The 288,358-nt window shown below is 46.1% G+C and overlaps 3 protein-coding genes, 1 long non-coding RNA gene and 1 other non-coding gene across 18 annotated transcripts; 2 read left to right on the plus strand and 3 right to left on the minus strand.

Annotated features, from left to right (window-relative positions):
* Window positions 1-44,603: 44,603 nt before the first annotated feature.
* PFKFB3 (6-phosphofructo-2-kinase/fructose-2,6-biphosphatase 3) lies at window positions 44,604-158,342 on the minus strand. 9 transcript variants are annotated; one of them, XR_012666613.1, is made up of 17 exons: window positions 117,567-117,672; window positions 108,653-108,778; window positions 107,942-108,038; window positions 106,994-107,060; window positions 106,267-106,341; window positions 105,663-105,719; window positions 102,866-102,990; window positions 101,019-101,226; window positions 100,612-100,758; window positions 99,929-100,033; window positions 98,168-98,297; window positions 97,388-97,450; window positions 97,083-97,147; window positions 95,448-95,621; window positions 94,097-94,119; window positions 89,911-90,824; window positions 89,465-89,701 (listed from the first exon to the last, which is right to left on the minus strand). XR_012666613.1 is itself a non-coding variant. In XM_048836668.2 (16 exons), exons 1-16 carry the CDS (start codon window positions 117,655-117,657, stop codon window positions 44,619-44,621), a joined length of 1,644 nt encoding a protein of 547 aa, XP_048692625.1. In that variant the 5' UTR covers window positions 117,658-117,672; the 3' UTR covers window positions 44,604-44,618. The 9 variants fall into 9 exon arrangements, 8 of the variants coding, with proteins under 8 accessions (XP_048692625.1, XP_048692620.1, XP_048692623.1 ...); XM_048836668.2 differs by lacking the exons at window positions 89,465-89,701; window positions 89,911-90,824 and adding an exon at window positions 44,604-44,709; XM_048836663.2 differs by lacking the exons at window positions 89,465-89,701; window positions 89,911-90,824 and adding an exon at window positions 58,587-60,919.
* LOC125630545 (uncharacterized) lies at window positions 158,335-165,696 on the plus strand. Of its 3 annotated transcripts, none has more exons than XR_007354693.2 (4): window positions 158,335-158,420; window positions 160,904-161,019; window positions 163,223-163,319; window positions 164,259-165,696. It is a non-coding gene; the product is annotated as an uncharacterized LOC125630545 (long non-coding RNA). The 3 variants fall into 3 exon arrangements; XR_007354692.2 differs by lacking the exon at window positions 158,335-158,420 and adding an exon at window positions 159,041-160,034; XR_012666614.1 differs by lacking the exon at window positions 158,335-158,420 and having other exon boundaries at window positions 160,047-161,019.
* An 11,847-nt stretch (window positions 165,697-177,543) lies between these two features.
* Window positions 177,544-198,438, minus strand: RBM17 (RNA binding motif protein 17). Of its 3 annotated transcripts, none has more exons than XM_048836677.2 (12): window positions 198,256-198,438; window positions 194,318-194,459; window positions 191,529-191,645; window positions 190,257-190,423; window positions 186,869-186,966; window positions 185,658-185,714; window positions 182,579-182,720; window positions 180,189-180,340; window positions 179,069-179,142; window positions 178,419-178,517; window positions 177,977-178,049; window positions 177,544-177,834 (listed from the first exon to the last, which is right to left on the minus strand). In XM_048836677.2, exons 2-12 carry the CDS (start codon window positions 194,438-194,440, stop codon window positions 177,731-177,733), a joined length of 1,206 nt encoding a protein of 401 aa, XP_048692634.1. In that variant the 5' UTR covers window positions 194,441-194,459; window positions 198,256-198,438; the 3' UTR covers window positions 177,544-177,730. The 3 variants fall into 3 exon arrangements, with proteins under 3 accessions (XP_048692634.1, XP_048692635.1, XP_048692633.1); XM_048836678.2 differs by having other exon boundaries at window positions 177,544-177,860; window positions 179,069-179,145; XM_048836676.2 differs by having other exon boundaries at window positions 179,069-179,145; window positions 198,256-198,436.
* Window positions 195,882-196,043, minus strand: LOC125630719 (U1 spliceosomal RNA). Its single transcript, XR_007354769.2, has one exon. It is a non-coding gene; the product is annotated as a U1 spliceosomal RNA (small nuclear RNA).
* A 42,265-nt stretch (window positions 198,439-240,703) lies between the features above and the next one.
* Window positions 240,704-274,971, plus strand: IL2RA (interleukin 2 receptor subunit alpha). 2 transcript variants are annotated; one of them, XM_075124956.1, is made up of 8 exons: window positions 240,704-240,940; window positions 264,914-265,099; window positions 267,197-267,289; window positions 267,632-267,865; window positions 269,020-269,070; window positions 269,201-269,248; window positions 270,156-270,222; window positions 272,607-274,971. In XM_075124956.1, exons 1-8 carry the CDS (start codon window positions 240,874-240,876, stop codon window positions 272,725-272,727), a joined length of 867 nt encoding a protein of 288 aa, XP_074981057.1. In that variant the 5' UTR covers window positions 240,704-240,873; the 3' UTR covers window positions 272,728-274,971. The 2 variants fall into 2 exon arrangements, with proteins under 2 accessions (XP_074981057.1, XP_074981060.1); XM_075124959.1 differs by lacking the exon at window positions 269,201-269,248.
* The last annotated feature ends 13,387 nt before the right edge of the window (window positions 274,972-288,358 follow it).

Raw genomic sequence — 288,358 nt, forward strand, 5'->3', positions numbered from 1 at the left:
AAAGCATGTGCTACTCTAAAAATAAGGATGAATGGCCAAGTTGGTTTAAAGAATCACTGACCACTATGAAGCTGAAATAATGGGTGGGGAGGTGACTCATCCATGTGGCAACTAATGGGTCTGTCAGGAGCCCTGTCAGCTGGTGCTCCAGACAGGAGCAGCAGGGTGCCGGGCAAGAAAATTCCCTGATCTACCAGTGACCGAGCAGAAGAGTCCAGGCATGGCAGCTCCTATGAGGGAATATGGGAAACGCAAGCAGATTTTCCAAGCACATTGGGAGGGATCCCCCTATCTCTTGGGCAGGGGGTACTGTCTCCAGCTTACAGATGGAGTAGCTGATACACACAGTTACGTGCTAAGGGTCACCCAGCAAGTCAGAATCCAGGACCTTATCTCTCCCCTAGGCAGTAGCTATAGCAGCTCAGAGATTGGTTGCTGGGATGAGGTGAACTGTCCTTTACTAGAGAACAGAGCATGTGCCGACTCTATGATCTACACGAAAGTCTGTGGGGTCATCCCACAGTTTCCCCCAACTCACTTGGGATCCACTGACAAATATTGTGACTGCATTTTTCAAAAGGGTCGGATAATCTGTGGCTATTAATAATATTTGTAACTAGGGAAACTAAGGCAATAAGAGAAGAGTACTCCAGCACCATGCTTCAGGGCACAATCTGACCACCGGCAGGAATCAAGAAGGAATTTTCGTACTCCCACCACATACCTCAGCACTGCCCAACACTGGCTGGGTATATTATTAATGGGATTCGGTTTTTTTCATCCTCTGCTTAAGCCTCCAGCATTGGGCACAGTCAGAAACAGGAGACCGGACTAAACAGACCAGGTCAGATCCAGTAAGACAAATCCGACCTTCTTAGCTTCAAAAACACATCATAGCGTGGACACCAGCAGACAGTGTCAGAAAGCCTTTTACCAGCCCAGACCATCATTGCAACGATCATGGGCCCAAGAAAGCACAAGCTTTAAAGAAAAGCCCCAAGGTAGAAAATCCGATTATGGGAGTAAAAAAAAAAATTTTTAAAGGAAGAACGAAGCACGAAGTCTGAGCTTTTGTCCCCATGTAAAAATGTACAATTATTCTTTGACAGCCAGTGACTTTTGTGAGCGTGGCACATATGGGGGTGGGGAGGAGTGAGAATAGGTTGCTGCTGACGTTAAATATATTGCTAAAGTCCTGCCTGGATACAAAATTTGTCTCTGCATCCAATCCGCGATCCGCAAAAATGCTCCACGGGTATCCACGGATTTGTAGGGCTCTCTACGTTGCCATGTTCTGTAACTAGAGTGTAACTTTAAAGCAAGATATTTGCAAAGCACTGAGGCAACTATCATTTGAGCTAACCAAGATTTGAGAAAGAAAGCCACCCTGAGACCCATCAAGACCACTGCTTTTACTACTCTATAGAGAGGGTTCCTTGATTCAAATATTTTAAGGCTGAAAGGAACTGTTGTAATCCTCTAGTCTGACCACCAACATAGCATGGACATTGGCATCTCGCCCAGTAATTGCTGCATCAAGCCTGTACGCATCCTGTTCATAGAATCATAGAATCATAGAAGATATGGGTTGGAAGAGACCTCAGGAGGTCATCTAGTCTAACTCCCTGCTCAAATCAGGACCAACCCCAACTAAATCATCCCAGCCAGGGCTTTGTCAAGCCAGGCCTTAAAAACCTCTAAGGATGGAGATTCTACCACCTCCCTAGGGAACCCATTCCAGTGCTTCACCACCCTCCTAGTGAAATAGTGTTTCCTAATATCCAACCTAGACTTGCCCCACTGCACCTTGAGACCATTGTTCCTTGTTCTGTCATCTGCCACCACTGAGAACAGCCTAGCTCCATCCTCTCTGGAACCCTCCTTCAGGTAGTTGAAGGCTGCTAACAAACCCCCCCTCACTCTTCTCTTCTGCAGACTAAATAAGCCCCGTTCCCTTAGCCTCTCCTCGTAAGTTATGTGCCCCAGCCCCCTAATCATTTTTGTTGCCCTCTGCTGGACTCTCTCCAATTTGTCCACATCCTTTCTGTGGCGGGGGTCCCAAAACTGGACGCAATATTCCAGATGTGGCCTCACCAGTGCTGAATAGAGGGAAATAATCACTTCCATTGATCTGCTGGCAATGCTTCTACTAATGCAGCCCAATATGCCGTTAGCCTTCTTGGCAGCTAGGGCACACTGTTGAATCATATCCAGCTTCTCGCCAATGTAATCCCAAGGTCCTTTTCTGCAGAACTGCCACCTAGCCATACAGTCCCCAGCCTGCAGCAGTATATTGGATTCTTCCATCCTAAGTGTAGGAATCTGCACGTGTCCTTGTTGAATCTTATCAGATTTCTTTTGGCCCAATCCTTCAATTTGTCTAGGTCACTTTGGACCCTATCCCTACCCTTCAGCATATCTACCTCTCCCCAAAGCTTAGTGTCATCTGCAAAATTGCTGAGGGTGCAATCCATCCCATCATCCAGATCATTAATGATGATGTTGAACAAAACCAGCCCCAGGACTGACCCCTGGGGCACTCCACTTGATACCGGCTGCCAACTAGACATGGAGCCATTGATCACAACCCGTTGAGCCCGACAATCTAGCCAGTTTTCTATCCACCTTATAGTCCATTCATCCAATCCATACTTCTTTAACTTGCTGGCAAGAATACTGTGGGAGACCATATCAAAAGCTTTGCTAAAGTCAAGGTATATCACGTCCACCACTTTCCCCATATCCACAGAGCCAGTTATCTCATCATAGAAGGCAATCAGGTTGGTCAGGCATGACTTGCCCTTACTGAATCCATGTCGACTGTTCCTGATCACCTTCCTCTCCACCAAGTGCTTCAAAATGGATTCCTTGAGGACCTGCTCCATGATTTTTCCGGGGACTGAGATGAGGCTGACCGGTCTGTCATTTCCCAGATCTCCTTCTTCTCTTTTTTAAAGATGGGCACTATATTTGCCTTTTTCCAATCATCCGGGACCTCCCCCGATCACTACAAGTTTTCAAAGAGCTAGATCATTTATTAGAAAGGCAACCAATCCTGATTTAAAGACTTTGTGTGATGGAGAATCCATCTCATACCTAGGTGAGCAGTCCCAATGGTAAATTACCCTCACTGTTAAAAATGTGTACCTTATTTCAAGCCTAAACTTACCTAGCTGCTGGAGACTGCAGTAACTCCAGTTCTAAGTGTAGGAACATATCACAGTTACTCTAAGTACCTAGGGCGGAGAAGCTGAGTTTTTAATTATACTTACTATATACATGTTTAGTTCTTGTAACAATGAACAAATGATAATATTGGGTCAAATCCCCAGGGCCCAGATCCTCAAAGGTATTTAGGTGCCTAACTCCAATTGACATCTCATTGAAATACCTTTGAGGAGCCAAGTCCTTTCTCAAGGCCAATCAGTACTCACACCAGTTGTTCTATTGCCTCCAGTGAGAATACTCATATGAGGAACTTGCTCATCAGTGAGAATAAGTGTTCAGAATCTGGCCTTCAGTGACTACTCATGCAAAGCTCCCATTGGCTTCAGTGAGCATTGTGACTTTGAAAACCAGTTGAATTATTTAGATGCCTAAAAATGGACTAAAAAACTGCCTGACAGTGGGCACCCAAGTTGGGATGTTTTTGCCTAAATGGCTTGTCAGGGTCACTGGACGAGTCATTGGCAGGGCAGAGCTGGAAATTGGATATGTGCCTGAACTACAAAGTTTACATCCAGCTCCAAACGTCGCCAAAGTTTGCAGGTGTTCAGACCCAGGATGTTCATTCAGGCTCATCTTTACTGGGAGCAGAGGTCAAGTCTGACTCCAAATCTTCTCAGCTATAGAGGAGTGTTTCTCAGCTGATGGGTCACGACCCTGCAGCTGGTCAATCAGGGTGGCGGGGAGCAGCCCAAGGCATTGAAAATGTTATTACTCTCTAAAGCAAAGAAAATGCAATTTCCAAAATAACTTTGGGGTAGCCAAATCCGACAAAGTCTGCAGCCAAAAGTAGGAGCCTTAGCTGTGTGATGTAGCTCCACCCCTTTCCTATCCACAGCGACCTTCTCCCACTATCTCACTCTCCCACACACCCTTACCCTTCAACCTCTGGAAACACGCTCACCCACACATTATATAGGCTTAGTGTTGTTAGCATTGATTCATTTCTATAGTAAAAAGAAAAGGAGTACTTGTGGCACCTTAGAGACTAACCAATTTATTTGAGCATAAGCTTTCGTAAGCTACAGCTCACTTCATCAGATGCATACTGTGGAAAGTACAGAAAATCTTTTTATACACACAAACCATATATATATATAATATATGTATATGTATATATATACGTATATAGTATATGAATATATATTATAGTAAATGTCAGAGGGTCTTCAAAAAAGAACTGGATAAGTTCATGGAGGATGGGTCCATCAATGGCTATTAGCCAAGGTGGGCAGAAATGGTGTCACTAGCCTCTATTTGCCAGAAGCTGGGAATGGGCGACAGGGAACGGATCACGTGATGATTCCCTGTTCTGTTCATTCCCTCTGAGGCACCTGGCATTGGTCACTGTCGGAAGACAAGATACGGGGCTAGGACCTTTGGTCTGACCTAGTATGGCCATTCCGATGTTCTTACGCTGTAACATTTTTGGACTCCAAATAAAGGGTCACCAGCCTGAAAAGGTTGAGAAACCCTGAACTTGACCTTACACCTTCTTGTGACATCTCACATCTCAGTCAGTGGCTCCAGTGCCCTTTCAATGTTTATATTACCTCTCTCTTAATAGTCTACCAGTTTGTCTGCGGCATTACTAAATGCGACAGTAACACTGTTCGATTTGGTAATCCAGACCCTGCCTGCATCCTCTCTTCCTCTGTCCTACTTTCCTGCAATACCTCGGCCTCCTCCGGCAATTCAGAGTATAAGAAAACATTATTAACAAACAATGAGTAACAAATGGTGCCGCTGTTGCCTAGTCAGCTTTTGGCTCCTGTCCCACCCCTTGCATAACGACACAACTTTTTGGATCAGCTCCTTGGATACCATCACATTACTAGGGAAGGAAAGGTTCCATCATTCCATTTTCTTTTCCAAAGTAACTTCTATAATCACTGTAACCTAGTGAAAAGTACATTGGGCTAGGAGCCAGGAAGCCATAAATTCAAGTCTCTTCTTTGAGCCCTTGATGCCTCAGGTGGGCTGGAAAGGAAAGGAAGACCCTTTCACTTTTAGGGCACCTATTCAAATCCAGCCCATGTCAGTAGTGACCAAAAGGCCTTGTAACATTAGCGATTTAAATGCAGGAATCACATAATAGAGTTCTCCGGCCTGTAATATGTGAGAGCCCAGACTAGATATTCACAATGCTCCTTTTTGGTCTTAACATCTATGAATAATAATACAAGAATAGCACTTAACGAAGGGACAATGAACCTGGGGATTGCACAATTAGCTATATTGTTTGGCTTCCCTATCTTTGGATGCAGGAAATAGTGATGCAGAACGCCAGCTCCAAGTGCTAGCAGCCTTATCTGTCATCTAGTGAATTAACAAAAAGATTCCTGCATTTCCTTACTGTAAGTAGTATGTGAGGTGAGTCTTGTGATAAAAGTACAACTCATGACCTGCCCTCACCTATTGGTATTACCCATTGAGAAACACCCAGATTGATAATGTGGAACTACGGAAAAGGAAACAGCAGTAAATCCTGCTAGTCACAAGTATGAAGTATACCGGACGTGGGTGATGAGATAATGAACTTTCCCAACTCTGTTGCTTCACCACAGCTTTCCCGGTGAAGTTCAAGGTGCTATTTCATAGTAAGGTCAATCCTTACATCAAAAAGCAGGAGTTAAAGTGAGGGATCTAATGAGGGGAATTGTACGAGCCACTGAATTAGGCTGCAATTAAAAAAAACACTTTTAGGGCCACACCCTCATCTGATGTAAATCAACTCAGCTTCATTGAAGTCAAAGGGCCCTGATTCTCATTCACACTAATTTTAATCAGGCCACTTAACAGTGTAAAGCAGTGGTTCTCAACCAGGGATACGTGTACCCCTGTGGGTACGCAGAGGTCTTCCAGAGAGTACATCAACTCCTCTAGATATTTGCCTACATGCTATATATAAAGCACCAGCGAAGTCAGTACAAACTAAAATTTCATATAGACAAAGACTTGTTTTTACTGCTCTACGTACTATACACAGAAATGTAAGTATAATATTTGTAGTCCAATTGATTTATTTTATAACTACATAGTGAAAGTGAGAAGATAAACAAGCTTTCGGTAATAGTGTGCTGTAACATTTTTGTATTTTTGTGTCTGACTTTTTAAACAAGTAGTTTTTAACTGAGGTGAAACTTGGGAGTGTGCAAGACAAATCAGTCCTCTAGTGTGGACATGCTTATGCTGGTATAAAGTTGCTTATAGTGGTATAACTTATTCCCGTGTGGGAAGAGGGGATAATTATACTGATATGAGGCCAGGTCTCCATATGAGAGATTCTAGGAATATAGTTAGGCCAATATACTATATTGGCAAAGCATCCCTAGTGGTGACACAGTTTATATGGGGCAAATCTGTGCTTTTAATGGGATGGCTTTTTCCAGCCCCTCCCCTCCAACAACAACAAGGAAATAAACTATACTGGCAAAACTAAGCTGTGTCCACACCAGCAGCTTTTGCCAGTACAGCCTTCTCAGTCACTAATCACACCCCATCATACTCCTGACCAATCCAGCTATGCCAGCAAAAGTCTGTAGCATAGACCTAGTCTAAAGCAATTTTATGATGATAGAACTGCATCCACCCTGTGGGTTGTACCAGTATCACTATTTCAGTAAAAAAAATCACACCCCTAAACTAATTAGTTACATTGGTACAAAAACTCTACATGAGCGAGGCCTAAATGAGAATCAGTCCCCATGTGCCTAGAGTTATTCTCCCAAATCCTTATTAAGGCACTGAAATAAACAGACAGATTCGCAGCAGTGCTGAGCATCCAGCCATTCCACTTGACTGGGCTCATGTTTTAAGTGGCAAAAGGTGAACTGAGGAGTCTGTTCTGAAAATCTTGGTTAATGTGCACAACTAGTAGGATCATGTAGGTGCTTTTTAAAATCCCACCCACATTTATTAAAGCGCTGCACAATGATCATCTAGCCCAGGGGTTCTCAAACTTTTTCTTTCTGAGCCTCCCCCCGCAACCCCACAACATGCTATAAAAATGTGCTGGCCCACATGTGCCACAACAACTGTTTTTCTCCATATTCAGTATATTAAAAGCCAGGGCTGGGGTAGCAAGCAGGGCAATGGCTCAGAGCCCGAGTCCACAGGTGGCTCCATGAACCTAAGTTGCTCAGGCTTTAGCTTCAACCCTGGGCGGCAGGGCTTAGGCTTCAGCTTTCTTCCCTGGGCCCCAGGGAGTCAAATGTTGGCCCTGCTCTCTGGTTTATTTTGGCAGACCTCCTGAAACCTGCTTGCAGCCCCATAGAGGGCCCCGGACCCCTGGTTAAAAAACACAGATCTAGCCGAGTTATCTGAGACAGGAACAGCATTGTTACCTTCATGCTATCACTCTCCCAGCTCCTCCCTCATCTCTTTGACTTTGATTCTCACTCTCTCTCCTGCCGGTCCCACTCGTATCCTTGGGCTTCAATCTCTATGGTGACTGATTCTGCTGACACTTGCATCTTCTCAGTGACTTCCTCATTCACCTTGCTACCCTGGAGCTAGTCTCCCTGCTCAGTACAAGGGTCATTCCCATGAACTCGTCTTTGCCAGGAAGATGTGCACATACGTTGCCAACTGGAGCTGGTTGGGAATTTTCCATCAAAATGATTTTTTGCTAGCAAATGCAATTTCCGTATAATTGAAATTCTCTATGGAAAAATGTTGATTTTGCTAACATCTTTCAACTTTCCATTTAAGATCAAAGGCATTCATAAGAGAATGAATGCAACAAGCTAAGGAAAAAATACACTTTTAATAGACCTCTGAACGTTTTCCACAGCCGAAAGAGATGGGCTGAGGGAAATAAACGTAAAGGGGTTTTTCCATAGGTAGGGAAAGGGGTGATGGAAAAATTAACTCCACTGAAGCCAGCGCCGGTGTTGCATTATTCTTTCAGAATCATATGAGTGGAGTGAGTCACATGCTCAGTCTCTGCCTTGAGGGGACAAAGTGCAGCATTGCAGTTTCCTGCACAATGTGCTGGAAATAATAGCTGCCGGACAAAAGGAGTTGTAAGCTATTCCGAGTGCCAGGCGCCAGGGACTCAGATCTGAAAGCATCTAAAGAATAACAGTCATGTTACTAATGATTCCAGCAGGCCAGGAGCCTTTATTGGAGTGTCATATGGTGTATTTATTAATTATTTAATATTATTGCAGTCATGTCCACAGACTGTGACTGAGATCCAGACCCAACTGGGCTAAGTGCTCTTAGCAAGAGGCATCCCTGCCCCAAAATGCTAAATAGATAAGACTGTTAAAGGTTATGAAAAAGGAAATGCTGTTTATGCACATTTTACAGATGAAAAATTGATGCACAGCAAGTGTAAGGCCTTGACCCATTGAAGTCAAGTGACTTGCCCAACAGTACAAAGATTGCCTGTGGCAGAAGAGGTACTTGTACCCAGACGGGGTGAAAGTAAGTTAGAGGATTTACCGGTACTCCGGAGTCCTGAGCAGGGGGCGTGACCTCAACCGGAAGAGGCAGGGCCTCAAATCCCCAGGCCCTTTAAATCTTGATTTAAAGGGCCAGGGCTCCAGCGGCAGTAGTGGTGGCTGGGAGCCCAGGGCCCTTTAAATCACCCCCGAGTGACCAGCTGCAGAGGCGGCTGGAAACCCCAGGGCTCGGGGGCGATTTAAAGGGCCCAGAGCTCCAGCTGCCATTACCGCAGCAGAGCCCCGGGCCCTTTACGTCACTGAGGAGCCCTGGGGACTCCTGGTTGCCACCACTACCCCAGGACTCTGGGCTCTGGGGCTCCGCTGTGGTAGCGGCTGCCGGAGCCCCGAGCCCTTTAAATCCCCGCCTGAGCCCTGCTGCCCGAGCCCTGGGGTAGTGGCAGCTGGGCTCCATCGGGGATTTAAAGGGCCCCGGAGCTCCAGCCGCCACTACTGCCCCGGCCCTTTAAATCCACTCCGGAGCCTGCTGACGCTATCCCAGGGCTCGGGCAGCAGGGTTCAGGCAGGGATTTAAAGGCCTCGGGTGGTAGCAGAGGCTGGAGCTCCGGCGCCCTTTAAATCCCCGCCGCAGCCCCACTGCCCCTACCCCAGGGCTTTAAATTGCCCTCTGGGAAAGCCGGTCCCTGTACAGCGCACTGGTTCTAACCGGTATGCCGTACCAGGGCGTACCGTCTTACTTTCACCTCTGTACCCAGATCTCCGGATTCCTAGCCCAGTGCTTTACCCACAGACCAATTTAAGTGGCTTAGAAAAAAAGTACCTCAAACCAATTTTCTGGGAACCCTGACAAATATCTGGTAGATTCATTTTTATATATTTCTTTATCCACTTGGAATTTTGAATTTCCCCTAAAATGGGAGGGTGTCATTAAAATGTAGAGGAATACCACAAAAGTAATAATAAATACACCTATTGTGTCTTTCATCTCTGGATCTTAAAGCCCTTTACAAACTTTAATGAGTGGCGGTCTAATAAAAATACGGGGTTGTTGTATTTGGTGGGGATAAGGAATTCACACTTAATAATACAATACTTTGCCTTTACTGTATACAGAGCCTTCGATTAAAAAAGAATACTTAGCTTTTACATATTACTTTTCGTCAATAGATCTCAAAGCATGTCACAAAGGAGGGCAGAATCATTATGCCCATTTTACAGATGGGGAAACTGAGGCACAGAAAGAGGCCGTGACTTGCCCATGTTTCCCCAGCAGGGCCAGCCGCAAAGTCAGGAATAGAATCCAAGTCTCCTGAATCCCAGTCAGGTATTGCAGCCTGTAGACCCAACTACCTCCCTATTAATAGGGCTCTACTGCATTACTCTCATTTTATGCCAGCTTAACTTTATTCATTTCATTTAATTTTAAAGGGAAATTTATGTATTTTCAAACCCCACCTTAATGGGATGCTGGGGTGGAAAGTTCAAGGGGCTGATCCAAAATGCATTGAAGTCAAGGGGAGTTTTTTCCACTGACTTCCTGTTCCTGCAGTACAAAGTTGAGTTTACCACACTTTCTGGAAGCTGTCCTCATTTCACACCAACAGTAAAGCATCACCACTGTTAAACTGATGCCATAAACATTTGCCTTCAGTAAACTCATCCCTGTGTTTGCAGAATTCCATAAGCACCTGCCTTTCTTTGTGCTGGGTATAGGCAAACACTGAGTTAATATTATTTGGGTATCTCAGGCAAGAGACAAGCTTTTTCTATGTGGCCACTGCGCTGCACATGTGTGCATGGAAGTCTGAGTCACGGTTGCTGTGGGAACCAAAACTTTCCATCTCCTGACTCCTGTGCATTGGCATTCTTAGCCATAACGTTGCACTGATGTGGCTTTGTGCATCGTATTTAAATGAGCACACCCGAGTGTATAATACGCACACAACAATCTATTAGAAGCCACACTCCATTGAAGGGCAGTGACCATGTAAATGCAGCTTATCGATTTGATTGTCTGTAAGTGCGCACAGAGACAAAGGGAATGTACTGTGCTTTTGTTGGAATCAAGGTACTGTTGGCAGAAATAGGTCAATAAGCAAATGAAACACACACAGAGCCCTTCTACCTTGGACCATCTAGGCAAACTGAGATGACTCAGGAAAGCAACTGAGCTGGGAGTGAAAACTGGTTGGTTTGTTTTCCTTATTATTCTATTGGTTTTTCTTATTTGTAAAGTAAAGTAATGTCTGTGAAAGGTGCCAGATCAAAAGCCTTCACAACTGGAAGCCTCTAGCCATAGAACAGGTGCAATATAGCAGGAGCAGTTCAAATCTTCCTGCACTGCTCTGCCAGCCTCCCTCAACCTGGAGAATCCCCATGGCCGAGCAGACTCATGTATCATAGCATGCCTACCTACCTTTGAGGATCTGGGCCTTAGTCCCAGATTCCATCACTCATACGTATGTTGAGTCTGTCAGTAAGGAGCTACATATTGTGATTCTGAGGTCTTCAATGACCTGGGGAAATTTGAACCTGTGACCTAGCAGTTAAGGCTGTCTAGGCCTGGAGACAACCAGTGCCCCATTTTGGCTTTATAATAATTCGCTGCTGGATTTTCTGTCACAAAGTCACTCTTTTGGTTATTAAAAAAAAAAAAGAGTGAATTGGTAAAAGATACTGTGACGCTGGCAGACCAGATGCCCCCTCATGCCAAGGCCCCAGACCTCACTGAACACTTCCAAATGCATAGCTGGAAACCAGTCTTACCTGTTTGTTAACATTATCAAAATAGCCATTAGCTATTTAAGTGCATAAGCATGTGTTTAGTGTTATAAAATGCTTGTAGGATACTGCATGTGTTGTTCTCACTCAACTCTACCCCATGTTGTAAAGTGACAACAAGCATCTGCACTGTAAACCTCTGTGACAACGTAACTCGTCAAACAGGGGGAAATGGTCTCTAACAAAAAGATGTTAAATCCTGTTCATTAAACCCAAATGAGCCATTGTGTGAGATCAAGGATCAAAGACTTTGTTAAGTGCGTTCCTCCCCTCCTCCATGAAGAAGAGACTTGCCTGGGAACTGTTGCTATCGGCTTGATTTCTGAGGAAAGACAATATTAAAATGTCACACAAGGAAAAATAATCATCTCTTTGCAGTTTGAACGCTCACAGGACTAGACACTCTAAATTGAAGCCAGAGATCCCTCAGGGTTATCCTTAGGTTTGCCCTGAAAGACCTTTTGAATTGACCCATCACTACAACTCTGTCGCTCTGAGGATTTAGACTGCGGCTCATTTGTGTTATATGCTTGCTTGAACCTGTAAATAACTCTCATTTCTTTTTCCTTGTTAATAAACCTTTTATTAGTTTATTACAGAATTGGCTACAGGCATTGTTGTTGGTGTGAGATCTAAGATACAAATTGATCTGGGGTAGGTGACTGGTCTCGTGGGACAGGAAGCAACCTGAATATTTTGTGATTTTTGCTGTAAGTGACTATCACAAAGTCCAACTTGCCTGGGTGACAAGACAGACAGGAGAGTGTAAGAGGACTGTCCATGACTCCAGGGTAAGACTGATATAGTGATCCAGGAGTTCACATCTGTTACTAGGTTGACGAAATCTAATTACAGAATTTACCACCAGTTTGGGGTGTCTGCCCTGTTTTTGACAATCTGAGGTAGGCACTCACGGTCATGAGCCACTCCAGTCAGCAGGACAGATACTTAGACATCTATTAAGTAGATTAAACATATTTGCAGAGCAGCAGTCATTATACCTCTTGTGGACTAGCCAAAAAGGGAGCCGCTGTCATGACTATAGGTGGGCAGAGAAAAGTCATTCCATCTCGTGGAGGATTTTGATATTTCAAAATTTGATTTCATACCAATTCAGAAAAAAACCTAAATATTTCTAAAATCTCCATGAAAGGAAGTAGAGCCCCAGCACTGGGGCAGTCCCCATGGAAGCCCGGGGGTCTCTGACTTCAAGGCAGTCTGTGTGGCATGTTGCCCTGGACTTGCAAACTGCAGGAACCCTGCAGGCCAGAGCTGCAAGCCTGGGAGCTGGGGCTCCCTGGATTTCTAGGTTCTTGGCTGTCTGTCAGTCTGCCTGGCAGGTTGCTGAGGAGCTTGACAGGTGAGCTAGTGCCAGGCAGGATCTGAAACCTGCCTGGCTTCCCTCCAAACGTCATTGACATTGAACTCTTTCCTTAAAACCATTTCAGTTGAGATGAATCGGCAAATTCCAACAACAAAACATTTCATCACAATTTTTCCAACCAGCTGTAGCCGTGACAATGATCTACCTACAGGGATAAACTGTAAAAGACTTAAGGCCTATGGACCATTACCCTAAAATTGTAGGATGCAAAAACAACGTCTGAACAGTGCACAAAGCACAGCTCCAGGAGCTGGGATTCTCACATATTTACAGACATGCAGTGGATTTATCAAATTGTGGCTCTCCAGATAATTAAGTGAATGGAAATCAGAGACAGGAAAGAATTATTAGCTCACCTAACCCATTTCCCAGTTAGTGCAGTATTGTCCCCATCAGTATATTCATGAGTGTTTTCCAGACTTGTTTTACAATGGTTAAGAACCCTCACATACCTCGTCTATACACGTCTGCTTCCCTTGAGTCAAGGATTTAAACTCTGCAATCTGGCAAGTCTTATCTCATGACTTTTAACAATAATGATGACATAGGATGCCAATCTCAAAGTATCATGTTTATGACTTAGACTTCAATTCCATCCCCTGGGGCTTTATAGAGCCATTACATAAAAATGATGACTCTACACCAGATAGTAAAAGTGTCTGCTTAATAGAAGAGATATTCTCTGTACTGTGCCCAAGCAACATGGTTCCCTCTTCAATAGGTCTGCAGTGCCACAGGCAATAGTGATGACTTCAAGATAGAGGAAGGTTTTGAGAGGACCAAAGAGAAGCACTTTGCATCTTTCTTCCCAAACCAATTCCTCTCCCTCCTTACTCCATCGCTGTTGCCAACACCTGTATCCTCCCCCTGGCTCACATCCTTGGTGTCATCATCGTCCCCTGTCTCCCACTCCTCACACATCTGGATCCTGCTCTTTCTTTCTTCCAAACATAGAAAAATCCAACCCTTCGTCTCCATTTCTGGTTAATATATTTGCCCCTTCCCCAGGTTTTTAGTACCCTTATCTCAATCACCACCTCTTTGCCCCCTCAAATCCCATCTCGCTCCTCTCCAGCCAGAACACGGCAGCTAAAATCCATAAAAACCGTCTTGGCTTCCCCTTGCCTTCTGTATCAAGTTCAAGCTTCTCATCCTGTCCTTGAAGCCAATGCATAACTCCTCCCCCACCATCTTCATGCCTTCGCCCATGACACCCCCAAAGCTAGCATCCCCCACCCCAGTGCACCATGCACCCAACTTCTCTTCATTCATATCCCTCCTTAAAACTCAGTACTGCTTAGAGGTGCACAGACACCAACCTGTGTCAGCGAACCTACCCTCACCACCCTTTCATTAAAACAAAATGAGCAAACAGGTGCCATCAAAATGATACTCTGTGCTGCAGCATCGATCTATCTGTCTATCAGGGCTGGTCACAAACTTTTCATTGAAACTTCTCTAGAGGGAAAACTGGGTTTTCAATTCAACAATGATTGTCATGGAAAGGGTTCACTTACCTCCAAACTTTTCGATTTTTCAATGGAAAACTGAAACATTTTCCGCCAAAACCCAAAATATTTTCCGGTTTTTTCGATGCATGATGTGGTGTAGATTCCACACTAGCAGAGAAAGAGTTAACTAGAGCCAGAGAGCAATGAGTGGAGGGTGGGCCAGGCCCGATTTAGGATTAGGCCTAGCAGGGGAGGAGCTGGGTGCCTGAATTAAGGACAGGAGTACTTGTGGCACCTTAGAGACTAACTAATTTATTTGAGCATAAGCTTTCGTGAGCTACAGCTCACTTCATCGGATGCATTCAGTGGAATGCATGTTTTTCCACTGAATGCATCCGATGAAGTGAGCTGTAGCTCACGAAAGCTTATGCTCAAATAAATTTGTTAGTCTCTAAGGTGCCACAAGTACTCCTTTTCTTTTTGCGAATACAGACTAACACGGCTGTTACTCTGAAACCTGAATTAAGGACGAGTCCCAACTGAGAGGAGCAGGGTGACTAATTAAGGAAGGACTCCAGGACAGTAGATGGGAGGCAGCAGGCCAGGCTACGCTTTGGACTCCCATCCAGAGAAGGGAGCCTTGGCAGTGGACCAGGAGAGACACTGGGAAAAGACCAGAGTGGAACGAGCTCCTGGGGTGAGCCTTGACAAGAGGGCAGACATCAGAGAGGCCGCCCAGGGTTCAGGTTTCTGGAGGAAAGAGACATGCACACACACAGAGAGAGCCCGGGGAGAGGCAGAGAAGGAGTCGGGCCTCCAGGGAGAAGGCTCCGGGAAAGTATCACTCGGTATATGAGCCAGAAAGAACTCTGCAGAGCCAGGGAAGGGGCAAAGAGCCTGCGGAGGAGAAGGAACTGGGGAAAAGGGTCCAGACACAGGCTGAGGTAGGAAATGGTCCAGGGAAGCAGCAAGGAGTCTGAAGAAGCAACAAGGAATCTGAACTGCTTGCTATAGGGACCCTGGACTGGAGCCCAGAGTGTGGGTGGGGGGCTGAGTTCCCCTACTGGCCCCTGAGAAAAGTGGCCTGGAAGCAGGAACAACCGTAGGCATTTTGCCATCTAGGGCAGAAAACACTCCCCCGCCTCTCCCTGAGCAAAAAAAGAAATAAGGAGAGGCTGAGCAGGGCACCCTCTGGATATTGGCCCCCAGGGCAACTGCCCTGATCCACCGCCTTCAGAACTGGCCCTGCATGAAAGCCCCTTGATATAAGGATTGCCAAAGACTATTAAGCCCACAATTTGGCCGAAGACCTGGCACATGATCACTGGACTATCATTTGGTGGGACCCCCTGTCACGCCAGAATGGGTGGGACTGAATGGGACCCTGCTGAAGGGCTGAGTCATAGCAAGCAGACCGCCGGAGTGACGTGGGCAAGGAATCATAGAGGACGAGAGCCTGCCATACCACATCCAACCAGGAGGAGGGGCAACAGCTGTGAAAAGTCCATATTTTCCATATGTAAAAAAAACCCCATTTTCCAACCAGCTCTTCTTTCTATCTATCCATCCATCCCATGCTCATCCCCACAGCAGCTGAGGAGTCAGAGGCTGAGGAGGAGCAGACAGGGAGGGTGCTGAGGTGCAGTAGGGATGGAAAAAGCAGTATGTGGTGATGAAAGTAAAGACTATATCTTAATGCATGTGCACAAGGAGTGTGTGCACAAGGGGGTGCACGCATGGTCAGCCTTAATTCGGGCCCTTCCTACCTTCTGAGTGCTTGACTTGGCAGCCTGAATGTTCTTTCAACATAGGTGGGGATTTTTGGCGGGAGGCAGCATGTCATGTGACTTGGACATGGGTGGTCAGGCCCATAGGCGCTGACTTCCCCGCTTTCCCCTGGGTGCTCAACCCCACCTCTACCCCTGGTCCCGCCCCCACTCTACCCCTCCCATGCAGCCCTGCCCCTGCCCCACCTCTTCCCACCCCTGCCCCGCCCTCATTCCAACCCCTTCCCCAAAGACCCTGCCCCAACTCTGCCCCCTCCCTGCCCCTATTCCAACTCCTACCCCAAATCTCCACCCCGGCCCCGCCTTTTCCCCGCCTCCTCTCCTGAGCACACCACATTCCCGCTCCTCCACCTCCCAGCACTCTGCCAAACAGCTGTTTGGCGGTGGCTGGGCAGGAAACGCTGGGAGGTAGGCAGAGGAGCGGGGATGTGCTCAGAGGGGAGGTGGAGGGGGAAGGGAAGGAGATGGGACGAGGGTGAAGGGAGCTTGGCTGCCAGTAGGTGAAGAGCACCCACTAATTTTTCCCTCTTAGCGCCTATGGTCAGGCCTAGTGGTCAGAGCAGGAGTCAGGCCTAGTGGTCAGAGCAGGAATTGGTACACATTAATTGGAACCCAGGTTCCAGAGCCAAGGGTCACAGCCGGAGTCAGGAATCAGAATATGAAGGTCAGAACCAGGTTACCTGGAGTGAGGCAAGGCAGGCGCAGGCTCAGGACCAGATTGACTCTCCTGTGGGCCCAGGGCTATTAGATTTTGTGGGGCCCCTGTATACAAGTCTTTTTCCTAATTTAATATAAAATTATCACAATTATGACATCAAGGCTATTAACAGTATACTAAACTTGCCTTTTAATTAACATAAAGTCGTTCTGTGGTTCCATTTCAGTCCTAAAACATATAGAATATAGTTAAGTTAATTCAAAATAGCCTACTTCTTACCTTGGAACAGCTGTTATATTAGTGTTTCTGGGAGGAAGTTTGGGTGCAGGAGAGGACTCCAGGCTGGGGCAGAATGTTGGGGTGCAGGAGGGGATGTGGGCTCTGGGAGGGAGTTTGGTGCAGGAGGGGGATTCTGACCTGGGGCAGGGGGTTGGGGTGCAGGAGGGGGTGTGAGGTCCCACCGGCCGGGAGGCTCTTACCACAGGCAGCTCCTGACCGGTGACTCAGCAGAGCTCAGGCCGGCTGCCTGCCTGCCTGCCATAGCCCCATACTGCTCCCGGAAGTGGCCAGCTGCAGGCACATCTCCGCACTCCCCTGGAGGGAGAGGGACAGCGTGTCTCCGTGCGGTGCCCACGTCCACAAGCGCTGCCCCCGTAGCTCCCATTGGCCAGTTCCTGGCCCAGGGGAGCTGCGGTGACGGAGCTGGGGCTGGGGGCAGCACGCGGAGCTGCCTCACCCTCACCCGCCAGGAGCCGCAGAGACATGCCAGCAGCCAGCCGCTTCCGGGAGTGGCGTGGGGCCACGGCATGCAGGCAGCCTGCCAGCGCCCGGCTGCACCGGCGCCCCCCGTTAGCCTGGGGCCCTGGGCTGCAGCCCCTAAAGCCCCTGCATTAATCCGGCCCTGTGCAGGGTGAGGGAACAAGCAGACACGGCAGCTACCACAGCCATGAGCAAACGCTTTGAGCAGCCGCTGAACTGCTGCTGCTTCTCCTGGGCTTAAGAGCCAGTTTGCCAGTGAGGCAGCGTAGCCCATCTGGCAATCTATTACAAGCCAGTTGCACGCACTGGGAAGCTCACAGACAGGCTTTGCTGCAGGCCCTGATCAGTGGCAGGGGGGATGGAACAACGGAGACACAGTGCAATACATAAAGGAGATCACAAGAAGTGGTCTTCATTCTACAGTCAATGCACGGATCAGAACCAAGCCAATTTGACCGCTTCCCTGGGAACAGAGCCCAAGTGGGATGTAACGAATGCATCATAGATTCATAGATTCCAAGGTCAGAAGGGACCATGGTGATCATCTAGTCTGACCTCCTGCATAACTCGGGCCAGAGAACTTCCCCCAAATAATTTCTACAGCAGATCTTTTAGAAGATCATCCAGTCATCTGTGCGGGTCCATTTTAACCCACTCTCACATCGGAGGAGATTCAGTGCTGTGAAGAGGGCAGACACAAGGCCAAGGTGCCACGTGAGGCCCTGAGGGGCTAAAGAGGAGCAAAGGCCTCTGTGCCGGTCTCCGTCCCTTGGCACAGCACCCATTCCAAGGTGCTGAGGGTGCTTGAAGCATTGCCTCTGTGAGATGGATCCACATCCTTCTAGACTCAATAAAGGCACCCTAAAGCCCATTGCTGAAAAGGACAGTTTCACTCCCTTCAGAAGGGCAAGCTGCCAGCTATGCTCAGTAAAGACACAATTGAGGCCTTTGCCCCATATGTATTCATACTGCTAACTTTCAAATAGCCAGCTCTGTGCAAGATGTTTTCAAATCGCTCCCCCCGAGCTAGGTTAGAGGCACAAATGCTACTGCATATATTTCCGCAGAAGGGAGACATGTTCTGCACCTTTCTGTTACAATGCCTTCCATTGTTCTTTGTTTGATGGGAATTATAAAAATAAAAATAACACCTTATGCAGGCACTCCAACATAGGAGAGCTGTCAGTGCAGTCTGAGGCCACATGGCATTTCCCAGTTCTCAGTACAATTTGCCTTTTAATCATTAACCATTTTCTTAGCAGTATTAATCTGAGCTCCAGAGGAATCACTCTAGAAAGAGCTTTGATAACTTTGGGGAGTTATTTTTAAAAATGTTAATAGCAAGAGGAATCTAATGAACTGGAGTCTTTCCATTGATTACAATGGGCTTGGGAATAAGCCAGATGTTGGTACAAAGCTGCCTTGTAAAAAGTAAATTTTGAAATTTACAAATGATTAAAAACTAAGACATCGACATCGACTCTCTTAACAAGGATCGGGCTTTTACAGAGGCGCAGATTTGCCAGAATATATACAGGGTTGAAGCAAGACAGATGACCACCTATCACACCAAACACAGATCACAGGGAGCAAAAGAGCCAAAACATGTAAGAAAAGGACCTAAAGGGAGATAAAACACAGAACAGTGAAAAATGTGACAATAAAGTTCTAAATGTGAAATGCACTTGTATTCATTCAGCCCAAAGCTTGCATTAGAAAATGTTTTACAAAAAGTTTAACAAAGCAAAACTAATCCAAGAGGGAGTTACAAAGAAAATGTACCACCCGTGATACAAGGGAATGCTCAGAAATAAACCAGGAGCCAGTGTGGTCTGGGTGTTAGGTACAGGGCTTGGCGCCAGGAAATCTTAGTTCTTGTGCTGGTTCTGTCACTTATCTACTAAGTGACCTTGGGCAAGTCATATCCTCTCTCTTTCTGCCTCTTTTTTTTTCCCTTTGTGAGTCTTGTTTATTTAAACTGTAATCTCTTTGGGGCAGGGACTGTCTCTCGCTCTGTTTGCCCAGGGCCTAGCCCAATGGGGTCCTGACCTTGACTGGCTCTAGACTACACCATTATACAAATAATAATAATAATTAATAATAGACATAAAGGCTATATGATGCACCCAATGATGCATATATGGCTACGTTGTGTAACCCTCCTTACTGTTACCCTCACTTGTGTTACGTTTAACATTTAGGGCAGTGGTTTAGTCATAAACTGCAGCATCTCCTTGCCAGCCTGTCCCTCTAACCCTACCCCCATTCTGTTTTCTAACCCCACCCCTACACTGCAAAGGATGGGACACACTATGGTCTAGTGTAGCTGGTGGAGGTGTCTCTGGGAAGGGCTTTGCGCACCTTCGAGCTCTCTAAAAGAATAAGTAAACACCACTCATTCTCACATGTGCTTATTCTTTTAACACCAACCAGACTGTTCAGTCAAGATGAAATTAATTAGAAGTGACAGATAAAGTGGAAAAGAAAGATCAAGGTGATATTTCAGCCAGTGCATTGTGATGTTTACCAAACAAGTTACAGGGTTACCAGCATTTGGTTCAGGATTTACAAGAAGTCTCACAAGAGGATTATGAGAAATGCCCTCATCGAAGCACTTAGCAGCAAGTAGCAGAGAAGAATCAAGTTTCTCAGGGAAGCAATCAGACCATTTCAAGTGAACATGTTTCTCATCCGTTTACTGGACTTCCCAACATCCCTTTATATGTCACAGGATATGTTATGTTTCCCACATACACAGTGGACAAACCAAGTGTTTCCAAGTCTAGCTAACTTTTACTTCAGATCAAGTAAATGAGAAGTATAAAATCTACATGTGAGTGAGAGCATACAGAGAGTCACTCCGAAACATTCTGCATCTGAAGTGAAACACAAAATGGCAGCTGTCTCCCAGCTCCCCCCTGCAGCAGGTAGAGAACATCAATATTTAAAGGTATAGTACAGAGAAACCACAATGAGAACATCTCCTTTCAGTTACAATCACAGGGTATTTTATCACTATGTCAAAACAAGGGCTGTGCAAATTGTTCACAATGAAACCAGATGCCATATGATTTCAATTCCCCATAGCATGGGTTATAATTATGAAATGGAGATCAGCCTGATTTACGTCTCACTAAGGTTCATGCAACTTCTAAGAAAACCTGGCACTGAGTTATGACTTTATGTTAAAACCGTGCAACTTCTCTGACGGTTCTGAACGCAATTCACTTAGGGGTTTTGAGGTTTGCTGAACATAAAACTCAAAGCAAAACTTTGGGAGCTTACAAGTGAGTGGAAACTAAAATCAAGGGCAAAGCTTGCATAAACCACAGGGGAAGTGAAACCACCATATTTTACGTAGATCTGGTGAAAACATGCCAGCTTCATGTGAATGATACCAAAGATCCTCTACTCTTCCCCGAAGGGTGAAAGGAGGGGTCCATCAAGTCTGTCTGTCTGTCTGTGGGTCTGTACAGAGCCCATCACCATAGTATCTTAGTAGAGCTGATTTTAAAATGTTTTTTGTCAGAAATAATTGAAAACTTTTTTTTTTATTTCCCATTCCATTTGTTTGTTGGGGAAATAGTTTTACTTTGTGTAATGACACATCCACTCCCAGTCTCTATTCAAGCCTGAGTTAATTGTATCCAGTTTGCAAATTAATTCCAATTCAGCAGTCTCCCGTTGGAGTCTGTTTTTGAAGTCTTTTTGTTGTAGTATTGCAACCTTTAGGTCTGTAATCGAGTGACCAGAGAGATTGAAGTGTTCTCCAACTGGTTTATGAATGTTATAATTCTTGACATCTGATTAGGACAGGCCCAACAAAGAAAATAACAGAACGCCACTAGCCATCACCTTCAGCCCCCAACTAAAACCTCTCCAACGCATCATCAAGGATCTACAACCTATCCTGAAGGACGACCCATCACTCTCACAAATCTTGGAAGACAGGCCAGTCCTTGCCTACAGACAGCCCCCAACCTGAAGCAAATACTCACCAGCAACCACACACCACACAACAGAACCACTAACCCAGGAACCTATCCTTGCAACAAAGCCCGTTGCCAACTGTGTCCACATATCTATTCAGGGGACACCATCATAGGGCCTAATCACATCAGCCACACTATCAGAGGCTCGTTCAGCTGCACATCCACCAATGTGATATATGCCATCATGTGCCAGCAATGCCCCTCTGCCATGTACATTGGTCAAACTGGACAGTCGCTACGTAAAAGAAGAAATGGACACAAATCAGACGTCAAGAATTATAACATTCATAAACCAGTCGGAGAACACTTCAACCTCCCTGGTCACTCGATTACAGACCTAAAGGTCACAATATTACAACAAAAAGACTTCAAAACCTGACTCCAACGAGAGACTGCTGAATTGGAATTAATTTGCAAACTGGATACAATTAACTCAGGCTTGAATAGAGACTGGGAGTGGATGTGTCATTACACAAAGTAAAACTATTTCCTCATGTTTATTCCCCCCCCCCCCCCACCTCCCACTGCTCCTCAGACATTCCTGTTAACTGCTGAAAATGGCCCACCTTGATTATCACTACAAAAGGTTTTCTCCCCCCCCCCCACCCCCCGCTGGTAATAGCTCATCTTAAGTGATCACTCTCCTTACAGTGTGTATGATAACACCCATTTTTTCATGTTCTGTGTGTATATAAATCTCCTCACTGTATTTCCACTTAATGCATCCGATGAAGTGAGCTGTAGCTCATGAAAGCTTATGCTCAAATAAATTGGTTCGTCTCTAAGGTGCCACTAGTCCTCCTTTTCTTTTTGTTTGTTTGTTTTTTCAACGAAAAAATGAAACTGAAAACAAAACATTTTTTGGTTTCGGAAAGCAAAAATTTTTAATTTCTGTCCTCCACCGTCCCCGTCCCCCCTCCCCACACACACACGTTCCTTTTTCTCCTCTTTTCCAGTGACAACATTTGCCACTAGGGAAAAGTGGGGAATGAGTGAGAACAGTGGAGGAAAAATGTAAAACCAAAACACTTGAGACCCACATTTTTGATTAGGAAAAAAATGCTATTTTCCATCAAAAATGTTTTTGATGGAAAATTATCCACCAACCTTGGACCTAATGGCGAAACTTGTGAAACTATGAAATAACTTCTCTGGAGGTGGTAGAAACTCCAACACTTGGGTCATTTAAAACTGAGCAAGAGAAGAGCTTGAAAATATGGCCAAGAGGCCAGTGCTGCGCTACCCCGTGACGTGATTAGGGATCCAATCCTGCAGCTGTACTATAGCCCTGAAATCAATGGGATTTCTGCATGCAGAGTAGGTGACCTAGAGCTATAGGTGATTTTTCATCTCTGCTGCCATGATATTTAATGTGGGGGAGGAGGGAATGTCTGTGGGTCTGATTCTGTGACGCATTGAACATTGCCTGAGAAGTTCTCAGTTCCTATTGATTTCAATAGGCTGGTAGCATTCCTCAAGAGCCACTGAGTACCTTGCAGGATTTAGACTAATATGGAGGTGAACAGTAGTCTGACATGGATCTATTCCAGGGATCGGCAACGTTTGGCACGCAGCCCAAATCCGTCTTATAACTTTGGCACACAGCCCAAATCCGTCTTATAAGTAGCCTTATAACTATAGCTGGTTAAAAAGCAGAGTCAGTCCCTCTGGAAGGTTTAGGTACAAGAAGCAAATGCTGCTTAGAGAATAGATCAGGGATCGGCAACCTTTGGCACGTGGCCCATCAGGGAAATCCGCTGACGGGCCGGGACGGTTTGTTTACCTGCAGCGTCCGCAGGTTTGGCCGATCGCAGCTCCCACTGGCCGCGGCTTGCCGTTCCAGGCCAATGGGGGCTGCGGGAAGTGGCGTGGGCTGAGGGCTGTGCTGGCCACCGCTTCCCACAGCCCCCATTGGTCTGGAACGGTGAACCGCGGCCAGTGGGAGCTGCGATCGGCCGAACCTGCAGATGCGGCAGGTAGACAAACCGTCCTGGCCCACCAGTGGATTTCCCTGATGGGCCACGTGCCAAAGGTTGCCGATCCCTGATCTATTCTCTTAGCAGCGTTTGCTTCTTGTACCTAAACCTTCCAGAGGGACTGACTCTGCTTTTTAACCAGCTGTAGTTATAAGACTATATTATACCAGGGGTGGCCAACCTGTGACTCTGTAGCCACATGCGTCTCTTCAGAAGTTTCCAATGTGCCAGGGGGTGCTCACTGCTCAACCCCTGGCTCTGCCACAGGCCCTGCCACCAGTCCACCCTTTCCTGCCCCCTCCCCTGAGTCTGCCATGCCCTCGCTCCTCCTCCCTGCCCCCCAGAGCCTCCTGCACGTCACAAAACAGCTGATCGGAAAGTGCGGGGAGAGAGGGGGCAGGGAGCTGATGAGGGGCTGCTGACATATTACTGTGGCTCTTTGGCAATGTACATTGGTAAATTCTGGCTCCTTCTCAGGCTTAGGTTGGCCGCCCCGGATATTATACATTACACTGGAGTTTCCCTTTGAGTGACAATGGTTATCATATTTAAACACTTTGTATTTTTTCCTCTATCACTGTGGAGATTTGGGGCCAGATCCTCAGCCAGGGTAAATCAGTGTTATTCCACTGAAGTCAGTGGGGCTATGTTGATTAAGACAAGCTGTGGATCTAGCTCTTTATAACCTAGTGGCTCGATTCAGAAAGTTATCAGTTTCCAAATGATTTTTCTATTTTTGGTCGCATTTTCTGGCACTTGATTCTCCATGTGATTCAAAGGATTTCCTAGATCCTGGCTCTGCAGTGAGGTCAGCCATTCCGAATGTGTCTTCAGTCACACAAGCACTGAATAATAAAATTAATAAATAATACCCGCTCACGCTGTCAAAATATTTATAGCCGGCCCATTTAATTTCAAGTCATTGGAGGGATTTACAGGATTAATTTCTGAAACAGGATTTATTTGACTCTAATGAGACAAAATATGGGAAAGGTCAAGACTCTGGTGTACATTACTTCCCTGGTATCTGAATAAATAAAATGTAGGCACAAAGAGAACTGTACTAAGGACCACCTGTAATGGTTTCCCCCTTGTCTCAACACCCTGCCTTGAATTAACTCCAAGAATTTGAGCACAGGTTTGTGTGACCCATGGTTACAGACCTAATTCTAAAGACAATCAATTTTCATCTGCCCCTGGATGGTTCTTAAAAGTGACCTCAACCACTAAATCTATTTGGCTTCAACAAATGGGACGAAAGTATTTAAAATGTGCCTAAAGGGAGGGTGACAATTTTCATTCAAAACACTTTTTTGACAAAAAATGTACATTCACATCATTTAGCAAGTGCACGTCAAATTTCATCAAATTGCTTTGGACAAAAAAAAAAGAAGAAAACAATTCTGAAGAACAGTAGACTAGTAAGAGGCCAGTATGGCTCAATCAGGAGCTCTTTAACACCCTGAAAATCAAAAAGGAATTCTACAAAAAGTGGAGAGTTGGACAAAAAAAAAAGAAGAAAACAATTCTGAAGAACAGTAGACTAGTAAGAGGCCAGTATGGCTCAATCAGGAGCTCTTTAACACCCTGAAAATCAAAAAGGAATTCTACAAAAAGTGGAGAGTTGGACAAAAAAAGAAGAAGAAAACAATTCTGAAGAACAGTAGACTAGTAAGAGGCCAGTATGGCTCAATCAGGAGCTCTTTAACACCCTGAAAATCAAAAAGGAATTCTACAAAAAGTGGAGAGTTGGACAAATTGCCACGGATGAATATAAAATAATAGTGCACATATGTAGGGACAAAATCAGAAAGGCTAAGGCACAAAAGGAGTTACACCTAGCAAGGGACATAAAAGATAACAAGAGGTTCTATAAATACATTAGGAGCAAAAAAAAGACAAAGGAAAGTGTAGGTCTTCTACTCAGCAGGGCAGGAGAGCTAATAAGAGATGACATCAAGAAGGCTGAGGTGTGTAATTGTAAGGGGACTGTTGTTCCCTTACTAAAACTCAGTGAGGGTGTTCTCGTTGGCTAGCTGCCAGTACCAAAAGAAAGGGGAAGGGTTGATGGAAAATAAGGACCCTGAGACTGACAGTCCCCAGGAACAATAGCGAGAGGCCAATGTTCCAGGTCAAACTGATTGACAGGGTGGACAGGCTAATGAGGGAGTCAGGAGCCAGGAGGGTCCTGTCCTTTGTGTGAGCTGGAATTGCCTGGGACAGAGTGGGGCCAAGCTAAGGAGAGAGCAGAGGCCTGAGGTAAGCTGGGGAGCAGGGATGTACCAGCCAGAGAAAATCAGAGAAGCAGCCCAGGGAGCAGGTCTGTGCTGGGAGACAAACTATAGCAACAAGAGTCAGAGGGGCCAGAAAAGCAGCCCAGGGAGCAGATCCATGCTGGGAGCAGGGCCAGAGCAGTCTGGAGCTGGGTGTGGTGAGCAGCTGGGGAGAGCAAAGGGGACCCAAGGCAGAGGGCCCAGTGCAGGGAGACGCCCCCAGCCAAAAGGCCCTGCAGGCCAGACTTGGAAGGGGATCGTAACCCCGACGGGGGGGGGGGGCGGGGGGCGACGCTGGGAAGAAGGGTCCTGCCACCTAAAGCCTGAGGGCGTGTGGCCACCGCCAGTGTCCAACCCGCAGCATCCCTGCAGCACAGCCAAGGCCTGGGCAGGAGGCCTGGGACTTGTGAGGAACAGGCTGAGCTTCTCTTACATTACAGAGACACTGGTTGTGACGTCCCCGTGCCACAGAGCAGGGTGACGGGTTTTCCTTATTTTTTTTTAATTGATTGCTGTTGAGTCAGCAGTGTGCCCTTGTTGCCAAGAAGGCCAATGGCATTTTGGGATGTATAGGTAGGGGCATAGCGAGCAGATCGAGGGACGTGATCGTTCCCCTCTATTCGACATTGGTGAGGCCTCATCTGGAGTACTGTGTCCAGTTTTGGGCCCCACACTTCAAGAAGGATGTGGATAAATTGGAGAGAGTCCAGCGAAGGGCAACAAAAATGATTAGGGGACTGGAACACATGAGTTATGAGGAGAGGCTGAGGGAGCTGGGATTGTTTAGCCTGCAGAAGAGAAGAATGAGGGGGGATTTGATAGCTGCTTTCAACTACCTGAAAGGGGGTTCCAAAGAGGATGGCTCTAGACTGTTCTCAATGGTAGCAGATGACAGAACGAGGAGTAATGGTCTCAAGTTGCAGTGGGGGAGGTTTAGATTGGATATTAGGAAAAACTTTTTCACTAAGAGGGTGGTGAAACACTGGAATGCGTTACCTAGGGAGGTGGTAGAATCTCCTTCCTTAGAGGTTTTTAAGGTCAGGCTTGACAAAGCCCTGGCTGGGATGATTTAACTGGGAATTGGTCCTGCTTTGAGCAGGGGGTTGGACTAGATGACCTTCTGGGGTCCCTTCCAACCCTGATATTCTATGATTCTATGATTCTATGATAATAAACTGTATTTGCTTTGAACTCTATGTAATGATCAGTGGGTCAGGGAAGCATCCAGTGCAGAGAGAGCGCCCCGGAGTGGGGACACCTTAGCCCCTCCCCTAAGTGACCATGACAAGATTGGGGGTCAAGCCCCCCAGGAATCCTGGGCCCAGCCTTGTGGGGGTTATGAGGACTCTGCCACACAGGAGAGTGGAAGGGGAGCCCTCGAGGTTAGGCAGGCCTCTGGGTAAAGGGAGTGGGAGCGAGGACCCAGATCCTTTCACTAGCCCATTTCACTGGAGTAGTGTATAAGCCAGGAAAGTTCCCCGCAATAGCGGGACCATTCCCCCGCTTACATAATGCCTCTTTTGCTTCAGTCTTCACTAAAAAGGTTAACTGTGACCAGATACTCAACACAACTAATAATATAAACGGGCGAGGGGAGAGAAACACAAGCCAGAATAGGGAAAGAACAGGTTACAGAATATTTAGATGTATTCCAGTTGGCTGGGCCTGATGAAATTCATCCTAGGGTACTTAAGGAACTAGCTGAAGCAGTCCCGGAACCAATAGTGATTATCTCCAGGACTTCGTGGAGGACGGGTGAGCTCCCAGAGAAGTGGAGAAGGGTAAACGTACCAATCTTTAAAAAGGAGAACAAAGAGAACCCAGGGAATTATAGTCCGGTCAGCCTAACTTTGATACCTGGAAAGATACTGGAACCAATTATCAAACACTCAATTTGTAAGCACTTAGAGGATAACAGGTAGGGCTGCAGATTTGTCAGAGCATTTTTTATCAAAAATCACAGTAAAAGTCACGAGTTACTAAATTTACCATGACTGGCTCCCTGATCTTTGATAAAAAATGCCCTTCCCCTCTCCAGTCATGATGGAGGGTCCGGTGAGTCAAACCTGAATAAGACTGCGGCCCAGAGTGCCTGAAGCAGGGAGCCCGGCCCAGCCATGAGGGACAGGAGATGCAGGGGTGAGTAACGGACACAGAAGAGAGTCATGGACAAACAGAAAAATCACGCTATCTGTGACAGTTTTCCCACCATGACAAACCTGCAGCCCTAACAATAGGGTAATAAGTTATAGCCGATATGGATTTATTTTGTCAGGAACAAGTCATGCCAAACCAGCCTAACTTCCTTCTTTGACGGAGTTACGAGTCTCGCACTGGCCTAGTGGATATGGGGGAAGCAGTGGATGAGATATACAGTACACTCCTGTTTATCCGAAACCCTATGATCCAAACCACCGTGTTATTGGAATCCTTTCCTTGGCTCCCACATATCCCACTCTACCGGAAAAGCAAGGAATTCAGATAACGCAGCAGTTCAGATAATAGAATAGAGATCCCTAGCCAGGACTGCAAAGAGGAGGAAGGGGACAAGCCCCTGGCCATGGGTGACACCTAGGGCTGCCAACTGTTTAATCACACAAACCCAAACACCCTTGCCCCACCCTCTACCCCACCCCTGCCCTGAGACCCCACCCCTGCCCCATCCCTTCTCTGAGGCCCCACCCCACTCACTCCATCCCCCCTCCCTCCATCGCTCGCTCTCCCCCATTTTACTCACTTTCACTGGGCTGGGTCAGGGGGCTGGGGTGCGGGAGCGGGTGTGGGCTCTGGGTTGGGGCCGAGGGGTTCAGAGTGTGGGAGGGGGCTCCAGGCTGAGCCTGGGGCAGGGGGTTGAGGTGCAGGAAGGGATGCGGGGTGCAAGCTCTGGGAGGAAGTTTGGGCGCTGGAGGGGCTCAGCGATGAGGCAGGGGGTTGGGGTGTGGGAGGGGGCTTGGGGAGCAGGATGTGGTGCAGGGTGCTGGTTCCAGGAGGGGGCTCAGGGCTGGGGCAGAGGGTTGGGGTGCAGGAGGGGGTGACGGGTGCGGGCTCCGGATGCTTACCTCGGGCAACTCCCAGTCAGCAGCGCAGCAGGGCTAAGGCAGGATCCCTGCCTGCTCTAGCCCTGTGCCAAGCCCGGAAGTGGCCCGCATGTCCCTGCGGCCCCTGGCAGGGGGGCTAGGGGACTCCATGCGCTGCTCCTGCCTGTAGGCACTGCCCCCGCAGCTCCCATTGGCTGCAGTTCCTGACCAATGGGAGCTGCAGAGTGCACACATAGACCCCCTCCTCCCCAGGGGCAGCAGGGACGTGCCAGCCACTTCTGGGAGTGGCGCAGGGCCAGGGCAGGCAGGGAGTCTGCCTTAGTCCCACTGCGCCGCCGGACTTTTAGCAACCTAAAATCGCTCCGTTTGGCTTCAGTAGCCTACAGGAAATAGAGCCCAATTTTAGGAGACTCCCGGCATAACCGGGAGGGTTGGCAACCCTGCTGACACCACCCTGCTGCTGAATGATTCCTGCAGCAGCGCAGGGAGTCCTGCAGCCACAATGTCATGGGAGGTGACACCCAACCCCTGCAGGGAAGGCTGGTGTCCTGGTGGGGAAGAGCAGAGTCCTGGCTGGGAGTCTCTGCTCTGCCTCACCCGGACTGCAGCCTCCCCTCTTGCATCTTGCGCCTGCCTGGATCAGCTGTCACCGGCCTTGTGGCAGCCCAGGGAGCCCTCGCAGTCCCGCTGCCATGGGAGTGAATGAGCTGTGCAGAGCAGCCAGGCCTGCAAGGAGAAGGAAGAGAACAAGCCCCCGGATGTGGGAGAGGCCACTTTGCTGTTTAATGGCTCCTGCCCTCTGGATTATCCAAACTCCTGATTGCCCACATAAAATCCATGTCCTCCCTGCTATTTGGCTAATGGGGAGTGTACTGCATCTTCGTTTTAGTAAGGCTAAAATCCCACGTGACTTTCTCATAAGCAAACTAGGGAAGCGTGGTCTAGATAAAATTACTATAAGGTGGATGCACAGCTGGTTGAAAGACCCTCCTCAAACATTATCAATAGTTTGCTGTCAAATTGGGAGGATGTATCAAGTGGAGTCCCACAGGAGTTTGTCATGGGTCCATTCAACATTTTCATTCACAACTTAGATAATGGAGTAGAGAGTGTGCTTATAAAATTTTTGGATGACACTACGCTGGGAGGGGTGGCTAGCACTCTGGCGGACGGGATTAGAATTCAAAATGACTGTGGCAAATTGGAGAATTAATCAGCAAGATGACATTCCGTAAAGACAAGTGTAGCGTTCTTCACTTAGGAAGGAAAAATCAAATAAACAGACATAAAATGGAGAATAACTAGGTAGGTGGTAGGACTGCTGAAAAGGATCTGGGGGCTATAGTGGATTGCAAATTGAATATGAGGCAACAATGTGATGTAGTTGCAAAAAAAGCTGTTGCCATTCTGGGATGTATTAACACAGGAGGTAATTGTCCCAGTCTGCTCGGCACTGGTGAGGCCTCAATTGAGGTACAATGCCCAGTTCTGGTCACCAGCTTTAAGAAAGATATGAAAAAACTGAAGAGAGTTCCGAGGAGAGCAACAAAAATGATAAAAGGTTTATAAAACCTGACCTATGAGGAAAGGTAAAAAAAGGGGGCACATTTAGTCTGGAGAAAAGACCAAAGGGGGACCTGATAACAGTCTTCAACATGGTAAGGGCTGTTATAAAAAGGATGGTGATCAATTGTTCCCCATGTCCACTGAAGGTAGGACAAGAAGTAATGGGCTTAATCTGCTGCAAGGGAGATTTAGGTTAGGTAAAGTTAAAAAAAAAAATTTCTAACAAGATAGTTAAACTCTGGAATAAACTTCCGAGCGAGATTGTGGAATCCCCAACATTGGAAGTTTTTAAAAACAGATTAGACACCTGGTCAGGGATGGTCTATGTATATTTGGTTTTGCCTCAGCATTGAGGGATGGACAAGATGACCTCTCAAGGTCCTTCCCAGCTTTACAATACTGTGATTCTATGAAAAAGTCCAAATCTTTCACTTCAACATTTTCTACAGAAAAATGTACATTTTTTATATGAAAAGATTTTTTGTTTTGACTTTTACTTCCATTTTCTTTTCTTTTTTTAATTATTTAAAAAAAACCTTAAAAGAAAAAAAACATTTTATTTCAGGTCAAATGAAATGTTTTGTTCAACCTAAAATAAACTTTTTTATATTTTGCTTTGCCAAAAAAAATTTGAATAATTTTCATTTCAAGTCAACTTAAAGTTTATTTGTAATTGTTGGTGCAGTCTCTGAACTAAAAATTGGTTATTCACACAGTTCTACCCAGAAATATGTAATAAAATTAGTTTACATACATCTGCTACTGATTTCTCTGCTAATATTTGTGGTTTTACAGTCACTTTCTTTTTTAAAAAATAGTTTCTCTCAGCCTGGACAACTGACAGTCAATGAGGTCACTTTGGATATTGTTTAAAGTCAATTTCACTTTCAGGTTCCTGAAACAGAAATATTTGTGTTGCCAACATCACAAAGGTATAATTACATGTTTAAAGAAAACTACTTCCATTGGAATTTATTTTTTAAAACAGCTCTCAGCTGTTGCAGGAGTGTGGTCATTATTGTGAAATCTAAATTTTGGACCAGATTCAAACGGAGTTCTTTTAACCATTCAGTACATAACCCTCCTGCACAAGGTGATCAGTTTGCTCACTGCTAGGTTAGGAGCACATGAGATGGTGACTCATCAGTTTCTAGAAGTCACAAGATGAGCAGAGTTTCCTATCTGAGTCACTGAATAAAGATCCCTGTATTAGGCTGCCTTTTTGTCATACCACAGGGTTCTGCAGTGCTGACTCACACAGGTAACGTACACATGGTGCAATCGGCAGCCGTCATGAAAATAACGCACAAGCCCACATCTATGGGTCACACATCTATGGGCAAAGTAATTGGGAATCTTGCCCATATATGAAACAATGTGCCTTTTCAACATAAATAAGATGCTATGTGCCCCCTGGATATTTATTTTCTCAGCTGGGATTTCATGGTTTATCTAAATGACTGTCCCAGTGCGGTTGCTTCATGGGACACACCGTACAACTCACAAAAGCTAGAATTAAGCAGCCTGAATGCAAAGGAATGTATTATAAATATGATGCAGTGTGTCCAGGTTTGGCAAGCAGAAGGGAGACGGGAAGCAGGCTGAGAAGGGGCGGGGATTAGAGCTGAGCAGGAAATGGGTTTCCCATCCATGAATATTTTCAAGAGTTCAAAAATGTTTTCCCATCTAAAATCGGATGAAGAGTCAAAATCTTGAAAATATTCACAAACCCAATGATCTTCCATTTCAGAACTGAAAATGTTTAGATTTGATCATTTTGAAATGTTTTGTTTCAGTTTGGACTTTTTTTTTTTTTTTTAGTTTTTTTAATCTAATGAGCTAAATTTCAAAATGCAAAGTCATTTCAAACCAGCCAAGTCAGAATTTTTTTGTTCTTGAAATGTCAGCATGAAACATTTCAACCGTTACAAAACTTTTTTCTGGACCTTTTTTAATTGAGAAGTTCTCCTAACTAACGCTTTTGTGGGTTGGGAAGTCTGTCCCTCTGACTTCAATTGGCTTTGCATCAGCCACTTTATCTATTGTAGGCTGCTCTGTATATTCCTATCCGTATATTAAGTAATTGCTGTGTATATTTCTAGCAGTATATAAGTGGGTGTGGGGCGGGGTGCTATAGCACCCCCAGGTTTTACGCAGGGCCACTGGCCCCATGCCCTGCTCCCTAGCTGCTGGCCCTGTGCCTGGGGCTCAGATCACGGCTGCCGGCCCCGCTTCCTGGTTGCTGGCCCTGTGCCCGGGGCCCGTGCCCAGAGCCCCACTCTCAGTCCTGCGCCCAGGACTCTACTTTTGGGGTGCTGGCCCCACTCCCTGGCCCCTGGCTTCTGGCCCTGCACTCAGCCCCCTGCTCCTGGGGTTCTGCTCTGCGACCGGGGCTCTGCTACTGACCCTGCATGTGGAGTCCTGACTGCAGGCCCCGTGCCCAGGGCTCTGCTCCTGGCCCCATGTCTGCCTTTACCCCTGTCAAGGTTCCTTCCCCACTCTGAACTCTAGGGTACAGATGTGGGGACCTGCATGAAAGACCCCCCTAAGCTTATTCTTACCAGCTTAGGTTAAAAACTTCCCCAAGGTACAAACTTTGGCTTGTCCTTGAACCCTATGCTGCCACCACCAAGCGTGTTAAACAAAGAACAGGGAAAGAGCCCACTTGGAGACGTCTTCCCCCCAAAATATCTCCCCAAGCCCTACACCCTCTTTCCTGGGGAAAGCTTGATAAAAATCCTCACCAGTTTGCATAGGTGAACACAGACCCAAAACCTTGGATCTTAAGAACAATGAAAAAGCAATCAGGAACTTAAAAGAAGAATCTTAATTAAAGAAAAAGTAAAAGAATCATCTCTGCCATTTTACTCGTCACAGCACGACCTCACATGGAAGGTGCATGCAAGATAATGCTATGTGGAGAAAACTATTTTGCTCTTCAAAATGGTGTCCTCCATGCTGTCTGGGGTTCCAAGAGGAAACAGTTCATTAAATGGGGTCACACCAGCAAGTTTGGGAACCCCTGCATTAAGGCTACTGCTCTGAGATTGTTTCTTAATGATCCTTAAGAGTAAGGTCTTAGGGGGCTACCGGAAAAGGCCCTCTTCCATTTTTCTATTCAGACCCCTGATGTGAAATATCCTTTCCATTATATAGTACAGAGACACCATGCTAGTTCAGATCCAGAGATGATGTAACTAACTATTAAAGAGCACCCCACAATGTCATAGTGGATTCATTGTACAAAACAAAAGAAGACAGAATCCCTTCCCCGTGGTGCTAATAATCCAAATAGACAACCCAGTGATGCACTGACAGACCCAGGGGAACTACTTTATGTACAGGATACAATATCCCTTTAACAATCATACAAAATTAATCACTCCTTTAATTTTTCTTTCTCTTTTAATTCATTTGTGATACACAATACACACTCACAGCAGGGAAGTTGGTCTTGCCTTCTGATAAACGTGCGCTGGGGAGACGTGGTAACCTTCCCTTTCATACCATGAATCAATGTATGCACAAGAGCTTGTTATCTAAAGCCATTCATAGTCATCTGTCTCTGTAACTTCCTGCTCCTCAAGTCTAAAATAGCACCACCCCATTCTGCGAGCTAAACAGTCTCCATGATGCACTCTAACTCAACCAGAAATTATGGGCTTCATCCAGGAATGACTTGAGGAAAGCTTCGGGCCTCTCTCTAGCCTGTGTTATAATTAGTTATGACGACGATGATTGATTGCTTTATTAATTTATTTATTTTACCAAAGTGCCTAGGAGCCCTCAACATGGACCAGATCCTGATTATACGAGGCCAGACTAGATGACCAAAATGGTCCCTTAAAATCTGTGAATCTATGAGCTAAAACCCAGACTCATCAGCCTATCCCTATTCATCAAAGCCCTTAAGCATGCGGGCCTTATGCTGAACAGGGATGGGTTTAAGCATGTGCTGAATTAGGATCTCAACAGGGTTGGTTGGGCCTGGTCAGAACTAGGATGTTAGACCTCCAAGGAAAACAGTCACAGAGTGACGCGAGAATTAAAGGGCTGATCCCATAAAGGGATAATGCAATCGGTTCCAACTAGTCAAGGGACGCTGAGGGGGCTGTTCAACATCTTGCTGGATCAGACATTCATCAAGTAGGGCTCCTCCCTCTGCATCAGTGCTTAGCCTTTGCCTGAGCATGGTACGGGAGAGAGTTCGCCGCTGGAGATGCTGCCTTTCATATGGAGATATTGAGAACTTGACCCTGACAAGGTGTCATCACTCAAAATTCGAGGGTGATTTTGGAGGGGTTGGCACCATTGCAAAGGGGTATCAAGAAAAGGAGACTTGACGAGGCACAGCTGCCGTGGGTAGTCTGTGGGGTACGGTCTATGCAGTAATGGAAATGACGTGGATGAAAAGCGTATGTGTGGTTGGGTGGCTTAACTTTTCATTTAGTTGCTTTTATGGGTCTGAGTCAGTTAAGCATGTTGCAGCCCTCACTGCGTCACAGCAGTGGGTTTGGGGTTTGGGTTTATTTTTGTATAATGCTTTTACGGGTCTGACATAAATAGAGAAAAGATGGGAAACTCAAAGACTAAAAATACTCCATTCCCACAGGCAAATCCATTTTGCCGCATTCACATGGACAATTAATGAGACCCCGAGTATGAGTCAGATCAACTGGATTTGGCTTGTCACCTGTTCTGATGCATTTAGGGATTTCATGGCTCTGACAAATCATTCTAGGGTCACTTTGGGAGCTGCTTAGACTCAGTGGGCCTGACTCTGATCTCAGTTACACCTGTGTAAATCTGGAGTAACTGCATTAAAGCAAAACCAGCGTGAGATCAGAAGCAGGCCCATTGCTGTATTGTGTAATCAACTATTTGTGTCTCCAGAATAGAATCTCCTAGGAACAGTAACTGCTTCTGGGTAGAAGCTACTTTTTCCTGTAAAACATGCTAATGATTTTGGTTTTGTTTTCAAACATGCCAGTAGTTAGGCCATATCGTGGCTGCAGCTGTTGCACAATTCCAGTTTTTGAAGCAAATCAAAAACTTTTTGTGGAGTTTATATAAGTAAACAAAAAATTTATCCAGAAGTGGGGAGAGGAGGGTTGCCAGGTCTCCAATTTTTGACTGGAAAGTCTGGATGAAAGGGGACCCGTGCAGGGTCCAGTCAGTGCTGCTGACCGGACACCAAAAGTCCGGTTACCACAGTAACCAGCCTCCGCCATGGGGAGGGTGGGAAGAGCAGCTGCTGCTGGAGGAGCTCAGCTGATGGAGAAAAGCTTAATCTGAGGAACTGGCTCCCAGCTCCAGAAGAGAGATAGGTACGAGTGACGCCAGAGGGAGGGATCCTGATCGTGTGCAGCATTTGAGGAGCGGGGCCCCATCCGTGATGGCCCGGCGGGGCTTCTCAGCCTCCCTGGGCCCTGGCTCTCTCCGGCCCCTCACTTCGGGGATTGAACCCCCTCACCCCCCATTGCTCCTCCGTGCCCCAGTTGGGCAGGCTGGCTCTGCATCCGCTCCTCCCAGCCCAGCTCTGCATCAGCTCCTCCCAGCCCAGGCAGCAGGTGAGCAGGGGGAGGTGGGAGTGATGGGGAAAGGGGGGAGCAAGCACCAGGGACAGGGGGGCCTGTAGTGTCTGGTTTTGAAAAGATTGGAAAGTTGGCAACCCTAGAGAGGAGACCTAAATGTGTTACTTTAATGTGGCCAAGTCATTCTCCTGCAAATATTAATATCTGTCTGACTCTCCAGCTAGGTTCTTATATTGGTGACTGGGATGGAGCTTAAACCCTCTCATCTATAAGGCAAGGAAAAGAATCCCAATTAGTCATGCTCCGCACCTGGAGGGATGTTAGCTAATTGCCTGCTGGCCAGAGGAGGCAGTGGTAGGCCTTATAAAGAGCTAAAGGAGCTCAGTTTGGGAAGCACAGACCCAAGACAGAAAAGGTAGGGAGTTCCCTCCTTCTCTGTCTCCTGGGAAGGGCCTGGGGTAGGCAGACTGAGGAAGGCTGCGGGGACAGAACTGATCCCAATTGCAAGCCCTGGAAAGAGGGGCAAGATCCAGGGAGAGACTGCAAAGAAGTCAGGACTGTCCTACAGAGAAAGACCCACAGTGAACAGAGTAGGATCCTGTGGAGGGAGCCCTGAGACAGGTTTGTAAGCAGAAACAGAAGACTACAATAGACCAAGGGGGCAGAAGAATTATTTGGTTTTGTTTGGACTTGTTCACGGTATCCCGGAAGGGGGTTGAACTTAAGAACATAAGAGCGGCCATACTGGGTCAGACCAAAGGTCCATCTAGCCCAGTGTCCTGTCTTCCAACAGTGACCAATGCCAGGTGCCTCAGAGGGAATGAACAGAACAGGTAATGATCAAGTGATCCATCCCCTGTTTCCCATTCCCAGCTTCCGGCAAACAGAGGCTAGAGACACCATCCCTGCCCATCCTGGCAAATAGCCAATGATGGACCTATCCTCCATAGATTTACCCAGTTTTTCTTTTAGCCCTGTTACAGTCTTGGCCTTCACAACATCCTCTGGCAATGAGTTCCACAGGTTGACTGTGAATTGTGTGAAAAAATACTTCCTTTTGTTTGTTTTAAACCTGCTGCCTGTTAATTTCATTTAGTGGCCCCTAGTTCTTGTGTTATGAGGAGTAAATAACACTTCCTTATTTATTTTCTCCACACCCGTCATGATCTTATAGACCTCAATCATATCCCCCCTTAGTCGTCTCTTTTCCAAGCTGAAAAGTCCCAGTCTTATGAATCACTCCTCATATGGCAGCCGTTCCATACCCCTAATCATTTTTGTAAACTTGATGTGACTTGGCTGGAGGGCTGAGTCACAGAAGACCCAGCAAGAGGCTGGCAAGCAGCAGGAGGTGCTGGAGCTGACGTCCCATGCAAGGTCACATCTGGGCATGCAGGGGTGACCATCACCACAGAATCTGAGTTCCAATGTCAAGGTTTGCTTCAGGAACAAATTATATGGTGCAGCTAAACAATGTTGGGTCCAGATTTACTGACTCCTGTGTAACGAGTGGCTCAGCCTCAGTCCAGTTTCCAACTGGACAAGTGTCGCCATAACAAACGGCACCCCCTGCCATAACTGCCATCTTTGTTGTAGGGAGTAGCATATGTGGAAACTGACCTCTTTATTACATGAGCCATTCACTGCGGTAGAGTAGCCAGGGACTGAATGGATCATGGAGACTGAACTCGCTTTTCATCCCTAGTTAGGTCTCTCCAGAGCAGGGTTAAGGTCCATCAGCAAGGCGAAATGGCTGAAGCATCTACTTCCTCTCTGTGCTGTCACTTTTCTGTGGCTGCCATGGCCAGCCTGGCATGTCTCACAGACACTAAATACACATGCAAAAAATAATAATTTTGGTTCCCCCTTAACGAGGGTGTTAAAAATGCTGCTTCTATTGCTTAACGACTGCAACAGTTGGCAGAGCAGGAAAAAGACTGTGTCATTTTCCCTTCCAGTGGCTGAGAAACTGTGAGTAAGACCTTCTTCCCTTTGAGTTCCTGTTATTCTCCAAAGGCAGCATCAGCAGATAAATAAAGACGAGGGGTCTCCTTTTCTCAGCCAAATCCTAATGTTTGTCTGGTGCTGCTGCCTTGTGAATCGGTAGCCAGTGCGGTCAATAGAATCACCTTTCCATTTGGTATGTACACTCTAGTGCCGGATGGGGGATTGGTGCTGAATAGCAATGACATGATCTTCATCACCTTCCGCATGATATTGATGATGATCTTCCATTTTAGTCACCGTTTAGTTAATCAGAATGCTATCTTTCTCCTGTGTTTCCCCAAAACATACAGGTTATTTAGGCTGCATTTCACAAAGACCTGGTTGGGTTTAGATTCACCTACTTCAGTCACAACCAATACTCATTTCAACTTGTACATAGAACCTTGTGGCTGAGGATCTGAAGCATTTATGAATTGTATTAGCGTTTCATGCCCCAAATGCATGGCACCCGGTCGCGAATGGGTTCACTGGTCACTCAGAACATGCCTACAGACCGTCATAATGAATAAAAACTCTCAGGTGACTTTCTTTTTTACAAACCTGGGAGCCTAAAGTTAGGCAGTGGTCTGCAGCAGAAGGAAACCTGCAATGTTGTACAGAAGCGCGTAGCTATATTATGTGATAACGCTGAGAGGCACAAATACAAAAGCAGACACCAGAGATGCATTTTTGGGGATCCATTCTCCACTGTGTCCAAGCTCCATTCCGCCACCGTGCAGCTCACTGCATCTCCCTGATCCTACACCGCCCAGCCCTGGCCTAAACTAGAACAGCTGAGAAGTTCTAACTTAGGCCTGGGCTACACTAGTGGGGAGGGCGGTTTGAACTAAGATACGCAACTTCCGTAATGCTATTCGCGTAGCTGAAGTCGAAGTAGCTTAGTTCGAGTTACCTGGCCGTCCTCACGGCAGCGAGTCGACCGCGGCGGCTCCCCCGTCGACTCCGCTTACTCCTCCTGCCGAGGCGGAGTACAGGTGTCAATTCGGGGATCGATTTATCGCATCTAGACGAGACGCGATAAATCGATCCCCGATAGATCGATCACTACCCTCCGAGCCGGTGGGTAGTGAAGACGTACCTTTACCCCACTGCCCCTGAAGGTGCATCCACGCTGCAGCTGTGAGCGTGCTTTCCAGCTCAGGTAGACAGACGCCTGCTAACTCTGCTTTTGCTACCACGCTAAAATTAGTAGCATAGCCAGGAGTAGCCCAGATTGCAGCGTGGGGGTCCGGGTGGTTTGTACTCAGGCTGCCAGCCCAAGCTGCTGCCTGTGCTTCCCACGGCTATGCTGCTGGTTTTAGTACACTAATTCAGGAAGAGCTGTCTACTTGCACGGCGAAGCATGCTCCTAGCTGCAGTGTAGACATACCTGCAGTGACTTGGCACCAGTGGGAGATCGGTGTAATGGAGCTCTGGTCTGCCACACTCACCCTCCACCCCCAAAGCATCCTGATATGCCCCCTACACCACAGGTCAGTGTGTGGCTGGCACAGGACGTATCTACACCAACTCCACCAGCTTTATGCTAATGGAGAGTTGCACTGCATAGGGTGAATTCTCTAATGACTGTATCTGGACAGTTCCTGTCCACTCTGTGCTGCTCAAGCATTACAAAACGGACATAGCAGCCCAGAGACTCTGACCCTTTGAATTGAACCCTGTATTAATTTTCCAAGGTTCAGCACAGTAACTCATTTAAAAGGCAAAATATGAAATAGAAAGCTTTGAGAATCACACAAGGAATTTCTAGAGTCTTCTATGGCACCCCTGACTGACATAAACTATGGCAATATAAGTGGGAATTTGTAGATCCTTTAAGTCATGATCCTCTCTCTCCTTAAGTGATAAAAAAGAGTTGGGGGGGGGGGGGGGATACACAAATCCCAATTCAATTCCTCCACCCCAACAAGAAACCTGGAAAGGTAAAAACAGTGGCAACAGGACTCGGCCAATTATGTTATCATACAATAAGATAAATTCAATTAGGTCAAGTCCTAATCTCCTAATAACACAGCTATTGATTAAGACATGCATATTAATGAATGCAACATTCAAGAAACTAAAATGCACACCAAATATAGGAATCATGAATTGTAATTCTAAACACTTCCTGCCAGGTCTAATTAAGGCTGAAATTGAAGATTTTGCTTGTCCTGCAGTTTGCTTTAAAGCCATTTGGGTGAAAGTTGCATAAAATTACAAGAAAGAATGAGCCTAGCTTTCCCCCAACTCCCCTCATTAGCTACTTAGTCATTGTGATGATTTGGGGAATCTGTCTACACAATCAAGGAATTCTGTGTGAGAGAAGGAACTTGCTATACGTACCTGTCCCAAGCTGCAAACTCCATTTTGAAGGTGCAGCTTTTTGTCTTCTCTGTTGTCCGTTGACCTCCTTGGTGGACTCAAATTCCAAGGAGCAGTGATACAGTAGAGGGCTGTTAAATGGGGATGATTCTCTGTTCAAACACAAACATCCTGGACAATAGGCTGGCTCCTGGTTTGTCATGGGTCAGGTAGCCTGGCAATAGGGTGACCAGATAGACCATGATAAGAGTGGGAGGTAATAGGTGCCAATATAAGAAAAAGCCCTGAATGTCAGGACTTTCCCTATAAAATCAGGACGCCTGGTCACCCTACCTGGCAACAAAGTCACCTGGAGTCTGTGGTCACCTGAGGAGGATGATCCGAGAGTCAGCTGACAGAGGGACTGGAAGCTTATAAAAGGGCAGGAGCCCCCTGATGTGTTGGGATCGGTGTCCATTTTCACCAACTCAAGCAGAGGGAAGCTGCTGTAGGAGCCTGATGAAGCCAGGGGTATACTGCCTACCTGAGCTCAGACAGTTTCCTCCCCCTTTCCCCTCAGACTCCTAGGGGAAGGGTGAATTAAAATGAAGGACATTGTGTTCCGGATGCGTGTTATTTTTTAAATGATCTGGACTCTCTGTGTATTTCTTGTCCTTAAGTAAAGAGGGCTGGTGTTTTAGAATCCTGTGCAAAGTGTGTGTTATCTGCTATATCTACCATGCACCCCTGGACGAGATAAACTGTGGGCCCACATGGCTGGAGCTCTGGGAGAGGGTGTGTTTGAGCTAAGGGAGCATCTGAGGGAGTCAGCACTGGTAACAGGGGCTAGGTAGCTGGATCACGGGGTCTTCGGTGTCAGGAGGGTATGCTAGACAGAGGGTCTGCAACCCAAGAGTTTGCCTAAGACCCCTAAGACATGGGCCATGCCTGAGCTCTGTTCAGACTCCAGAGGCCTAAAGCACCTGGAGATTCAGAGACTGGATGCCCCCACTGCAGTTTGGTGAGTAGCCGGGGGGGACACCGGGGGACGGGACGGGGGGACACTCGACTAGATCTATGACAGTAATAAAATAGGCATGAAAGAGTTTGCATTAAGACATCGGTTCAAATCTGTCAGCAAAGGGTGAATCTAGCTGTGCTGTTTGAACAACAGTGAGGGAAGCAGAAAAGACTTAAGGCCTGGTTCTTGTCTACACTGCGGCCCCTTTACACTGGTCTGGCAGTACATTGCACTTGCACCCACTCTTAAGGCCCCAGAATGGTGTAGAAAGGCCTTAGTGTGGTTGAGAATTCAGGCCACTGTGTGTAAATCCAGACTAGTTCCATTGGTTTACTGCAGCTTCTCAGTACATGACATTGGTGACTGATTTTGCTTGTCAGAAACGTGAAAGACCACTTCTTTGATCCATGGCCAACATTACATCCATTGTTTTGTATGATTGTAGCAATCTGGACTAAGTAGGAAGGCTAGTATTAAAGCCACCTAACCAATGCGGCTGCATGCTTGCAAGAGCCACAAAATAACACTAACACCTTTCTTTATTTATTTATTTCTATTACAATAGCACCTAGGCTCACCAATCAAGGACCAGAGCCTCATTTTTCGAGGTGTTGAATAGACACACAGAAAAAAAAAAGTCCCTGCCCCCCAAAGAACTCACAGTCTAGGAAGATTATGAGAAGATACACTAGTTGGACAAGATAAGTAAACAGACAACAGGTGGACACAAGGAAGGACAAGGTAACAATAAAGTTATCAAATATTTAACCAGAGATCTAAGCTCATTAGTAATCACCTTCCTAGTCAATGTCTTGTCTAGATGTATGATAGAGTGCTCTCAGTGAAAGAATTTGGAGACTTTAGGTGATTTTAATCTTACCTTTGTCCTTTAGACTGATGGAAAGAGGTTTCTGCTTCACGCTCCCAAATTATCTATTTTACATTATGAGCAAACCAATACATGACTGCAAAAGTTAAGAAAAACTTGACATTGTGCTTTGAAGCTATGGCCTTGAGGTTTGTTGTCTTGAGAGTAATGGGCATATTAACTCAAGTCTGGAGGCTGAGTGTAACTGAAACTGCATGATGAGCAAGGTGGATATTCCAACATTGGCTAGTTCCACAGAAACTCCATACACACACCCATGCCCACACACATTACCGAATGGATATCAAGTTGCACTTTTAGAAAGTATCCTCTCTTTGCAAGGGGTCGCATACAGAGCAAAGTTCAGGTAAACGCAGCATCCTTTCATGTTTTATTTCTCTAAATGCTCAGATAATCTTTATCTCTGTGCCTGGAGCCATGTGGGCTTGAACTGTAAGATTTCACAAACAAAGCCACAATGGGCCTTCTGAGAACTTGGATGGGGAGACTGCCAAGAAGAGTAAATTGGTGCAGTAGGACTAGCACCGGGGATTCAGCAGAGGGCACTCTTCCCTCGGTATATTGAACCAATGCCCAAGATGATGTCAACGGGCATTGTGCTGTAGAACGTCCTACCTTTAAGAAGCAAATTAACATCAAATAACTTGTGGTAATTTAAAATTCCTCTGCACTTTTCATAAGTGTCCTGGCTAAATTCCAATTTGGTCATTAAAATTTGCCTGCAGTTTAAATTGTTTACTGTATTTTTCTACCCTCCCCGACATAAAGTGTTGTACAGTGTTGCTTGGCTCTGTTCAGCAGCTGTTACGTTCCACCCTAAAAGTGGCTGCATTTCAGTGGAGGGAAGAGGCCTTGAAGTGATTCCCATATGCACATTTCGTAGAGCACTTAGGATGAAAGGCACTACATAAATGTCAATCATTTAAAATCTTCAGTCTCAGAGAGGATTGAACATTTCCATCCTTAGGAGTGTGGTGATTCAAGAAGTGAGCTAACCACTCAGTCTTGTGACGTAGGGCTCAGACAGGACCTATTTTAAAAGGGAACTCCCTTTCCTCCTTTCCTCTCTATTTATCTTCTGCCTGTGTGTTATGTCAATTATTTTAATGAAAGAGGACCTGCAGTCCTCCACCACCTCCCACCCATTACCATCTTTCCATCGCCGGAGGACTGAGTTTTGGTCCTGATCCTGAGATCCCATGAGCACCCAAATCCCTCATTGGCACATGGTGCATCCTTTACAACATTGACTTGCAACATTAATGCAAAGTGGAGGCTGTGTATTGTTCCAGGACATAACTAAAGCCTTTAAAATGTACTCAGTGTTTATAGCCTCCAGGCCTTATAAACTGTGTATGTAGAAGTGACTCACTGGTAAGGTTAGTGATCCGTCACTGGGGAAGGAATCCCTGTTGTTATTAACAACAGTGGGACACATTCTGCCCTGTTATATCTGTCAGTGGGCAGGGTCCCCAAATCAGAATCCCTCTTCGGCAAGTAACTTAAGCACATGCTTAAGTCCCATTGACGCTGGCTCTGATTCAGTGAGGTCCTCAAGCATGTGCCTTTAATTTATTTCACCTGCTTAAAGTCAGGCATGTAGTTAAGGATCTCACTGAATCAGGGCCTTAAATGGGACTTGAGCACATACTTAAGTGCTTTGCTGAAGACAGATGAACTTAAGCCCCTGCTCCAAATCTCTGTTCAACTGGGGCCTTCAGCTAGGGTATGTTTATACTCTGGTTTGTCAGGTGTGGAGTCTTTCGTTGTTATATTAATTTGTTTTTCATTTAATGTGTGGCCAGAGACACAACAATGTGGCCTGTAAAATAATGATAAATAAATATATTAATGCATGAAAGATGAGAATAAAAGGATCCAACATTCTATCATTCCCCGATATGTCCATATTCCCAGACCGACTCAGGGTTTTGCCAAGAATCAAGTGTTGCCTGGGCTTGTCTCTATTTTAACTAGCTCTAGTTAAAGCTCTTGACTTCAGCTCTTGGACTGAAAAGTTAACAGCCTTCATTACAGCTACGTTTTAAACTCTCTAATCTGAACCCCTTGTAATGGAAATGCTGACAGAGGCAGTACAAAGGAGACACTTTTCAGAGTAGCAGCCGTGTTAGTCTGTATTCGCAAAAAGAAAATAACAGCTATTCATTTTGCTACTTCAGGTGAGTGGAAAGCACAGTTTAAAAATAATAACAACTGTATTTTTGCATTTATATTCTGCTTTACTTCCAAGGATCTCAAAGTGCTTCACAAATATTAAAGGCATATGGCCCAAGTAAACCTCACACTTCTGTCTGAAATGTTTTTATCTTCCTCTGTTACAAATGACACCTAAAATTATTCTAACAAGAAATTAGAGAGGGGGAGTTCTCTGTTTTATCAGTTTGTTTACTTTGTGCATTTGACCGCACTTCACATTAAATTCACTCCCCCATTACTTCAATGGGACTATTTACAGGCTGTAAGATTAAGCATGTGCTTAAGTCTTTCAGGACTGGAGCCTTAGGACATCCAGGATACAAGTAGCACTTACACCTTTAGCTGGCCCTCTGCACAGAGTGAATTTCATCCAAAGGGCATAGTCAATTTCACCATCATCAGTCTTTCCTGGTATTTCTGTGGGTCTGCCATGCAGGAATGGAGCACAGGAAAACATCTAAAAAGAAAACAGGAAAATGGGGCTATGAAACCACAACTATGGGCAGAGGGATTCAGGGGTGGGTGTAGCGCCTAAAGCTGCCTTGAACTAGGATTGCTAGAAAAATGTCTAATTTCAGTGAAAAATTCTTTTTTTCCTCTTCCTCCCCCCCCAGCCATCTCTACTTTTAACTCACCTTCTAAAAACAAACTCGACCTCAAACTGGCAGTGTCCTTAGAGGGCCAGTGCAAATAGTCAAGCTGAATAGTGTGCCGGGAAGTTTAACAAACTCCAGCTTTTCTGGACTGACGGGAAGCAGTTCCAATGCTGAGAAATCTGTTGGAAAGAGCCCATCAGCTCTGCCCATACAGCCTATTCCTGGGACCTCAGCATCAGCTGATGGTCAACTGCCATGCAGGGTATGGGGGAGGAGGCAGTTTCTCAGGAAGCGAAGTAGAACTTTAAAGATCAGTCTTAATTAGCACTTAGCAATGAAGTGGATGTGATAGTTTTTCTAAGTCTCTAGCCTCCGAGGATCTCAAAGCATTTTACAGACATTAACAAATTAAACCCCAGTACCACTTAGTGAGGTCAGTGGTGTTATCAGTGGGCAGACTGAACCAAAGAGAGGTTACGGACCAGATTCACAAAGGGACTTAGGCAACTAACTGCCACTTTACGTGCACAAGTACAACATTTAGGTGCCACTGGCATCCACAAAACCCCTGCTTTTTTTTACATTTTTGCAGTAAAAGATCCTTCCCTGGCTACGTTTCTGCCTGCCTCCCTCGAGGCATCCAGACTCCTAAAACTCAGCTGGCTCCACTAAGCAAAGGAAGCTAGGCGTTCCGCTGCCTGTCTCACCTGCGGAGCCCAGTCTGGTAGGCGAGCTCTGAGCTGGCCCACCCGCTCAGGTCCCATCTGGCCAGAGGAGGTGCTGCTCACTTTCTAACTTTCCACCCAGTGGCTAGCACATTCACTTGGGACATAAGAGCCCCAGGTTCAATTCCCCCCCGCTTGATGAGGAGAAAGGATTTGACCAGGGAACTGCTGCCTCTCAGGGGAGTGCCCTAATCATTAAGCTATGGGTTATTAGGGTGTGGGGCTCTCCTACAGCAGCCTATCACATAGTCCAGTGATTAGGGGGCGCTCCTGAGCAAGGTGGGAAACACCTGTTCAAATACTTTCTCTCTATATCAAGCAGAGGGGCAAATAGAACCTAGGTAGCCTACATCCTAGGTAAGTGAGCTAACAATGGGGCTATAAGGTGGACAGTGATGGGGCTTGCAAGAACCAGCTTAGATGCTTGACTCCAGGAGACCGACTCCAGGCTGCAGTTCACAATCAGAGATAGGCCGTTTTCTGCAGCCTTGACTCAGGTGCTGAATTCCCCCAGAGGGGAGGGGCTTAGAAGACAACCTTCTCAATCAGCATCTCCCATTGGCTAGTTTAGGTGACTCCCTGCTCCAGGGACAGGTTTTTATGAATTCCATTCTTCCGAGCCTTTGTCTCCCTGTTCATTCTATAGGGAGCTTGGGAACTTACCCCCGGTTTGTGAATCCCAGTGATTTTCTACACATTGCAACAGAGTCGGCGCTAGGCATAAGCAGACTAGCAAATGCTTAGGGCCTCAAGCAGCTCAAGAGGGCCACCTATTTGCTTTCTATTGTGTTTTGTGGGGGGGGGATTACTCCTGCTTAGGGCCCCCAATGGGCTAGCACCGCCCCTGCATTGCAACATTGGCTACATCCACACTATGAGCCAGAGGTGTGTTTTCCCTGCTCGTGTACACTTATTTGCACTAGCTCTCATCAAGCTAGCATGGGTAGCCATGCAGAGCACATACCCACCAATGTCAGGGCACCGTAGCAGCACTGGAGGTGGGAGGGTACAGATGTTATCACACATCTACCAACCAAAAAATCCAGATTGCAAAATTGGAATACAAGCCCGGTGACAAATCTACACATTCCAGGCATCCAATTGCCCTCAGGAGCCTTGGGCCATGACGATCAGGTGCTCAGGTTTGTTTACATGTAGGTTCTTTTCAAGTAGTTTGACATGTCTGTAATTACATTATCCCGCTGGCTGGCAGAGGTTCTTTCATGGGCTTAGCAATGTTAGCAGTGCAGGGGAGGTGTTTGTTTGGGAGATGGGTTTACTGTTCACATTCCTGTTTCTAGGTCAGCAAGCAAAGTGATTACTCTATAGCAGGGTAAGCCCAGAGGTTGGGTTTTAGTTTTGCCTCCAAAAAACCTCATTAGTTTATTTGCAGAACCATACCCCGTGGTGGTTCAGAACGGAGTCCTGATTTAGCCAACCTCCCAAAGAGCAATGGGGTGGGAAGGGTTGGATAAATGGATCCAGATGTGGTCAGTCACCATCAATCTTGGGGGGTTTATAATAAAATAAAATGTTATGAGCCGGTTGGTAAAAAGAAATTTTCATTTGCTTATATTTCTGCTGCTCTCCTTGTCAGCAATGCTGAACTGGGCTTGCCTACCACCACACCACTCCAGGCAATAGATACCAGTGCTTGGATCATAGCGGACCCCGGATATTTCCCTTCAGCATTTGCTCTAGAAACTCCTCTGCAGTGAGATGCAGCCTGTTCAGGTCTGCGGGACCCGTGAGATCTGATGGTGTACAGGTATATCAAGCCCCTGAGAGGACCAGGAGTCTGGCCTGTGAGCTGCTCCAGTGCTTTGGCTGCTCACGGCCTCCAGCACGGACACTGTGAGAAAGTTTGCAGATGTGCAATCTGTGTGTGGGCCTCTCCGTTTCAGCCTGACCATAAGCCATGAGGAAGGTGTTTAAAGCGAAGCAGATTCATGTTTTCAGAATCAAGGCCTTAGCCACACGCCCCTCTACCCCCTTTTTTTTTGTTCCCAAACTGATCCTGATTCCTATTGACATATTCGCTAACCATAAGTATTAAATGAATATGAACATATTCCAGCTTGTTGATCTTTGCAAATTACCCATTTTCCCTTTGACTATCCATGAATCCCTTTTGCTGGTATGTGCTAGTCTGTGCTTGAGTAGGTAACTGGGACTTTTTAAACAAGAGGATAATTGACTGATACTTCCAGGATTCACAAATATTTTCACTAATACTGGTGGTGATCTCTAAACTATCGGAATCCACCCAGGACAGTAAAGTTAGGGACCTTAAAAATCTGTCCTAGCATTGGACTGGAAGCCATTGAAAACAGCAAGGCACTGGTGTGATGTTCTCACACATCTGTCCTACCTAGAACATGGGCCCCAGTCTTCTGAACCAGCTGGCATATCTGCCTGGCCTTCAGGATCATCCTCAGGTACAGTGAATGGCAATAGCCTAGGGCCAGATCACCACAGCTAGGCCACAGCATGGAGCAGGTGAAACCTGTTGGACAGCTAGAAATGAACACAAGCATTTCTGGCCACCACTGCTCTCTGAGTGTCCAGGGGCAGAAATTAACCCAGAAAAATCCCCAGGCAGGACACCACCTTCTAAATAAGAGGATGGACGCACCCTATTGTAGGTCATTAGAAAAGTCCTTTCATTGGTAAAATTATATAAGACACAATTAAGGATGACTTGTTTCTTCCTTTCTCAGAGTAGAGCTTCCATGGATAGGTTTATGAACTATTGAGTCGGACCAATTTAGACCTACATGTGTTCTGTTTAACTTGAACATATAGGGCCAAATTCTGCTCTCCCTTATGCGGGTGAAAATCCAGGGGAACTCCATTGACTTCGGTAGAGCTAATCCATATTTACAGTACTGTAACTGAAAGTAGAATTTGACCCAGAGCCAGCAAATCCATTTGCACCACACCTCTCACGTCTTTACTGTTCTTTTTCAAACTTTCCTTTTACTTTTCAGCACATGCAACATTTTGGATCAGATAACAGATTAGCCAATAAACTCAAAAACAAATTACCTCTCCTCTGGATATGTATCATCTGACTCAATTTCACTCTGACCTTCACTAAATTGTGTGAAATAACATTGTGCTGACTGAAGGGGCTAGCCTGTAGCCAAAAGTAGATTAGGAAGAATGGAAGTGTGGTGGCTAGCAATGTTCTTTTGTCCAGCTTTTATTCATTGCCAGACAAAAGTATTTCATTCTTCTGATAATTACATTTTCCTCGCCTTTAATTTTCTGTGAATTTCGTAAGGCAAAAGGTCCCAGAGACTCTGGTCCTCTCTCCAGAGTCCAGGGACAACAGAGCTGCAGCAGTCAGTCAGTACAAGTTATCCTACACGTTTTCCTGACAATGCTTCCTAGCCCTGGAGGTGCTGAAAGAACTGTAGGGCCACATATATGTCAATAAGGAGTCTGGTGGCACCTTAAAAACTAACAGATTTATTTGGGCATAAGCTTTCGTGGGTAAAACCCCACTTCTTCAGATGCATGGAGTGACAATTACAGATGCGGGCATTATATAATGACACATGAAGGGAAGGGAGTTGACAGGGCCCTGTCAACACTGGTTCTCCACTTATGAGGTAACTCCTTTCCCTTCACATGTCATTATATAATGCCTGCATCTGTAATTTTCACTCCATGCATCTGAAGAAGTGGGGTTTTACCCACGAAAGCTTATGCCCAAATAAATCTGTTAGTCTTTAAGGTGCCACCAGACTCCTTGTTGTTTTTGTGGATACAGACTAACACGGCTACCCCCTGATACTTGATATATGTCAATAGTTAGTTAATAGAGGTGCCAGTAGATGGCGCTCAAGAATACATTCCCAGGCTGGGTAGGACCAATAAAGCTTCTTGTGCCCTGCAAATGGCTTCCTCTGTGCAGCTCTTTATATGAGCTCTTAAGAGGGGGGACAACCGAGGGGGTGAGGGGGAGTACACTCTCCATGGCCCATTTAATCCTTGACCCCTCTGGATTTGTGTTGACTAGGAAGAGCGGTTGAGTTATGTTGGGCCTAGCTAAACCCAATCTAAACTCAACTCTTGTCCCTAGGGTAGAGGCAGGACGTAATATTTTGTAGTTCCTGCCCAAGCTAGTGCCTCAGCCCAACAAACCATAGGCCACCGAACATCGACTGCTTGTCTTCACTGTCAAGGTCCTTCACAGTCAGTCCCCACCCTACCCTATCATCTCTCATTCCCTATAGAGCTGTCGACGCTCACCTCCGATTGGCTCACGATACTGGCCTCCATCACCCACTTGTGACACTTTCCAACAAGCACTTCCATGCTTTCTCCCATGCTGCCCCACTCACGTGTGGGACATTCCCCATAAACATCTGCAAAGCTAAATCACTAGCCACCTTCAGAGCCCTCCTTAAAATTCTCCTTTGCCATGAGTCCTACAAAGACCCTGACAAAGGTCTGCTGCTGCTGGTGTGGTGAGATCACCACCCATCAGACTGACTCCTTGTACTTCCCTGTCTGCCCGTATCCATCTGTTGTCTCTTTTTCTATACTTAGATTGTACTTAGCTCTTTGGGATAGGGACTGTCTTTTGTATTCTGTGTTTGTAGCACAGTGGGGTCCTGGTCCCTGACTAGTGCTCCTAGGCACTACAGTAATATAAATAATAACCGATCAGTGAACAACCATGTCCTAGTTTTCTAAATGGAGGACATAGGTATGGCCCCCTCCATCATTTTCTGCATCTCACTCTATCATTTCACTCCTTCAGGACATTTGCTGGAAGTGTTCAATGCTGTCTCCTAGCTATAGAAGGGAAAGGAGCTAAATTATTCTCCAGTCTATTAATATGTCTATAGCACCATCGGTGTGTCTGGTTCTTATAGTGAGACTGTGCCGGAGGTAGGTTCAGATTGATGGGAATTTGCAACTATCTGTGTGGCAATGAGGTTTTACGACTGAGCAGTCAGTCACCCGACTATCTCGCAGAACATGCCGTAGCTTATCATGGGATCCTGCTGCATGGGGAGAATAACAACCCTGTGCTCAGTAGGATACCTCACAGTTCTGATGGTTTGGGGAAGAAAGGCAGAAGTGTTCTACATTGTCCTGTATTATCTACCCGGTGATGGACGCGGCGCAGGGCTGGAGGCTGGTTAGAAGCACTGAATTGTGTGGCAGCCTGTCTCTGTTGGTCAGTGGCTGCATAACATGCTTACACCATAAGGATCCAGATTTGGGTCAGTAAGGATATGTCTACACTGAAGTAAAAGACCCACGGCATGGCCATGGCTGGCCCAGATCAGCAGACTCAGGCTCGTGGGGCTCAGGCTGAGGGGCTATAAAAGAAGCTTCGTTTACCTTCATTGACCTGACTTCAAATAGATGGTGTCTCTCTGGTGTCTGCAAAGTGATCTTAGATGCTTGGAAGTAGACTGCTCTCTTCATGCAACAACTTGCAAGTTCTCAAGTTCTCAGCAAGTTGTTCTCAGCAAATTCCCAAGTTGTTGTTGCGTTACAAACATTATATCTGTTTCAGAGTAACAGCCGTGTTAGTCTGTATTTGCAAAAAGAACAGGAGGACTTGTGGCACCTTAGAGACGAACCAATTTATTTGAGCATGAGCTTTCGTGAGCTACAGCTCGCTTCATCGGATGCATTCAGTGAAGTTGATCTATAAATACTCCCCTCATACAACCAAACAATGGCAGGTCACTGAGGCCTGGTATCCCAAAGGTCCGAGGACCCATCTGACATCATGCTCTGTGATCCTGTCAGTCCCCGTCCCCATCACCTCTTCACCCTCAATCCATGGAGGCAGAGCCAGTCTTGCTGCTAGGGATGAGCAAACAGCCCTTGTCCCCCTCAACACTAAGGGCTGATCTATAAGAGAAAGTTGCCACTGTAGCTAGAATAAGCTTTTTAAACCTTTTTAAACAGGTGCAAACCTCTCTGTTGACACTGATTTCAGTAGTTTATTTTGAGCAGTTTATTTTGGGTTAATTTTAAACCTGTTCCTAACTGACTGAAACTAAACAGAAATAAGCCACTCAAACCACAGAGTGCTCAGGTGGCCCTTTGAGCGGGTCTGATTTACTGGTCTAAATTCACACCTGAGTTATGGGTTTAAATTCACACCTCGAGTTATACCAGTGCAACTTTCTCAGGGAGATTCTCCCTAAAAGTCCAATCTAAATTCAAGTTACATCTAACTAAGATACTGGTTCTGTAAGCCAATAAAGCAGCCAGAAGTTCACTGAGAAACTCCCTCTCCTCCGTCTTGCGTGACCCTGCAAAGCACCTTCCCCTGTGCATGGTTTAAGACCTCCCTTGGCCCTCTGGTAACTCTTTGTTATTCAATATGTCAAGGGCCATCATTACCAGTTTAGACAGGAGCTCAGACTTCTCACCAAGTTTGCTTATCTAATCACCATTGTCAACATTTTAAATTCAGTTTCCTCAATACAAGGATGTTCTTCTAATCACTGGAGGGATCAAAGTGTAGTAGTTCTTATCCCAAAGGATCTGTGTGTGTACCCAATTAAGGAGCACTTTTCTCCCAGGTGCTGGTTCACACCCCTGTATCTCATCCACTGCAGCCATAACTCAACTCCTTTTTGACTAAGGTCTATTAGCATTTATAGGGCCTATCAGCCCAGGATATGTCCTTTGGTTCCATGGCTGTATCATTAGCCAGCAATAGCGTTTAATTCCTCTCTTTAGTGATTACAGTTAGGTGGGCTGATCGGTGTTTAGGCCTGGCACAGATGTTGTACCTGTATAACCATTAGGGGATTACAGTGGATGAGAAGCTGGATATGAGTCAGCAGTGTAGCCTTGTTGCCAAGAAGGCTAACGGCATATTGGGTTGCATTAGTAGGAGCATTGCCAGAGGATCGAGGGAAGTGATTATTCCCCTCTATTCGGCTCTGGTGAGGCCACATCTGGAGTATTGCATCCAGTTTTGGGCCCCCCACTACAGAAAGGATGTGGACAAATTGGAGAGAGTCCAGTGGAGGGCAACAAAAATGATTAGGGGGCTGGGGCACATGACTTACAAGGAGAGGCTGAGGGAACTGAGGTTATTTACAAAAAGAAAAGGAGTACTTGTGGCACCTTAGAGACTAACCAATTTATTTGGTTAGTTTATTAGTCTCTAAGGTGCCACAAGTCCTCCTTTTCTTTTTGCGAATACAGGCTAACATGGCTGCTACTCTGAAACCTGAGCTTATTTAGTTTGCAGAAAAGAAAAATGAGGCGGGGATTTGATAGCAGCCTTCAACTACCTGAAAGGGAGTTCCAAAGAGGATGGAGTCGGCTGTTCTCAGTGGTGGCAGATGACAGAACAAGGAGCAATGGTCTCAGGTTGCAGTGGGGGAGGTCTAGGTTGGATATTAGGAAACACTATTTCACTAGGAGGGTGGTGAAGCGCTGGAATGGGTTCTCTAGGGAGGTGGTGGAATCTCCATCCTTAGAGGTTTTTAAGGCCTGGCTTGACAAAGCCCTGGCTGGGATGATTTAGTTGGGGGTGGTCCTGCTTTGAGCAGGGGGTTGGACTAGGTGACCTCCTGAGGGCTCTTACACCCCATATCTTCTGTGATTCTACGATTAGGGTTGAGCATGTGATTTATTAGTTTTTTTAAGCAAGTAGTTGTACTAGCACAATCCCTTGTGTGGATGCAGTTATCCCAGTGTGCAGGTGCCTTTCCCAGTAGCATTTATTCCCCTTCCCATTTGGGAATAAGCTATACTGGGATAAGGCAGCATTATACAGGTATAACTATACCCAGACCAGGAGTTTTACCTCTTTAACGGTACAGGTAGATTATTATTATTATTTATTATCGTATTATTGCAGCACCTAGGCGCCTTCTTCATGGACCAGGACCTTGTTGTGCCAGGTGCTGTACACACACACACAACAAAAAAGACCGTTCCTGCTCCAAAGAACGTAACATCTAATTAGGCCTGGTCTACGCTAGAGACCTACAGCAGTTTAACTACATCACTCAGGGATGTGAAAAATCCACCCCTTTGAGGGACATAGTTATACTGACCTTAACCCTGCATGTACACAGCACCATGTCGGCCGGAGAGCTTCTCCCGCTGACATAGCTACCAGCTGTCGGGGAGGTGGGTTAAGCGCCGATGGACGAGCTCTCTCCCATCGGTGCAGGGCATCTTCATTGTAGCAGTACGGCTAAGACAATGCTGGGTTTTAAGTGTAGACATGCCCTCTGTAGCTAAAGCAGTACAACTTTTGTGTGTAGGGAAGGCCTCAGAGTGTAGCACATCCTCTTTCTGAAATACCCCCGATCTAAAGAGATAAGGGCCCCAGAACCACAGCTAATGCTAGTGCCTAATGCACTGTGTGTGTGTGTGTAATGACAAAGAGAAAAACCTAGGATTTGGGGGGCCAAGTAACTCCCTGCATGTATCTCACACACAGGGCTGCAGCCTTATCAAGTGATTCTCCTTAGCGGTTGCTGGGTTTTAGGATCTTTATCAGCTTCCAGATTTATGTGGGGTGGAACATTACAGATTTGTAGGAATTCAGGATCCAAAATCCAGCCTGAAGAATAGCAAAAGCTGCTGCTCTTCCAGCCTTACCAGGGCAGGCTGGGGAGCACTGAAGCAGATCAGATAAATGAGTAATGCAGAGAGAGAGAGACAAAGGGAAAGTGCTCTACAAATCTGGACTAGTCAGGCTCACCTCTGCAGGAGGAAGAAGAGGGGGTGGGGCAGGCGATCTGAAATAGAGGAGAAGTGTTAAGAAGGCTCCATATGTGCTCTCAGTCACAGACGCTGATATTTACTCAGCTCCCTGGCTGCAGGGGAATAAGCAGAAGCAAAACCTGCCTTAGGTCACATAGTCCTTTTCTCACCTCTCCCCAGAGCCAACACAGCCCTGGAGCTGGAGGAGGGGACAAGACTGCAGCTGGATGACGGACAGTCCAGTGTTTGACCGCCTGGCTTCTAGAGGATTTAATAATTTTATTAAGATGATGTTAAAATAAAAAGAAAACAGTACAGAGTTTAAGCATAGAAGTTTCTGGTTATCAGGGAATAAGGTACAGATTATGAAGTTCGGTTTAGAAACAGGTGGCATAAGAGATGCATAATCTGCAATATCCCCGATTGGGGGTAAAAGGTTAACGGGTCAAAGTACAGACATTGAGATATGGGGGTATGTTGTTCATATAATGGCTATGTTCAGGTGTGGAGTATGATGAGTGGATACAATGATGAGGATGGATTGACCCTCATTTGGTGAGATTTAATGTTCAGTGAGTTTAATGTCCAGTTCATATGGTTCAATGGAAAAAGTATCTTGGTCCCTTTCTCGTAGTTGATGCACGATGTCGTACCAGCTCACACCTCCAGGTACTGTCAGTGGCCGGTGATGTGTTCGATGTAGATGTCCCTGGACCATCGGATGGTGTCCGACTAAAGCTGTAGTCTCCCCATACCTGGTCAAACCAGGGGCAGTGTTCTTGCCCCTTTTACTTAACTCTTTACACACTATGTTAACAGGTATTGATGGTCCATTTGATATTTTCATAATTGTGTCACTTTGCATAGCTAATAGCCACTTTCCTCGAAGTGGTTTACGAGCACTGGCCAAGAGGCATAGCTGGTGTGACTGGCAGAGCTGCGCGGAAGTATCATAGAATCATAGAATATCAGGATTGGAAGGGACCTCGGGAGGTCATCTAGCCCAGTCCCCTGCTCAAAGCAGGACCAATCCCCACCTAAATCATCCCAGCCAGGGCATTGTCAAGCTGGGCCTTAAAAACCTCTAAGGAAGGAGATTCCACCACCTCCCTAGGAAACCTATTCCAGTGCTTCACCACCCTCCTAGTGAAAAAGTTTTTCCTAATATCCAATCTAGACCGCCCCCACTGCAACTTGAGACCATTACTCCTTGTTCTGTCATCTGCCACCACTGAGAACCCTCTAGATCCATCCTCTTTGGAACCCCCCTTCAGGTAGTTGAAAGCAGCTATCAAATCCCCCCTCACTCTTCTCTTCTTCAGACTAAATAATCCCAGTTCCCTCAGCCTCTCCTCATAAATCATGTGCTCCAGACCCCTAATCATTTTTGTTGCCCTCCGCTGGACTCTTTCCAATTTTTCCACATCCTTCTTGTAGTACTGGACACAGTACTCCAGATGAGGCCTCACCTATGCCGAATAGAGGTAACTGCAGAGTTGGCCCGTTTTATTGTATTGATCTCTTTCTTTATGATTTATAAACACACCCATTGCAACATGAATGGGCACACCCATGCAATAACCGAGGCTGTAAATTCACTGAGGCAGGGACCGTCTGCTTCTCCCTGTTTGTGCCGTGCCTACCATAAGGGGGCTCTGATACTGGTTGGACCATATGCACTGCGGTAATAAGCACGGTTAACATGAGTGGTGGAGGGAGAGCTGGTGGTGGTCCTTTTTGACCTTGGAATCTATAAATCCCCCTGTTCATTCCCTCCCTTCCTGGGCCACAGGGAGAACAGGATTGCCTGCCTTGCCCTCAACATGTTCAACACTTTCAGCTCTGTACTACGACAATGACTTTTAATCAAATTGCATGTTTCAGGGCTTCAGCTGGTCACCTGCAAGGGTCAGGAAGGACATTTTTCCTGAGGATACACAATTAGCCTAATGTACGCTGGGGGTTATTTAGCTTTTCTCTAAAACGTCAGAGATGGGCCAGAGCTGAAGACAGGATACCAGATGGGGTGAGCCAGTGCTCTGAGGTGGTACAGTGAATCCTCTTTCTTAGGCCTGGCCTACACTTGCAGTGGCATGTAGGGTACAAATAGCTGCATGCGGCAGTGAAAGGCTCTGGCATGGGTGAGGCAGTGGGGAAAGGCTCTGGCAATGGAGAGCTGCAGGAGCCTTTCCCCACTGCCAGAGTCTTTCACGCTGGCGGGGAAAGGCTCTGGCAGAGGGAAGGCAGCGTGACACGACATTGCTAAAAAGAGGGAGGCACAGCACAGCGTGGGCATGCCAAGAGCTGTGTAGGGGATGTGCCCTAAGGTTCTGGCATGTCTGACCTCTACGCGCCTCAGCTGTCCTGCACCAGCTACAGAGCTAGCTATACCCGTGCTAGCTGGGCGTGCCGTGTCTGTTCTCTACATCCCACCACAAGTGTAGACCTGCCCTTAGACCAGGGGTAGGCAACCTATGGCACGCCTGCCAAAGGCAGCACACAAGCTGATTGTCAGCGGCACTCACACTGCCCGAGTCCTGGCCACCGGTCCAGGGGGAAAGGGGGGGGGCTCTGCATTTTAATTTAATTTTAAATGAAGTTTCTTAAACATTTTAAAAAACCTTATTTACTTTACATACAACAATAGTTTAGTTATATATTATAGACTTCTAGAAAGAGACCTCTAAAAACTTTAAAATGTATTACTAGCACGCGAAACCTTAAATTAAAGTGAATAAATGAAGACTTGGCCCACCACTTCTGAGAGGTTGCCGACCCCTGCCTTAGCTGCTTGGCGGATGAGCCTTGCTCGCGTGCTCAGGGCATAACTGATTACCAGATCTGCTGCCGGGAAGGAATTTTCCCCCAGGTCCGATTGGCAGGGACTTTGTGGTTTTTCTCCTTCTCTATAGCATGGGGTGTGGGTTGCCTGCAGGGATCATCTGGGCATGTCCCACCTAATCAATTCCCTGCCATTGCAGGGGCCTCAAGCATTGGTGGCACCTCGTGTCCTCCTATTCGCTGCTAGTGGCACATCACAGGTTAGTCTCCTGAGGCCTGAAATGCTTTAGTGTATCCCAAGTCCAGTTTCCCCCTCCCCACCCCACGGCAGAAAGGATGTGGACAAATTGGAGAGAGTCCAGCAGAGGGTAACAAAAATGATTAGAGGGCTGGGGCACATGACTTACGAGGAGAGGCTGAGGGAACTGGGCTTGTTTAGTCTGCAGAAGAGAAGAGTGAGGGGGATTTGATAGCAGCCTTCAACTACCTGAAGGAGGGTTCCAAAGAGGCTGTTCTCAGTGGCGGCAGATGACAGAACAAGGAGTAATGGTCTCAAGTTGCAGTGGGGGAGGTCTAGGTTGGATATTAGGAAACACTATTTCACAAGGAGGGTGGTGAAGCACTGGAATGGGTTACCTAGGGAGGTGGTGGAGTCTCCATCCTTAGAAGTTTTTAAGGCCTGGCTTGACAAAGCCCTGGCTGGGACGATTTAGTTGGGGATTGGTCCTGCTTTGAGCAGGAAATTGGACTAGATGACCTCCTGAGGTCTCTTCCAACCCTTATCTTCTATGATTCTATGATTCTAAGTTGGTGTCAATATAGGGGTCATTGGGTGACATTTAATAGCCTGTGATATACAGGAGGCCAAACTGGAAGATCTATTGGTCCCTTCTGGACTTAAGCGCTGTACAAGTGTGGAACATTACCTACAAAACACACAATTCATGGCTCTGGGGACCTGACTTTCAAAGGTGCTGAGCAGCTGTAACTGCCTGGGAAGTCTAGAGGAGCTGCAGATGTTCTGCACCTATGAAATCAATCCCACACCTAACGAAGTAAATTTTATGTTCATGAGCCAATGAAGAACCTGATAGTTCCCTGCCTGTCACAGCTTTAAGTTAGGAGTAAGGCCACTGGCACAAGCAGAATTATGTGGGTAGGGAACCAGCGTGGAGCAGAATCCGGCCCCAGGAAACAGAGGGGACCATCAGACCAGAAGGGGAAGTGAATTCAAGAGCCGAGAGTCTTTCCCTGAGGGTACCCTTCCACCAGCCCCCAGACAGTGAAACAGAGGGATGGTTTGCAAGAGCTCTGAAGCTGATTGCCTCTGCTGTGGCAGCACAAAGGGAGAAGGCCCATCTACACCGCCACAGCAAAAAGTCTGGGATGACACATCTGCATAAATTATGCACAAATGCTGCATAAATTAATCATGAACTTTGCATAAATTACGCATGCATGTTGCACAAAGTATAAAAATTTTATTAAACCTAATGTTAAAAAATTATATAATATGCAGGTTAAGAAAAGAGTGTCTGTACATGTGGGTATAGTGCTTAGATTATCCACAAATACAAGGTTGTGTTTTTAAAGTCATAAGATACATATAGTGCATAATCAGCAATAACCCAAATTTAGGTGAATAAATGTAACAATACAGTTTAGATATTAGAATCCGAATACTTGGGTACATCACTCATGAAAAGTTATACAGAGAGTTGGTTGTGGAAAGCAAATATAGGAATGAGTGTAAATAGTCCCTCAGGAATTGAGCATTTAGGGTAGATTATCTATTTGGAAAATACAATCCATGAGGAAAGTATTTCAGTTACTTTCCCCATTGCTTTTCTCATGGGCACTCCAGCTCATCCCTTCTGGTATTGCCATGTCCAGTGATGTGTTCTATGTAGATGTCCCTCGACCATCTGATGGCGTCTGACACCATGAGTTGCCTCATCAGCCGAGTGTAGCGTTGACCGAGTCCGCTTTCTCTCAACACTCACTCGTTACTGGGGTCCCATGCACTCAAGGCTCCGACGACCAGCGCGTGTGTCTGAACCTGGTAACCCTTAGCTCTCAAGGTTTCAGCTAGAGGGGAATATTTCTTTCGAGCTCGGGTATCTTGGAAGGCGGGGATCCTGTTCTCAAAGGGCACAGTGACATCCACCCTGATGATCTTCTTCCGGTCCTCATTGGCGATGACGGTGTCCGGTCGCAACTGGCTGTCAGTTCTGGGGATGGGGGAGTTCACGGGTGGTGGGATGGCTCTGGCCAGGCGATCTTGGATGGCATTGTGTTGCAGCTGGAATGGAGCTTGCACAAAGTATATTACACTACCTAAACCTCCCAAAACCAGAAGTTCTCCCCCATCTTCCACTCCTTATCCAGTCCATTAGTCCCTCCTCCCCTAACCCCTTCACCAGTCCCTCACACATAAGCCAAGCTCTTCTCTTTGCTTTTGCTGACAAGAGCAGAAAGGGATGCAAAGCTCAGTTACTGACTCTACCCACCATGCATAAGAAACCAAAGGTTTAATTCAGTGAACAAGCCAAGTGGCTGTGAGATACTTTGGCTAAGTTACCTTTGTCCTCAAGGCTTCTGACCCAACTTGCTTATTTGAAAGTAGACTTTGCTTTGTGTACTTTGTTTGGAAATTATTAAAAGATAATAAGCCAGCAAACATGCAATCAAACACATTTATCACCATGCCTAACTACTATGAACTTTTACGGAACTAATTAAGAAAACACAATTATAATATCAAGCTCACAAATTGGAATCGACTCAATAAATCAATAGATTAGCAGTGATACTGAATTGAATCACCAATTTGTCAAGTCATCAAATTAATATAGTCCATAATCAAAAGCATGGAAATTAATACAGCCTATTGTCAATTCTTACAAATACTAATCCCAGGAATTCAAGGAGGCAGTTGTCTGTTTAGTCTCAGTTACAGGAGCTCACTCACGGCAAGATAATCAACTGGACCCCTGGAAAGTTTTGGAATCAAAACCAAACTGGTTTAAGGGCTTGTCTACACTTAAAATGCTGCAGTGAATCAGTGAAAACACTGCCTACGCTGAGGGGAGGGGTTCTCCCGTCGTGACAGATACTCCACTTCCCCAAGAGGCAGTTGCTAGGTCAATGGGAAAATTCTCCCATCCACCTAGCACTTTCTACACCAGGGGTTAGATCAGTTTAACTGTGTCGCTCAGGGCTATGGATTTTTCACCCCCCTGAGCTACATAGTTATATCAACCTAGTTTCCTAGTATAGATCAGGCCTAACTTTGCTTTGAGGCCTGAGTGGTAGGTTCTTTCTGGAGTTCATGCTTACTGAGGGCTTGGCTACACTTGCGAGTTACAGTGCAATAAAGGAGCCCCGGGTGCACTAGGTCACTCCCCGTCCACACTGGCAAGGCACGTAGAGCACTCTGACTCCGTGGCTGGTCTGCTCCTGGTACTCCACCTCGGCAAGTGGAATAACATTTGCTGCGCCCCCGCTAGAGCATTGCGATGCCAGAGTGGATGCCCTGGTCTGTTAGTGTGCTCTGATCGGCCTCCAGAAGTGTCCCACAATGCCTGTGCTAGCCACTCTGGTCATCACTTTGAACTCTACTGCCCTGCCCTCAGGTGACCAACCATTGGACCCGTCCTTTAAATTCTCTGGGAATTTTGAAAATCCTCTTCCTGTTTGCTCAGCCAGGCGTGGAGCGCTCTCAGATAATCTTTCCAGGTGATCATGCCTCCACGCACCAGGTGATCCCCAGTATGGAGCAATGGCAAGGTGCTGGACCTCATCAGTGTTTGGGGGAGGAAGCTGTCCAGTCCCAGCTGCGCTCCAGCTGTAGGAATTATGATAATGAATTATGAATTATGAATGAATTATGAAATAAAAGATCAAAAGAGGCACCAGACTAATACAGAAATTAAGATACATACTCGTGTTCATGTACCTTGGTTACAGACACCTTAGAAAAACCTAAGACAGACAGACAGATAGGAATCCTTTTGCCCACCACTAAAATGCGGTCATTTCTGGGGTAGAATGAGACAACTGTTGATCAAAGCACAGCAAGTAAAGAAAGGTGTCATAGCCCATTGCAACTCTGGAGGACATAGGTAGGCAAAATGAGATTGCACATATTCAAGGCTGGCCAGGATGTCAGTGATTGATAAACTTCCTACTCTTGCAGAAAATTAAATCAGGTTTTTAATGACCGCAACTGTTCAGGACATGAGCTCATACAAAAGCAACAGGGCCATATCCTGGCCCCTGCTACAGCTGCTTTACACTACCCTGGGATCTTAATTGTCTGGTGCAGGATTCCTCCAGCCTAAGGGAAACCTCAGGTGGTACAGAGCCAGAAAGGCTCAGACGTGTAGGACTGGAAGGGACCTCAGCAGATCATCTAGTCCAGTCCCCTGCACTCAAGGCACGACTAAGTAATAACTAGACCATTCCTGACAAGTGTTTGTCTAATCTCTTTTTTAAAATCTCCAATGATGGAGATTCCACAACCTCCCTGGGTAATTTGTTCCAGTGCTTAACTATCCTGACAGTTAGGAAGTTTTTCATAATGTCCAACCTACATCTCCCTTTCTGAAATTTAAGCCCATTGCTTCTTGTCCTAACCTCAGAGGTTAAGGAAAACAATTTTTCATCTTCCTTGTAAAAACCTTTTATGTACTTGAAAATTGTTATAATGTCCCTTCTCAGTCTTCGCTTCTCCAGATTAAACAAACCCAATTTTTTCAATCTTCCCTCATAAATCATGTTTTCTAGACCTTTCATCATTTTTGTTGCTCTCCTCTATACTTTCCCCAATTTGTCTATATCTTTCCTGAACTGTGACGCCCAGAACTGGACACAATATTCCAGTTGAGGCTTAATCAGCACGGAGTAAAGCAGAAGAATTACTTCTCGTGTCTTGCTTACAACACTCCTGAGAATACATCCCAGACTAATGTTTTCTTTTTTTTGCAACAGTGTTACACTGTTGACTCACATTTAGCTTGTGATCCACTATGACCCCTCAGATCCCTTTCCACAGTTCTCCTTCCTATGCAGTTATTTCCCATTTTGTATGTGTGCAACTGATTGTTCCTTCCTAAGTGGAGTACTCTGTATTTGTCCTTATTGAATTTCATTCTATTTACTTCAGACCATTTCTTCAGTTTGTCCAGATCATTTTGAATTTTAATCCTGTCCTCCAAAGCACTTGCAACACCTCCCAGCTTGGTAACATCCACAAACTTTATCAGTGTACTCTCTGTGCCATTATTTAAATCGTTGATGAAGATATTGAACAGAACCGGACCCAGGACCGATCCCTGTGGGACCCCACTTGTTATGCCCTTCCAGCTTGACTGTGAACCACTGATAACTACTCTCTGGAAATGGTTTTCCAAACAGTTATGCACCTACCTTATAGTAGCTCTATCTAGGTTGTATGTCCTTTGTTTGTTTATGAGAAGGTCATGCAATACTGTATCAAAAGCCTTACTAAAGTGAAGATATACCACATTTACCTCTATACCCGGCTCCCCATCCACAAGGCTTGTTATCCTCTCAAAGAAAGCTATCGGGTTGGTCTGACAAGATTTGTTCTTGACAAATCCATGCTGACTGTTACTTTTCACCTTATTATCTTCTAGGTGCTTGCAGATTGATTGCTTGATTATTTGCTCCATTATCTTTCCGGGTACAGAAGTTAAGCTGACTGGTTGTAATTCCCCTGGGTTGGCCTTATTTTTCTTTTTATAGATGGGCACTATATTTGCCCTCTTTCAATCCTCTGGAATCTCTCCCATCTTCCACACCTTTTCAAAGATAATGGCTAATGGCTCAGATATCTCCTTAGTCAGCAGCTTGAGTTTTCCAGAATGTATTTCATCAGGCCCTGCCGGTTTGAAGATATCTAACTTGTTTAAGTAATTTTTAACTTGTTCTTTCCCTATTTTAGCCTCAGATCCTACCTCTTGTTCACTGACATTCACTATGTTAGATGTCCGATCACTACTAACCTTTTGGTGAGAATTGGAACAAAAAAAGGCATTTAGCACTTCTGCTACTTCCACATTTTCCATTATTGGCTTTCCTTCCTCATTGAGTAACGGGCCTATCCTTGGTCTTCCTCTTGCTTCTCATGTATTTGTAGAATGTTTTCTTGTTACCCTGTATGTCTCTAGCTAGTTTAATCTCATTTTGTGCCATGGCCTTGTTCATTTTGTCCCTACATGCTTGTGTGGGTTTTTTGGATTTTTTTTATACTCATCCTTCGTAACTTGACCTACTTTCCACTTTTTGTGGGACTTGTTTTTGAGTTTCAGATCATTGAAGATCTCCTGGTTAAGCCAGGGTGTCCTCTTGCCAGACTTCCTATCTTTCCTACACAGTGAGACTGTTTGCTTTTGTGCCCTTAATAATGTCTCTTTGAAAAACTGCCAACGCTCTCAAACTGGTTTCCCCCTAAGGCTATGTCTATGCTACAAAGATAAATCTACAAAAATAAGTCAACTTACAGCCGCTGCATTAATTATTACAGTGGCTATTGTCCACACTACCCTCCTTCTGTCGGTGGTGCACATCCTGACTGAAGAGAGGCAGTGTGGGGGATTGAGAGCCAGGGCTCTCCACTCCATGCAGCTCCCCACCAGTACACCAGCTGCTCCGCAGAGCTTCTCACCTCCTCTATCCCAGCCAGGAGCAGGGGGAAAGTTGCTCAGGGCTTCTCACCTCCGGTGGGGAGATCCACACCCAGAGTCCGGTCAGCTGCCATGCTCCCAGTGGGGAGCAGGGAGCTGGGACCCCGGAGGCAGCAGGGCTCCATGTGAGGAGCAGGGAATCTGGGCAACAGCCCAAGCCAAGAGCCTGGGTGGCAGCTCAGCTTGGAGAGGATACCAGGCAGCAGCTGCTTTCTTGTCAATTTGACGGCTCCAGTAAGCTATGAAATTGACAAGAATGAAAGCCAACAGCCCATGTAAGCAACACAGTGTCTACACAGACACTGCATCACCCTAACTACACTGACATAAGCCCTATGCCTCTCGTGGAGGTGGTTTTATTATGTCGGCATCGCAGGCGAGTTACATCAGTGGGAGGAGCATTTCAGCGTCTACCCCTCCACTGTTTTGTCAACAACAGCTGGCTTTTAGTTTTGTCGACAAAACTGTGTAGTGTAGACAAGGCCTTAGGCACCCTTCCGATGGGATCTTCCCTACCAACTCCCTGAGTTTGCTCAAGTCTGCCTTCCTGAAATGTATTATCTTTATTGTGCTGTTTTCCCTCCTACCATGCCTTAGTATCATGAACTCACCATTTCATGATCCCTTCACCCCAAAAAAGCCTCACCCACCTGTTCTTCCTGGTTAGGTGGTCTATAGCAGATCTCTACCATGGCATCATCCTTGGGTTTTTTTACCCCTTTTATCCTTACCCAGGGCAGGACATCTCCTTTCCTTGGGAAGGCACAACACACATTGGTTTTGCTTGCTGTACAACAGCTTTCTTTCGGGGGAAGCTTTTATTCCCCTGACATTATAAAACAGGCCCTCAAGACGCTCTGTGCAAAATGACCACCATGGAACCGGAAACAGTGCAGTTTGCCTGCTTCCATTGCAAACCAGATAGTTACGAGTGAATCTGGTTTATGATTTTGCATCAAAACCATGTGAAATTGGCAGTTTCTTGAGCCTCAGAGTTTCCAGGCAAAGCTGGGTGAGTCTTGACTGTTATGACCTGGTTTCACTTTGAGTTTCGGGATTGGTCTGAAACTGAAACTCAGGGCTTGGGTGTGTGTGAATCTACTTGTACTGAAAGTGAATCAGGCATTAGCCCAAACCTTAGCAAACTGAAATTAATGACCCTACCCTTCTATGCCAATTCACAGCTTGCGCCCATTCCCATCTAAATCAGAAGATGGTTTGTCATTGGCTTATATGGGGCAGGACTGAACCCTCAGCCTGTGCTACAGCGCCTGGCATGCCACTCCTCCCAGGCTTAGCTACTTTCTCTTTAGACTGAAAAGCTATAAAAGGTGTATTAGCATTAGGGACAGGAAGAATTCTGTAACTGACTAATCCAAGTTAATTTTACTGGATCCTTTGTACATTTTGCATTGACCTCTCAGAGAATTAGTTTAAATAAAAAGTGAATGCATTTATCTGGAGTCAGTACATCTGCCATTTGTGCAGCCTAATGTCTGTAGAGGTGGAATATCCTCATCCATCTTAACCAGTAATCGTGATCGTTGAGGTTAGAACCATGCAACAACAGGAAATTCTCCCAAATTTCAACTAACAGGGACTCAGTAGTAAAATGTATCTAATTCAAAGGAGATGATCAAGGGCCCAATTCTTACCATGCTACTGGCATAGTCTTTACTACTTTTTGTCATAAAACATGCCTAGTCTACGGAGGACCATTGCACCAGCCAGAGTGACCACAGTTGATGGCATCGCACCAGGCATTGTGTAGTGAAGTTCCCAGATCTGGCCCAATCCTACAAATCCATGAATCTCTGGGGTGGCCCTGCGAGCAGTGCCAGGTAAGGTCAGGGTGTACACCACTTTGTGTGTCAGTTTGAGAGCACCATCTGCTGGGGTGGCTTGGTCCATCTTGGCGACACGGCTGAAGAGCATGCCATGCTGCTTCTGAATATGATGAGCAATTGGAGGAAGGCCAGATCTCTGCTAGATTGTGACATTTTCGTGCTGATAGCGCATCTGGATAGCAACTCCAAGCCTGCCTACAAGAGGGTCCAGATTTCTGACCCAGATAGCAATATAGGTAGTAGACAGGTTTGACAGGTCCCAAACTTTGTCTTGGCACAAAGATGTTTTTGCATCCAGAAGCAAGACATAAACGTTGTAGTCTTTACAACTGCGAGGGACTCCAGTTTATTCAAAGGAGCTATCCAGGGCAGTAAAGCACTCCACATGGGAGTAGGGCCCAGAGCCTCCAAGGTATGTAGGCAACTCCCATTGATTTCAGTGGAAGTTAGGCACCTAAATACCTTTACAGCTCTGGGCCGAAGTTTAAAGGACTCAAGCCTATGTTAGGTCAATGGATTTGGTGACAGATTGTTGAATGGAAATACAATTGCTCACAATGTCCAGTTGCTGGGATTGATCACTACCTGATGCTTCAGAAGAAAGGGAAATAATTATCCACAAACAAACCAGGTAAGGGCTCTACCAGCAGTTCAATTCTGTATTAGGGTCAAAATTCTGTCTTGATATCTGCAATGATCAGTTTATGCCCTGACTAATGCAATTTGATTGTTCATAGAATCATAAAAGATTAGGTTAGAAGAGACCTCAGGAGGTCATCTAGTCCAACCCCCTGCTCAAAGCAGGACCAACACCAGCTAAATCATCCCAGCCAGGGCTTTGTCAAGCCAGGCCTTAAAAACCTCTAAGGATGGAGATTCCACCACCTCCCTAGGGAACCCATTCCGGTGCTTCACCACCCTCCTAGTGAAATAGTGTTTCCTAATATCCAACCTAGACCTCCCCCACCGCAACTTGAGACCATTGCTCCTTGTTCTGTCATCTGCCAGCACTGAGAACAGCCTAGCTCCATCCGCTTTGGAACCCCCCTTCAGGTAGTTGAAGGCTGCTATCAAATCCCCCCTCAGTCTTCTCTTCCGCAGACTAAATAAGCCCAGTTCCCTCAGCCTCTCCTCGTAAGTCATGTGCCCCAGTCCTCTAATCATTTTTATTGCCCTCCGCTGGACTCTCTCCAATTTTTCCATATCCTTTCTGTAGTGGGTGGTCCAAAACTGGACGCAATATTCCAGAGGTGGCCTCACCAGTGCCGAATAGAGAAGAATAATCACTTCCCTCCATCTGCTGGCAATGCTCCTACTAATGCAGCCCGAGATGCCATTAATCTTCTTGGCAAAAAGGGCACACTGCTGACTCATATCCAGCTTCTCATCCACTGTAATCTCCAGGTCCTTTTCTGCAGAACTGCTGCTTAACCAGTCGGTCCCCAGCCTGTAGCAGTGCATGGGATTCTTCTGTCCTAAATGCAGGACTCTGCAGGTCTCTGCACTTGCCCTTGTTGAACCTCATCCGATTTCTTTTGGCCCAATCCTCCAATTTGTCTAGGTCACTCTGGACCCTATCCCTCCCCTCCAGCATATTTACCTCTCCCGCCACCACTTAGTGTCATCCGTGAACTTGTCGAGGGTGCAATCCATCAAGCAGGTGCAGTCTGCTTTTCTGAAGTCCAGGGTCCATATTCTGCTGCTCTCCTTTCTTCCTTTTGTCAGGATCCTGAACTCAACTATCTCATAGTCACTGCTGCCCAGGTTGCCACCCACTTCTACTTCCCCTACCAATTCTTCCCTGTTTGTGAGCAGCAGGTCAAGAGGAACACGGCCCCTAGTTGGTTGCTCCAGCACTTGCACCAGGAAGTTGTCCCCAACACTGTCCAAAAACTTCCCGGATTGCCTGTGCACTGCTGTATTGCTCTGCCAGCAGACGTCAGGGTGATTGAAGTCCCCCATGAGAACCAGGGCCTGTGATCTGGAAACTTCTGTTAGTTGTCCAAAGAAAGCCTCGTCTACCTCATCCTCCTGGTCCGGTAGGCTATAGCTTGTTCATATCCAGCATGAATTATGTGCTAAAAGCAGAGCTGGTCAGAAAGTGGCATTTCTGTTTCATGAGAAATTTCAAACTTAAAAAAAATCATTCCAAATCAAAATTAAAAGTTTGAAATTCCACATGGTGCAAAAATTCTGATTTTTTTTCAAAGTCAGAACCATCTAAATGTTTCATTTCAATAACGTCCAATCACTTCCTTTTGATAATGTCAAAGCACTTCATTTTGCTACAGAAAAAAACATTTAATTTTGGTAACATTGATTCATTGCACGTAGATTATTATATTGTAATATATTATAATGTCTAAATAAAATAAATCAGAACAAAGTATTTCAATGTTATCGAAACAAAACAAGAAAGTCAAAAAACAGTCTGCCTTTTCCCAATCAAAATCAACACATCCCCATGAAACATTTTAATTTGGACAAAATTGCATTTTTGATAGAAAACTCTTTCAGAGACATTATTTATCATTTATCAGAAAACTATCCTTTCATTTTAAAAAGCCTTCCACAGCATTGACCTCAGACTCCTGCAGCAGTGAGTCCCACAAGTCTCCAAATAGAACACATTCAAAGAAGCAATTGTATGTAAAATGTTTGTATGGGTCTGCTGGATTTTTAACAATGGTGTCATGAGCCCAATGTTAAGTGACCGTAAATTGCATTTCACTAGGAAGTCAGTTTCATTGTTGCACATTAACATTTCAATGTCTTTTCCTGGAGTCTGTTTATTTATTTGCTGCTCGACCTAGTGTTGCTTTCTCGGTTCAAAACCCACAAGTGATGCACAGATAGGATGACTCATGTTATTATCTGAAGGCAGATCAGTGGCCTGTTCAAAATGAATGTGTTGGTCTCTGTTTATTCATAGCGGACAGCTATCCGCATCACAGAAAGTGTCAGCATTGTGAGCACTAATTGGCCCTCTAACTGGCAGTCTCAGCAGAGGTGCCTAGGACAGACTGGGCTATGGAGACTGAACTGCCCTACAAATCAGCACACCATGGAGACAGATCGGCCCAGCAGTGTGGCGGAAGCCAATACCTATGCTGCAGATACGCATCAATAGATGATTTCAGACTCCAGAGCTGTCTGGCCAGCAGCCTTTGCATGAAAAGAAAAGGTGACTCGAGATGAACTTGGAATACACAAGCTCAGGTTTCCACCACCAAATCAGCTCTTCACACTCAGCCCAGCTTTTCAGCTGTGGCAAAGAGCCCAGTTCCTCTGAGGCCGGCTGGCTGGCATCCTTGCAGTTCTTGATCTTCTGCCTACCAATCATCAGCTGTGGTCCTGTAGCTGACAGACCACGGTGCAATGGGTCTTACGAGGCAGCAGAAACTGCACTGGCAGGCTGTTCCAGGGAAAGAAAGCAGCAATGGGGTTGTATGTGAGCCTGGCAGGGGCTGGCATCTTACAATGGGGCATCTTTTCCAGCAGTTGGGAAGAAGCAATTAGCATTCTACTGAGCCATGCTGCGGTGCTGCACTGCACATTCATGAGGATCCGGCGGCCCCGGGCTTCAACTATTCAGACACTGACATGCAATTGTGTGCTGCATTCCAAAGGATGAATAGCATTGGCCTAAATTCCAGACACAGCTACTCAGCATGACACCCGCTCCCAGAACACACACACACACACACACATTTCCCTTACGGCGTGAAGAGCTGTCGAAATTGTTAAGTCATGCAGAAGACACACTCTCCCTGTCCTCTCTAGCCCTCCCTCCACCACCACTTCACGTGCTGAAATGGATTCTTTGTATAGACTTACACATGCCCTCCCCCGCCCCGCCCCCCCCCAGCAAGCCATCTAGGGTGCCTAGATGCGGTAGCAATAGGGGCCTTAGAGATACCATAGACAGACAGCCAGCCCTTTATAGCATGTCCATTACCACCTCGCTGGCTGTGCATGGCGTTTCGAAAGCATCTCCCTCCCTTTTTCTGTGAGCTTCAGTGCAAGGGGGCGAGTGTGGTGTCAAGCGGGCTGCAATGAATTCTAGCTGCATACAAAGTAAAATCTTTGGGCGAATGGTAATGTGACCTGTTGGGTGGATAAGGGCACCAAAACAAATGAAGATCTTAATGAAACTTTACAATAGTAAACAGTGACGTTGTGTGGGCCCCGCCCGGCTTTAGTTGGAGTAAATTATTTCTGCCTTGCTTCCTATTATTTACGTCTCACTAGCCCAGGACTTTAGGAGGAAACTGGAAGACTCCTTCTTACAGTACTTTTAACGTACACAATCCAACTTGTCCTGGTCCACTTGTCGCCGACTACTGCTGGCTTTTTTTACAGACCATTTTATGCGACAGACTGAATCAGACTTTTGTTACCCTGGACAACTTAGAGTACAGGCCTCTGCATGACAGCTCAGTCCTAATGGGAGATCTGAGACTGGTCTCTGTCATAGAACCATAAGGTTAGACGGGACCACAAGGGTCATCTACTCTAACCCCCTTGCCAAGACATAGGGTTTGTTGTAGTGTCCATGCTCATAGGTGCTTGCAATAAACCCGTGTGCTGGTTTAATAAACCTGGAAAATGCCCGTTATTACAAATTAACAATGATGTTTGATTATTGTCTTATTATTTTATTACATATTTATGTGGCTACCAAAGTGTGCTAGACACCTTACAAACAAATGAGAAAATAAAGTCCCTTATCTGAGGAGCTTACAAAAAAGGGCTAGATTCTGATAGCTTTACTCACATTCATTGTATATTACTCTCAGAGTAAAGTACTACTCAGTGTGAGGGATAACTCAGTGGTTTGAGCATTGGCCTGCTAAACCCAGGGTTGTGAGTTCAATCCTTGAGGGGGCCATTTGGGATCGGGGCAAAAATTGGGGATCGGTCCTGCGTTGAGCAGGGGGTTGGACTAGATGACCTCCTGAGGTCCCTTCCAACTCTGGTATTCTATGATTCTATTTGAGTAAGAGCCCTAAATAGTGGCATCCCTTTATGGGAAACCCCGACCAAATTTAATCAAGATGAAACCAATAAGGTTGGACAGCCATTCATTAGGGTTCTACAGAAATTACTCTTCAGTGCCACAGGAGCTGATTGCCAGCTGGTGCATGATGTCAGAGCTCCACGGATGGAACTTCGACAATTTACACCAGCTGAGGATCTGCCCCAGAGCATTCAATAGCGCATGAAATCCTTCCTCTAGGTCTTTTCATACCATCGTCCCATTCCACTGCAGCAATGTAATTTGCTATTACATCCTGTAGAACTTCACCATAAGGGCACACATGACGGGCGGCGTGGTGAGATGCAACAAGATGCAAATGGTTAAATCCATCTTGCCCTGTTCTAAGCACCCTTCGATCTGGGGAGGACTAAGTATTTTTAAACCTCCTGGAGAAAATAATGTTCCTTGCTAGCCAAAACCCATCTGAGGACGGTGGTTTTGCTTGCATATCAGCCTCCAACGTTGGAGGGTGTAATGTATGCACGAAGTCTGGTTTGGATCACATTTATGATGGGCGGGGGGAGGTTCCTTGCTGTTGGCTTATTTCTTTTGATAGACAGAGCAGTGAAAAGGCAAGGCCCATATCTGGAAATAGTCCCTATACTGACCAAAATCACAGCCTTACCTCTGGGATTTAAACTGCTTCTGGGAACATCTGGATTTTTGGTTGCACATATTCTAGTACTTTCATCCAGGGTGATGTTTCTTCACTCGATCATGATTATCATTTCTGCTCGTGTCTAAACTTCAGTGATATTTTTTGGTCACAGCCATTTGTTTGGGACAGATGCTTGGCCTGTGTAAAGCTCCATTGACATGGATTTGAACATGAATTTAGCACTGGTACCAGGTCTGGCGTTAAAAATCCATGAAACTGAGATCTTTTATTTATCCAAAAGCAGAATGGGCAGCCGCAATGCAAGCTTCTCCAGTAAAGATCTATGCTGCTCTGTAGGCCCACCATTCAACAAGGTCCATGCAATTTTTGGACCTTGGACAATGATGATCAATAGGGAAGCTTGCAGTGAGTCTTCTAAGACTGCCAACAAATTATCTTCTCAAACCCTTTAACTAGGAGTTGGTAGGTTCTGTCTCACAGCTACGTGCTTGCTAGGAACTGAGCTGGGATCACCAACTCGTTTGACCTAGACTAGTTTTTCTGTGTAATTAACTAGCTTGCCCACAGACTCAAGGAAGCTAGAATTAGAAAAGACGAACTAGCCCATCTCTAGTTGTGTGCTTGGCTTTGGGTCTGGTTGTCCCCAAGGAAAGGGGGCAAGTTACGAAATAGTCTCAGAGGGCCTGATCTGAAGGCAATGGAAATCAATGGCACGAGTCACCATCAGCTTTGACTCAAGGTCTTTGGGTGATCTTTAGAAACCTAAAACAGTTTAATTGGCATACATTTTAGTTCCATCGATTTCGGTCAAATTCACTAGGCGTTTGATTGGCAGGACAAGCTTGCCAAGTGTTGCTAAAGTGTAGGGAAAAGACAGGTCTGTGGAGCGTCTGTCAGTGGGTATGATACACCCAGGAGGGCATTTCATACACTGTGTTTGGGGATTGATCCGCTGTGACATTCCTGCAACAGGCCATCTCTGCCATCGCTCTCCTTTCTCCGAGGGTCCAGCACCGTCTTTCGTCCTCACTCTTTGAGACATCCTTTATGCTTCCTGATAGCGTATGGAAATCTTTGTCACACTTCCTTGGAGATTGTGGAGTAGAAAGTATCTCTCTGGTTCCATCTCTCCTTTGTCCCACTGGCTGCATAGTTACTCTTCTCTGGGGTTAGGCTGTGCTCTATGCCTCTAGCGCGTGGCCACCGAGGATACATCTTCATAGCACAGTTAGCTAAACTCTAACTAGCTGACCCAAGTGATGCTGATGCTTGAGGCAGTCATGCAACAATTCAGCAGTGGCTAATCCAATCACTCTGTGCTGCTAATCCAATCCCACTGTGTAACTCAATCGTTGTTCTGAAATCTTGTTGCTCCCGCTTGAGGGGGGGCTAGAGTGCTGACACAAGCCACCTGCTGCAGCGAAGTTAAGCTGGGTGTCCGTACTCATATTCTGCCTCAGAACAGGCAGGGGGACGTCTTTGCGGGGGGGGGAATGTGTTTTGTTTGGGTGGGGGTCGAGAAGCATAGTGGGGATGCTACCCTTGTGAACAGAGCTGTGGAGCACTTGCTGGTGGTCTGTAGAGAGCTGGTTTGTCCCACGGTCCTGGGCTATGCGGCTTTGTTTTTATTGTATTAAGAGCAAGATAACAATACATTCCACTCTGGCCAAACATTACATTTCCATGCAGGCAATCGCTGTGTCTCTCCAGGGACACTAGCCAACTGCCTGTGGGAGCAGGGGTGCTGGAACAATTTGTGGAGTGGGGGTGCAGAGAGCCATTGAACCAAACTATAAACTATAAATCCTGTATATGATGGGAACCGCTTCAAGCCAGGGGGAGAGGCAGTACCCCTCGTTCTAGCACCTATGCATGAGAAGGAAGGAGGTCGGAGCGATTGAAAATCGGCTGGGAAGTGTGGCTTCATTGTTGAGCCAGGGTCTGCCCTAGGAAAACGTCAGGGGACCCCTGCTTTATAGGAACCACGACCGAGACTGACCTGCTCTATGATTAGTCCTGCTGGAAAACGAGACCTCCTGTTAGGAAGGGAATTTTATTTTTGGAAACGCTAGAAATAGTTCTAGTTGTAGCCAGGTAAAGAACCGAGCAGGTTGGAAATACTTTGTAGCAAGCTGAAGAATGTTGAAGAAACTGCTCTGTACGATCAGAAGTGCTGGAAGGAGGGGTGCTGGGGGTGCAAGTGCACTCCTGGCTTGAAGCGGTTCCCATCGTATACAGGGTTTATAGTTTGGTTCAATGGCTCTCAGCACCCCCACTATACACATTGTTCCAGTGCCCCTGTGTATGATCAGAGGAAGTTTTTTAACTCTCAGTGCCCGCAGACGGAAGGCCCCACTTCCTTAGGGCTCGGTAAGCACTGTCCTGTGGGCACGCATGACAAGCCCCCGAGGCCTCTGGAGAGTTAATGCCATTCATCGAGAATAAGCTGGCCCTTTAAGACTTCCCGGGTGAGACCCGAGATGGTGTGGCGTTATGTTCTCCCTTCCCCCACTGCCCTGCCCAGAGTCCATTGACCATGTAACGGAGTAAGTGGTGTGATTTAAAACACAACCCTTGGTTAACAAGGGCAGAGCAGGAGCCGCACGGCTCCATTCTTCGGCCCCTTCCTTTCCAGCATGCAAATCCCCTGTGTCCGTAGTTGCTCTTCTCCACCTTGCACAGCATCTTGCAGAGAAGCATCGCCTGATCTCTCCCAAGATCCAATTAGAATCCAGGCCCTTCCGCCCCACGCCCCCTTTGGGAAGGCAGGAGTTGTCCTCTTCGCCCTTGCTCGGCCCTTCTGCAGTCAGTCGCCAAGGTAACGGAGCACAGAAACGAGTGGGCCAGCTATTTCGGGCCAGCTCCCTGAAGGATGGTTCAGCATCCATTAACCCTTTTGGAGCTGCGTGTTATGTGGGCAGGGGATGCTGATGTTCTCTTGATACATTCCAACCTCTGTCTCTGCCAGAGCGATTGGGGGTGGCGGGTGAAAAGATACCAGGGACTTCACTTCCCCCTCGTAACTCATCATGTAGAGCCCGCAGGCTCGCTGTTTTCCCCACATTTGGAATTTCCTGGGCGTTTTCTTTTCTTTCCCTCTCTGCACACAGTCGACATAGATTGAAGTCCATGGACAACTGCGCCATCTCTGTGCAAATGGAACAATCTTCCCTTTGCCTTCTGCGGTCTCAAGCTTGAATTTTTTTTGTAAGTCCCAAGAGATCGCAGCATTAATAAACACCACACAGTGCAGTGGGTAAGGCCTCAGGTAACCACGGCAGAGGGGAAACCGTTGCATTATTACTAGGGGTATGTCTGAGTGACTGACTAAAGGCACATCTCTCTGTCCAAGGTACTTGGAGCCTCCTAGGACCACAGTATCTGGGCACCTTACATCCTTTAACAGTGTTCACCTCACAACACCCCCCCCGAAATAGGGCATTGCCAGCAGCCTCATGACACAGATTTGCTCAACGTCACCCAGGAAGTCTGCAGCACAGCTCAGGTCTCCTAAGTCCTAGCCCAGCGCCCTGTCCACTGGACCTCCTTCGCGATACAGCCGGCACGTGTTTGAGCACCACTAACCCTGGAATTCCGGTTTTGTATTAAGCCGAGAGGAATCCGAATCACAAAACTCAGATGTGGACCTAGGGCAACGTTTCTCAAACACGCCCACCGTGGCTGCGTGCGGCCACCAGGGGCTTTTTGGGTGGCCACGACAGCCTCCTGTGCGGAGACTGGGCGGGAGGAGGGGCACAAAGCATCGGCCCCTCCCTCCTTGTTGCTCCTGGATGCGCTGCCCCTGGAGAGATGTGGGGTACAACGCTGCAGGAGCAAGGCCCCTTGAACCACCTTGGGGGTGGGGGGTTGGGCGGCAGAGTCCAGCAGTGGGATTCAGGAAACTAGCCGTGAGGCCCTGGGCTCCGACCGTGGGGCAGCGGATACTGACCCCCCACACACACACACACGCCCGACTCTGGCCACATGGCCCTGGCCTCCAGCTGCGGGGCTTCGGCCTCCGGTCCCCGGTTCCCGCTGCACAGCAGCAGCCGCTGATCCACGGCCCCGGACGCGCGGCCCCAGCCCCTGGCACTGATCCCCTGCCCCAGCTGCATAGCATCAGGCGCTGACCCATGGCTCTGTTCCCAGGCTCCGGCCATGCGGTGGTGGGAACTGGCCCTGGGTGCCGACCCCTGACCCTGGCCGCGCAGCAACGAGTGCTGGCTCTGGCCGCGGGCACTGAGCCCCGGCCCTGGCCGCATGGCAGCAGACACCAGGCTGTGGCTCTGGCCATGCGACAGTGGGACTCATCACCCATCCCCATTGCCTCTGGCTCCTGCTGCCTCCCACAGCCCTGTCCTTATTTCCCTCCCCACCCCCACCCCGAAGACCCTGCTGCCTTCCTGGCCTCACATCCATCACTCCCATTGCCAGGGCCCCTGCTGCCTCCCCCGGCCCCGCATCCATCCCACTATCACCTCTGGCCCCTGCTACCTCCCCCTCTGGCACCCCCATCCAGGGCTTAAAGGGTTCTGGGGCTTGCTGAGAAAAGTGATATTAACAAACATGCAAGTATCACTTCTCACAGCAGACCTACTAGCTATATGTGAAAAGTGATACTTGTATGTCTGTTAATGTCACTTATCACTTTTCAGAGCTTCCCAGGTAGCTAGGAAGTGTGCCGTGATATTAACAAATATACAAATATCACTTTTCACAGCAGGCCCCAGGATTCACTGAGCCCTGATGGGGGGACGGGGGGGCCAAAGGGGAAGGCATCGTTATTGAGTCTGCCAAAAAACCTTACAAATATACATTACAATGATCTGGATGTTAATTGTTTTTCCTAAAGTTAATTAAGTATTTTACCAAAAAAGCTGTCAGCGCGGCTACAAGTGAGAGTTGGTAGCTGCACTCTGAGGCCACCAGAAATTTGTTGCGAGAACCCCTGACCAAGGTGCTGGAACGAGGGGTGCTTGGGGTGCTTGAAGTGGTTTCCATTATCTACTGGGTTTATAGTTCGGTTCAATGACTCTCAGCACCCCCACTATACACATTGTTCCAGCACTGTTGGATGTGGATTTCCAAGTTGGGGGGCTGGAATTCAAGGCTTTGGTTCTGTCCCTTCTCCAGGAATAAGAACAGAGGAATTGCCACACCAGAGCAGCGGTCTGCTTAGTCCAGCATCCCATTTCCCACAGCAGCCAGCATGAGAGGACGTGCAAGGAACCCTGTAATGGATGAGGTGCCCAGAGGAAACTTTTCCTTTATCTCTGGCTATCAGTTGGCTCATGCCCTGAAGCTTGAAGGTTTCTATCCCTTTTCTAATTGTGGATGTGCTCCTTAGTTGAAGCTTTTGTTAATCCTACTAAGCTCCAGGCCCGAGTGCTATTATGTGAAAATGACTTTCACAGCCTAGTTACCAGGAATGTTAGCAGTTTGAAATGTGTTGCCTTTTCTTTCATTGCATGGCCCTTGAAAGCGAGGATGGGTTGAATGAAACCACAGCTAGGTGTGCCTGAATCACTTCCTCTGCACCTCTTAGTCCCTTCCATCATCTCCTTGCTAAATTAAATGGCCCCAATCTTGTCAATCTCTCCCTCCCTCCAGCAATCTTTCCTTGGCTCTGATCATTTTCACTGCCTGTCTCTGAACTCCTTTCTGTTATGAGGTAGGGAAACCAGTATTGAAAATTCTCACTTTCTCTCTAGTGTATTCTCTTCCCTTCCATTTTTTTTTCCAGTGGGAGGTGGGGGGGGGGAGTTAAGGGAAAGTAAAAATGTGATAGGGGAGACCCCTGAAAATTAAAAAAAGATCAAATTTTTTGTCTACAGAGCTGGCCTGTGCTGGACAGAGGGAGCCGGTCTCTGTTCCTGGACCCCCACAGAGCCAGCCCAACCCAGGCAGAAGGAGTCAGGGTCTGGTCCCGGAGCCCCCCGGAGCCAGCCCAACATGGGGAGAGGGAGCCAGGCTCTGGTCCCGGAGCCCCACAGAGCCAGCCCTTTGCAAAGGAATGATCCCTGGAAGAGCCGTGTAAACATAATCAGCAGTTTCCTGGAGCCCTGCACTGATGCAGCAAGTTGTCGGTGATGAATTTGTGGGCAATAAACTGTAACAGCCACTTGGCTGCTTTCCCTTTGTGCCTCTGAAATATTGTATGGCACAGAGGCTGCCCTGCTCTCCACTGAAAGCAATTAGCCATGAGGTAAGAGACGTTGGCTCACATCGGCTATGCAGACTCATTTCATGGCAGATCCCTAGCCGTGCTCTGTCTGACTCATACTGTAAGCTCCTGGGGGCAGGGAATCTACCCCTACATTTTGCTGTTAATCAGTTAACACCATTGGTGCTATGTGAAAATCATTGCCAGTACAATAAATGCAACTGCTTTGCAGGTGGTATCCTGCTGCTGTTACGATGCCTTCTCCCTCCATGCAGCCTGTGATGGTTTATCGAACACATAGGAGCGGATCCTGAGCTGGTGTAAATCAGTATAGCTCATAAGACCATCAGAACGGCGATACTGGATCAGACAGAAGGTCCATCTAGCCCAGTATCCTGTCTTCTGACAGTGGCCAGTGCCAGGAGCCCCAGAGGGAATGAACAGAACAGGTAATCATCAAGTGATCCATCCCCTGTCGCCCATTCCCAGCTTCTGGCAAAGAGAGGCTAGGGACACCATTCCTGCCCATCCTGGCTAATAGCCACTGATGGACCTATCCTCCATGAACTTATCTAGTTCTTTTTTGAACCCTGTTATAGTCTTGGCCTTCACAACATCCTCTGGCAAAGCGTTCCACAGGTTGACTGTGCATTGTGTGAAGAAATACTTCCTTTTGTTTATTTTAAACCTGCTGCCTATTAATTTCATACGGTGACCCCTAGTTTGTGTGTTATGAGGAGAAAATAACACTTCCCTATTGACTTTCTCTACACCACTCATGATTTTATAGACCTCTCTCCTATCCCCCCTTAGTCATCTCTTTTCCAAGCTGAAAAGTCCCAATCTTATTAATCTCTCCTCGTATGGAAGCCGTCCCATACCCCGATTCATTTTTTGTTGCTCTTTTCTGAACCTTTCCCAATTCCAATATATCTTTTTTGAGATGGGGCAGCCACCTCTGCACGCAGTATTCAAGATGTGGGCGTACCATGGATTTATATAGAGGCAATATATTTTCTGGCTTATTCTCTATCCCTTACTTAATGATTCCCAATATTCTGTTGGCTTTTTTGACTGCCGCTGCACACTGAGTGGATGTTTTCAGAGAACTATCCACCAGGACTCCAAGATCTCTGTCTTGAGTGGTAACAGCTAATTCAGACCCCATCATTTTATATGTATAGTTGGGGTTATGTTTCCAACATGCATTGCTCTGCATTTATCAACATTCAGCTCCACTGAAAGGAAAGGGTGCTGCATCAGTTACCCGGCTGAGGATCTGGTCCACATAGTGCAACAAATCAGTGGCCACCTAGGGATTCACAATTGTTCCTATGCTGCACATTTGGCCGTTCAGAACTTCATGGCAGCAGGACTAACACTCGAGTCCTTCTGCTCCGGAAGCAGAGACATCTAGCACTTAGCTGTCATTGTGACAGACGCCATACAAACCTGGCATTTAGAGAGAGTTAAAGGAGAATCTCCGTCAGCTGTTAGCGCTAGGTGGCCTATGACACACAGTTGAGCAGTGCCACTGCTGGCCAGCAGAGGGGACTGCTACAAATGCCCAAGAGTAACGATGATATTCATGGCTAAATTGGGGCCTGATTCTGCGGTCTTGCGCCATGTACCACTGACTCCCTTCCACGCCATGGGCGTGAGAAAGGCCTGAGTTGGGACGGGGAGACCCTATAGCTAGCAGGATCCAAGCCAGCTTACAGACTGGAGGAAATTTGTCCCTTGTGTGGTTCCACGGCTGATTCTGAATGCCCTTCCCTTGAGGCCCTAAAATAGGGTGACCAGATAGCAACTGTGAGAAAACAGGACGGGGTAGGGGGTAATAGGCGCCTATATAAGAAAAAGTCCCAAAAAACGGGACTGTCCCTATAAAAACGGGACATCTGGTCACCCGACCCTAAAATAAACAGGACGGCCGACGAGAGACAAGCAAAACAAACCAGCAAGTCCTGGGCTATAAGCGCCCCTGTCCCCCACTCCTGTGTCTGCGAGGCACGCGGACCTGTAACATCAGGATCAGCAACTTTGAATGTGGCCTTTGGTAACCTACACGCTGTGGGCAGGCGGGGGCCGGTGCAGCTGAAAGAGGATGAAGTCAGACAGGGGGGTTAGAACAGCACAGCCAGACAAAATCTAACTGCCATTACCGAGCGGCTTTTGCTGCTCCCCGGCGTGTCCCACCCTCTCCCAGAAGGGTCCATCGAGCCTGGAGAGTTGGAATAACTGTTGCTGAATGCTCCCATCCCACCCTCCCCCGCAAATTGTTGGGGTTCTGGTCCTGACTTGGCCACTCCTAGGACCCGGCCAGGAAGAGCTGAGCCAACGCCACATCCGGCGAGCACCCGCCACGTGTTGTCCATCATGCTTCCCACAACCTCCCCACGTGGAGCAGCACGACCACTAGTGTTTCATAACACGTCTCACTCTGAGGCGCTGCTTGGAGGAGTACAAACAGCCGCCCTGCGATGGAGAGTTTGGGACGGGTTATCTCTTTTTTGGCGGGGGCAGACGGCAATGGTCTAGTCACGGGTGGGCCTGGCTGGTCTCCAATCTCTAAGATCAAATCAGTCCTGAACTTTGGGTGGTGAAAGCACCAGGTGTGACTGGAAACTGCAGCTTGTTTAATCACAGACTATCTCAGTGGGATGCTTAGCTAAGCTCCATCCATCTCCTGGAACGGTTTTGCTCTTCCCTCAGAAATCAATCCCTTCAGCCCCTTGCCTGGAGCTCTTGTCACTCCCTCCTGTTTGTCTACATCTTGCCGGCATTTGGGTGGCCAGATCTGAAAGCCAGATTCCAAGCACAGTCGCACCAGAGCTGCATTGCAGAGAGGGACTAGCTCATCCCTGCACTAGGTGGCAGGAACCACTGATGGTGACGTCCATGCTGATGGCTGATTTTTTTGCTCCTTGACTAGCCAAAAAATTTAGCCAAGTTTACCTTGTTTCCTTGCCACAGAAGCCAAACCCCAAAAACTTGTCCCATGCCCTCAGCCGAGAGGTGCGTAGAATCTAGAAACGTACGGCCGGACAGGACCACAAGAGGTCGTCTAGTCCAGCCCCCTGCACTGAGACAGGACCAAGTCTACCGTGCTCTTTAAACTCACTAGTGCCACGGATTCCACAACTTCCCTTGGAAGCCTGTTCCAGAGCTTAACTACCCTCATAATTAAAAAGTTTTTTCCTAAGATCTAACTTAAACCTCCCTTGCGGCAGATTCAGACCATTATGTCTTGCCCTACCTTCAGTGGACATGGAGAACAATTAGTCAGCATCCTCTTTATAACAGCCCGTAGCATATTATCAGGGCCCCGCTCATTCTTCGTTTCTCAAGACTAAACATGCCCCGTTTTTTTTAACCTTTCCTCATAGGTCAGGTTTTCTAAACCTTTTCTCATTTGTGTTGCTCTCCTTGGGACTCTCTCCAATTTCTTAAAGTGTGAGAGGGGTTTGAAGTGCCTGTCTTCAGCCTAAGTAACACCTACTTCTGGAGGGCTCTCCTGTTAAGAATATAAGAACAGCCCTACTGGGTCAGACCAAGGGTCCATCTAGCCAATATGCTGTCTTCTGACAGTAGCCAATGCCAGGAGTCCCAGAGGGAATGAACAGAACAGGTAATCATCAAGTGATCCGTCCCGTCACCCATTCCCAGCTTCTGGCAAACAGAGGCTAGGGAACCATTCCTGCCCATCCTGGCTAATAGCCATTGATGGATCTATCCTCCATGAACTTATCTAGTTCTTTTTTGAACCCTGTTATGGTCTTGGCCTTCACAACATCCTCTGGCAAGGAGTTCCACAGGTTGACTGCGCATTGTGTGAAGAAATACTTCCTTTTATTTGTTTTAAACCTGCTGGCTATTAATTTCATTTGGTGACCCCTAGTTCTTGTGTTATGAGAAGGAGTAAACAACATGTCCTTATCTACTTTCTCTACACCACTCATGATTTTATAGACCTCAATCATATCTCCCCTTAGCCGTCTCTTTTCCAAGCTGAAAAGTCCCCAAAAGTCCCAGTCTTATTAATCTCTCCTCATATGGAAGCCTTTCCATACCCCTAATCATCTTTGTTGCCCTTTTCTGAACCTTTTCCAATTCCAATATATCTCTTTTGAGATGGGGCAACCACATCTGCTCACGGTATTCAAGATGTGGGTGTACCATGGATGTTGTTGCACCATAAAGGTTCACTCCTTTGATTTTATCCTTTCCCGTGTTATACAAACGTAGCTCTACTTGCTGTGACGCCTTGCAGAACTGGCTCAGCTGGGATCTCTGCTGTCGTAGCACCCACAAGTTCTGTGACTTTGCTACTGCAGATGCAGCTTGCAGAGACTGGTGAATGGGCGAGGAGGAGATTGTAAGAGCAGAGAAATGAGCCTCCTGTCAAGAGTAACCTTTAAAGCTGCTCTGCCTGGAGGAACGTCTCCTCTTTGCAAAGGTACAAAATGTACCGCACAAAGAAACGAGTCAGGGGAGCGAGGGGGCTGGATGCTTCGTAACACACCCGTGTGCTCCCATGTGCAGGAGCTGAGGGCTCTCAGGCCAGACCAAAGAAACTTGGTAAGAGGACTCTTTTGAGATGACTGTTCTGAACAGAGGTGGGCGAGGACCTCACCAATACTTCCAACAATATTCAGTCCAGTTCCGTTGTGATCACGTCCCTTCCACTTCCTGCCCACATTCGAGGCACCGAGTTAACTGGCAGGACTGGTCCTGGAAGCAAGAGTCAATACTGGAGCAATATTCCAGCAAACAATCGAGACCACGCAAGAGAGATTACCAGGAGAATATACTGGCAACTCTCCTGCTGCATCCTTGAGTCTTATACGAAAGAGCAGCCATGACAGGTCCCAGGGGTGGGATTCACAAAGGTACTCTACCTAACTCCCATTGATCTCCAAGGCCTCTCCACCCAGTGATGGCAGTGGAAATGCTTGACCTTTACGTGGTGGGGCTGGAGCAACAGGAAAGAGGATGCAGGAAGAGTTTATGAGAGATGCAGAGGCCTCCTGAGGGGGTGTGACACTCAGGGGCTATCGCTGCTGTGCATTCTGTTCCATAGCACAGGTAAGGATCCTGATTGGTCGAGACTTGAGCAAGGATTAGCCCCTTTAAACCAAGTCTGTGCCCCAAAAGTTCTCTCTCCTGCACCTACCACTGTAGCATGCAAATCTCAGAAGCTGTTACCCACAGGATGTAGCGTATCTAGGATACAATATGAGAAGCTCGGGTGGCCCTTTTCTCCTTCCTGAGTAGATGACTTGCTTTACAGCCAACAGGGCATGTATCCTCCAGTCACAGAACTAGATCCCTGGCTGGCACTGGAATCTCCAGCCACCATGGGGTTAACACATAGACCTTTCTACGGTGGCTTCCTCATGAGTTGGGCACTGTTGGAATAATCCCATTGGCACAGGCAGAAATTGGTTGCCGATGCTGTCACACGTGTCTCAAGAACCTTAACATGCATGACGGGCAGTGACCGGTGTAACGCGGATCTTGATGCACCAGACTTCAGGGCAGCAGGAATTTCCTGATAGCCTTGAAAATACCTTGATCCAAGTTGTGCTTATGCAAGCAAGCTTCTTATCTGGGTAAGCAGAGCAAGGTCAATGCTATCTGGACTTTCTGCACAGCTCCTGCTCGTCTGGTAAACAGGGGAGGCAGCGTGCTCATATGTTGTGGCTAACGGCTATTATTAGCTTTGGGTAACACATACGAGCGAGTTTTTTTTTTTTTTTAGCCCCCTCCAAATAATGCAGACATAAATGTCGAGCTCCATATGTATTTAAACATTTAATATCTCAAACACAGTGACAGTGAAAGCCATTGGTGTCCCAAGCTGGAGACCACAGAACGGGTAACAGTGGCAAGTTCCCCGCCATTCCCATTTCACCTTCTGCAAAGGTGCTTCAAACCTGTTTGGAGGGTTGGTGTCTATTGGGGAGTTTGGTCTCTGGGCCTGTTTAGGCTTCTATGCAAGAGGCCAGCTCCTCAGCTGGTGAAAACTGGCTTAGCTTCATTAACTTCGATGGTGCTACGCTGATTCACACCAGCTGACCATCCGGCCCAAGGAATTTATCACTTGGGGGCAGATTTTGCCCTCCATTACCTCAGAGTAAATCCACAGCAGCTCCCCTGAGCTTAATGGAGGCAAGGAAGAGCATAGTTTAGCCCTTGGTGGTGGTGTTTCTGCAGTGCACCCATGTTCCCACCCCAGGAGGGCCTCGAGATGAGAACTGCCTTGATTAGAGAAAACAAGGAAAGTATGCCTGGATTGTAAACTCCACCTGGAATGCTGCAGCCCGTGACCATGAATAAATGAGCAAGGTTCAGGGTTAGCTTTAGAGGAGCATTCCAAAGTTTGGACACTTATCCAACCAGGAGGAACCCCCTTTCCTATGGCTCAGACACCCCCACTGGACCATGGACCCTCATGGGGCGGAAACATTGGGATTGCCTCTTTTTCACGACTTCTGGGTTTTTCCTAGGCTGGCAGCTAGGCTGACTCTCCATCTCCACCCCCATCCCCTCCTCAGCTGCAGGAGCAGCTGTCTCGACCCCTTCCTTCTGGCTTCTTCCAAAGGTGACTGACTGGCCTGCTCCCGCCTTGCACTGGTTTGGGGGCTGGCTATGAGGCCTAGTGGCTAGATTTCTTCAGCAGAAACTGGGTCCCAGATCCTCAGCTTGTGTGAATCCACACAGCTCCCCTGACACAGCTCTACTGACTTCAGTTTATCCCGGTTGAGGATCTTTAAATGACCCAGTGCCCTGTGGGGCTCTGATTGTAAGGGTTTTGTCCTGCAGCAGTGCACTCTGGGAAGTCTTGTCCAGTGAGTTTCTGGATGCTGTTGCTACAGTCGTAAGGTTAGGAGCAGGGGCTGGACAAGTCACCTGCCTCCCACGAGAGTTGGAGTAGGAAGTAGGCCTGTCAATTGGCTCCTCAACAAGCAAACAAAAATTCATGGAGAACAGCTCACTAACCATCCGTTGAAGGGGAATTCTGGGAGCTAGTCCCTGCCAGTCCCTGGCCCATGAAAACAGGAAGTGGGGAGAGAAGCAATCACTCAATTACTTCCCCCACCAACAGGAGCAGGCTAGGAGGACACCAAGGATCTTAGAAAACATGACACAAAGCACCACGCACGATCCTCTGCTGGGACGTTTTGCCGCAGACCCAGCCCAGGCCAGCCAAGCAGATAGAAGCAGAGGAAGCAGCAGCCTGAGTGGGGACCTTACTGCTACCCCTCAGGGAGGATTCCCTTCCCCGCATGCTGCTCGTCCTACCACCACCACCACCCCGGGGGGGGGGGGGGGGATGGCCACAGTGCAGGAGTGAAGCCACAGGCAGATTTGTGTTGCAGTGTGCCTAGGACCCTGGATTGCCATAATCCAGGCCTGTAGCTGTGGTGTGTTCTGGAGCGGGGATGGAGCAGGGGTTTATAAAATGCAGAACCCTCCAAAAGTTCAGAGATTTAAACTACAGCCAAAGCATCAACATGTTGCAACTTGGCCCATCACAAAGAGCGAGGTTAGAGCTGCTCTAAACCAGTCCAGTTGGGATGGGGCAGAGGGTGAAGCCTGACTTGAACTAACCCCGTCTGCAAAGCCTATTTATGGGGTGCACCACCTCGAAGGTATAGGAGGGGCCAGTGCTGTGTCAGACAAAGGGTTAATTAACAGAGATGAGCCCGAACCAGCTGGGTCCAAACCCTTCTGGACTGTGGAGACATTCATAGCCACATCCAACATTTGCAACTGGCTCCTACATTGTGGGGAAGCTGGAACCAGAACTTGGCTGCTCAGGCCTCTCTGTAATAGCAGCTAAGGATCTGAACCTCTCCCATTCAAAGTAACGAGGGAGGTTTGCCAATCGATGTCAGTGGGAGCAGAACTAAGCCCTTGATGGGGAGGTATCGCCTCAGAGAAACAAAGTATTCTTTGGTTACTGTTCTGCTGAGGCAGTAAAAGCCCTTGCAGGGGAGTTAACCAGCAAAACTCTCTCCCGGTTTTCCTGCTCTCTTTTGGTTTGGCTGATGGTCTCCAAAGAAAACTGCGTGCCAGTCCTCTGTCTGCTTTTAGCAAGGAAAGAGAAAAGAGGGCTTGAGTTAAAAACTTTAGCCACCTTTGAATACATGCTCGATGGCAACTATTAAATCCGTTTCACATTCAAACCTGCAGCGCAAGGGGTGCGACTGGTCTTTAAAGAGGCTGGGGCCATTAAGCCGTGAGTCCTAGTTATTCAACTGAGAAATAAACCCCGTAGGTCTGACGGTCTCTTAAATCCAGAGTAGGCATGTACTGTACCCACTAGGAAAGCTGCATGACTGAATTTTCTTCCTGCTCTTCCAGTGCATGGGGATGTCCATCCAGACTGTGATATTTTTAGGGGCAAGGGCTGTGTATTTTTATCTCCTACAGTACCAAGCACTCCAGTGGCAGGCCCCTAATAGCAAGACCACTTCTGTTTTACAGGGAGTTTCTATTGCACTTTAAGCTAAATAAAAGTGGGCCAATTTACAAAGGTGCTGTATATCGGTAGCTTCCATCAACTGCACTGGAAATCTTCGACACCGAAGTAGAAGTGGTCTGATTTTTAAGATCTGCCTAACTTTGGACCCCCTCCTTTGAAAGTTCTGAGCAGCGTGGGTGCTAAGGGTTCCACAGGAGTTTTCCCACATGAGCTGGATTTGGCCCCTGGCTGTGACCACTACCCCCACCGTTCTGCAGTATGCTGGGTGCCTGCCACTCTCCCACCCAGAAGTGACTGACTCAGGGTGTCTACACAGCAGAGAAAAAGCTGCACTTGGCCCTTGCCAGCTGACTGGGGCTTGCGGGGCTAGGACTGCAGGGCTGTTTCATTTCTGGGTAGACTTCTGGGCTTGGGAGACCCTCCCACCCCATAGGGTCCCAAGACGATACAGCAATGAAACAGCCTTACCCGCGTACAGTAACATTATTTGTATTCAAGAGGTGCTTGTCAGTGCGCTAGGCACAGCAGGGAAACCATGAATGAGAAGAATACCGTTGCCAAAGGAAGGTTCACGCCCATGTATATTTCAACAAGGTATTTTATTGGTCCAGCAACTGCAAAATATACAAATCTCTGAAAGGCATACCCTGTTCTTAAACTGGCACAGCTTTCATCTCAGGCAATTATTCCAGACATATACACAGAATACAAGTAACATATCACAAGTCAAAATAAAATAAACCCCAAAAGACTTACCCTTCTCTCCAAGCTCTGCAGTATACATTAAATAAATAAACAGCACTTCGCTATCAAAATTATAAAAAAATAAATTCAAGTCTCACAAAACAAACAAACAAACGAAGTCACTGGTGTGATTTAAGTAGCCCCTTCTGCCCCCCCCACCCTGTCTTATAATGGCACGGCCCATGCCCAATATTTGCTCTAGAATTGGTGTCAGGTTTCCAGGGGAACACGATGGACAGAGAACCAATCCCAGGAAGCCCCTTTGCTCGCCTAACTCCCTCCTCTTTGCATCGGGGGATTGGTTTCAAGCGATATTCCACCACTTTCCCTTTCAAGTAAACATACTCCTTTTCAGACAGATTAACATTATTTTTTGTAGGCCCCACCAATGTGAAGTTATTTTCAGAACCGGAGATAAAGTTTGTTTTGAAGTTTGGGTGTGTGTAAAATGGATCACGGGCCCTAATGTTTGCGTTTGCTGCGTTATCTTTCCGTGGCAGGGGGAGAAAGTTAAGCTCCTCAGGAAGCAGTTCAAAAGATAGGTCACTCACGCTCTAAAAATTAGTCTCTCTAAAACGAATGAAACTAAATAGCAGACATAAAACACGCAGGCAAAAAGGGAACTCTGGATTTATCAGCTATTCAAAAACAAAAATCTTCCACTTCATCATTACAAGAATAGCTGTATATAAACAAACCTCACATTGGCAGATCACCAATAAAAATATCTTCAATGGTCGGATATGGGCTGAGAGAGCCGCTACCAGCCCTTCCCTGGTGCTGCTTTAAAAGGTACAAATGTACAAAGCATTTTCACTGTGCAAGACTAAAGCACTAGGCACTGCGGTTCACCTTTCCAAAGAAATAACCACATTCCACCAGAGCCTTTCTGCTCCCATCTGCAGGAACCTCACCGACTAACCATTACCTGAAGCAAGAATGAATACAAAGAAATAAAATGAACGAGAATGGAGAACTCCCCAGTACAATGCTGACAGCTCAGGACCCCGCCCACTTTGCTAATGGACTATAGGGTACCTCCTTTGCACTTTAAACCGTTAAGACAATAATGTATTGCTTGAGCTCCACTCGGCTTTTTGGCTCAGCACTCGCGCACCGGAGAGAGCGTGCGGCGGGGTCAAAAGAGAGCACGGGGACTAGCCAAGATTTAGGGCTTGGCAGGCCAAGGAAAAATGAGACACTACTTCAATATTCTCCTCCTCTCCCCATTTCTGGAGTGAGGCTGGGCTGGAGAAAATGCTGTACAAGGATAATACAAGCGCACACGGGCACACAAACTTCTGCACAAATGACACAGTAGTGGTTATTCTTGGGTTTAAATCCCTTAACTTGAAGCACAGAACAGACGGCCAAGAAGAGACTCGCATACAGAACAACTGGAAGTTGGCCAGTCCCTACAACTAGTCCATAAATTAGTACCTCACACCCACCCTGCTCCCCTCTCCACAGCTAACACTGTAACTACCCACTGCTTTGCAGTCTTCATCTTTCAGCTCACGCAGTACAGCATCCAAGTATCTAGGCTTCATCTGTAAGAGGCAGGATGGAGGGGGGGGGGGGGAAGCACACCCCTGCCACATGTAAAGTGCAAAAACAAACAGTTTATAAAAAGAAACTATTGTTTAAATGCCTCTGATTGTGGATTTTTCCACACACACACACAAAAACTTGCTCTTCACGGACAGACCTCCATGCAATCCCAAGAGGGTTGTGTGTCTGCCAAACCCACCTAACCTAGCCTAGCCACCTACTTTAGAACAGTAAATCCTGCTCAAGCACAGGGTAAAAACCTCTGGGAAGTAGAGGGTGCGGAGATTAATTACAAGGAAACGCCTCTTGGGTCACATAGGCCTGTGCTCCTCCCCTCCCCCAACCTCATCCAAACAACAGCAGAGTGGGGCTTCCCCCCCAATCCAAGCCTCACTGCCATGTCAAGTCAGCAAGCGGCTCAAACCATCTCCCCTCAGGCAGTGCATCTCAGGTCGAGGCTAAATGCAGATTCCATTTGTTTCAGAAGCAGACGTACACACTCGGCAGATCCCTCTGATATTTACAGAGCTGTAGAATTGTTTTGTTAAAAGCGGCCGTAGATTTCTGCTTGAACAGCCAAAGATCTTGCCCAACTGTCTCTGCCGTCAGGTCACATGCCCTGAAGAGACTGGCTGCGTGCGTGTCACAGGCCATCGCTGGTACCAATAAGGAGTGTCCGGTGCATGGAGGAGTTAAAGACACCCCTCCCCTTTTGCATTTCTCTGCTCACCCTGCCTCCTCCACATATATACACATATGAACGGGAGGAGACGGGGCAGTACCAGCCATCCCTGCAAGGTCATGTCACTTATACACAAAAACAAAGTCCAGAAACTCAGTGCACTAGAAGCACTTTACAGCTTGCTAAGAAATATCAAACACCCAAGGAGACACACACAGAGATGGCCTATGGATCTGTTGTTGAATCCACTTTTTCCAGGCTGATGAGCTCTTCTCTCTCTCCCCTCCCCCAGCTCAATCCAGTCCAGTCGGCAGATGAACAGCTGTGGTAGAAGCAGCCAAGGGGCAACCTTGAGTCGAATGGAGGAGTACGATACAAGCAAACATCAGAAATGACGATGAAATGGGGTCGGCATCATCTGTAGGCTTCCAACGGCCCTGAAGAAATCACGATTGCTTCTGGGAGCTGTTCATGTTCTTGCAAAGAAACAAAGCAAAGCAGGGGTTGGATTTGCCCTGTAACTCGGAAACCAAACAGCAAGAAACACAGCAGCATCCTGTACATGCAGATGGGACATGGGGAAGGGAAGGCTAACAGAGCCACTGTAGAAATCACTGCAAAAGCATCTACTAGGGAGGCAGGTCAGACAATGCCCACTGAGGGAACGGCCATGATTAAAAAACAAAAAAGCAGCAGAGGAGATTTTCATCAGCATGCCGCCTGCCTCTAACCCTTGGCCCTCTATTGTTTGTGTTCATGGCCCTCGCTTATGTCATGTCTGTATTTAGACAAAAAGAAAAGGAGTACTTGTGGCACCTTAGAGACTAACCAATTTATTTGAGCATGAGCTTTCGTGAGCTACAGCTCACTGAAGTGAGCTGTAGCTCACGAAAGCTCATGCTCAAATAAATTGGTTAGTCTCTAAGGTGCCACAAGTACTCCTTTTCTTTTTGCGAATACAGACTAACACGGCTGTTCCTCTGAAACCTGTATTTAGACAGTAAGTGCCTCAGGGCAGGGACTATATGCCAGATTCTGTACTGCAGAGTAATCAACACCAGTGCAGCGTGGATGTGAAATGCTACCCACTCTGCACAGGCATAAATGAATACACAAGGGTGGAGACTCGGGCTCTGGGTCTTCCTTTGTTTCTCCAGACCTCCTAGCACATATTGGAACCCTCAGTAATTTGCACTAGTAAAGCTGAACCACCAATTCTCATGTCAGCAAAGCTATGCTAAGCGCTATCCTGCACAATGGCTGAATGAGACATGAACACACTGGCTGCTCCAGCTGAGCAAAGGACCTTGGCTTCCCATAGTCTGCCTCACCGTGAACTACAGATTAAGATCTCCAGACTTTTCACTTGCCCCAATACTGTCTTTAAAAAGCACTAGGGCCTTCCATTGCTGCTCAAGTCTAGACACCATCCAGCTATAGACCTCAACTGTAGCTCTTCAGAACTGCTGTTGCAAAGACATCCAGTGAACACCAACGTCAACTAGAAAAGCATTTTCTAATCCATGCCAAAGAGGTGAAAAGGATGCAAGTTTCAACAGCTAAACACACTAGTCACAATGCAAGACTGACACCCTCTGCAGTGGTCACAACACTGAGCAGCCCCCCACTAGATATGGGACATGAAGGTTTGTTGCGATTGGCAAGTTATCCACATCACAACATCCCAGGGAGGGGAAAAGGGGGAAGAGACCAGTTTCTCAACAGAAATCTCAGTCCTGGCTGGGTTTATAGCATGGACCAAGATACAGAAGTGGGTTGAGATGCTCTCACTGCTATCCACAGAGACAGGGTCAGGTTAGGGAAGCCAGAGCATGCATTGAGCCATTTACCTTGGAAATATTAGTAAAGAGAAAACTTTAAGGAAGTGATACACAGTTCGTCTTTAAGCGTGAAAAGTGAAGGGGAAAGAGAAGGGGAGAGGAGGGGAAGAGACTTTAAATTTGATTTAATAAAAGTTCATTCAGGATCAAAACAAATAAAAAGACCACACACACACGCACACACCACCATTATAGTCAAAAGGCAACAGCTGTCCTCCACATTTGCTCCCCAGTGCCTAGATCCTACAGTGATGAGCACTTACTACAGTCTATTCCCAGCAAAAGTGCTAGGCTGCTGGTATGTGATCTTATTTCTTGCCTGCTTTCTAGGTTACATATAATCCTATTAACAACAAAGAATCCAATCCATACTAGGATGGTGGTTCCCAGCCACTGATGCTTCAGGCTCTGGGAGCTAGAGTCGGAAGGAAGGGACATTAGACGCTCCGAGATCCGCAACGGGGGTAAGTGGTCAGAGTTCCACTGATTTTCAATGGCGCTGCGACACATTTACATCAGCTGAGCACCTGCCCTCAACTCCACCACAGACCTACTTACACCCACGAACAAAATGAGTCAGGGAGTTTACATTAGCGTAACATATATCCCCAAATAGGGGTAAAAGTCAGGGTTGACTATGATTCGTGCAAGTTGCCCTCTCTTCTAGCCACTAAGGCGGCCACTTAGATGCTCATAGAGATTTGGATCACAGAGGAGGGTGTATGATGATAGACACATGTCTAAGTCAGCCTAAAATGGGATAACATACAGTCAGGGGATTGGATGAACATGCCAGTTACACATCACCTCTGAATTTGGCCCGAATGCCTTAGCTCCTTTAAGGTAGGGAAGAGGAACCTAAGCATAAAAGGTGCCACCAGCCAGTCAGCAAGGCAAGCTCCAAGCCACAATGGAGTCTGGTCTGCCCTAAGCTTTAGTCTTGCAACTACTGTCAGAACTTGGAGAGCATCGGCTGGTTCAGCAGAGTTCTTGGCCTGGCAAACTGAGCCAGCTGTCCCAAAAAGGTTTTGAACCTCTGCTTCAGAGGGGGCATTTTCAGTGGCACGGTCAGCATCAAGCTGTTCAGTGCTTTTTGATTACAACGTGGACAATATTAAGAAGCACCCTCACAAGCAGTAAGGAAAGGAAAAAGCAGCCGTGCATGCCATGCTAGACAAATCAACATAAATCAAGACAAGCCTGCATCTGTCCTTTAACATACAAGAGCTGAGCTGCCCACAAACGAGAATCTTTCAAAATGTCATGCCCAGGTTTGCTAACGTGACCTATTCCCTTTCCCAACAACACAGAGGCTATTAGATTTGATATTTTAGCTAGACTATCACAAGATAAGAGGGAGATGATAAGAATTAATGAGGTTCGTCAGTGTGTTCAAGCATAACTGAATTCTGCCTCTGCTACTGCTCATTTTAGTTAACAGCAAATCCCAGCATCCTGAAAACAACAAGGACAGACATGCAACATTAACTATGACTCAGGCTGATCCAGTCATTGAGTAAGATGATGAACTGATGCCTTCTCACCATTACGCTGTACCTGTCCCCTGGCAGACTACAGAGCACCAGTATGTGCCAATTAGGCTCCCTCTAACTAACATTCGGTTATTCTGCAACTGATCTGTAGAAAGCCACGCAGTATGGAGTATAAAAGCAGCAGGAGTTAGGGGCAGTCATTCAAAGCACAGATACAACAATGGCAAGAATCATATTCTTGACCATAGCTGGAGGGGTCTACTTTACTGTCTACTATCCCCAAGCCAACATGGATACTCTATTCCCCAGAAGCCTCGAATCCCGATTTGCTTGTCACAGTTTTGTAGGTAGATGGACACCATGACCCGACAGCTCCCAGCCAAAGTCTAAACAGCCTCCCTTGAGACAGGAGATAAAATCCTTCTAGGGTGAGGGGAGCAACGTGAAGCAGGACCCTCCCCAGGAAGCTCATTTGGTGCAACCTCACACTTTGTGTTTCTTCTAAGGTGCGCGTCTGTGCAACCGCAAAAGAGGGCATCAAGGGCCGCGCACCAAATTAGTGGAGCCGTGCAGACGTGCAGCCAAAGGTGGGCCTGGATCCCGAAGAGGCTGTGTAAGGTGAGGTGGGGGTTATAGGGGGTGGATGGGAGCAGTGGGGAGCTTGGGGTGTGCAGGGCTAGACACCCCTCCCCACTGCTGCCTGCCCACTGTTTCTGCAGTAGACCCACACCGGTTTGGCTGGGTTATACAGAAGGGTAACAGGATTTGGTGCCTTGACATATTCAATATATCCAGAGGCACAGGAAAAGATTCAGTGTTGTCCTATTCAATTACTGACAAAGCCATGATCCGATTCCCTAGCAGAAAGTGTTATAATATAATCTTGCAAATTAGAAAACTCTGACAATTCAAATGCTAAATGGCAGTTATCTACATAGCTCTTGTAACAGAAAATGATACAAGGCCCTGCATTACTTTTTAGCAAAAAGTAATACATAATATATAGATTATTGAGAATGAATACATAGCAAGGTCAACTGCAGATGCAGCTTCAGCAACAGCAGCCCTTTAGTGGAAGGGTACAAAAAGCTGCTAAGTCCGATCAGCAATTCAGGTTTTTTGTTTGCACAGTTGGCGCGCATCCGCACATCACCTCGATATTGGTGTTGCACATAAAATTCATTCCGCACATGGAAGGAGAAAATGAGAGGGAACATTGCTCCCACTGGTTGCATTCTAAGGAGGTGGAAACACTGTTGTGTGGGAGTCTCTCCACGAGCCAGGGATACAAGCCGTCCCTGGCCAGGAGGGAACAGCACTAACTAGACATGGGGTGGGGAGGGTGGAGGCTGATTGCACCAGAGGCAAAGCAGCCCCTCTTGCCACCTTCTAGTTAGACACTGCTAAACCACATCTACTGAAGTAGGAGTGTCACAGCTAACAGGAAGCCAAGCCAGCACCCAGGCAGGAAGGAAGGACAAACCAGAACTACAAACCAGATTAGAGGGTACAAGCACTGAAGAGAATCCTTAACAGATTCCAATGTCCTTGACCAAATGCTTGGAAAGGGCGCAGGAGGGGGACAAAAAGGAGGAGAGAGATCAGGAGGAGAGCAGTATCAGATCCAAGACCCTTGAGTGTTTGAATACCACTGATGGCCCCATCTTCCCCCCCATAAAGATGCATGAATTTCCCCCTTATGAAGGAAGACTTGGGAGCCACAGAATTAAAATCCAGAACTCAATCTAGTTTCACAGCAGCAGCAACAACAAAGATAACAACAAAGCCAGCTGGAAGGTAGGAGACACAGAAAGGAAAAACTCACAAGAAGATACTTACAGACACGCCTTCCCGAGTAAAGGCTGCAAGGAGACAAAGAGATAGAGAAAATGGAAAGAGAGACATCAGTAACAGAGTGCATGTAGGAAGGGAGTCATTTGAAATCAGCGAGAGGCAACCAACCAAAGAGCAATTCCAGGTCGAAGCTGGGCAGACGGTTAATTGGAAGGAGCGGTAGCATGAAGGACACCAAAACTGGAGGCCTCCTTAACCATCTCCTTTAGTGCTAATTGGGAACCAGATGTTAGTGCAAAGCAGCCACCAACCAGAATCTCCAGCAATTCATCCCAGCCCGCAAGAATAGGAACTCGCAGCCTTACTTTTTAGGACTGGCCTACAAAGCAGTGGAGAGGGCAACAGGGAATTAACATGGACCACAGGGCACAGGAAGAGCAGACAGACCAGGCAGCAGGCTCTTATTCATCTATAACTAAGGTCGCTTCTAAGGCCTGAAGAGACACACTTTTACGGGCACTTGTGTAGCCAGCACCCCAGATCTTTAACTGTGGGGGGAACTGACTCGGAGGAAGGAATTTTACGACCTCTATTAAATATCAGAGGAGCAATCATGGGGAGAAGGCAGCACTAAGCAATGCCCCTAGAGGAGCTCCGTCCTCTATAATGGACAGAGCAAGCAAGCCCATGCGTCCCCTTGGGATTTGCGCAAGGGTACACAGCAGATGGTTCCGGCCAGGCTGCGAATCAAGTCACAGCCAATAGAGTCAAAGCCAGTTTATCAGCTCCGTGACAGCTGGTCATTAGGGCTGCTGTTCAAAAAGGCAACATTGGCTGTTCTATTGCCCCACCTCTAGCTAGGCTGGGGTTCTTGGGAGAGTGATGGGAAGGGAAGCAGATGCGACCAGGGTATAGGTTCCCAGAGGTCATTATTAAGATAATGCCAAGAATTATTCCTTTAGTGCAGCACCTAGAACAAAACTCCAACCTAGTATGGGACAGCTAGATCCCAGAGGAGGAAGGATTGGAGAGGCCAATGAACGATCTGGAATGCGAGTGGGCAAACCAGCACCAGGCACCCATTTAGAAGCTTGCACAGTAGCTGAGTTCAGAGGCACTTGAATGGGGACAGAGAGAAATATTAAATTTCAACAACACAGCTGCTCAGTTCAGTCTGGATTTGGATTTTCCTGGGCTTCCAAGGGTCCCAAGAAGCAAGAGACTGAAGAGTGAGTTAATTTTAGGTGCTTTTAATAGAAGGGAGGGCGCTGGTGGTAAACTAACTAAACGCAGCTCGAAGACAGCAGCATAATTAAAATAATCAAATGCTGCTCCTTTGATTAATAAGCGACAAGAAGCGAACAACAATAAAGAGAAGAAGAAGAATTCGACTAACTTGTCCAGGCAGCTGCGTGGGCACCTCTTGGGGCATACAGACTGGCAGGGCAGCAGCAGAAGAAGCCACATGCTCGTCAAAGCTGTTGATGCGCGGTTTTTTGGTGGGCTCTGGGCTCGCTAGAGGGGTAACACTATTACGTCTCATGAGCGGGTTAGGTCCCTTCTTTGCTTCCTAAATTAGAGCGAGACAAAGACAAAAAGAAAGAAGGCGAAAGTTATGAAAAAAAGCAATTTTAAATTCTCCTCTATTTCCCCACCCAAAAAAAAAAACAACCATCTACATACATGGTGCATGTTTGATGCATTAATGTCCCTGATCACCAAGTGCAACACAAAGGTCAGGAGAGACGTTCCAAGGGAAAAAACCCTACACTCTGAACCCTTCTGGTTCTACGCAGAAAAGGCCACGACTTGCAGCGATAATTGACTAGAACAGGAAGGCTCTTCTGTCTCCTTCTCAAGATCTTTCCTGCTGACCCAAGCAGATAGGCAAGAGGGGAGCACAAAAGCAAGAAGCACAGGAGGGCGCGAGTCTAGCCAATGAGAGCGATTGATTCAGCAATTGGACAGAGCAGCCAGCGAAGTTCCATTGCAAAGAGCTTATGCTCACCTACGGGATGTTCCGCTTCCTGGAACTGCCCACACTTCCCGTGTGAAAGGGAGGGACAGCTACCCATGCAGCATATTAGGAGAATAACCAGAGCAATTTGTGCTTGTCTAGCTTTATGTTATCACCACAGCCTAGCTCTTGTTATTGCTGCAGAACCCATTGCTACAATACAGCAGCTGTCAAAGGATTCAGAAGCTCTTGGTCTACGCTACCCAGCCAGGAATTGCTTCACCCATTGCCGACTATGCAGCCACCACTAGGCGGGAAAGGCTGACTTCTGGCAACCCTACGATGCAGTTTAGGACAGGAAGTGAAGAAAAAGAGAGCCACCTGAAAGGGGGACAATTTAAATTGGATCTATCAGCACAGCACCCCCGAACACCATGCTGGAGCATGCCTTCAGTGCCAAGGCCATGGAAGTATGCCGTCTCCTAAATCATCAGCACCACTGCTCATAGCACCTACATGTTCCTTGGAGGTCTCCTAGCCACGTACTGACCAGGCTTAACCCTGCTTAGCTTACATGCCCACAGCACATTAATCTCACTCCCCAAAGGAGACTGCTAACATTTTTCCTTCCTCTCCCCTAGCCCTCCACAAGCATACAACGCACTCACCCCTTCTGCTTAACAAGGAACGTGGCCTGATGGCTCTGGCCCTAACTACGGCACTGCAGAAATCATTCCCTGCCTCCTCCTCAGGCATTTATCAGTCTAGGCTCATTGGCTGTCAGAGGGCCTGATCCAAAGCCCGATGAAAGTCTGTCCATTGACTTCAGTGCGCTTGGGATCAGGGCTCTAGAATGTAGGGGAAGCACCTGAAGGCAGGTTGGGGGTTTTAGGGTCTTTAATTTCTGAAGCCTCCTCACCTGCCTGCAACTCCTGCGGCCAGTTCTCAAACGGCTGCTCATGGTGCCCAGCCCAGCGATCCCCAACCCCCAGCCCCTCTTGAAGTCCTTGTTGCCGGCTCACATTAGGAGGAAGGAGAGAGAGTGACAGAGATCTAAAGCAAAGCACAACTCACCTCTGTCTGGTCTCTGTGGGTGTTCACCGCTTCGACGTTCAGACAGATGGACTCCACTCGGCAACCTGCAGTGAGGAGCGAGAGACCGTGAGCAATTGATGGTTCCTCGTTACTTTAGGGTAGAGCCCAAAGGCCTCCGTTAGGATCAGGGACCCACTGCGCTAGGCAGCGTACAAACACACAGGAAGAGCGCTCCAGTCCTGCCCCAAAGAGCCTACAATCTAGCCTGAACCAAGGTGTAACCATCAGCAAACACTTCACCCAACCGCGCTAGCCAGCGCGCCAAGGGAAAACGTTCCACTTACCATAGGCCACAGGTGTCAGCTTCAGCACCGTGTGAAGGGGGCACTTCAGGTAGGGCATTTCAGCTGGAGGAAGGGCAAACAAGGGGGGGAGGGGAGGTTAGTGACAGCACAAGTGGCAGAGTCCCGTCTGCAAATGGGTTTGTAGATGTATGGACCGACTCGGTAGAGGCCGGTGGGACTCCCCTCCCCGTGTATAACTTAGCACACTGCCTAGGTCACCCGAAGCACAGGCAAAATAAGGGTCCACCCAGGGCTCCTCTCTACAGCTGGCCCAACGCCCCTGGCTAGTTCCAATCTCCCACTTCAGCAGTAGGCCGGACTGGGAGACTGAATGCCCCCTCCTCAGCAACTTGGGGACTCCTCAGGCCGACCCTGGAGCTCACTTGGTGGTGCCAGGGTTCCAAAAGATGTTCAGAGGAATGACACTGCAGCAGCCCAGAAGCTGGAGCAGGGACCAGCAGGATAGGAGAGGTCCTACACTCTCAGTGACCAGCCCACCGCATGATACAGCAGGGGCTCAGGCTGGTGCAATTCCACTTAAAATACCACGAGCGTCATATGGCCCAGTCTTTGCAGACACAGAACTGTGTGCACCAAGCAGCACTCCCAGCACCATCCAACTTCGAGAACTCCTTGGAGGAGTGTGTGCAAGGAATCCCTTTCTCTCTGAGCTTCTGTAAAATACCCCCATCCGCCCTCCCCTGGCAACCCAATGTAGAGCAGCCGGAAGCAACATGGGACCCAACTGCCTCCAGCTAAGACTGCCGGGGTGTCACATACCCGCGCTCTTGTCTAGGAAATAAGCCAGAAGGCACCGCATCACAGCCTGGTGACAGATCACAAGGACGTTCTCCTGCCTCTCCAGCTCCATGATGACTGGCTCCAGGCGCTGCACCAGATCTTGGTATGACTGCAAAATAAGTAGAGCGAGAGATAAATTCAGAGCACAGTCAGGAATTACAAGGAGTCAAAAGCAAAGCCACCGTTTTGATCCATCTACTGAGTTCATGCTTTAAACCAAGTGAAACCCCCAAAGCTCCTGGAGTTTGGAGCTGTGTCCATGGCTTACAGGACAAAAGCAGCTGGAACACTGTTGAAATGATGCTTTACATGAGGTCTGTAATAAGAGGTGTTTCCTTCTCCTACTGGATTCTTTTAAACTAGACATATATTCACAACCCTCCTCTCCTACTATACAGAAGAATCACCACCATCATTTGAGATCCACCCAACCTTTCCACAATGCCAGCTAGAGTTTGCCTGGAGTTTGTGCCCTTCTGCGTAAGCAGATCTGTTCTGAACCATGGACATCTCTCAGCTCAAAAATGAATTTAGCTTTGGTGAAAGGTTCTAAATCAAACAGCCTTACAGACTGAAGTCTTCCATCTAGTCAGAGTACAGGAGGCAGAGACAGTGCGAGAACCCCCACACCGCCAACCTGTTTTAACTCTGAATGATAGGGACCACCCTCTACGAATCAGGAGATAGTTTTGGCTCAGTGGAACATCTGGTCCTTGGCTTCTCTGCAGAGACTGCCAGCATGGTGGCCATCTACCCACTAGGAATTGACTTTCAGTCACGAGTAATATGGATTTGAACAGGTGAACTTGTGGCAAATGGCTCTATGGCCCATTAGCCACCCCTTCCAAGTAATTTCAGCAGTTCTCTAAAATGAACACACCACATCTCATGACAGAACACTAAACACAAGGTCACTTCTCTGCTCTGGTATTGGGAGGAGAAAGAACCTCAGCAACAGACAGACTTCTGTTTTCATATCTGCACTGGATACTGGAAGGGTTGATTAAGCTACATGGAGTTTTCGAGGATAATGAATATCTATGTTTCAGAAGCTTGTTTTTCTACAAGAGCCATATACTCTGGAGAACAGAAACAAGAGTGGTAGCTGGTGGGAATTTTAGCCCCTACAGTCAATATTACGCACATCACTATTCCATAACTTTGAAATCCACAAGCCTGTATTTTTCCAGGAGCTGGTGGATATTCCTCATACATCTTTATCTTTATTCCATAGCACTGAACTAAACTCCCATGTCAGTGAACACAAATCACTTCATCACCTGCTAAAAATGTACCATCAGCTCACTCCCCCAGTCAGCAGAGAGCTCTGGAGAAATGCTACCATCAGCCTCAGGAGGGTGTCTTAGGGCAGGGCAGTAAAGAGAACTCCTTTGGGATGGAAGATACTATTTTACATTAAATATAGGGCCAGATTCAGATACCTTTGCTCAGGTTAAGCAGCACCTTATGCCTCGAGCGGTCTTGATGAAATCAACGGGACCATCCAACAACTTGACAAAGGTATCAGAACTAGCCCATTAAAATTTGACAAACGCCCAGATGGGGTCAGCACTCACATCTAGTTACCGCTTTGACTCAAAGTACTCAGAAAGCCTAGACTGACCCATTCCTTTTCTGCCCTCTAGGTTGGATGCAGTGCAGAAGGGTATACGGGTAAGATAGGAAAGTATGTGGCATTTTAGACCAGTCAGGTCCCAGAGGGTTTCTCTGCAGACATACCTCTCCAGAAGGGTAGCGGTAATAGTACTTGTCCTGATCGCGTAAAGCATATTCCTCCGGGTGCTGCGCCTTGATCTCTTCGTAAGTCATCTCTTCACATACACCCTGCGGGAACAAGACATCCCCCGAGGTTATTTACTGGGCTTCAGACAACAGAGCTGCAGGTGCCAACCAATGCAGGTACCAGGCAGCCTTACGGCAAACCCTTCTCCTGCACACAGAGAATAGACTGCACTTGAGCCCCTAAGAATTCAGCCGTACAGTGGCCCCAGTGGCAGCAATGTTAAATCAGTAGGTTAGAGACAAAAGCTAACAAGCTCTTTGGCAGCACCGCATTTGCTGCCAAAACCAGGCCGGGAAACAATACTGCCTCTTTACGTCTCTGGAGAGGTTTGACGTCACTGCTTGGGAAATGTCAGCAATGGCTGTCAGAGCTAGGTACGGAGTCAGCTTCCCCCACTTAGCACTTCCACTGCACCTCGGTCCTGGCCCTCCCCTTCCCATGCTCGCTCTTACAGCTCCAGCCTCTCCTGGACAAAACCAGCCGAGCTGGCCAGGTCACAGTGTGTTGGAGCGGGCAAACCTCGCTTCCACTGTGACATTTGGGCAGAGGTGGAAGGCCAGTGCCCTCACTGCTCCGCTCAGTGAGAGTCGGCAATTAGTAAGCCAGTTAAGACGCTTACAGCATCGATTTCGTTGAGCGCCTTCCACTGTTCATAGGGCAGCTTGAGGGCTTCCGCCGTTTGGATTGTCCTCTTGAGTTGGCTGGTCCAGATTTTGAGGTCCTTCAAGTTCTGCTCCTCAACAAATTTGTTCAATGCGCTGGCAAACTAAAGGAGATAAAACACAGAGGGTGGTTACTGAACCTCTGTTACCCAGGGCTTCCAGATGGTCCTGCTTAATTACCCCTGATTTCAGAGGAGCTCATTTAGGTACCAGTAGTGCACTGAAATGTTGCCAATTCGGAAGACACATTCAGGCCTACACCAAGTATATATACCTGATGCCACCTTGTCTCACACACGGCATATTACACAACCAGGGACTTGCTCCCACCTGCCCAAATACAAGAGGGATATTGTTCCCCTACCTTCTTGCCCCTATTGGAGAGTCCACAGTCGCCGCCAATCCTCCCTTTGAGGTTGAATTCACTCTCGCCGTGTCGACACAGATAAATGGTGCGCGGCTGGACGTGGATGTTCATTAGGTAATAGACAATCCTGCTCTGGATGTGATCCTGGACCCTGTTCACCAGGAACCTCCGGCCAACGTCAATCACTTTGATCAGAGACACATCCCTGTGGAAAACACAGCAAGGAGCAGTGGAAACATGAATCAAAGGCAACTCTCGAGAATAAATGTCAAGGGGATATAATCCCCATGTTAAAAGGATTTGCTGCAGGGGTATTCCATGGTAGCTGTAAGGCTTTCCTTTGAAACCACTGCTACATTGAGACCTGCCAGGTGATCTCCATTTTCCTTGTTCCATTAAAAAAAGATTAAATAAGATTATTCTGACTCCAGGCCCACGGCTGGTAGCTAGCACAAGCCTCCATTGTACGAGAGATCTGGGATGAGGCAGCATCCCCCATGTGGCTTTCACACCTCGGGACAGCTGAGATTGACAGCACACACTGAATGATTGACTACACTGAAACCCTGAAGGCCCAGAGAAAGCCACCTGCTGCCCCACGCCAGGTGCAGAAAGTCATAGGATGATGGAGGAGTTACTCATGGTAAAAAAAGTGTTCCCAAATGGAGATGCAGAGGAGATAAATATTGCAGCACTGCAATATTTATCTGACTGACTGTATCCAGAGTCACTTAGGATGACTACGGCCTCCTGGGTGTCTGCTCTGGCTGGAGAGTTGATTACGGTAGGGGACGGCTTCCTCCCAGGTCTCGCAATGTTACAGAGCTTTGATGGGATAATGTCAAAAGGTTCACAGAAGTACCCCAAATCTCAGCTGCCCCTCCAAAGTTCTTGGGTCTGGAAACCAGCCTGAAAGCCTCAAAAGATCAGCACATGCTGCTTCTGGTCGGCCCAGAAATCGCATGTAAAAATTTCCGCAGGATGTTCTGGTCCTCTGGTTCCATGCTGGAGCCACAAGGCATAAAGGATGGTGAAAAAGCCCACATCTTCTTGGTTCTCCAATAGAGGCTTGAGTTTAGAATGAGAGCTTGGGGCTCGCTCTTAATTTTATTGTAATACAGGGGTGGGCAAACTTTTTGGCCCGAGGGCCACATCCGGGCATGAAACTATATGAAGGGCCGGGTAGAGAAGGCTGTGCCTCCCCAAACAGACTGGCCCCTATCTGCCCCCTCCCACTTCCCACCCCCTGTCTGCCCCCCTCAAAACTCCCAACCCATCCAACCACCCCAGCCTGCTCCTTGTCCCCCGATGGCCCCTTCCCGGGACCTCCCACCCCTAACTGCCCCCCGGGACCCCACCCCCTATCTAACCCCCCCGCTCCCTGTCCCCTGACTGCCACCCCCCGAACCTCTGTCCTATCCGACCGCCCCCGCCCCAACTGCCCCCTGACTGCCCCCCGGGACTCCCTGCCCCTTATCCAACCCCCCGGCCCCAGCCCTATTACCATGCCGCTCAGAGCAGCATGTCTGGCCGCCGCGCTGCCCGGCCAGAGCCAGACACGTGCTGCCCTGCATGAAGGGCAGCCCCGCAGCCCAGAGTACTGCCCTGCGGCAGCGTGGCTGCTGGGGAGGGGCCGGGGGCTAGCCTCCTGGACCAGGAGCTCAGGGGCCAGGCAGGACAGTCCTGCGAGCCAAATGTGGCCTGCGGGCCGTAGTTTGCCCACCTCTCTTCTAATAAATTCACTTTTTCAAACAGACACTGAAATACAGATCTATATTTTATTACCCTTTTCTTCCAAGACAAATCACCTCCAAGCCAAGCTCTTTCAAAGCAAAACCCCTTACCTGTCATAGTTATCTGGGTCAAGCGGCTGGTAGCTGGCCTGGTAACAATTGATTCTCTTCATAAAGTCTTCCATGGCATCAGCTGAGTTGCAGTCCCTATAATCTGGGCTAGACAATTTAACTTCCTGCAGGAACACAGAAAGCAAATCAGTGAGTCATCAGAAAGCTTTCTGTACAGACAAAAGCTAGCATCTCAGTCAATGACAGTGCAAACACGATATGTCTTGGAACAATCAGGCTGTTCTAATATCAGGTGTCAAAAGCCTTCCAAGAGCCACCTACAAAGAGTCCACTTACAGCTGGAATTTTGGCATTATAAAAGAAGTAAGAACTAATGGTAAGTGTAAGATGGGTAAACGCATGGCTGCAGCATGTATCTTGGGTTACCATTTCCTCTCAGAATCAAAGGCTACCTAGCTCAAGTGTTTCTCAGTGATTTAGCCTCAGCATTTTGTTGCCAAGAAAAGAGAAGCGAGTCCGGTGACAGTCACAGCTCCCTAACAAGTTGGCTGAACACACCCATACTAAGGGAAAAAAATAAACCATCCAACTACTTGTAAAGAGAACCAGTGATGTCTACGTGGTTAGAGTGGAACATGGGAAGCAAGTAACCTTAGGCAAGATAGTTGTACAGCACGGAGCAGAATGGGGTCCTAATCCATGAATATCTACTGCATACTACCTACTTGTGTCGTTGCTGTCATTACTACAATTTATTTTCTTATATGGCACCTGAGCACTAACACACTGTTAATCTGTAATGTCCGGTGAAGCAGAAACTGACATACATGTAGGAGCCAATTTTATCTCCAGTCACGTCCTCATTAATTAACTTGAAGGGAAGTTATTGATTTGTGTAAAATAAGGTGTACGCTATCCATAGAGATAAGAAGGGAAATAACCAAATCAAGAGTTAGGATAGAGAGAGAGAAATCTGGTCCGCTCCAAGGTTTTGCCCATGGAGACCGAACTCCCACTGAACTTCTTCACAGGAGCTGTGCTTGTATGAGGGTGACAAGATGGGCCCCATTCAAGTGTAGGATGTTCCCAGGTGCACCCTTATCTGTCTGGATGTAACTCAACACTGTGTAGGTAGCAAGTACCATTAAGGGAATTCTATGGAAAGGGGAGATATGAGTCATCTTCATCTGTGGTGACACCAGACACCAATACAAGACAAACCCATGCCCTAAAACCTTGTCACCTACGAACAAACACCATTTGAACTCTTGGCATCCAGCCAATGGAGTCTGAGGTGCTGTAAAACGACTTGGAAAGTTGTGATGTATAACTGGAGATAAGATTGGCAGTTGGAACAGTGCCTCGTAACAGGTTAGCAGGGAAAGTGAATTTTCATTAAAGAAACAAAAAAAAAAGCCCCTCTCTGCTCTAGCCAACCCTAAGACAGGGGGTCACCTCTTCTGACACAGGCACAGGCAGGGCAATACATCAGAAAGACAGTTTCTCAAGAAGGAAGTTGCATGCCATTAATGTTTCTTCCCTAGCTAAAAAAACGTGCACAGTGAGGCCTGGGTTACTGTCTTTTCTTGTGCATCTGTTTAATAGCAGACCTTGAGTAAAGTTTTCAAAAAGCACAGAAGTGACTTAGGAGCCTAAGTCCCACTGACTTTCACTGAGATTTGGGCTTCAAGGTCATTTTTGAAAACGGGATTTATAATCCAGCCACTTAAGCACATTTGTTATTAAGTTATTGTGACAAAGTGGCAATATTTTGTAATATTTTTATGAGTCATACGTGTGCCTCAGTTTCCCCCATACTTTGGATTGCTACTAAGTAGTGGGAGAAGGATTAAGTTCGCTCTCAGGGCAGACTACAAAATATAGATGTGTGTCACCTCTGTCTGGGTAGAACAATTAGAGTCATTAAGAAACTGGCTGAAACCAGCCCAGATCTACAAGGGGTCCAGAAACACAATGCAAGCTCCAGTGACTCATAACGTGAGTCTCACCAGCAGGAAGCTCCGGCCAGGGGGGTTGTGAACTCAGCATGATCCTGCCTGGAGAACAAAGGACAGACATGACCAGCAGGGGATAAGAGATGGCTTCTGGAAGAAGCTCGGGGCTTGGAATGGACTGAGGAAGGAAGTCAACGAGAGAAAGAGCTTGAAAATGGAGTTCACCAGAGCTTGGCTGGTGAATTGTGGCTTGACCAGGATGGACTACCCTTTAACCTTCATTTCTCTGTGCTAACCTAAGGACTTCCAATGTTGTGTTCCACTTGACTAATAAACCCTGCTCTGTTTTGAAAATGCTGTTTGGGGGTGGCACTGCAAATACCAGCTGGGGTGCATCAGTCCTTGAAGAGAATACACATCTCTACCAGGAGTCTACCTCCGTTGGACTTGCTGAGCAGAGCAGGGCTGCTGGAGCCCAGTAGCTCAGTCTAGGAGGCCATGAAGCAGTGTGGCCTTCTCTGAAGGAACAGTGAGACCCCCATAGCCGGGGGGGAGGGGGTCCTGGCACACTGCAGGGCTTCCTCCAAGAGACTGTTCAAAAGCTGAGGTATGGCAGTACGTATTAAAAGAACGGGGATTGGGAGCACAGAAAAGATTGAAAGTGACGGCTGTATTCAAACGCTTTTGCATAGTCCTGAAGTGGCTGATGCCAGACAGTCTTTACACACTTTCTGCCCCGAGACAGATAAAAACTAAAAATCCTCAGCTGGTGTAAATTATCCCAGTGCCGCTGAAGTACAATAAGCAGATCACCAGCTAGGGTCAAATACAATCTGTGCACATACAGGATTTAGAAATAGTTAATAGCTTTCCATTCTCACCATAACATTGGTGGCAACCACGGATGGGTCATTGCAAACAGATTCAATGAAGAACACCTGGAAGACAAGGCAAACGCCAGTTGAAGATTGGCAGTGAAACATAGGGAGTTTATTACATCCAGCCTGATGTCTCCTCTAACCACTCCATGCAATTCGGAGTAGACTGTTTCAAAACTATTTTCTAATCCACCATATGGCAGAAAGTTTCCCCTCTCACCAGCTCATCTATTTTATTCTCCTTGGCTTGGAGATCTTAGGGGGGAGTAGGGTGGAAATGTTCTTATGCTTGGTTCCCACTAACCTGGGCTCTGGAAACCCAGGGTCAATTCCCTGCTTCACCACAGACTCCCTGTGCGACCCTGGGCACTTAGGCCCAGATCCTCAAAGGTATTTAGACTCCTCACTCCCAAGTTAGGCAACTAAATACCTTCAATTGAGGACCTGGGCCTAGGGCCTAAGTCTCTCTGTGCCTCTGTTTTCCCATCTGTCAAACAGCACTTCCCCATCTCAAAGGGGTGTTGTGAGGCCTGAGAGATACTCAGATACTATGGTAACGCAGGCCATGTAAATACCTTAGATAGATAAAAGTCTGGTGTATACTGACCTTGAACCCATTTTCTTTGGCAAAGTTTAAGACCATTCCTCTTCTCTCCCTTGTTGTGTTGGTAGCATCAAAAACCTATACAATAAAAATGCCAGGGCGGTCATCTTCAGGGGACATTTAAATAGCTTTCGGGGGAGGGGAAGAGGGGAATATTGTTTGACAATATATTTGCTGGGGTTTAGAATCAGAAAAAAAAAGTAATAAATTCATCACTTAAGGCAGTATTCAGTTCTAAGCCTTTCTATCTTAGAACAAAACCATGGCAGTAAAAACCTTCAGAAGGCAAGTAAGGGAGCAAAAGGGATCCTGTGGATTTAATGGAGTGTGCAAGGAAGGATGGTCTTAAGGCACTGAAGTTGTGAGTTCAGTTCCTGGCTCTCCCACCACAAACTTCCTTTGTAGCCTTGGTCAAATCACTTAATTCCTCAGCCTGTTTTCACCCTACAGGCAGCAGGTAGAATACTCATAGGGAAGCTGTGAGGAAGACTTTGTTCAGGTTTGTGAGGCTCTCGATACTGTGGTGATGGGAGCATCTAAGGAAAACAGAATCTGAAGTCCTGTAATGATGGGAATGGCCTCTTCCCCAAGGCACTGTTCCAGTGTGTAGAAGACGGGCCGCAGGATGGAGTTTCACTGGGGGACTGTCTCAGCACACACTGACAAGGGAGTATTTTGAGGATGGAAAGAGGCCTCTTGTTTCAACTAGCAGACCCCTATCTGAACTTACCGCGATCTGGCCACCTTCCTCCGACAGGTACAACTTGACGTCTCTCAAGGCGGCTAAGGCACATTGTCTGTAGCAGAGGAAGAGAGAGATGTGTTTCTTAAGTAATTAGAGATGCTTGTAAGACCCAGTGGATTGGTCCTAAAGAAGAAGCCTTAAAGTTCCAACTCCTCCTAACCTTCCCACAACCCACAACTCCTGGTATGTGCAAGGACTGACATCCCCTGATTGACGGTCCGGAGCTGTGCGGCCAAAAGCCCCTGTTCTGGCATTTACCGCGAGGCCACTGGCAAGTGGCTTCACATCCATAATGTTTGCCCATTTTGCAGATGGGGACCTCAATCCTGACTTCCTGTGAGCGCCTGGTTAGATAACAGCTATAGCGCTCTGTGAACATGCAGCCACTCTGCAGGCTAAATATTATTCAACACCTCAATGGACAGTGGGTGGCCTTGCACTTTCTGGTGGCTCTGACAAGCTAAGAGGGAGCTGCACTCCGCTTTCTCACCACAGAACCCCAAACCAGGAACGTCAATAGCCTGGCCTGGGGCGGGGGAATCCCTGGGCTCCAAGGACGATTCTCTCAGGACTCGCTTTTCAGAAGTGCGGAGCCCCCTCAAAAGTTCAGCTAAAGTCAAAGGGAGCTGTGGGTGCTCAGCACGTCTGAAAAAAATCAGGCCCGAAGGCTCAGATCATCAAAGGGAACTGGTGCCTAAATCCCTTTCAGGATCTGGGCTTAAGCCCTGAATGAGAAACCGACAGAGAAGCTGGGTGGGGGTGAGGCAGCAGGGGAAATGTTAAGAGACCGGGTCGGATCGTGCTTCCAGTTACACTGCTCTAACTCCAGAGAAATTCCCTTCAAATCAGGGGGAAGGGTTAAATCCAAGTTACAGCAGATTTTGGCTCAAAGAGAACGGGCGGCTTAACGGAACAAGACAACAGCAAACTTACTTCCGGACATTCATGCCCTCCTCGTTGTCGGGGCGGAAGAAGTCATAGGAGCTGTAATGCTTCACCGCCTCCCGGCGATACTCTCCCACGTTGAAAACTGCAAGGTGAAGGCAGGCAGTGAGTACAGCATTGGAAAGGGGACAGGTGGTATGTCCCATACACAGCTCAGCAGGCTCCAGGAGGAGCACGACAGTATGTACGGGAATCCATCCAGAGACTGGCAGGAAAAGGGTTAACCCCCTCTCTCTCTAACACCCGCACTACGAAAATAGCATCTCCAGCAGACATTCTCCAGGGATCCCAGCGACAAGGGTGTCAAACATGGCTGGGCCCAACAGCCCACTGCAAGGAGCTTCTGGCAAGTGCCCACACTCTCTGGACAGATCCGAGAGCCAGATTCACCCTTGGAGGAGGAGGCGCAAAAGGCTTTGGGAAATCCCTCATACAAGCCCTTTCGATAAACAAACCAAATGGGCTTGGCCCCCTCGGCGAAAAATTAACATCTCTGTAGCATCTCATCACTGGCAGGGGTAGGGGGCAGGCAGAAGCCACCATGCAGTCAGGATCCCCTCCCAAGGATCTCTCTCCCAGATGGATACGGAAGAGGGAGATCCTGTCAGGCTCAATCCATTGGAGTGTTTAACTCCACAGTCACGTCCCCAGTGGACCAGGGCACATATCTTCTAGCAGGAACCAGGGCTGGGGCCTCACCTTTTGTTGGGACGCCAATCCAATTGAGGTAGCGAGTCAGCTTCTTGGAGATATAGGTCTTCCCCCGAGCTGGAAGGCCAACCATAACGATCACAGTGGGGGAATTGGTAAGCTGTGGCCCGCAGGCTACAATGAGGGGAGAAAACACACAAGCAGCCATTATAATCCCTCAGCATCATCCCTGCGAGGTTTGACAAAGCAGGCATCAGGGCGCTTACTACTGCTCCAACATCCCCTCAGTACATCGACAGCAGGAGGAAATCTAATACCTCCCTCTTTAGTCTTCCTTCTCCCCACCAGAACAACTGGCGCCAGGCACTGAAGCCTCGAGTCTGCAAATTTGCTGACTCATTTTTGCAACAGGATCTGCTGAATGAACATGTCAGACTGAGCAGAGACGGGCAGCAGACAGCTCTGGGGTCACTGGGTAACGAAGCCTGATGCAGTGGCCTGACGAAACCAAGCAATACTTGAGACGTCACCTCTGTGACCTACAGTGCATGGGAAGTGGAAATCGTTATCTGACTATGAATGCACCCCTCTTCCCCTAAGCACTGACGTACCGGGAGGGAAGGCAGACAGTCTTACAGATGAAGCTCAATATTAGGAGACATGGTTCGACACCCAGCTCTACCACAGGCTTCCTGCATGACCTTGGTCAAGTCACATCACCCCTCTGTGCCTCAGTTTCCCCATTTATAAAATGAGGACAATAATACCTCCCCCACCTCACAGGGACTGTCATAAATATAAAGGGAAGGGTAAACCCCTTTGAAATCCCTCCTGGCCAGGGGAAAGCTCCTCTCACCTGTAAAGGGTTAAGAAGCTAAAGGTAACCTCGCTGGCACCTGACCAAAATGACCAATGAGGAGACAAGATACTTTCAAAAGCTGGGAGGAGGGAGAGGGACAAAGGGTCTGTGTCTGTCTGTATGCTGCTCTTGCCAGGGACAGAACAGGAATGGAGTCTCAGAACTTTTAGTTAGTAATCTAGCTAGGTATGTGTTAGATTATGATTTCTTTAAATGGCTGAGAAAAGAATTGTGCTGAATAGAATAACTATTTCTGTCTGTGTACTTTTTTTGTAACTTAAGGTTTTGCCTAGAGGGGTTCTCTATGTTTTGAATCTAATTACCCTGTAAGATATCTACCATCCTGATTTTACAGGGGGGATTTCTTTATTTCTATTTACTGCTATTTTTTATTAAAAGTCTTCTTTTAAAAAACTGAATGCTTTTTCATTGTTCTCAGATCCAAGGGTTTGGGTCTGTGGTCACCTATGCAAATTGGTGAGGCTTTTTATCCAACATTTCCCAGGAGAGGGGGGGGTGCAAGTGTTGGGAGGATTGTTCATTGTTCTTAAGATCCAAGGGTCTGGGTCTGTAGTCACCTAGGCAAATTGGTGAGGCTTTTTACCAAACCTTGTCCAGGAAGTGGGGTGCAAGGTTTTGGGGAAGTATTTTGGGGGGAAAGACGCGTCCAAACAGCTCTTCCCCAGTAACCAGTATTAGTTTGGTGGTGGTAGCGGCCATTCCAAGGATAACGGGTGTAATATTTTGTACCTTGGGGAAGTTTTGACCTAAGCTGGTAAAGATAAGCTTAGGGGTTTTTTTCATGCAGGTCCCCACATCTGTACCCTAGAGTTCAGAGTGGGGGAGGAACCTTGACAGGGACACTGGTGGACTACTTCAATAAAGAGCTAGGGGAATTCAGGCTACAATGGTATGATTCATTATGTTTGGTTTGCTGGTTTGAAACACAAGATATTTCTCCTCAGAACCTGGTTCCCAGAAGCGTTACTCAGTGTCCGAGCTCTTTGGGACTTTAAGGGGCCGCCTCCTGCATATGACTTTCCAGCAATCTAGACCGTCTTCTATACAAGTGGGTAGTTCACTGGGATTCAAAAGGCACTGACTGAAGCTGGTCCAACTGGTGCCAGCTTCATTTCTAGGCCTGCCGTAGCAGCAAGGAGTTCACGGATCACACGTGCCCGAGCAGAACGGGCACCTGGCTAACGCTCTCTGCTGCTGCCACGGCCAAGATGGCATCGCGCACAGGCGAGGGCATTCTGGAGTTGGGTGATTACAGTATCAACTTGCAGGCGGATGGGGTCAAGTTAAACCACTCCCAGTCCCCACTTTGTGACTTTGCTTCCTTACTCCACTCCCACAAGACTCAAGTGTTCTTGAAGTCCTTTCACAACGAGGTGCTTGGGAGTACGGTGTCCTGAACATCCCAGGGACACAGAGAAGTGTAAACGTGCTTCACTGCAAGTGACTTTCTCACTGAAATGGCCTTTAGTTACTTCACTCCTGTAACAGAGTGCAAAACTGGTGCTCACAAATGCAAGGCACAACAATACTAGCCAGACCTAGGCATAGGGCAGGCCTTGCTCAGACTTCTTTCCCCACTCAGCAAATATACCTCCATTGGGTCCTGCAGAACCGCCCTGCCCATTCTAGTCCTGTCTGTCTGTGCTCAGGAAGAGATCCAAATTAGGTACTGGATTTATGATGCGGAAAAAAATCCATGAAAGACTAAGATGTGACTGCTGCACTTAAACTTGCAGACATGACTGCAGGTCTCTAAAGCCCTGAAAGAGAAGGCTATAAACCCACTGGACAGTCCCTTCCAACCAGCTTTCTTAGAATGAGTAACAGCTTTTAACTTAACACAGACATGCAACTGACCACCCCCTTGAGCTTGAAAAAGGACAGAAATAGAATGATACACATTAGCTGCAGAGCTGTGGCCATTCAGAAAGTGACATTTAAGAATAAAATGGTCCATTACAGCCTCCACCGCTTACCACGTGTATAGAAAGCTATTTTGAAGCAGGTACTTTTTAAAATTTAAAGCCCGACCTGTGTCAATGGATTGAAATTCAGTTCAGAGAGGATATTAGTAAAACCACTGACACAGCAGCAGGTTAACTGTTAAAATAAAGATCCCTCCTCTTTTAACCTAATTACATGACCAAAAAGTAGCAAGGATTCTGAGCCAAATTTCTCTCATATTTAGACATCTCCACCCCCAACAAGGTCTTCCCGCTGCTCCACAAGGGAAGAGAAACTCATAGGACATGCTCCTAAACCTCAAGGGAAAGGACTGACACTTACACCAAGTATAGAAAAATGCAAGAAAGGATGACAGCTGTCATTGATGGCATAACAGAATCTGGATTATAGTTGCGTTCCTTAATGCTACTTGGCATCCCACATGCAAAACCTCCTGGTCTTCATGCTAAGCATAAAAAGAGCCTTAAGTAAGAGTCACCCATGGACAACTCAGAGTGAAGTTCTCTGCAGTCGTCATTTTTATACACAAGCCTTTCACGGACATTTTCCCTCCATTCCTTACACACTGATAGTTCTGCCTAGTTTGTCAGCCTCATCAGAATGGCATGCAAGGAGCGAATGTCTTTTGTGATTACAGCAACAAAAATAAACGTAATAACCACATAGAATGAAGCTGAGTATTGTGCACGCAATAAACAGGACTCCGATCTCATCCGGCCGCATCAGATCCATCTGGATCATGTGATTTGCTGAGCTCCACCAATAATTTTGGATAGTGCAAGCAAGAGGCAGATTGCTGAAAGGGAAGGGGGATGGGACTTGTCTCAAACTAGATTTGGGAGTCGCAGCCAAATTTAAGGGGTGTAGATTCCTTTCAGTGTCTATGTAAATTCCTGTGCATCTAGATCAGGACAGATTTCTACCGCCTTGCATCCAAAAAAAACCCTAAAGCTATTGGAAAAAGGACAGCCTGGTACAAAATTATAGCAACAATGAAAAAGACCGATTATATCCTTGAGTCATTCCTCTTGCCAGTGCCTGATATAGCTAACAGAGGACTGGATCTTAGCCAATAGGGGGTCAACACTGAAAAAAATCCAAGAATGACAGAATGGTTAACTTTAATTTAAAAAAAAACAAAAAACCTACACACAAGTTTTTCTTGTGCTAAGGAAAAAAAAATTAAGCAGGTCTTAAAAGACTCCAGTAAAATGCTAAAGCAAATCTGAAAAGAAAAATTAATTGGCAGGTCTGTTCAGCCTTCCTCTCCTGAATTACCATCTCGACTCTGGGGTCCGCAGGGCAGGATTAAAGAAGAGTTCCCCCAACTTTCCCATTTGAGCTCACCAAATCAGGGCTGCAGCTATTACAAGAGATTAGGGTGACCAGACAGCAAGTGTGAAAAATTGGGACGGGGGTAATAGGAGCCTATATAAGAAAAAGACCCAAAAATCGGGACTGTCCCTATAAAATCAGGACATCTGGTCACCCTACAAGAGATCCCCAATCCCAGACCTCAGGGCAGCATTGCAGGTGTTTCCCCATCTCTACACTCACACCAGCACTGCTGAAGTCTCACCATTGGCTAGAGAGGGTGAGAGATGAAAGAAGAAACTTAATTTGCTCCCTTCCCCCACAGCAGAAAAAAGATCCACAACCCTGAGCCAAGAGGAGTTTTGCCAAGCGTGCTCGGCGTTAAAAATAAATAGATACTTGAACAGAGAAGGGAACTGGACTGTTCGCTCCACTAAATATTTCATTATTCTTATACTCCAGTTAATTAAATCTGACCCTATAAGGATGAGCATACACATACACACAGGCAAATCTGCAAATCTGAGGGTCTGATCCTCAGAGGTCCTGGAGTCTGAGCACACACACTGCTCCCACTGACTTTAATGGGAGTTGCAGGAGCAGAGCATCTTCATTTGGCAATTTTTCCATCGGATGCATTTTAAGGAAGGTCTATAAACTCAGGATTGGGGAGAGTCTCCTAAAGAGAAGTAGCAGCTGGGAATTGTATGTGTGCTTCCTTGTTAAGAACCTGATCTAAAGTCCACCAAAGTCAGTGAGAGTCTTTCAGTGACGTTTACGGGAACTCAATGAAAAACCTGGAAAGGTGCAAACCATGGAGCACATAAAATGAACCAAAGATTCAGCTAATCCTTTCTGGCCTCCACTAAAAATAATACATATTTCAGTGTAACCAAAACCAAGTTCCAACTGTAAAGAGGATTCAGCGAGGATCTTTAGAAGCACAAAAATCAGTGCAAACATTTCCCAATGTACCATGATATTCACCAAACTGTGTGAGTGGGGGGGATCTCCTGCTACTACCAACCTGAGTTTAAAATAGAAAATCCCCCCAATCAATTTTTATTTTTACTATCTAAATAAAGACTGTTAGTTTATGCCAAACAGACTGCAAGAATACAAGCTGCAAGATCACGACAAACAACAGAATGACACTGGGTTAGGAGAGGCTGCAAAAAAGGTGTGTGTAATATACCTGTCTAGACTTTTCTACAATGCATATATTTTATTAGAATATATATGCACATGTGCACACAGATTTATAGAGAGAGAGATAAAAACACTTTGGTAAAATTAGTGCATATAGCATTTCTATGGTGCTCTTCAGCATGGTGGGTGCGTGTGTTGGTATGTACTCTGGGACTTGACACCACAGAATTGCTTGCATGCGCACAACACACACAGTATACATATATTAGGTATATAATTGAACACACACACACACACACACACAAAACATATGTAGGTACACATGCATGTTGAGCTAGGATGAAGGAAAAGAAAAGTACCAGCCATGCAACCTCAAATATTCCATGCACACCCCCCCTCTTGTAAAGTGAGTGGCTCTGCCCATTAAGCCGTCTGCTATAACTTGGCTTCACAGACTACGTGAGAGACGTGCAACTTGACAGAAATTTAATGGATCACCATCCAGAGGCGGGAGGAAGGCATCTTTTGACATCCATTCAATCTCTCCTAGCAAGAAGTCAGCCAAGGAGATGAATTTTTCTGCGTGTGTGCATATGAAATAATTAAAGCTGTTGGCCCAGGAAGCTTTTTGATGATGCTTAAAAGAGACACTATCACTCCCTGCTTTCCCTGGGATTTCATGCTATTTGCATCAGATAAGAATCTCTATTGTAGCTCAGGATTTGCTCTGCAGTCTGGAGTGATGTTTGTGCTCCTTGTTTTACTTTTATGGAGCAGCTGCGGGAGGGGGGAGGGTCCTTGATGCCCAAATGAATCAAATTAAAGAAGTATATTCCAACAGATTATTAGGAATCACCCCCGAGGGGACCCATTCCATGTTAACACAGAGTAATTACAAACTCCATTATCACATCAACTAGCACTTCCAGGGAAGTCTTGATAAACCAAAATACATCACAAGCTCTCTCTCCCTCAGCAATTGAGGTTGATGACTGTGGAGTACCGAATATAGGGCCATATCTGTTTTATAAGGATTTCTTTAAAAAGACAAACACCTAAGTGGAGTACCCTGTAAAAGTCCCATCTGCTAACTATATAGTGAATTTCCCCAGACAGGAGACGTGCTATCCTGCAGAAATCAAGGTCCTGCTGCCACACAGATATGCAGCCTTCTCCATAAAGCTATTTCCTACTCAGTTTACTCTACACAGCTGACTGACAAAGGAAAGCAGGGGGTATCAAATCCCACACGTAGCCCTGTTCTGGGCAGACTGTACCATCTCTGACAGAAACCCAAGGGGTCGGTCTTTTTTTCTTATGCTTTGGCAACACTTGTATAATTTCTCCAGCCAAAAAAATCTCATTTAATTTGACTAGCAAATCCATTGGGAAAATATCACAGAGTTTTCTCTATAGGACCAGAGACCACATTTGTTTTCCTTATTTGTTGTAAAATCGCATTGGCATTCAAGACACACATACATCAAGACACACACTCTCTTACATATTTCATAGGCAAGAGAGCCAGCACAATCAGTGGCTGGTTTTTAACCCCAGCTGTTTAAAGGGGCAGTGTTTCTGGTCAAGGGACACAAATGCACAAGCTACTTTGAAATGATAACACTTAGCTAAAAGACAAGACTAGTATCTCTGACTGCCCAAGTTACTGCTGTATCTTCCCAGAGTGCAGAGTACAAGCAATCCTCACCTCACAACAGCAAAGGTTGTGCAAAGGTTTCTAGAATGCTTATTTAGTAATGGTCGAAGTTATGTGACTTGCATCTTTACAGCTTTGCTTACATATAAGTTGACCGACTCCCGAAAGGTCAAAATTTATATTTGATGCAGCAGCCCCAACATGATTCCGGTGTTTGCTTTTTTATTTTAATTGAATGGTTCTTTTTTTTGACCATGAGGCTTTCCATTCATGTCAGTTTTTAAAAAAATCAAATTATGAAGCTAATGTTTCAGCTTTATTATTCACACCGCTTATCTCTTTCGCCTCCCTCCTAAGGGATCACAACCGTCAGTTAACAAAATCAAGTCACTTATGCAGCTCGTTTTGCACATGGAAGCAAAGGTTGAGGGACTTTCCAGCGCTAAGTCTGCTCCCATTGAAGTCAATGGTAAAACTCCAAGCAGAATCAGGCTTTTGACAATCCCAGCCGAAATAAAACATGAGTGAAACAGGTTAACAGTTTGAGTCCTGTGTATCACCCCCCTGTAATCCTACATATAATTTTACACAATTAGGTGGCATTTGCCAGGCCATCAGTACGTCAGGGGCTCTGAAAGTGGGTTAGAGAGATCAGCATTAGCATCCCCTGATAGGGTGGGTTGTCCTTTCAAATTTCTCTGTATTGGAGGAGCCCATGGGAAGCTAGGTGAAGGCAAACAGACAGGTGACCCACCACTCCGGCAGCAGCCAGCCACCGCCACTTGTCTCCTGCTGAGAGAGGAACGCTATAGACTTTAGTTCTTGCTCAAGGCAATGGGACTTTTCAGTGCTACACCAGGGGAGAAACACTTTAATCAGCTCTCTTGGGGAAAGATCGGGGATGGTATGAGGTAGCGTTGTTGTAGCCCTGTGAGCCCCAGGATAGTAGAGAGAAGGCGGGTGAGGGAACATCTTTTATGGGACCAGCTTCCGCAGGTGAGAGACACGTGCTTTGGCGCTTACTTCAGGGGATAGTATATGAGGCTTAATTAATTAATGTTTATAAAGAACTTGGAGAGCCCTTGGTGCAAGGGGCTATAGAGATGCAGATTGGGAATGCATCCTCTGCAGCTCCTTAACAGAGAGGAGAATTAGGCGCAGGGGTTTCTTTTGGAGGGAGGTGGGATTGCGCCGGGCTCAGATCTCCCTTATGGGGGAAGAAATGGGAACAACGAAGGAGGGAAAATGCGGCATCCATGCTCTCCCCCCTCCCTCTCCCACCCAATCCAGCAAGGCTACCCGTGGGGAAGCCACATCAGCCACCTCCCAGCACTACAGATCCCTGGTCCCGTCCCCTCAGCCGAGGAGCAATGCGCTGTCGGATGCGGCAAACCCATCGCCACTTCCAGCCTGTGTGTCTCCCCCACCCCGGCACGGAGGAGACACGCGCCAGCAGCAGTCCCCGCCTCCAGCCATGCGTGCAGCCGGAGGCGGCGCGCTGCGGCTAGATCGGGGCTCGGGAGCACGTCGGGTCACCCGCGCGTCCGCCGCCGGCAGCCCTGAGGACGCGGAGACGCGGAACCACGGGCCGGAGACGCGCCCATGCCGGCGCCCAGCTCGCCCGGCGCACCGCGTGCAGCAAACCCCCCGTCCGCGGGAGCTGCGCCTCCCTGCTCAGCCTCACGCGGATGCGCTGCCCCAGGTCAGCCCGTCGGTGCAGACGTGGGAGTATGTTCCTCCCGCCGGAGGGACACACGGGACAAGCGACCTGTCCAAATACAGGACCGCGCTTGATTTCTCGGGAAACGCCGTTGCCCGGAGCCTGGCCGGCATTCGCGTCTCCGGTGCCCGTTCCCACTGCTCTCCAGTGCAATCGTCCTACGCCCCCGTGTACTCTTGCAAACAGCGCCCACGATCCGTTTTAAAATACGGGGTGATGCTCACCCCAAGGGATAAATCAATGACACCGAGGGGAGCCCCCCCAGCATCCCACTCACATCGTCTAGGAAGGCGTGTGGCGCACGCAGCTCCCCCCACGCCCACCAACTCCCGCAAAGACACCGCAAGTGAAATACACCCGTGGTGCATCAGCGCGCACAGAGCCTGGCTCTGCTCTACGTAGGTGCGGGCACCGCTAAGGCTTATCCCTCCTCCCTGCCCCCCATTCCCACACATCTGTCCTCCCTCCGCCCCCCTCCCTCCCGCACTATACTCACATCTGCGGGGCAGCGCGGGGCGGTTATCATTGGGGAGCCAAATCTTCTGGATCCGGCTTTGCGTCAGCTCCATGGGCATGTTTATAACCAAGGTCGCTTTGCGCTCCGCGTCCGCCTTGGTGGAGAGATGCACGGGGAAGAGAATAAAAAGGGGCTTTTTTTTTTTTTTTTTTTTACAAGCACCTGATGTCTTTACAGCTAGTCTTAAGGCTTCTGACCACGCAGTGATTGCAAAGTAAGGCCGGGACCCTGCCTGGCGGGGAGGGAATCCCAGCAGCGACTGAGAGTTAAAACCAGCGGCACGTGTTCCCCGGGACAAGAGGGCTCGATTCTCGCCGACCAGCCACTCTCACGCCCCTGCAACGCTGCTCGGCGGGCGGAATTTCCCCGGGGGCTTCCCTCTGCGGGAGCCGTTCGGGGAATGCCGGGGGACGGGTTCTTGGGAGCGTTCCTCCACCTCCTGCCTCTCTCGTGTGAATGCCCCGGCTCCCACCTCGTCCCAGCTATTTCTGCGGCGAAAGACCGGCCGGCAAACCCTGCGTCACCCACAGCCCGCCCCTAGCCGGCAAGGGCGGGGGAAATTCTTTGCAGGGAGCAGCCGGCGTGGGAGAAGCAAACCCTGCTGCCGTCGCGTGGCGGCTAGGCGAGTTGCAGCCACCCGGGGGAATTTGCAATCAATTTTTTCTTAGACAAAGGACTCGCATCAGTGAGACAAGCTTGCAGAAAATCCATACATGGCACGGATAATCTACGCGACTCTAGAATAATGTTAAGAGAGCACCGTATCGCTCCCATGTATGCATGTTGTATACATTCTCGATCTAGCATTATATACTAGCCTGGGTGCAATACCCACTGGTAAATACCCCTGCATGCATATTTTATACACACACTACGTGTATAATATATATACAGTACACGTTTATTGCACAGTCATATATAAAAATCTGGAAACGATAAGGGGAAAGTTCTCATATGCATTTGTATAGATGAAGGGGAAATTAATGTACTTTATAGTAGCTCTAAAATATGGCTACATATAAGTATTTTCACTGAACTGTACTGTGAATACACTAAATCCCAAATGGATTATTTCCCTGAGATATACGCCAAATATCAATGGATTATTTCCCTGTATATTGTGTATACACAATGCACGGGGATGATCTCCTCCCTATTAAGGGGTGAAATATAAATGCAAAGATTTTGTATTTAAACCAACAAAGAAAAATCCCTGACTCTTATCCTTTTGCCGTCTGCCCCATTCAGGCTCCCCTAACCTTTATGCAACCGGAGATCAGGAGCTTATTTTTATAGTAAAATTATATTTTATATTTAATATCGATCGTTTCCCCTCCTAATGGAAAGCCAGGCTGCATTTCAGCGCGTGAACTGAGTTTTGCACCCCCCCTTGGGGCTCCGGGAAGCGACACAAAAGGCAGGCAGAGGTGTGGGCTGCCGGCTGCAGGCACGTCCCTCACGTTCCGCATGACTCTGCGGGGAAGCCTCAGCCCTAGCTACAGACGCTCCTTTCATCGCAGCTGGATGCACTTGCTGCGGCTGGGAGACGCAGCCCTAGGAAGCAGCTGGCGCTGGGACCGGTTCGCTCTCCAGCCCTCCCGTGGGCGCAGCTCTTCCGAGCGGGGCTTGCTGGCTGGCAGGCGGCTAGGAAACTTCAGGACTCAAGATTTAGTTCAGTTTGGTTGTGACAGTAGGAGCAGCGCGTTGTTCCTAGGGCTAGGCACAGTACTCCCGCTGGTCCAGCAGCCCTGTATTAACAGCATAAGCTACTGATTGGATGCTTTTATTAACAAGCATAGTAATTTACACAATACAATAGTCAGATTAATGGGGGGAAAGTCACTCGTTTCTAATATCCAGGGATTAAGGACACAACCTGCAGGGACCCAGGACCTAGGCCCTGTGAAGTGCTGAGCACACTTCATACTCATAGAAGTCAGCGGAAATTTTGGGTCTCTCTCCCCAAGGGGACATAGGAGCTTACTCCAAAACCCATGGAAGGGGGTTCTTCTATAGACGTTGGGTCAGGCCTAGAATGACTAAGGCAAGAGAGAGCTTTTGTGCACAAGAATAAATCATGAGCTTGAGGGGGGAGGAGAAGGATAAACTCTTAATATTGTCCTTGGCAAAGTTAATTCCCTGCAGGATTAAAGGCTGATTATGGTTAGATTCCAGGGAATGACCTATAGGGCCCATTAGCTTGGTGCTGCCAGGTCATTATTTCACAGGAAAGGCAATGCACCAGGCTGGGTAAGGTTTAATGTTTAAATTGACAGATTTTTATCTGATGGCCAGATTCCTGCAGTTTAAAACAATGCTTCCAGGCTAGGGGATGTACCACAACTGCCTTAATAAAATCAATCCCAGGGTGGCTGAAGTAAATTAACATAGCAAATAAAGATGTGACGATAAAATTATGGAAGAGCCAGAAAAATATACCCCAAGCTTGTAAGTGGCATGGCCCCAGCATTCCCAAAGCTGCTTCATTTGGGAATGATGGGGCAGATCCTTAGCTGGAGTAAAGTGTCATAACTCCATTAAATTCAGTGGAGCTATGACCATTTACACCAGGTGAGGGTCTGCCCCCATTCATCTACTTCATTGATGTAGAAAGTTTAGAAGCCATGAGGAACTCAAGACGTGGTGATAAGCACAACATAAACACGTTGACAACCAAACACACCACAGGTGTTAGATGCTACATTATAGCCCCTTATGCAATACTGGGAGTCATGAGTCTGCTTTAATCGTTTTTAACATACCTATCGTGCTTGAAAACTAAGCCATTCCAAGAAATTGGCACCACAACATTTAGAGTGTTAACTAGTTTCTTACACTATATAGTGCACCCTTGATTTCTGGAAGTAAATCTCTATATTGTTGTTACAAATATACAGCAAGAGCATATACTTGGCCACAATTTTACTTTGCAATAAATATACAATCACCCATGTATAGGTAGCCTTGATTGAGTAGATTAAAATGCAAGGTCCCAAAAAACACTCGGGGCGGGGGGGGGGGTGGCAGGAAATCCAAGTACGGGAGTTGGGGAAAAAAATCCAAAAGGGCTTGGCTGATAAAAAAATAAAATTATATGTCAAGAGCAGAGAGAGTTGTTACAAAATCTGGAAGTGGGAGACCCTGTAGATCAAACAGATATTACAATATACAATTTATGTACCAACCATCCTTGATATAGCCACAGGATACAGGTAGAATCATAAAATCATAGGTTTGGAAGGGACCACAAGGGTCAGTCTAACCCCCTGCCAAGGTACAGTACAGCTGTACAGCCTCTGATTTGGTTGTACCCATAGAGGCAAAGGCATTTAGTTTTCTCCATTCCATCAGTGAGAGAATTTCTCATGTCAACTTTCTCCAAGGAGTCACAATGAGTTTCACAGAAGAGTTTAGTTGTGTCTGAATTGCAATGGGCTGAGATGCTGCTGCTAGCATACAGCAACACCAGGTCCACTAAAGTCTGTAGTTTTGCTCCTGATTTAAAGGTGACTTGAGAAGGCAGGAAAATGTGTTCATGCCTTTATCCGATGATGTATAAACTTTCTCCTTCTGCTTGTTTCTTTGCATGAAAAATTCAGATCTTGTGATGCCACACTACCCCGGAAAAGGATTAAGGTGGCTGCTGGAGAGAGGGAGGTGTTAAGTAACTTGACTGTCCACACTTAAAGGATAGTTAAGCTTGATTGGCAAACACCTACAGAAGATGAACAGAAGCTAGACAGGAGAAAGCAGGACTGGTATAAGGCCAGGAAGAGAGGGTAGAAGGAGGCTGCAGTGTGGAAGCCTGCAGTCAGTCTCTAGGTTTAGAGAGGGAAAAGGAGGAAACTCAGGGAGGGAGTAGAAGTCCTGCACACAAATTTGACATCAGCAATTATAACATTCAAAAACCAGTAGGAGAACAGTGGCAATTCTTCAATAAAAAAAACATCAAAACCAGACTCCAATCGTGAAACTGCAGAACTGGAATTAATTTGCAAACTGGACACCATCAAATTAGGCCTGAATAAAGACTGGGAGTGGTTGGGTCATTACAAAACCTACACCTAATTTCCCCCTACTGTTACTTCTTGTCAACAGTTTGAAATGGGCCACTTTCATTACCATTACAAAAGTGACAGGTTTCAGAGGAGCAGCCGTGTTAGTCTGTATCCGCGCACACACACACAAAAAAGTACTTGTGGCATGCATCCGATGAAGTGAGCTGTAGCTCACGAAAGCTTATGCTCAAATAAATTTGTCGTCTCTAAGGTGCCACAAGTCCTCCTTTTTATTTTTTTATTACAAAAGTGATTTTTCCTCCCTTGGTATCCTACTGTTAATTGAATTGTCTCATTAGACTGACCTCCCACTTGGTAAGGCAACTCCCATCCTTTCATGTGCTGTGTATTTATACCTGCTACTGTATTTTCCACTCCATGCATCTGATGAAGTGGGTTCTAGCCCACGAAAGCTTATGCCCTAATAAATTTGTTAGTCTCTAAGGTGCCAGAAGGACTCCTCGTTGTATTTGCTGATACGGACTAACATGGCTACCACTCTGAAACCAGAAACCATATAGTGACCTGGCCAGAGGGCCGAGTCACAGAGGAAGTACCACAAGTCCTGGAGCGTGAACAGGGCCGCAGCCCACGAGAGATGAAAAAGGGGTCTCAGACCAGGCAGAGCTATTCCCCAGATACAGCCACAAGCAGGCCACCCCAGTGGTGAGCAGAGAACACGGTGACATTTATATATCCTGTTTATCCGGGAAGACTTGTGGATGACTGGAGAACTGGTAGGATAATGACATCACAAGTACCAAGGAAATGAAACCTGATTGAATTAAAATCAGATTCCCCCTTCAATTAGGCTCCATAATAATTATTGGCCAAGATTTCCCAAAACAGGAGCCTAAAGTTAGGTTCATACTTAGGCACCTAAGTGACCTGATTTTCAAAGGTGTGAGCACCCAGCTACACCCGCTGAGTCAAATTGAGGATATGTTCATTGATGTTTATGCAGCACTCAGATGCTACGATGGTAGGGTCACCTAAGTAAACAGAACATAAGGAAAAGCACTAGGTGCTGTAAAACAGCTCCTGTCTAAAGTGCAGTGGTAAAAAGCACAGCTTCTTATACACCAACATGCTTATCACACTTGTAAGTAAACTTCACACACCGCTTCCCCAATTCCGGGGCCACGAGTTGTTTAGTTAATTCCCTTTTATGAGGGCAAGAGACTGGAAGTCACTTAGCAGTGGCCATCTGTGTATTACTCAGGACTGCGTGTCAGGCGGCCCGACACGCAGCGTTCCCTGCATGTCACCCAAGGTGAGGGATGCCTCTATCAAACAGAAGGGAAAAAAGCCAGTTCTCTGTGGACTGCAGAGCCAGAGGGAATGGACAGGATCTGGCTGTAAAGAAAGATGCAGAGGGAGGAATACAAACAACAAAAGGCATTATGGGATATTCAGGAAGGAAAGAATCCTGTGATTTTGACCCAAAAGGCTTCCTGTCCATTGGTCAGCCAAATCCCACCATTTAAAAAATGGTACTACTAAAGGACCTAGCTAGAGATTGGTCTAGGTGGCGCTTTATCTGCAAGGAGGCTACATCCCTTTAGGATTTGCCATGCTGCTGCTCCAGAAATAAAGTTACCCTGCACAGGGTTCTTATCCTTCATCAGTTCATATACAACACTACAGCCGTTTTGTACTGCCGCAGCTAAGGCCCTGTATCTTGGAAATTCCATCTATCCATCCAGGGGATTATATAGCCTTCATCACTATAGCACTGAGTGCTTCCAAGATCAGGGCTAGAAGTACTTGGGCAGAGCTGTGCAGGGTCCAAAACTGGAGTAGCAGGGGGTGTTGCGGGTGAGGATATATGTGCATTGGCGGAGTTTGGGGAGTGGATGGGATACTTGCATAGCATCTCCACATAGCAAGCAAGGAACTAGCATGCACTAGACTAGAGTGCGTTGTGCTATCAGGAGAAACAAATGTACTTACTTTTTAAATTAAACAAGCACATTTGCATTTAAAAAGTAGCCTAAACCAGGCAAGAATCAAAAGGAAGAACATGTGTGGAATCTAAGAGAAAAACAAGGACCTCTTGTCAACCATAGACAGCAGGACCTGGAATTACAGTACACTACCACCATTTCCATTAGACATCTCCCTTTACTGGCTTTAGGAATTTAAAATTCAGCATGTGAAATTGGCTTTTGGCTGCAATGTCTCTACACAGGAGCGTTTCCGGTGTAGTTATTTTTGTGGGGGTTGGGCAGTCATTTTGGTCTATTTTCACTTAAGGGGGGGGGAATTCTATGCATGATTTTGGTGGATTTCAGATGCTTTTTAGTTACTATCAGATTCTACCAACATTACTCACATTGAGTAATACCTTCCCCTTCAAATAGCCCCAATGAAATCGGCACAGTTAAGCATGGCAGATAAACCAGGGTTCCTAGCCCTGTTGGAGAGAGAGGGAATTGGAAATGCCTTTAAATAGCTCTCGGCCAGTAACCTTTTAGTTCTGATCTCCTCAGTAATAATCTCTCTCCTTCTTTCTCTTTTTATTTAAGGATGCTCTTGTCCTGTGGATTATTACTACAGTAAAATGCTCTGTGCCTGAGATTTTTTCAATCCCTATGGCAGCTCTGGACAACAATTCACGTTAAAATTAATGGGAACTGAATGTCAAATGCCCTTTTGAAGATCTTAGCAAAATCGGTAAGAGCTACTTGACTGCTCAGCACTTTTGACAATCAAGCCACTAATTTAAGTGCCTAATTATGGTCTTAGATGGCTTTGATCTAGGTGCCAAACTCCCACTGAATTTCAGTCCTCTGGGCTCCTTTAAAAACCGAGGCTTGTGTTTTCAAAGTCTTGGCCTATGTGTTTAATTCTCTTTTGTTTCTCTGCTGTTAGATACATGAGCGTCTGGCACCAAACCCCACATGTGTGTGTGCCCCAAGCCTTCTGGACGCATGAGTCAGGCTCTAAACATAGCAGCTGCTGGGCCTTGTGTCTCTGATGGGTCAACCCAAAGCCCCAGAGCAAAATGCTCTAGACTTTTGGAAGAACTTGGACTTGAATTTGGCAGTTTGGGCCCATTTTCGGTAAAATCTCTCCTATTAATATGCACTGTACAGAAATAAAGATTAACAATGATTTATTTTTGAGAACACTGGCTCCCAAAGGACATGACTCCTATTCTTATTCCCAAAGAAGCTTATGTCACATCCATGTTTCCTGGTCTGAAGTTTGGAGAGGAAACCAGATTCACTTCTCCATGATGTGGCACAAAAAGTGCAGCGTATAGACTGGGTGTGTCAGAGCAATCTGGTGATAATATGCAAGTTCTCACTGACTCAGAGAGGGACTTGACATATTTATCATTACAATGTCTCTGGACTTAGCATGCATGCCAGATGATGTCAGTGTGTATTGAGAGTATTATGCAAAAGATGCCAAAAGCTTAATGGCTTGAATGGCCCATATCACACTCCAAAGAGAGCTACTTCCAGGCCAATGAGGAGAGTTACAAGAAAAATAGTGGGCATTCACTGGTAGCTACACTGGGATGTAACTACAGATTCAGCACACGGATCACTTGATCATTACCTGTTCTGTTCATTCCCTCTGAAGCAGCTGGCATAGGCCACTGTCTGAAGACAGGACACTGGGCTAGATGGACCTTGGTCTGACCCAGTATGGCCGTTCTTATGTTGTTCTTATTGGGAATTACATCAGATGCTGTTATAAAATACTGTACCTAAAACCACTGTACTTTCCCCCTAGGACGCATAGGAAATGACTGAAAACAATATAATGAAGCTGAAGGAAAAGAAGGCAGGGTTTCAGTTTTTTAAAGTTGATGACAAAGGCACGATCAGAATACAGACCAAGGAGCCAGGACCTGAGGTCTAGATTCAACAAGGTACTTAAGAGTGTGCTTAAAATTAAACACACAACTTATGTACTACTGAAGTGTTAAGCAGCTGCTTAGGTGCTTGGCTGAACTGGTGCCCAAGGCCCAGCTCGTCAAAGCTATTTAGGTACTTAAAATCTTTTGAAAATCTGGGCCCAAATTCCTGGGCTCCAATAACAACTCACTGTGTGGCCTTGGAGAGTCACCTACCCTCTGTAGGACCCTCTGTAGGGCTTGCTGAGGTCAATGGGAGTTTTGCCACTGACCTCAATGAGAAGAGGATGGGGGTTGAGCGTGCCTCAGTTTCCTGTTCTATAAAAAGTGCATAACTTATCACCTAATGTTCATGAATAATAATCAAGGTGCTAAATGTTTTATATCTCAATAGTAATAAAGGTGTCTTTTGTTCCATTTCTGTAACAAATGAACCAGTGTTTCCAGTACATACATACATGTATGTATGGTTCAGTTTCTTTAAAAAAAAATTTTTTTTAAAAAGCAGCCAGACCCTTTGGAAAACCAGAATTTGTCTGCCACCTCCTATGAGAATCTGGGACTTTCAAAAGCACAATGAGAGACTATGGCCATTTCATTGTCTTGGGACCTGGTTATGAAGCTATTTTCACTGCCAACAATTCGCTCTTGCTGGACTTTGGAAAAACCTGTGAAAAATCACAGATGGGAAAATTTTGTGGAGTAGGAGGTTTTGCGAACATTGGGAAATATTTGCATTAGGGTTTGCAAAACTAGTGGAAGTCCACAAGGAAACCAGCACTCTGTATTAGCGAATCATACCCCGTCCCACAAGCCAGGCTGGTACAAGTGGGTGGCATGTACAGGAGATATAAACTGTCTCCTCTTAGATTCTCTCTCTTTCCCTGCCAAACCTTCATGTTTCTCTGTCGTGTTTGTTTCTCCAACCTTCACAGATTTTAAGGCCAGAAGGGACTGTTAGATCATCCAGTCTGTCCTCGTCCATCACACAGGCCAGAGAAATTCACCCAGTGATTCCTACAGTGGAGGTAATGGTTTTGTCATCTTCTCCATTTTTAACGCTGTATTTCCACGGGATTTCTCTCTCTTTCCTACCCCTTGCCTTTCCCCTCTCAGCCTTTGTTCTTTTTAGCCCACTCTCTATTAAATAGATGTTGAACCCATTAACTTTCGAAATACAGTCAAACCCACCCGGTTTAAGTTGGCACAAAATCAGGCAATTTCATGGAGTTTAAAGCCAGAAGAGACTATAGATCATCCAGTCTGACCTCCTGTATAGCACAGGCCACTCAACTTACCTAAAAATAAAAGGAGTACTTGTGGCACCTTAGAAACTAACAAATTTATCTGAGCATAAAGTGATGAAGTGAGCTGTAGCTCACGAAAGCTTATGCTCAAATAAATTTGTTAGTCTCTAAGGTGCCACAAGTCCTCCTGTTCTTTTTGCAGATACAGACTAACACGGCTGCTACTCTGAAACCTGTCAACTTACCTAGTTACCCCTGTGTTGAGCCCAATAACTGCGGTTAGACTAAAGCATTTCAGTCTTCAGGAGCCTGAATTGTTGTGTGCCACGAAGAGAGAACATACAGACCAATAGTGTCAGTTATTTAAAGGGGATGACAAAATTCTAATTAGACAGGCCAAAAAAGAATCTGAAGAGCAACTAGGAAAAGACACAAAAATTAACAGCAATTTTTTTAAAAGTACATCAGAAGCAGGAAGACTGCCAGGCAATCAGTGGGGCCGTTGGACAATTGAGATGTTAAAAGAGCGCTCAAGAAAGGCAAGGCAGTTGAAGCAAAGCGAAATCAATGAATTCTTTGTATCAGTCTTCACTGCAGAGGATGTGAGGGAGAGTCCCACACTTGAGCCATTCATTTTGGGTGACAAATCAAAGGCGTCAGAGGAGGTTTTGAAATAAATTGATAAATGAAACAGTAAAATCACCAGGACCAGCTGGTGTTCACCAAGAGTTCTGCAGAAACTCAAATATGAAATTGCAAAACTAACTGTGGTATGTAACCTAACGCTTAAATCAGCCCCTGTACCATGAGATTAATAAGACTGGGACTGTTCAGCTTAGAAAAGAGATAACTGGGGAGGAGGGGCATGATAGATGTCTATAAAATCACGAATGGTACAAAGAAAGTGAATAGGGAAATGTTATTTACCTTTTCTCATAACACAAGAACCAGGGGTCACCCAATGAAATTAATAGGCAGCAGGTTTAAAACAAACTTAAGGAAGTACGTCTTCATACAACACAGAGTCAACGCGTGGAACTCCTTGCCAGAGGATGTTGTGAAGGCCAACAGTATAACTGGGTTAAAAAAGAATTAGATAAATTCATGGAGGATAGGTCCATCAATGGCTATTAGCCAGGATGATTAGGGATGCAACCCATTGCTCTGGGTGTCCCTAAACCTCTGACTGTCAGAAGCAGAGACTGGATAACAGGGAATGGAGCTTGATAATTGCCCCGTTGTGTTCATTTCCTCTGAAGCATCTGGCGGAAGACAGGATACTGGGCTAGATGGACCATTGGTCTGATCCAGTATGGCCGGTCTTATGAGATTCCACCAATGCCAGAGGCCCCTGCAGGGGCAGGGAATTGATTAAGTCAGATATGCTCAAATGATTCTAGCAAACTACCTGCTCCCCACACAATAGAGGAAGGTGAAAAAACCTCAAGATCTCTGTCAATCTGACCCCTTTCTGACAGAATTCCTTCCTGACCCCACATCTGGCAGAATTTTCCAAGACCTAATACAAACTATTTTAAAATAAATACTACAACAGAGCATACAGTTGAGCCTGACAGAGCCCAGCCACAAATTCAGAGTAAAATTGTGTTCTCCTGCCAGGGGTCTCTGGAGAGGAGTGCTGTCACTTGATAGGTCACTATAGATCAGCACGACCATTTAACTACCCCTGATTTTTAAAGTCAGTAAATAGATTGGTATACAAGGAATATTTCCAACTCTACAATACTTTAGGGTCTCTTTTCATGGTGCTGCAGTCCAGCCATCGCAATGCTACAAAGCGTGAGAGAGTGCACAGGTGAAAGCCAGGTGCAAAGATCATGAGCCAAATCCTTGGTTATGGCCAAAATGCACATAGTGGGTGCTGTGCAAAGCTAGCCTAAACCTCCCCTTGGTCCTGACCCTGGTGCTCTGTGCATGTCATCCCCTGTGTACTGTGATACAGTAGCTCAAGGGATGCACTAGTCTTTAACTGCCACAAAGGCCTGAAAACCATGCTCCCCCTTCACAGCCATGCCTCCTTCCGCCACTCTGCGGTGGCTGAGCAAAGGCAGACAAGCCTCTGATTTGGATCTATGCCCTTGCACTGGTGTGATCTTCCCTGGGCCAGGCTATGCTGGACTCTGGGAGTCACTCTATGGATTTCAGTGGGACTACCGGAGGATGAAGGTGCTATACTCAGTGAGTGAGGGTGACCGATTTGGGGCCCTGAGAGAGCCAAAGAAGGACATTATGCTGAAACGTACGATTGCAGCACCAAAGCACTTGCTGTTCCAGTTTTGTAACACACATCAGGTTGAATGACAAATCTGACCAAGCGAAACTCCTTCCTTCCCCATTAAAAAAAAAAAAATTCTACCCATTATGAGAAATGAGACACTCAAATGGCAGCCGAGCAGTTGGCCCACTGCTGAGCAATACATTCAGAGTCAAACTTTAGCCTTCCTTAAAGCTGCTGCCGCTGGAGCAGTTTGCTGGAGTCCGATTTATTGGGCTCGGAGGCAGAGTAACTTCTGCTGCTAAGGGAAGTCCCCGTGCACCGGAGAGGAGTCGTTGCCATAACAGTACAAGCAGCTTGGTTCAAACACTGCCCTGGGAAGCTTGTCCTCCAATTTCTAAATAGTCCAAATCTGCCACTTCATTGCTGAGAAACAGGGAAAAGTCACTAACTGCACAGGACCCACAAAAACTGGGATGTGAATTTTTCCTACCAACTCTATGAGCAGCGGCTAAGCACTGCTACTCTCCAGGGGATGGCTTAGGGGTCTAAGAATCAGGCTTGGAGCATCTAATCTCATTGGGAACTGCCTGTTCTGTTCCTGGCAAGAGCAGCTCAGCCCTACATCATTCAGTGATAGAGAAGTTGAGCTCCCTGCAGTTTATTCTTTATTTATTCTTAGATTCTTATTCTGGGCGTAGTTTTCAGATGAGAAGCTCAAAATCAGGGGCCTTGCCTGTACATTAAATTCAACTGTCTATTTTGTAAGCCTGGGAGTTCGCACCAGTGTCTGGGTAAAATATTTAACACTGAGGACTAAATACCAGAGTATTTTTTCCAGCATGAGGGTTTGTTTAGTAATACAAAAAGAACAGGAGTACTTGTGGCACCTCAGAGACTAACAAATTTATTTGAGCATAAGCTTTCGTGAGCTACAGCTCACTTCATCGGATGCATCACGAAAGCTTATGCTCAAATAAATTTGTTAGTCTCTAAGGTGCCACAAGTCCTCCTTTTCTTTTTGCGGATACAGACTAACATGGCTGCTACTCTGAAACCTTTAGTAATACAGGCTCTCCTAGTGCCCTGCAGTAGAAGCCCGTGCACAAGATTCAGGAATAATAGTCGTTTCCAATCACACAAAAGTTGACATCTGCAGGGCACTTTAGAGACAAACTCAATGGGTGAAATCCTGGCCCTATGGAAGTCAATGGGAGTTCTGCCACTGGGGCCAAGATTTCACCCTATGACCTCAAAACTCCCCTGCAAGAAGGCAGGTAGTTATTATTATCCCTGTTTTAGAGAGGGGAAACAGACATGGAGAGATTTAAGCCAACATTTTCAAGACTGGGAGTCTGAAATGGGCATCTTCATCCACATTTTAGGCCCCAAACTACAGGGGCCCAATTTGCAGAGATCCCAGTGATATCATGCTCCTGGCCATGGGAGCTGGAGGGCTCAAAGTCAGGCCATTTATTTAGGTGCTTAACTTGAGGCACCTCTATTGGAAAATGAGGGGCTTAGTGAGTTGTCCAAGGCCACAAAGCAAACCAGCACCAGGCGAAAACCTCAGGAGTTGCTGGGTCTCTGCACTTTGCTAAACCCACTAGAGTATTTAGAGGCATCTTTCCATTTAAGAAACATGATTGTCGAAGGTTGTGAAGAGAATATGTATTTGTCATTGCTCTAAAATGACTCAGTCTGAGGTACTCAACCACTGCTCTATGGAAGCCTTCCAGATAGCAGGCTTATGAACCACAGATTTAACCCATTGACTACTGGTCCTCCAAGCTGCCATAATTCCATAGAAATCAGTGGTATGCTGATCACATCACTGGCCCATTTGGCCATCTGACAAATGTGTTTCACTGGATAGAATGAGCCCCTGGCACCAGTTAAGTCGTTTAAAGGTACACACTGAGTCTTGCCTCAATTTCTGTGGAAAAAAGTCTTAAATGATGGAGGGTCAGCTGCACGCATCCATCTGAAACCAGCATTTAGAGTATTAGAACAGGACCATTTCTCAACACCAAAAGGCCTCTGGGAAGCGTATGGAAGAGGCTTATGCAATGTACTCTGAAAGTTCCTGCATGCACAAATCTAACACTAGACAAAACCAAAGCACGTGAGGCCATATAGCAAACTGCTACGTCATGAAGTAACGGACTGTGGCTCTCTAACCTGCAAGCATAGTTCTTTAGTCTCACATGCGTAGAAAGTAAAGATGGGACCTCAGCATGTTTCAAGCTGGGGAATTTGATCCAGTCCTTTATAGAAATAGAAGCTGGATGCAAAGTTCAAGTCTGGATCCAAACATCAATATTCAGGAGGCATTCAACTCAATCTCTGATATACATGGTCTTACACCTGTGGTTCTCAGACACCTGTAGCTGTACCAGCATGGATTGGGCCTTCAAGATTTTGTAACTAGATTCTATTCCCAGGTCTCCCATGTGACCTTAGCTAGGGCCTTAGCTACACTTGCACGTTATACCGCAATAAAGCCAGCCAGAGCGCTCTAACTCACTCCCCGTCCACACTGGCAAGGCACGTAGAGCGCTCTGACTCCCTGGCTAGAACGCTGCTGATACTCCACTTCCCCCAGAGGAATAAGGTTTGCTGCGGATTGGGTGAAACACTACAGCGTCAGTGTGAACGAGGAGTTACGTTACAGCGCTCTGATTGCCCTCCAGAAAGGTCCCAGAATCCCATTAACTGAAGCAGCCTCTCTTGTCTTTGTGGTGAACTCCCGGCAGGAATGTGGAAGTTGCCTTTTCAAAGCTCCGTTGGGAGTGCCAGCTGCTTATCAGCTCCGAGAAAAAAAAACAAACAGCTAATGTTTGCTTTGAGTGAGTGAGAAAGAGGCCGGGGAGGAGAATCTGTACTTACAAGACGTGGTGCTGACACACTCTCAGCACCCCAAAACCCCACTCTCTCTCCCCCCCACATACACACAACACACTCCACCCACCCCCTCCCCATTTGAAAAGCACGTTGCAGCCACTTGAACGGGGGGAGGACAGTTGCCCATAATGCACTGCTGCCAATGCCACTGCAAGTGTTGCAAATGTGGCCACGCCAGCGCGCTTTCAGCTGCCAGTGTGGAGAGACTGCAGCGCTTTCCCTCCTGCGCCATACGAAGGCGAGTTTAACCCAAAGCGCTCTACATCTGCAAGCGTAGCCAAGCCCTTGGTCACTTAATCACTATTAGATTTGCATCTTCTTTACTGGAACAATGGGAACAATAATCCTTTACCTCACAAGGGTACATATGGAGAATTAGAGTTTGTAAAGCAATCTGAGATCTCAGATTGCAGGTGTGATGATCCAGATTCACAGGAGGTGAAAATGACCACTCAAGTCAAGGGTGCTACTCAGACTTACATCAGCTAGGAACCTGGCCCTTTAAGAGCAGGGTATTGTTATTAGTCATGCACTTTTAATAACAGGGCCCCAATGGCTTCTTTTAGGGTCAGATTCTTGCACCTTTAAACTCAGTCTAACTAAGAACCTGATCCACAGCCCATTGAAGTTAGTGGCCTACAGATCAAGCCCTACTACCTCACACTGTTGTTAGTCCCATTCATTTTAATGGGGCTAATTGTGCTACTCCGCCTGAGAAAGGGTGGCAGAATCTCACCCTTAGAACTCTAGTTACTCCATTATCCAATGGTCCTCACTGGTAGGAAGCATTTTCTGCTCTCTCATTTACATTTACCTTTCATTCAGCTCAGGTTCCATCGCCACAGTTATCCCATCACTGCCACGTGGGAAAGCTGAGGCTGTCTTTTCAACCCAGCCACTTTCTTGGGCCTAATTTATCCGGTGATGTCACAAGCCAATGGCAGTGACAGCCCCACTGCTACCATGGGAACTAATAGTGACCCCCTATATGAACACAACTTGGGGACTTCATGGAGTAGCAGAGTTAGAGAGGCAGGAGCTTCTCTTTGGACTAAAACCACTTCAATAATCAACAAAGATGCAAAAGGAAATAGATATTTTTAGTCAAATCAGCTGTGGTTTAAAGTTTGCCTGCAAGCAGCTGGTTTAAGCAATGAAGCAAACAAAAGAGGAAGAAAAAGTGGCGTTTGTTATTATTATTGATTGGTGATGCTGGGCTTTTAGGCAGCGCAGCACAGTACCTCGAACCAATTGCAGGTCTAGAAACCAGGAACTCCCAAGTTCTAACTCCAGCATCACCTCTGGCTGTGTGTGCATAACCTTGGGCAAGTTACTTAAACTCTCTGGGCCCAAATTTCCATTGAAATGGTGAGATTACACCCAAGGGTGTAAACTACACAAGCTGCAACACACTAACGAATCAGATGTGTGCCTCAGTTTCACCACTCATAAAATGGGTGTAATACTTAGCTAATGGAATCACTCAGTTAAAATCAGTGTTTGCACAAAGCTTTGAAATACAAAGCACTGTGTAAGTGCTAATGATTACAAAGCTGCTATGCTGATGGGACTTTAGAACAGTGTGTAATTCTACAATATGCCTAGGCATACAGTGGGTGCACTGAGAATTCCTATAATTTTGAAGGATCAGACTAAACTCTTTATTCCTAGATTTTAAGGCCAGAAGGGACTGTTTTGATCAACTGTTCTGACTTGCATAATGCAAGCCATAGATCTCACCCCAGTGATTCCTGCCTGGAGCCCATCACTTCTGATTGAAGTCTGTCTCAGTCTAAACTTAACTGGCTCTCTCCAAGGGATAGTCCCTAACTCTGTAATGGTGACATCTGCTAGAAATGACAGAATCTTCCAAAACGGCAGAGTGTTCTTAAGGGCAGACTGTCAGAGGGGAACACGAGTCCAAATAATCAAAGATCATACATAGCACCTTGTGTCTCTGAATTGGCTGTAATCATCCTGTGCCATTTCATTCTCCAAAATGCTGGCTCATTTAAGGAGGCAAAGTTAATCATTTCTCACCATTTGCATTTCAAAACAAAGTAGGTGCTGTCAAGAGATTGCTGATCCCCTGGCAACCAGTTACTTCCCAGCCCCTTGTATGTATATAGGGAAAGGACTGGTACCACATTAACAATGCCAGAGCCTGAACTCCTGGGCTTACCCCCCAGAACAGATACAGCCCAGGCAGCAGCAGGGTTGGCTTCCCCCACCCCAGTCCACCAATGTGCCTCAGCCCTGACCCGGAGGCACCACTTCCAGACATGAAAGGGGAGGTCCGATTCAATCCTTGGCCTCTCTTTTAGTGCCAGCTGTGAGCTGTGTTCACTGGGAACTGGACTGAGACAGAGAGTTCATTTTACAAGGATTCCTGACAGTCCTCAACCTTCCTAGTCTCACCAACGGCTCTTGTCATGCTGTGTTCTCCAAGCAGGTAACATTCATGAATTACGCCTCACAACAGCTTAGAGTTACTATTCCCTTTTTTCAGATGGGCAGGTATGAGGCCAGGCCCCCCACCACACACACACACCAGACATAAGGGCCAATGATGTGGGGAAGAGGGGAGAGGAACAGGCAGGGGACAGAGGTTTGGGGGGGGAAGAGGTGGTGTGGGAGCGGGACCCTGGGGAAGGGGCAGTGTGAGGGCAGGACCTCAGAAAGAAAGGGTGGAGCCCGGGGCAGGGCCACAGTTCAAGCACCTGTGGCCCCCCTCCACCATTTTTAGGGAACTTCTGCTGCTCCTGTATGAGGCACAGATGGATGAGGTACAGAGAAGTGAACCAACTTGCCCAAGTCCATAGAGCAAGTGAATATCAGAGCTGGGCATAAAATCCAAGAGTCCTGACTGTCAGAACTGCTTGATCATACTCTTGCTCTCCTTATCAGGTGCAATGACTTTTGGATACTACTGGCTAGGGCTAGATGGATCAATAAGCTAGAGATGAAAAGCTCCGTATGCCAGTATCTCTCATGCAATTGAGATCCCAACCAACTTCTTTTAGAAGTGGAGATGAGATTGAATCTAGATGCCACTGGATGTTAACATAGCTATTTCCAATTGAAGTCTGCCATATGTAATCTTTCAGAACCTCAGTTGTTTTTAATCAGCTTTCCTAGCCAATTTCTGGGGAAGAAACCAGATAAGACTAATCACTGGAATGCAGAAGTTGAATAATGATGTTACTCCCACCAGCAGCTGCTTGAATTTTCCTTACTACAGGGCAGGGATTTAAAGTAAAGTAATTTAAACTCTTAACACGAACAAGCTGTTTTTAATTTGTGTATTTCATTTAATTAATTTACTCCATTCACTAAGGGGAGAGCTGGCTGGAAAATGGGGAGAAAACTGTACAAAAATATTTATACTATTTTATTTCCACTTTTCACATTTTCCAACTAAATAATGTTAACAAGAAATTTCTCTGAAATTATGAGGCAAGATAAACAATATTTAGTGCTTCGTGTTAACATATTTTCCCAAAGGCGTTCCCCATCCCACAATGACATACTTAATAGCTATTTGGAAAAAAAAATCATTTGGATGTTTACCTGCTATGGTCTGGGGTTTATTATGTAACAGTGAGTCAGAACCCTGAGTACTTTGAAACTTCAGATGTTAGTGTGTTGCACATTACTTGGCATTTCAAAGCAAGAGTGGAGATAGAACTCCCGTTACCTTGCTCCAAAAGAAAAGGCCCCTGTCACTTGAGCTAAAGATGTGTCCTTTTTAGAAGATTAGCAGTATCGGGTCTATAACATGCAGTTGAGCAGAGTGGATTCCATAACATATATAGCAGTGGTACATCCATATGCTGCTCCGTTCATTACAATATTTACTGATATACTGTTAAGATGGACTGGGAAAATTCACACCATTTTTATTGCTATGGTTCCAGTCTTGCTGACTATAAAACTGAACAAGTAAATCATAGAATGGGAAGGGACCTCGAGAGGTCATCTAGTCCAGTCCTCTGCACCCATGGCAGGACTAAGTATTATCTGACCATCCCTAATGGATGTTTGTCCAACTTGCTCTTAAAAATCCCCAAGGATGGAGATTCCACCACCTCCCTAAGCAATTTATTCCAGGGCTTAACCACTCTGACAGTTAGGAAGTTTTTCCTAATGCCCAACCTAAACCACCCATGATGCAAATTAAGCCCATTGCTTCTTGTCCGTCCTCAGAGGTTAAGGAGAACAATTTTTCTCCCTCCCCCTTGTAGAAACCTTTTATGTACTTGAAAACTGTGTCCCCTCTCAGTCTTCTCTTTTCCAGACTGAAAAAATTGGGTTTGTTTAATCTTCCCTCATAGGTCATGTTTTCTAGACCTTTAAACATTTTTGTTGCTCTTCTCTGGACTTTCTCCAATTTGTCCACATCTTTCCTGAAATGCGGTGCCCAGAACTGGACACAATACTCCAGTTAATGCCTAATCAGCGCAGAGTAGAGCGGAAGAATTACTTCCTGTGTCTTGCTTACAATACTCCTGCTAATACAGCCCAGAATGATCTTTGCTTTTTTTGCATCCTATTTAGTTTGTGATCCACTGTGACCCCCAGATCCCTTGCTGCAGTACTCCTTCCTAGGCAGTCATTTCCCATTTTGTATGTGTGCAACTGATTGTTCCTTCCTAACTGGAGTACTTTGCATTTGTCCTTATTGAATTTCACCCTATTTACTTCAGACCATTTCTCCAGTTTGTCCAGATCATTTTGAATGTTAATGCTATTCTCCAAAGCACATGCATTGCTATATCATGCAATTGATACACTGATTGCATCCAGGAAGGCTGAAAGTTTCTCTTCCCCATCCCTCAAAACAAACCCTTAGATTCCAGAGGGTACAGCACAGTCTGCACCTTCATTTCCATAAAAGCTGAGGTCACAATTGCTGTTTACTAGTTTTGGTCTCATGGCTTTGCTCCCATGGATGCCACCGCAAGAGGAACCGTTTCACATTTCACAGTCTTGCGATTTGCCTGGAACGCTTGCTGACTCAAAACAACTGTTACAGAAGAGTCTGAGTCAACAGGAGATCTGAAGGTCCTTATACAGTGTCCCATTCAATGTCTGTTGGCAATTCCCTAATAAACAATTCCCAGAGTCATACCCATGGCAGGACATTCCTTAGCTTGATCAGTGTGATGATCAGTTCTAGGGCAAAGATTTTCCAAGGCACCTAAGAGACAGGAGTTGGGCATTTAACTTCCACTGAGAGCCAGTGGGGGTTTGCTGCCTATCTCCTTTAGGCACCTTGGAAAATCTCAGCCCTCTATGCCATAGAGATTTTACTGAGGAAAACATGGAGCATTTCCTGCTAACATATAGCTAGGACTTTGGCTGAGGGCAGACTTTCTATGCAGAGCCGCACTCTGCATGGCAGCAGGGTGGAGAGTGTTGTTCAGATTGACACCTGGGCCACACTGGATCTTCTACAAGTTCAGCTTCAGCAGACGCGACGCTGTGATATCATCCCAACACCACTGTTCCAACATGACCCCCAAGGGCCCGTGCCCAGAGTTTGGATGGCAGGGTAGAGATGTCAGCTTTCCCCCTGCTCTTGCTGCCAGGACTCTGGGGGTGGCCTCCTGGAACATGGGCTTGTGTCATGCCACTAACAGTGCAGCTCAGGGTGGGTTCATTGAACTTCATGACTACAGCCAGACCCCATTCTCTTCTCTGGGGTCCCCTAGCCCCTGTGTGAAAGCTGATCTCAGCAAGGACGTTTGTCTTCATATGGGAGAAGGAGAGGCTCACATATGGTGTAGCCAGGACTCTTGCAGGGGCTGTCATACATGCATCTGAGTCACATATGGTGCATACATGCCACAGAGTTTGCAAAAGAAATGGAGTAAGGCTAGCAGAGGCTGAGGTCTCATTTGCCAGGACTCACACATTATAAAGGCTCGTGTGCTACTCCTGGGGGAATTCTGCACCACTGCGCAATGCAGAATTTTGCAGAATTCCCTGTTTCCGCTGCAGAATTTCTGGCCATCAGTAGGGGGCTGCTGGACTCTGCAGAGCCCAGCTCGCAGTGAGCAGAGCACCCAGCCTGGTAGAGCTGGAGACTGTACACTCTTTGATCCTCATTCTCCTGGGACGGGACAGAGCCTAGGAGACCCAGCTCTGGCAAAGGGTGAGGAAGGGCAGGGCCTCATCACACCATATCCTCCCCTCCCCCAGGACAGTAAAGAAGTTGGGAGGAGTAAAGGCTTGGGAAGGGGTGTCTGGGCCAGGGGCTGCCCCGTGTTTGGGCTCTGTGGGAAAGGGGGTGCTGGTGTCTGCCCCGCGGCTGGGCTCTGTGGGGCGGGGGTTGCTGGTGTCTGAATGGGGGCTGCCCCATGGCTGGGCTCTGTGGGGAAGAGAAGGACTGATGCCTGGGCTGGCGGCTGCCCCACAGGACTCTGTGGGGAGGGGAATGCTGGTGTCTGCAGGGTGCCCCGCAGCATTATCCATCCAGCCCTCATGAGGACCCTGCAATAACAAATTAGCACATGCTTAAGATTCAGGGAGTCGTGTGAAACAGATTTCCATTTCAGTATATCGAACACTTATGCAAAGGAGCACCAAGTAAACAGTATTCAGAGGAACAGCCGTGTTAGTCTGTATTCGCAAAAAGAAAAGGAGTACTTGTGGCACCTTAGAGACTAACCAATTTATTTGAGCATGAGCTTTCGTGAGCTACAGCTCACTTCTGATGAAGTGAGCTGTAGCTCACGAAAGCTCATGCTCAAATAAATTGGTTAGTCTCTAAGGTGCCACAAGTACTCCTTTTCTTTTTGCAAGTAAACAGTAGTAGTTCTAACAATCAGAAATCTCTCTACTGCATCCTCTAAACTTAAGCACAGCCAAGATCATGGAAAATTTTCGCTAGCATCAAACCCAAGACTGAAAGGAGAGGCACCTTAAAGGAACACTTTATCTCCGCTGGTATGGTAGTCTTTTCTACAATGAATTTTGCACTGTTGCAAAGTGCTGACCTGACATCCTCGACTCATCTCCAGAATTAGACCCGCCCGGCAGCAACAGAGCCAGCTTCCCCCATGCTGTCCCCTCCTGATGCATGTCTGCCCCCTGCCCCAGTGGGAGCACCTCCAGAGGGGAGAGGATAATCAGCCTCCACAGCCCAGACCAGTCCTTGACTCTTTTGACAAGGCTGCCAACTAGTGTCATGCTTTGTCTGAGGAACTGGCCGGACGGGCAACTCGTTTCACATAGGCCTCTGTCATGCAGAATGACTGTCTGTCACTACCCGCACCAGCCTGGATTCAAACGGGCAACCACGAGATTAAAACTATTAGTTATAACTTTTGCTTATACCAGATGCAGGAAGTTAGGAAGCCACAGCAGCATCAGCTATGCAGGGTCAGCATGAAAACATCAGGGCTGATGTACTCTTTGCTCTCCCAGGTTTTGTTGGTGCCCAGCAACAGCTCCAATTCAGCAATCAGCAGTCATCTATTGGAGCAGCTACACCCTCGCTGACAGCTTATTTTAGATACAGTACTCATGTGGCCCCCCATTACCCTAGTATCTGACTGTCTCACCATCTTCAATGAACATATCCTCACAACACCCCTGAAAGGCAATGCAATGCCATTATCCCCATTGCCCAAATGGGCAACTGGGGCCCACAGAAGCTAAGTGACTTGCCAAAGGCCGCACAGAAAGTCTGCGACAGAGGAGGGAATTAAACCCAGCTCTCCCGAGTGGCAAGTTAGTGCTCTAACCACTTGGCAATCCTTCCTCGAAGGACAGAAAATGGCAAGCCAGCATTTGCACCAACTGAACTAATCAGGCCTTACCCATGCTTCAAACAGAGGTAAAGCCCTGATGACTTCAGCCAAAGCAAATCCTCACTTTCCTGAATGGGGGCTATTTCCAAGCCCTGAAAATGCCATTTTGGATGTACTTTGCAACACTCGAAGGACAGCAGCAGTTTAGAAGAAAGTCACTGCTGAAGCCTGGAAGCTTGAAAAATCTATATGTTTTCTCCCTCAAGTGCTCAGCAAAACATTAATGCACCAGGGTGTTCATTCTCCTCTTGTTTACCACCCACAGCTGTTCCCAAGGTTTCCTGGAAATCAGTTTTCAAGCAGACAAGGCAGGGAAGCAGCAACAATAACTGTTCATGACCCTTTCACATGTCCAGGGAGGAGAAGAGCTTTATCAGAGCTATTAACAGAGCTGGGGGTGGGATGGAGAGGAGAGCCCAACATCATTTCCTCCCGTGTTGCACATGTGAAGAGGGCATGCACAGCCAGTGCTGTGGTTGGAGTGCTCACATGGCCGAGGGGGAGGAGAGCTCCCCAAGCAGCCCCGGCTGTTTACCTACATACTAAAACGATTGTATTTCTTGGGATGCAGAGGCAGGGTCCTGCCAGGCACCAAGCAGAGGAACTTTCCCAGAACTGTGAGGCTTTCACCTGCCTCGCCGCTGCAAAAATCCCCCGTTAAAGGCTCACTCCAGTTCCAGTTTGATAAACAAGTTTACAACAAGTTACCTAGGGTGTGGGGAGGCACTGAGAAAAGGGTGGGTTTCACATTTCAGCTGCTGAATGGCCACTCCAGTGGTATATAGGAATCTCTTAATCCCTTCAGTGCTGCCTCCAGGGCCGGCTGCAGCCTGAATAGGGCCCTGTACCCAGGGAGCTGGCCCCACGCTCACCTTTAAAGACCTGGCATATGCCAAAGGTCAGAGGTCACCTGAGCAGAACATACCTGGCCCTGGTTTTTATCAAGGGGTTGATTTTTGAAGCTCTGCGTTGCAGTATTCATTAGTAATGGGACAGGCCATATGGGGTTATAGTTTGGGCGAGCCCCAAGTCTGGGCTCTCCACATGGCTGAGGCGTGGTGAGGCCATCAGTAAGGAGCTTGGTCTGTATATTTCCCATCCCATACGAACAAGAAAGTGTTTTTTCTGCTTCTTGTCTGGACATTACTGGTATGTCTCCACTGCATTGTAAAGATGGTTCTTTGGGACCCGGGCTTGTGGTTTCAGGCATTTCCAAGCCCGTGCTCTGTTGTCCACACTGCATTGTAAAACCCAGGTTTACAATTGCTGGACCTGGCCCTCACAACTGTGCGAACATCCATACTGCAGTAAACAGACCTTCTGACATAGGTCTGTGGCATGACCTGTGTCCACACTGCAAATTGACAGCGCTTGGACCAGATCTAAGCATGACTTGGGCTCTCACACACCCTCCCAGTAGGGTCCGCAGGCCTGAGTCCAGAAGGGTTCCTGGCCCGAGTCAGACTGATTTCTGTGTGGACAGAAGGGGCTTGGAGGCTCAAACCTGAGTCTGAGCCCAGGTTTACAGTGCAGCATAGACATAACCTAGAAGTTTAGATTTCAGAGGAACAGCCGTGTTAGTCTGTATTCGCAAAAAGAAAAGGAGTACTTGTGGCACCTTAGAGACTAACCAATTTATTTGAGCATGAGCTTTCGTGAGCTACAGCTCACTTCATCAGATGTTTAGAGTTGCCCATCCCTGGAAGGCTCTCATGTAAGAGCAGTGGAATGAGGAAACTACATATGCCATGGAAGTGAAACGTCATTCAGTGAGGGGCAGGAGATTTGGAGTCAAACTGCTTAAAATGCTTGGATTCCATTTCCTTGTTTTCACCAGTTCCACTATCACTCCGAAGGAAAACGCTCCTTGTGAAAGAGTCAACACGGCCTCTGCAACGAAGGTGGGAGAGAGTTAACAGTGCTCATCCCCGAATCAACCACAAGGGCCTCTGAAAAGCAAGAGGCCACACAAAAAATCTGAAGACTTGGCATTTGAGGTTTAAGTGAAGAAACAAGCAGCAAGGGGCAGCAGAGTCTAATGGCCAGGGGTGCCAAAGAGGGTCCTGGCTCTGCCACTGACCTGCTGTGCAACTGTGGGCAAGTCACTTCCTCTCTGTCTCTCCGTCTCCCCACCCACCTGTTGCCTGCCTTGGCTATTCAGACTGGAAGCTCATTGAAGCCAGCACTGTATCTCATTACATGTCCGTACAGCACCCAGCACAATGTCATCCTCATCTCAGGTGGGGCCTCTGTGTGCTACCGTCATACCAATAATCAAACCCATAGGTGCCGACTCTGTGGGTGCTCCAGGGCTGGAGCACCCACGGGGAAAAATTGGTGGGTGCTCTGCACCCACCGGCAGCTCCCTGCCCCACCCCAGCTCACCTCCGCCTCCTCCCCTGAGCACGCTGCCACGTCCTGCTTCTCCCCCCTCCCTCCCAGCGCTTGCACTGCGAAATAGCTGTTTTGCGCGACAAGCGCTGGGAGGGACGGGGGAGGAGGAGGAACGCGACACGCTCGGGGAAGAGACAGGGCCGGGGCGAGGATTTGAGGAGGGGTCCAATGGGGCGGGGAGGGGGCAGAGTGGCACGAGCACTCACCGGCGCCAAGGAAAGTTGGCGCCTGTGATAGTCAGGCCTTCTTTATACAACATAAAAGACCTTATAAGCACCTCCTCCCGTGCCCCTCAGCGGGCCGCTTTCAACAGCAAAACCTGGAATGCACTTGCTGAGTAACAGGCAGAGCCCAGGTCCCACCTAGTGACTCGGCAGCTCCAGTCTCTCAGGTTTAGAGCCAGTTTCTGGGTTTGTGCCTCCTAAAGAATCCATGGCTCATGGTGAGACAAAATAATGGGGGACGGGGAAGAAGCTAACAGCAGCTACCATGATGGGACTCAGGGCGTTATCATGAACTCTGCCCCAGTTATGGCCAATCTGCCACAAGCTGGGTTTTATGCTGCCCTCTCTACCGCTTCTCAAACCCCATCTGCTTCTCAAAATAACCAGCCAGAAGGTAGTGCAGATGAGACCAGAACCATGTACAGGCAGTGTGGTCTAGCACTGGGCTGGGACTCAGGTGACCTGGGTGCTATTTGCAGCTCTGGCCTGCTGGGTGACCTTGGGCAAGTTGTGTCCCTTCTCTGTCCCTCAGTTTCCCCATTTTACAGATGGGGGGATAAGGATACCAGCCTCCTTAAAAATGTGTTTTGAGCTCTGCTAATGAAAAGCATGATGTAAGAGCTAAGTATTAATTATTACAGGGATATGGCAGCTCAGCACACATGGCGTCACCACCACATGGCCAGTCAGTGCAACGCATGGTGCAAAGGAGAGGATGCCCAGAAAGCAGCCCTGCCCGTGAACTCCACCGTCCAGCACAACAGACCTACCCTGGGGAGTTAGGCATTAGGAGCCTCATGGTGAGGGCAGGGGAGGCAAGGCAATGGGAGATGCTGCAGCTAGGGAGCAAGATGGAGCTTCCCAGCGGGCGTGATCAGAAGGGGGAGTACCAGGCCGGAGCCTCATGGAGTTATCCAGGAGGGGAGGGACTGGGTGGTGCTGGAAAACCAAGGGACTGAAATTAACTGGCACCCCCTGCAGGCAATTCACTCACACCCTCAACCAGCACTGGAGAAGCAGCCACTGTATGAGTAGCTGGTTTCTCCCTGCCAAGGCCGCTATGAATTTCCATGCCACCTGTGCTGGTTATTTTCTGCCACATTAAGACACCCAGCAGCCACACTAAACAACAGCATCTTCCACCTGGTTCCTGCTTCCCCGCTGAAGTAAGGCAAGGAGTGGACTCTGGAGCCGACCTGGGTGGCACGTGCAGAGGTACTGTACGTCTGCTACAAAATAACAGCAATCAGCAAGGTAAAGTAAGTCTGACGGGACAGCGACGTATTGACATGCAGTATCAAATCCCACTGTTTGTGCCCTGTCTGCACATGGGAGTGCATTCACCAAGTCTGGAATGTCTGTGGGAGACTGGATCAGAGGCATGACAGAACGATCCCATCAATCAGCGGCTCACTCCGTTCCTGTCAGCAGCAGGAAACCCAGCCAGCAAGAACCACCAACAACAGCAGTGGGAAATAAACAGAGCAACAGCCAGCTGCACTTGTTGCTGACGGGTAGCAGGGAGGGAGAAGCTGCAGAAAACAAGATACAATTGTGAAAGTGAAAAGAGGGATTGAATGTTTACATGGATAGCCAGAATATCCAGCATTATAATAGCTACTGCTAACAAAAAGAGGGAGAGAAAACCTCATGCTTTCGGGTTTAAACCAAACTCTGTTAGAGATTAGGATGAGACCTTCATGGAGGGCAGATTATCCCACATGTGCCAACTGCGGGGTTGCTTGCACCTTCCTCTGAATCAGCTGGGGTTGGCCACTGTCAGAGACGCTGGACTAGATGGACCAAGGGTCTGACACAGCCTGGCAGTTCCTACCAATGGGTAAATTTCCACCCGTTGGCTTCAGAAGCAGCAGCTGGAGATTCAGGAGAAGAGTGGTAAATCCACAGAGGGACACAAAGGAAAGGAAGTCAACAGAGGGAGAGGGAATGGAAATGAACTGCCCAGAGAAAGAAGAAATCTAAAGGAGGCGGAGAGGTTGACAAAAGAAAGGAGGAGGAAAAGAACTCAAAGATGTGGCGAAGGGAGAAAGGGAAACCACAATTAGAGGGAGACAATCACTAGAAGGGGCTTCAATGCAGTTCCACGTGGAGAAACATCCATCCATCTCTCTGCCACACACACACACACACACACCACTATCGGCCCCATTCTTGGCAGTCTCAGAGAAGTTTAGGATGGAATGGACCAAGGACAATGGGCCCCAATGGTTGGGCTTCAGGGAGTAGTGGGGGGAGTTTATATGCGCTGCCCCATCTGAGCATTAACAGAAGTTTCAGAGTCTAGGGTTTCACATCTAAATTCTCATGGGAAAAAACAAAGGAAAGTGAGAAAAGATGATAATTAAAAAAAACCCTTCAGGGTCAGAAAGGAGAAGAGGTTTATTGCTCCCAAGTGAGCAGCACTGGGAAGGCCAGAATAGCATTTGCATCTTCATGATCCATCTTAGACTCAGCACCACTGAAAAAAACCCAGCCCAACAGTTAAGATCCATCTCTTCAGTGCCAGTAATTTCTGAAATACCTATCAGATTGCACAAACTGAACATAACAGGATAGACAGAAAAAAAGGCAGCAGAATTTAATAACTGTGGTCTAGTGGTTAGAATAGGGGGCTGGGAGCCAGGAATTCCAGAGTCCTGATCCTGGATGTTACAGACTTCTGTGGCTTTGGATAAGACACTTAAACTCTCTGTGCCTCAGTTTTCCCCCATCTGTAAACTCAAGCTAATAAGCCTTCCCTTCCTCACAGGGGATTTGTAGGACTAATTGAACTAATGTTTGTAAAAAATTTGAAGATAAGAAATGCAGAGTACTATTACATATTTAAAATTACTGTCCAGGGACTTAGCAACTCAAACATAATATCTATGAAATCCTCCAATGCTGATCTGCTAGACTGAGTGCCTAGCACTCCTAGGGGAAAAAAAGGAAAAAGACAAAGGGGTGGGGGGGAACAAAAACTACTCACTGATTTGTGATAAGCCCACTGTCTAGTCAGCTAGTGCACATCCAACAGATGCCATAGGGTTAGAAATACCATAGATAAAATATGAGCTGTATTGTCTGTCTTTGTAGATCAGGGATCGGCAACCTTTGGCATGTCGCCCATCAGGGAAATCCGCTGGCGGGCCGAGACGTTTGTTTACCTGTAGCGTCTGCAGGTTTGGCCAGTTGCAGCTCCTGCTGGCCGTGGTTCACCGTTCCAGGCCAATGGGGGCTGCAGGAAGCGGCGACCAGCACATCCCTCAGCCCACGCCACTTCCCACAGCCCCCATTGGCCTGGAACAGCGAACCACAGCCAGTGAGAGCTGCGATCGGCTGAACCTGCGGATGCTGCAGGTAAGCAAACTGTCCCGGCCTGCCAGAGGATTTCCCTGATGGGCCGTGTGCCAAAGGTTGCCGCTCCCTGATGTAGATTATTCACTTCTTGGTGCAGTCACCATCTTTCCTGTATATTCGGTACATAGGACACTCATGCCATAAATGAATAAGCTCACTGAGGCCTCAAGCAATTCAAATCATACCTCTTAGAGGTGCTGAATGGGATTTGACATCCCTGTAACTAGCTATCTGCTCAGAATCAAACATGTCCCCTACTCATCTTGGCCGGTCCTGAACTTCACACCCAATAGCTTTGCTGGAAAAACAAAGATGGCTATGACGAACCAGCAGGTACAACCCTGCAGATGTTACCAGTGTTTGTAGCACAAAGAATTGAGGTGCCCAGATTCTGTACCTTCAGTAATGTTCCCTCTTTGACAGCGCACACTAGAGTCACAGTCACCTTTACGGATTATTAGCAGTATGGCTATGGCAGCTAGACACTCCAACCAGGATTGGGCGCTCATTGTGCTAGGGGCTGTACACACACATTGTTAGGGAGTCCTGCCCTGGCGAGCTTCCAGTCTAGTCAGACGACCAAAGGCAAACAACCAAAGGGTGGGAGGAGAAAGTGAGGCCTGGAGAGGGGAAGGGACATGCCTAAGGTTACATGGCCACGAACAGAATCCAGGGTCTCTGGGTCCCAATCCAGTGTTCTACCCACTACACCACACTGCCTTTCTACTTAAACCACCCACAAGTGTCCCATGGCAGATAGCACACTCAGTGAGGCTAGCATGGGATTAGACATGCTATTCTGAGAGGCGTTAGTGACTGAGATTCACTGGGGTGGGTCAAGCTCAGGGCTTTCAAGATGGCACTGTTTAAATGACAGAGATTAAACCAGAGGCTTTCTGACCTCCCTCTTGTGAGGCATGCTGAGGTTGCAAGGGGGAAGCCAGCAGAGGAGGCCCAGGAAAGGTGCTTGACCTACGCAGCAGGCTGGCTCAGGGGAGGCCCTGGCTCAATGCAGGCTGCTGCATTCCTCACCACCACTGTTCCAGTCTGTGCTGCCCCCTAGTGACTGTTGCCAACAGCAGCTGAGGTCTGGCCTCCCTCCTTTGGGTGCTGCTGGGCCTGAATCCTAGCACTCCGGGGTTCCCCCAGACTCTCCAGCCCTCTTCCTGCTTTTGGTGAGTCAGGGAGGAAGTAGCTCCCTGAGTCACCTTCTTCCTGTAGCTCACCTGAGCCAGGCAGGCCGGAGTTTTACCCCAGATATCTCAATGAAGCCCCATTGCAAAGTCCTTCCATAGAAGCACGAGAGACGTGAAAAATAAACCCCAAACGAGGGAGTCTAGAGGAGTAAAATGTGGCCAGTCTGAGAACCTCCAAAGCGTGAAGTGGGAATTTGAATGCAAAGGGAGCATGCGTCACCCAACTGTCATACAGCAGGGGCCCCAGCGACATGACCAAGCGCTGACAGCTGCTATCTTTTAAATCCTCCCCCATACTCCCTCTGAAATCATGTGCTCCTTTTCTTTTATGCTAATCCACCTCTGGAGGCATGCTGCAGGTGAAGAGGCGTGGGAGCCTCTCCTTTGTCAGGCTCCTTTAAAGGCTGGCTGCATATCTGCATATCTACTCATGAGGCAAGGATGAATCAGAGCCCAAATGTTTACGTGACAACCATCTGCCTTTAGGGACTGGTGCCCGATTTCCAGCCCCACCTCTGCTGCAGCAGCGAATGCTCAGGGAAAAGCCTCTTATCTCTGGATCTGTGGTGTGGTTTGACATAGGTTAAGAAAAAGATATTTCAATAGATCCATCTTCCAAATTAATGAATGCAAGTAAATCACCGTCCAGCTATCAAGCCATAAAGCCTATGTCTACCCTGTAATCACAGGGTAATTGCAGCTCGGGTAGGCATCCCTCAGCTTGCTTTCACCTCACTGGCTCTGGTTCTGGAGCGGTGAAGCCATGACAGCATGCGCCTCAGCACGAGCTGTACAAACCGGCCCAGGACCCAGGATAATTACTCACAAGGCCAGCCCGAGCTCCCCCTCACTGCTCCTCACCAGAGCTAGCTAGAATAAAGCTATCTGGGGGATAGTTGCTCTTGAGCTGTAGCATGCCCTCCAAGTTTACTGGGGGGACTCTTTCAGACAGGCAGCTCACAACTGACAGGACTCCCCCACAGGGGCCAGGCTAGGAAATAACAAACCTGTCTTATAAACAGCTCAGCTCAACTTTCCCCTCGGTGATTACCAGATCCCAAGACAGCACAAGGCACAGCTAAGAAACATAAGATTTTAATGGTCCATAAAGTTTGGCAGGGGCTAGGGAGGGCAGGGGCCGGCCTAGGACATAAAACTACTTTGGCCACAGTTTACGGAAAAGGTTCATTTATGAATAGCTTCTAAAAGGTTAATTAATAGTTAGAAATATTGTGTGTGTTATACGTGGTTATAAGAACAGCTGTGGAAGGTGCTACAGAAGATGGATAGAAGCAATCTATTGCTCTGTGAGAGTCTATTAAAACATCCTAATAATTCATTAATCCTTTATAGCCACCCTTAATATAAAGGGCAACGGCTACTTTTAACTCATTTTTTTTTAATGGACTTGCTTTCCATCTGATGGTGTCCCTATAGCTCATGGTGTCTCCCAGCGACCTTTTAGGGGTACGTACACACACAGCAATTGCTTCAGCCGTTACTGAAATGCAGCCACGTCCGTGATGGAACACAGTCGCTGTTTATCACACAGTAGCACCGCATGACAATCTGCAAGAGCCTGCTAATTGGATGGTACTGCCTTTGGACAAGCGACCTAAAGGACCTGTGTTGTGCTACCAAGATTCTGAGTTATCCAGCCCCTTTCCCATGTTTCCTTAACATCTCATGGCTCATGACACTGATGAATGTAACCAGTGTAGGCTGAGTCCCCTCTTACTACAGCAAGGTGGGAAGCCTATGGAAGTTAGCCGCGCTCAGCACATTGGAGTCAGGCCCTGAATAGCTGGTGCCCTACCCCTACTCCAGAGCTGGTCCAACACAGGCTTAACCCCACAGCAGCCCTCTCACAGAAAGAGGCTGCAGAGGGCTATGTGTGTGCAGACCTTCCCAAGGAAGAGTTGAGGGAGAAGGCAGTGGATGGGAGGGAAAGGAATCCTCCTCTCTGGGCTGCCCACTTAATCTTGTTTCCACACTGGGAAAGATAAGGCCTCCCCTGAAAGGGGTGAGGGTAGGCAGGGTGTTACTCGCTACCTGTCACCAAGCAAACAGCTGCAAGGAAGTAACTGGCACAATCAGGAGGTGGGAAGAAAGGGGACTTTCTAGCCTGTGATCACTGAGTTCGGTGGATAATCTTTCAGGATACATATTTATTGAAGGCAAGATGATGCTGGGGGTGAAGCCCTAGGCCTGTGACTTAGGAGAGCTAGGATCTATGTCTGGCTTTGCCATGAGTTTCCTGCATCCTGTGGGATGCTGAGCATTCATCGCCCATCCCGCTCCTGGGAGGGTGCCACCCAGGGCACAGTCACATCCCAGGAGCCTGTTCTTATGGGACTCAGTTTCCTCATCTGGAAGTCATTGACCTCCCAGGGGTGTTAGGAGCTTAATTCATTAGCATTCGTACACCCATGTAAGCTCCCTCGATGGAAAATGCGACAACAGTGCAAAATATTTTTAAAAGCTGACATTCGAAGCACAGGATGATCTGGATATTTAAAACAATGGCATATGAGCCTACATAGGGTTGTGTCCCACAGAGCTTTACAACCAAACAAAACATCAAACTGGAATATAGCCAAAGACACATCTGACCATTGTACTAGTGAAGATCTAAAGAAGGGCAAATTCTACCCTCAGACTTTGTCACCCTGCTACAATGCACAATTTCCCAACAGGGGAGCTATAGCACAATTATGTCTCAGAACTTGGAGAGCACATGGCTTCGTGTGAGAGGACAGCGCAGGTGGAGGAAGGACCTGAGTGTTGCATTGGCTTGGCCCTGTCCCTTTATCAGCATTGCCAGCCTCAACACATTGGATCAAGACAGGATGTTTTCCCACAAAAACCTGCTCTAGGAATTTGGCGGGGGCGGACAGTTCTCTGGCCCATGTTAGACAGGAGATCAGACTAGAAGACCACAATGGTTCCTTCTGGCCTTGGACTCTATGAAGAGATCAAAAGCCTTGAGTCAGGCCCTAAAAATCTTTTTTTTTTTTTTTTAAACAAAGCCAATAACATGTTTCTTTGGTCTGTCAGTTGATTTGGGCCTATTGCCATGGTGTGTGTGTGAGAAAATTAGTGCCGCCCACTCTCCCAATTGTATGGGGTAAGGGGCTATTGGCCCCCGCTGCAGGAGCTCTCACCCCAACATCTCTCCCTCCCCTCCCCAGCTATTAATTCTGCCCCACCCATTCAACCCCCCCACAGCCCCTACCTCCCCCAGTGTTGCCCCCCCTGCAATCCCCACCCCCACAGTTCATCCCCCCTCTGCTCCTCCTGGGGCTGTTCACCCCACTCTCCAGGCCTGGGGGGCTGCAGTGGGGCCCCCTCTTGCCCTTCCAGGCTGGGGGGCAGCTCCAAGGGCTCTTCACCCCCGCAACCCCTCCGGGGTGGGGGGAGGGGGGAAAACAGAGGCACTGTCCTGTCCCCGTTGCTCACAGGGGGGGGATGAGGGGCCAGAGCCACCCGGCTTCAGGTCGCCATGGGAGCGAGAGCCCTCTCTGCCAGCGGCAGCGCTGATTGGTTGTTCTGCCCCAAGAGGTGGGCAAAGGGGGTGGGCAGCCAATCAGAGGGCTCCAATTCACTAGGGGGCTGGGGCGTCTCGTGTTCCAGGCCCATTGGCCACGCGGCTTCCCGTTCACCTACACAGGGTGACCAGACAGCAAATATGAAACATCGGGACAGGGGGTGGGAGGGTAATAGGAGCCTATATAAGAAAAAGGCCCAAAAATCGGGACATCTGGTCACCCTACACCCACAGCACCCCCCAATCCCACTGAGGACAGCCAGGGCTACACGTGTATTTCGGAGAGCAGAATTCGGGCTAACGAGCATTCGGCTCTCTGACCCCACGGGGCAAGACTTTCTAGCAACAGGAGCATTGTTGTAAAGGCAAATCCATCTTCCTGCCCTTCCCTGCAAACACCTTTAAATTGGGGCCTGAACCACCCCAGAAATCACGCCTGCAACATTACGCAAAATTCCCTAGACATGTTGGGAGGGTAACGGGGGGGGGGGGGGTAGGGGAGGGGAGAACCTCTAAGAGAACAAAGATTTGGTCCAATTTAGCAGAAGCAGCTTTTTGGGACATGCTTCCCTGAGGGCAACCCTCAGGTCGCAAAGCAGGGAGGGAGGGAGCAAGGGAAATCTGGGTTTGCAAAGTGGCTTATCTGCTGATTTTATTGAGCTCTAATAGTTCTGTGTGCCTCTATCTAGCATTTTCTTTTCTGCTCATCGCTGTAGTACCTGAGCACCGATTACACCTCCCGTGCAAAGATCTCAAAATCATAGAATCATAGAATATCAGGGTTGGAAGGGACCCCAGAAGGTCATCTAGTCCAACCCCCTGCTCAAAGCTGGACCAATTCCCAGTTAAATCATCCCAGCCAGGGCTTTGTCAAGCCTGACCTTAAAAACCTCTAAGGAAGGAGATTCTACCACCTCCCTAGGTAACGCATTCCAGTGTTTCACCACCCTCTTAGTGAAAAAGTTTTTCCTAATATCCAATCTAAACCTCCCCCACTGCAACTTGAGACCATTACTCCTCGTTCTGTCATCTGCTACAATTGAGAACAGTCTAGAGCCATCCTCTTTGGAACCCCCTTTTAGGTAGTTGAAAGCAGCTATCAAATCCCCCCTCATTCTTCTCTTCTGCAGGCTAAACAATCCCAGCTCCCTCAGCCTCTCCTCATAACTCATGTGTTCCAGTCCCCTAATGATTTGCAAACTAATGAATCAACCCTCACAGCACCCCCAGAAGGTAGATATTATCACCGGCATTTGACATGGGAAAACCGAGTCTGTGACTTTCAGTGGCCTCAGGGGAGTTAGAAACCCCTTGTCTTTCAGCGGGAGTTGGGTACGGCTTCTTCAGGCTCCTGAAAATACCAACCTAAGTGACTTATCCGAGGATACATATCAACTCATTAGTAGAGCTGGGAGCAGAACTCAGACCTCCTGATTCCCTGTCTTGTGCTTTAGCCATAGACAGTAAAGAAGTGCCACAGAAATTGAAACCATTCCATTTGTCTTCCTAAGGAAATACACTTTGCGGCTAGGTAAAAGCTCGCATGGCTGCCTGTGCGGAACTGCGATGACATACAGTGGTTGTTCAGTGTAGCACAGCATGCACTGACTTGTGGACATCCAGAAAATGTATAAGCAACAATGATATGGTATGTGCATTTAGCATCTTTCATCGGATGAGACAGACCCCAACATGCTTGAGCAGTAGCTAAACGCATCACCTTGCCCAGCACTAAAAAGGAGCCATCTCAACCGTGAAAACGTGGCACCGGTTTTGCACCTGCCTCATTACACAGGAGAGGGTCTAAAAAAATAAATTCTCCAGTTTAAACTGCCAGGGGAATTGCCCTCGGCTTCAAGGCCAGAAGGGATCATTACAATCATCTAGTCTGACCTTCTGCACAACACAGGCCAGAAAAATCTCACTCAGAGACTCCCTGCATCAAGCCCATAACTTCTCCGTTAGACACCCAGCCAATCTTGAAAGACCTCAATTGATGGACAAATCTCAGATCAGCTCAAATGAGTAATTAGGGGCTCAGATGCTGTGGTGGTGAGCACAGCTAATATAATGCCTGAACAGAGGTGGGAAATAGCCTTAGTATCCTGGCTACTTTCTATCCCCACTCATTACTCTCTGGTTTTGTTTGCTTGTATTTTGTTTTCAACTGTATGGAGTAACTTCACTGAAGTCAGTCTGGACTTACTGAGATCAGGAGAAGTTTAGGGACAATTCTTAACATGGAAGTAGCTGGGGAACTCATTCACAGCCTATTCCTCTGGCAGCCAGAAGGTTTGCACACTGAAGCACCCGGTCAGCTCGCATTCTGGACTTTGACTGGTACAGATCTCCTCCTGTAGGATATGATCCCACTCCTACTGAGTTCAACAGGAGACTTCCCATTGACCACAATGGGAATTGGCGAGGACTCTTAAAAAGAGTGCAGCCAGCAGGATCCCGCACAATGGCTCACCCAATACCCCTTCTGCTCGAGGCCAGAAGCTGAGAAGGGAGGCATAATCCCAATTATGACCTAAGGCTCATACTCCCCTAGCCTCAGATATGGGTGGAAGGAGGAAATTTCATAAGCTTCCAGGGCTGCCTCAAAAATCTCCAGATTTTCATGATGCCAAAGCTGTGGGTGCTGTAGGCATATCTGATCTCACACAGATATGGCACATAAGCGTGGACAGGTATCACCACCACAGATAGACAGGCTGGGGTGTGGAGAGGAGGAGGGAGGGACCACACCTGCCACAAAGAAGACAACTTGAACCTCACTACTGTCTAGGGGTGGGGTGTGTCTGGTGAGGGAAGGGGGAAATGACATTTTTGTACGCATTTTCTTGGATGCCAGTATCTTTCTCTGATGGCAAAAGGAAACCTGGGGGAAGACCACTGGCTGATCCATATCCCCCGCAGGCAGCTCTGCCAAGGTGCTCTCTGCACCCATTCTGAAAGCTACATTAGCATCTTGCCCAGAAAACCCATGTCTAAGAAGGCTGGGTGGGCACTCTGCTGTCAGGGGAAGATACTGCAGCCAGCTTCCCTGCCCTGTTGCTGAAGGAAGAAAGGGCTTATTGCTCTGCTCCAAGCTTGCCGGTATCACCATCTTCCTCTTGCTGGAACTTCCTTACCAGAGGAGACCTGCATCCCGCAGAGACTAGTGCCTTCATAATGGAGGATTGTGCAATAACATGGCCACAGGGGAAACATCTTACTAACCCATGGCACTTAGTGGCTGGCTTATGTCCTGGCTCTTAAAAAGTTGATCTACCTTAGAGATACACTCCCGGCAGTTAGGCGGCCATGTTACAAAGCTCTAGCCCTCATCTTAAGAGAGCAGTTGTGACTTTCCTCCTATCTCCCTCCGCAACAAAAAGAAACAAAGGCAGGAAGGCTCCTACTGGGCCCTAAACATTGCAGAGATGATCACGGAGCCCTGTGCCACTGATCATCATTATCCTGCAAAACCAGAACATAATCCCCCGCTTCCCGCAAGAGACAGTGTTGATATTCCACTGCTGTGACACACAAGCTTAGCTTGGCACATAACATTTGCAAAAAGTCCAGTTAAACCCAGTCAAGGTTAGAGATGAAAAGTCAGCAATGTTGTGGCATCCTTTCTTTTAACTGTACCCCAGCAAAGCTCTGCAATTTCATCGGGTGATGGAGGGCACGGATCAGCTTTCAGTACCCAGCCCGGGCCGGGGAAGCTAATGATCCAACCAGTGGACCAAATTCGGTAATGAATCCTGGTCACGTGTCACCTGAGGCTCATACTAAGTGTCAGGGGTTGACACTTATGTTGCACGTATGCTAAGAGGAAGCAGGGGTTGGTTGGGAGGAGTTTGGGTTGTTTTTCTGCAGTGACGCAACCAACCTGCAGCAGTTTCTCCCTCACAGGGTTGGCTTTGTCAAGGACTGTGCGTGCCAGGCTTAAATATGTATGTGGAAGTAGGGTTTTTATAAAACACAATCAAGGTTCTACCAATGTGATATATGCCATCATGTGCCAGCAATGCCCCTCTGCCATGTACATTGGCCAAACTAGACAGTCTGTACGTAAAAAATAAATGGACATAAATCAGATGTCAAGAATTATAACATTCAAAAACTGGGGGAGAACACTTCAATCTCTCTGGCCACTCAGTAAAAGATTTAAGGGTGGCAATTTTGCAACAGAAAAGCTTCAAAAACAGACTCCAATGAGAAACTGCTGAGCTTGAATTAATATGCAAACTAGATACCATTAACTTGGGTTTGAATAGAGACTGGGAGTGGCTGGGTCATTACACATATTGAATCTATTTCCCCATGTTAAATATCCTCACACCTTCTTGTCAACTGTCTAAATGGGCCATCTTGGATTATCACTACAAAAGTTTTTTTTTTCCTCCAGCTGATAATAGCTCATCTTAATTAATTAGCCTCTTACAGTTTGTATGACAACTTCCACTTTCTCTGTATGTGTATATATATATCTCTCTCTTCTATACTATATGTTCCATTCTATGCATCCGATGAAGTGGGCTGTAGCCCACGAAAGCTTATGGTCTAATAAATTTGTTAGTCTCTAAGGTGCCACAAGTACTCCTGTTATTTTTGTGGATACAGAGGAACACAGCTGCTACTGTGAAATCAAGGTTTGTACTCTTTCACAGTTCCAATGCAGGAGATTGCAAGACTGGCTGATCCTTGGGCCAAGGTCCCTTTGTACAGCAGCCTCTCTCTGATCAAAGGGCCCCCCCCACCAGTAGCGGGCCAGCGACCTGATTGTCATAAGAGTTCAGCCCCCATTTAGACACCTGAACAAAAAACCCAGATTAACACAAGTGCTCAAGCCTCATCATTCTCCTTGGGAGCCGCTGGGTGCTGAGCACTTTTGAAAGTCCGGCCTCCATTCTCTGACCCGTTGGTCTTTCTTCCCCACAGGCTCATGTGTTTCTCAGTCTGTTACAAACGGTTCTGTCCTTCACCTGACAATACATATACAAATCTGAAATTGGCTGTCCAATCCAACCGCAAAGATGTAAATCGGCACATGCTGCTCCGAGTCTCAGAAAGGAACAGAAGTACACTCCTAGGCTGGGATCATGCTCTGTATTAACATGCCTGCAAGCAAGCCTGTACACACCCTGATCACCTTGACACTTAGAACCAGTTCTCTTCTCCCCACATTTCCCTTTCCCTCTGGGTCACCCCCATCTTTCCTCAGGCCTCTCCTGGTCTTCCCCACACAAGTTCGGTATCAGTATTTTACTGCAGTTTTCCAGGCCTCTCCTCTGCAGTTGTCCTACCCTGTCTCACTCTTATCACACTGGGTCATCATCTCTGTTCAATGCGCCTCCTGTCAAACAGCCCAGCTGTGCTGATCTGGTGGAGTGAGAAAGAGAGAGCTGCTTAAAAGGTTGGGGAGGAGAGAGCTCACAGCAGGATAGGATGGAGGCTCATAAACTTTAAATCCTATGCCCCAGCCCTGCTGCCCCCCAACCCACACACACACACACTCCATCCAGCCTGAAACTCCCCTTTCTCAATTTCATCCCTTAATTCCTCTTTACACCACCTTAACCAGTCTCTTCTCTGAGCAGCGCTGTAGGGTTAGATACTACACTTGCTTGAAGGGACTATTTCCCCCGTGGCTATCACTCAACCAAACTTTATGTATTCAACTCAACCTTTCCTGATCAGTCAACCCCTCCAGTCCCCTCAATCATTTTGGGTGAACTCTGCCTGCAGATCTAACTGTCATGCTGTTTTGGCCCAGCAGGGACACCAGAATAGAGCCCTCTCCTCCCAGAGCTTATGTCACAAGTGTTTTGATGTACTAATCCTTTGAATAAGTATGTACATTATTCATAGCTGCAGTCCAATCCCACTTTCTTGAGACAGCGAGTCCAGTTCTCCTCTCACACCACTCACTTCATTGGCGTTACTCCTGACACACACCAGGTTAAGTGAAAGGAGAACGTGGCCCTTCATTTTTAAAAGGCGACCAGCGACTGGAAAGATTAAGCCTTTGGGGGTTATATGCTACACTGCGTCTGCTCAGAGAGGAGCAGTACAATGTTCATTTGAAATGTACTGGGGTTTTCTTCCTTTTGGTTTCCCACAGATGTCCTGCCCGATTCCCATTCTGCATCCCGGCATGCACCATGCTAGGATGTCACCGCTGTCACAGAACTTGCTGGCACACAGAGCTAACATGGGTGTACATGGGAAGGGAATTACTAACAATACCACCTAGCTTTTATATAACCCTCTTCATTGCGAGATCTTAAAGCACTTTGCAGAGGAGCTCAGTAGTCACTATTCCCGTTTTATGATGGGGAAACTGAGGAACAGGGCTGTGAAGTGACTTGCCCAAGGTCGCTCAGCAGGCCACTGGCAGAGCCCGAAATTGAGTGCAGGTCTCCAGCATCACAGTCTGCTTCCCTTAAAGTAAAGGCACTGCATCGCAGCAGCCCCAGGAGGATGAGAATCTACTCCCTCTGCAGCACTCACCACTCCTACACTTATCTATGAGTGGCTCACAAGACAGCTAGTAGGTGCCTTTGTCCCCTGTAAGCTGTGTCCGTTCCCCATAGCACTTTAACCCCATGCTGGCCTGCAGAGCTTTGGGACAAGCAGACGGGACTGACTTCAGTCAATCACTGAAGTGGAACCTCACAGAAATGGGGGATGGATTCAACCCTGTAATAAATCCACAACCACCTAGGAATTCCAGACTGCCACATTATGACAATTTCACTGTGGTTTCTGGGATAGAACTCAGCTCCTCTGGCTCCAGAAGCCCAGTCCCCTGCTAGAAGAGAATCTCTGTTAGCAGTCTAGGTCCTATGACACACAGTTGAGCAGTTCTGATTCTCTCCAGCAGAGAGCAAGGACAACACACACTAGCCAGGTCCTCTCAGCCTAAGTGGCCAAAGTCCATCCCACAACAAGGCAGGACTGGTCCCTACTGTATGTTTTTCCATTGCTTTGTCCATTTTCAAACGACTTGGTCCCCCATTTCAGTGAGAGATGTACTTGAACTGTACAACAGCGGTTCGGTTAATCAAGGCGACCAATGCAGTAAAAAAAAAAAGAGAGAGAGAGAGAGAGAGCGCCTTTCAAATAGGAAATACATATATCCCAGGTGCTTGTTCTAAGTCAATTAAACCTTGATCGGTTTATGTACCTATTATTAGCTGAAAGGGTGTGTGTGACTAACTCACACACTGTACCCACACGCAGCATAGCCCAGGGCAAGGCGGACAGTCACATCCCAGCCCAAGCAAACAGGAAGCCAACCAGCTTTTCAAACCACCCCCTAAGCACAGCGCGGAAACCACCAGCAGCAGCCCGGCCCTGGCCCCCAGATCAGCGGCGCCCAGTGTTCCCGCAGCCCCGGCCTTGAGCTGGGGGGGGGGCCACCCCAAATCCCACCGTCCTCCTCTTTGCCATTCAACCCTCCTGCAGCCCCCGAGCCCGCTGCAGGGGCGGGTGGGGCAGCCACGCCTCGCCTGCCGACCCGGGGGGGCAGGGGCAGGGGCAGGGGCATGTGCCCGCAGGGGCGCCCTTACCTTTTCGGAAGGGCATGATGAGCCGCGCGGCAGCAGGGATCGCTCGGAGCCGGACGCCTGGGTTCCGCAGCCTCCTCCTGCCGGCGAGGCTTGTCCGTCCGTCTGTCTGTCTCTCAGAGGGAAACTGACATACTTGGTCAAGTCCCGGCTGCAAGCGGCGTCACCGGAGCGCGGCAGGAGGCAGAGGAGGAAGTTAAGCCCTTTAACCCGTCTCTCCCCGCAGCCGCACCGGGCAGGGGTGCTCGGTCTGCAGAGACCGGGAGGGCAGGGAGTCGGGTGACCAGGCAGCAAATGTGAAAAATCAGGACTGGGGAGGGGGGGGTAATAGAAGGTGGTGGGGGGGGTAATTGTGTGCCCCCCCCGCCCACAAAAGAGCGATACAGAGGCAAATGCAGTGGGTTGGTGCCCAGCTAAGCATTGTTAGAAAATAAGAAAAAGACCCCAAAATCGGGACGGCCCCTCCTTATTTAATATTTGCCTGGCTTCAGCCCCGAGGCAGAGGTGGCTTCAGATTTATGTATTTACCCTGGGCACAGAGAACAGTTGGGCCCCCTGCTTCCCCGGGGCCCAAGAACTGGGGAAGTCCTCGGGAGCCATGCACCTGCTTCCCCGGGGCCCAAGAACTGGGGGAGTCCTTGGGAGCCATGCACCTGCTTCCCCGGGGCCCAAGAACTGGGGAAGTCCTCGGGAGCCATGCACCTGCTTCCCCGGGGCCCAAGAACTGGGGGAGTCCTCGGGAGCCATGCACCTGCTTCCCCAGGGCCCAAGAACTGGGGAAGTCCTCGGGAGCCATGCACCCCCCCCCCCCCCCACACACACACACACTCTCTCTCTCTCTCTCTCTCTCTCATTTTTAAAGGAGGGCCAGGCCTGGCACTCACTTTTGAACCTGGGCGGCGTAGCCTTAGGCAAGCGCAAAGCCCCTGCTAGCAGCACCAGCCTCTTTCCAGTGGGGGGGTTGAGGTGGGCCTGAGCCCCTCACCACAGGGCCCCACAACCTGCTTCTCCTCGACCTCCTCCCTCCCAAGGCCCCACCCGCAGGCCAGGCCGGAAGCTGGAGCCAGGCCCTAGTAAGAGCCAGCCAGCCTGGCCCCTGGGAGGAGCTCTGGACACTCCAGCTGCCCTGGACAATGTGCCCTGGGGAGAGGGGACATGGTCCAAGGGCTGCTCTTGGGCCCCCCAGGCCGGTGAAGGGTCCAAGGCTCCCCACAGTGGCCTGAGCTCCCTAGCCTGGCTCTGGCTTCCAGCCTGTCCAGGGGGTGGGGCATTACGAGGAAGAGGAGGAGCAAGGCGCAGGGCCACACTTCCCCTGCTGGTGCCTCCCCCCACTTCTACACATCTTCCAGTGCTCCTGCAGGGCCTCCAGATTGGCTGGGGCCCCTGGCCAGTGCATTACTCAGCCTAGGAGTACCTAGGAGCCCCAGCCATGGATCTAGGGTTGCCATTGTCCTGGAGCCTCCAGGATTAATCTTTAATTAAGGATTATGGCATGTGATGAAACCTCCAGGAACACTTCCAACCAAAACTGGCAACCCTATGTGGATCAGGGCCCCCTCCTGCTAAGTGCTGTAGGAACACAAAGATGGCCCCTACCCACAAAAGAGTGATACAGAGGCAAATGCAGTGGGTTGGTGCCCAGTCTATGAATTGCAGGTGCACTGGCCAAGGGGAGCTGTAAAAATAAAGAATTCCTCTCACTGTGTGTGCAGCTTGCAACCTCCAGCTCCACCCCACCTCTCAGTGCATTTGCAACTGCTGTTGTGCAATCATCGCTAACTTCACCCACCCCCCTTCCTGGAACTCAAGGTAAATGCGTAGGCCTTCCACTCCATCGCAATGAGTTGCGTATACAGTGGGGAGGAAGGAGAGGAGTTCTATTTCCTATGCCATAGATGTGTAAATGCAATGGATGTGGGAACATGGATTATTATAATGACTGATTACAGTGCATTAATATGCAACGGGAGGGTGATCTTTACAAGGACATAGGACTAGCCTATACACTGAATACCACAAAAGGTGAATGAACACGAATTTAGTTATTTCGGTGCATGTTTGTGTGCACAGCCCATAGTTTCAAATGCAATGCAGTTGATAGGTATTTCTCTCCAGGATTAATGTAAAACCTATTGTTTACATTTGAACAGGATGGGGAAATTGGAATAGGATATCAGGCAGCTGCAAGAGGCGAGCCACCTACCCTTGGAAATTCACCGTGGTTACTCATTGCCCTCTCTAACAGACCTCGTTCAAGAGAAACTTCTTATGCTAAACAGAGCTGTATCCAATATATTTTTCTTCCAACAAAACAATAAGAAGCTGGCTGGCGTGTTGTATGTTGCCATACCCCTATACTGAATAGAGTCAGGACTGCTCGATGGAGTCATAGGCCGTATACAAACTGTTAAATGTTGATTCCCCTTAGTACAGCAGGATCTGAAATCTACCACTGCCGTCGCTGTGAAACCCTGCATGCCATTCTATGTAGCACAGCAATGCCCAGGCACTGCCCGTGGTCATGAATTTATTAGAGTCACAGCACTCTTATTGTGACTTTCGTCCGGGGCTCTCACCACATTTTGTGGGCAATTACGCAGGCAACTGCTGCTGATTAAGATAGTCATAACTGTCTCACTTTACCCTGTGCTTCCTCAATCTCTTTTATTGTTCTGTAGGGCAAAGACTATCTTTCTGTGACCTGCCTAGCACAATGGGACCCTGATCCAGAGCCTCTAGGCACCCCCACAATACAAGTCATTAGTGAATCCTCACAACTCCTCACATGAGGCAGGTAAATATTAGACAGCTAAATACAGAAAGAGCGGTATTAAAGACAGTGCTAAGGCACCGGGGTACATTGATGGATGCTATGCAAATACCTGTGTGCAATAATAATTACAAAGGAGGGGACAGCCAGAGCATAGGTACAAGGGTTTCAGTAGCTTTGCTTTCTTCCTACTTCAATCTTTGTCAATGTAGAATAAAAATGTACATTGAGCATAAGTGTTCTACTGTGTGTTTAAAATCACATTACCTGCTACTTAGGCCTGGTCTACACTAGCGCTCTATGTCGATGTAAGTTATGCAACTTAAGTCAACGTAGCTTAATCAACTTAAAGCGGTGTCTACTCCATGCTATGTCAATGGGAGATGCTCTCCAGTCGACATAATTTATCCCCCTTAACAAGAGGTGGAAGTTAAGTCGACAGGAGAGCGCTGGCCTGTCGACTTACCACATCTTCACTAGTTAAATCGTTAAATCGATGCTACTGCATCAATCGCAGCAGTGCCGATTTAGCCTGTAGTGTAGACAAGGCCATAGGTTGTAAACCCTTTGGGGCACGGTCCTTCTTTTTGTTCTGTATTTATGCAGTGCCTGAGATGATGGGGTCTTTGTCCATGACTGAGACTCCTAGGCCTTATGATCATTTACATCAGTGGTTTTCAAACCATGGGTTGCAACCCAGAACTGGGTCACGCAGGCTGCAGTCGGCACGGCCGACCAGGCCATTAAAAGTCCCGTTGGTGGTGCTGCCCGGCTAAGGCAGGCTAGTCCCCACCTGTTCTGACACCGCGCTGCGTCCCAGAAGCGGCCAGCAGGTCCAGCTCCTAGGTGGTGGGGGCCACGGGCTCCACGTGCTGCCCCCTGCCCCCGAGCACTGGCTCCGCAATCCCATTGGCCAGGAACAATGGGGGGGGGCAGTGCCAGCAGGCAAGAGCCACATGAAGCTGCTTGCGTACCTCCACCTAGGAGCCAGACCTGCTGCTGGCCGCTTCCAGGGTGCAGTGCGGTCCGCGGTAGGACCCCAACTGCGCCACTGACCAGGAGCTGCCAGAGGTAAGCCCACACACCAATCCCCTGCCCCATCCCTGAGCCCCCCCCACAAACCCAGAGCCCCTTCCTGCACCCCAAACCCCTCATCCCCAGCCCCACCCCAGAGCCTGCATCCGCACCCCAGGCCCTGACCCCCTCTCGCACCCCAGCCCTATGCTCCAGCCCAGAGCCCCCTCCCACACTCTGAACCCCTCATTCTTGGCCCCACCCCACAGTCCAAACCTCTGCCCCAGCCCTGAGCCCCTTCCACACCCCAAAGCCCTCATCCTAAGCTCCACTGGGTCATGGGCATCAACAATTTTCTTCAACTGGATTGCCAGAAAAAAAGTTTGAAAACCACTAATATACATAACACACAGTAAGAGCCAGGAACTCCAGATTCTAATCCTGCCTCGCTGTGGGGCACCGCAGCAAATGGGGCTCAGCAAGATGCCAGGGTGGTGCTCATTACAAGCTCAGGGCCCAAGTCAGTAATGAGCCAATAACTGAGCATGGTGCTAGGAAGCAGTATGTTGTTACAAGTGTCACGGCAGTTTTGGAGAGGGTGTGTCAACCCCAGTGCTCAAATTCCCTATCTGAATGCTTAAATCCTGCCTACATTTCCTCTGTGGGTTCAGCTGGTCACATGCTGCTTAACTTCCGGCCCTGAACCTTGCAACATTTCTGCATGCTGTGAAGACAGCAACCCAACCCCAACTCAAAGAGGAAGAGTTGCAAAGCATTTGGGGATGCTTTGGGATGAAGATTATTTGAACTACTCGAGGATTTTCCCTGAGCTAGGAGCCTGAGTCCACTTTCTCCATAACTGGACACAGAGGGGAAAGGATGTTATTCATGGCTCTAAACCTCATCTCTATTTAAATTCCCTGTATCAGGGATTTTCATCATACATTGAAATGTTAGCAGTAGTTTTATTGTTCTCATTCTCCCTCCCCAACATCTTCACGTGTGTTTAATTCACTCTGGGCCAGATTCTGAGTAGCACCTTATTTTACAATTAGCCCAGTTTACATCAGGGAGGCTACTCATGAAATAAGGTGCTACTCAGTGGGATGAAGGGTATCTAAATCCAGCTCTCTGTGTATACATCAAAACAGGTGCATGCACCAGGAAGGGTAAACATGAGCAATTAATTTCTCACAGCATATTCTCATCATAGGCCAACAGAACGTAATAGGGACATGTAAAGAGAAACTGTTACCCATGGACCTCTCCAGGCCAACTGGCAAGGGGGATACAAGAATACCCTGATTCAGGTATGTACATTCTGGTTCTCCAAAGAGCTTCATGTGAGGTCTTAAATGAAAGCCAGGGTCACACTGGTCATTAATATCATTGTGAAATGTACGTACAGATAATAGATAAGGAGTTATCTATATTGAAAATACTTTCTTCGATTCGCTATCACAGCAGAGGTGGAGAATCATAGAAGTGTAGAATTGGCAGGGACCTCAATAGGTCATCTAGTCCAGTCCCTTGCACTGAAGTGGGAATAAGTATTATCTAGAACACCTCTGAGAGATGTTTGTCGAGTCTGTTCTTAAAAACCTCCAATGATGGTGATTCCACAACCTTCCTAGGCAATTTCTTTAACTGTTTAATTACCGACAGGAAGTTTTTCCTAGTTTCTTAGCTAAATCTCCCTTGCTGCAACTTAAGCCCATTACTTCTTGTCCTATCCTCAGTGGATAAGGAAAACACCTTCTCTTTTTAACAACCTTTTATGTACTTGAAGACTTATGTCCCACCTCAGTCTTCTCTTCTCCAGACTAAACAAACCCAATTTTTTCAAGCTTTCCTCACAGGTCATATTTTCTAGACCTTTGATCATTTTTGTTGCTCTCCTCTGAGCCTTCTCCAATTTCTCCATGTCTTTCCTGAAGTATGCTGCCCAGAACTGACCACAATACTCCAGTTGAGGCCTTCTTAGTGTTGAAGAGAGTGGAAGAATTATTTCTTGTGTCTTACTTACAACACTCTAATATATCCCAGAATGATGTTTGGCTTTTTTGGAACGCTATTGCAGTGTTGATGTATTTAGTTTGTGATCCACTATAATCCCTAGATCCTTTTCTGCAGCACTCCTTTCTAGGCAGTAATTTCATTTCTCATTTTGTATTTGTGCAATTCATTATTCCTTCCTAAGTGGAGTACTTTGCATTTGTCCTTATTGAATTTCATTCTATTTATTTCAGACCATTTCTCCTGTTTTTTCAAGATCATTTTGAATTCCAATTCTTTCCTCCAAAATGCTTGCAACCCCTCCCAGTTTGCTGTCTTCTGAAAATTTTATAACTGTACTCTCTGTGATGCCACCAGACAAGTGCCAGCTCAAGCCGAAGTCCCCATGTGTCAATTGAACACTGACAAATATGTAGCTGGAATCAGTCTGGTTTACCTGTGTGTTAGTATTGTTACAATGGTATTAGAATTATAAGAATGTGTTTAGACTTGATTGAATGCTTGTGAGTTGCTGGATGCATTAATCTCACTTGTAACATCTGTATCCCTTATTCAAGGTAATGTTTGAGTGGTTGTATTTGAGCCTCAGGGGCTGTGTAAATCACTAGACAGGAGAGTGGCATTAACCAACATGAAGTGCTGATCTCCAGCAGAAGGTATTACATCTGGTCTGACAGGAAAGGTCCATTGACACCCGCTGGACTATTGTGGGATGTTAAAGAGGACAAACAAACAATGTTGGTTGTTCTGCCCTCCTGTTGGATCATATTAAAGAAGTTCTGTATTAAAATCACAAATGAGTTTGATTCCCCATAATTAGTAATACCCTGGAATTTAAACTAAGAGGTCTCTTGTTTTTTGGTCTCTTGTTTTTACTATTTCTCTCCCTCTCTGTGTGAAACTTGCAAGCTGCTAATTGTGTTAGTACATCCTAAGACAGAGTCTGTTCTCAAAGCAATACTTTGAAACAACAACTACTCGCACAGAGAGAGACTCAAAGCGATACTTTGTAACAACAGAAATAGCACACAGAGACTCCCCATCCTTTTGTTGTATTTATCTTGCTTTGTTAACAATTGTGATTAAAATAGAGATAGAGGATGTATGTGGATGGATGCTTGGTATGGATAATAACTGAATGATCAGGGAGGTGCCAGCCTAAGAAACCATTGTCCATCGGCCAAAGAAGGCGTCAAGTGGAGACAACCAGAGGACCCCCGGAGGGCAGACTGGAATCCACCCAACAGCCTCAAGGATGGGAGAACCGAAGAACAACATGGAGCCGTCAGGAATGTGCCATCTGCTGATTGATTCAGCAACAGCATGATGAAGCAATTCCCATAGACTGGCATAAGAAGAAATTCCTATAAAAATGGACTCTAGAAACTGAGAACTTTGGGGTCTGATTCTGCAAACCAACTTCCAGGAGCGTCAGACGTGCATCTGACAAGGCCCTGCTCCCTCCTTATGTCCAGGCCACCTGGCCAGCAGCTTGGCACGAGCAACTCTAAGGCTGGTGACTATGATAACAACCTTGCAGAATCTGTGTGTGTGTGTATGAATGTATGTGTGAATAAATATGAAATTTAATGGAATGTTATAGCTATACCCAACTGCTTACTATGATTCTTTCTGTATTCACAATAAATGTGGCATTTTGCCTTATTCCCTTTAATAAGATCCTGCTGGTTTTTATTTATTGGTATAACACTCTGCCCCATAAAGACAAATCATGCAAAGTGGATTCCTCCCATCAGCTGAGTTTGCAGCTCAGAGCACATGGCCTTATTGGGATCCAGGAAGTAGACGGGCAAAGCCCACCCACTGCTAAAGGATCCCCCCCAGCCTAAGGGGGGGTCCACAGGACCTGGAAAACCAAATAATTACGGGGGACAACTAATGAACAACAGGGGCAGGAGTGTGGTCAAAGGGTCAAATGAAGGGAACTGGACGGGGACACTGAGCAGAGGACCCCAGACAGTGCCCACTGCTCTTCAAAGGCGTCAAGGGAGTCAGTGGATGCCGCCCAGAGGAACTCTGCCCGGAGGCGTGAATGGACAGAGGATCGTAAATAGACCCCACATGGCAGGAGGGGGATAAAACCCCCAAATAGAAGAAACAGGATCTTTATGCTGCTTGCACTCTGGGGAAGGGGGCAAAGTTTACTAGGCATAAGCATGAGATTCCCAGCTGCAAAGGTCATACGAACTTTTTATTATAGAAGTTTCTGTTATCTTTTGAAAACTAAGATTATATCTCATTTTGTGTGTATATGTTTACTTGCTTTAACTCAATAAATAACTCATTTTCTTTTCCTATTTAATAAATCTTTAGATAGTTTATTGTAGGCTTGGCTACAAGCATTGTCTTTGTGGGAGATCTAAGGTGCAATTGTAAATCAAAGTTTGAAACTCACTTCTCTCCTTAGCCCATGAGAGCCCAGATTTGTCAATCTTCCAGACAGACTGTAAAACCCGCCTTTCCCCCAGGCATTGAGCAGGTTGATGTGCTGGAGCAGAGAGTCATTACATTCTGATCACTTAGGGGGCTTGGGGAATAGACACATCTTCATTTTTTATATATTGAATACATTTGTTTTACTCCATGGACAGTACCTAGGGTGTAAACTGGGTACTATAAAGTTTAAACAGGTAAATAAAGGAGTTGGGGAGAGCTGACCTATAGCTTTGGATTTCTTGATCATTGTACTTTGAAAATCTCACCCACACTGTTGCAGGGTCCCATCTGTTTGCATCAGATTTAAAAAAAAAAAAAAGGAAGGAAGCTATTCTAATAGATACTAAAATGTCAGTTGAACTAAACTAAATGAAGTTCAGAGGCAGAAAGCTAGAAAGATTTTTGCTCTTACCTGTCCATGCAATGCCAGAGCAGAAACAATGTGAGGTGGGTTGCTGTTTTGCTAGTACTTCCCTAATAGGCCCAGCCACACCCTCCCTCTGACCTCTCTTTAAAGAGTTTACTCAGGTGATTCTAGGGTAAGCTGAAAAGAGGGATGGGAATATATTCCCCCCCTCCCCTTAGGTTTGTTTGTAAGAGCCATCCAAAGTGTTCAGTTATTTTGGTTCGCAGATTTAAAGCACAAGTTCAATTAAGATCCCAGCTGAGGTGTGTAATGATGGGGACGGCTGCTGTGCTACAGGCAAGTGGCAGTAAGGTGATGGTAGCTAGCTGCCCATAAATTAGAGCTGGGGACAGATTCTGAAATTCTTCATCAGGCATAAATCTCACCAAAACTGATGAGGATTTTGCCTGAGAAACTACTTCAGGATTTGGCCCTCAGAGCTGCTAATTACTTGAAATATTTTTCCTTCCTGGGCATGCTCCTAGAAGTGAAATGTGCTGAAGTCACAGAAGTAATGAGCATGCCAGATCGTCAAGTACATTTTGGTGTCAATGATTTAATTGGTGATCTGTGCATGGCATTTACCAGTCTGCACTGCTCATTGTCTCATCCACACAATCAATCTGATCCAGTGCAAATATCCCACTAACTTCCATGGCTATTGGACTGGGTCTGCCCCGGGTGGTGACACAGGCTGTCAGTCAGCCTGGGAAATAGAAAACAGAGGAGAATTACAGGGTCTTCTCTGTGTCCAGCAGCCAGGAAAAAGAATCCCCTTTATATTCATTACAACCAAGCCCTCTTTTCTACGACTCTGTGGTATTACCCTCATCTCCTGCCCATCTTGTGTCCAAGCACTGAACAAATAGTGATTACATTAAGCACGCCCTAGATTTATATAAGTAAAGAGTATGGGGGCTGAAATGTAACACCAGGATAAAGTGCTCAGCATTTCTTTAGGGGAGGCATAGAAAGCTCTCTGGCTTTTCCCAGGGCATTCAGTGCGGAACAGCCGATTACATATCGGTAGCTGCCCAGCCAGGAAATTAGTATTGAACTGTTCTAACATTCCAGTAAGTAACAGAGTCATCCTATACTGAAGCACGTGTTAGGGTATGGAAAGATGTGTGTGAAGATTGGGGGTGGCAGCAGTGTTGCAAACAGGGCACCATTTATGGATTAAGGTAAAGCACAGGTTGTTTCCAATGAGGATTTCTGTATAACGAATGTATCGCAGCCTAACCCAGATGAATTTTTTTTTTTTTTGCTGAACTCCAGCGTTAGAGCTCACCTCACCATATCACAGAGATTGGGTGTTTTATAAATGCCTTGAGACAAGCCATCAGATTAGACTGAGAGCTGTCAAAAATGCAGAGCCATACACTGTTGTACAAATCAATGGGCCGATGAGTCTAGTATCGTGTTTTTAACAGTGGTCAATTCTGGATGCTTGAGATGAAGGCATAAAATCTATGTATCAGACCTAACTGCATTTCCCCTTGGCAATAGCTTCTTCAGCCCCATCTTCCCCTGCCACCATGGCTTTCATGGCTTTTCTTCTGTTTCTGCAGCTGCCTCCATGAGCTGATTTAGAAGCATGGCCTTGTGTCTTGCATGTAGTTAGCTCTCCCTTAGAATCTGACAACCATTCTATTGATGTCAAGGGGTTTAGAACTGATACAACATGTATAACTAAATATAAAATTCCTGCTATAATGAAATCTCTCAGCCATTCTTACAGCACCTTTTGGATGAGATGTGTTTAGAAACCAATCCTGCTTCATGTAGCCCTGGCTACGATTATCCTTATTGTGATGCAGGTTATTTACAGAGAGCTAAATCCTGAAGTCTTTATTCAGTTTCTATTCAGGGAAAACTTTCCATTGAACTGGGAGTTTTGCTTGGAATGTCTATTAGCAGGGTAAGGGCACCAGCATTTGCCTTTGCTTTCTTGGACAAATTAGAAATAAAACTGGGTGCAGCATTTCTAAACTATTATATGGAAAGTAAACTGGAAAATGGAAACAATAATACAAGTGGCTTCTTACTGCTGCCCAACTTTTCAGGAGTAAGTTTATTTTCATATTTGAGCTAAATCCCTGGCATACTCGGTGTGTTCGGAGAGCTGAATTCTTGCAGGTGGGAACAATGCTTTGTTTGTATATTCCGAAATGAATGTGATATCAACCCGCTGTGGGGCTCTGTGCTTTATTCTGGATTTCACCACTGCTGACTGCTAAGAGAAAGGGAGGAAACGCTGGAAAGCTACAACAGTGAGGAGCAGAGAAAGCAGATGTGAAGAAAATAATACTGTTCATTGGTCAATCTCAAACGGTTCTACAAGGAGATCAGAATCATTAGCCCCATTTTACAGATGTGGAAAATGAGGCACAGGGGAAGGGAAGTGACTTGACCAAGCCCACCCAGAAGGCCAGTAGTAGAGCCAGGATTAGAACCCCAAGCTCCCGAGTCACAGCCTAGTGTGCTGTCCACTAGGCTACACTGCATCACCAGCAAAAAAATGGCCGTGCTGGGTCAGACCAATGGTCCTTCTAGCCCAGTATCCTGTCTTCCGACCGTGGCTGGTGCCAGATGTGTCAGAGGGAACGAACAGAGGAGGGCAATTGTCAAGTGATCCATCCCATCATCCAGGCTCAACTTCTGGCAGTCAGACGTTTAGGAACTCAGAGCATGGCATGGCAACGCTGACCCTCTTAGCTAATAGCCATTGATACAACTAGCCTCCATTAATTTATCCTGGTATCACACCCTCCAATTAACAGTACTCTTTGTTCCTTTGGCTTTCACCCTCTCTAAGTTTCTATTTCAGTCGTCCAATCTTCACACCCATTCTTTGTTCTCCTTATCCACGTAAAACCTTGCTCTCTGGTTTAGAAAGGCTGTTAGCATTTTAGCTCCTTCATGCTAAAAGATTCAAGAGTTGAGCTCCTCCGAGCATCAGTCACATTCTAATTACAAGACACTCCTCCCTGACATGGAGTCGGTAAGAAAACAAGATCAGGGTTAGCGTAGGTATGGTAATACACATGACTCACTCCAGTAAGCTGGCTTTAGCACTGACTAGCATGATCAAGTTTGTTATAAACTCTTGCCCCTGGGAGCTAGGAGAATCATAAAGGCTGTTTCTATGGAGAGGGAAGGCTGCACTCAGGTATATCTGTGGAGAGCTGAGAGCTGTCAGATTCACCCGGCATTTTTTAATAACGCTAAAAGCCCTGCCCAACATTCATTAATTTCCCCTACATTATCTTGCTTGCTGAGCTGTGGTTATAGTGACTCAAAGACTCGAGAAATGGTGTATAAACATCATTTCATTAAAGGAACAATAAAGGCAAAAACACTTTATCTAGACCAGCAGGAAGGGGGGACTGGGCAAAGAGGAAGAGGAAGCTGACTTTACAAGGTAAGTTTTTGATTGGAGAGAATTTCAGAGTTCATGGAGACTTTGGTGGGAGAAAAAAAGAGGGGAGGTAGAATTAATCTTTAGGATACAAATATTTTCCTGACTATCTGATAAATGGATGAGTTTGTGTGTGTGTATGAAAGTCTCCAAACGGGCTAAAATTTTCAGCACCACTGCAGTAGATTGTTATAACAAACTATTATAATTACACACAATTTGCCCATCTCTAACATCGTTCATCTAAGAAGCACAAACTCCTCTGAGGTCAATGTTTATTATTAAGCTCATTTTACAGATGCATAAATGGAGCTTCAGAGAAGTAAAGAGATTTCCCTGAGATTATGTGCTCACAGCAAGTTAGTAACAGAGCCAGGAATAGAACCCAGGCGTCCTACCTCCCTAACCACAGCTCTAAGCACTGAACCTTACACTACCTCCCTATGTTAGGAGATGCCCCGCCGCCATCCCTTGCAAAATAATGCACCGGCTCTTCCATGGTCAACATTAGAAAACTGGGAAACCAAACATATTTATCAAATAAATTACTTTACAAGTGAGAGGAACAGGAAACAACCACCCCTTGAGGACATTCAGCATTCCAAAGGTGAAAGTCACCCTTCTGATGAGGGGCAGGATAGGGGTGGATTTCTCCAATATCTGTGCAATCTTATGATAGACACTTCAACATGACTTAAGTTGGTTTCATGCTGGATTCTCTGTTATTCAATGGCCATATTGTCTTTCAAAGTACATTGATTACCAAAGTCTCTGTTGTTGTGTGAGCGCTTTGGAACAGGGACTGTCTTTTTGTAGGGTATTTATATAGCACCTAGTACAATGGGGGGGCTGATCCATGACTCCTAGATGCTACTGCAGACAAATAATAAATATTTACACTAGAAAGCAATGAGCCAAGATTTGGGGGCCAAATGGAGCATGGATTTAGTGCATTAATTTTCTATAATACTGTAGTTCACGGTGAATTCAGTATTGGTGCCAGCCTTGCAGATGAGGTCCTCTCTCCACAGACCAGATATAGCTCAGGAAGCTTTAGTGCAAGTTTCCCTGTTACTGCCACCAAACTGATCTGGAGTGACCACCTCTAGGCATAATGATGAAGTGGATTCTCCATATTCTTTCAGTCCTGGGCCTCTCTCCTGAGATTTCTAGGCAGGGTGTCAATGGAGATGGTAGTTTCCGTGACACAGATACCAGCCACCAAAGAACTGAACTGAAACCAATGTCATTTCACATAAGCCACAAAGCTGATCAGATGGTAAAGGATTCTGAACATACCATCTCTGACTCCGGATTTGAACCATTAATGAGTAGGTGACTAGAATCATATCTTTAGCATCATTGATCCACACAGTGGCTAATGTTATTTTCAGGATTGTTTTATCACAGCCACAACCACCAAAGCGGTTTCTTTAAACAAGGAGTAAATTTATCACAAGCTCTTGGCTACATGAATCAGCAAAAAGAGGGGTTTACTATGCTCCATCACAGCTGTGGGAAATCCATCTCTTATACAGGCTCATCTAATGTCCTGCCAGCATCGGACAAAATCAAGTCCCCTTTCCAGAAGATGTAACATGGGTAATTAAAGTGTTTAGAAAATAGAAAGCATTTGCTTTGGCACAGTGGAAAACCCCTAATTTTGATTCTGACAGCTGCCAAGCAGGAAACTGGAGACTGGTTGTATCAATAGACAACCCCGGTCAGTCAGCTAATCTGTGGCATTGCCTGCCTGGCCTGCAGACAGCTGGTTTATAAACTGAAACATTGCATGACAAACTGCAGGAATTTTCAAAGCAAAAATAGTACATCAATAAAACCCTCAAGTCAGAACTAGGCTGTATGTAGCGGCCTTGGACCATGTCAAATTAACGTCATGAGTATATATTCTACTAGTGTCAGTCTGCATGGCTCATGTAGAAAAAGCCAAAGGCACGGCCTCACTAGAGAGACAGACTATCTTGTAAGAGCCAAATCCACTAATGCATTTTGATAAACACCTGCGCTGACATTTCTTAGTATTTATATTTCATTTTCTTCCAATATATTATCAAACCTCTTATTTGTTTGTAATGCTCATGTGAATTAAGTGTACGAGAAAAGTGCTGGTTTGACAGCAAGCCCTCTATTAAGCACAGCATGGGCAGCATGTGCTTTCCCACGCTGCCCAACCCAGACCTAGAGGAAGTTGACTCTTTAGAGCTAAGAAGCCAGTTTGGTCTCCATGGTCCACTCAACCCTCAGCCTTCCAATAAGAGAACCAATTGTGAGGCTATTTTAAATGATGTGGATTATGCATGTCAGCCAATATACTACAGGTTTCAGAGTAACAGCCGTGTTAGTCTGTATTCGCAAAAAGAAAAGGAGTACTTGTGGCACCTTAGAGACTAACCAATTTATTTGAGCATGAGCTTTCGTGAGCTACAGCTCACTTCATCGGATGCATACCGTGGAAACTGCAGCAGACTTTATATACACACAGAGAATATGAAACAATACCTCCTCCCACCCCACTGTACTGCTGGTAATAGCTTATCTATTAATATTATTAAGATTATCTTATCTATCAATATACTAGTAGTTCTTCGCTGGCAACAGTAGATCTTTAGGTCCGCTGTACAAGTGGGGAAAGAGGCAGCAAAACTATTTCCCACCTCCCGCTTCTATATATACTTGGTGCAAAGAGCCACTCATCCATTCCCACAGATTGCTGAACCATATGATCAAAATGAACTCTGAGCATTCGTACAGCAGCAAAAGCATTATCAATGGCATGAACTTTGTCTCAAGTTGGAAGCCAGGGGCTAGACCCCAGGGAGCCCTAAGATACAGATTCCAGTCCTAACGGCCAAGATTCTATGGGCCTGTCACTTAACTTCTCTGCCTGTTGTCCCCATTGTAAAATCAGCTCCTACACAGCCCCCTTATGAGTAAAGAGCCCTTTCAGCTCCTCAGGAGGAAGGCTCTACAGAAGTAGAAAGTGTTACTTTGATGAACACTGTATAAAAAGGGAAATAAAAAAGGGATTAATTAGAAATAGGACTTTATTTCCCTCTCAGTGGGTTTTAGAGTTGCAGCATCGTTTTGTTTTACTGCTCCTAATTCACCATCTGGCAGCATCCAGAGGCCTCAAGCAGGACCAGGATCTCAAATGCGCTAGCTGCTGAACAAATACAGAAAGAAAGAAAGCTCTTGCTTGGGAGAATTCATTCAATTCCCAAACTACATTCAGCATTAAAGCATTGATTTAATTTCCATAGAGCTTTTGAAAGAAAGAGAACACAGAAGACTTCACGAAGGTGCATGTTAGCCTTGTGGAAACATGGATTTTCTTCTAATGACACATTCTGTATTGTGCCCCTCTTCTGGTAAACTGGCCTGGGCACTCACACCCAGAGCAAACACAGGAGTTTGATTTCAACTTATAAGTGAGCCAGGCAAGGCTAGCGTTCATGCAGAGCGCAACACAAAAATCGCACCCACCTCTTTCTTATTTTAGAAGATTCTGCAGAGAATCTGACATTTTGGGCAGTTATTAAAAAAAACAAAAACTCTCCCAGCAGTGGGTTCTTTTGTTTCTATTGAATTTAAACATTTTTACCCCAGGGGGCTGGGTTACAATCCCAACTCTGCCCCTGGCCGGTTTGGTGACCTTAGGCAAGTTACTTCCTGTCTCTGTACCTCTCTTTCTCTTTGTCTGTTATGCCTATTTAGATCCAGTTCCTTGAGGCGGGGACTGTTTCTTCCTATTTGTACAATGCCTCACACAATGGTGGCCTAAGCAGTTTGGGCCTCTGGGTGCTATCAATACAAATAATGCAAAACATTTTTGCTTGCCTGTTTGGTCTGGATGTTGGTTTGCAAGATTGATATTGAGCTTTTCTTTTCCTGCCTGGCTACCACATCACAGCTATGCATGTCTTACTTAGCCTGTCTCTAAACTATCTCCAACCATGCCTTCCAAAAGTTAAGCACTGAAGCCCAATTCCCAGAGGTACCAAACAGCCAAAGCATCTACTGACTGATGGGAGCTACAACTGTCCAGCACCTCTGAAAATCAGGCCCCTTAAATATAGTTACATGCCTAACTTTGGGCAGCAAAGATAAAAAATTCTGGCCTTAACACTTCATGCTGTAAAACCTAGACTCTTCCTTGGCAAGTGGATATATAATATAAACATGTTCTTTTTCTTCTTAATTCATGCTAGCTGGCCACTTTCCTCTCCTGTTTTAATGGTTGCCCATTTAAGGCATCAGGAGCGTTAAAGAAAAAAAGTAACGCATTCAAGCCCCACACTAATCAGATTATTTAAGACACACAGAGAGATGTGTGTGTGTGGAACGTGTCACTTACTTGTCACTCTTCACTTGAAGATAAGAAACTTTTAAAAAAGAGCGAGGGAGTATTGGATTCTGTGGGTAATGTGCATTTGCAGAAGGTGATGAACAGCTGAGAGAATAAGAAATGATAGATTTGAGTGAGTAGCGGTTTAAGGTGTAGGTGTGGAAAGTTATTTCAGGAATTAATGGGAACATAAGCAGGCATTCACAATTAGACCTTTAAATGTTGGAGGGGGAAAAAATACAGGTGGTTGCACAGATTACCTGGGGGTCGAGATCCACCAAGGGACTTAGGTTTTGCAACACTGAGTATTGCAGCACCCAACTTCAGACACCTAGAAAATCTAGGAACACTGGAATCCACAAAGTTAGGTGCCCGGGCTCCCTGTACAATGAATGGAGAGAGAGGGGCACCTAAGAATCCGACCCACAAAAGCCACCACCCTAGGCAGAAAGCCACCTAAGCTAGCCAGTGGGAGATGCTAACGAGAGGTGTGTGCACTAAGCCATGCCTCTCTCAGAAATAAGCGCCTAGGTCCAGGCTGCAGGGAGGTACCTGTCTCTGCTAAGCAACCCATGAATGAGCACCTGCTGCCTGGAGCCAGGTGGTTCCAGCACCAAAGGCATTTTTTGCAGGAACAAATTAATTGCCTGTCTCGCCCCACACAGAACAGGAGAACAAGGTGGTGGTGCCAGAGTCCACCTTATAACTTTTAGCCCAGTGGTTAGAGCACACACCTGGGATGTGGGACACCCAGGTTCAATACCCCCGAAGGATTTGGACAGAGACCACTCACCTCTCAGGAGCATGCTCTCACCACTGAGCTGTGGGACAGTCATTCTGACACGCACTCACAGGAAGAGTGGTTTTAAAGTTTTGTTTCTTGGACACCAATAGCTGGTCACAAACACAGGCCACACCCCTTTACTCAGGAAATGCTTAAAGGCAGTAAATTAGGGCATCCATATTTGGTGAAGCAAGTGCAATTAATAAGTGACACAGTTTAAAGGACATTTTAGGGCAGATTTGGGTAGAGTTAAATTGGGATGCTCAGGTCAGGGTATTTCAACAGTGCCTTTGTTCGAATGATCTGACTTTTACAAAGAAGTTAAGCCTCATCCTTATTACAGGCATTTCCTCATCTTAAACATGGGAAACCTAAAACGCAAAGAGGCTGTTCTAGGTCACAAAGTAAATCGATGGCAGAGCTGAAAATAGAACCCGGATCCCGTGCCCCCAGTCCTATGATTTATCCATAGGCCACGCTGCTGCTCATTCAGGAATAACTCCTTAATGTCTGTAGTCAAGGTTTTGTAAGAGCAGATCCCAACCGTTGCCACCAAGAGACTGTAGGCTTAACAGTCCAAAACACAACGTGCAGGTGACTGATTTGGAGGTCAGGTCTTGAAGGACAAAAAAATCTGCATTTAAAACAGCGAAGAAGCAGATACACTAGGTAGAATACAAGTCTTGTTTTTTAAAAAAAGCTTGTAAATCAGGACACAAAGGTTCACACAGAGATTGCTGGGAAGTAAACAGACAAAAATACCATAAGCAAAAAAATCCAACAAGATCAAGGTGTTTGTTTTTTTTAAGGGATCAGCTGATAAAAATGCAGTGACATAAGATATTCACAGCACTGATCAACTACTGGCCTACACCCATAAAAATACATTTATACATGGGGAAAAGACATCCAAGTATCTCACCCTCCAGCAAGCTAAAAGGCTCGAGGCTCGTATCCATTTTAAAACCTTTGTATGATTCCTGTGGCACTTCTACTGTGACACAGGTTGGGTAAGAGATAACCACCCAGGGCCATCTATCTTTCTCTCTCTCTCTCACACACACACACACACACACACAGATAAGGGAAAAGTGTCCCAAGCCCAAGGCATCAGTTATTTCACAAAACAATGGAGTAAGCTGTTATGTACAAGTCAATGCGAGACAGAACAGTTTTAGTGTTCTTTGTATCCAGCTCTTCACAGTCTTTTGGATTCTTACACATGGATTCTTTTCAACACACTGGTACAGCTCACACAATATTTCAAGAGGAGTTCAAATGCTCGGCCCTTAAAAAACATTCAATAGATCTAATGAGGCTTAAACAGAGCTACAAGTGCCATCACCATGCCACTTTAAAAAAAAAAACAGTGGACAGATTTGGTGTTCATCGGAAGTGAAAACACAGAGGACTCTGGCTAGAACCAAGCATGAAGAATTTACATGCCCTTCAGTACTGACCTGTAACTCTCCTAATAGATCAGTCCTGGCCCTTTCAAGCAAAGATGGCCAATAATACGTGGTTTGATGAAGTGTCCACTTGGAGACCTTCAAACTATATGTAAACTGGGGCTCATACATAGATCTCCAGCTCTGGATGGCTAGTTGCATCAGCTCTCTCTCCTGGTTCTCATGGGTTTAATTTATGTATTTTGTCTAGGTTCAGGGGGAGGAATAAGAATTTCAAATTCTTTCCTTGGTACTTTTCTCTGCATTCTGGTATGGAAAAGATTTTCCCTAAAACAAGTCCTTAATGAGTCAGAAGAGAACAGAGAAACTGTTGCCTGTCCAGAGTCCCCAAATTACTTTGGATTGGGGAAACTGGAGGTTTATGAGCTGAGTAGAGATTCCACCATGAAGCATCAGAAAGAAAAATATCCCAGCCCACAGTTCTTTTCCAAAGCTTGCTGCTCACAGCAGATGTAGCATGATGTGCTCCATACTACAGCACTAGAACAAGGAAACCAGAAAAAGACAAAACAGCTCTTCAGAGGTGGGTTTCAAGAGAGTGCAATTAATTGAAAGCTACAAAAAACAGGATTCCAGACCAGTAAACAGAACCTGTGCAATCAAAACACACAGATGTGAATCTTTCAAAGGATTTATACTTAAAAACAAAACAAAACAAGCGTCAGTCACAATGAATGTGAAAAATCCATTCAAGAGGGCTTGTTTCCAGTTTGTTTGGAATGCTGCCGTCTCCTCTCTACTCCCAGCCTCCAGCTGAAAACACAATCGCTGGCACAGTGACAACTGGAGCTAGGTCCTTAAATCAGACTAGCTCTGCCAGATCCAGTACTCTGAACTTATCCAGGTTGTAGAAACAAGCCTTCACCACTCGTCCACCAAAGTATCTTCCATTCAGATCCACCACAGCTGGAATCCAAGCCAAAAACAGGTCACTAAACACCAAGTAAGGTAAGCAATTCTCCAGTTAACACAGTTCTGCTTGAAAAAAATAACTATTTTTAAAAATCAACTTTTGGAAATTAACAGGAATTATAGTGCAATCTCTGACCTTTAATTGCTGATTCAACCCTCTCAAACTCTAAAAATATTCTCACTGCTTCATCATCAGGGGCACCAGGAATCTGACAAAAGAGACAGTTGATCAGAATGGTCAAAATACAGCTATGAACTGTTGGGCTTTATAGGAAAAGCAGGTAGGATTAAAAACATACAGCAACCAGATGTGGTCCCATCAAGTTGCCAGCGTGGTACTCAGTGCTAGCCAGGCTGAGTCCCACTTCTCTCTGGGGAAAGGCTGTTCATTGGAACAGGTCTATAGCCATACGCTGCTACATGCCAAACTTCACAATAACTTGATGTACAAGGCGTGGCTATCGCAGCAAGAACCAAACAGTCCCAAGCACTTCCAGCTCAGCGTTTTTGCCTACTTCCTCATCTGAAAAGTTAAGCATTTATAGATGTGGTGGAGAAAGAGGTCAATTAATTCTTACCTCAAAGATGACACATTTCCCAACCTTGCCATATTTTTCACATTCTTCCTTGGTTTCACCTTCTAGATCTTCATCAACCTCTCCAGCACCTACCATGTTCTGCAAGTAAAGGGAGGAAAACCAATTCAACAGATGGATGCTAAACAAAGGGTGCATCCTGCCACCAGGGGGAGCATTATATTGAAACTATGAATGAGTTATAAGTGTCAGTTCATCAAATCATAGGCCACCCATTGTAGCATCACATGGTGCTAGACAATTCCCTGGCACTAACATGCTATCCTTGAGTTATTGTTTCCTTTGTATGGCCCACAGTCATGTTAACTGGTTAATACAGGACAGATCAGCTGTGTTATCACAAGTTATTGATCAAAACCTTGTACTTTCAATGTACTCAAATGGCAAAAAACAAAACTTCTTTTCAGTCCCCACGCTAGACACATCAAGACTAATAATCAGAGGTATTATGGCAACTGTTAGGTATTTTCCAACAACACAGCAGGACAAGAATAAGACCACAGTGCACAATGTGGGGGAAAAAAGTTTGCATCTCATGGAGCTTTTATAACAGGAGAAAAGGGTTTGAGCACTAAAATTGAAACACGCAGTCTATATTACAAAATGTGAAGTTAAATGTCCTCCTGACTCACCCTTAATAAGACCACCTTCGTCGGGCACTTTAGTATCTCTGTTAATGGATTCGAATCAGTTTTCTTGGATGCATCTACTATAAAGAGAGTAAGTCATGGTATATGTTAAATTTTTTTAGAACATGTTCATTGGGGGGCCTACATCGAACTGTTCCAACAGCTGCATTCAGTTACAAACCACTAAATGTAGTCTCGGAGTAAAGGCCTTTCACTGAACCAAGTCACTTCATGGCTACTTGAACAATTACTAGAACAATTGGCTCCCTTTTAACAGGCTGTTCAGATCACTGACAGCACGAATACCAAGCTGAAATACAGGCAATGTTATATTTGCCAATAATCCTCTGTCAGTTTTAACAGATACCAAATCTTCTAAGGTTCACTGGACTTCAGATCAGGGGACTCTGCTCGGAAAGTATGATTTCAACCATGACTATGAAGTGTTACCAGGAAACGAAGGAGAAGGAGATCAGAACAAAAAGCAGCGTTTACAAATGTGCAGTAGCTTTTGCACATTACATTTATCTCTTAATTTCCCAGTGGTGATAACCTGGAAGATGGCTGTTTTTAAGGGCTGTTAAGTGAGGGAGTTACTGTAGAGAGGAGAATGACTTTTACTTGGATTGTGTCCCAACTCACTCCACCCCTGGCACCTGTCCTCCATGCTTGGGCTGTGCTCACATGGAGCTCCCCTCTTGACCCGAGCTTTGGGCTGGAAAGCAGCAGCGGAAAAGACGGCTGCATCAAAGGTGCATGCTGAGAAAGAACCTGCTTGTGCAGGGAGCACATTTTAACAGGGAGATGAGATGGCAGGAAGGGGAGGTGCCTGACTACACTGAGGAAAGGCACAGAATGGAACTGGAGAGGGTGGTGGTGGAGAGGATGAAGAGCTGAAAATTTAAAGCAGTAGGGCACAGAGCAATTGTTAACACTTAAATTCTTCAATGTCCACAAAAAAAACCTGTCATCAATGTTCCACAACTAGTCGACATTGTGTACAAAGATATAGGGTAAACAAAACAAGAAAAGCCACCACTGAGCCGGATCCCTAACTTAACTCCTGTTTCCTTCTCAGAAACCGTCAAGGTGCACAGCTTCCCACAGAATGGAATCGAGTTACCTTTATCTGCAGCATCACCAACAATGATCTTTCCACCTCTCTTGCTTGTTTTTTCTACTGACAGTGCTGTGCTTAGCCCTTGTTCGTGCTTCCCCAGCCCTTGGCCCTCTCTGAAACCATACTTCTGCATGATTTTATGAGCTACGGTGCCTCTGTTGAGAGAAAAAGGACGGGTTGTCAACCATTCATTTCATTTCTTAAGCAGCACTGTCAACACAATTCATCTTAGTGCTCAAGGGAACTCAACATAGGCCCTCGCAATAAGCAGGTTCCAAATACTGCCCTGCAAAACCAACGGTTGTGTGCAGATGGTATCTACAGCTGCTCTGCCAAGGAGTTTACAACCCATGTCTTAGTTTAGTGTTGCCATAATATTTAAGAGAACATATAAAATAGTCTAACTCCTAAAATCTTATTACATGCAGATCGATTAGAAGAGCTTATATGGGAGCTTCTAACACCTAAAAATTTACAGCACTTTACAAAGCTGACTAACTATTATCATCCCCGGATTACAGATAGGGACACAGACAGTTCAATCACTGAATAAAGCTGCTCGCACTTGTTAGGTATAGCATGACTTTCATTAGCAACGAACATAAGTGTCACAGATTCCACAGAAACAGCCAGAATGGATCAGACTCAAGGGCCAGATACTCCAGTATCTTGTCTCTGACAGTATCCACCATGAGATGCTTCAGATGAAAGCATAAGAACTCTGCAGTAGCAGATGTGGGGCAATCTGTCCTCCATATTAGGTCACAGATAGGCTTAGGTCCTGAAGCTCAATATCCCTTTCACAAAACTATTATCATTATGACAACTCAGGATATTCTCAATACCCATTTAATGTCCAACCCCTTTCTGAATCTTGTTCTTTGTCTTAAATGACATCACGTGGCAATGACTTCCACTGTTTAATGACATATTGTATGAAAAAGTATTTCCTTGTATTTGGTCTTGATTTTTCCACCTTTTAATTCTCCATGGAAAAAATTGTGAGTCAACAGTTCGCTACACAACCAAACAAGTATGGGCCTTTTCAAAACACAACTTGTGTTATGTCTTTTCAACATTTCATTTGCAGATCATGAATGGATGGGTCAAGATGTGACAGGCCTTACAAGACTACAGAAGTTTACACTGCACCACAGTATAAAGATCCCGCTCTCTGAAAAGATTATTTTTTAACTTGATAGGAATGAAAGATTATAAAGAGAAATGAAAGATCAGTGACCATTTAGCTATTTCTCAAATGCACAATACAGTCTAATACAAATATTAAAAGTAGTTGAAAGCTCTGGATCACTGATTCAAAATAAGGTCTCCAGACAATCCTAACCAGAGAAAATAACTAGGTCTGACTCAATAGATTGGGGGAATCCTTTTTCAGATCGGATGAAAAAACCTTATTAGAAAAACTGCATGAAAAACAAAGTATATAAATATAGAAAAAGTGAGCTATTAGTATTCTATAAAATACTTGTACACTTTCATGGCTGGTTTCAGAGTAGCAGCCGTGTTAGTCTGTATCTGCAAAAAGAAAAGGAGTACTTGTGGCACCTCAGAGACAAATTTTACTTCAGCATAAGCTTTCGTGAGCTGCAGCATCCGATGAAGCGAGCTGTAGCTCACTAAAGCTTATAGCTCAAATAAAATTGTTAGTCTCTAAGGTGCCACAAGTCCTCCGTTTCTTTTTACTTTCATGGCTGTGACTCTTGTGAGTGCTCGTACTGTAATTACCCTGCAGTTACATAAAAATTAACATGCGTGGAGTTGAATATAAATCGTAATTATCACATATAAATATTACACCTTTCAATTGAGGTCTCCAAGCACGTTATAAACATTAATTAAGCCTCGCTATATTCCCCTAGCTGGAATTATAAGCAGTTTTACAGAAGAGTAAATGGAGGCACAGATTGAGTAAGGGTGTGGCGCCCACAGCTGCCACTAACTTCAAACAGAGTTGAGATGCTCAATGCCTCTGAAAAAAAAAAAATCAGTGATTTGCTCAAGGTTACACACAACACGCCTCTGACAAAGGCAGGAAAAAGCACTCAGGGTCTTGAACTAGCCACATGTACTTACAAATTGGCCACACCAGCTTGGCATGGGCAAGCCATAAACCTTTATACTGGAGAGGGCTCCAGAACTCACTAAAAACTGGCCATTCCTCCTCAAACTCATTGGCCCAATTCACACAAAACCATTGTGTACTACATTTCCTGCTGGGTGGGCATGTATGCATTCAGATTAAGTTATTACAGTGAAGAATATACATGCAAAGACTGTGTGTTCTTCTGCACACCGAGACAACATTTTTAACTTTCATCCTCTGCCCCGGCAAGGCACTTCTCATGAAATGTTAACTTGTCAATGATACTTACCCCATGTTAGCAAGGAAAGAATTACTAGGCCCTGTTGGGGACCGCGGTCTTTCTGGCTCATCATACACCGGGGGAGGAATAGCTGCTTTGGCAGATGGTGCACGAGGTCTTGACTCCTCTTCAAATGGAAAGGATGGTACAGCTGGAAGAAACATGAGACATTTACTAGTTGGTCAAAATACATTTGATGAACTATATAGGTCATCACTTCCCACCATTTTCAAATCTCATCTAACAGCATCATGGGCCTCTCTCTCATTTACACTGAGGCCTCTTAAAGATAGCGTAAATATAATTTGCCTGTTAAGGTCCTTTATACTGCCAGAGTAAGACAATGCGGTCTTAGGCTTGGTCTACGGGGCGTGGGGGGATCGATCTAAGTTACGCAACTTCAGCTATGTGAATAACATAGCTGAAGTTGACATACTTAGATCTACTTACCGTGGTGTCTTCACTGAGGTAAGTCGACGACTGACACTCTCCCGTGGACTCCGCCTGCGCCTCTCACCCTGGTAGAGTACTGGAGTCGACAGGAGAGCGCTCGACGGTCAATTTATCGCATCTAGACTAGAAGCGATAAATTGACCCCCGCTGGATCGATCGCTGCCCGTTGATCCAGCAGGTAATATAGACAAGCCCTTAGCGTAAATGAGAATCAGGCCCTTTATTTTCCTTGCTCATACAACTTACTATGTCTCCTCTCCACTATTAATTCTCTCTGTAACTAGGTTTAACCTCTGAAGTGTTTGGGGATATATTTGTATGGCATATTACACTGATTCTTTGTTTCTACAGGTAATAAGGGCTCTATCATCTCTACTTAGCTGCCCTTCGTTAGTTTGTTTCAATTCCCCATTGCATCTTAAGGCCATTTGTCTCCTCAACAGTAAATTCTCTGGAAAGAGGGAACCCAAACATATGTTCTTTAATCACGAACTGAATTATAGAAAGATTGGGTTATGCACAAAATTTGGTAACAAGAAGCTTAAAAGGAGTGCTCTGTACTCTTATGCATCGGAAGAATGACTCCTTAAGACAGAACTAATGCAACTTAAAAACTGTGTGTTGAAAGGCTCCTTTTCTGTTGATAGCTTTGGAATAACAGATTCCCAAGTGAGATGAGCATATCAGTCTCACAAGTCAAGTCAAACTATGGTGGTGCTAAAGAAAGTGGCAGACAAGTGTGAAGTTGCGAGTGAGTTTGCATATATAATACTATGATTTCATTTCAGAGTGATTACTTCTGTTAATTACTAATTGTACCTAAACAAAAAGTTAGACGTCAGTTTGGGGAAATCATAGAAGCGGAGACAGAAGAGACCTCAAGGTAATCCAGGTAATGGATTCAGGTAATCCAGTCCATCTACTGTCCAAATGCAAGACTGTTCCCTGTAGTAATTTTTTTTTAGGGTTTGTCCAGTCTAGATATAAGTGTCTCAGGAAATAAGGCTTACATTGATTCCCTTATGAGATCATTTCACACTTTAAGAGATCATGCCCTTAGGTTATTTTTTCTGAGTTCCAGCCTATATTTAACATTCCTTGACTCTATCCAATTGCTCTTAACTATACTCCCCTAAACAATTCTTCTTTGTCTTTGGTGTTTACAACCTTAAATATTTGCAGAAATTTATGTCCCCACTTAGTCTTAGTCAACCTTTACATCTCAATTCCCTGCCCTCCACCACCACCTTATTCTGATAAATCATTTCAGGACTCCCAAGGGAAAGAGTTCTTTATGTATAAAATATTCACAAACACATTTATACTTGTACATGCATAATGAGATGTTAATGAATTTTAATTAAAAGCTAAAACTACAAAACAAATGTCAAAAAAGTTTGAGTGTGCTTTTTATTTTATTTAAATTATAATTTTTCTTTTTAAAAATAAACTTGCTTGAAATGAAATCTGAATTTAATACAAAATATGTTAAGGTGTAAACTTATCAGAATCTCTTAAAACATTTAAATAAAAATGAATATGCTGAATCCATAAGCTTCTATAAAAAATTCTGAGTTAAAGGCTGCTTTTCTATATAAAGAAAAATGTTTTTCCATTGATTCTAACCTGTGAGGTCAAGCTTTATACATATGGCACAGAAGGTCATGTACCATATTTAGGACTTGTATTGTTTAATAAAAGTAAATTTTATATGATAATTTGTGTGTTTAATTAGATTCTAGTTACCATCCTAATGCAGCTTGATGTAAATCATGAGCAAAGAGTTAATTATCTAGTAAACAATTATCGTTCACTATTTTCTAACGCAATAAAAATATACAATTAATAAGAATCAGAAAATATTAAGCTATGTAATTGCTTAAATAAAGATATATAGTTATAATGCACCTTCCCAGGTAGCAAAAAGTAATGCAAAGGCTCTATTTAATTGTAAAGCAACATGTTTTAATGGTTATATCAACGAACGAAAATGCACCTTTCTTTAGAAAATAATTGAAATAAAAATGGAAAAGTTGATTAAAATTGATGATTTAAACTGAGGCTTTCCACTTGGTGATTTAAATCGCCTTGATTTAAATGCCCCGATACACATATTGCAATCTTGTCTTTAAAACTAATGTCACTGAGAAACTGAGAACCACCCAGCCCTCACCTCCCAAGGGATAAACTCCCATCCCTACACACAGACCCTTGAAACAGAACATGTACAAGAGTACCCAGGGGTGTGGGAAGGGTGGAGAAATCCTCCCCTGCCCACCAATATGGAGCGAAACAGCTCTGCAGCTGCATGGTTGGTCTACCTGCTGCACTTCCTCCTTTATGTAGCATGTGAATGGCTGACACAATCCATGCCATTATGGACCAGCCAGTTATACCACTCCTCACAGAAGAAAACCCTGTGAACTGCAGCTCTGAAGCATGCAGGTGGTGCAAATCCCCTGCTCAAGTTCCGAGCACCCTGTCCCCCTACCCTCTGCAGCCAGGGACCTCCATGCCTGTGCAGGGGAACGGCAGGATCTGTCCCTCGCTGAGCAGAAAGTTTAAGTAGGGACTTAAACTGTTTTTCAAGGGTTAGAAAATGTAAAGGTCAAAGCATTGATTTTGATATACATACGTTCTTTGTCCTTCTCAACAAGAGACGTAGGTGGTGCAATGGCAGCACCTCCCATGCCTGTGAATGAAATTATAAATCATGTGATTGGAATGTAAGACATTCATGCAGATGAAGTGTTTTGTCATTTGAGATAACAAAACTCTTCCGGACACATTAATGCAAGGCGGCCACCGGAAGCACAAACATACAACCCCAGGACTCCTACAAGAAATCATGGTGCTCGCTGAAGGACTTTGCACACACATTTTTATATAGCTTGCTGCCAATAACAAGCATCAAAGTGGTGGAAAAAGCATCTGACTCTGGAAATCTTAACGGTGATAGTTAATAAACTGTTGCAAACTTAAGATTTCTAATATATCAAAGGATACCATATCATACCAAGCCTATGTGCTACGGGGATGTGAATAAAAATTATGCAATACAACTGCCTTAAAATCAATACCCGTGATTTTGGAAGACTGTAGCAATAAAGACCGCAGCAGTAAAGACTGCATTAAAATGGAACCTCAACTCAAAGATTGTCTGCTCATCAAGCCAACTAAAAAATTATATTGTACTCAAGGACAATTACATTAACACAAGAGTGCAAAACAGACGGCCTTTTCCAGTCAGGGAAGCGTGAATGGCAAAGTAGTTCTAAACATACACTACAGAACATACGCGTTTTATTAAACATAGCCTTGTTTCAAAAATGAAGATCTAAAGAAGTGGGTCTGTATTACCAACGGTGAATCTGCTACTGAAATTCAGAGCAGATTTTTAGTTTCTCTGAACTGAGAGAGATACCCATCCACACAGAGCTGCATTTTATTATGTGGCTCCAAGGGCTTTCAAATAAGGAGAGGTGCAGTGATTGCACACATTAAGAGAAGTCAGAGCTCAATCTTTTAAAATCAAACCACAAGAATGAGCTCATGCACCTCTGTTCACTGGAGCCTACATCATTCAGAAATCTCTAACGCGTGTATCTAAAAACTAATGTTAAAAGGGAATTTCACAGGCAAAAAAGGGGTCTCTTTTACCCCCAAAAAAGAATGTGGTTTCCTACTCTACAACAGCTACTCCATAATAAAGTGACAAATGTATTATAGGAGGCCAATGGACACTAGATTCTTGGGGTGAGAGGGAAGGAATAGTTTACAGCAAAAAACTGACTGCAGAGAATTTGATTTGCCCAAGGACATAAAGTTAGACAATTCTCCTCTTACTTCTTTTCCTCCTCTCTCTCTCATAATCTTCATCTTCATCAGAATCTGGATCTGGTCTTCTTGAAAACCCACTGGCTTCATGCCGGTCTTTACGTCTCCTAATAATTAGGATAGGAATTATGGTAAGAAACTATCAAGTGAAAAAAGAACTGTTTCAGAGAAATGCTTGCAGTGTGAATTACATTACTAGCTCCTCATCTGCATTTCATATAATGCTTTATCAGCTAAGATGTCTCTTATAAGCAAACTGCCTTTCGTTTGTTTTGATTGATTCTTTCCGGTTTTCACATTTTCTGCTTTCATCCTTTATAGAACACATCATTTTTTAAACACTAGATGGGGTTCAATCCTCCAACAGACATTCACACTTTCATGCTGAAATCAAGTCATTGGGAATGCACAGAAATGAAGATCTGCACATGTAGATCTGTTTGCGGACCAAACCCCAGATTTAGGTGGTTGCAATGGAAGAAACGCAGGATGAAATTACTAGGAAGGTAACGGAAGACCATGGCTGATTGTCTTGCTTTGAACAGTATGCCTACCGCTTTACTGGTTTTCTGTTACAAAGATTAAGAACGGGAGTACTTGTGGCACCTTAGAGACTACTCATGAAAGCTAATGCTCAGATAAATTTGTTTGTCTCTAAGGTGCCACAAGTACTCCTTTTCTTTTTGCAGATACAGACTAACACGGCTGCTACTCTGAAATTTATTAGAGCATAAGCTTTTGTGGGCTACAGCCCACTTCATCGGATGCATAGAATGGAAGATATAGTAAGATTGTGTGTATATATATACACATACATATACATACACATACACACACAGAGATAAGTTTGAAGTTACCATACAAATTGTGAGAGGCTAATTAGTTAAGATGAGCTATTATCAGCAGGAGAAAAAAACTTTTGTAGTGATAATCAAGATGGCCCACTTGGACAGTTGACCAGAAGGTGTGAGGATACTTAACATGGGGAAATAGATTCAATATGTGTAATGACCCAGCCACTCCCAGACTCTAGTCAAACCCAAGTTAATGGTATCTAGTTTGCATATTAATTCAAGCTCAGCAGTTTCTCATTGGAGTCTGTTTTTGAAGCTTTCTGTTGCAATATTGCCACCCTTAAATCTTTTACTGAGTGGCTAGAGAGGTTGAAGTGCTCTCCCCCCGGTTTTTGAATGTTATGATTCCTGATGTCAGATTTGTGTCCATTTATTCTTTTGCATAGAGACTGTCCGGTTTGGCCAACGTACATGGCAGAGGGGCATTGCTGGCACATGATGGCATATATCACATTGGTAGATGTGCAGGTGAACGAGCCCCTGATGGCGTGGCTAATGTGATTAGGTCCTATGATGGTGTCACTTGAATAAATATGTGGACAGAGTTGGCATCGGGCTTTGTTGCAAGGATAGGTTCCTGGGTTAGTGTTTTTGTTGTATGGTTGCTAGTGAGTATTTGCTTCACGCTGGGGGGTTGTGTGCCACAAGTACTCCTGTTCTTTTTGTGGATACAGACTAACACGGCTGCTACTCTGAAACCAAAGATTAAGAACATCACCATGGTTCAGTCAGTCAAAACATTCACCATGTATAAATCTCAAATCGGTGAAAACGTAGATTAGTAAAATAAAAATATCTGTTTTGACCTTAGGGTCATGTTTTAAGTCATGTAATATCTGCATGTACTTTAATACAATCTTAAATGAGGATCATGACAGCCCAGATTGTGGTCTTTTAAGAAAGAAAAAAGTAGATACTTGTAAGTCATTTACAAATATTACACAACAGCCTCAAAAACAAAGGGGAAAAAACTCCCATCCCCAGCACTAGCCATGAAAATTGTGCTAACAGAGGTTAGTTAAGAATAGAGGTCCCACAATTAGGTATCATTGAGGCACCTGACAATACTCTCAAGAGACTCTCTGTATTAAAAAGCAAATATCCCCAAATATATTTTCTAGAGACTGCACCATACAAATACTTGTGTTGCTGCAACAATGCATCCCTGCTTAGTGCAGACTTGGTTATTGAAACACATTCTAGAGTAATCTCGTATTCAAGTCTCATGACATAAAATCATTTTTTGAAGATGGTTTGTTTCCTGAGGTTGTAGAGCAGTGGTAGGCAACTTGCAGCCTGCCAGCTGCACGTGGCCTGCCAGCGGATTAACCCGCGTGCGGCCCACGAGACAGTGTTTACATTGACCGCCCGCAGGCACGGCCACCCACAGCGCCCAGTGGCCACGGTTCACCGTTCCTGGCCAATGGGAGCTGCGGGAAGCGGCAGCCAGCACGTCCCTGAGGCCCGTGCCGCTTCCTGCGGCTCCCATTGGCTGGGAATGGAGAACCACGGTCCCTGGGAGCTGTGGGCGGCCGTGCCTGCAGGCGGTCAATGTAAACACTGTCTCATGGCCCGCCAGCGGATTACCCTGACAGGCTGCATGTGGCCCGCAGGTTGCCCACCACTGTTGTAGAGCCATCAATATTCATTATGTATTTATTCCCTCTCTTTTGTTGGGTTTCCAGAAAAATAAGAAGGAGCCCTGGCAATCAATGGTGAAGCTGTAGGTAAGGGTACATCTAACTCTGCAGCTGGAGGTGTAATTTCTGGTTTGGGTAGATGAACACGTGCTAGCTTTGATCAAGATAGTATCTAAAAATAGCAGTATAGCCATGGCAGCATGGGCGGGGCAGCCAGCCACCCTGAGTACAAACCTACTCAGGACCCTCAGTACTTACTCCAATAGCTAACCTGTCCAGCCACACCTGCTTTTAGCATGCTAGCTCACTCAAAGCTAACCATCTAACCAAGCTGGAAACTACCCCTCCAGCCTGAGTGTAGAATTACCTTAAGGTTAATTCAGATTTCAGTGACCCTTTGACCCCAAATAAGGAACAGCATGAAAGGGCCTCAGAGAGTCCCAGGTTGTCCTCTTTCACTGGAAGGATGGCGATCATGACTAAAAGAAGAGGAAGCAGTCTACTTGACCAGAAAGGTGGAGGGAATTAGCAGAAGTAGGACCTAGGTTATCCCTCTTGTAACTTCATTGACTACAGAGGACACACATCATGGAGGAATTTGGCCCATTAATCCTACTAATAAAGCTGGACATGTTTTCAATATTGTATTGAAATAGCAGGGAAAACACCTGCCAGATATCCAATAAGATTAATCAGCTACTAATTTAAAATACACTATCATACAGGAACCAAGGAGCTGTAGAGTAAATGCTTATTTTAATGACACCAATGCTTTTACCTGGATTGAGGAATATTTTCTCTCATGCTTTGAGAAGCCACAAATAACAATATGCAATTAACTTCTTTTAACTGAATGCTGAATAAAAAAGTGTCCCATCTCAGGAACCGAAACTAAAGTCTTACTTTTCTCTTTCTTCAATCTCTTTTTGCCTCTCCAGCTCACGCTGTCTTTGTCGTTCCTCCCTCTGGCGTTTTACTACTTTCTCATAATCATTGGGAAACATAGGATCATATTCATCAGCCAAAGGAATCAGCACATCTCCTGCAGAAAAACCACTAGGTACGGGATCCTTACACAGAAAAAGCATAAATATCAATGTGATCAGACACCTAAGAGCAGCAGTTGGAATAAGCCAGCTGTTTTTACCACTACCAACAAATAAGTTTAATATCTTCAGACTGCTTAGATAGAAAGTGAAATCCTAGTCTGAGTGAAGTCAATGGGAGTTTTGCCATGGACTTCAATGGCAAAGGTTTTACCCTATGTCACTTTCCGCTCAATTTTTTGTGTGCAGAAAACAACTATCCCACCCACTCCCTTCCAAACAAGCATAGCTAAGGTCACATTAATACCCAATAAGTTCTCTATCCAAAACTACAGCCTGCTTGCGTAGGGCTGGGAGGGGTGCTTGAAAGAAAACTGTGAGCTTGTATCCATCTGTCTGCTACTATATTAAGGATTGACATCCTCAACCCTTCTTATTCCATCTGAAAGGAATATCTGCTCTGGAGATTAGATTTCTTCTGTTTGTTATAAAAGACCACTTCCAAGCATGATAGGATCGCAATTTAATTTTTTCCCCCCAACCTACCTACCTCACAGGGTTGCTTGCAAAGTGCCCTGAACTCCTCAAAAGAAAGGTGCTATGTAAACGCATACTTTTTAGTTCAATTAAGAACACTAAGGGTTTGTCTACATGGTGAGGTAATGCACTCTATAGGGCTATGATTTCTAAAGTGCACTGATGAGTTGCACATTAATTGGCCTGTGTATACTCTCCTAGTGCACACTAAAGGTTCCTTACTGTAGTTGAACTATGGAAAAGTGCACCAACAGGGTTTACACGGGCCAAATGATGTGCAACATGTCAGTGACCTTTAGAAATCACATTCCTGTAGAGCACATAATGCCCCCTACCCCGCCATGTAGACATGCCCTCAGTAGTCTATATATTTATAGACTGTAGCACCGGGAGAAGTTTGCATACATTTGGAATTTTCGTGATTGAAAATAAGTCTGAACAGAAGAGAGGCTAAAAGCAAGAAGAACAGTTGAGACCAGTAAGACAAGTAAATTAATAAGTAAAATGCAGACTACTACAGAAGGCAGAGAAAGAAAACGAGAATTCAGAATCAGATGTAATCTGCTGTGTTTTTAAGCTGATCTAGCCTTACCTTTAACCCAGCAGCTACATGAGGTGGCGTGTCTACAATCTGTCTGTCATCAGAAGAGCTCCCTCGCTTCAGGTCAATCACTGGAGCAAGGACTGTCGTTTGTTTTGTTCTCTGACTCTGAAACCATCAAAATACAAAAAAAGCAGAAGACAATACCCCCTTTTAAAAAAATGAATGTATTTACTTCATATTCCTAAACTAGATGTTTCTTGATTTCAAGAAAGCTTAAAATTGGATGAATATCGTCTCAGGCCTCAATCCTGCCTCTCTGCCCCATGCAAAACTTACCATACCACTTGCATTTTCATTTTACCAACATATAGTCCTTCCTCAGCATTTCTAACCATGCTTGAAGTTGTGATTGTTCATTTCATATGTTATTTATGCACCAGCACAATGGGTCACAATACAGCTCTATGGCTAAAGTTTATTGACTGCCGCTGTAAAGCTTATACAGGAACACAGATCCTACATAAACCTTAACGGGCTTGATCCTACCCGACTGAATTCAATAGGAGTTTTGCCATTAACTTCAATAGGAGCAGGATCAGACCGGAAATGTGTTTGGTTTTCTAAGTCTAGAACTGAAAATATACCTTTAAAATTGAGAGAATCTCCTCAGTGAAGAGCTTTGTTTGAATAAGAGCAGCAGAATAGGTCTTTTCTTTCACTAAAGTCCTGTTGGTTTTCACATTTCACCATGAGGAAAATAGAACTTTCTAAAAACAGGATTAATACATTCTTATATATATAGTTGGATGGGTTTCCAAGGAAAGACAGACAGATTGGTACATCGTGCCTCAGAACCACACAGAAGGGGGTGCTTTAAAAGATCACATCTATCAGTTGTAGCCTTATTTCTGGTTTCATTTGTACAAAACTCGTAAATTAAGGACCAAATTCTGCTCTCAATTACAGCAGCATAAATCTGGAGTAATTGCACTGATTTCCACAAGGGTAACCGAAAACAGGATTTAGCCCCCAAGAAAGGATTTTACTATTTAAAAGTTTAACTATATTTTTCCCTCTTCTAATTGATCTTCTTTGCACCAGAAACTATGGAGACTGACAGCAGCAGCCTGTGACTGAAGCACACGAAAAATACATTCATTCATGCATCAACAAAAGAAGTAGGACAATAATGATGTCATGTTGCAATATATTGAGAGAGGACAGCTTGGTACAAACTTGCTTCTTCATTTTCCCTGAAGGAGTTAGTTTATACTTTCTCTGCCTTCCTTTCAGCCTTCTAAGTGGACTGGAAATATTCTCAGCAGCAATTTCTGACCTGACTGGCAATACCAGGAATCACACCGCTGCCTCTGGCGGCTTTTAAAATGATAAGCAAGAAATGATGCAAGTTGGCCAACAACAACAGTTACCAAATACCAAGCAGCACAAAAAATTGAACATCTCCAATTTCCCATCAAAGGCTGAACCAGCCTTGCCTATTCACTTATTTTTAAAATACTTAAGTACCCAATTTAATGTCTTCAGGGTTAAATTTGAGCTCCACATCAACACTTAATTATTTATTTAAGAAATGAGAGCAGTTCCCACAGCCATGCTGTGCATATATTAATTATGCTATACTTTATATGAAGGGTCTCAGAGAACTTATACCACTTTGTTCTCGCTTCTACTGCATACTCCTGGGGGAATTTCGTGTCACTGCATGCACACAGAATTCATGGCCCCCACAGATTTCTTTGCTTCCCTGCAGAAAAATGACTTCTGACAGGGAAGCAAAGGGAAGCCACAAGAGCACTCCTGCACTCACTCCCCAGCAGTGCAGGCAGGTCAGTTTGGACACCCATAGCAGCCGGTAGAGACATAAATCACCGTGGGAGGGAGGGGTGGGCAGGGCAGTCGTGTGTGAGAGAGAGACACTGTGTCCCTCTCACTCGCTATTGCAGGACGCTCGGCGTGGAGGGGCAGGGCTTTGGGGTGTTTTTGAAGAGGCGGCGTGGGGCAGGCTCTGTTCCCTCAGGCAGAGCAGAATATAGCAGCCTGCCTGCTTAGCGAATTGTTCCCATTGTTCTTAGTGAATTCCCCCAGGAATATAAAAGTTTTAAGGCTCCTTTACATTGCCAGAGTGGTGTAAAGGAGCTTTATTGTAAAGGAAGTACGACCTTATAAATGCTTATGGTGCTTTAGTGATTAGAACTAGTCTAAATGCTTGGACTAAAAAAATTTCCTATCAAAATGTGCTCCATGAACTGTTTGCTACTGGCCTTTTTGGAGATGGTCGGTAGCCAGTATAAATTGTGAGTTTGAGTACTCAGTCCTCACTTGCTCTTCAGTTGCCTACGATGTAACACTGAGCATATGGCTGCATATATTTGTTGACTAATATCTAAAAGTAAAGGGTCAATACTAGCTACATTACTATTAGACAGAAGGGGTTTGGTGATTTCCTCCAATGCTCCCCACTCCCATTCTCCATCCATTGTATTGCAGTTTAAATAAATTATCAACATATTTGAAGCTAGCTTGATTATATTGTGGTATTTTGACAAAAAATATGCAGAATTTTAAAATATGGTGCGCAGAATTTTTAATTTGGCGCAGAATTCACCAGGAGTATTCTTCTAGTGCTGCCCACTACCAATTGAAGGACAAAGCCTGACAATGCATCCAAAAGTCTGTACAGCTGGGAATGTACACTCCGCAGCGTGCTCAGTACAAAGGAAATCCTACTAAGACCAGCATTTCAGGAGAAAAATTTAAAAAGACAGCATTCCCTATGGCCAGCAACCTTGAGCCATCGGGAGCAGCAATATCTGTACCTTTGCTTGAGTGAGAGCCGCCTTCTTCACCTGCAACTGAGACTGCAGTAGTTTGAAATTTTTGGACCAGCCTTCTGTTTTCGAATCGCTGGTTTCCACTCCCAGGTCATCATAAAGTGACATTTTCCCCTTCCGGTTAAAACTAAAAGACAAAAGAAAAGTTAGGCTGAATTAATAATTTTAATAACATTAGACATAAATAGTTAACTAAATATTATTTTGGAAACATTTGGACTCCAAGGTGTTGGGGGGGGGGGGGGGGGGAGGGTTCTGTTTTTTTAAAAGAAATATTAAAGATCAACAGACCTACAGTAAATTTCCTTTCCAAAACAAGGGCAAATTATGAAAAAATAGCAAAATATTAGTCCCTAATTTTTTTTTCCGCCCAGACAGTGGTACTTGTGTCTGTCTCTCTCATAAAGGCCATAAGGCAACAAAACAAGTTACCATTCAAAAAGCTGTGCAGTGCTTCCATAAATGTCCCCCAGGTATCAAGTGATATTAGACATTTTCTAATATTACATCTGTGGTGTTAGATGTGGTGGATTCACCATCACTCAAAACTTTTAAATCAAGACTAGTTGTATTTTTAAAATGTACACCACAGCTAAAACAGAAGTTACGGCAGGAGTGGTGAAACTACGGTCCGCACCACGCTTGAGGTCAGCGCCACTCGAAGCCAGCACCCCTGAGCCTCTCCCCACGACCCAACCCCCATCCTTGATCCCCCTCCCGCTCTCCAAACCCCTCGATCCCAGCCCAGCGCACCCTCCTGCACCTCAAACTCCTCATCCCCAGCCTCACCCCAGAGCCCGCCCCCCACCCCATTTTTGTGAGCATTCACGTCCAGCCATACAATTTCTATTCCCCAATGTGGCCCTCGGGCCAAAAAGTTTGCCCACCCCTGAGTTACGGGCTGAAACTACTGGGTGAGTTCCCGTGGCATCATGCAGGTCACACTAGATGATCATAATGTCTTAAAATCTATGCCTATAAGTAGATTTTTAAATTTAACTCTTCCTGCTACACCTGAGAACTTTTTTGTATCATCCTACTAAGTAAAAAGCCAATATCCTTCTACACTAATTAGGTTTGCCAAAATATCACCTGACATTTCCATAGCACACAAAGGCCCCCCAAATGCCTAATTATAGACAATAAAAATCCATAACATCAACAGCATGGGGAAAAAAACACTCTCCATGTGATGTTACACCTGAATTTGAAAAGGATTCAGGCAAAAGTTATCACCCCCAGGCCTGCAGCCAACCACCTCAGCTGCATGAAGAGATCTCAGCCTACTGTCATCAGTAACATGTTCTAGTCTTGGGCCTCTCACTATTAAGGTCTTGATCCTGCAATCAGATCCATGCAGTGGAGCCCTAATGACAGAGGAGCAAGGATTTTCCTGTGTGGAACCAACGGCAGGATTGAAGCCAAAGTGACATTTATGCCATGTGATGATTGACAGAAAAATGAGGACCCAGAGCAGGACTGTACAGGAAAAGAGAAGAGGCTATATTGCATCAAGATATGTTATACCTATTGAAGTCCCCAAAAAAGCCACGGGAAAGCATGAATGCAGTCCCTCACTACTACAAATTATAGTCGAGTTTCTCCTATTTGGGGAAATCGCAGAGGTCAGCAGACCCGCAGTGCGGTGGATGACCCTCACCCAGAGAAAACCACCTTCATGATCACGACAATAGTCAGAACGGACCATCATCCAACATTATTCAGCTTCATGTTAATTTTGATGCATTGCTCCTAACAATCTGATCATTCAAATACATTGGGACTCCGAGCCCTGGTGGTATTGTTACACAACTCACTGGAAGTGGCTAGCATAATTTACGTTTAATGCTGTGCTCTTAGAGGCGGTGCGTGAACACTTTGAAACGCATAACAAATAAACTAGTGATTATACAGTCAATCAAAGATCATGTAACAAAGTTCACGGCACACAGAAAACTGATTTCATCTTGCACTGGGATGGAAATAAGGGGGTCAACTGGGGCAGAGCACACTGCATAGAAACAGATGGGAATTTTCGCTGGGGCCATTGCTATTGTTTGTACTGCAGTAGCCCCCGAAAAGCCAGTATCAGGATCACTTGGCCACATGTAAACACACAACCGGGGGTGACCCCTGCCTGAGGAGTCTACAACACTTAACACCAGTAGTGAGACAGACAGGAATGGAGGGAAACGGTGACAAACCCCAGTTCTGAGGGGAAGGGCCACAGGCACTGGCCCCTGAACAGAGCTGAGAACGTCTCAGTCACTGAAGTCTTACATAAAGACCCTCACAGTTTAAGATGTATGAAGGGTGAAGGGCTGGGTCGATGCCTGACTCTGTGGCAGGAGCTTACAGTGACACAGCCATTCAGGTCCACTCCCGCAGCGCTGGACCACAAGCCGTCACCCAAATCGTCACCCCCCCAAGCCTGCAGCCAACCAGCCCAGCTGACTGGACCTGGCCACCCCCTTGGTCCCCAGAACAGGCCTGGCCCTGGGAGCTGCTGGCAGAGCCGCTCTTCAAGCCTGAAAGCCCCCGTCCAAGCCTCCTAAGCAGCTCACCAGCCCCTCCAGCTGGCTGGGCCTGGTGCCCCCCGATCTATAGCCCAGCCCCCCATAACTCCTCCCGATCTACCCCCAACAACCCACATGCTGGCCTGCCCCAGAAACCCCCTAAACTACCCCATAACCCCTGAATTACCCCACCCCCCGAACCTCCCACCTTACCCCCCACAGCCCCTGGGCTGGCCCAGCCCCCCATGCACCGCCTGATCTGCCCCCCAGGAACCCCCTAAACTACCCCATAACCCCTGAATTACCCCCCCCGAACCTCCCACCCTACCCCCCACAGCCCCTGGGCTGGCCCAGCCCCCCATGCACCGCCTGATCTGCCCCCCAGGAACCCCCTAAACTACTCCATAACCCCTGAATTACCCCCCCTGAACCTCCCACCCTACTTCCCACAGCTCCTGGGCTGGCCCAGCCCTCCATGCACCTCCCGATCTGCCCCCAGAAGCCCCTAAACTACCCCATAACCCCTGAATTACCCCACCCCCCGAACCTCCCACCTTACCCCCCACAGCCCCTGGGCTGGCCCAGCCCCCCATGCACCGCCTGATCTGCCCCCCAGGAACCCCCTAAACTACCCCATAACCCCTGAATTACCCCCCCCCGAACCTCCCACCCTACCCCCCACAGCCCCTGGGCTGGCCCAGCCCCCCATACACCGCCCGATCTGCCCCCCAGGAACCCCCTAAACTACCCCATAACCCCTGAATTACCCCCCCGAACCTCCCACCCTACTTCCCACAGCTCCTGGGCTGGCCCAGCCCTCCATGCACCTCCCGATCTGCCCCCAGAAGCCCCTAAACTACCCCATAACCCCTGAATTACCCCACCCCCCGAACCTCCCACCTTACCCCCCACAGCCCCTGGGCTGGCCCAGCCCCCCATGCACCGCCTGATCTGCCCCCCAGGAACCCCCTAAACTACCCCATAACCCCTGAATTACCCCCCCCCGAACCTCCCACCCTACCCCCCACAGCCCCTGGGCTGGCCCAGCCCCCCATACACCGCCCGATCTGCCCCCCAGGAACCCCCTAAACTACCCCATAACCCCTGAATTACCCCCCCGAACCTCCCACCCTACTTCCCACAGCTCCTGGGCTGGCCCAGCCCTCCATGCACCTCCCGATCTGCCCCCAGAAGCCCCTAAACTACCCCATAACCCCTGAATTACCCCCCCCGAACCTCCCACCCTACCCCCCACAGCCCCCCATAATCTACCCCTCCACAACCCCCGGAATTACCCGCGGCCCCCCGCCATGAAGCCCCCGAGCGGGCCCTGCCCCCCACCCCGGAAACGGGGCCTCCCGGCGCGGCCTAACGCCCCGGCCTCGCGTAGCGCCGGGGACCGCTCACCCCGGCAGAGCCCGCCAGCGCACCGCCGCCGAGCAGGCAGGGAAAGGCTGTGGCCGGCTAGGGCGCCCGAGCCGCGCCGTACGCGGCCGCTGCGCAAACCCCGTACGTAAGCTGCGTGAACTCGGTCCGCCGGGGGAGCGAGGAGAAGAAGTACGCAAACTCCGTAAAGGGGCGGCAGGGCGAGATCGGCGCAGAGGGAGAGCTGGCGACGGGGAGGCGTTCCCCAAAACGCGGAACTGCGCGAACGTCCTATCTTAGGGGCGGTGTTCCGCAAATGACGTAATGTGGCCATAGAGAGCGCAGCCGAAGGCACTGGCCCACTGCTGACCCCTAGCGTCGGCACCCTGATATTGCATGAAGAGGGGAAACCCACAACCGCTGCAACAAGTTGGTCCAGTGAGACAGGAGGACTTGTGGCACCTTAGAGACTAACCAATTTATTTGAGCATGAGCTTTCGTGAGCTACAGCTCATGCTCAAATAAATTGGTTAGTCTCTAAGGTGCCACAAGTCCTCCTTTTCTTTTCGCGAATACAGACTAACACGGCTGTTACTCTGAAACCTCTCCTTACAATGTGTATGATAATCAAGTTGGGCCATTTCCAGCACAAATCCAGGTTTTCTCACCCTCCCCCTCCCCCCAAAAACACACACACACACAAACTCACTCTCCTGCTGGTAATAGCTTGTCCAAAGTGACCACTCTCCCTACAATGTGCATGATAATCAAGGTGGGCCATTTCCAGCATAAATCCAAGTTTAACCAGAACGTCTGGGGGGGTGGGGGGGAGGAAAAAACAAGGGGAAATAGGCTACCTTGCATAATGACTTAGCCACTCCCAGTCTCTATTTAGGCCTAAATTAATAGTATCCAATTTGCAAATGAATTCCAATTCAGCAGTTTCTCACTGGAGTCTGGATTTGAAGTTTTTTTGTTTTAAGATAGGGACCTTCATGTCTGTAATTGCGTGACCAGAGAGATTGAAGTGTTCTCCGACTGGTTTATGAATGTTATAATTCTTGACATCTGATTTGTGTCCATTTATTCTTTTACGTAGAGACTGTCCAGTTTGACCAATGTACATGGCAGAGGGGCATTGCTGGCACATGATGGCATATATCACATTGGTGGATGTGCAGGTGAACAAGCCTCTGATAGTGTGGCTGATGTTATTAGGCCCTGTGATGGTGTCCCCTGAATAGATATGTGGGCACAGTTGGCAACGGGCTTTGTTGCAAGGATAGGTTCCTGGGTTAGTGGTTCTGTTGTGTGGTATGTGGTTGTTGGTGAGTATTTGCTTCAGGTTAGGGGGCTGTCTGTAGGCAAGGACTGGCCTGTCTCCCAAGATTTGTGAGAGTGTTGGGTCATCCTTCAGGATAGGTTGTAGATCCTTAATAATGCGTTGGAGGGGTTTTAGTTGAAGTCACCTACTACAGGAAAGGCCTAACAAAGAAAATAACAGAACGCCACTAGCCGTCACCTTCAGCCCCCAACTAAAACCCCTCCAACACATTATTAAGGATCTACAACCTTAATTAAACCTTAATTAAACCTAAAGGAGAGTGGGGTGGGAGGAGGTATTGTTTCATGGTCTCTGTGTATATAATGTCTTCTGCAGTTTCCACAGTATGCATCCGATGAAGTGAGCTGTAGCTCACGAAAGCTTATGCTCAAATAAATTGGTTAGTCTCTAAGGTGCCACAAGTACTCCTTTTCTTTTTGCGAATACAGACTAACACGGCTCTTACTCTGAAACCAGTGAGACAGTGGTTCTCAGCCAGAGGTCTGGGGTCCCCTGGGGGGCCGCGAGCAGGTTTCAGGGGGTCTGCCGAGCATAGCCGGCATTAGACTCGCTAGGGCCCCGAGCAGAAAGCTGAAGCCCCGTCGCGCAGGACTGCAACCCGGGGCCCTGAGCCCCACCACCTGGGTCTGAAGCCAAAGCCTGAGCAACTTAGCTTCACGGTTGCCCCTTGTGGTGTAGGGCCTGGGGCAATTGCCCTGCTTGCTACCCCCTGATACCGGCCCTGGCTTTTATATGGAGAAAAACAGTTCTTGTGGTACAGATGGGCCATGGGGTTTTTTATAGCATGAGGGGAGAGAGCGGCTCAGAAAAAAAAAGTTGAGATCCTCTGCAATAAAAGATATTACCTCACCCAGCTTGTCTCTCTAATGTCCTTGCAAGAGGAGCCCGTGTGAGTGTGAGATCGAAGGGGAACAGGCTTCCCAAACCTTACACACACTAAACACAGGGATCACCTCACCCAGCGCTGCCATACAGGCCTTGCCAGCTTGACCCCGGGTCCCAGGAAATCGCAAAGGCAGCATTGCCAACTCTCATGACTGGCTCGCGACTCTTGGGACCCACTGTCACAATGATGCGAGAAGCTCCTTGGATCCTGCAATGATCAGGGCTGCCCCCCGCAGCAACAGCTGCTTTTCTCTGACTCCCCTCCCCTGCCTCTTGCTGCCCCAGGGATTGTCCTCTGCCCAGAGCCTACTGTGATCACGCTTCCCAGCACAGCACTGCTGGGGCTCTGGTAACCGAGAAGCCTGGCGCAGCAGGAGGCAGGGGAGAGTTGGGGAACCATTGCCAAGTCCCAGGGCAGCAGACGGCAAGGATGTGGCAGTCTCAGGGAAATGCTGCCCAGTCCCTGGCAGAGAAGTCCCAAGACAGTGAGAGGGGGACTGCAGAAGTGCTTCTGAGTCCTGGACAGATCCTGATTTTTGATCCCTTGAGGTTGACAATACTGCAAACATCCCTTTTTTCCCCAGGCCCTGTTGGTTGCTTTGTCCTGATTTTTGTAACCATCCCCTGGCGAACTTGAGTCTAAGGAGTCACTTCGCAGCTGGGTTACCAAGAGTTGCATAAGAGCCCTAGTCTTCTCATGTGTGGGCATCCTACCAGCTCCACTTCCAAGCCCCCAGTGTTCTGCAATCAACTCCTTGAACCATCCCTATCTCTATCCCACACACATAGCTAGTCCCATGGGACACTAGCAAAGGGGGGTGGGGGCTACCTGGAAGGAGAAGTGGGTTCCCGTTTTTCACCCTCTGATGCACACCTCCTTGAGACTGACCAAAACCACCCCCTCATTCATGCTCTATGGCAGATGCCCTGGTTTTCACTTTGCAACTCTGGGAAGCAGGAGTAGCTTGGGGACCTCAGCAGCAACACAGTGATATAGGTGCGTGTTTCCCTGTGCTCTTACCCTGCTCCTCCTTTTTTGCCTTGTGCAACATTCTGCACCTGCACTGTGGGGGGAATCAAGCCCTTTGTGCATGTAAAGCACATGAGTGTTATGTCACCCACTAATGGTTGGCCCACAGGGAGGACAAGGGACTTACTATTACAGCTAGCAAGGGGACATGTCCTTGAGTAGAGAGGCCTGTGTTTTTGAAGAAGGCCCGTGGGCCTTGTCCAGCTCCACCAGTGGGTGTAATTTGTCTTGTACGGATGTGGTGGTGCCCGCTATAGGTGGATTCGTTACAAGCTTCCTTCCAGTCTCTTTAATAGATGCATCGTGCACAGCTTGCAGAGATCACAGATACACCTTGCGTAATATTATCCCAATAACTGCCTGGCAGGAAGAGGGTGTCTGAAAGAGATGACAGAGCAGGGGCGTTCTTGTACAGTGTCTGCCTCCAGCTTTGACTCCTCTAGCCAGACAGTGACGGGAAAATAGCTTCGATCTTTGAGAAAGGAACAAAACCAGGGTTTTTTAATCACTGGAATCAATAAAAACAAAATAGATTCTGTTCCTTGTTTTCTCTTGATTTTTTAAAATAATATTTGATGGTAATACAATATCCCCCAGCTCAGCTAAGGGATGCTTGAAAAATGAAATGACACACTAAATAACGCAGCTTCTTCAAACTCATTTGAGAAGAATTCTCTGGGTACTGAGAGAGAGAAACTGAGCCCAGAATATCTTGTCCAGAGGCTGATTAAGGGTTTGTGGGGCCCTGGGCCAGAGCAATCGGGGGCCCTGCCCCACCCCTTCCGCCTGCAGTCAGAAGCCCTTGCACCCCGACCCCACTCCCTGGCAGCACCCCTGTCTTTGTAATATAGAACACAAGAAACCACCCATATTTGATTGTGCTGTCACCAGGTTTATACTTCTATTAAACAACATCTAGTTCTTCAGCCTATGTTTGAGCCCAAGCACACATAGGAACACCTGCTGCACTACAGTAATAGTGAAATAGTCACTATTTCAAACTATATTGAGTGGGTTTTGTCCTTATACCGACATACTTGTGTAACTTTGCCACATGGCCTTATTTTGGGCCTGATCCAAAACCCACTGAACTCAGTTGGAATCTTTCCACTGACTCAGATGAGCACTGGACCATGCCATAGGTATGTGTTATATGAAACAGTATCAAATTATAATACCAGCACTGGGTATTAACACTAGCAATCCCACATTTACAGTATTGATTCTGAAATTCATGTAACACCCATTTGGGGTTTTCCAGATCCTAGAGCTCTGGTCTGAGCCTCTAGATCAGAGGTCCCCAAACTGTGGAGTGCACCCGCCTAGGGGAGGAACATCCATGTGTGCGGCGGGGCCCGGGCCAGCCTCCATGGGGATGGGGAGGGAGCGATCCCCAGCCCCTCCCTGCCCCAAGTTCTGCTCCGGTCCTGCTCCCAGCCACGGACATGGGTCCCGGCCCCACGCCTGCCCCCAGCCTCAGCTGCTAGCCATGGCTCCTTTCCCTGCCCATGGCCGAGGCTGAGGGCAAGGCCAGCAGCAGAGCCGCACCTGGCCGCAGTCCCAGCTGCCAGCCCCCACCACAGTCTGGCTGAGGTTCTGCTCCTGCCCCCAGCTGCGGCCCAGCCTCAGCCCCCCTGCCCCACCGAAGCCACAGTCCCGCTCCTGGCCCAGCTCTGGGGATGGCACAAACAGGAATGGGGGGGGCACAACCCTCAAAAGTTTGGGGACTGCTGCTCTAGATGGCCTGACCAATAGAACTAGAGCTAAGAGGGGTACCCAAGGCCCCTGGCTCCAGTGGTGCAAGTAGAAATCATTTCTTGCTGGTACTGCACTCATGGGAGGGACACAAGGGGGGCCCATTACCTCCCCACTTGACCCTCCATGTGACTCCTCCCTGCCCCGCCCCGCCCCCAGCCTGGGGCCCCCATGCTTTCCCCGTCCCCTCCGACACCCACCTTTGTATATACAAACATCAACATGCTTAACTGCACATTTTCCCCCCAAATATGTAGTATTCAGTCTGTTTATATGGAATATTGGTGTTGGGTTAGGAGCCGTTTAAACACGTGTGACTTATTAAAAGACAAATTTTAGGTAGAACTGTATCCTAAATTGCTTTATGGTATTATACCCAAACATTGCATTTGAATGGGGGATTCAACTTCCTTTATAGGAACAGGTTTCAGAGGAACAGCCGTGTTAGTCTGTATTTGCAAAAAGAAAAGGAGTACTTGTGGCACCTTAGAGACTAACCAATTTATTTGAGCATGAGCTTTCGTGAGCTACAGCTCACTTCATCAGATGTTTACCGTGGAAACTGCAGCAGACTTTATATACACACAGAGAATAATAAACAATACCTCCTCCCACCCCACTGTCCTGCTGGTAATAGCTTATCTAAAGTGATCAACAGGTGGGCCATTTCCAGCACAAATCCAGGTTTTCTCACCCTCCACCCCCCACACACAAATTCACTCTCCTGCTATTTGTGTGTGGGGGGTGGAGGGTGAGAAAACCTGGATTTGTGCTGGAAATGGCCCACCTGTTGATCACTTTAGATAAGCTATTACCAGCAGGACAGTGGGGTGGGAGGAGGTATTGTTTATTATTCTCTGTGTGTATATAAAGTCTGCTGCAGTTTCCACGGTAAACATCTGATGAAGTGAGCTGTAGCTCACGAAAGCTCATGCTCAAATAAATTGGTTAGTCTCTAAGGTGCCACAAGTACTCCTTTTCTTTATAGGAACAGACTCCTGAAACTCTTACCAGCCCACAAAAGCAGTCCATAGTCATGTAAATAGTCCCATTGTCTTCAATGGGATTGATCAAATGATTAAGGGTTTACAAGATTAGGTTCCAAGTTTGTAAATTGTTCTGGATGAAACTGACAATGTCTGAATTGTCAGATCAGAAGGAGCTTCCTTCGAATAAAGGTGGGCAGATGTGTGATAAGTCTTAGCTCTGTTGTTAAGATGAGGAACATATTTTCAACAAAGTTCTTGGCAGATTCCTGAGGCAGCTGGTTTAAGGCTTCAGTGTCCAGCATTATAATCTTCACTTGTAGTCCTCTCACCCACAAAGCTGGAAAATTAGGCATTTGTTTTCTTTCTTTTGCTGCTCCAGTTCCAGTTAACAAAATGCATGTTAGACTAGTTTGGCTGCAAAGAAGAATTCTATGTACACTGGGGACAACACCTGATTCCTGTCAGGCTGCAGAACTGGGCTGACATCAGAATCCAAACATCCTCTTGTCTGTGCAAGCAGAGGCATTCCTCTAATGATTTGGACTGTGATGCAGTATGGACGTTATGGATAATTCAGACCAATGGGGAGAAACAGAATAAAAAACACTGTTTAAACTCCTTCTGTCCCCCCACCCCTCCCCTCTTGAGGATCCTGACCAATATAACAGACAGCCAAACCCAGGCTGAGAGTGTCCTTTCACTGCATTAGGGCATAAGTATTAGGGCTTACAGCAAAGACATTTCAACCAGCAGAGGGCAAGAAAATACATGCACACTAGCCATTAATGACAGGTTTCGGAGTTGCAGCCGTGTTAGTCTGTATCCGCAAAAAGAAAAGGAGTACTTGTGGCACCTCAGAGACTAACCAATTTATTTGAGCATAAGCTTTCGTGAGCTACAGCTCACTTCATCGGATGCCATTAAGTTCTATTGCATTGCAATTAAGCTTGGCACAATTCAATTTTTATTATTTTAAATAATTTGGATGAATATTATCAATTGTTGAAGCATTCTTTCCCCATTTTTATCCATTCAAATTTTTCAGTTACAGGAAACTATGGGGACAGACAATTATTTAATGACAGTAGATAACAGTAGATTTGAGATTCAAAAAATTAAAGCTTTATAACTGTTAAAACACAAATTGTCAAAATATATAAAGTAAATATCCTTAGATCAAACTCTAATAAGTTCTCAAATAGCATTTTTCTTACTTTGCCTATCTGTAAATTTTGATTATTATCTATGGAAGTATGTTTTAATCAATGTGTGTGTGTACGGTGAAAGTGACATTTGCCAATAAAAATCTAATCCTTCCAAGCAGAATGACAATGTGCATTAGTATTACCCTTGGAAGTCTATGATAGTTTATCAATTGGCAGGGGGGAGCAACTGTAAAAATCCTGGACATCCACCTAAGCAACTATTTGCCTTACTGCACTACTGATCATGAATGAAATAATTGAATTAGCTAATTTAAAGTCCTTGTAATTAATGCAGTTTACCTAAAAATGTGGGACTTTCCCCCAAGAATCTGACAATATAGTCACAGTGAAAGAAGAAATGAATAACATTCTAGAAGTAGCTGCTCACTTGGAGGAAAGAAAGGGGAGCGCTACTCATCCCACGTAAACAGGCATTTGAGGTTTCCCAGCTAGTCAGTCAGACAAGCTTAACACAAGCTTACTTTGATTTCCATCAGAATTAATTTTTGCCTATGGACAATCATATTATTAAAATAAATTAAAGGCGATTGGAATTGTATCGAAGATCACTGCATTATATGGGCCTGAAGTGGGTCACGTAGTCTATCTCCCTCTATAGTGGCTGGATTCATTTCATTATACCTAAAGTATCCCTAAGAGATGGGTGTCCAGTCCAGCCAGGAATTTAATCAGGAAGGGCCTGTGCATTAATTCGTTACTAAGATTGAGCTGATGTTGTCTTGGTTCCAGCACAGGTGTGGAAGGTCATTTGATATTCTTACTTCTCCCACTGACCCTACACCCAGGGGGGCAAGACCTAAGTGTCCAGAGGGAGCAGGAAGGACTCCCAGAGTCTGGTACATCTTTGACAGAGACACTGAACACCCAATACTTCCTCACTGTCAATAAAGGAACAGGCTGCTCTTGGTTTGAGGCATGGAAATCATTCTCGCAGCCTCCTCCACTGGGTTCAGTTCAGGCCACTGCTCCAGGAGCAGAGAATCAGCTTCCCAACAGGACAAATCCAGGCAGATCACACACCCCTTGGAGATGCCCTATGATTCAGGCCTCCCATATAGGGAGACTGATCCTACATGATCCAGCCCCCCGGGGCACAATGCTTCCTTATGATTCAGACTAGCTACGTGCTAATCCTGTGAAAATCCAGGCTCCTCCATGGGATGTTTTTCCCAGATTGTGATGTTCTAGAATAAATGGGAATTTTTCTTCCTGGTTGTTTGAATGTATGGGTTGGCCTGCAGCATTACAAGCATCTCCCCCCAGCAAGCAGAAGGGACTGACAACCCTTAAACAGACAGAGGTTGGATTCCCCAACTAAACAGTCTCTTCATGCTGGCACAACTTTCACTTGCTACCTAGTCTTTATGCTTCCCTGTGTGGAGAAGCTGCAGGCTCTTCAGGTGTGCCCAGCTGGGTACCAGCAACATCCTGGGTAGGTTCCTGCCCTTTTTTAGAGTTGAGGCCATGCTAAGCAGAGTGATGAATTTACAAGTTACATTTTGATCATGTTGAATGAATGACCATGGATTGTTGCTTTGGAGCAGGGAATGCTGCTGGATCTGGGATTTCCCTCCAGGCAGAGTCCAACTGGTTGTGATGGACAATTGTGTGTTACAATCAAGGAGTTCCTCAAGGATGGATCCTACATCCCAAATGGCTTAGTGTCTCTTGAAAGCATCCTGGAGAGGTAGGGTTAGAGAATCATCAGAAGGCTGATACATCACTGTACAATTCCTGCCCCTAAACTCTGACAACTTCACCTCTGCCATGGAGGAAGCCTGAATGATACTGCTGGCTGGGTTTACTAGAACTCTCTCATCCTCAGCACTGGGAATAGAGGAAAAGTGGTCTTGTCAGCCAGAGTCTGTTCTAGGACATCAGAGTTCATCCTGTGTGATCTTCAACAAGTTACATATTCTCTCTGCCCATCTGTAAAATGGGGATAATTATAATTCCTTACCTCAGAAGGCTGTTGTGTGGATAAATACATTAGTGTTTGTGAGGTTCCTCATTTCTACAGTGATGAAAGCCATATAAATAGCAAGCCAGCTAATGTAAAAGAGAAATTCGTTAGAGTGGAATATACACAGCAATATTTGGAGACCCAGGAAAGACTTATATAAAGCAACAATTTAAATTGCTTTCATCTTTATTCTCACAAGGTGTCACCACTGCACTCTGAAGAGCTCACGCCTCTTAATAAAAGTGTTGAAATGTCTTGTTATATTTGTCTTGCACTGCCATTCTACTTTCATCACACTTTTAAAATAGAAAATCAATGAGAAGTAAATTATCAAAAGACAATGAGTCTACATGTTCCTAACAGCCGGTTTGGAATATGCACATATTGATCGAATTCTGCTGGTGTAGGAAATGGAACTAACTCTTAGAGACCTGGTCTTCAGAGAAATTTCATTTCCGCAGCCTCTATCACACCCACAGGGAGCTGCATACAAAGCATTTCACACATGTAGGAAACATTGGTGGGTTTGGTCCTCCGTATTTGGAAGATAAATCAGCGTCCCAACCATGCTTTGAACAATCCAGCTCCTGCTACTACAGGGTTTGCAGAAGACTCATGCAGAGGAAAGTTTCTTCAACATTAGACAGTGTTTACCAAAGTTCCCCTCGGGGCTAGAGAACTCATTAACCCCTTCCTTTCTTGGTTTGTTACAATGAAGTGTAAATATAAAGTAACCCTATGTCCTGCTGTTACTGGGACAGTCTTGATTTTTCATATGATATTCCAGTGCCCCAGGAACTGCTTTCAGGACACATTAAATGTGTTCAGTTTTTCATTTCATCCATCAAAATGTTTGGGTTTTTATCACGTGATATGTGTTGAAGGCATATTGCTGTAGTGAGCAGCATTTGCTCTGTGTTCAGTGGGAGCAAACCGTCTGGTGGAACAAGAGTTCAGTGCGATGAGCAGTTTGGAGTGGAGAGAAAAGCTGTTCTTTTGCTCCAAGTGAATGTTAATGATACATGTCCACCATCCCATGATGAATTCATAGAGATCACTAAAGTAACTGTTTCAGAGTAACAGCCGTGTTAGTCTGTATTCGCAAAAAGAACAGGAGTACTTGTGGCACCTTAGAGACTAACCAATTTATTTGAGCATGAGCTTTCGTGAGCTACAGCTCACTTCATCGGTACTCCCTTTTCACTTTAGATAAGCTATTACCAGCAGGACAGTGGGGTGGGAGGAGGTATTGTTTCATATTCTCTGTGTATATATAAAGTCTACTGCAGTTTCCACGGTATGCATCTGATGAAGTGAGCTGTAGCTCACGAAAGCTCATGCTCAAATAAATTGGTTAGTCTCTAAGGTGCCACAAGTACTCCTTTTCTTTTAAAGTAACTGTGTAACCAATCTGCCAGGTGAAGTTGGCAGCAAGAGGGACTGGGTTCAATATCCAGGGGCTCCTCTTAACTCTACAACACAGAACCAGCTCGAGCTCCCACCCACTAATCTGGGAAAACTTAACACCACCCCCAGGTGCTGCTAAGAGGCAATACTTCCCCACGCACAAGCAGTGAGTCTGTGTACAACAAGCGAGAACTTTTTTTAAAAGGGAAAGGGAACCCAGCACTGGTTTGGGAAAATGCCACAACCACATTCAAAAACATGCGATCGTAAGCCAGCCTGACCCCACAGTGCATTGAGCAGTGCCCTTTGCCTCATTCTCCCAGCTTGCAGTGGGGAAGTCTGACATGAGCCCATCGCTCGCCTGTGAGCCCATCGCTCGCCTCTCCTTCCACTGCCCCGCACTCACAGTTGGCTGTTCTTGGTCAGCAAAGACCCAGAGGTGTGTTCATGTGGGTTCACATCCTGCCCCCGGGGGGAGAGGGGTGGGGGGGAAAGGAAGTATTGAGCAATTCTTCAGCTGCAGCTGACGCCTCCACAACTGACTCACAGTTACCATCCCTCACTCTGCGGCCACGGTTCACGCCGATACTGTCATTTATTCTGACTCTGCCACACTTTGAGCCAGCCCTCAGTGATTATGGTGGGTCGTAGGGAACCTCAGGACTAGTGCAGGCTGGATACCGAAGCAGAGTAGGCTTGTTAGGATGTAAATATGGTCTGGCACAGGCGCCGACTTTCCAAAGTGCCGGGGGGGGTGCTCGACACCCCTGGCTTTGCCCCAGGCCCTGCCCCCACTCCACCCCTTTCCCCAAGGTCCCACCCATGCCCCGCCTCTTCCCGGCCCCACTCTACCCTCACACTGCCTCTTCCCGCCCAGTTCCACCTCCTCCCCCAAGCACGCCACGTCCTCACTCCTCCTCCCTCCCTCCCTCCCAGCCTCCTGAACACCACAAAACAGCTGATTGCAGCGGGAGGTGTGGAGAGCGAGGGGGAGGAGCTGATCTGCAAGGTCTGCTGGTGGGCGGGGGGCACTGGGGGGGGGGGGAGCTGATGGTGCTGAGCACGCACCCGCAGCCCGCCTCACTACTTTTCCCCTGTGGGTGCTCCAGGCCTGGAGTCAGTGCCTAGGTGGTCTTGTCCTCCGCTCATCACTAGATGTCAGGGGAGAGTTCATTTAGACCCTGCTTACAGCTGGCAAATATCCTCTTCTCTGAGAAATATACATGTGTAGCTGTTGTGTCAGAAGCTGGCAGCAGATACACCAGGACCTGTTTTTAAAAAACATACTTCTCTATCACTACTTTGCAAGCCTACAAAATGTTGTCACAAAGGCATCCTGGCTTTTTATTTTGAAAAGGTGGTCCCCGTCGCTAAGCAATGAGATCAAACATGCTGGAATTTCACAGTGGGATTCGGTGGGCCTTCAAGAGCTGCTTTAACATTATCACACGTGTATCCTTTATTGGCAGTTAATAACACTGGCCTCCCTTGCTTTATCCACAGCACAGAGATCTTACCAGGCAGTAACAGAGAAAGTCCATGAGTAGGAGAGCACAGTGAAAAGCGACGCCGTCCAAGTGCTCAGATTCATGGCAATACAGTCATGGCCTGATTTTCAGAGCATCCACAACTTGCATTGAAGTGAATTTCCTGTGGTTGTTAATTATTATTATTATTTATTATTTGTAGTGCCTTGGAGCCCTATGGACAGGACCCCATTGTGTTAGATACTGTGTTCTACAGTGAGATTGAAGTGGGGAGGTAAAGGAGAGGTTATCATTTATTTCCGTAAAAACTGATGTTTATATGAACAACTTCACAACCTGATCCAGGCTGCAAATTCAATCTGCATTTCCCAGTAGGAACAAAATTCAAACAATGACCAAGCTTATTAACAAGTCCCCGCCTACATGATCCCATTTATCTCTTTGCATCTCAGAGGTAAAGTTTTGTTATGAGCTAGGGAAGGATCATTCTTTTAAAAACAAGGGAGGCAAAGACTTTTCAGATTTTATGTATTCAATCACGCTGACAAATTTGGCCATTCTATTTATTGTTTCAGAGTGGTAACCGTGTTAGTCTGTATCAACAAAAAGAACAAGGAGTACTTGTGGCATCTTAGAGACTAACAAATTTATTTGGTCATAAACTTTCGTGGGTTAAAACCCACTTCATCGGATGCATGCCGTGGAAAATACAGTAGGAAGATACATATACACAGAGAACATGAAAAATGGGTGTTGCCATACCAACTATAATGAGACTAATCAATTAAGTGGGCTATGATCAGCAGGAGAAAAAAACCTTTTGTAGTAATAATGAGGATGGCCCATTTCAAACAGTTGACAAGAAGGTGTGAGTAACAGTAAGGGAAAAAATTAGCATGGGGAAATAGTTTTTCTTTGTGTAATGACCCATCCACTCCCAATCTTTATTCAAGCCTAATTTAATGGTGTTCGGTTTGCAAATTAATTCCAATTCAGCAGTTTCTCGTTGGAGTCAGGTTTTGAAATTTTTTTGTTGGAGTATTGCAACTTTTAGGTCTGTAATTGAGTGACGAGGGAGGTTGAAGTGTTCTCCGACTGGTTTTTGAATGTTATAATTCTTGACGTCTGATTTGTGTCCATTTATTCTTTTGCGCAGAGACTGTCCGGTTTGGCCAATGTATATGGCAGAGGGGCATTGCTGGCATATGATGGCCTATATCACATTGGTAGATGTGCAGGTTAAAGAGCCTCTGATGGTGTGGCTGATGTGATTAGGTCCTATGATGGTGTCCCCAAATAGATATGTGGACACAGTTGGCAACGGGCTTTGTTGCAAGGATAGGTTCCTGGGTTAGTGTTTTTGTTGTGTGGTGTGTAGTTGCTGGTGAGTATTTGCTTCAGGTTAGGGGGCTGTCTGTAGGCAAGGACTGGCCTGTCTCCCAAGATCTGTGAGAGTGATGGGTCGTCCTTCAGGATAGATTGTAGATCCTTGATGATGCGCTGGAGAGGTTTAAACTGGGGGCTGAAGGTGACGGCTAGTGGCTTTCTGTTACTTTCTTTATTGGGCCTGTCCTGGAGTAGATGACTTCTGGGTATTCTTCTGGCTCTGTCAATCTGTTTCTTCACTTCAGCAGGTAGGTATTGTAATTTTGAGGGATTGGAGAAAATGCGGTTGGATCTTACAGCTTGGCTGTAGACAATGGATCGTGTGATGTGGTCTGGATGAAAGCTGGAGGCAGGTCACATAAACACCACCCTATACCGGAAACCTACTGACCACTATACTTACCTACATGCCTCCAGCTGTAATTTGCCCACATATATTATAATCAGCTGTGAAACATCTATAGTACTTTTAAGTCAAAGGTACTGTACAAATATATATTACATTACACAATAAATACCCAAATGAAATGGGATATTCTAGTGCTAAAGAGATGGGTCTGTGAGAGGCATGGAGGATGGGCAAGGTAGCTTCTCTAGGCTCCCCAGTATTTGTTGTGAAGTAGAACTTGATTTCTTCCTGAAAATTAGGCTGTTCATATTTTATTTTCCTGAATCTTCATTCATTTCCAGCAGCCCTAGATTCTGAAGACCTCAGATTATCTGATAACAGTTGTTGTTGACGCAGGGGAAAGTACGCAGCAAAGCAATACCATAGTTGCATTCTTTGTCATGTTAATGTTCATTATCTTCTAGACATGGCTTAATTCCAGCCTCTGACGATGGAGAATGGTGCACCTCTACCAACATCTCAACCCCTTCATTGCCACCTCCTCTCTACAGGAGTCACTGTGGGCAGTGGCAGTTGTTAGGTTAAGAACATGTTCTATGTTATTTTTTCTGAATATAGAAGCATTGGATGTACAGTAGAGAAACACTGGATCTGAGAGTTCTCCATGTCATTTATGAGGACTGACACAGATCACTACACATGTCTTTCTCAAATGCTGTGATGTTTATCCAGCTTTAGCAGAACTCACCTCTTTCCTTTTATACAACTTCCAAGATGTTAAATCCATGCTCTGGCGGTTTTCTGCCTTAATTATCACATTCTCTTCTTTGCTGGTGTTTCCCTCTTCCAATTGTATCCCTCTTCCCCATCCAAAATGCAGTTGTTAAGATTATCTTCCTTCCCCATCTCTCAGACAATGTCTCCCTGCCACTTGAATCTCTACACAGACTTCCCTTCTTCTGTATTAAGATCACGGCTCTGCTCCTTCAAAGTTCTTCATAATTCTGACCCTGTTTACATTTTCCCCCTTGTATCAGCAGGAAGGAGAGAGATTTCCATCCTCTGAAAGCAACAAATTCAGCCCCCTTAAAATAAACATTAAGCTCCAGGGATTAAATTCAATAGTAATTCAATTTCCCATAGGATGACAAAGAGCAGCATTCCTCAACAACCCCATCCCTCTCCATAGCACTCCTCCCAGGGTAGGGGTGTTAGCCATAAAAGCAACCACAGAGAGATGGAGGTGTGGGAGACATTTCCCATCATCCCAAATTTTTGCTATGCTGTTGCTGTCTCCCTCAATTCAGATACAGGACTCATGCATTCTCACACCCAGTTCCCCATAGCTTCTCTTATGTATCATGTTAGTCATGTTGTTCTGGAAGACCTTTCAGCTCAGGTCATTATATTCTGCCTTGTTACATTTCCCCCCAGTAGTTTTAATTAGCTAATTTATTCCTTATGATAATCTCTTAAATAGGCCCTGGCAAATGAGCATTGCAAGTCACCCAAGAATTATCTGCATTATACTGGTGGGTGAAAGAGAGCTTCTGTTCTCCCAGTCACGTAACACAAGAAGAAAGGGACAGTTCATGCATGAAATTGAAAAGTGGCAAGCCCAAAACAGCTAAAAGGAAGTATTTTTTCACACAATGCATAATTAGACTGAGGAACTCATTGCCACATAATATCACTGAGGATAAGATTGAGCAAGATTCGAAGAGGGATTGGAAATTTCTGTGGATAACAAGAATATCCAGCATTATAATTACTAATGCTAAGAAAAAATAGGAAGGATTATAAAATCTTACGCTTCAGGATTTAGCCGACCTCCTTTAGGATCTAGGATAATATCTTCAAGAGGGGCAGATTATCCCACATCTACATACCACAGGGTTTCTCACATTTTCTTCTGAAGCAACTGGTGCTAACCACTGTCCGGGGCAGGATACTGAATGAAATTGACCATGAATCTGTCTGATCTAGTGTGGCAATTCTTAAAGAATCCTTAAGAAAACAGAATATAGACACAGAGAGAGTCTGTAAAACATCTTGTAATCTGGTCCTTCTTGTTGAAAAGTATAAAAGCAAGGCGAATTAATTAGCTAGAACAAGATGACAGGTAAGAGCTTTCATTTGTTTTTATCATGATGATGTTCATTCTGCCCTATTCCTTTCCCCTCACACCCTTTGTACTTTTTATAGAAGGAAGACGATGAACACAAGTCTATATCTTCCAAGAATGAGCAACAGCAATCCTTTTATTCCTGAAAAACACAGAAGAACTCAGACAAAAAATTATCCCTTCTACAGGTGACAAGCTTGTAAACAGTATTATCTCCATCTACCACATCATCAGACCACACCACATGCACGTAAAAGGATGTGTTATCAAAATATCTATAATGGTGACCTTAAAAAAAGCGAACAAGAAATGCTAATGGTTTTCTTGTTATTTTAGAAAGGGACTTTTTTCTCTCCGTTAGAGTGGAGAGCTTCCTGGAGCAAAAACAAATGAAGCTGCTGTCTTTATATATTAGTTAAAGAACGATTTAGCTAAGTTTCTATCATTTCTATTCAGTTTTTCAATTAATTCGAACAGTAGTACTACTTAAAACTTTTAGCATTGTGCATGTTCAAAGTCTGCAGCATCATTAATAAAGACAATGCTCAAACATGCCATTGAAGAAGATAAGGATTATTAGCATCTTTTTACAGATGGGGTGAAATGAGGCAGAGAAGTGACTTGGTCAAGGTCACATAGTAAATCAGTGGAAGAGCCCATATTAGAATTCAGGAGTTTTAACGCTCTTCTCTGGGCTCGTTCTTTTTCATCTTGTTGCCTCTTGGTGGCAGAAGCTGCTTCTTATTCTCAGGTGGTTCCACTTTCTAGCTCCTTCTGTTCCTTTATTACGTGCCAGTGTTTATTTTTAATCTTTCAAGAATGAGTTTGGGACTGGTCAGTGCTTGGATGGGGCACCTCAAAGGAAAATTCAGGGTGCTGCTGGGAGTCATATTGAGGCACTGTCCCTTGTTAATCAGTACTGTTGCTTTGTGATGCTGTGCTACTGAAAATGCCATCTTCCAGAGATGACAAAAAAAAATGAAGGCTTGACCATATGTGGTCATTATATTTGCCATGATTCTTTTCACAGAGAGTGGGTATGACCTGGCCAAATTTCAGATGGGGTGAGTATATCCTACTTGTCAAAAAATCACCTTCTGAATTGAAAAGGAGAACTTTTTCTTGATTCTCCCTGCTAAAAACTCACACTTGCTGCCACATTCCACACCAGTGGCAGGTGAATGAGCTTTACAGATAGTGCTCTGGGATCCTTCTGGACTAAATGCTCTAGATAAATAGTATTCTACTAATCCGTATCTTCTTTACCTTCTAACTTCCATCCCAAGACCACCACACCCTGTTATTTTCTCCAGAGTGGGTTATCAAGAGACTGTGGGACTCCCATTGGAGATCAGAATGAACTCTAGCCTGACCCGTTTCAAAACACAATGCAAAATCAATTTTTTCCAAACTAAGCAGGGAAGAAAAAAATCATACTCTAGATATTAGCAGCTGAATCAAAGACTGGGAAAAGCCAAGCTCATTTGAAGCAAAACTTAATATCATCTCAAGTGGCTACATCCTGTGTTATCTTGGTGGGCACTTTATAAATAGTATAGACAGACAGCCAAGTACGCAGATATTGTCCGATTATCCTTCATGTTTCCATATTGCATTGTAACACTTTTTCCTGTGTAACTCATGAACATATCTACACATCACATCTGGAGTATTTTCCATTGGAAACCTTAAAAGAGCTGACAAAACATTAATAAATGAGGATGTTCATTGTCTGTGGTGTTTATTAGTCACAACAAACATTTTGGGTTTTCCACTCTTGCGCACCATAATAACAGCTGATCAGGGTTTTTTTAACACCATTTTGCATTGATGTAGACATTGGAAGGGTAACAGAATGTCCTTATTTTCAGGCATTCAGCTATTCTGTCCTTACCAGTAAATTACATTTTAAAAAACTAAATTAAAAGAGCATTAAAGGTTGCAGAGTCAGACACTCAGAAGTTAGGAAATGCCAGGCAACCTTAATTTGGCCCCTTTGTGTGTATGCATTAAGATACAGTCTTTAATGCTATGATTTCATACTATTTTTTCTATATGTAACCCTTCTGCCTGTCAGAGTTGGCAGCAACAAAGCGCCGGGTTCAGTATCTAGGGGTTCCGTTCCAACAACACAATGCAAAACCGGTTCAAGCCCCCACCCAGTGACCTGGGACAATTACATACCACCCCCCTGAGCTCTTCAAAGAGGCAATACTTCCCCTCTCGTAAGTACAGAGTCTGAGTGTAGCAAAAGCCTTTTAATAAAGGAGGGAAACAATGCGGCATTATGTTGGGGAAACACCACAAACAGGATTCATAACACCAACCAGGAGGAAAAGACCCACTCCCAAGTAAGTCTGGCAGTGTCCTTTTCCCCTCAGGGTCTTAAGTCCAGCAACCCAATAGTCACCCCCTCCCCCGCAGTTTCTGTCCTTGGTCAGTGCAGCCCCCCAGAGTTCAGAAGTTCCTCTGCAGAGTTTACCTGCCTGGGTGGAAGTGGAGGGAGGTATGGGGGGCATCTTACATGCTCCGCTGCTCAGGTCGACGGCCAAATGTTAGTGTTCTGCTGCACTCTTCACCACCAGCCGTGCCTCTCCGTCAGCTGCCCTGCTGTGCACTCCTCTCACTGTCCACTCCCCTCCGCCAGCCACCCAGCTATCTGCTCTCCTCTTGCCAGCCTGCTGTCCACTCACCAACTTGTCTTTAGCCCCCCCCCTTAACAAAGCTCTCAGTGATTTTTAGCTGGTAGTAGGGGAAGCCTCACTACTAATACACCACTAGCCTAACGTAGGTCTAATGCTGAGACCTAGGTGTCAGTGATTTCAGCTCTACAGCCTGTAACAGACTCCTAATGGAGCCAAAATTAGCTCTGTTATTACACCATGGTATCATCATCGGGGGGGCTCAGAAGGGGCCCACACTACCAAGTACACATACCTGTCCCCAACCTCTCTCAATTCACTGGGTTTTGGAACCCATGTCCCTTGCCTAGAGAGTGCTACTTAGTTGAGGGCGAGTCCCTCCATCATAAAATGCCAAGTACAGTTCTACTGTCCTTGATTCACATAACCAGGATAACAACCCTTTATTACTCCTGCCCCAATAACAGAGAGACTGGGGATCCCACAGCAGCCAAAGTGACCATTTGGGCAAGCAGTCCAAATGGTCACTCCTGCTAGGCAGGGTGGGTGTGCCCATGCAAACGAGAGTGCCCATGCAAACGAGATCAGCCCCTGAAGTCCTTTTCCACAGCTCATCACCAGATGGAGGGATAGCTCAGTGGTTTGAGCATTGGCCTGCTAAACCCAGGGTTGTGAGTTCAATCCTTGAGGGAGCCATTTACGGATCTGGGACAAAAATTGAGGATTGGCCCTGCTTTGAGCAGGGGGTTGGACTAGATGATCTCCTGAGGTCCCTTCCAACCCTGATATTCTATGATTCTATGTCAGGGTAAGCTCATTCTGACTCTGCTTACATCTACAACCCCTTCCTTTACTTTCATTGGCTTTAATTATCCATATGTGTGTAGTATGGCTCTGCTTTGGGGAGCTGGTTCCAAAATGAAGCGTGCAAACTTACCATCAAGGTGGGACATAGCAAGGAAACAGGGATTCGCGCTGCTAATACATTTAGAGGCCAGCTGCACTGTCGTGTGAGACTCCAGGGTAATTCTCAGTCCCGATCTCTCATTTTCATGGCTGAATGGACTGCAGAGGCAACGTGCTTAGTCCCAGGACAGGGAACAAATAGGAAGCTCTGTGTCACTCAAGAGTGAAGGCTTCATTTAAAGAGCTGCATTCACAGCCTCCAAAAGTAGCCCCAGACAGTTCACCTTCTCTGGGAGGACAGTGGTACTGAAACAGGGTCTGGCTGTAAAGTGAGGCTTCCTAAGGGACAGAGCTGGCTCCCCACAGATATCATGGTTGTCGTTATGGACTGACCCCAGCCAGGACCTTTGGCAAAAGCCCCTCCTACTTTGAGCTAAGGGAGCCAATCAATCCACTGTCAACAGGTAGTAGGTGTTATTCCTGCTGAGCCCAGCAACTATTGGGAGATGTGGGGGAAGGGATAGCTCAGTGGTTTGAGCATTGACCTACTAAACCCAGGGTTGTGAGCTCAATCCTTGAGGGGGCCATTTAGGGATCTGGGGCAAAATTTGAGGATTGGTCGTGCTTTGAGCAGGGGGTTGGACTAGATGACCTCCTGAGGTCCCTTCCAAGCCTGATATTCTATGATTCGATGTGATCACAAGCCCTCAGCCAATGCACAATTACAGTAGATGGAGTTTGCTTGTGCAAGTGAAAGCTGACTGGAGACTTTCAATCCCAAAGTGTTCCCTGCCAGGCAGAGCAGACCAGGAGTATTTCTGCTTGGGAGTGGACATGGAATTGAAGTTCTCTGAAGTACCAGAACAGACTGTTCAAGTCACTGTAAATCATTGCAACACAAATGTTTTCACAGAGTGAACCTTTCTAAACAGCTCGTCTCATGCCTGCCTCCCCTTCCACTCTCAATCCTGATCTCATGCCTTCCTTGAGGCAACTATGGTGCTTGGTTACACAAAAGAGTAACATTAGGACAGCAATAAGGCGAGGAGACAAGGTAATGCAAAGGGTGCTGCCAACCACTTATCTGTATCTGTCCTGTAATTTCCTCTCTCTGGATCTACAATTCCATTTATTAGCACCAACTGCCCACCGACCTGACTGCTTTATTGTCCCTAGTTTAATTCTGCTTCCCTAGGTGTTTGCTACACCCTGAGTTGTAGTCTCATTGCCACATTTGATCATGGCTGAATTTGCACTAAAGAAACACTGGAAAGAGAAATCCCTGAAGCAGCAACAAAAGGTGAAGAGAGGTGACTGGGTTTTTATAGTGAAGATGTCAAAAATGAGTCTGGTACCCCTAAAACAGTCCTGGGCTGGCTACACCTAGCAGGAAGTGTCACTGCTTGAAGCCTGACAGATGTTTCACCACAGTGTGAGAAGTAGCTTAGTGAATCATTTGTAGACAGTCTTGAGCCCATTGCTATACTTCAAAACACCTTACTGGAGGCCATTCACCAGCTATTGGACTTCCCTGATCTATAATTTCAGACTGGAAATAAGGCATACATGTTCAATTTTGAGAGTAAGTAGTCACTGGAACAATTTACCAACAGTCATGATAGATTCTCCATCGCTGACAATTTTTATATCAAGATTGGATGTTTTTATAAAACATACGCTCTAAGAATTATTTTTGGGGAACTTCTATGGCCTGTGTTATATAGGAGGTGAGACTAGATCAGGGTTTCTCAACCCATGGGTTAGGACCCAAAATTGGGTTGCCAGAATGTTTCAAAGGGTTGCATGGCAGCTCCTGTGGCTCCTGTCCCATGGGGCTGGCTGAACTCACCTCCCTGCTCCAGGCACTGCACCCTCTGGGGTCCCAGCACCGCTCAGGTTTAGCCCAGCCACCATGATAACGGGCATCTGGGTAGGCCAAATTTGAGTGAGTGGCACTGCCCCATGAGCCAGGCCACAGCTCCACTCACACAAATTTTGTCCAGTCAGGGGGGACGCGGCCAAACCTGAACAGCATTGCAACCCTGGAAGTTACAATGCCCAAAGCAGAGAGCCAAGCCCAGCCAGCCCCACAGCACAGGAACTGCAGGAGCTGCCATTGTGGGATGAGTGCTGGGCAGGATCCAGCACTCCCCGGGGGGAAGGACCTCAACGAAACCACCCCAGGGCCTCCAGACTATTTACTGGGTCGCAACCACCCCCAGACTATTTACTGGGTCGCAACAGGCCATAAACATTTATAAATGGGTCCTGAGCCCAAAATGGCTGAGAACCACTGGAACAGATCATCACAATGCTCCATTCTGCCCTTGGAATCTATAATCTATAATGGATAAAACAATCTATTTAAAATATATATTTATCTGCACAAAGGAAAAGACTCTTCTGTTTTTTTAACCTGATTGATGAGATATGACCTTTCTACCTTCTGCTTTAACTTTCTCACCATAACAGCTTCCTTCCTGGGGACCTCAGCAATTTTCTCACACAGACCTAGGGACCTAAGTGTAACCATAAGCAAGAAACCATACAACTCAGTTCAGCTGAAATAGTGAGGAAAAGAACACTCTGAGAATTAAAATGTATCAAATGCTATAGTTTGGTAAATGGGCTGGCTGACTAAGCTTAATTCTTGGAACCCTTTGTAACCGCCTTATGAAGCAGTAAATTCAGAGCTGAGTAAGTGCATCTAAGTCAGCCAACAAGTTAATAACAACATACATTTGTACAGCTGAAACTAATCATGTCCTCATTCAACTGATCTCTACCCAGAAATATATAACAACCTCTAGGAATGACAGACGGCTCAGTAAACTGTCCCAGGTCCTGGGTTGCAAGTGGAAGAAAGATTTAATCCAGGATTGTCAACCAGGAGACTCACCAATACTTGTATGTCATGATGTTCTAATAGCCAGAAGTGACATAGAAATAGTAGAATATAATATACTGTACTTTATATGTGGTACATGTGACCAAACGAATTATCCCTCTCTTAAAATTTTCCATACTCTCTCAGTGTCTAGTCACTGGTTAAAAAAGGATGTTATATCCTGGACAGTGTGTACTTTCTGACTGGCTCATTTCTGTAGCTATATACAGTATATGATATTATGTTATATTGAATGGTGCCATCAGCCTAACCCCTCAAGGTTAGGACGTGCCACATTTACACTTTCCTCTGTATCTCCAAAAATAGGTTGTAAGAATCTTTTATAGAGAGTGTTAGGTGATCAAAATATAGGGCTCACTACCCAGCTCTACCTGTAATAATAACACATCCCACAGCCTGCTCAGTATATGAAACTTAAACATATAAAAAGAGGTTTTAAGGTGGACCCCAGGCTCAGCAGATGATAAGTCTGAGGAGAATAGGTTGAAAATCAGGCCTTTTACAGCTCTGCTCACAAGACATAGCCTCATTAAATAGTCACTTGCTTGGTATTTAATTTGCACCGTGAAAGAGCACTGCCTTGGGGATATGTGCAGAGGTAAAAGGGACAGTGCTGTGCCAGCTTTAGCCAAACAAATGTGGTTTTGGGTAAACTCCCTGTGTTTGAAGAAGGGGAATTGTGTAACCCAACTCTCATGATTTTATCACGACTCTAGTGTTTTAAATCTGTCTCTTGAAAGCATGATGAAAGGCTGCCACCTCTTGAATTTTCCCATATTCAAAAAGGCTGCCACATCCTACTATGCCAATGGGGCTTAAGCCAGCAAGATGGCCACCATTTCCCTGTAGCCCATCTGCATGTGAGGCTGCCCTTAATAAAGTTGTCTGCCACCTCCCAGTGTTTTCAGTGCGGTTGAAGCCACACCCACAGGCAAAATGGCTGCTACTCCATGGTTCAGAGGGGTGGACAGGACATAGGGACTGTGAGGAGCAGCAGAGACACTGTGGAAAGTGAATGAGGAGAGTGATGGGGACTAGGAGGCAGATTTAGGGGTTGCAGGGAGTGGCTGGCAAAGCATTCATATAACTCAGTTGGATGTGTCCTGTCTGTGGATGTCTGTGGATGTGTGGTACCTGCCAGAGGTTTGTGGCTTAGCAACAGCATCACAATGTGAGAGGGACACCCCAGGTCAGTGGGACAGAGGACTCAGCAGTTCCACAGTCCAGGTTGCACCCCAGGAACCCTATCACAGGGGGATACTGCCCAGTCTAGGGCTGATGGTGTCAGGGAAGTATTGCTTCTTGTAAAATTCTGAACCAATCCCATATTCATAGAATCATAGAAATGCAGGGCTGGAAGGGACTTTGAGAGATCATCTAGCCCAGCCCCCTGCACCCGAGGCAGGACCAAGTAAAGCTCGACCATCCCTGACAGGTGTATGCTCAATCTGTCCTTAAAAACCTCCAGTGATGGGAATTAGAACATTTTTCCTAATATCTAACCTAAATCTCCCTTGCTGCAAATTAAGCCCATTACTTCTTGTCCTGACTTCAGTGGACATGGAGAACAATTGAACAGTCATCTTTATAACAGCCCTTAACATATTTGAAGACTCTGATCAGCCTCCCTCCAGTCTTTCTCAAAATTAAATGTGCACAGTTTTTTTTAACTTTTCCTCATAGGTCAGGTTTTCTAAACCTCCTATCATTTTTGTTGCTCTCCTCTGGACTCTATTCAATTTGTTCACATCTTTACTGACATGTGGCACCCAGAATATGACACAGTATTCCTGCTGAGGCCTCACCAGTGCTTAGTAGAGCAGGACAATTGCTTCCCGTGTCTAACACACAACACTCCTGATTATGCACTTCAGAATGATATTAGCCTCTTTTGCAAATGCATCACACTGTTTGACAGGTAAGATGGGTGAGCTAATATCTTTTATTGAACCAACTTCTGTTGGTGAGAGAGACAAGCTTTTGAATTTACGAGAGCTCTTCTTCAGGACTGACATGGCTACAACATCACATTGTTCACGCATATTCAATTTGTGATCCATTATAATTCCAGATCCTTTTCAGCATTTCTATTGCCTAGCCATTTATTCCTCATTTTGTAGCTGTGCATTTGACCTTTCCTTCCTAAGTACAGTACTTTGCACTTATCTTTATTGAATTTCGTCTTGTTGATTTCAGACCAAATCTTGGATTGCTTAAGGTCATTTTGAATTCTAATCCTGTCCTCAAAAGTGCTTTCTACCCTTCCCTTCTGCAAATTTTATAAGCATATTCTGCACTCCATTACCCATTATCCATATTGGTTTTACTGTGACATTATCATTTATATGAGCGATTGATATAAGCTCTTACACAGAAACACTGTCATTATTGGTTCATTTCTGGAATATTACAAATACTTTCAACATAATTTTTTAAAAATACTTAATGGAAGGAAATTTCGTAACACTATGCTCCCTAAGAATGCTGGCTACTGGTTAGCTGCACATTAGCTAACACTAATTAGCTATGTCATAGCTACTTGTCATCTGTTCTTTTACTGTAGTACTACACAAACATATGGATTTATTCATATGTAGGGACAGAGCATGTTTCTCTTCTGCTGTTTCACACAACGTACAATATTCATTAAGATCCCCTCTCCTGACACATTCCTCTTGTCATAAATATAAAGGGAAGGGTAACCACCTTTCTGTATACAGTGCTATAAAATCCCTCCTGGCCAGAGGCAAAACCCTTTCACCTGTAAAGGGTTAAGAAACTAAGATAACCTCGCTGGAACCTGACCCAAAATGACCAAGGAGGGGACAAGATACTTGCAAATCTGGAGGGGGGGAAACAAAGGGTTCTGTCTGTCTGTGTGATGCTTTTGCCAGGAACAGATCAAAAATGCAAGCCTTCCAACTCCTGTTAAGTTAGTAACTAATCCAGCTAGAAAATGCGTTAGATTTTCTTTTCTTTTTGCCTCCATTTCCATCTGTCTGAGTTCTACCCATCTTTCATGTTCCTTTTGTTTTTCCTCAGCCTCAAATCTGGCTAATTCCAGCTTCTGTTGAACATTGCATTCTGTCATCCTAACCTCTCTGTTTTTAACTAACTTTACACCCGAGAGTTAGAAAAACAAAAAAAAAAACCTGGCTTGTAAAATTTTACTGTGCTGTAACCTGATACCTTTTGTCTCTGATAGCTGTTCTCAGCCGACAGAAAAATCTTTTTGTTATGCCTGCTGCTCTGTCCCCAGGCAGAGAGACAGAATCTACAGCTGCAATCACCTTTTACAAAACCTTTTAAAATCCTGCTGTGCTTCTGGTTCAAAATGATCTCTGGTTCAAAATGATCCCACCGCTCTGCCACCAATGTCAAGGTTCCTTCCCCACTCTGAACTCTAGGGTACAGATGTGGCGACTTGCATGAAAGACCCCCTAAGCTTATTCTTACCAGCTTAGGTTAAAAACTTCCCCAAGGGACAAACTTTGCCTTGTCCTTGAACAGTATGCTGCCACCACCAAGCGTTTTAAACAAAGAACAGGGAAAAAGACCACTTGCAGATGTCTTCCCCCAAAATATCCCCCCAAGCCCTAAACCCCCTTTCCTGGGGAGGGCTTGATAAAAATCCTCACCAATTTATACAGGGGAACACAGACCCAAACCCTTGGATCCTAAGAACAATGAAAAATCAATCAGATTCTTAAAAGAAGAATTTTAATTAAAGAAAAGGTAAAAGAATCACCTCTGTAAAATCAGGATAGTAAATACCTTACAGGGTAATCAGATTCTAAACATAGAGAATCCCTCTAGGCAAAACCTTAAATTACAAAAAGACACAAAACCAGGAATATACATTCCCTCCAGCACAGTTTATTTTACCAGCCATTAAACAAAAGAAAATCTAACGCATTTTCTAGCTGGATTAGTTACTAACTTAACAGGAGTTGGAAGGCTTGCATTTTTGATCTGTTCCTGGCAAAAGCATCACACAGACAGACAGAACCCTTTGTTTCCCCCCCTCCAGATTTGCAAGTATCTTGTCCCCTCCTTGGTCATTTTGGGTCAGGTTCCAGCGAGGTTATCTTAGCTTCTTAACCCTTTACAGGTTGAAGGGTTTTGCCTCTGGCCAGGAAGGATTTTATAGCACTGTATACAGAAAGGTGGTTACCCTTCCCTTTATATTTATGACACCTCTGCACCCTTTTCAGCTAATTCAGAAAGCAGGAGTTAATGTAAAGTTCTTTAAGATGCATATCTGTAATTCATCAGTTCGAAAAAGTAATATAAGTTCTATGTGCAGTTGTGAATCATGATGCATTAATCGAGTCATTGGTTTTCAAACTCATTATCTGTGATCTCTTGAGCTTGGTGATATTGCTAACCAAACAGCCTCAACAAAACATCTGCTAAGGCCTTACAGTCATATGACTGTTAGTTCCGTATCACTTACAGCCACAGTTCCAACTACTAGAAGGCTCCCAATGCAGTGGAATCATACTTTTTATATGGAAATTACAACCCCAGCACTTATGGAGTTTTGGTGACATTCATAGGCCTCCATAGGATTTACTATACCATTAATCTATCCAATCCAGTATCCTGCTTCCAACTTTGTCCTTTGCCTGATTCTTCCAAGAGAGGCAAAAATACCCTCATCCCATAAGGCAGCTAACAAGTTATACAATACTGTACATGGGAGGGGAAGAAGAGGGGCATTTCAGCCTGATCTCTGTACTTTGAAGGCTCTTACTAGTCTCTCCCCATCTACATTAAGGAGCTCATTTTCTCCTACTCCTTTGCTCACTTCCTAAGATTCTCTCAAGCCTGCTCTTAGCTTTGTGCCTTCTATTACGTTGCTCCCTGTACTTGGAACAACCCCCCACTTCTTTTCCTCTAAGCCATCCCTTGTAAGAACCATCTTCTTGCATGAATATTTATATGTTCTTAGTCCTGGCAGTTGCAGTTTTAGACCTGAATATACTGTAGATGTTACGCACACAAGTGTGCAAAGAGACTCTCTCTCCAATTAAACTTTTCTGCTCAGGGTTCCCTCAGTGTAAAGTTGTTCCAAACTTGTCTAGCTATATTTAGTCCTGCCTCAGAGTTGAGAGTGGACTAGATGACCTCTCGAGGTCCCTTCCAGTCCTATATTTCTATGGTACCTTGGGGTGGAGAACACTAATATAACCTTTAAGGAGGCAAGAATTCACCCTGAACAGATATGTTCCAACATCTTCATCACAGAAACACATTATCATCACAAGGAACAGTTAATGAGAGTAAAATTAAATCAATCCAAGATACTTTAGATTAAATCTCAGGAAAAGCTTCCTAACTGTGAGAACAGTAGGACAATGGAACAGACCGCCGAGAGAGGTTGTGGAAGCTCCTTCGCTGGACGTTTTCAAAAAGAGGCTGGATAGTCACCTGTCTTTCCTGGATGGTTTAGACACAACAAATCCTGCATCTTGGCAGGGGGTTAGACTAGATGACCCTTGTGGTCCCTTCTAACCCTATGGTTCTGTGATTCTATCATTCTATGCTCAACAAAGGGGACTCTAATGCCTTTAGAAACCAAACAGTGCAAATGCCTGCCACAAACTCCTGCCCTTAATCCTAGACCAAGGAAAGTTCATCCCTTCAGGCTCTGCCTGCTTCTTTCATGCAGTGCAGTGCAAGTTTAACGCCAACAGTGACCTCTGGAGCTTAGTGCATGAGCCTCTATTGCATGAGCTAAAAGCCAACCGGCTCCTAGCTAAGGCTGTAGAGAAGACTCATTTAACACTCTCTAGGTGGTCTCGGTGCCACTAAATGGGCCAGAACACCACACCCAGGGGGTGTGTGGGTTACATAAACTCATAATGAATATGTGTGACCCAGGTCCTTTATGCTGCAGAATTTTATTTTTCTCAAAGAAAGGGAGAGAAGCATTGAGGAGCAGGAGTGGATTTTTGTTTACACACAGAGAGAGCACAGCAGGGCAACTCACTTAAAAGAGCCCAGAAACATCCTGAAGAAGGGCATGGTAGTTTCTAGACCTCCTCAGCAGGTTTTTCAGAAGCTATTGTTACCCCTCTGACCTGAGCAGTTAGCCAAAAGGTTGCAGGGTTGTTTCTGTTAGAATGAGAAATCAGTGATGTGAGTCAGGTATATTCTTGATATAATGTTTTTTATTTATAAAAAAAAATTTACACAAAGTGCAGTTTCCCTGGATACAGTAGAAACAAACACCTGCAGGCAGCTTCCTTGTTCAGAAATCACCACCTCTGCTATTCCAGGAAGCTGTCCCCAAGAAGCCCTGTTTCTCTGCTTCCTCTCAAGATCACCCCCACAAATCCTTTTTCAGGCTTCTGTCTCCAACGTACGCAGGCTGCAATTCATAGCCTACCCCCTGCCTTTGCAACCAGGGACACCTCGTCAATCCACACATGCAGGGCCATCCCTAGCCATTTTGGTGCCTTACGCAGCCTCCCTGCAGGGGGGCTGTGTGGGGCCCTGGCCCCAGGCCTCTGTGAGCAGGGGAAAGGAGCAGGCTTGGGGGTCAGGGGGGAACTGCCTGAGCATGAGCCAGCAGAGTGGAGCGGGTTGGGGCCACGTTGCTCCACTTTCTGCTGCCCGGTGAGTGCAGGGCAGGCCTGAGCCCGCATTCACGGGGCGCTGGGAAGTGGAGTGATCCGGCCCCAGCCTGCTCTGCTCCCCTGGCTCCCAGCCTTGGGGGACAGAGGGGAACCGCCCCTCAGCACTCACTGGAGATGCGGTTGGGAGCCTGCGGCGCGGAGGGGGCTGGGGCTGGGTCGCTCCTCCACTTACCGCCACCCAGTGAGTGCAGGGAGCCCAACCCCTGCTGCAGTCCTCAGGGGAAGGGCTGGAGTTGGGGGCGGGCAGGGGCAGAGCAGAGGCAGGAAGAGGCGGGTAGGGGGCTTTGGGGATGGGGTGAAGTGGGGGTGGGGCTGGGGCAGAACAGGGGTGGGGGCCATGGAGAAGAGGCGGAGCAGAGGCTGGAACATCACGCAGCTGCATAGGGCACCAGGAAATATGGTGCCCCAAACTTCCTGGTGCCCTACCCAGCTGCGTACTTTGCGTATGGGTAGGGACAGCCCTGCACACATGCCATGCGGCCTCGCCCTTTGGTAGTAGCCTCTATTCTTTGCAGCTGTTTTAACTACATAAAGGGGCTTGATTGCTCCTTCTGTTATTGAGTCTGAAGGAGGAGGATAATTGGCACATCCATTGGCTTTAATGAGGTGGGACTGTCTTTCCAGTCCAAGACTCTGCTGATGGCAACCATCAGCCTCTCTCAGCATGACACTCTGTAGAAAACCTGCAATACGGGCATAGGGTTAAGGTTAGGTCAGGGCTGCACCTTGTACAAAGTCATAGCCTGAGAGCTAGGCCACTCAAACCTCAGAGAGGGAGAAGTTATAAACATAGGAGTTAAATTTAGGCTATGCTACACTACCGCGGTAAGTCGACCTACACTATACAACTCCAGCTATGTGAATAACGTAGCTGGAGTCGACATACCTTAGTTCGAGCTACCGTGGGGTCTACACCACAGGGAGTCAATGGGAGAAAATGTTTCCCCTCATACATTCTTATAAAACGTGGCATAACTAACAAATTAGACAAGAAATTCATTTTGCAACTAGCTTAAAAAAAAGGAAAGACAAAAAGCTTTTAAAGTGATAATTGGAAAGAAAATATTACAATAGATTGGCCAACATGGGTTTCCTATCAGCTCTAAGACACTTGAAGGTGTATTTCTAGTAGAGAAAATGTTATCACCTTTTTCCAGTGGTGATGTGTTTTCTTTTATTATTAAGTTACTTAATAATTAGAAATAAAGTCTTAAACATTGTAATTAGGGCTGTCGATTAATTGCAGTTAACTCATGCGATTAACTCAAAAAAATAATCGTGATTAATCGCAGCTTTAATTGCACTGTTAAACAAGAGACTACCAATTGAAATTTATTACATATTTTGGATGTTTTTCTGAATTTTCATAAATATCTTGTATTCTGTGTTGTAATTGAAATCAAAGTATATATTTTGATTACAAATATTTGCACCGTAAAAACAATAAACAAAAGAAATAGTATTTTTAAATTCACTTCATACAAGTACCATAGTGCAATCTCTTTGTCCTGAAAGTGCAACTTACAAATGTAGAATTTTTTTTGTTACATAACTGCACTCAAAAACAAAACAATGTAAAACTTTAGAGGCTACAAGTCCACTCAGTCCTACTTCTTATTCAGCAAATTGCTAAGACAAACAAGTTTGTTTACATTTACGGGAGATAATGCTGCACTCTTCTTATTTACAATGTCACCAGAAAGTGAGAACAGGCATTTGCATGACACTTTTGTAGCCAGCATTGCAAGGTATTTATGTGCCAGATATGCTAAACATTCGTATGCCCCTTCATGCTTCAGCCACCATTCCAGAGGACACGCTTCCATGCCGATGACGCTTGTTAAAAAAATAATATGTTAATTAAATTTGTGACTGAACTCCTTGGGGAAGAATTGTATGTCCCCTGCTCTGTTTTACCCACTGTGACAGGTTAGATCACAGAAACCCCCTTGGGAGCTGTCACCCGATGTGCCAAGATTACTTCTGCCCCTGCTTTCTTGCCCAGTCAGTTTAGGATTTCAGTGCCCTGCCTGGTTTGAGCCAGACCCACTAGCCTGCTGGAAACCCAGACCCAGGTCTGAACCACGTCCCCTAACAGCTGTAGGCTTAACTGAAAGCAGCTTACAGAAGTGTGCCTGTCTTTAACACTCAGATGCCCAACTCCCAATAGGGTCCAAACCCCAAATAAATCCATTTTACCCTGTATAAAGCTTATACAGGGTAAACTCATAAATTGTTCACCCTCTATAACACTGATAGAGCAATATGCACAGCTGTTTGCTCCCCACCCCACCAGTACTAATACATACTCTGGGTTAATTAATAAGTAAAAAGTGATTTTATTAAATACAGAAAGTAGGATTTAAGTGGTTCCAAGTAGTAACAGACAGAACAAAGTGAATTACCAAGCAAAATAAAATAAAACACGCAAGTCTATGTCTAATTAAACTGAATACAGATAAAAACCTCACCAGTTCCAGTAAGCTCTCTTTTACAGACTAGCCTCCTTCTAGTCTGGGTCCAGCAAGCACTCACACCCCCTGTAGTTACTGTCCTTTGTTCCAGTTTCTTTCAGGTATCCTTGGGGGTGGAGAGGCTATCTCCTCAGCCAGCTGAAGACAAAATGGAGGGGTCTCTAATGGGCTTAAATAGACTTTCTCCTGTGGGTGGAGACCCGCTCCTCTCTCCTATGCAAAGTCCAGCTCCAAGATGGAGTTCTGGAGTCACCTGGGCAAGTCACATGCCCATGCATGACTCACAGTTTTTACAGGCAGAACCCATTGCCCACGTGGTATACGAATGTCTCCAGGAAGACTTCTTATGTGGATTGGAGCCTTCCAAGATGCATTGTTCCTTAAGTGCTTCTTGATTGGGCACTTAACTTTGCGAATTCCTTTCTCCAGGAACTGACCAAATGCTCTACTAAGGTAATTTAGAAATCAAGCCAGTACACGGCCCATATTCATAACTTCAAATACAAAAATGATACATGCATACAAATAGGATTAATAGATTCAGTAGATCATAACCTTTACATAGATATGTTACATGGCATATGTAGCATAGAACATATTCCAGTTATGTCGTATATATTCATAAGCATATTTCCATAAAGCCGTATGAGGGGCACCGTCACACCCACATTCTGACATATATTTCATGTTATAGCAGTCTCGGATGATGACCCAGCACATGTTGTTCATTTTAAGAACACTTTCACTGCAGATCTCACAAAACGCGAAGAAGGTACCAATGTGAGATTTCTAAAGCTAGATACAGCACTTGACCCAAGATTTAAGAACCTGAAGTGCCTTCCAAAATCTGAGAGGGATGAGGGATGAGCAGATTAAAGACCATGCTTTCAGAAGTCTTAAAAGAGCAACACTCTGATGCGGAAACAACAGAAACCAAACCACAAAAAAAGAAAATCAACCTTCTACTCATGGTATCTGATGCAGATAATGAAAATGAACATGCATCGGTCCACGCTGCTTTGGATGGTTTTCGAGCAGAACCCGTCATCAGCATGGCCGCATGTCTCCTGGAATGGTGGTTGAAGCATGCACATCTGGCACGGGTGTGGGGCTAGGAGCGGGGACCCCATGTGCGGGGCCAAGAGCAGAGCCCTGGCTGTGGGGCCGAGTGCGGGGCCCTGGGCACAGGACCAATGGCCAGGGATCAGGGCCGGCAGCCAGGGCCCCAGGAGCAGAGCCCCAAGTGCAGGACCAGGAGAGGGGCAGGCCCCAGAAGCGGAGGTCTGGGAGCAGGGTGGGGCCAGCGGCCAGGACCCAAGCCCCAGGTGAGATGAGGGGTTGGGAAGCAGAGTGCGGGAGGAGGGCCAGGAGCAGGGCATAGGCATGGGAAACACCCACAGGTTTTATGCATGGAACCAGTTGCTAGGGAGTGGGGCCCAGGGCTAGCAGCCCTGCATAAAACTTCGGGGTGCTGAAGCACCCCCCACGCCCGTACTGCCTGCACCTCTGCTGGCTGGGGTGATTTAGCATCCTGATTTAGCAACCTGATTTAGCAGGGCTGGGTCCTGCTTTGAGCAGGGAGTTGGACTAGATGACCTCCTGAGGTCCCTTCCAACCCGGATATTCTATGATTCTTCTATGATTCAATGAACTGGATGATTCTTAACCATGTCTTAATGAAAATATAATATGACACTATATGTCTTAAATGTTATTAAGAAAATTTGCCCTGTAAACAATGTAATTTTCAAAGGCATATGTAACCCATGTGTCTAATAGGGAAATAGCTCTTTAAGAGACCCATTGCAGGGAGGTAGGAGGAGGGTTGTCCCTATGGGGATGCGGGGCCAGGACAACCCCCACCCCTCCAGTCCAGGCACTGCCCCCACTCCACCCCTTCCCCCAAATCCCCTCCCTGCCTCTTCCCGCCCCCTTCCCCCAAGCTCTGCCCCCGCTTCACCTCTTCCCGGCTTCCGCTCCATCCCTCAAGCGACACTGGAAGCACCAGGCCCCCTGCTAATCCCCCAGGCCGCCCTGGACCCTGCATCCCGAAAGCGCGGGGCCCCCCAAAGTGCAGGGCCCAGGGCAGTTGCCCCGGTCTGTCCTATGGACAGGACGGCTCTGGGTAGAAGTAAGTTGTGTCTCGGTCATTGTTGCTAGGCAGATTAAGCACACCACATCCAGAAGCTTCTGGATTTTGCGTGTGGTAATTTTGGGGATGCTCCAGTAAGTTCCCTGTTGCTGGGGGTCAGACTCCATGAGGGCAAGCAGTCAGGGCAGCTGCTTTGCAGGGGGCCATGTGCCCTGGGTGAGTTGGGAGAAGCTGGGCCCAGGAGCAGAAAGGAGTACTTGTGGCACCTTAGAGACTAACAAATTTATCTGAGCATAAGCTTTCGTGAGCTACAGCTCACTTCATTGCATGCATTCCTGTGAATTGATGAATTCCCGTGAATTGATGAATTCCCGATGAAGCGAGCTGTAGCTCACGAAAGCTTATGCTCAAATAAATTTGTTAGTCCCTAAGGTGCCACAAGTACTCCTGTTCTTTTTGCGAATACAGACTAACACAGCTGCTACTCTGAAACATTTCTATTTTGCTATTCTCAGTTTTGCATTTTCTTGTAACAGGGTTTTCTTTAAATCTATACACTTGTGACTTAATTGAGTGATTTCAGCAGAGGAAGAGTCTGCATGGATTCCAACTGAAGATTCCTACGAACAAGTAGGGGGAAGATGTTGTTTTAGACTCAGCAAACTGTATAGATTTGGTGATCAAAGACTCTGAGACTTAGGTGAGCTCATCCTAAGCTTTTGGGAACTCTCAGTTTCTTCTCACTGTGTTTCCGTGAACTGTTCAGATTTTTAATTTGTTTTCTTTATTTATGTTTATGTATAACTGTGAAGATAATGTTTGTGGATTATAAAATAGCCATGTTATGCTGTAAAAAATTTAGATTTTATAAAGTTATTTAATTAAATTCATTTCTTTAGTTCCTTTTGGGACTTGAATGTGGGGAGGCTGACCCTGGGCAATCCTTGCTGAAAATCCTTAGAGACTGAATGCTGGTTCTCCAGCTACTTTTCTATGGGAGTTGGGTTTTTTTTAGGCACTGGAGAAGCGCAATACAGTGAACGCTAGCCCACCCACAGGTTACACATACTCAGATATTAAGGAAGTTAGTAAAGAGACCTGGCTGTAACAACCTAGTAGGATTAAGAGCACTCCAGGAATTGTTTAAAAAAAAAAGAGAGAGAAAAAGTCCCAGGGGTCCATAGACTAATTCAAGAAAGAAAACATGTTTTATTTTCTGACTGAGAAGAAGAGGTATGTGTAATAACTTCCTCTGATTTCCATCAGGAGCAACTGAAATGTATAAGGGAGGCACTGACTGTTACACTGAAAATAAAACTGATCAGCTTTGTGGCAGAGACTTGAGGAGATCAGCACTCACCAGGTCTCTTCTCTCCACCAAGGCTAGCCAGAAACCGCTCTCTCCTGGCTCTCGTCCTATCAGCTGGGTGACAAGGAGCTATTTACCCGTATGAAGTGCTTTGAGTGCCCCTCTGGTGCTGGGGCTGCTGGCGCTGCTGCTACCTATGGGGCTGGCAGGGAGGTTTCTAATGGGCACACAGGTTGGCTCTCAGCGGCCCAGCCGGAGGCAGCGTTTGGGAACCTCATTAGACTCGCTCTGCAAAGTGTAGCCCAGTGGGCCAGCTTACCTGTATTATATTCATTGCTTTGTTATTCTGCTTTGTTATATTTAGTAGTAATGCAAGAAACCTACAGGCTTTTATCCTGTAAGATTTGGCTTTGGTAGATAGTGTGAGGCTTGAGGCCTATTACCTTTGGCATAGATAAACTTAAGTAACTCATAAGTTATAGGGAACTAAAAATAGCATGCAAGAGGGGGAATTTTGTCCAAAATACTGACATCAGCCACCCACAGAACGTAGCTGACACCAGCATCCGGAAGGTTCCGGACAGAACATCCGACCACAAAGGTGCCATGACAGCAGAGTAACATGTATGCTAATAGAGTAACATCATACATATACTAACCTATAAAAAACAAGCACCTTAAGGAAAGAAAATACAAATGAAAACCTCTATTAAATATGCATTAAACATGGCAGCGTCAGCGTAACTTACTATAAAAGTAACATCCCAGGGGCAGCAAAAGGGCTGAAAAAATGTAAACCTTGGGAGGGGCCAAAATAATGGCCACCGAGAAAAAAAAAAAACGATAACGGTAATAAAAATAATGGTCATGTATGTAAAATAATGGTTAAGTAGGTTAAAAAAAACAAGCGTGTAAGTATAAACGTCCAAATGTACTTTCTGTGTTATCTCTATCTGCCTTGTGAAGTTAAAGTGTGTGTATAACTTTGCTAAATTATTAATAAATTATATATTTGTAAATAGATATAAAAAGTTCCTAGGGTGTAAGTGTTGCACCTGTGCACATCAGGGTTCCCAAACTATATCATAATTTTACAATAATCTTAGCAGGCCTAATCTTGAAACAAAAACCTGTTAATCCTCAAGTTACAATTATATATACCCAACTTTGGGTCAGGCTACAAAACGGGGGGCGGACAGAGCAGCAGAGCAGCCCACACAGCCCGAGAATTTACATTTCCCACAGCCCAGAGCCAAGGGGGGTGGAAATAGCTGATGATCCAGCTCCTCGGGGACAGCCCTGTCAGCCAACAGTAACTTTTTACTCAGATCACACCTAAGGGCTTCGGGTTCCTCGGGTGAGAGTTTCCTGTTTGCGCTCTGCTGTGGTACGAAACTTGGGGAGAGGGCAGGAGCCCCCCAGATATCCCTAACTGGCACTCCTTATGAATAATAATAATAATTAATAAGAGGAGGGGTGGGGCAGAGACACTAAGAAAACAGTCCCTTATTTTTGAAATACAGTGTTGGCAATCCTAAGAGGCCCTTAGCTCTGAGCCACCGCGGGGAGCTGCAGGCTCAGAGCTGGGGAGCAGATGCCTGCTGTGCCACAAGGAACACCAGAGACGAATGTGTTGAGCAGCTGGGGAGAGCAAGGGGGGGACCCTGAGCAGCGAGGGCCCAGTGCGGGGAGATGGAATCAGATAAGACGTCTGCCAAGCCAGACTTGGTGGTGGGGACATGACCCCAATGGGGTGGAGGGTGGGGGCAACTCTGGGAAGAAAGGCTCTGCACCTAGAGGGCATGTGGCCACTGACCCCTGGTGTCACTGCAGAACAGCCAGGGCCTGAGAAGGAGGCCTGGGATGTGTGAGGAACAGACTGAACTTTCCTTACGTCCTAGAGACAGCTGTGTGTGGTTTCCCCGTGCCCAGGGAGCGGGGTTCCTTGTTTCCTTTAATCTTTCCCATTTTTTTCCTTATAGTTGTTGTTTAATAAGTTGAATTTGGTTTGAACTTAAAGTAATGATCAGTGGGTCAGGGAAGTGTCCTGCGCAGAGAGAGTACTCCAGAGTGGGGACATCCTAACTCCCGTTCTAAATGACCATGGCAAGACTGGGGGTTAAGACTCCCAGGAATCCTGGGCCCAGCCTTACAAGGACTCTGGTGTAAGGCACAGTAAAAGGGGAGTCCTCAAGGTCAGGCAGGCCTCTGGGTAAAGGGAGTTGGAGCAAGGACTCAGATCCTTTCACTAGCAATTCCATGGGGTATTCCATGCATAAGCCAGGAAAGTTCTCATAGCGGGACCATCCCGCTGCTTACATACAGTAGCTGGGGGAGGGAAGAAAACCATTTCTGTATTTTGAGTTGGGATACTTCACTTTTGTGGGCTCCTGATATGTTGTTCTTGTTGTGTTTTCTTGGGGTATTGTAATAAATATCTTGGTTTTAAAAAAAAATCTCCCAAATCTTGGCTAGCCAGTACATTGGTGGCTTAGTCCCCCGCTGAGAATAGACAATAAGCTAGATCTAGGTTAGGTTTTTCTCCCCTGCTTCATGGCTCTGTTTATTGTCTTCACAAACAAGAAGGAAAAGTGTGCAAAAAGTAACACAAGCAACAGTCTGGGTAGGGGATCAGGATGCAATCCTCTGGTCTCTGCTAGCTACCAGGTAGGGCCCGCTCTGACTGCACAAGGAGGCTCCACAGGGGCAGAGTTGGCTGCTCCCTGTTCCCCCCACCCCTGCAGGCTATTAAAGGGGCAGATTGCCTTGTTACAGAGCCTTTATCTCATCATTTCTTTGGTGGCCAGGGACATCCAGACACCTGTTTTGCAGTGCCACAATCTCCCTCAGTCTCAACATTTATCCAAACCCTTTACCTAATGCCCTTTGTAAGCAGCAAAAAGGCTTTATTGCAAGGGTGGTACCTTCCTCACTGATCATTGTAACAGCCAGCTAAGAGTTACAAGGCTAACTCACACAAACTGCACTTCAAATTTTCAGCCACCTAAGGTCTCTGTTACTTCCAATATCAGGGTTAGTGAGGTAGGGTTGTACATTTTCATATAGATGTAAAATCCCAGGGAGAACTGGAAGTTCTGGCACAGTCAAGGAATTATGATGTGACTGGAATAACAGAGACTTGGTGGGATAACTCACATGACTGGAGTACTGAATGAGGGAGGCAACCTAGTGACAGAGGATGTGGAAAAAGCTAATGTACTCAATGCTTTTTTTGCCTCTGTTTTCACTAACAAGGTCAGCTCCCAGACTGCTGCGCTGGGCATCACAGCATGAGGAGTAGATGGCCAGCCCTCTGTGGAGAAAGAGGTGGTTAGGGACTATTTAAAAAAGCTGGACGTGCACAAGTCCATGCGGCTGGATGCACTGCATCTGAGGATGCTAAAGGAGTTGGCAGATGTGACTGCAGAGCCATTAGCCATTATCTTTGAAAACTCATGGCAATCGGGCGAGGTCCCGGATGACTGGAAAAAGGCTAATGTAGTGCCCATCTTTTAAAAAAGGGAAGAAGGAGGATCCGGGGAACTACAGGCCAGGCAGCCTCACCTCAGTCCCTGGAAAAATCATGGAGCAGGTCCTCAAGGAATCAATTTTGAAGCACTTAAAGGAGAGGAAAGTGATCAGGAACAGCCAGCATGGATTCACCAAGAGCAAGTCCTGACTAACCTAATTGCCTTCTATGATGAGATGACTGTCTCTGTGGATGAGGGGAAAGCAGTGGACTTGTTATTCCTTGACTTTAGCAAAGCTTTTGCCACAGTCTCCCACAGTATTCTTGCCAGCAAGTTAAAGAAGTATGTGCTGGATCAATGGACCATAAGGTGGATAGAAAGCTGGCTAGATCGTCAGGCTCAACAGGTAGAGATCAATGGCTCCATGTCTAGTTGGCAGCCGGTATTAAGCGGACTGCCCCAAGGGTCAGTCCTGGGGCTGGTTTTGTTCAATATCTTCATTAATGATCTGGAGGATGGCGTGGATTGCACCCCCAGCAAGTTTGCAAATGACACTAAACTGGGAGAAGTGGTAGATACGCTGGAGGGCACGGATAGGATACAGAGGGGCCTAGACAAATTAGAGGATTGGGTCAAAAGATATCTGATGAGGTTCAACAAGGACAAGTGCAGAGTCCTGCACTTAGGAAGGAAGAATCCCATGCACTGCTACAGATTAGGAACCGAGTGGGCAGCAATTCTGCAGAAAAGGACCTGGGGATTACAGTGGACGAGAAGCTGGATATGAGTCAACAGTGTGCCCTTGTTGCCAAGAAGGCCAATGGCATTTTGGGATGTATAAGTAGGGGCATAGTGAGCAGATCGAGGGACGTGATCGTTCCCCTCTATTCGACACTGGTGAGGCCTCATCTGGAGTACTGTGTCCAGTTTTTGGCCCCACACTACAAGAAGGATGTGGAAAAATTGGAAAACATCCAGCGGAGGGCAACAAAAATGATTGGGGAAGGAGCACATGACTTATGAGGAGAGGCTGAGGGTACTGGGATTATTTAGTCTGCAGAAGAGAAGAATAAGGGGGGATTTGATAGCTGCTTTCAACTACCTGAAAGGGGGTTTCAAAGAGGATGGCTCTAGACTGTTCTCAATGGTACCAGATGATAGAACAAGGAGTAATGGTCTCAAGTTGCAGTGGGGGAAGTTTAGGTTGGATATTAGGAAAAACTTTGTCACTAGGAGGGTGGTGAAGCACTGGAATGGGTTACCTAGGGAGGTGGTGGAATTTTTTTCCTTAGAGGTTTTTAAGGTCAGGCTTGACAAAGCCCTGGATGGGATGATTTAGTTGGGGATTAGGTCCTGCTTTGAGCAGGGGGTTGGACTAGATGACCTCCTGAGGTCCCTTCCAACCCTGATATTCTATGATTCTATGATCCTCACACTTGTATAATGTGGGGACTCTCATGAGCCTGCACTGAGGGCTCCTGGAAGAGTTTAAAAGCAGATGGCTGCCTGAAAGGGTGAGCTCCCTACCCACCTGCCAGCATCCACCTCCATCCATGTTTAGCGGTAAAGAGAGATTTTCAAAAATAATGGGAAAGCTGCACGAGGGGCTGTCCCTTTTGACAGGGCCGGATAAGTAAAGAATTTGTACAAAATAAAAAAAGAAATACAGCTAAAATCAGAAAAAAAAAGATGGCCCCTGACCAGAGCTTCCTGAGAGAGCTGATGGTAAAGAAAAGAATCTCCAGTGCTGCTATTAACCAGGAAATGCAGAATGAACTGAAGGACTTCAGAAAAGACTCATCTCCCTCCTTGGAGAGGTAAATGACTTAGTTACTGTAACCTAAGAGTTTGGTCAGAAAAGAAATGCGAGTAAAAGTTTTGGAGTTCAAAACTACTTATTTAATTGAGGAAACAATCTCTGTGAGAGGCAAAGCTATGATTTTCCTCTGTACAACGAAGTAAAATAAATCTGTCCACTAACACCAAACACGAGTGCCTTGGCTCAGATTACACACACTTCGGCACTGGGGTAAACTTTCAAACTCACAGAAAATATTTTCATAGGAAGACATATGTTCGTATTGTGTGATCACCTTCCAGTAGTGTGAACAACATCTGTCACATGGTGATTGTTCTCTGATCCTCTCTTGCAGAGTGTATGTGTATGTACAGTGATGTATCTTGTTTTGGTAGGATTTTAGGGTTTGTTTTGTTGTGGTTTTTTAAGCAAAAAAATCCCCCCACCCCTTCTCGCTCTCTCTCAGTGTTGAAGAGAGACCCACACAGACTTCATCTGGAAAAAGGGGCCCTGAAGGAAGATTTAAAGCAAGCACAAAATGAGGGATTCTTATGGCTCCACAAGCAGCACATGGGGTCAGCTCTGAGGATAAAAAAGTATATCTAGGAAAGTTATAAAGTGCATGAAATCACAGAAGCATAGTCCCCTGGTAATTGTGCAAGGAGCTGGAACTATTATTCCATGATCCTGGCAAAAAGAAGCATGCGTAGCACCACTAACTAGGGAATTTCCAAAGTGCTCTGGCTTGCACTTATTCATCAAGGATTGCATCAATGGTAGATGGTTGGTGGAAGTCCCCACAGTGCTAGTTCAGTGTCAAGATGAATATGGAGCATGATGCGGTCCCTGAATAGTCCCTTTCTACCAGCAGCACTTTAAAGATGCTAATTGTTCTCTTTGTCACGTCATTAACAGTTTTATCTATGACAGGCATTTGACCTTGGACTGTAACTTCCTGGCCAAGTGTAGGCACATTCCCATGCTCCATTAAAGTAAGACACCCCATGAGGCTTTGCACTGTGCATTAGAGAAGGAGCTGGCGTGAAAAGGGGCATCACCTACCACATGAGGGAGCTCTGAGGAAGCTCAGCTGCAGTTCACCAGAAGCAGCAGTCACTGCAAAAGCACTATACTTTGGAATGGATATGGGAGGTCTCTGGCAATTAGGTTTCATAGCAGAAGATATTAATGTGGAATTTTTTGTTTCAATAGCCACCACAGCTGACTACTAAAATAAAATTTTTAAAAAAATCACAGACATTTCTTGGTCATCCTTTAGAGTAAGATTCCATTTGTAAACGGCTTATAAAGGGTTAATGATTAATAGCTGTTACAGACATGAGTAATATTTGGTTATAAGCATATCAGTAGAAGGTGTTATAGATGTTTCTAAGCAATCTAGAGACCTGTTGGACTCTATAACAATCAATTAATTAGTTATTAAAAGATACATTAATCCTTTAGATCCTTTAGATCCAATCCATATAGAAGTGGAACTTTAATATAAAGTGTGTCCTATTTATTAACTCCAACTTCTCTCAAGAGAGTATGTTAGAGAATGTCTCCCACATGGCACCTTGATTTGGAAGGAGTTATATTCTATCTATGGTTTACCATGAAAACAGAAGGCATTCTAAGAATGGGAACAAGATATCTTCCTTCCCAACCTGCCAGCCCTATCAACAGATGTTAATTCAAATGGACCCTCCAGTACTTTAGAAGTTCACCCATCACATGTTGAAATAACATTAAAAAAGAGCCATAAAAATTGGCACTGCAGTTTTCCAAGTGTTCTTCTTGCTAGCAGAAAAACACCACTGCAAAGCCAACCTGTCATGTCCTGCGGGTGCTTTTCCTCCTTATAATTGTAACTGACAGTGTGAATTCAGTTATCACACACCAGAAAACCAGGTACCATCCAGTTCCTGTCCTAGTGAACAGAGTTTCCTTTTCCTCTCCGTAGTTAAATCCAAAGTTAGTTAGGGTGACCAGATGTCCTGATTTTATAGGGACAGTCCCGATTTTGGGGTCTTTTTCTGATATAGGTTCCTATTACCCCCTACCCCATCCCAATTTTTCACATTTGCTGTCTGGTCACCCTAAAAGGGACATCATTTTTCCATTTAGGGGGTAAGTGTCCAAACCTGGCAGCTAAAGCTTTTCCCCACCCTTTCTGACCGACAATTGAAATGAAGCTGAGGGTGCAAATAAGAGCCACCTACCTATCAACCACTTCCTACACACCACAGCTAAACTATATCACACATCATCAGTTTCATTCTCTCGCACAGATCTAGACAGCAAAAGGATGATATGCTGACCAGAGAGAAATGTCCTAGCTGTGCCCTCAAAATGGCTATCCCTTTCTCTGTCATAGTGCAATCGACAGATCATTGATTCACCGAGTGAAAGCTCCTTAACCTTTGACAATCCTCCTCCTCGTTGTGTCGAAAATACGTGAGCAGGTTACATGGAGCTCATTTTTCTTTTGTTGTGGGCCATGCTCAGATCCGGAGAGGCAACTGGACATGGAAATGGTAAGAGATCACTGCTGCTTTCTGGAAAGTAAAACCAGGTTTACTATTGCTTGGTTGCTCTGGCATAGGTTATTGACACGCTGACTGCTTTAAGGTAAGGCAAGAGGTTAGTAGATTAAAGGAGCTTAGTATTCTAAGGAAGCAAGAGAAATGTGCCCACAAACCATCAACTGGAGACAATCCAGAGTGGGAACATTCATGTTTTGTCTGAGTAACATATGACTCTTCTAACCCATCACTGGAACAGTGGGCAGATCAAAGGAATCCTAAGCACTCTTCTAGCGCAAATAGCTCTTTGAATTTTTTTTTTCCATTTTGCATGAAACTTTAGGAAATATAAAAATAGAAATTGAAATGTCAATAGCCTCCTCAGATAACTTGCAAGTGACTTTGGTGTACTTGCCAGTAGCAGATACATAATCAAGGTTTGCTACAGATGTGATTAATACCAATTATGCTTTTTCACCCCTTTAATAAATGCTTCCTATTCATTCTAGAAGAAATTAGATTAACCATTCACCTCACACTACAGGTTTATATTAGTATTACCTGTTGGGGTATTCATGTACACTAAGAAATTATGTAATACGTAAGTAATTGGTGCCAGTGTTTGAGTCTGAATTAGTATGTTTGAATGCAAAGATGTCTATAAAGTCAGTACCTGTGATATTTCTATTCTAAACATCTCAAGGATTTCCAGCTTCAGAGGTAAGAGATGGGTAAGAAATTCAGAAAGAAATTCTTTCATGGAAACTCAGACGAACTGAAGATTGTATTGCTAATTGCTCATTTCCAGCACTGGATACTGAAATTGTACCAGAAAAGCAATTGTAATTTTGAGAGGAGATTGTATTGTATATAACGGAACAACTTGAACTGGCTGTTGCCCCAGTCTACTCATAAACAAAATGTTAATCTCCAGGCAATTTTATCTTCAGAGAATAATGCATTGAAACATCTGCATCTTTTTATTAAATGGAGACATTTTAATGGCCAAATGAAATGCCAACTTCCCTTACATGATTTTAAATGATGCATGTGACAGTCTCACTGTGAAATGTTCAGCAGGAGATACGTAAATGGAATCAGTTCTGGGATGAGTCAAGTCCTGTGTATCATGTTCTTTGTATTACTGTGCCTTGGGAGAGTACCCACTGGGAGAGTACAGTCTGAGATCTGAATTTATCAGACGCCTTTCTTAGAATCACGGAAAAACTGAGGGGTGTGTAACACTTGCATTTCATACTGAAGTCTGCAATTGAATTCTGTGACGAATTTATAAATATAGAAAATTAACTTAAGATATTTCCATATAGTTATCTCTCCTGCATTACACCCCCTCTTCCCTTCGCTTCCTGTACTTACTTTGAATGCCTGTCCCGATACTTTCATAATTTTTAACTTCATTTTGTTATTCTCTTGAAAATAATGCCCTTTGAAACTGAAACGTAACTCTAGCTTTTGACACGGTCTCCCAGAGTATTCTTGTCAGCAATTTCAAGAAGTATGGGCTGGATGAATGCACTATAAGGTGGATAGAAAGTTGGCTAGATTGTCGGGCTCAACGGGTAGTGATCAATGGCTCCATGTCTAGTTGGCAGCCGGTGTCAAGTGGAGTGCCCCAGGGGTCGGTCCTGGGGCCGGTTTTGTTCAATATCTTCATAAATGATCTGGAGGATGGTGTGGATTGCACTCTCAGCAAATTTGCGAATGATACTAAACTAGGAGGAGTGGTAGATACGCTGGAGGGCAGGGATAGGATACAGAAGGACCTAGACAAATTGGAGGATTGGGCCAAAAGAAATCTGATGAGGTTCAATAAGGATAAGTGCAGGGTCCTGCACTTAGGACGGAAGAACCCAATGCACCGCTACAGACTAGGGACCGAATGGCTAGGCAGCAGTTCTGCGGAAAAGGACGTAGGGGTGACAGTGGACGAGAAGCTGGATATGAGTCAGCAGTGTGCCCTTTTGCCAAGGAGGCCAATGGCATTTTGGGATGTATAAGTAGGGGCATAGCTAGCAGATCGAGGGACGTGATCGTCCCCCTCTATTCGACATTGGTGAGGCCTCATCTGGAGTACTGTGTCCAGTTATGGGCCCCACACTACAAGAAGGATGTGGATAAATTGGAGAGAGTCCCGCGAAGGGCAACAAAAATGATTAGGGGTGTGGAACACATGACTTATGAGGAGAGGCTGAGGGAACTGGGATTGTTTAGTCTACAGAAGAGAAGAATGAGGGGGGATTTGATAGCTGCTTTCAACTACTTGAGAGGTGGTTCCAGAGAGGATGGTTCTAGACTATTCTCAGTGGTAGAAGAGGACAGGACAAGGAGTATTGGTCTCAAGTTGCAGTGGGGGAGGTTTAGATTGGATATTAGGAAAAACTTTTTCACTGGGAGGGTGGTGAAACACTGGAATGCATTACCTTAGCTCTGAGCCACCGCGGGGAGCTGCAGGCTCAGAGCTGGGGAGCAGATGCCTGCTGTGCCACAAGGAACACCAGAGACGAATGTGTTGAGCAGCTGGGGAGAGCAAGGGGGGGACCCTGAGCAGCGAGGGCCCAGTGCGGGGAGATGGCATCAGAGAAGAGGTCTGGCAGGCCAGATTTGGTGGTGGGGACATGACCCCAATGGGGTGGAGGGTGGGGGCGACTCTGGGAAGAAAGGCTCTGCACCTAGAGGGTATGTGGCCACTGACCCCTGTGTCACTGCAGAACAGCCAGGGCCTGAGAAGGAGGCCTGGGATGTGTGAGGAACAGACTGAACTTTCCTTACGTCCTAGAGACAGCTGTGTGTGGTTTCCCCATGCCCACGGGGCGGGGTTCCTTGTTTCCTTTAATCTTTCCCATTTTTTTCCTTATAGTTGTTGTTTAATAAATTGTATTTGGTTTGAACTTAAAGTAATGATCAGTGGGTCAGGGAAGTGTCCTGCGCAGAGAGAGTACTCCAGAGTGGGGACATCCTAACTCCCGTTCTAAATGACCATGGCAAGACTGGGGGTTAAGACTCCCAGGAATCCTGGGCCCAGCCTTACAAGGACTCTGGTGTAAGGCACAGTAAAAGGGGAGTCCTCAAGGTCAGGCAGGCCTCTGGGTAAAGGGAGTTGGAGCAGGGACTCAGATCCTTTCACTAGCAATTCCATGGGGTATTCCATGCATAAGCCAGGAAAGTTCTCATAGCGGGACCATCCCGCTGCTTACATACAGTAGCTGGGGGAGGGAAGAAAACCATTTCTGTATTTTGAGTTGGGATACTTCACTTTTGTGGGCTCCTAATACGTTGTTCTTGTTGTGTTTTCTTGGGGTATTGTAATAAATATCTTGGTTTTAAAAAAAAATCTCCCAAATCTTGGCTAGCCAGTACATTGGTGGCTTAGTCCCCCGCTGAGAATAGACAATAAGCTAGATCTAGGTTAGGTTTTTCTCCCCTGCTTCATGGCTCTGTTTATTGTCTTCACAAACAAGAAGGAAAAGTGTGCAAAAAGTAACACAAGCAACAGTCTGGGTAGGGGATCAGGATGCAATCCTCTGGTCTCTGCTAGCTACCAGGTAGGGCCCGCTCTGACTTCACAAGGAGGCTCCACAGGGGCAGAGTTGGCTGCTCCCTGTTCCCCCCACCTCTGCAGGCTATTAAAGGGACAGATTGCCTTGTTACAGAGCCTTTATCTCATCATTTCTTTGGTGGCCAGGGACATCCAGACACCTGTTTTGCAGTGCCACAATCTCCCTCAGTCTCAACATTTATCCAAACCCTTTACCTAATGCCCTTTGTAAGCAGCAAAAAGGCTTTATTGCAAGGGTGGTACCTTCCTCACTGATCATTGTAACAGCCAGCTAAGAGTTACAAGGCTAACTCACACAAACTGCACTTCAAATTTTCAGCCACCTAAGGTCCTTGTTACTTCCAATATCAGAGTTAGTGAGGTAGGGTTGTACATTTTCATATAGATGTAAAATCCCAGGGAGAACTGGAAGTCCTGGCACAGTCAAGGAATTATGATGTGACTGGAATAACAGAGACTTGGTGGGATAACTCACATGACTGGAGTACTGAATGAGGGAGGCAACCTAGTGACAGAGGATGTGGAAAAAGCTAATGTACTCAATGCTTTTTTTGCCTCTGTTTTCACTAACAAGGTCAGCTCCCAGACTGCTGCGCTGGGCATCACAGTGTGGGGAGTAGATGGCCAGCCCTCTGTGGAGAAAGAGGTGGTTAGGGACTATTTAGAAAAGCTGGACGTGCACAAGTCCATGGGGCCGGACGAGTTGCATCTGAGAGTGCTAAAGGAATTGGCGGCTGTGATTGCAGAGCCATTGGCCATTATCTTTGAAAACTCGTGGCGAACGGGGGAAGTCCCGGATGACTGGAAAAAGGCTAATGTAGTGCCAATCTTTAAAAAAGGGAAGAAGGAGGATCCTGGGAACTGCAGGCCTGTCAGCCTCACCTCAGTCCCCGGAAAAATCATGGAGCAGGTCCTCAAAGAATCAATCCTCAAAGAATCAATCCTGAAGCACTTACATAAGAGGAAAGTGATCAGGAACAGTCAGCATGGATTCACCAAGGGAAGGTCATGCCTGACTAATCTAATCGCCTTCTATGATGAGATTACTGATTCTGTGGATGAAGGGAAAGCAGTGGATGTATTGTTTCTTGACTTTAGCAAAGCTTTTGACATGGTCTCCCACAGTATTCTTGTCAGCAATTTCAAGAAGTATGGGCTGGATGAATGCACTATAAGGTGGGTAGAAAGTTGGCTAGATTGTCAGGCTCAATGGGTAGTGATCAATGGCTCCATGTCTAGTTGGTAGCCGGTGTCAAGTGGAGTGCCCCAGGGGTTGGTCCTGGGGCCGGTTTTGTTCAAAATCTTCATAAATGATCTGGAGGATGGTGTGGATTGCACCCTCAGCAAATTTGCGGATGATACTAAACTAGGAGGAGTGGTAGATATGCTGGAGGGCAGGGATAGGATACAGAGGGACCTAGACAAATTGGAGGATTGGGCCAAAAGAAATCTGATGAGGTTCAATAAGGATAAGTGCAGAGTCCGGCACTTAGGACGGAAGAGCCCAATGCACCGCTACAGACTAGGGACCGAATGGCTAGGCAGCAGTTCTGCGGAAAAGGACCTAGCGGTGACAGTGGACAAGAAGCTGGATATGAGTCAGCAGTGTGCCCTTGTTGCTAAGAAGGCCAATGGCATTTTGGGATGTATAAGTAGGGGCATAGCGAGCAGATCGAGGGACGTGATCGTCCCCCTCTATTCGACACTGGTGAGGCCTCATCTGGAGTACTGTGTCCAATTTTGGGCCCCACACTACAAGAAGGATGTGGATAAATTGGAGAGAGTCCAGCGAAGGGCAACAAAAATGATTAGGGGTGTGGAACACATGACTTATGAGGAGAGGCTGAGGGAACTGGGATTGTTTAGTCTACAGAAGAGAAGAATGAGGGGGGATTTGATAGCTGCTTTCAACTACCTGAGAGGTGGTTCCAGAGAGGATGGTTCTAGACTATTCTCAGTGGTAGCAGATGACAGAACAAGGAGTAATGGTCTCAAGTTGCAGTGGGGGAGGTTTAGGTTGGATATTAGGGAGGGAGGTGGTAGAATCTCCTTCCTTAGAAGTTTTTAAGGTCAGGCTTGACAAAGCCCTGGCTGGGATGATTTAATTGGGGATTGGTCCTGCTTTGAGCAGGGGGTTGGACTAGATGACCTCCTGAGGTTTCTTCCAACCCTAATATTCTATGGAAAAACTTCTAAGGAAGGAGATTCCACCACCTCCCTAGGTAACGCATTCCAGTGTTTCACCACCCTCCTAGTGAAAAAGTTTTTCCTAATATCCAACCTAAACCTCCCCCACTGCAACTTGAGACCATTACTCCTTGTTCTGTCATCTGCTACCACTGAGAACAGTCTAGAGCCATCCTCTTTGGAACCCCCTTTCAGGTAGTTGAAAGCAGCTATTAAATCCCCCCTCATTCTTCTCTTCTGGGAAGGAACCAAGTGCTAAAGGAAGTGATGTTGGTACTGAGACGTCATTCTTTCCTCTTAGATAGCGTCATGCTGGTAGCAGACAATGAGCTCCTGGCATTAACATCTCTTGAATAAGCTATAAAATGGTGGTTATGACCATTAAAAATCCCATAGCACTTATGCTAGAGCAGAGGAGTTAGCTTCAATGTCCTAACCAAATCTGAATATAGCTAAATACATTTGGGATACCTAAATTTCCCTTCTAAATCCAACTTGAGTTAATCTTCACTTCCTGTCCCAGTTTGTTGTTAGTGTCACTTTACACTGCTCAACTATTGGTACAGTTCACCCAAGGAAATGAGAAAAGAAATAGATTAGGTAGATGACTATGTAATAGGAGAAATGTATGTGTAATTTGTACAAATCAGTAACATTAGTAAACCACTTTGGGATTCATTTGGATTAAAGGCCCTAAGAAAAGGAGAGATTATTATCATTAAGAGGTAATCACCTCTACTATTCCTTATATGTAAGCATTAGCCAAAAGATAGTGTAGGAAACAAGTAGTTTTTCAAAGAGCTCCTTACTAATTTGAGAGTATGTCAGGTCCAGTGGACCAACTTGCTCAACCCAAAAAGTTAAAAGATCCTTCTAAACAACAGCAAAAGTCCTTCCTTCAGCATTCGTTGTGTATGGGTATGTTCTGAAACATATGAACAATGCTGTCAAAAGCAAACAAGGAAACCCCAGCCATAACATAACAGCTTTACAGGGCAGTAGTGGTGTGTAAGGAAACAGTGACTTTTTTCAAAGGGCTGTAACATAACTTTTGTATATTGTGAAACCATAATTTCCAGTATAAATGCCCCAAAATGTACATAGATGCTTGATAACCTTCGAAGTAACATGCTATGTGACTCCATGTGATGCCTTAGACTTGATGCTTGAGCATTATTAGTGAGTCGATTAATTATTAACTAGAAAAGCTTTAGTCAAATACAAGTCAATGGGCTCAATACAGGAGTAATGACATTAAATTCTATGGCTTGTGGTATACAGAAAGTCATACTAGATGATCTAATGGTTCTTTCTGTCCTTAAAATTGTGAACCAGAAATGACCTGAACAGTCTCACAAACCTAGAATTAAAATACTTGAGGTTTGACAAAGTATAGATAACTTTTCTTCTTTTAACATTTTGGGTATAGTTCCATTTCCCTAGTTCTGACCAGAGTAAGAGCCTTTCCTGAGGCATTTCTTCTCAAGAAAAATTCCAACCATTCTAGATGCTGTCCTAATAGAACTGCTGATGGACGGAATAGAATGTTATATGTAGTATAGTTGTAGTCGTGTTGGATATTAGAGAGACAAGGTAGGTGAGGTAATATTTTTTATTGGCCAACTTCTTTTGGTAAGAAAAACACGCTTTTGAGCCACACAGAGCTAAAAAGATCTCTGTATGGCTGAAAAGCTTCTCTCTGTCATCTACAGAAGTTGGTTCAATAAAAGATATTACCTCACCCGTCTTGCGTTTTGAATAGCAGGTTAGAAAGACTGTAGAAGAACAATGAAAAATGCATTAATAACCATATTGTACTCAGTATGTTTAGTAAATGTTGTCATGTTATTAAATATGTATACTTTCACAAAATACCAAATCAGAACTATTCACATTAAGTCCTAACCAGCTGAGAAATGTCAACATTAAAAACTAAGGCATATGTAGCATACATGGCATAGGAATAAAAGAGAAAACAGAGAAACCCTGAGAATTTTACTTCCTTTACTCAAAATAGGCTCTGGAGGATTACCAAGGGGGACACACAATGGAATTCTGATCCTCACTTGTCTGATTAGAATTATAAATTGCAGTTAGTTTTAATTGGTAATGCACCCACATGCCAAACCAATGGGCGCCCTGTAGGCCCAATATTCAAATCACAGTTCCATTGGAAGATGAGCAATATTGAGTGGACAATCATTATTATTATTATTATTTATTTGTACTACCCTAGCCCCTAGGAGCCCCGATTATGGACTGCATTGCACTAGAGGCTGTGCAAACACAGAACAAAAAAAGACAGTCCTTGCCCCAAGAGCATGTAATCTAACTATAAGAAAACAAGACAACAGGTAGCTATAAACAGACAGACAGGCAAATGGATACAAAGGAGAGTTGCAAAGGAGGGATTTGAAAGAAGACAATGAAATGGCTTTGCAAATGTTTATGCAGCGCTCCCCCTAAATGTGATGGACAGCATGGGAAAAAGCACAAAGGTGCTTGTTTAAAATGTAACAAGTGAGTGACAAAGACTAGCATCATTGGTAGAGCAGAAGCAGGAATCAACACCTCTATTGCATATTGGTAGCATTCAACTTAAAAAAGGGGAATTACACAAAAGTAAGGAAGCTAGTTAAATGGAAATTAAAAAGAATAGTCACAAGGGGCAAATGCGTGCAGACTGCATGGAGACTTTTTAAAACCACCTTAACAGAGGCTCAAACTAAATGTATATCTCAAATTAAAAATATTAAAATAAGAGGACCAAAAATAAATGCCAATCTGGCTAAGCAGAAAAGTTAAAGAGGTGGTTAGAGGCAAAAAGGCATCCTGTGAAAATTGGAAGTCAAATTCTCTTGAGGAAACTAAGAAGAAGCATAAATTCTGGCAAGTCAAGTATAAAAGTATAAGGCAGGCCAAGAAGGAGTCTGAAAAGCACCTAGCTACAGACACAAAAACTAAGAGCAAGAATATTTTTAAGTACATCAGAAACAGGAAACTGTCAAACAGTCAGTAGAGCCACTGGATGATCAAAATGTTAAAGGAGCAATCTAGGAAGACCAGGACATTGTGGAGAAACTAAATGAATTCTTTGCATTGGTCTTCATGGCTGAGGATGTAAGGGAGTTCCCCACACCTGAGCCATTCTTTTTAGGTCACAAATCTGAGGAACTGTCCCAGACTAAGGTGTCAATAGAGGAGATTTTTGGAACAAATTGATAAATTAAAATAATAAATTACAGGGATCAGATGATATTCACCCAAGAATTCTGAAGGAACTCAAATATGAAATTGCAGAATTGCTAACTGTGGTATGTAACCTATTGTTTAAATCAGCCTCTGTACTAGATGACTGAAGGGTAGCTAATGTTACACCAATATTTAGAATAGGCTCCATAGGTAATCCTGACATTACAGGCAGGTAAGCCTAACTTTAGTACAGGGTACCAGACAAATTGATTGAAACTACAGTAAAGAACAGCATTATCAGACACATGGATAAACAGAACAGGTTGGGGAAGAGTTAACACATCTTTTGTCAAAGAAAATCATGCCTCACCAGTATATTAGTATTCTCTGAGGATGTCAACAAGCATATGGACAAGGGTGATACAGTCGATATAGTGTACTTAGACTTTCAGAAAGCCTTTGACAAGGTTCTTCACCAAAGGCTCTTAAGCAATCTAAGCAGTCAGCAGATAAGAGGGAAAGTCTTCTAATGTTAAAAGATAGGAAACAAAGGGTAGGAATAAATAATTAGTTTTAACAGTGGAGAGAGGTAAATAGTAGGGTCCAGTAGGGATGTTTACTGGGAGCAGTGTTGTTCAATGTATTCATAAATGATCTGACATAGGAGCTGAACAGTGAAGTGGCAAAATTTGCAGACAATGCAAAATTACTCAAGCTAATTAAGTCCAAAGCTGACTGTGGCAATTTACAAAGGGATCTCACAAAACTGGGTGATTGGGGAACAAAACGTTAGATGAAGTTCAGTATTGATAAATGCAAAGTAATGCACATTGGAAAACATAATCCCAATTGTACATACAAAATGATGGGGTCCAAACTGGCTTTTTCCACTCAAGAAAGAGGTTTTGGACTCATCATGGATAGTTCTCTGAAACCATCCACTCAATGTGCAGTGGCAGTCAAAAAAAGCTAACGGAAAGTTAGGAACCATCAGGAAAGGGATAGATAATAAAACAGAAAATATCATAATGCCAGAAATGCATGGTACGCCCACATCTTGAATACTGTGTGCAGTTCTGGCAGCCCCATCGCAAAGAATATATATTAGAACTGGAAAAGGTACAGAGAACAGCAACAAAGATGACAAAGGGGAGGGCATGATAGAGGTCTATAAAATCATGAGTGATACGGAGAAAGTGAATAAGGAAGTTTATATTCGCCCCTTCATATAACACAAGAACTAGGGGTCACCTGATGAAATTAATAGGCAGCAGGTGTCAAACCAACCAACGGAAGTACTTCTTCACACAACGCACAGTCAGCCTGTGGAACTCTTTGCCATCGGATGTTGGGAAGCCAAAGGTATAATTGGGTTTTTTAAAGAATTAGATAAATTCATGGAGGCTAGGTCAAGCAGTGGACAACAGGAGATGGATCACTCAAAACTGCTCTGTTCCGTTTATTCTTTCTGAAGCATGTGGCACCGGTCACTGTCAGAAGACAAGATACTGGGCTAAATGGACCATGGGTCTGACCTAGTATGGCTTGTCTTATGTTCTTACAGAGATGATAGGTAGCATGGGGATAAATCATGAAAGGCCATGAACATGGGCGGCGAGTGAACCGCTGGCTCAGGGAAGCTAGCCCCCCAGCCCCATCCCTTCCACCCCCCTGCCAGAGCCCAGACCCCCCCCCACACTTTGCCATCTGGCTCCTGCCCCGGGCTAGTGCCCCCCAGCCCCAGAGTGCCCCCAGCCTCGGAGCGCCAGAAGGGTGAGCAGCACGGCCCCAAGCCCAGAGGGCCAGGAGGCCGGGCAGCGCGGACCCAGTCCCCCAAGCCCTGGAGTGCCGGGCAGCATGGCCCCAACCTCCCCAACCCTGGAGCACCAGGAGGGTGAGCAGCACGGCCCCAATCCCAGAGGGCCAGGAGTCCAGGCAGCACCGACCCAGTCCCCAAAGCCCCGGAGTGCTGGGCAGCATGGCCCTAGCCTCCCCACCCCTGGTGCACCAGGAGAGCAGGCAGCACAGCTCCAGCACCAGCCCCAGCTAGGGCCATGACACAGAGGAAGAGCCATCCGCAGAGCAGGAAGCAAGAGGGGGATTGGGGGCGGAGTGTGGGTGGGGCCACACCTGGCTGTTTGGGGAGGCTCAGCCTCCCCCAGCCTATGATACCTGTTGCCCATGGCCATGAAAGCGAAGATAAGTAGTTTATGTCTGATGCAATGGAGAAGGGCGACATGGTTAATGGAAGCAAAGAAAGGGGTGACACGGTCAAAGGGATGAAGTAGGAAAATGATCCATGCAGCAGCATTCTAAATGGATATTGGTGGGGCAAGATTGCATGGCAAGACCACAGAAAAGGATGCTGTGAGATGCTGAGAGTCTGGATGAGAGTTTTAGCTGTGTGGATGGAGAAGAAAGGTTGGATTTTAGAGATGTTGTACAGGAAGACTTGGAAAGATCTGGACACAGCCTCGCTGTGAGGATCCAGAGAGAGGGCCAAGGTGAAGGTGACACCCACACTATGGGTCTGAGCGGCAGAGTGGGTGGAGGTGTTGTCCACAATCAGTTACAAGTGTCATTTTTTGTGCAGTATTGTGCACAGCAGCTCAGCAGAACCCCAGGCATCTCACCCGGCTTGCCAGATAAGCAAGCAGTTGCCCTTTACAATGAGTAGGTAAAATGTTGTGGGTTTTTATTAAGAACTTAAAGAGATGTAGATTGGAATGCTGTTTGGTGAGATTCAGATCTACCAGCTGCTTCAAAGAGGTGTTTGAAGTCTCGAGGGAACCGTGCTTTTAGCTTTAAGGGAAAGTGAGAGTACATGTTCACGAAATGTCTCTCATCTGATAACTCTTTAATTTTAATCACCCTGACAGTCTGTGGTAAAGCATGTGGTTAACTATTTCGGGTACAGCAGCTTCTCTAGAAGCCACAATCTGCTGCTAGCTTATACAAGGCAAATCCTTGAACAATGTAGACATATAGGTGGACTGAAGACATTAAAACAGTTCAGATCATTTGTGCACAATGGATCTCTTTGCCTTCTTCCTCCCTTTCCTCCTGTGTGCTCACTCGCCCCCAGCTTTCACTAAAGCAGGAGAGTACAGAGCAGGGAGAAAAAAGAACAAAGTGAGACAACAGTAGGTGACAGTGAAAGTAAGGAAGAGGAACCTGGAAAATTACATCATAGCACTGGGTTTAGAAACCACTGATTTCCATGGCTAGAAGTAATGTCAGCAAGGCCATGATTATCTACACAGAGAGGACATCTTAGGAGTCAGGGGTAGAAGGCAAGAAGAATTAAAGACGGAGGGCTGTCTGGAGTTTGAGGCCCTTTCTTAGCCCTAGTCCTCTGAGGGGGTTACATTATTGTTTCTTGTCACAGGAAATGGGGGAGGTGGTGAGTAGGGAAGTCTCATCATAGCAACTTGCAATGAGTATTACAGATAAATAGCCACTGACCACATTTGTCTTTTCTTTCTCTTCCTACATCGACTGAAGACCCTCCGTCTACAGATCACCCCCTCTTCTTGGCAGGTTCTCTCTAATGGATTAATCAGTTAATCACTTGCCCTTCCTAACACAGCACCCCTTACTAAGATAGCCCTCCACGTCCAGAATCCCATCTTTGAGTTTCTCAAGATTCAGGGACCCGGAGCAAATGATTCCAGCACCTCATTTGGGAATTGCATTCATCTAACACTGGGTCTACAGCGAAGCCTGATCCTGTCTCCCTACTTGCATTAATACGACCCATTCTTAATTAATCCTAGGTGACTGAGAGTTATATTTGGATGTCATTTGCTGCTGTCATAACAGTCCTTGTTTTCTGGATGAATTATTTTTAGGTTTGCACCTTTCTCACTATAAGCGGTTGTTGGTTGGCTGCTGTTCAGTGCATGGGGACAGAACTGTGAATCTCTTAGTTTTTTATTGTTTTACTTAGTGGTGGTTGTAACTATTACCCGGTACAATGACTTTGTGCTGGAATATCCTTGTTTTTTTAACATTACACCATACAATTAGGGATGCAAGTACTGATGCAGAGGTCAAGTTTAACTTTAAAATATATGTTTATTTAATTTCATTAAGAAAATAAAATACTTAAACGCAATATTAGAAATTGTTCCTGATAAATAATTGCCTTTTAACTACCAGTATTTACAAGTGTCAGAATATGAACTTTGAAAAATAATGTCTGAATCTAAGGAAATGGAAAAATGGGCCAGAATATTTCTAAATAATTTTTACAGTGTTTTTGACCCTTATATTTGGGAGCCACCACAAAAGAAACTGGTCATGAATATTCCTCTGTATTGAGGTAATGTTACTTGAATTTCACACTGGGCTTCTGCTAGGCAGGATCGGGAGGTGTAATCTGAGCCCAGCCAGCAGGGGGCAGGGCATGAGATCACACAGATATTGCTCCTGTTAGCCATTCCCAGCCACCATGGAGCCTTCTGTCTCCTGCATTGCTTCTTTCTCAGAGCAAACGAGAGAGAGTCGAACCAACCCCACCTAACTGGGCTCTGAAATTCATTCAACAGCATCATCCTTACTACTGGGGAGTGGGAGTAAACAGTGCTGAGACTCAGTGATTGCCAGGCAGATTCCTTCTCTGATGGATTAAAGACGAGGGGTGAAATCCTGACTCCACTGAAGCCAATGACAAAACTCCCAGGATCAGGATTCTCCCAATAGCCCTTCCTCCTCCTGTAGGAAGCTAATAATCTTACTGATGGAGTGAATGGCAGCAGCCATCGGAGCCTGGGAGGTAAAACTTTGTATGGAGAACTTTTTAAAGTAAAAATAATAAAAGGCCAAAATGTTCAAAAGCTTTGATAGGCACTAAGAGCCATTTATGGACCTATTTTGGGGCTCAGGTGTGATTTGAGTTACATGACGGTTCTCTACACCTACCCCACACCTCCCTCCTGCTCCACTGGCCGTTGAAATGATATTTGAATAGTAAACTCTTCTCACTGTGCATCATGGATTACAATCTATGTCGTCACAAGAAACTGTTGTTTCTCATCCCCCCAAACGCTAGAACACCCTTGAAGAAGAAATTAAAAATCCAGAATAGAAAAGTTCTGTCCTATAGTTTAAAGATGTTTTACATTAATTTAGTGCTGGTTTGACAGCCACAGACTCTGAAGGAAAAAAAAATCAGCAAGCAAATCATCCCACACTGACTCAAGGGTGTGTTGGAAGGGACTACCCCTGTGTCCTGGGAGCCCTTTCTTAGAATTCTGTCCCTGAATCGAAGGGAAGATTAGGGTGATTTTCCTGCCTCAACTGGACCTGATCCTCTGTCTGGATCTTGGTAAACCATTTCTGTCAGAGACGATTGGTGAATTAATTATGGTGTATAAGTACCTTCACAGGGAGAATATACTGGGTATGAAAGGGCTGTTGAATCTAGTGGAGAACGGCATAGCAAAAGACAATGGCTGGAAGCTAAAGCCAGACCAATTCAAATGAGAAATAAGGCACCAGTTTTTAACAGTGAGGGTGATCAGCCACCAAGGAGCAGAACTCTGCAGCACACAAGAGGTCCACATTCTCTCCATGAAGAAAAGGAGTACTTGTGGCACCTTAGAGACTAACCAATTTATTTGAGCATAAGCTTTCATGAGCTACAGCTCACTTCATCGGATACATACTGTAGAAAGTGTAGAAGATCTTTGTATATACACACAAAAGTTGGGCCGGCCCAACTTGATTATCATACACATTGTAAGGAGAGTGATCACTTTAGATAAGCTATTACCAGCAGGACAGTGGGGTGGGAGGAGGTATTTTTTCATGCTTTGTGTGTATATAAAAAGATCTTCTACACTTTCCACAGTATGCATCCGATGAAGTGAGCTGTAGCTCAAGAAAGCTTATGCTCAAATAAATTGGTTAGTCTCTAAGGTGCCACAAGTACTCCTTTTCTTTTTGCGAATACAGACTAACACGGCTGTTACTCTGAAACTCTCTCCATGGTACCCCAAATTCTCCCGCACCCTCTACTCAGTCAAACAGTCCCGATTCCACTGCCATGAGCCCCTCTGCATTTATGGAAGAGGGAGCACGACTGGCTTCTCAGAGCACAGTAAACAAAGACCCACTCAAGTACTTGAGAACTCTTCTCAAAAGCAGAGTTTTCAATATGTCTTCCTTATAACACTTGGCAAAAACATCCCAGAGCTTAATTATCTGCTATTAGCAGGTATCCATGGACTATTTTAGTTGTTGTTTTGGAGCTTTGGTACTACACTAAGATAGATTAGACAAGTGGTTCTCAACCTTCAGGGGCTCAGGGCCCATTTGTAAACCTTGATGGCTTGTCGTGACCCAGATCATGCCCAAGATGCCCTCCAGACTTGATTGCCCCCAGCAGGGGTTCATCAGGGAGATATCTGAGGTACCGCCACCAGCAACTGGGGAGAGGGACAGTGAGCTGAGAGATGTCTCCAAAACACACAGCTCCTCCCACTGTTGATGGGGAGCAGAGGGTAAGAGGCAGGTGGGGATTTGTGGGCCTGGAGGTGAAGTGGGGATAGTGGGGAGCCTGGGGGATGCAGTGAGGAAGCAGTTGGGGATTCTGGAGGGCTGGGGAAGGAATTGGAGGGCAGAGGGTTGTGGGGTGCAGTGGGGGGATGATATGGGGGTCAGAGGGAGGACCGGTGAACCAAGATGTCAAGGTTCCTTCCCCACTCTGAACGCTAGGGTACAGATGTGGGGACCTGCATGAAAACCTCCTAAGCTTATCTTTACCAGCTTAGGTCAAAAATTCCCCAAGGTACAAAATATTCCACCCTTTGTCCTTGGATTGGCCGCTACTACCACCAAACAAATACTGGTTACTGGGGAAGAGCTGTTTGGAAACATCTTTCGCCCCAAAATACTTCCCAAAACCTTGCACCCCACTTCCTGGACAAGGTTTGGTAAAAAGCCTCACCAATTTGCCTAGGTGACTACAGACCCCGACCCTTGGATCTTAAGAACAATGAACAATCCTCCCAACACTTGCAACCCCCCCCCCCCTTTCCTGGGAAATGTTGGATAAAAAGCCTCACCAATTTGCATAGGTGACCACAGACCCAAACCCTTGGATCTGAGAACAATGAAAAAGCATTCAGTTTTCTTACAAGAAGACTTTTAATAGAAATAGGAGTAAATAGAAGTAAAGAAATCCCCTCTGTAAAATGAGGATGGTAGATACCTTACAGGGCAATTAGATTCAAAGCATAGAGAATCCCTCTAGGCAAAACCTTAAGTTACAAAAAAGATACACAGACAGAAATAGTTATTCTATTCAGCACAATTCTTTTCTCAGCCATTTAAAGAAATCATAATCTAACGCATACCTAGCTAGATTACTTACTAAAAGTTCTAAGACTCCATTCCTGTTCTATCCCTTACAAAAGCAGCATATAGACACAGACCCTTTGTTTCTCTCCCTCCTCCCAGCTTTTGAAAGTATCTTGTCTCCTCATTGGTCATTTTGGTCAGGTGCCAGCGAGGTTACCTTTAGCTTCTTAACCCTTTACAGGTGAGAGGAGTTTTCCCCTGGCCAGGAGGGATTTTAAAGGGGTTTACCCTTCCCTTTATATTTATGACACACACCCCAAATCTCAGCTAGGGTGAAACACTGGCTGGGATTTCTTCCTGGAGCTCTAGGAAAAACAGAGTTAATAAGACACATGCATCTCTAAATATACTACCAAGTACATAAAGACTAACAATATTTTCCACATCTCAAGGACGATTTTAACCAGTTGATTCTAGGAAAATTTCATGGGAGAGTGCATCAGCCACTTTGTTAGGAGCTCCTGAGATGTGTTGGATGTCGAAATTAAAATCTTGGAGAGCTAAACTCCACCGAAGAAGTTTTTTGTTAGTTTCTTTGACGGTGTGAAGCCACTTCAGTGCAGCATGGTCGGTTTGCAGGTGGAAACGCCGTCCCCAAACATAGGGGCGTAGCTTTTCCAGAGTGTAGACAATGGCGTAACATTCTTTTTCACCAACTGACCAGTTGCTTTCCCTCTCAGACAGTTTTTTGCTGAGAAACACTACAGGGTGGAATTCTTGATCAGGTCCTTTCCCGCATTAAAACTGCTCCCACACCACGCTCGGACGCATCTCTGGTTACTAGGAACGGTTTGTCAAAGTCTGGGGCCCTTAGTACAGGGTCAGACATGAGTGTCGCTTTAAGCTTGTTAAAGGCCTTCTGACATTTTTCGGTCCACTGAACAGCATTTGGCTGTTTCTTTTTGGTTAGGTCTGTCAGTGGGGCGGTGATTTGGCTGTATTGCGGTACAAATCGTCTGTAATAACTGGCCAAGCCTAAGAAGGATTGAACCTGTTTCTTTGACTTTGGGACAGGCCACTTTTGGATAGCATCCACTTTGGCCTGTAGGGGGCTGATAGTTCCTTGACCCACCTGGTGTCCAAGGTAAGTCACTCTGTTTAGGCCTATTTGACACTTCTTAGCCTTAACAGTTAGTCCTGCCTCCCTTATGCGCTCAAGGACGTTTTGTAGATGTTCCAGGTGGTCTGCCCAGGAATCCAAAAATATGGCCACATCATCAAGGTAGGCGACTGCATATTCTCCTAATCCCGCTAGGAGACCATCTACAAGTCTTTGGAAGGTGGCGGGTGCATTTCGCAGCCCGAAAGGGAGTACATTAAATTCATACAGCCTGAGATGTGTGGTGACGGCTGACCTTTCCTTGGCAGATTCATCTAGCAGTACCTGCCAGTACCCCTTGGTTAAGTCCAAGGTAGAGATGAACTGGGCCCATCCCAGTTTCTCTAATAGTTCATCTGTGCGTGGCATTGGATAGTTGTCTGGGCGAGTTACAGCATTTAGCTTACGGTAGTCCACGCAAAAACGTATTTCCCCATCTGGTTTGGGAACTAAAACCACTGGAGATGCCCATGCACTTCCAGAGGGGCGGATTACACCCATCTGTAACATATCCTGGATCTTCCATTCTATAGCAGTTTTAGCTTGAGGAGACACCCAGTAAGGTTGGACTCTAATTGGGTGAGCATAACCTGTGTCAATGGAGTGGTATGCCCGTTCAGTCAGTCCTGGGGTGGCTGAGAACGTTGGCGCATACCTAGTGCACAGCTCCTTGATCTGCTGTCACTGCATACGCCCAAGGGTCATGGAGAGGTTCACCTCTTCCCACCACCAGCACTTTTCCCTTCGTAGTAGACACCTTCAGGCCACTCAGCGTCGTCTCCTCCCTGGGCTGTAAACTGACAAACCTTTAATTCTCTGGAATAAAAGGGCTTTAGAGAATGAATATGGTACACCTTAGGCTTTTGGTTGGAGGTGGGGAATGCTATGAGATAATTAACAGCTCCCAGGCGCTCCTGGACCGTGAATGGCCCTTCCCACGATGCTTCCATTTTATGGGCCTGGAGCGCCTTTAAGACCATGACCTGGTCTCCTACTTTGAAGAAACACTCTCTGGCATGTTTATCATACCAGGCTTTTTGCTCTTTTTGAGCATCCGGTAAGTTTTCTCTAGCAAGGGCTAAAGAGGTTCGGAGGGTGTTTTGTAGGTTGGTTACACAGTCCAGAATGTTAGTTCCTGGAGAAGGTGTAAATCCCTCCCATTGCTGCTTCACCAACTGTAATGGCCCCTTAACCTCAAGGCCATATACAAGTTCAAATGGGGAAAACCCTAAACTGGGATGTGGTACAGCTCTGTAGGCAAAGAGCAACTGCTGCAACACTAGGTCCCAATCATTGGAGTGCTCATTTACGAATTTACGTATCATGGCCCCCAAAGTTCCATTAAACTTCTCCACCATGCCATTTGTTTGACGGTGGTAAGGAGTGGCAACCAAGTGATTTACCCCATGAGCTTCCCAAAGGTTTTCCATAGTTCCTGCCAGGAAATTAGTCCCTGCATCTGTGAGGCTGTCGGAGGGCCAACCTACCCTGGCAAAAATGTCTGCTAGTGCCTGGCACACACTTTTAGCCCTGGTGTTGCTTAGAGCTACTGCTTCCGGTCATCGGGTGGCAAAATCCATGAAAGTCAGTATGTACTGCTTTCCTCTTGGTGTCTTTTTCCGAAAAGGACCCAGAATATCCACAGCTACTCGCTGAAATGGAACTTCAATGATGGGGAGTGGCTGGAGAGGGGCTTTGACCTGGTCTTGGGGTTTCCCCACTCTTTGGCATACCTCACAAGACCGGACATAGGTAGAAACATCCTTGCCCATTCCCTCCCAGTGGAATGACCCCCCCAAACGGTCTTTGGTCCTGTTCAGCCCAGCATGGCCACTAGGGTGATCATGGGATAAGCTCAAGAGCTTGGCCCGGTATTTAGTTGGAACTACCAACTGTCTCTGAGGATGCCAGTCTTTCTGGTGTCCACCAGAAAGAGTTTTCTTGTATAAAAGTCCTCTTTCTACAACAAACCTGGATCAATTAGAAGAGCTGAGAGGCGGTGGGTTGCTCCGTGCCGCCGTCCAAGCTCTCTGGAGGCTTTCATCTGCTTCCTGTTCGGTCTGGAACTGTTCCCTTGATGCTGGAGACATCAGTTCCTCATTGGATTGTGGACCTATGCTTGGTCCCTCTGGGAGTGATGTAGGGGATGGGGCTGTTTCCGTTGACTGTGAACTGCTTTCTGCTGGAGCACTATGTTGGGATTCAGGCTCCGGCTGAGCCTCTTGTGTAGGGTTATCGGCTGCTGCCGGTTCAGGTTCGGTGGGGCCCTCTGGTGTTGAGGTTGCAAGTACTGGATTCAGTGCTGGCAATGGGTCTGGTGTTGGTTGTTCGGCTGGTTCCGGTTCTGGGATTGGTTCCGTCTGGCTCTCTGGGACTGGATCCACTACTGCTGTTGCAGACATTGGCCTGGGGTCAGGGTCCATCACCTCTGACCGGATCCTGATAGAAGTTTCCGGAACAGAGCTAGGCCTTACGGCTTGTTTAGCCTGGCTACGGGTGACTATTCCCACCCTCTTGGCCCGCTTCACATGATTGGCCAAGTCTTCCCCCAACAGCATGGGGATGGGACAATCATCATAGACCGCAAAAGTCCACGTTCCTGACCAGCCCTGGTACTGGACAGGCAACTTGGCTGTAGGCAAATTGAAAGAGTTGGACTTGAAGGGTTGAATCATCACTTGGATCTCTGGGTTGATTAAATTGGGGTCCACTAAGGAAGCATGGATAGCTGATACTTGTGCTCCGGTGTCCCTCCACGCGGTGACCTTCTTCCCGCCCACACTCACAGTTTCCGTCCGCTCCAAGGGTATCTGGGGGTTATCTGGGCCTGCGGACCTCTGGTGTGATCCCGGTGCAATGAACCTTAATCTGTTAGGGTTCTTGGGGCAGTTGGCCTTTACATGCCCCAGCTCGTTACATTTAAAACATCGTCCAGCTGACGGGTCACTGGGGCGAGGTGGGTTGCTGGAGAACGGGGTGGTGGGACGATAAGGGGTCTGGAGGGTTCTTTGGGAGGTATGTGGGGCTTTGGGCGGCCCCCGGTGATAGGGTGTGGTCTGGGGTTGTCCCTTCTGGTCTCCGCTCCCACTGCGACCAGTTTTCTTCTTCTCGGCCACCTCCACCCGTCTGGCTCCAATCTCTCCTGCCTCAATTACAGTTTTGGGCTTCCCATCTAGGATGTATCTTTCTATTTCCTCAGGAACACCCTCTAAGAATTGTTCCATTTGCATTAGGAAGGGCAAATTTACTGGAGATTCAACACTTGCTCCTGATATCCAGGCATCCCAATGTTTCACAATGTGGTAGGCATGTCGGGTAAATGACACGTCTGGTTTCCACCTTAGGGCTCTGAACCTCTGACGAGAATGCTCGGGTGTTATCCCCATTCTGACTCTCGCCTTGGATTTAAACAGTTCATACTTGTTCATGTGTTCTTTAGGCATTTCAGCTGCCACCTCAGCTAAGGGTCCACTGAGCTGCGGCCTCAGCTCTACCATGTATTGGTCAGTAGAGATGTTGTACCCAAGGCAGGCCCTTTCGAAGTTTTCTAGGAAGGCCTCAGTATCATCGCCTGCCTTGTAGGTGGGGAACTTTCTGGGATGGGGAGTGGTACCTGGAGAAGGATTGCTAGGGTTTGTTGGTATATTCTGCTGAGCCTTTATCTTCTCCATCTCCTCCACATGCTTCCTCTCTTTTTCCTTCTCTTCCAGTTCTTTGGCCATTGCCTCCATTTCTTTGGCCCTTGCCTCCATAGCTCTCCTGTGAGCAGCCGCTTGGTGTTGTTCTGCCTCTTTCGCTGCCTCCCTTTCTTTGTCCTTCTCCTCCTTCTTCAGCCGCATGAGTTCTATCTGTCTTTCATGTTCCCTTTGTTTTTCCTCAGCCTGAAATCTGGCTAATTCCAGCTTTTGTCGAGCCGTGGATTTTGTCATTCTAACCTCTCTGTTTTTAACTAACTTTACACCCGAGGTTTAGAAATAAACAAACAAAACTTGGCTGTAAAATTTTGCTGTGCTGGAATAGAATACCTATTCTCTGATAGTGATTGTCAGCCTACAGAAAAAGACAATTCCCTTGTCTCTGCTCTGGCCCCAAATCAAAGCAAAAAACCTCCAACTACTTGGAAACCTGCTTACCAGCAGCCTAAAGGGAAAAAAAATTCCTTTTCAAACTTGTGCTCCTTGTAAAAAATCAAAATCTTAAAAAAAAAAACCCTGCCACTTTTGTCTCCAGGCAAATGGGTAGAACACCCCCCCCCCCCCATTTACTTTTAGGGGGGAAAAAAAACTCTGGGTTGGAAGACTGTGAATTTCCCTGCAGGAGTTAAGTACCCTGCCTCCAGGCAAAGAAAACCTGCAATTCACAAAGATAATCCCCTTTTGTCTCTGCTTGGCCACAAAGCAGAGAAAAAACAAGCTGCTTTCAGTTTCAGCTGCTTTCTGGACTTCCTTTCCAAAGGAAAAAAAAATTTCCTTTTTAAAATCTGTATTTCTAGTTCAAAAAAATCTCAGCTAGATCTCAAAATGATTTCAGGTTAATCCCACCACTCTGCCACCATGTCAAGGTTCCTTCCCCACTCTGAACGCTAGGGTACAGATGTGGGGACCTGCATGAAAACCTCCTAAGCTTATCTTTACCAGCTTAGGTCAAAAATTCCCCAAGGTACAAAATATTCCACCCTTTGGATTGGCCGCTACTACCACCAAACAAATACTGGTTACTGGGGAAGAGCTGTTTGGAAACATCTTTCCCCCCAAAATACTTCCCAAAACCTTGTACCCCTCTTCCTGGACAAGGTTTGGTAAAAAGCCTCACCAATTTGCCTAGGTGACTACAGACCCCGACCCTTGGATCTGAGAACAATGAAAAAGCATTCAGTTTTCTTACAAGAAGACTTTTAATAGAAATAGGAGTAAATAGAAGTAAAGAAATCCCCTCTGTAAAATGTGGATGGTAGATACCTTACAGGGTAATTAGATTCAAAGCATAGAGAATCCCTCTAGGCAAAACCTTAAGTTACAAAAAAGATACACAGACAGAAATAGTTATTCTATTCAGCACAATTCTTTTCTCAGCCATTTAAAGAAATCATAATCTAACGCATACCTAGCTAGATTACTTACTAAAAGTTCTAAGACTCCATTCCTGTTCTATCCCTTACAAAAGCAGCATATAGACACAGACCCTTTGTTTCTCTCCCTCCTCCCAGCTTTTGAAAGTATCTTGTCTCCTCATTGGTCATTTTCGTCAGGTGCCAGCGAGGTTACCTTTAGCTTCTTAACCCTTTACAGGTGAGAGGAGTTTTCCTCTGGCCAGGAGGGATTTTAAAGGGGTTTACCCTTCCCTTTATATTTATGACACAAGAGTTCCCCCAAAAACACATAAGTCCCCTGCATGGCCAATGTCGGGAGGAAGGTAAAGGAGTGGGGAAGATTTGGGGTCCTGGGGCAAAGTGGAGGGTCTGGAGGAAGGAGTAGGGGACTGAGAATGCAGTGGAGATTATCTGGAGGCCAGGATAGCTAGTATGACAGCAGGGTATTTGCCTGGTTGTAGGGCAGAAGGTACATCGGGAGTCTGGTACTTGCTAGAGAACATGACACCAACTGCTCCTGTCCCCCCGTGGTTGGCTGGAGTTGGCTCCCCGCTCTGGGGTTGCACTGCTCAAGTTTGTCCCAAACCCTAATGTGGAGCTAGCTGAGCCAAATTTTTGTGAGTGGCATTGCAACCTGGCACATGGGATCACAATGCAATTTATTCAATTTGGCATCATGATGGGTGGGGGACTGAGCCAAACCGGAGCAGTGGTGCAACCCCATACCCCAGATCACAATGCCCTGAGCGGGGAGCTGAGGCCAGAGAGCCCTGCAACCCTTTGGCAAATTTGACAGTTTTGGGTTGCGACCCACAGTTGGTAGAACCTGATCAAATGAAGCTATCTAGTGGGTTAGGGCCCCATCCTAAGAGGCAGCTGCACCAGCCACTCAGTGGAAAGTGGAGAGACCATTAAAGGGAGCCCCCGCTGATCTGGAACAGATATTCTGGGTGTCATTTTCCATCCAGCCTGGGTTTTATCATCATTTCCTGTACCCTGAAAATGTAGTTCTCTAAAGGAGAGCACCGTGTTATTGGCACCTTGGACTGGATTTTCCCATGGTCGCTTTCTATCTGGGCTGGGATTTCATTTCCCTTGGTCACGGGGGGTAAGCCCTTTAACACTCCTCCTCCACCCTCATTTTTAATTATTTTCCTTGTTTATAATTCCATTACCTTATGCGAAGCTTGTGATTTATATCAGGGTGACTGAGAGCAGGATCAGGCCCCACATCATTAGTTTACTTCTGCAGTGATTCTTTCAGCTTCCAAACCAACTATGAGATGGCAGAACCTAGGAACAATGCACAGGACGGGGGGAGGTAATCAAACATGCGATCCCCCATTTGTAGTAATGGAAATAATCTAGTGCCCTAACCATATGGCCATCGTTCCTCCCTGGCTGTCTAAAATCAAAGTTATTCAAAGCCCTCGAGTCATTTACTATTACCCTAATGGACCTTTTTTCTCTTTGCAGGGAAGTGCCCCGCCCCACACTACATTGAGTTTGCTGAGATTATCATTGACAGGGTCATGCTGGGCAGCAAGGGGCGATACAAGTGTGAAGATGGCTATAAAAGGACAATTGGGGAGAGTAATTTAATTGTCTGTATTAATGATACTGGGCTCATTCGCTGGACCACAAAAACTTCTGTATGTACACGTAAGTAATTATCATCCTTCCTGCTAGGTCTAACCACATCTCCTATATGCACAGGCAATTTTCAACTGATTTAGCTTTTATAGTGGCCACACAACACTGTGCTAATGAATTATGTTTTGTATTGTTACTTCTCCCAGGCAAACCCACCACCCAGATATTGACTCCCACTGACAATACAAAACTTAATATACATAGAAGTGTGTACAATGAAATTTAAAAAAGGGTTCTTTTTATTATTTCTATTTAATAAACATTTCCTGCAGAGCTGGAAACACCACAGGGTTGAGCTAGTGCATAAGAAAAGGAAAGTAAAACAGACTCTAACCAGAAAGTGAAACTGACCAATTTAGAGTCAGGCTGCAAGCTGAAAGAACAGGAGGACTTGTGGCACCTTAGAGACTAACAAATTTATTTGAGCATAAGCTTTCGTGAGCTACAGCTCACTTCATCGGATGCATTCAGTGGAAAATACAGTGGGGAGATTTGTTACTCTCTAAGGTGCCACAAGTCCTCCTTTTCTTTTTGCGGATACAGACTAACACGATTGCTACTCTGAAACCTACAAGTTGAGTGAATAGAAGGAGTGGAACCACACAGCTTACACAGTGAAAGACATATGGTACCTGTCAGAGGACAAAGTTTCAGTCAGGAACAAAACAGAGATGGGCCCAGACCAAAACCGCAGCTCTGAACTTTGGGAAAATTTGGATCTGAATATGAATCCAAACTGCTCTTTATTTATCTGGGTGTTTATACAATGTTAACCATCCTAATTCCAGAGTGGCTCTGGTTCTCAGTCCCAGTTCTAGAATCAACATGCAGCATATCAGGGAAAATTTCCTTATGGTGGGAAGCTATTAATTTATTATTTGCTGATGGCTGACAGCAAACTCAGTCCTGAAAGGATCACAGAGAAAGATGTGGTTCCTGCCCCAAGAAGCTACCACGTCTAAAACCATACAAATCAAATGCAAACCTCACTAGCTGCCCAATACAGCTGGACCAGTGGGAGGAGGACTTGCTATTTCCTTATACCTTTCTCACACTGCTGCTGCTCTGGTTTAGTCTCTTCTGGCCACAGTAGAGCCTTCATGCCTCCTGACCTACTTAGCAGAGGTTTGGATGTTAATTTTGCTGGTTCCATGGGACCAGGGTCAGTGAGGCCACAATGGGTTTTCCTTGTCATGACTCCCTCCAACACCCTGCCCCCATCACCGACTCATTCTTCTTCAACAAAGAGCAAACTCCCTGATGCAATCTATTTCAATCTGCTCTGGTGGAGGAAACGTGTATCTGTCTCTGTGTACCCTGGGGCACACCCATGGTTCCAGTCTTCTTTGCTAGGAGCCCTGTGCTTCAGAAACGTGTTGGATGCTCCATTGTGGTCTGTGGTTGTTGTTGTGTACACTCATAGACATCAGTAAGAATGGACAGTGGAGGCCATCACATGTGCTGACCCACATGCTGCTCTCCTGGAGTATGGGGGCACCTCCATTGATTTAAACTGAGATACACCAGGGCTGAATTTGTCCTGTTTTGTTGTACTTTAGAAGGGAAATGGATTTAGGGATGTCATCTCTGGAAAGGTAAATCACAGGCTTGTATAGCAAAGCCACCTGGGTGCCACATGCTTTTTCTTTATATCTAATCCTGTTATGCACAATTAACCAATACAGGAACACACCAAGTAAGGAAACCTTCAAACTAAGAATGGGGAATATTTAGGTTAAATATAAGGAAAGTTTCCTGGGATTGAAATATGGAACAGTCTCTCTATGTAGATAGTGGAAACCCTGCCACTTGCGACTTTTTAAACTAGACCCCACCAGAACATAGGAATTGCCAGATTGGATCAGACCAATGGTCTATCTAGTCCAGTAAACTGAGAGGGGCCAGACCCAGATGCTTCAGAGGAAGGTCTAAGAAGGCATATATGGAATACTCTGAATTATATGGAGGCAGATTATGCGCTGTAAGGAACAACCCTGTACTGGCAGGGGTTGGCCTACGCAATCAAATGGGGCTTTTCCATTTATGATTCTATAGAATATCAGCTTCTCTTACAGAAAAAAACACTAAGCTTAATCTTCTCCATAGGGGTCTCCATGGCTACTTCACAGCAGTCAGAAAGAAAACCACAGAGCAGTGCACCTGAGAATCCAGTCACCATAGTGCCATCTGACACAGCAGGTACCACTCATTAATTACTGTAACATATTTCTCCTATTGACTTCCATGGGAGAAGAAAAAGTCCAATGTTGAGTATTTTCAAAATCCCACCCTTTAATGTTTTCTATTAGATTTTGTCATCTTTGATTCAGACAGAGTGGTTATAAATCCCACTTGCTAGGAGCAGTTGTTACTGTGTGATCAAATGGCAGTATTTTTCATATTGCCCCAAAGAATTGGGAGAGGCTGTTTTTCTCCAGGTAGGCCCATGTTGTGCCTTTGCAAATCTCGCTGATGTGATAATAGCCACAGTGGGATAAAAATAGCACCTAGCTAACTGTCTGCCTCCTTTGGATTTCATAGGTTATTGTGGGATACCCAGCCCTGTGGAACATGCCACACCTACGATGACACATTATGCCGTAGGTCAGGAACTGCATTACAAGTGTCTGAGAGGTTATGATGCTCGACCCCCAACCTCTGATATCAGCACATGTAAGGAAGAGAGTGGGAAAATCTTCTGGACAAGGCTAAGTCTGCTGTGCACTAATGACAGCAAGAGTGGAGAAGAGATGACACAACCAATTCCAATAACAGGTAGGATGGGGTGCTCTGGCACTGACTAGTCCTTGATGAATGAGGTGTTAGATCCAGCTCAGATTCATTCCCCTTTGTGCAGGTACCAGCCATCTCCAGCTGGCTGTGCCTCAGTGCCTCAGGTGTAGGGAAATATGGGGACTCCTCAGAGCTTCTGACTGGGATGTGGAAACCACCCCTGGGAAAGGGAAGAGGAAATGCCATGCTGCAGTGTAGTGTTGGGTTTCTTTCACCTTAGGCACATGGCTACCAGCAAAAGTAAAGATCAGTTTGGGGCTAGGTTGTGCCTGACCCTTGTGCAGACCCAGTTTCTCCAGACACGCGACTGCCAGACAAGGGAAAAAGTCTCCTTATCGTAGATGAGGTCTCCAAACCCGCAATCCAGCAGCATTAACTGCTACTTCTCAGAGCAAATCCACCATCCCACAACACACTGACACTAGGTCACGCACGTGAAAGCTTCAGAAAATGATGTCTCATCTGAGCCCCTCTTGTAGCACTGGGGGTTTAGGGACTTCAGTGGGCTGTAGGCAGATCTATATACGGTCTTTATACAGTCCCCCTTACCATAGTATCCGAGCACCTCACAGTCTGTCACGTGTTTATCCCCACTACACCCCTATGAAGCAGGGCAGTACTATGGCCTCCATTTTACAAATGGGGAACTGAGGCACACAGAGGTTAAGGCCCAGATCTATAATTGATTTCTGTGGAAGTTAGGAGTCTAAGTACCGTTATGAATCTAGGCCTAAGTCATTTGCCTCATGTCACATAAGAAGCCTGTAGCAGAACAGGGAATTGAATCTTGGTTTCCTAATGTCTAAGTCGGAGGCCTAATGGCTGGACCATCCTTCCTCTCCAAGCTGACATGGAATAATACTGAGCCTCTTGGTGAGATCGATCCCAGTTCACTGGATGCTGCAGTTTACGTCGCATCCATGTATAACTGGCAGTAGACTGGGCACACTCTCAGGCTGGAAGTGTTGATTGGTTGTTTAAAAAGCAAACATGGCAATTATAACATCTCTGTGTGATGAAAGTGAGCTCTCAGATGCAAGTGCCCACCTCAGCACGGCTCTGATTTGCATGAATGACCAACCCTCATTGGAAGCAATACATCAATAATTAAACAACAGGAATTTCTCTCTTTTTAGATACATCAGAACCATCCCATGTCCCACCAGTGATGCTTCATGTCTGCACAGGTACACCAGGTTCAGCTCATCCATGGATGATATTTCTCCCTGCTTTAGGACAGTCACATTTCCCCTTTAAATTTGTGACTCCCCTTAAGGGACCCGGCACACTAAACAACAGGAATTTCTCTCTTTTTAGCTACATCAGAGCTGCCCCATGTCCCATCGGTGATGTTGCCTGTCACAGGTACACCAGGCTCAGCTCATTCATTGGTGGTATTTCTCCCTCCTTTAGGACAGTCACTTTCCCCCTTTAAATTTTTGACTTCCCTTAAGGGACCCAGCACAATCAGAACTAAGGAACATTTTGCACCACACAATAATCACCTACTATTCTGTGACAGATGTAAACCCCAAAGAAGGACATACATTGTTCAGGGTGGTAAAAGGGGGCATAAGCATTTAAGCCACTTCGGGTGGAAACTTTAGCACCTAAAGGAGTTAGGTGCCCGAGTCCCATTGAAAATCAATTTGCTGAGAACTGACAGTGAACTTGGCTCTATAAGGATCACAGAGAAAGGTGCAGCTCTCACCCATGAAGCCAGTACCCCTAAAACTATACAAATCAAACCGAAACTGTGTCAGCCAAGAACTAGATTGTAAGGTGTTTGGGACAGGAACTGTCTCTCACTATGTGTATGTATGGGTTCTGGTCTCAGCTGGGACCTCTGGGTGCTACTATGGGTACTACCCATAATAAGTAATAAGTGGGAGTGATGGAATGAAATTAAATGAACAGAGTAAATAGCATCACAAATATTTCCCATGATAGAGGCATTTGTATCCCAAGGCTATTTTACAATGGCTTCGCCATAACTGCAGTGGTGAATGCTCTTAATATGGATCTCTCTGGCCCTTCTGTCGGAGCTCTGCAGGAGGGCTGAGTAAACAGCGCTGTCATGGTGCTGGGATACAGCTAGCTCTCTCTTTCTTTATAGTGCAGGGAGGCGAGTTCCTATCCCTTTCCTGACATCTATTTCTCTAAATTAACTTTGGGGAAACTGCTATTTTCTTTCGAACCATGCTAATCACTCTGCAGTGTTTCAGACAATATCATCTGCTAACAGATTTGATTTTTTGTGTCTCCTCAAAAGTTGCTGTCTCTACTGTCTTCCCAATCATTTTCATCCTTTTGGGGTGGATCATCGTACCGAAACTATGGTAAGTAGCCTGGCATAGAAGGAATGAGATAATTGAATCTAAACAATCCCTAGCATGCATGGAGTTATTAGCCACATCACTCCATACGCAGCATAGGCAGGATTCATTGATGTATTCTTTTTATTACATAAATGATTAACTATATTAAATAAAGGCACAATGAAAAAAATCAGGATTAACATTTCTAAGCTTGAAATGGGCACATAAAACTGCTTACTCTGTGACTCTTGGAAATGAGTCTGTGAGGCAGAGGTGTCAATAGGGGAATAAGTTGTCTAATAATGAGTGGACAACATTGCTAAGAGGTAAATGAGGTCTGATTGGTGCAAATACATTGGATTTAAGATGGATTTCACAACATTGATATAACAGGCATCACAGAAACTTGGTGGAATGATGACAATCAATAGGACACTATAATACCAGGACACAAAATATATAGGAGTGACAGGATAGGTCATGCTGGTGTGGGAGTGGCACTATCAGGTGCTGGATCTAGGGGTGCTGGGGATGTGGCAGCACCCCCTGGCTTGACGTGGTTTCCATCATATACAGGGTTTACAGTTCGGTTCAATGGCTCTCAGCACCCCCACTGTACACATTGTTCCAGCATTCCTGGGCTCTATGTATGAAAGAACGTATAGAGTCAAATATAGTAAAAATCTTAAATGAATCAAACTGTACCATAGAATCTCTATGGATAGAAATTCCATGCTTGAATAATAAGAGTATAGCAATAGGAGTATATTACCGACCTGCTGACCAAGATGTTGATGGTAACTGTGAAATGCCCAGGGAGATTAGAAAAACTATAAAAACATAAACTCAATACTGGGTTTCAGCTATCACCATATTGACTGGGTACATGTCACCTCAGGACAAGATACAGCAATAAAGTTTTAGACACCATTCATGACTGCTTCTTAGAGCAGCTATTCCTGGAACCCACAGGGGAGAGGCAATTCTTGATTTAGTCCTAAGTGGATCACAGCTCCAAGTGGTAAATATAGCTGAACCGCTTGGTAATAGCAACCAGAGTATAATTAAATTGGGGCAAATACTAAAGAAGCCCACCACAGCAGGCCTGGCCTTCAGAAATGGGAACTACACAAAAATGATGTAGCTAGTTAAATGGAAATTAAAAGGACAAGTCACAAGAGTGAAATGACTTGCAAGCTGCATGAAAACTTTTTAAAAACACCATAATAGAGGCTGAAATTAAATGCACAGCCCAAATTAAATGCATTCCCCAAATTAAAAAGAACAGTAAGAATACCAAAAAAATGCCACCCTGGCTAAACAACAGAGTAAAAGAAGCGGTTAGAGGCAAAAAGGCCTCCTTTAAGGTTTGAAAGTCAAATACTACTGAGGAAAATAGAAAGGAGCATAAACTCTGGCAAGTCAAGTATAAAAGTATAATTAGACAGGTAAAAAAAGAATTTGAAGAGGAACTAGCAAAAGATACAGAAACTAACAGCAAAAAAATTTTTTTAAGTGCATCAGAAACAGGAAGCCTGCCAAACAACTGGTGGGGCCACTGGACAATCAAGGTGCTAAAGGGGCACTCAAAGAAGGCAATGCCATTGTGGAGAAGCTAAATGAATGTTACATATGTTTTCACTGCAGAGGCTGTGAGGGAGATTCCCACACCTGAGCCATTCTTTTTAGGTGACAAATCTGAGGAACTGTCCCAGATTCAGGTGTCAATAGAGGAGGTTTCAGAACAAATTGATAAATTAGACAGTAATAAGTCACCAGTAAGGCTGCGAGTTTGTCACAGAGGTCACAAAAGTCATGGATTCCGTGACTTCCTGTGACCTCCGTGACTTCTGCAGTGGCCAGTGCACCTGGCTCGGGGGCCACCTGAGCAGCTCAGGGAACCCCTGGGCCAGTCGTACCGGCCACTGCTGGGGCAGTCTTGGATGACGATGCTTATAAGATGATGGAATCAGTTGTTGTCAGTCGTGTTTCTTATCATCTGTATTTGGCGAGCAGGCTGTGCTCTTTCCTTTCCGAGGCAGGATCTCAGCAGTTCTCGGTGCCTTTTTCATCATTATTGCCTTGTGCCTAACATAGGGCGAGCACCATCAAACCATTCAGAAACAGCAGCCGGGCCTGTTTATTAAGCAGGCTCTTACACGGAAGGCACTTTGCCCCAGGGCTGCGTGGCCACTTCTGATCAATTTCCAGTTTAAAGCTTAAAATATTTGTTTCGATTTTTAAAATCATAATTGCGTATTTTAAATGAACGTTGCACCTGAGCTCCAAGGTTTTGTTTGCAAACAGATGGCTTCAATATCCACTCCCTTCTATCCTCTGCCAAGGAGCTTTCAGGGAGGTGCTGGATTCTAACCAAGGGCTGTTATTTTACTGTATTGCTGCAGGAGACGGAGGAGTTTTACAGAAGAAGTAAAGACTGAAAAGACAAAGTCCATTCTAATAACAGCAGCAAGAGTGGAAATGGAAAGTGAGGTGGAAGCTCACAGATTAAAATCCAATATGTGAAGGAAGTAGCAGATGTTTCACCTTAACACTCAAGCTGGATTGCAGTGGGACAGACTGGTTCCTGCCTAGAGCCAAGCTATCTGAGCTCTCAGTGCTCAGAAAAGATCTATAGCATACGGAATATGGGCTGTATTGTTATTAACAGACAAAGAACTTCTTTCACATTCATTTCAAGTTGCTGCTATGTATGTATCTTGAAGAACATTAGCGGTAAAAACCTAAACAATTAAAAGTATGGAAATCACCAGTTAAGGGCAAGTAAATACATATTCAAATATATTAATAGTTTATATAATCTCTTTTTAAAAAGGAACATGTGTAAAATGTCACATTGGATATTCCAGAAATAGCCTTCAATCTGCCCCTCTATCCCTGCCCAACCTGACACTGCTTACCAGAAATTCTCTTCATCTTCCTCTCTTATATCATATGTATTTCCAATATGGGCTATAAACTCTCACAAACTACGAGCCAGCACATGTGGTCCACAGGCCTAACCAGACAATATGGCCATTATTAGACAGAGACACCAATAGAGTCATAGAATATCAGGGTTGGAAGGGACCTCAGGAGGGTGTTGACTTTGTCTGTGGAGCAGTGCTCCCCAAACTGTGGGGCTCACCGCCCTACATGGGCGCAGAGGAACATTTTGGGGTGGCATGCAGCAAGTCCTGGGCCAGCCCTCACAGTGGGCGGGGAGGGAGTGCCACCTAGCCCCACTCTGACCCAAGCCCAGTTCCAGCTCCGGCCCCAGCTCTACTCCACCCCCTCCTCTGCCCCCAACCCAGCTCCAACCCCACTCCGCCTCCTGCTCCGCGCCCAGTTCCAGCCCCAGCTCCACTCCGCCCCCAGCCCAGCTGCGCCCTCATTCCCTCTCTGCCCCCAGGCCAGCTCTGCCTGTAGCCCCAGCTCCTCCCCCATCCCCAGTTCAGCCCCCAGCTCCACCTTCAGACCAAGCAGCTCTTCTCAGCCAACTGTGCAGTAATGAATGGGGGAAGCGGACAGATTCCGTTACTGGTAAGGGGGATGCAACAGGAAAAGTTTGGGCACCACTGTGGTACAGTGTATCAAGAAGTACTTGACAGCTCATTCTGCCAGAGTACTTGGGACCCTGGTATGCAGGGGCAGAATTCAGTTTGACTTTGGAATATACAAACTGACATGTACATTTATTCATGAGATCGTATGAACTGCAAGTGCATTTGAATATTTATCTACCTTCCCATAATTGTTCATTTCATACTACTGTAAACTACTAGAATCCTGGGGTGACTCCAAGAATAGAAACTACTGCATCCTGGCTCAGCTTTATACTCTGCACCACTGGTTTGTTAATTCGTTCAATTTTTTTTCTTGCTCAGTATTCTTGATAGTTATACTTCACATGGTTGACACTGAATCCTATTGGGATAGACCTAGCTCATTATATGAATACCTTTGTTGAGGTGGACAGCTAATTATCTAATCTCAGTGCATTATAGAATACTTGTACATACATTTTACCTTTAGATGCTATTATTTTGGGTGGGAAAAGGAGAAGTCATATATTTATGTCATAGGGTGGATTGTTCACACCCTTCAGCTGCTGCAAGGGCTCCGAGTCCTGGCAGATTGGGATACAATACACTGCCTTGTTTCTAAATTATCTGACCCTTTTGCTACTTATTCCTTGCAGCTCCCTAATATTTCCATTATACATTGCAGATGGTTCTGGCATCTATATGCCTGCTGGCAGTTGGTCCTGCTCTGCACGGCTGGTCCAGTGGGCTGTCCTGCTCCGAAAAACTCATTGGAGAAAATTAATCCTTCATCTGTCCTAAGGTGCACACTGTTATGGAGAGTTCTCCAAGAAATAACTGCACTGTTATATGTCCCCAACTGCCTTGAAGCTTGTCCACTCTTCCGCTTTCTGGCTGGCTCATGAGTTCCCTCTCAAGTCCTGTTACTTCTTTGTTTCTTGAAAGTGTACCTCTCAAGGTTGAAAGAGACAAGCTTTCGAGCTACACAGTGAGTTCTGCCTCAGATCTGGGAACAGTAATCAGTGTCACAGCTAAATACAAGGTGGAGCAGACAGTTAAGCATAAGGAGTTAACACATGTTGCAAGAGACCATTCAGAATGAAGTGGGCAATTAACACAACTGCAGTCATAGGACAAAAGAGGGTTAGCAGGGTACAGGTTGTTGTCATGAGAAATAAAACCAGAGTCCATGATTTTTGGTGTCTAGCTGAGGCTAGGTCTACACTGGCAATTGAACGACAAAACTTTTGTCTTTCAGAGGTGTTAACCTCGACCTCCCCGGCTCCCCCTCCCCCCCACCCCCGAAAGACAAAAGTTTTGCAGGCGACAAGCACCAGTGTGAACAGCGCTTTGTTGGCAGGAGCAGTCTCCCGCCAACCACGCAAACGCCACTCCGTGGGGGTGGAAGTGTTTTGTCGGCACGAGAGCTGACAAACAGCAGCTACACGGTGCGACTTTTAGTGGCACAGCTATAGCGACACAGCCGGGATGCTAAAAGCTGTGTAGTGTAGCCGTAGCCTGAATGTGAAGGCCAGGAAAGGGGATTCCCAGGTAAGCTCCCAGGTTTGACCTTTGAAGGTGCTATGCAGGTTTCCTGTGAGGATGAGGACTGATCGAGTGCCACTGCCCAGGGAGTGGCAGGGTAGGAATCATGGGTGGACTGGTTGGCTTATAGAATTTACCACTAAGTAAACATGGTTCACAATTTCTGACCAACTCTTCAATGTGACTATCAATTCCTGGCCACCATACCACTGTGCAACACCTTTGCTTCACACATACCACCCCAAGGGGCCCTTCGTGGGCAGTGGGCCAGCACTTCTCCCTGCATGGCCTTTGGTACTATCACCTGGGAGCCCCGAAGTAGACCATGATCAGCCCATGGTGGCAATTCTTGTCTCACATGAAAATAAGCCCCCAGATAATCTGGAACAGATTTTGGCCAACCCTGACAAACATGTTTCAGAGTAGCAGCCGTGTTAGTCTGTATTCGCAAAAAGAACAGGAGTACTAGTGGCACCTTAGAGACTAACCAATTTATTTGAGCGTAAGCTTTCATGAGCTACAGCTCACTTCATCGGATTTATGTCTGAGAACTTCTTGTAACACCACATCCGTGGTCAGCGCCTCTGACAATGATGTGGAAGTGACAAGAGAGAGACCAGTCAAGGCATTATTAGCCTTTTCCTGGCTCATAACCCCCTTTTCTGTGAGTTTGCCAAGTAAAGCTGAGAACAGGTGATCAGCCACTTGATTGAGTATACCCAGATAGTATTATACTGAGAAATTGTACTGATGTAGGTGATCAGCCCATCTATTTCTGTATTCTGCGAGTCTACCTGTATGGCATTAACAGTGTGGTTAACACCCAGTGGTCGATGTGTAAAGTGAAAGTGAAGCCATACAAATAATGATGCTACCTTTCACATGTCCACATGCATGCTAGGGCCTCCTGCTCCACTGCCGACTATTTCTGCTCAGCTGGGAAGAGCACTTGGGAGGTGACTGCCAGTGGGTGTTCCACCCCCTCCCTGCTGGATCTGGGAGCGCACAGCACCAAGAGCCACAGGTGAGGTATCACACGTGACAAAAGTAGGGGCTCATAAGGCAAAGTATGCTAGTGTGGGAGCTGATGTAATACGTTCTTTGAGGTTTGTGGCATGGTTGTATAATTGGGGTGCCCATTGAAGCCACCCATGGCCACCCATGGCAACAGCCAAGACCAGAGGAGACCTTGGGGAGTACGTCTCACCAACTGTTCTCCACAAGGTGGATTTCTGTATTCTGCCCGTCTAATACTTCAAAGCTCAGTGTCCGGAATAGATCCAGTCTGAGGAGGTTGACCCCAGAATGGATCATGTCAAATGGGACCACTCCCACGTCTTATTGATGATATGTCACATAGAGATCTATCTTGTCGAGCAAAGTGATTTTCACATTGCCATATCCAGATAGCGTGGACTGCACTGGCCGCAAGGCAAAGTATGCAAAATATCTCTGGTCTGTGGTGTATTTTATGAGTCAGATCATGCTCCAATGTCCACCAGCAGCAGTGTCTTTACACCCTGTGATGAAGCAGGACTGTTCTTAATGTTTCCTCTGAATAGTGTGGGGGTGCCTCAGTTTCCCCTAGGCAGTTCTTAAGTATCTATGTGGTGGATTAAGGGTGTATGATCATTGCAGAGCCCTAGAGGGCAGGTGTGTGCAGGGGCCTGGACACAGAGAATGGCTGACACCCTGTTTCCTGGCAACTGATGGCCTGGGCCTTCCCCCCTGCAAGGTGAGAGCTAAAGGGTTGGAGAACAAAGGAATCAGGTGACTTCCTGGCCCAGGAAAGGAACAAAGCCCAGAGGAGGAGGGGCTGGAGAGAGTTTCAGTTTGGGGCTGGCTGGGGACATGGAGTGAAGTGCAGACGTGGTTGTCTGGCTCACTGCCTATTCCCCCCCCCCCCCCCCCCCCCCCCCCCCCCCGCAAATGGACCCAGCTGAGGGGTCCTGTTCTCTGCACCTACAAGCTCTGGTTTAGATGTTCCTGTCGTCTAATAAACCTTCTGTTTTACTGGCTGGCTGAGGGTCACCTCTGACTGCGAAGTTGCGGGGGCAGGACCCTCTGGCTTCCCCAGAACCCCGCCTGGGTGGACTCGCTGTAGGAAGCGCATGGAGGGGCAGAGGATGCTGAATGCTCTGAGGTCAGACCCAGGAAGGGGGAAGTTATATGAGCTGTGTGTCCTGAAGACAGTCTGCTCACAGAAAGGAGACTTCCCCAGAGTCCTGCCTGACTTCGTAGGGAGCAGTTCCAGAGCATCGCCCAGGGACTCCGTGACACACCCGCTAAATGGCAGGGGCAGATTTTAAAACTCTGCCAGGCCCGTGTCACCAAATTGATCTCCTGAGCCATGGAATCATCGGTGTGGATGAGGTAATTGTGATTGTGTCATCATTTTTATGAAAGAATTCTTTTAGGTGGAGTCAGCAGAGTCTACTTCTCCACAGAGGAAATAAAACCCCCTCTGACCACATACCCCTAATTGTCATATACCACCCCACACTAGAACTCATCAAGGAACCTCATCCTGAAATAAATCTTTCCTGAACCCCCCTCTTCTGGCCTTTTAACATCCTCCCACACCAACTTCTCTAAGCTCATCATGAGAAGCAAGTTCCCCACGTATCAGGACACCCCAATTCAAAGCAGCACCAGATCCTGCCAGAACAACAGATGCAAAACCGACAAACATATCTCCATTGTTACAATGACCAACCCTCCCCCCTACACGACACATCTTTTGAGATCCCTGGGTCCTACATGTATCTATCCCAACATATGGTGTACCTCATCCTGTGCACTAAATGCCCCAATAACAACTATGTGGCTGAAACCAGACAATCACTACGCTCTTGAATGAACTCACACAGGAAAAAGGTAATAGACAAAAACAACTGTTCACCTGGGGGTGAATACTTTTCACAAAGTGATCACTCTATATCTGACCTCTCAGTCTTCATCCTCAAAAGAAACCTGCACAACTCTTTCGAAAGATGAGCTTGGGAGCTTAAATTCATAACTTTGCTGGACTCTAAAAATCAGGATCTTAATAAAAACACTGGTTTTATGGCTTATTACAACAATCCCCCCCATTTTTGTTTGATGACTATAGAGGTGTTAATGGGCCACTGCACCTTGAATGGTTTCTTAGAATATGTTCTGACTACTTATGCTAAACTATCTGTTCAACTTTGTATTTAGCTGTGACCCCCTGGGTATCTTTCGCAGACCTCAACAAAAGCTTTGTGTAGCTGGAAAGCTAGTCTCACCAACAGAAGTTGGTCCAATAACAAATATTACCTTACCCACCTTGTCTCCCTTATTGTAGAGTGGAAGTATTAAATGCTTTCAGGCAATAGTTGAATTTTTTATTTATCCTTTTCTCTTTGCTAAGGTTCAATTCCTCGCTGATTTAACTAATAATTAGAAGATGTGCTTTAATGATTGCAAATAAAACTCACAATGGATGAACGGTCATAGTGGGTCAGACCAATGGTCCATCTAGCCCAGTATCCTGTCTTCTGACAGTGGCCAGTGCCAGGTACTTCAGAGGGAATGAATAGAACAGGGCTATTTTGAGTGATCCATCCCCTCTTGTCCTGTCCCCAGGATTGTAACCCTGACCATCTTGGCTAATAGCCATTGATTAACCTATCTTCCATGAAATTATCTAATTCTATTTTGAACCCAGTTACACTTTCTCTGAGCAGTCCAGTGAGTCTAGTCTCTTCTGTGTCTGTCTTTGAGAATGTAAGCTCTTCAGGGATGGGACCATCTAGGGCCCTGATCCTGCAATTAGCTCTGCATAGCCAGACCTCTGTGTCCATATGGAGCCCAACGGAAGTCAACAGGGCTGTACACAATGCAGAATTCCACCCACAAGGACCTCATGGCAGGATCAGGACCCAATTTGCTATGTTTGGCTACAAAGGCCACAAGCATTTCCATGCTTAATATTGGTATTTCATACAATATTGCTAATTTTACAGTGACCATTGTCATTTATGGTAATGTAGTGTGAGGTTGTTGGGGTTTTTCCTTCTACTTAGACAAAATGATTTTTCTCAACACTGAATGAATAACAAAATAAAATAATAATTGTCCCACGTGATTTGAGGACATCTTCTATGTCACTTCCGTAGATCTTGCTTTTGATGCAAGATTCTGAAGACTTAAGAACTTGTTTTCTCTCACTGGAATGAGCACCCAAATCAAGCGTGTGTGGTGTGGGAGGGAATATACAGGCTGTGCTCATAACAATATCAGGCACATTTAAAACCACATTTAAAACTTTTAAATATAAACAGAGATCACATATTTGACAGATTTGTAGCAACAACAGGCCCAACAAATATCTTATAGTGCAGTCGCTCTCAGCCTTTTTACTGGTGACCCCTTTCACACAGCAAGTCTCTGAGTGCAACCCCCCTTATCAATTAAAAACATTTTTTTATATATTTAACACCATTATAAATGCTGGAGGCAAAGCGGGGTTTGGGGTGGAGGTTGACAACTCTCAGCTCACGACCCCTTGAGGAGTTCCGACCCCCAGTTTGAGAACCCCTGTTATAGTGGGAAGACAGCCATTCATAGATTCATATTGCGTAAGGCCAGAAGGGACCATTACATAATCTAATCTGACCTCTTTTATAACTCAAGCCATAGAATTTCACCCAGTAACTCCTGTACTGAGGTCAACAACTTATGTTTGAATAAAATACATCTTCCAGAAAGGCAGCCAGTCTTGATTTGAAGACATCGAGAAATGAAGCATCCACCACTTCCCTTGGTGGTTTGTTCCCATAGTTAATTCACAAATCAATGATAATAATAATTATTTATTATCCATACTGAGGTAGTAAATAGGAGCCACAGCCATGGATCAGGGCCCCATTTTGCTCAGCACAGTACAAACACATGCCCTTCCCCAGCAAAACAAAAAAAAAGTCCCTACTTCAAAAAATTTATATTGTGCTAAGTATAAGACAAAAGACAGATGGACTGTGCCCAAGGAATCAGTGAGAGAAAACCAGTCTGCCTGAGTTAATACATGTTGCAAGAGACTATTCAGAATGAAGTGGGCAATTAACACCTCTGCAGTCATAGGACAAAAGAGGGTTAGTAGGGTATAGGTTCTTGTAATGAGACATAAAACCAGAGTCCATGATTTTTGGTGTCTCGCTGAGTGTGAAGGCCAGAAGAGGGGTTTCCCAGGTAAGTTCCCAAGTTTGACTTTTGAAGGTGTTGTGCAGGTTTCCTGTGAGGATGAGGACTGATTGACTGCCACAACCCAGGGAGTGGCAGGGTAGGAATCATGGGTAGACTGGTTGGCTTATAGAATTTACCACTAAGTAAACATGGTTCACAATTTCTGACCAACTCTTCAATGTGACTATCAATTCCTGGCCACCATACCACTGTGCAACACCTCTGCTTCATACATACTACCCCAAGGGGCCCTTTGTGGGCAGTGGGCCAGCACTTCTCCCTGCATGGCCTTTGGTACTATCACCTGGGAGCCCCAAAGTAGACCATGATCAACCCATGGTGACAATTCATGTCTCACATGAAAATAAGCCCCCAAATAATCTGGAACAGTTTTTGGCCAACCCTGATGAACATATCTGAGAACTTCTTGTAACACACATCCTTGGGCAGTGCCTCTAACAATGATTTGGGATTGACAAGAGAAAGAGACCAATCAAGGCATTATTAGCCTTTTCCTGGCTAAGCCCCCTTTCTGTGGGTTTGTCAAGTACTGTAAAGCCGAGGACAGGTAATCAGCCACTTGATTGAGTTTACCCAGATAGTATTGTACATTTTAAAGTTGTGCAGCACTCATTCCTATCTTTTCCTGAAAAATCTTTTGCTATAGTTCTCTGTCCCTGAGTATTTTCCCCACTAGTCTGTTCTGCAGAGAAGAAACCCAAAGGGGTATTGCCTAGCTTGACTAAGAAGAAAGAGCTGAGACATTCATACCTGCGCAGAAGGTATTTAACTCCCTTATACTGCCTTCATACAGGAAGTTGGAAGCCAAACCACTTTTCCCCACCCAACTTGCAGAGTTCCCCTTTAAAGCAATCTAACATACACTTGTCCTAAGCCAAAGTCATATCAGTTGCCTGATCTTCAAGAGCTTTCCCATAAGGATGCTACCACCAAGTCCTCTTTCCATCTCTGACACAGAATCCCAACGTAGCTCCACATCGCATCATTCCTTCAACACGAGTAGTAGTCATTCCCCTCAGCATGAAGGGACATTATTTACATCCCACTCTTGTGCTGTGTAACAATATGACTTTCTACATCACTAGGCATGTGTCAAAACCAAGGGTTTGATGCTCCTCCCATTTAAATCACTCTTACCCTAGTGCAGGGGTTCTCAAACTATGGGTCACGGCCCCTTTTTAATGGGGTCGCCAGGGCTGGTGTTAGACTTGCTGTGGCCTGGGGCTGAAGATGACGCCACAGCCCCACCACCTGGGGCCAAAGACCGAGCCCCACTGCCTGAGGCCAAAGTCAGAGAGCTTCAGCCGTGGGTGGCAGGGCTCAGTTTACAGGCCCCCCTACCTGGGGCTGAAGCCCTTGGACTTTGGCTTTGGCCCCCGCACCCCGGGGCTTGGGTGTTGCCTCTCCTCCCCCCTGCCAGAGGTGGCAGGGCTCGGGTGGACTCAAGCTTTGGTCCCTGCTCCTGGGGTCGTGTAGTACTTTTTGTTGTCAGAAGGGAGTCACAGTGCAATGAAGTTTGAGAACCCCTGCCCTAGTGTAATTCCATTACCTTCAGTAAAGTGACTTCTGATTTATATTGGTATAAGAGCTGAATAATAACTTCCTACAGCACTTTTTATCCATTAATCTCAAAGCACTTTCCAAGGGAGAGCAGTATCATTAGCTCCATTTTACAGATGAAGAAACTGAGGCACACAGAAGGGAAGTGACTTGCCCAACGTGACCCTGCAGGCTAGTGGCAGAGTCAGGAATAGAACCCAGACCTCCGGAGTCCCAGTCCAAGGCCCTATCCACTAAGCTACAGTGCATCAGAATTAGGCCTCAGAACTCCAAGATTAATCCAAACAGGTGTTATTTATACACACAATACTTTGCTAATTGAGAGTAACCATTTATTGAACTAAGACAATCTTAGCATATCTCTTTGGAAGGGCTTGGACTCCAGTCCAATGTGGATATAGAAAGAGTTGCTTTTCTGCAATTTCTCAAAAATGTGACAAGGCGAATTCACTGTAAAACTATCAGTATTTCTTTTCAAATGCCAAAACAATTATTACAAGACAAAAAATCGTTTGTTCGTTACTTTGCCAGTTCTCAGGTCACCATGGATCTGAGAAAACAAGTTCACTGAACTGTTTTTCCTTTAGGGATCACTATGGCACTTGAAGGGGAAATTCTCAATAAATACCCAAATCCAAGTTCTGTGGAAACACTCAGGCACCATCATGCCCTATCTCTCAACACAGAGTCAGAATAATCTGGGCATAATTTTTTATTCTTCCCTCTCCTGGACACTCACATCCAGGGCCTAGCTCCAAGATCTGGCCTTTTCTCTCTGTCCAAACTGCTGAAGCCAGGGCCGGCTCCGGGCACAGCTTTCCAGGCAGGTGCCTGGGGCAGCATTCAGAATGGGGCGGCCGTCCGTGTCCCACACCGGCAATTAGGTGGCCGCTCTGCCACTCTTCCCACCGCGGTGGCTTTTGGGCAGCAGCTCCGCCACTGTTGCAGCAGTGGCAATTCAGTGGCGACTGCTTGGGGGCGGCAAAATTGGTAGAGCCGCCCCTGGCTGAAGCTCTTGTCCAATCCCATAGAAACTTGCGTCTAGTCTACTGTGATTTCCTCCTGCCCGGTCTCGGCTTCAGTTACCTTACTACCTTCAGGTCCATTCAAGAGGCTGCTGCCGAAATCATCTTCCTAGCTCATCATTTTGATCATGTCACTCCCTTTGTACAGTCCCTCCATTGACTTCCCTTCTCCACCACATCAAACATCTAGTCCTTACCTTCAAGGCCCTTTAATTTATCCCACCTCTTCTCTCAGGGTACATCTGCAGGGCACACTTCTTTTTTGGCAGTGTGTAGAGGCCATACGTGGGTATAAATAGCAGTGTAGATGGTGAGGCCCAGCTTAGGTGAGCAGAGTAAAGACCCGGTTAATGGGTATCCATGTACTTTCCCTACACAGCTCTCTACTCACCCAAGCCAGGCCTCCCCATCTACACTGATATTTTTACCAGTGTCAAGCCCTGCTGCCTCCCAACTGCCAGAGCCTTTCCCCATGGTAGGAAAAGATTCCAGCAGTGGGGAAAGGCTCTGGTAGGGGAAGCAGCAGGTAAAGGGTCCTTTCTTCAGTGGAGAGCTGCTGAAGCTTTTCTTTGCTGCCTTCCCCCTCCACGAGCCTTTCACTGGCATATGTAGCTACAACGCGCACTATGGCTATGGCCTGCAGCGTGTAGCTACACATACCCTCCATGCTGCTAGCAGTGGTGTGTAGCGTAGACATAGTCTTAATGTGTTGAGTCTTGACCATGGTACTCCATTTAACTCTTTAAGTTCTGTCAAGTGCTGCAAGAACCTCAGATGGAAGGTCCTGCAGAAATTCAAAGAACTATCATCAATGACTTATTTTTTAATTTGTTAAGCAAGAGATTTCATTGTGTGTCAGATGCTTGGCTGAATAGGTAAGAGAGAAAACATATATTTCAAGCTTCCCTGTTTTGCTAGCATCTTTCCAATACCTCAAGATTACAGTGTGTTCAAAATGGGGGAGGTGGGTTGTTAGTTCCTTTAGGGTCAGATTTTCAAAAGCAACCATGTGACTTGGAAGTATAAATCCTATTGAAAACCACTGGGACTTGCACTCCTACAGCATGTCAAATCCTACCATTAGATCCCAACAGGCTGGTGCCCTGGGTCATATGTTCCATTTCTCCCCTATATGTAATGTAACTAAACATTTATGTTGCTCCAACTTTCAAGCTTGTGGGTCTGAAATCCTGTGCAATGAAATGCAAATAGAATGGGGATTCTTAAATAACGTGCATGTCCAGAGAAAGTCACTTAATGAAAGCCAGACTGTCCTGCAAGAATCTCGGTATTTATGACACAGAACACTTGAACCTCAGTCACTGCCAAGTCAACCTGGGTAGTAAGATTGCTGCTTTCACCCTGACCAACATTGCCACAGAATCAGCAACCCAACAATGGAGAATGGAAAATAATACAAGGAAGAAATAATGAAGAACAATGCTGCAGACTGTTACAGCATATTCCTTGTGGGGGACCTGGCAACAATATCTGACGACAGAGTGAATAGGCCCAGTCGTATCTGGTTTGCAGTTTGTTGTAGTAACAATACACCTGTGAACTTTGGGGCAGTTTTTGCTGAACAGCACAGCACGTCACTCTGGGTCAGCAATCAGAGAAGCTCATTGTGCTGGACAGTCAGTATGACACCTCTCTGTTTAAATGTCTTTTCTTACCTCACCCACCTTGTCTCTCTAATATGCTGGGCCCAACACGGCTACCTCAACACTGCAAACAACAATGTCTCTGTTTGACAGGCCCCTGAATTTAGACTCCTGACCACATACACCTACCTTCCCATATTCCCGGGAAGAGCGGGGGTTGGGAACCTTTCCTGTTAGCTGCACTTTTACTACACATGCTTTGTTCAGTCTATCCTGCTTCATTTATTAAATGCTTTTACAAAACTGCTTATAGAACTGTGTCTTTCTAAAGCACTCTGAGCATTTGTCTCAGCTCTTCTGACGTAAGTGGAGAAAGGTTTCAGTAATATCTGCAGAGAACACAATGCAATGTACGCTCAGTACCTGCTACGTGCAATTTCAGCCCAGGTGTGGGTGCAGCAAAGCATCAAATAAAATGAAAAATCAGACTCAGAACATGTCTACCTGCAACTGAAGTTGGGGGAAATCCAAAGAGGCAAATGGCAGGCAGAGGAGCAGAGACCCTTGTAGCGAAGAAAGCACCTAAATTATGAATAATTATGAATTATTACTAATTAAGAATTGCCCAGGTATCAAGACTTTCAGAAGAGAAAAGACAAAGGCCTGAGAGGGTAGAAAGTGGCAGAGTTTCTTTAGGCTTTCACAACGTATGTAATGCAACTCAGCACAGGTAAGCCAGGTTAACCTTCGGGGTAGCTGAGAAGAAAGCTCCCTTTTCCCCTTCTCTGATCTACTTTGAATGAATGAATTAGAACATAGAGACTAAATATAAGATACTCTGTGATGTTGCTTGATATAGTACCCATAAGCACTGGTGCATCTAATCATTTCAAGGGTATGATTAAATATTAACACAGTAAAATAACGATAATAAGGCATCCATATGTGATCTTCGCACCACACAGACACAGGATAGGACAGGTCACTGCACCCAAGAGCTTACAATCACAATGGGCAAACCAGAAAAGCACTGGCTGAAAGGGTTACAATGTACAAGCAAAATGATTCACTCCCTCATTGCTTCTCCGGCCCCTCCTCAGAGTCCCTTGACTGCCCCAACCACTTGCACTGCAGACTGGGAAGGGCTATCTGGTCAGTTGCAGGGTGTGCTGGGCAACGGACAGAACCTTTGTCAGCTTTCCTACAACCTCCCCGGAAAGTTTTGCTGGCTCCCGCTGCATCCCTGCAGAGTCGGGAGGGTTTCTAGTATGGGGTGTGCTGGATCTTGCCCCACTCCTAAAGTCTCTTTTTCTTCCCCAAGGGGAAGGAGGCCCTTGTCCAGTTTGCAGAAGGTTGGGTAATGCCCTCCTGGAGTCTCCGGTGGCTCAGGTTGCTTCTCCTGAGAGGAAGGACTTTCTGGTTTGGACGGGGTCTGCTGGGGTTGGAGACAGGCTTCTCCTGGGCTCCCAACTAACCCATGTGTCACTATCAGTGAAGGCAATGGAGAAGTACACACTGCAATGAGTAACATTTTCCTGTTCCAGTTACAGGCTTTTCTGCGGTACTCGTGACAGCAGTATCTGAGCACCTCAGAGACATTCACAGATTTATCCCCATGGCAGCCCCTTGAAGTAAGGAAGAATTGCTATCCCTATTTTATAGATGGGAAACTGAGGCACAGAGAGATGAAATGGCTTGCTCTAGCTCACATTGGAAGTCTATGGCAGAACCAGGAATAGAACAGAAACATATAGTTTTAAATACTTTGGAGACATTTTAGATAGGGACCAAATAAATAGGAGATCTGACTTCTATCTGACTCCAACTCCCGTACCCCTCCTCCCCAAGACCAACCCTCTCAATGACAACCTCTTACTTGTCCACACACACAAACAGAGGAGGCAGGCATCTGTGAAGGAGTAAGTGGATTAGGTAAAGATCTATTTGTGGGCTGTATATGGAAGGTGTTGCCTCTGTTTCACAGCATGAGAGTGAGCACAAAAGACATTGTAGTGAGGCTTCCAGTGTGAACAGAGATGGAGCAGGTTGGCTGACATTATTATTACCTATGGTTTGTATTATGTTAGCACCCAAGGGCCCCAAACAGAACCAGGGTCCCATGGTGATAGCGCTTTACAGACATAACAGTCCCTGTCCCAGAGAGCTGACGACCTCCGTAAAGACAAGACACAATGAGTGAGGGAAACCAACAACGGGGGGGGGGGGAATGGGGGAGGGTATCAGGACAGAGGGTATGTCTAAGCTGCAATCCGCAGTGTGATTGCAGCTTGCGTAGGCATACCTTTAATCTAGCTAGTGCAGCTAAAAATAGCAGTGAAGGGGTGGCAGAGTGGGCTAGCAACATCCGTCCGTCCCAGGGCTCTGGGCAAACTTGTCTAGCCTGTACTGCAGTCGGTGCCACCACCTCTACATTGCTATTTTTAGCTGAGCCAGATAAATTCAAGCTAGTGTGGGTACCGTATGCCCACCCTCCCTGCAACCACCCCTCCCACTGCAATGTAGACCCACACTGAGACCACGTGGTTAGTTACAGGCATAACTTCATGGCGCCCAGTCTTTTAAAACATTTTTTCCTTCAGTATAAATAAATAGCAACAGCCCTCTGCCTACCATTGCCCAGCCCAGCCTGTCACCCACTGGAGGCTTAGAAACACCCCTAGGAATTACCTTCCTTCTCCGACGCAGTTCCCAGTGTACGCTTGGCAGGAAGAGCTCTTTCCCTGCAGGAGTTTTCAGACTCCACGCTGAGCAACGCAGGGTACTTCGTACATGGCTCCCCGAAGAGGCATTTGGGTCAGCACCGCACTGGACATTATGGGCTGCATCACTTTATCGACTGGGATTAGCCCAGTCACAGGGCACTCTGTGACTGGGGCATCCCGCCGCTGGGCTGCCTGCATCAGTGGAATGTGACGTCTCCTGGCAACTGCTGGGGTTCATGCCCTGAGCTGGGCACAACTGGTTCATTCACTCCTTTGGAGTCGCAGGCATTTCATGCCGTTACCAAAGGGAGTAGGGCATTTCTAGGTATAACCAGAGGAGTGTCTGAACTTTCCCAGGGCTGAGGCTCTGAGGAGTGTGTCAGGCGGTGGAAGGAGAGGTTACTAGCCAAATAGGTGGGGGATTCCAAGTGGCACTGGAAAAAGAGGGAGGGTGTTTCCATTGTAAAGAGAAGAGGGGGGATTGTGAGTGTGACTGTGGTTTCTAGCCTCTCAAAGGTGAGGGGGCAGGTTTCTGAGCACTCTAGAAGGTGGATGGAAGAACAGAGTGTGTGACGGGAAAGGCCCATGAGTAACCAGAGAGGTGGCTGGTGAAACCATTCATCTCCTATTGCTGATGCCCTTGGATGTCCCCATTTCCCTGAAACAGTATCACTGGGTTTCATCTGTTCTTTAGTCCAGGTTTCAGTGCTTGGCCTTTGATAACTTTTTAAATTTGTGGTGGTGAGCAACAAGGAACAGGCCTTGGCCTGGGAGATGCTACAGTTCAGTACCCTAGTGTGCATTCCTCCAGGGGTAGTTACCGTTCAGTGGGGTTTTCTAAGTAGTTTGTATAGCTTTTAAAAAGCAGTTCAGTAGTTCAGCCCTGTGAGCATCAGACTCCTTCCACCTGAGTGAGCAGCAGGACT

The sequence above is a fragment of the Caretta caretta genome, chromosome 1 (assembly GCF_965140235.1).
Source record: "Caretta caretta isolate rCarCar2 chromosome 1, rCarCar1.hap1, whole genome shotgun sequence".
Taxonomy (NCBI): Eukaryota; Metazoa; Chordata; order Testudines; family Cheloniidae; genus Caretta; species Caretta caretta.

Excerpts from the sequence above, each read along its gene's own strand:
- PFKFB3 (XM_048836663.2), bottom strand. The coding sequence starts at position 117,657 with ATGCACCACGGGTGTATTTCACTTGCGGTGTCTTTGCGGGAGTTGGTG. Across the intron at positions 108,779-117,566 it reads CACACGCCTTCCTAGACGAT|CCTGCGGGCCACAGCTTACC; the intron begins GTGAGTGGGATG and ends CCCTCATTGTAG. Across the intron at positions 100,034-100,611 it reads CGCTCAACGAAATCGATGCT|GGTGTATGTGAAGAGATGAC; the intron begins GTAAGCGTCTTA and ends TTGTTCCCGCAG.
- IL2RA (XM_075124956.1), top strand. The coding sequence starts at position 240,874 with ATGGAGCTCATTTTTCTTTTGTTGTGGGCCATGCTCAGATCCGGAGAG. Across the intron at positions 267,290-267,631 it reads AGTGCCATCTGACACAGCAG|GTTATTGTGGGATACCCAGC; the intron begins GTACCACTCATT and ends TGGATTTCATAG. Across the intron at positions 269,071-269,200 it reads GATGCTTCATGTCTGCACAG|CTACATCAGAGCTGCCCCAT; the intron begins GTACACCAGGTT and ends CTCTCTTTTTAG.
- RBM17 (XM_048836676.2), bottom strand. The coding sequence starts at position 194,440 with ATGTCACTTTATGATGACCTGGGAGTGGAAACCAGCGATTCGAAAACA. Across the intron at positions 182,721-185,657 it reads TGTTGAGAAGGACAAAGAAC|CTGTACCATCCTTTCCATTT; the intron begins GTATGTATATCA and ends TGTTTCTTCCAG. Across the intron at positions 179,146-180,188 it reads TGGTGATGCTGCAGATAAAG|TAGATGCATCCAAGAAAACT; the intron begins GTAACTCGATTC and ends CTCTCTTTATAG.